The 288,358-nt window shown below is 40.4% G+C and overlaps 2 protein-coding genes and 1 pseudogene across 3 annotated transcripts; 1 reads left to right on the top strand and 2 right to left on the bottom strand.

Moving 5' to 3' along the window:
• Positions 1 to 61,662: 61,662 nt before the first annotated feature.
• On the bottom strand, positions 61,663 to 126,840 carry LOC124777266 (sphingosine-1-phosphate lyase). Of its 2 annotated transcripts, none has more exons than XM_047252600.1 (10): positions 126,398 to 126,840; positions 126,103 to 126,318; positions 115,984 to 116,192; positions 92,804 to 93,040; positions 92,420 to 92,629; positions 81,935 to 82,070; positions 81,562 to 81,664; positions 81,343 to 81,489; positions 73,871 to 73,991; positions 61,663 to 64,918 (listed from the first exon to the last, which is right to left on the bottom strand). In XM_047252600.1, the coding sequence occupies exons 1-10, from the start codon at positions 126,552 to 126,554 to the stop codon at positions 64,784 to 64,786; spliced, it is 1,671 nt and encodes a 556-aa protein (XP_047108556.1). In that variant the 5' UTR covers positions 126,555 to 126,840; the 3' UTR covers positions 61,663 to 64,783. The 2 variants fall into 2 exon arrangements, with proteins under 2 accessions (XP_047108556.1, XP_047108564.1); XM_047252608.1 differs by having other exon boundaries at positions 126,103 to 126,298; positions 126,398 to 126,536.
• A 13,479-nt stretch (positions 126,841 to 140,319) lies between these two features.
• LOC124777257 (conserved oligomeric Golgi complex subunit 3) lies at positions 140,320 to 268,083 on the top strand. Its single transcript, XM_047252587.1, has 15 exons — positions 140,320 to 140,509; positions 140,600 to 140,728; positions 145,368 to 145,487; positions 166,461 to 166,568; positions 166,893 to 167,060; positions 178,512 to 178,777; positions 207,072 to 207,290; positions 207,560 to 207,699; positions 222,174 to 222,334; positions 244,573 to 244,726; positions 248,374 to 248,549; positions 251,193 to 251,319; positions 251,788 to 251,999; positions 258,372 to 258,572; positions 266,235 to 268,083. Exons 1-15 carry the CDS (start codon positions 140,351 to 140,353, stop codon positions 266,412 to 266,414), a joined length of 2,520 nt encoding a protein of 839 aa, XP_047108543.1. The 5' UTR covers positions 140,320 to 140,350; the 3' UTR covers positions 266,415 to 268,083.
• On the bottom strand, positions 172,710 to 172,826 carry LOC124722879 (annotated as a pseudogene).
• Positions 268,084 to 288,358: the final 20,275 nt, after the last annotated feature.

Here is a 288,358-nt window from a genome sequence, read left to right as displayed (position 1 = left end):
ATACCAACAGTGTTTGTCGGTATTTTGCGTGACGTGTTAGACTCCTCATGGCATCCCATATGGTTATGAGCCGCGATAGCGTAACGGATAAGGTGTTTGGTTTCTATGTGAAAGATTATGAAATCAAACCTTGTGTAGTGCTAAATATTTTAATTATTTAAAAACAATATCGAAGTGCCTTACTTCACGAATTATATTCGTTTGAATGCAATTTTTTGAAATTTCTAGTGCTTTGTCTCTTCATTAACCATTTCGCTGCTGCAGACACGTGTTCCCCGCATTCCGCACTGTGGGCGATTTTGTCATCACTGCACTGCTCGCCGGTGCAGATACATGGTGTTCCCACTGCTTTGACACGCTTATCATTCGATTTCACAAAAACTATTTGGCCCAAAAATTTGGTTTTTACGCGTCTTCTTGACTGATACCTTCCCCCCATAATTGACTTAATTTTGTTTCGATGTTCAACGCAGTTATTATGCAGCATTAAATGTAGTAAACCATTGCACGAAATTTTGAAGAGTTTGCAGAGGTAGAAGTGTATAGCGTATACTTTCCGTATGGTCGAGTTTAGTTGCCACAATGTTGAGAACGAAATGTGGACAAGATACCTAACTTTCATATAAAATTTACTGTATAACAGTATCTCATTTAATTTAAGTACCACATAGGTGTCGTATGTAATATTGAGAAATTTCCGTCTTTCGCGACTGTAATAAAAGTTTTATTTACACTGGACGCATTTGGCTTTATTTTAAAGCACTTCAATCAATGAAACGTATGGCACATAAACAATGGTACTCATGTTCTCTTTCTTGTTTTTGTTCCACAGTCGCAGTTTTACCAATGGTACTGAAATATATTCCTCTTCTGCAACTGTAATAAGCGACTTATTTAGACCAGACGCGTTTTTCTCTTTTGAAGCATCTTCAGTGGACAGTATTTTGTCTCCTCCATTGCCAAGTCACCTTTCCTAGTTTTGTGCTGCGGTAACACAATATTCAACGTTTGTGTTGGCTGATCAGTGTTTCAACAAATAAATGATGTTTGTGTGTACCACACACAAAAATTATATTTGACATAGCTCAGAGCACTTCACTGATAGACGGTATATTCAAGTCCTAATGTTTTTGTAAGTCCACAGTTTTGTTTAATGTATTTTGTCTACTTCCTTTTGATTGATTGAAGTGCTTTAAAATAAAGCCAAACGTGCTCAGTGTAAATAAAACTTTTGTTACAGTCGCGAAAGATGGAATATTTCTCAATATTACATACGACACCTATGTGGTACTTAAAGGAGATATTGTTATACAGTAAATTTTATATGAAATTTAGGTATCTTGTCCACATTTCATTCTCAACATTGTGGCAACAATCGACCATACGGAAAGTAATACTCTATGGACTTTTTACCTCTGCAAACTCTTCAGAATTTCGTGCAATGGTTTACTATATTTAATGCTGCATAATAACTGCGTTGAACATCGAAACAAAGCTGCCGGACTAGCAGACTGCCGTAAGCTGCCGTTGAACACCAAGACACAGACGGTCGCGTCTGGAGTGGTGCCCTGGCTGGGAACCACGGGCTGCTGTCGAAGGGCGTCGCCCTGTGTTCAGCGGCGTAGAGCGGTTTCGCACTGCCCCGGCGAGTACGCTGGCGGCCTGGGTAGGCGTCCCAGTCTTCCAGTGTTTTTGAGAGCCACAGCGCTGTTAGGCCGGTATTACACTATCAAAGTCTTTGTCCAATATCTTTGTCAAAGAAATTTGATGGTGTAATAGGGAACTTTGTCAAATGTCGCCAAATATTTGATCAAATCTAGGGCCGCGCTGTAGATTTGATCAAAGAAGTCGCTTGTCTTCTGTTCACTGCAGTGTGACATGTTACCACGTGGAGCGCTAGCATCGCTGCAGCGTTCTGTCACCTGTAGTGTTTTTATAAGCATTGCCGGTAAATACAATTGGTGTGTACCGACAACTTCAAAATTATTAGAGATGTATGAAGCTGATGAGGCGCTTTATAACGTGAGGCACCCTGAATACAAAAACAGATTAAGAAGATTGGAGACCTGACCTAACCTAACCTAACTCTCTGCTGTAGCAAGGAATTGGAGTGTTACAGTGAGCCTGTCTTCTGCAGATATAGCAGTTCTTGAGTGAGTATTGTGCTTTGTGATATGAGAATACACTTCACTGAGCACATACAGAAATGTATGCTCATCCGTTCTTCAGTAATTGACGTACGACTTGACGTCCTCCACTATAAGCTCACGTAACAATTTTTTGTTGAATGCATTTCATGTGCACACAGTGCAACTGTGGTACAAACAACTGTTGCGGTTAATAACAAGTTGTTGTTGTCGGCCATCTTGAACTTTGGCGAAAACTATGATGACAGTGTAATGCCCCTTTTTAGCGCCACGTCAAAGATCTTTGTCAAATATATTAGACGAATTTTTGATCACATCTTTGATCAAATCTTTGACAAAGAAATTTGATAGTGTAATACTGGCCTTAAGCTGGGTTCACACACGCATCTACTGTGGCGCCACAGATTGTGGCTTGCTGCAGTGGCTTCGTGAGCTACCTTTCACACAGGACGCCACAAATTCTACGTAGGAGCACAGTTTTCAATTGGCGCCAATTGAAATCATGTGGGTGGGTATGAATGTTATAGTGCAGGTTATGGCCTTAGAGTTGTGACAAGAGTTAAATACAAGGAGGATGAAAGCCAAAGGCTAGATCCGAAAACAGATTTCGCACAGGGTTAAATTAAGGGAAACAAATATATTTATAAAATAAATGACACTCAGAGACGAAAATGCTGTCTGCAATGAAAAACTAACCAACAGTTGCCATGTAAATATCATCAGCAGACGAGCCACTCTTCTGGGATTTCAGAATCTTATTGTATTGTTGACATAGGCAATTTGAATAAGTTAAGTTTTAGTTCAACAGCTGTCACATCACACTTTGGGGCTATTTCCTGGATATAATCCACAATTTACACAATGCTTTGACTCACAAATTACGAAGTTTATACGACTCGCTTTTTTGGTTACGTATCTTAAGTTTCTTTATTTATTCCTTTGTGGGATATGTCATTGGTTTACACACACACACACACACACACACACACTGCTGCAGAAAATCAAACATAGGTTGCTACTCTTGTAGTTCTAGAACCTGGAAAATTGTACCTGCCGACTACTGTTTTCACTTTTTTCAGAAATAAAGTAAAAACAAATTACTGCACGATAACTGCGACAGGATGCTTGTGTTTCGCAATACTGCGGCCAGGAAGCGTGGGTGGTAGGGAAGTGTCGCAAAAAAGTACAACCAAGCTCAACTTTTTGTGGTGTGACAAATGTTGCGTATCTTAAGCTGCGCCACTTAAAACTGAAGTTCACACATGGAACTGCAATGCATCTGCAGTATGCCACTAGCTGTTGCGACACTTTTGTTGCGTGTGCGAATTTGACTTTACTGCTGGTGCCGTGAGGTGCGGAGTCGTAGGGTATGAGTTCGGACCACAGCTGGTAGTAAACTCTGACGGCGCAGCGGCACACCATGGACTTCCCGCGTGTCAGTGTGTTATCTCTCTCACCATAGTACCGTGGTGACATTTTTCAACAAGGCAAGCCTCGTCCGTACACGGTATTTATCTCTACGTACTGTCTAAGCGATCTTGAGGTACTCCTGCAGCCGACGAGACTCTCGTATCTGTCCCTGTGTGTGGGATCAGCTCGGACAGCCAGTATGTCAAGGACCAGTAAGTCATAATAGTCACAGACCAACTGGCGACGGCTTTGTGACGGACTTCCAGGCCAGAGGGCGGATGCGACCTCATACTGCCAAGTTCTTTGTAAATCAGACTCGATTTTGTAATCGCATGCCCTCTCAACGCGTGAAGATTCATGCCGTTTGGTCCTCTCCTTCGGGGTACTTAACTTTTTTTTGTCATGAGGTGTAGTTTCAAGTCAAAGGCTGCAATACCTGATAAACAGGGTGGATGCTCCAAATATTGATACACTAGAAAATCTCGGTTTTCCCATTGATAAAGCACCTTTCATTTAGATTTTTTTGTTTTAAATCCTGGACTTCTGCTCAGGTACTTATTCAGCAAGCTGAAAAAGAAAAGTTGCTTGATCTTTGTCAGTATTCTAACCCTCTGCAAGGCAGTCGGTAAAAATAATTACCTTAGTACGCACCCTTGTGTTACATCACAAGGCTGCCCAGTCTGAGCGAGAGTGTCACAGGTATGTACTCCAGTGGCAGGCGTTACAAGAGAAGCGTTATGCATCACGGAGAGACTTACTATCGAAATATTGCGCCCAGTATTTACTGTGACAATCGGCTCCGGCATCCGGCCCGCAGATGGGTTAGCCGGGACCTGCGCCGTCCCGTCGTGCCTCCAGCGCGTCCAGCCTCTGAAGTCTTAGTGTGTGTGTGTGTGTGTTTGTGTGTGTGTGTGTGTGTGTGTGTGTGTGTCTGTGTGAAAGTTTGCAAAAAGTCATCCCATCTCACGCAATGAAAACTTCATCGTCTTGCACGACATCACAAGTGATTAACGGATTGCTCATTTCACCTCAGGTAAGCACAAATTTTTTTGTAGAACTTGCGTCGGAAATTTTGTGGTAACGAGGACACAGCGTGTTATCGTGGATCGGGACTCATTATCAGATGCAGAAGTGCCCCAGGGAAGTGTGTTGGGACCCTTGGTGTTCATATTGTTTATTAATGATCTTGCAGACAATATTAATAGTAACCACAGACTTTTTTCAGATGATGCAGCTATCTACAGGGTGGTCCATTGATCGTGACCGGGCCAAATATCTCACGAAATAAGCGTCAAACGGAAAAACTACAAAGTACGAAACTTGTCTAGCTTGAAGGGGGAATCCAGATGGTGCTATGGTTTGCCCGCTAGATGGCGCCGCCATAGGTCAAAGGGATATCAACTGCGTTTTTTTTTTTAAATAGGAACCCTAATTTTTTATTACATATTCGCGTAGTACGTAAAGAAATATGAATGTTTTATTCGACCACTTTTTTCGCTTTGTGATAGATGGCGCTGTCACTAGCATATGGCTCACAATTTTCGACGAACAGTTGGTAACAGGTAGGTTTTTTAAATTAAAATACAGAACGTAGGTACGTTTGAACATTTTATTTCAGTTGTTCCAATGTGATACATGTACCTTTGTGAACTTATCATTTCTGAGAACGCATGCTGTTACAGTGTGATTACCTGTAAATACCACATTAATGCAATAAATGCTCAAAATGATGTCTGTCAACCTCAATGCATTTGGCAATATGTGTAACGACATTCCTCTCAACAGCGAGTAGTTCGCCTTCCGTAATGTTCGCACATGTATTGACAATGCGCTGACGCGTGTTGTCAGGCGTTGTCGGTGGATCACGATATCAAATATCCTTCAACTTTCCCCACAGAAAGAAATCCGGGGACATCGGATCCGGTGAACGTGCGGGCCACGGTATGGTGGTATGGTGCTTCGACGACCTATCCACCTGCCATGAAATATGCTATTCAATGCCGCTTCAACCGCACGCGAGCTATGTGCCAGACATCCATCATGTTGGAAGTACATCGCCATTCTGTCAGCAGTGAAACATCTTGTAGTAACATCGGTAGAACATTACGTGGGAAATCAGCATACATTGCACCATTTAGATTGCCATCGATAAAATGGGGGCCAATTATCCTTCCTCCCATAATGCCGCACCATACATTAAACCGCCAAGGTCGCTGATGTTCCACTTGTCGCAGCCATCGTGGATTTTCCGTTGCCCAATAGTGCATATTACGCTACCGTTGTTGGTGAATGACGCTTCGTCGCTAAATAGAACGCATCAAAAAAATCTGTCATCGTCCCGTAATTTTTTTTTTTTTTTTTCATTTTGACATATTGCGACATAACGTCAGTAGCTCCAATAATCTTGCAATTTTGTCCATAAAATGTGAGTTCTTTTGTGACTTCATCAATATTGCTAAATAAGTTGGATGACATAATATTCATCATAGCAACAGTGTCTTAAACATTGTAGTCAGTATTTGCCTACAGCAGAATGTTCAGTAGCTTAAATAATTTCTTCACTATGATCATGGCATTTGTAATGCTCAGTAGTTAAGTCCTCACTAATGTCCACGTCATCCTTGAAATCTAATAAATTTACTTTTCCCGAGAACACCCCATGGGCAACATTTCCGGGTACAATGCAGCTGAACTTACATTGTTGTATTCAGCATAGTGGGGTGGGGCTCTTCCATCACCTCAATAATATATACGTCAGTTTTCTGTATTTGTCTGTGAGTATTAATGGTACAGTTGTGTACTGAAATATCTTGTAAGTCTGCTTTGCTTACAGTCTGATGATGGTAACCTGTTTGATGCTTATTGCCATTCCTCGTTACCTTGATAAGACCTGGTAGGCTGCATTTATCTTACTGAGCATTGTGTGATGGAGGAAACGCTTGTTGCGTCACAGAAATGACCTAATATCCTTTTAATCATCCATGACTGTAAAATTTCCCTCGCTACGAGGGTTGCCCAGAAAGTAGTGCGCCACATTTTTTTTTTTCTCAGCCGAAAACAATGCTACGAATGCGAAACGTTACGCATGTACTATTTGAAGTCTCCTGAGTGAGTGCGCCGAGTTTCCGTCACTTCCGACCAACGAGAGTGGCTATAGGTCCGCCATGTTTGAAGCAAATTGAAGTTCTGGCCGCCATGTTTTCTTTAGTCAAGGCATTCGTCTGCTGTGTCCCGCCCCCTTGTAACTGCGTTTGACTTACTTGAAATAGCCCATACTAGCTTTATTTTTTCTAAAACAAGCAATAGACAGCAGTGATTTCAGTGTACACTGACAGCAAAAAGGGATGTTTTTGTCGAAATATGGCTAAACTTTTCTATGTAGATAATACTACAAGACAACTCAAATAAGTCTGTCCATCCACTGTAACGTTACTTGTTGCCCATAAATTAATGCAATTAGAGCAGGTCCCACCAGAATATTACGGTGAAACTTCTAAACATGCTGTGGTTAACTATTAGAAACAGTAACGGGCGCAGAAATAAGATATTTTTGTCGCTATTTCAAAGTAAACAGTCAAAGCCTCAAAAACCAGTACACTGTGAACGAGAATTTATTTGAAATATGTGTTACAAGTAGTTAACACAAGCATAGTAATTCAATAACAAAGTCGAAGCGTTCTTGGGTGGGGTAATTTCACAAATTTTCGTAAGTAGCTGTATGCCTTGGCAGAATAAAAGTGTAGGGTCAGGGCAAATTTCTTTATTTGCTGAGAATAATGGCATACTTTAGCACTGCACTGAAGTTCCAATAGCTCCTTCAACAAACCAACTACATGTTCACTGTTTAACATATCAGAAACTGAACTACATAGCCTTCTTCTCAAACCAGCAACTAAAGTCTGTAATTGCACTATTATTCTTTTGTGTCGTACACTAAGTTGCTTCATTTGCTTTATCCGCTTCTTTAGTCGCACATTCTCTGCTTGTACTCTGTTATATTGTGTTCTCAACTTCTTAGGGCTTGGTAGACAGTAATTGTGGTCAGCAGAAATAGATGTGGGTCCGACAGGCACTGAAAGAATGTAGTTACATCATAAGTTTATAACAGAGTTACACCATAACATTATAATAGAAAGTATGTATTTCAAAGTAATAAGAACACGGAGTAAAATTAAATTATTGACTTACTTTGTGCTAATGATGTCACTGTAACAGCACTATCTTGCAAATTGTCGAAAGATCGCTTTCTGGGTTGTGGTCGTAATACTTTATCTTGCTTTTGTAAATGTGGTGGAAAGTTAAAGAAAGTAGGTACTGGTTTTGACAAAAGGCGCCTCTAGACATTTGTGTGGTACATATATTTCTCTTCAAAATGAGCTGAACAGAGGTAACTGGCTGTAGTAGGAAACCAGTTTTCTCGGTTCTTTTTGTAATTTCCTTATCTTTTAAAGGAAATCTGTAATCAACGATAAATAAATTACTTCCTGCATTTGTCTTAAGCATAATTACAGTTCCAATGCAAATGACTCTTTAATAAACATTAAAAAACGTGTATCGTATTTCGGTACTAATATACTTACTCATAATATGAAATATTTGTTGTTTTATCGCTGCGATTTGTGCAGTTGAACGCTGAACACACTGCAGGCATGTTGACTTTATATTTTGTAACAAAAAAGTCAACTAGAAAAGTTAAATATTGCAGTAATATCACAACAGCTGACACACTTCCAACACAAACAACAGTAACGCTTTCCTAATGTTTTGACTAAGGAGAACATGGCGGCCGAGTTAGCGTTGGTTGCCGCTAGGAGCGCTGTAACTAGTATCTCAGCCACTCTATGAAATTTTAACTCGTTGCTTCCGACAGATAGCGTAGCTGCAGGACAGTTTCAAAATGGCGTCTGTAGGTGATGTACGTTACAAGCAACGTGGCGTCATTGAATTTCTGACTGCAGAGAAAGAAACTGTGGGGAATATTCACAAACGCTTGTGCAAAGTCTATGAAGCATCTGCTATCAACAGAAGTACAGGTAGCCGCTGGCCATGGAGGGTGAGATCCTCAGATTAGATTAGATTCCGTTTTCATTCCATAGACCCAAAAAATGAGATGATTTTCGTGGGAGTGGAACAAGTTAGAAAGTATAACATAAAAAACATAAAACATTTTCTACTTTCTACCATGATCATTTGTCAGAAGATTGTCAAAATAGATGAATACAATACGGTAAACTGGAACAGCTAATATTTACAGAATTAATATTCCGTCAAAATGAAACATTGTTATGCACTATTAATAAATTTATCACACCCAAAATACCTAATGTTGACTTTCGTGACCAAGTGCTGTCAAAATTGAAATCTAACAGACATTTTTCTACCCTGATCATTTGTCAGAAGATTGTCAAAGTAGATGAATACAATACGGTAAACTGGAACAGCTAATATTTACAGAATTAATATGCCGTCAAAATGAAACATTGTTATGCGCTATTAATAAATTTATCACACCCAAAATACCTAATGTTGACTTTTGTGACCAAGTGCTGTCAAAATTGAAATCTAACAGACATTTTTACTTAAGCTGGCCTAACAGTCTCTTTTAAGATCTATAGAGCAGAAGGAGTTGCCTATCAAAAAGTCTTTCAAACTCTCTTTAAACCGTGCTTTATCTGAAACCAAGTTTTAAATGGTTGCAAACAATTTATTGAAAATGTGTGTCCCTGAATGTTGGACCCCTTTTTGGACCAAGGTAAGTGATTTTAGGTCTTTATGTAGATTGTTCTTATTGCTAGTATTGATACTACGTATTGAGCTATTGGTTGGAAATAGAGATATATTACTTGCAACAAATTTCATTAAGGAATAAATATACTGAGAAGCAGTGGTTAGAATACAAAGTTCTTGAACAGGTCTCTACATGATGTTCTTGAATTTACACCACAAATGATTCTTTTTACACACTTTTGCAGGCTAAAAGCTTTTGTTCGGTTTGATGAGTTACCCCAGAATGCGATTCCATATGACATAACAGAACGAAAGTATGCAAGCTTTTTTTATATTTATGTCTCCTGCATCTGACATCATTCTCATTGCAAATACAGACTTGCTTAGGCGCTTAAGCAATTCTGTCGTGCGGCCTTCCCAGCTGAATTTATTATCGATTTGTAATCCCAGAAATTTAACACTGTCAACCTCTTCGATCTGTATGTCTTTATATGTTATACACATGCTGAAAGGAAGCCTCTTACAGGTTCTGAACTTCATATAGTGGGTCTTTCAAAGTTTAATGACAGTGAATTAGCTTCAAACTATTTGTTAATGTCAGAAGGCGGTTCGGCGGAGCTCCACGATTTGCAGCGGTCGGGGAGACCATCCACGGCTGTCACGCCTGACAAGTTGCATCGAACTGGTGTCATTCGCGAGGGCAGACGATTACGACTCAGCAGTTGGCGCTGCATCTGTCAAGCAGCGAAGGAAGTGTGGATGCAATTATCCGCACTTTTGGATATTCAAAAGTGTGTGCAAGATGGGTCTCGCATTGTCTAACGGTAGATCACAAATCGCACAGAAAAAAAACATTTGTCTTGATTTGTTGCAACGTTTTGAAGCTGAGGGGGAGGCCTTCTTGTCCCGGATTGTGACAGATGATGAAACCTGGGTTCACCACTTTGAGCCCAAGACAAAACGACAGTCAATGGAATGCCACTATCCCCACTCACCACAGAAGGAAAAAATTAAAAGCAACTGCTTCCGCCGGTAAGGTCATGATCACCGTGTTCTGGGACAGTGAAGGTGTGATTCTCGTTGATGTGATGCCAAGAGGTCGTACCATTAATTCAGAAGTATATGCCAACACATTAACACAATTCAAGACTTGCGACTTCGGCGCCACAGCAACCGAGGAGATGTTTTGATGCAAGATGACAACGCACTGCCCCACATAAGTCTGAGGACTGCTGAACGAATCGCAAAACAGAGTTGGACAGTGTTACCGCATCCACCCTATAGCCCTGACCTAGCTCCACTTGTTTGGGCCACTAAAGGATGCCATTGGTGGAAGACATTTTGTGGACGACGAGGAATGAAGCACTGGCTCCGCCACCAGGACAAGGATTGGTACCGACAGGGCATACACGCCCTTGTTTCGCGCTCGAGGAAGGCCGTAGAACGGGACGGAGATTACGTGAAAAAATAGGATGTATAAATAAAACATCATTCTTTCATGTGTGTAGCTCTCATTATGTTCAATAAAGAATTGTTGAAGAAAAAAATGCAGTACATTACTTTTTGGGCAACCCTCGTATTAAACATTTTGCAACATAGTGTGGGATACATACTTTCACTACTGACTGTAACAAGGAGTGGTGCATCACGTACTGTTTTGTGACAACAGACGGCTGCTGTTGTACACTAATGAATCATGACCCTCGGTTCACGTCAGCCTAAGTTACTTTTTCTGAAGCGTTTTTGAGATAACGGCTTCATATAAATTAATTACATGTGTCAGTTCTGATATAACCTTTCATTATGGTTAACTGACATTTCATTGGACACTGTATCTGGTTTAGATGACATATCATTTTTATTTTTCTTTATACGTGAAGTTTCGTAGGACGAAATTGAGAAGTAAATCGCCAAGGTCATGGAACGTGTCAGTACATGAATTACAACATAAAAGTAATAACAGGTAAGGATAAAATGTTTATGAACCCGAAAAAAGTCAAGTCATCAGTTTAAGTAAACGCAATCAACAATACAACAAGAATCAGCTTAATTTTTCAAGGAACACCTCGACAGAATAGAAGGAGTAATCCGTGAGGAAACTCGTCGATTTCGATTTTAAAGCGCGTGGATTATTGCTAAGATTTTTGAATTCTAGTGGCAGCTTATTGAAAATGGATGCAGCGGTATGCCGCACACCTTTCTGCGCAAGAGTTAAGAAAGTTCGATCCAAATGCAGGTTTGATTTCTGCGCGAGTATTAACTGAGTGAACGTTGCTTATTCTTGGAAATAAGCCGATACTGTGACAAGAAATGACAGTAAAGAATATATATATATTGAGAGGCCAATGTCAGAATACCCAGACTACTGAACGGTGATCGACAAGAGGTTCGCTAACTTACGCCACTTATTGTCTGAACTGCCTGTTTCTCAGCCAAAAATATCCTTTTAGAATGGGAAGCGTTACCCCAAAATATAATACTATACGACATAAGCGAATGAAAATAAGCAAAGTAGACTAATTTTCGTGCTGAACGATCACTTACTTCAGATACCGTTCGAACAGTAAAAATGGCATCATTAAGTCTTTGAACAAGTTCTTGAATGTGGGCTTTCCACAACAGTTTACTATCTGTCTCAACACCTAGAAATTTGAAATGCTCGGTTCTAATAATCATATACCCATTCTGTGAAATTAAAACGTCAGGTTTTGTTGAACTGTGTGTTAGAAACTGTAAAAACTGAGTCTTACTGAGATTTAACGTTAGTTTATTTTCCACAAGCCATGAACTTTTGTCATGAACTGCACTATTTTAAACCGAGTCAGTGCTGTACACAACATCCTTTACTACCAAGCTAGTGTCATCAGCGAACAGAAATATTTTAAGGTTCCCCATAATATTAGAGAGCATAGCATTTCTATAAATAAGGAACAGAAATGGCCCCAACACTAATCCCTGGGGCACCCCCCCCCCCCCCCCCACTTGACTGTACCACACTCAGACCCCGCATCACAGCCACTCTCAACACTGTGAATAATGACCTTTTGCTGTCTGTTGCTATCATAAGAGATGAACCAATTAGGAGCTACTCCACGTATTTTGTAATGGTCCAACTCTGTAGCAATATTTTGTAATCAACACAATTAAAAAATATGCCTAGCGTTCAAAACCTTTTGTTTAACCGATCCAGTACCTCACAGAGAAAAGAGAATAGATAATTTTCAGTTGTTAAACGACTTCCAAAGCCGAACTGTACATTTGATAGTAAATCTTGTGACATAAAATGATCAATTATCCTTACATACACAGCCTTTTCAATAATTTCAGCAAACACCGATGGCATAGAAATAGGCCTAAAATTGTTTACATTATCCCTTTCTTCCTTTTTACAAAGCCGTTTACTTCTGAGTATTTTAATCGTTCGGGAAACTGACCATTCCTAAAGAAAAAAACACAAACATGCCTAAATACAGGGCTAATATGTGCAACACTGTACTTATATATTATGCTAGGCACTCCTTCAAATCCATGAGAGTCTTTAGTCTTCAGTGATTTAATTATTGTCTCAATCTCCCCCTTGTCTGCATGACAGAGGAGTATTTCTGACATCAGTCTTGGGAAGGCATTTGCCAAGAAAGTTATATGATACCCTGTAGAAACTAAATTTTTTATTTAATTCACCAGCAATGTTCAGAAAATGCTTGTTAAATACTGTATATATATTTGATTTATCAGTAACAGAAATATTTTGTTAAATACTGTGCATAAATCTGATTTATCAGTAACAGAAATATTTTCACTACTAGTTGACTTATATCGTCGACCCTGTACTGCTTACCAGACACTTCCTTCACAACTGACCATAGGGTTTTAATTTTATCCTGTGAATTATCCAATTCTATTTGCATACCACATACGCATTGCCTTCCTAGTAACATTTTTAAGCACCTTACAGTACTGTTTGTAATGGGCTACTGTAGATTTATTGTGACTACTTCTAACATTTTGATATAATCACCTCTTTTTTCTACATGATATCCTTATCCCGCTAGCCAGCCACTCAGGCTGCCTTTTACTGCTAGTACCCCATTTAGAACGTTCTAATGGAAAGCAACTCTCAAAGAGCATGTGAAATGTGTTAAGGAAAATATTATATTTGTCATCTATGTTATCAGCACTATAAACATCCTGCTACTCTTGTTCCTTGATGAAACTCTCTATTATCTGGCTTAGTTAACACTTGATTTATATTAGATGACATTTTTTAACATGTTGAGAACATTTCATTGTACCGAGTTGACATTTTCTGTGGTAGAAGACATTTCACTATATTTAGTGGATATTTCACTATATTTAGTGACCATTTCATTAAACTGAGGTGACAGTTCATCGCACATTTCATCATAATTGGATGACATTTCAGGTGACAATCCATTTGCCAGTTCATTTGACATATGTTCAAAACCTATCCCTATCATTTCTTGTAAACTACAATTCATTAAGTCATTTGAATCTTCCATTGCACTAACCATAGGACTAACTACATTGCTTTCAGCACACGATTCAGTTTCGCAAGTGTTGTGTACGACTTCATACACAATGATAAGGAGAAGTGGACTACTGTTTGGTATGCAGCAGAAATGCTTAACAAGCAAGTTAACGTAATAAACAGAAGATTTAGTTAATTTGCATTTCTCCAAGAATACGAAGACTCATTACAAACAAACAGCAAGAAACAGAATTCAGCTACCAGAGCGTCCGAAAGGAATAGTCTCACCGTAGTAGGCACGAATGACGGTCTTGCAATGACGAGGCTCCAAGTGTAAAAGGGTTGAGAGGCAACCGTCAGCCGACCTGTACTGTGGCAGCAGAGGGTGCCCCTAGTCCAGAATCGGTGGAGGCATGGCCCTGCAGGTGTGCTCCATTGGGTCCACAGGATCCCGCACAACTGTTATCAGCACCTAGCGGGAACTCGCTATTCCGCTGCCAACTGTGGAATGTCGGTGAGGTGGTATCGTTATGTGATACCACAGTAAGCTGAAGAGTCTGCACCGTCAATAACAATGTCACCAAGCTATCATTGGCAGTGGATTCTATCTCACGTGTTGTTTCAGTTTCCATTTTAGTGGATTTCCATATTTTTATTATAACAAAAAGGTTACGGAAATCATGACGTATTTCAATTTAATATCAGCCTGCAAACAGCAACACTGCAGAATAAGAACGTTCTGTAAAGGCAACATTACTGGTATGAAACAATAAAGAACCACGGCACCATTACACGAGCTCACAACACAAAGACAGCCAACTTGTATAAGTCAGAGTTTTTTTGTTGTTAATGTTAATTACTATAGAAATTTTGAAATACTCAAATACCGAGCAAAATTTGGCACTGAATGCCTATAGGCGTGCAGCAGACCTACTTTACATGCAGGCAAAGGAGAATTAACGATGTTACCCCTACCTCTCGTCCTACGCCACAACGCAGATAGCATCCAGTTTATTTTTAAGAAACTGTTCTTTTCTGTTAAATAGTTCTTCAATTGCAATTGTTTTGTAACTTCCACCACATATTCTGGTTCTCCTTTACTTTTCAATTTTTTGGTATATGAAACAAATACAGAAGAAACTTCCCGGCAGATTAAAACCGTGTGCCGGATGGAGACACGCACACGCGACTTTGCCTTTTGCGGGCAAGTGCTCTACCAACTGAGCTACCCGCGCACGACTCACGCCCCGTCCTCACAGCTTTACTTCTGCCAGTACCTCGTCTCCTACCTTCCAAGCTTAACAGAAGCTCTCCTGTGAACCTTGCACAACTAGCACTCCTGCAAGAAAGGATACTGCAGAGGTATGGCTTAGCCACAGAATGGGGGATGTCTCCAAAGTTTAGAAGGTAGGAGATGAGATACTGGCGAAGTAAAGCAGTGAGGAAGGGTAACGAATCGTGCTTGGGTAGCTCAGTTGGTAGAGCACTTGCCCGCAAAAGGCAAGAGACCTTGTAACGTCTACGCTCGGGCGTACGTTAACTCTTTAAAGCCTTTACTATGATAAGCTGACGGGCTTCACCTTATAAGAAAGGATTTTAGTAAATATGTTGACCACGTGTACCTGAATGGAGGCAAAATCAGGCTTACGCCCACTCAGTAACAACAATGATACGTCAAGCAAGTCTAAAGTGCAACTACACGTTAGGACGGGCAAGAAACATACACACCAGATGCTACCAATCGTTAATAATACGGTCGCCAGCCTAATTAGGCATTAAGTGAGTTTTTTCCTTGTACAAGTGGATGTACGTACAAGCATAACAACACGTAGTAATACTGCATTATATGGTAAATTTTAGAACCAGAAAAATCTACTGAACTAATACTTTCATTTTCTGTACTAATTCGGACAAGCTATAAATACACAGCATTACACTACAATGATTACTACAAACTGTGTTTTGTCTATTAATCCGACTGAAATCGGGCATAGGTTACCCTAGTAATAGCACTTTTGAAACACACATAAAATGTCAATTTTAATAGGGGTAAAACACTGATAAATTTAGGTTTTATATTGACTTTAACTTTGCTGGTCAAATCAGTTCAGTACACTTCAAAATTTAAATGAATAGAAAGGAAAAGAGTGGAAGGGGGGGGGGACCCTGAAACTGTTATGATCGCTATGTTGAAACTATTAACTATTGGAAACATTAAGCACTCAAGATTTACAAAATATGAGTTACTACTCTTTTTGTCTTATTACTTCCTCATTTAACTACCATTATTTTTGTCTCAAATTATTTATGCTTTATTACTAAACCAATTCCAAAATTATCTTCCAACTTTGTCAGACCTTTGTTCTTTGCTTATATTTTCATTAACAATAAAGCTCCTTAAACATCTTTCTAGCATAGATAGGTCTGCAGGTAATTCTTATTAACATAAACTTTAAATCTTCATTTCGGGACACTCGGATTGCACAACATGTGGAAAGGACCCTGTCTCGGTTAGTGATGAGGATAATTAATTGATAGGGCAATTCTGGTAAAAGTTATTATTGAATAGTCAAGAACAAAATTAACACTGGTCCACACGAATACAATTCTAAAGATTCAACCTGTTCGTGTCGATGCGGCAGTTGGCGGGCGGCGAGATGGTGAGGCGCACAGCACACATACAATCACAGCTATGGCTCTTGCTGTATCGGCACTTTGCTTCTTCTTAGCGTCGCAATCCTTTTCAATTCAGTGCCTATAGAATATAGCCATGCTGTATAGTCGTCGGAAACGGCACATCCGAGGCTCAATGAAATTACGTTTTCCAGGAGAGCCTCCTCGATCCAGAGCGTGTTTCCCAGACCGATGCCCAGCTCCGACTGTATTGCTGAGCCCGTTATGCCGTGCCGCGCCCGTGTGCATTTTCCCGCGCTCGCCTGCCATCCACCCTTTACCGCTCCCCTACAGATAGGCTATTCACCAAAGGTTTTACATTCCACATATCCTAATACATTGTCTACGTATGGACCAGGCGCACAATTACAACTTTAAACATGTTACAATAGAGTCAACATGTGTTACACTTCAATTCTGTTATCGCATTTCTTGAAATTTGACATAAATATTAATATTCACATCGAAAGTTGCTTACATTTTCTTTAACATAGTGACACGAAAAGAAAAATAAATGAAATCAAAACATTGCTTACATTAATTCATCGAAAATCAGAAGAAAAATTATTATATATACAGTTGTTGTTGTTACAACCTCATTTCGAGTCTCGGTCTGGGACACAGTTCTAATTTGCTAGGAAGTTTCATATCACCGCACACTGCATCGCAGAGTGAAAATTTTATTCTGGAAATAAAAGGAAAGTTGCAACAATGTGATGACAATAAAGTTTACACATAATGTAGATAAAAATAAAGTAAGTCCTTTCACAGCGTCGCTCAAACATGAATAACTACCGTAACTATGATTTATAATGTGATCGCTTAATGTTAATTGTTCTACACTGAAAACAGCTGGAGTACAATAATGACATGGAGCTGTAGATTTTTGTATCAATGGTAAAATTGAAATTTGTTCTGTATCGTTTAATATTAATATATCTGACAGCTCAAAATCTTGAAACAGGCAGGCGCAGAAGTCCTTGCCAGAGAGCAGTAAAGGTTGGTGATGCAAAACCGTGAGAATATTAAGCTGCAATGTAACAAATAATTTGGACTATAGTACCCATTATAATAGGACTTCCTAAAGGCTGCAGGCTCTACTTGCGAAAATGTAAGCACACAGTCGACAGTGCGATGATGGCGTGAGGTCATCGCATCAACAGGTTCATCTGTTTACAGTTAGTACAGGCAACGGCCTTGCCGCAGTGGCTACATCGGTTCCCGTGAGATCACCGAAGTTAAGCGCTGTCGGCCGTGGCCGGCACTTGGATGGACGACCATCCAGGCCGCAATGTGCTGTTGCCATTTTTCGGGGTGCACTCAGCCTCGTGATGCCAACTAAATGGTTCAAATGGCTCTGAGCACTATGGGATTCAACTGCTGTGGTCATCAGTCCCCTAGAACTTAGAACTACTTAAACCTAACTAACCTAAGGACATCACACACACCCATCCCCGAGGCAGGATTCGAACCTGCGACCGTAGCAGCAGCGCGGCTCCGGACTGGAGCGCCTAGAACCGCACGGCCAACGATGATGCCAACTGAGGAGCTACTCGACCGAATAGTAGCGGCTCCGGTCACAGAAAACCATCATATGGATCGGGAGAGCGGTGTGCTAACCACACGCCCCTCCTATCCGCATCCTCAACTGAGGATGACACAGCAGTCGGATGGTCCCGATGGGCCACTTGTGGCCTGAAGACGGAGTGCTTTTACAATTAGTACAGCAGTATCATAATGATTGCGGTAATGAATGAAACAGAGTAGTTTTTCTAAATATCAAATATAAATACAGGACCTTCTCCTCTTCACTCCCAGTAGAAAGAGACAATAAGCGGCGAAAAGCAACTGTTAAAACAAGAGTAAGTCGTACAACAATTTTTTGAAACAAATGACTTGCGAATTTTAGAGACATTTTATTATGTATGCTAGTTATGTACTCCCTGTAAGATAATTATATCTTTGACTTTAAATTATATTATAATTATGTGTTATACTACCTACTTTGTGGGATTCTGCTGACATGCCAATCATTTGCATATCCTAGTACATAGTGGACAACAGGTCAGTTTGATGTGTGTTGCGTTCCCTCTTCATGGTACTGCAGTTTTAATGATTGGCAGTGTATATCCACGTGGCTTGACGTTACGCAACAGGTCTCATTTCCTAAAGAATTTTCAAGTCTGCGACGTTATGAGGAAAACTTTTCAGAGGAGGGATCTTGCTACACGGCACGAATAGAAACAGTCTGAAAATAAAAAACGTTGTCCTCAGCTGTTGCGACATACCTATTATCAGTAAAATCTGTTTCCTAAAATTCTTATGTCTCGTTGCATGGAGATACGACCGTAACCTGGTCTAAATGGCGCCTCGACTGGAAAGCGACAGTTTGGCGTGCTGCAGGCAGAAATTGCACGTTTGTAAACTTCCGGAAGTCTTCGGCTTACTCGGAAGGCAAACTTGATAGGCAGTAGCTTAATAAATTGCCAAGTCTAGTGAAATGTTAGTACACCATACAAATAGCTTTCCTCGTGATTCTCCATAATTGTTCTTCTACAAAGTCCTACTTACGTATCTGACTGACGGACAGTTGATAGTCGAGCTATATTCATATTGCATTCCAAGACAATGGATGCTCTTCCTCCATGCTCACAAACATTACAGTTTGTTCACTAAAATGAATGCGCAGAAAATCCCTACGTTAGCAGTATTAAAAGGAACATTTTCCCCGTTGTTCATATGCTCTGCCTGTGGTATACATAAATAAAATCTTCAATACGCATGAACATGTAATAAGACAAAAGGAAAACTACATATCCAGTCAGTAAGGACAACAGTTCATAAAAGTTCACCGAATTGGACAAATTTAATCCTGACAGAGAACACAATCATACTTACATAACATGAAGTATTACAGAAATTAGTTTCAGAAAACGCGAAGGTGAACAGAAAAGTTAGATGCAGGAAGACTTGAAGCCTCTACCGACCTTGTGGCTGTTTCACCACATGGTTCCTCTGCTCACTACGTGAGCCTGTAGCTTCCGCATGAATGATTTCGTAATTTGTTTTTTCAGTCTTCTTTGGGACTTAATAGCCGAAATGTTATTAATTTACATTTAATCGCAACAAATCCTGACAAGACCGACACGATTTTCACGAATCTTTAATGTCGATGTTGCCTTAAAACTGCCTAATCTCATAACACACGAGTTATAACGGGATAATATTCGTAAATACGAAAATTCATTAACCACTAATATGACGTTTCTCGTCGTTTTATTACAACATATCGTACCAATAACGATTCATACCCGACAGATTCAGTTCGCTGGCGCTTAGAAACAGCGTGATGGCGTGTAAGCTATAATATAAAACCTATGACAAAGGCAATATGGCGTTTTGCTTTCTGCAGGCGCCGGTTCTAGGCTCTACAGTCTGGAACCGCGCGACTGCTACGGTCGTAGGTTCGAATCCTGCCTCGGGCATGGATGATTTGTAACACCCCAACTGTCACTTAGCTGGTCTTGGCGTGTGTTCACCCCAATTAATTGACTAACAGATCAACAGAGAGTGCAAAACTGCCGCAATATCGGATAACGCAAAAAAGTAATATGGCCCTGTGACTCCTGATTGAACTGCGGTGGCAGTGTTGACATTAATTTATTCAGAATTGATCACTTTTAATAAAAAGGGGCGCACATTGATGTTATATTCAGCTATTGAACACAGATGCAAATGTTGAACATAAAATTAATTATGAAAGTGACTTGGGATTTCAACTATTTGAAAACAGATGCAGTCGATTAGCACAGATTTATTTTAACTCACGACCTTCAATCATCACATTACATGACTCTCCTATCAGGCAGTGGTAATAAATTGCGTTTGTGTGGAGTAAAGCGCGATAACTCAAAAGTAATTCCTATCGACTGACCCAGGCATAATGCGAAGTGCGAGAACAATTCTACAATACACGGCCCATGAAACCCTCGTGGAAACTTTGCCGACATGATCCAACAAATTAATCAGTGGCCGGAGCGGGCACCATATCACTGAATAAAGCGTGGCGGAGCGGCGTCGTTGTGTGGACGTCGGCCGACCTCGTGGTGCTGCAAGGCTGCGCTCGTCTATTCACTCCTAGCTATCTTGCTCAGTACATAGCAGAACCAAAACTTTCTATCTCCAAGCTCAATCGTTCCATTTGCTAAGTCCTAAACTGCAGAGATGCTCAGCCTTTCTCAGGCAAGCTGAGTAAAGAACGCCACGTCCGCACTCTAGGCAAGCTGGGAACGGAAGACTTCTACTGAGACTTCTGCCAGTCCGCTCCTCGCCTCGGTTTCCCCTCCAGCAAATCACTTACGCCAATTGCAGCGCAAGTAGCGTTAATTATGCGTCGCTTCCCAGTGCCGACCAATGCCTGCTCTGGGAAGTGAACAAATTCCCACAAAATTTCCCTCCCTTCCTCTCAACTTCTTCTATTTAGCTCCCTCCAGGCCACCCATCAAGGTTAGCATCTGCACAAATACCAAGTTTTCCGGAATTCTGACTCCCAGGAGAGTACTTCAAATTTCTTGGTCCTACGTTCCCATTGGAGGCCGGCGTATTTCATGCTGTCGCTCTTCACCTGATTTACTTCAGGCTCTGCGGACCGTGAACTCACCGTGAAGTTGCTATAGTCACGAACACACATATTTTCACCTCTGTTGACCGCACCACCGTAGCTTTGCGTGGCTTTCTCGCATGTTTCACAGAAAACGGGACGACGGACATTTATCAACAGGCGTAAAGTTCTCCATCTGTTTCCCGGTACAGCAACATGGAGTCAGGGTCAAACACCCACTCACTGTCACTCATCTTAAGGTGGCTGGAGGCCGCGCACCGTTACCGCTTTCTCAGAGCTTGAGCCACCCTAAGCTGCCTATTGTCGCTTCCGTTAGCCGCTCCCCCGGACGGCCACGCTTAACTCTAAATGCTTCCCTGGGGTAAAGTAGCGTCCAGTAAATCGACTTGTTTCCACAAAATTTCATGTCATGTGACTTACTTTAAAACCATCACCCGACGTTAATTATTCCACTATGTCCAAACTATACCCTCCACAAGATGCATTGTGCCTTGTCAGTCATTTTGTTCAGCCCTACTGCTCGCTCAACGTGAGTTAGGTGACCTAATGACTTCATGTAATGGGCATAGTTCTTGATAGTTCTTGCCCTCTTACAGTGTGTGATGTCCTTAGTTTAGTTAGGTTTAAGTAGTTCAAAGTTCTAGGGGACTGATGACCGCAGCAATTAAGTCCCATAGTGCTCCGAGCCATTTGAACCATTTTTTTCTGAGGCCTCAAGATTTCTGCTTGTGACGTAGGGAGTGTTATTGCTTCCAACTGATTCCACTATACATGGTCAAATACCTGTTGTCATAGGTAGGAAAAGTAGGTCTTTTTTAGGATAAATCCAGACAACAGGTTCCCCTGCCTAAAGAGTATCTCCAGCTCTTCAAAAAATACTGAAACAATTACTCACAATACAGATTTTAACACCTCAAATATCACTTATACCAGATGTCACTATGAAAAACAGTCCGCAGCTCGTGGTAGTGTGGTAGCGTTCTTGCTTTCCGCGTTCGGGTTCCTGGGTTCGATTCCCGCCAGGGTCAGGGATTTTCTCTGCCTCGTGATGAATGGGTGTTGTGTGATGTCCTTAGGTTAGTTAGGTTTAAGTAGTTCTAAGTTCTAGGGGACTGATGACCATAGATGTTAAGTCCCATAGTGATCAGAGCCATTTGAACCATTTTTTTTAAGAAAAACAAACCATTGGAAAGAGTAGCATGGGGCATTTCACAGACATAAGAATCCTCCATCAAAACATGCAATCAATAAAAAATAAAATACAACTATTAGAAGTTGAGCTCCAATATTTGAACTTCGCAGTAGTTTGTATTACTGAGCACTGGTGTAGAGACGCAGAAATCCAACATGTAGTATTATCATTGTATGAAAAGGCAAACTCTTACATCTACATCTGCATCTACATGATTACTCTGCAATTCACATTTAAGGGCTTGGCAGAGGATTCATCGAACCACAATCATACTATCTCTCTACCATTCCACTCCCGAACAGCGCGCGGGAAAAACGAACACCTAAACCTTTCTGTGCGAGCTCTGATTTCTCTAATTTTATTTTTATGATCATTCCTACCTATGTAGGTTGGGCTCAACGAAATATTTTCGCATTCGGAAGAGAAAGTTGGTGACTGAAATTTCGTAAATAGATCTCGCCGCAACGAAAAACGTCTTTGCTTTAATTACTTCCATCCCAACTCGCGTATCATATCTGCCACACTCTCTCCCCTATTACGTGATAATACAAAACGAGCTGCCCTTTTTTGCACCCTTTCGACGTCCTCCGTCAATCCCACCTGGTAAGGATCCCACACCGCGCAGCAGTATTCTAACAGAGGACGAACGAGTGTAGTGTAAGCTGTCTCTTTAGTGGACTTGTTGCATCTTCTAAGTGTCCTGGCAATGAAACGCAACCTTTGGCTCGCCTTCCCCATAATATTATCTATGTGGTCTTTTCAACTGAAGTTGTTCGTGATTTTAACACCCAGGTACTTAGTTGAATTGACAGCCTTGAGAATTGTACTATTTATCGAGTAATCGAATTCCAACGGATTTCTTTTGGAACTCATGTGTATCACCTCACACTTTTCGTTATTTAGCGTCAACTGCCACCTGCCACACCATACAGCAATCTTTTCTAAATCGCTTTGCAACTGATACTGGTCTTACTAGACGGTAAATTACAGCATCATCTGCGAACGACCTAAGAGAACTGCTCAGATTGTCACCCAGGTCATTTATATAGATCAGGAACAGCAGAACTACTTCAAGGGGTGGAGGACTATGCATTTATATCAGAAAAGGAACACAGTTTAAATCAAGACATTACCTCAGTACTGTAAGTGAAGAGAAACACTTTGAAATATAGCTATTGAATTAACAGTGCTTGATATCACCAGGAAGTTAATCATTTTGTGTGTGTATAGATCTCCCAGTGGTAGTGTGGACACTTTTTTTCTATAAGTCAACAGATGTTCTAGATAAAGTCTCAAGTACAAAAGTCAACACAATTCTGTGTGGGGACTTTAACATCAACACTAACATCATAAATGAATCCAGCAGAACCTTCATAAACATCCTTCAAAGTTTTGGCATGTCCCTATTGATCAGCAGTGCCACAAGGGTTACCACAACGACTTCATCAGTAACTGACCATGTGGCCACAAATATAGACAGGGAAAAATGTGATCTAGCTGTAAAAGATCTCGGACTATCAGACCATCTCTGTCAAATAACAACAGTAAAGTCAGGCATCAAATCATTCCCTAAACCAAAAGCCAACAAACGACATCTATCAGAAATCAAAATAAAAGATTTTTCAAAAGAACTAGTAAAACAAACTTGGGATGAAGTGTATAAGGAAACCAACGAGAATATGAAATTCTCTAAATTCTCCACATTGTTTAAATTGAACTTTGAAAAGGCATTTCCAAAGGTATGCATGTCTGTATCAACATCTCACAAAAACAGATGGATAACAGCACGTATTAAGAAGTCCCCCCCAAACACTTAAACACCTCAGTTCCATGGAAAAGATTCATGACGATCCAGAATTCTTAAATTTCTATCATAGATACAAAAAGATCTATAGGGACGTGCTGATTGCTGCAAAAAAGTCTTTTAATGAAAATAATATATAATGCAGAGAATAAAAGCAAAGCAGTCTGGGATATTGTAATAAAGGAAACGGGGAGAGGCAAACAAACACAGAATAACAAACAAGTGGGGGATAAAGTAATAAATGATCCACAGCACTTAGCAAACTATGTAAACGAGCATTTTTCAAGTATTGCAGAGAAGTTACAGAAAAATTCCCCCAAAGAAATATAACACCTGTAAATTATGTTGCACTAAATACAAAGATGTTACTTCCAACCACTGAGAATGAAGTCAGTAAAACAATTCAAAAACTAAAAAATGAAACGTCAGTAGGCTTAGATGAAGTACCAATGTGTGTACTAAAACAGTGCATAGGGATTATACAAGCCCCCTTAACAAATATAATAAATGAATCCTTCACACCAGGGACATTTCCAGAGCAGTTAAAACAGGTAAGAGTTGTACCTTTGCTTAAGAAAGATAATGCAGAAGACAGAAAGTTACCGGCCCATTTCCCTGCTGTCAGCATTCTCAAAAATAGTAGAAGCAATTATGAAAGACAGATTAATGAATTACCTGGATAAATACATCTTTTAAGCGAATCACAGTTTGGTTTCTGAAGTGGCAAAAGTATGGAGTCAGCCATAGTAGAATTCACAAAAGTTGTACTTGATGCTCTTGATAAAGATGAGTGTGTCACAGGCATATTTTTGGATCTTTATAAGACGTTTGATACAGTCGACCACAAGATTCTATTAAATAAATTAGAAGCATTAAGAATAAGAGGGGTAGCTAATGACTGGTTTCGATCATACCTAACAAATAGGGTACAAAGAGTAGAGATAACATATACTTCAAAGAGATCTAAACATTTCAGGGCCACCGTCGTGCGTAAAACACAAGTTGGTCCGTGTAGCGAGTGGGACATCATGAAGCAGATGGCTCAGTCCATGTTCCAAGAACTGCCGATACACTCGGCTTATCAGAAGCTGTGGAATAACATGTGTAACTGATCGTCCACTATACGACACAAAATGTTCACTACAGAACGATGTTGCTATCCTCTCACTGTGGTTACGCGAATATTCTCATACACATGCGCTCGTGCATGTAATGAGCATTCACGATACCCGCACAGGTAAAGAGGTTCTCATCTATAAACAGTACCTGATGATCGAAGAGTGGATCGACAGCGTGGTGTTCGAGGAACCACCGACAGTTGATGACGTCTAGGATAGACTACAGGTGTCAGTTCCTGCATCTTCTGTACGTGAAATGGGAGGAACTGCTGTCTCTGGAGCATGCACCATACAGTTGATTGAGGAACCACTACAGCGGCACTTATACGGCGAGTATTTACGGTTCAGACAAAATTTTATTTAACGTTTTAGTGTCATTTTGGCGCATACATTACACTCACGAAGCATGTACATCTACTGTTTAATCACCCTATATATTAGGATATTGCAGTCAGAATTCCTAATTTTCTAGACAGGTTTCGGCGCGAATGTGCATGACTCTTAATTACTCTCATTTGAGTGATGTAAATTTCTGTTGCCTGTCGCTAGTTCCCCTAGAACATAATGCCTTAAGACAGCACTGAGTGGAAGTAGCTGAAGCGTGCAGTTTGAACAGTATCAATAGCACAAATAGAAGTAACAATACGGTCGACATACGGGGCTGAACTAAGTTTTTTTGGAAGGTGAAGAAGATGATTAGTCCACTTAAGGTTATGTCATTACTCACACTCAGGAATTTAGAATACTCCACACTCATTAGGTCCTGACATTACATTTAATGTCAACCTGTCCCTACAATTTCTTACTCTCGTGGAAATGAATGATGTGTGTGTTTTGTCTGCGTTTAGAGAAAGCCCATTTGAATCAAGCCATTGCAGTTGCCTAAGATTATTGTTGCCTAGTTAGTTAGCCATCAGTAAACCCCGAACTCAGTTCTTTCAAGAATTCAACTCCCGTGCATAAAACAGCTTCAAACGTTTGCTTCCCTTTAATGATGAATAAATTTGTTAAATTTTATGGTTAAAGACGCAAAACCCTAATTATACTGAGTTTTTTGGTTCTCACTAAGCTCTCATTATCAAACACTGGATGAACATGAAGCGGGTAATTTGCTATCCGTTTTAAGAAAAGTTAGTTTTTCATGCATCTCAGTGTTTATGACGTCATATCTGAGAGAACTTGTGACGTCACACTAGTCGACTTGTCTGCCACACTCCGTGAACGCTCGGCTCTGTGCAGGGCCCGCGGGAAATCGATAGGTCAGTGGAGAGGTACCCACTAAAAGTCTTAACTTTGTTGTGTGCTTTCAAGAGCTTGCATGCATTTAAACAAGCAATAAAGAATTATCAAACTAGTTTGAAATATTAAGACTTTCACGACCAGATGACATTGCTGCTGGTAAACGTTTTGGTATATAAGGTCGTGGGTCGCAAAACTCTTATGTTCCTAACGTTTCGTCCAGATCTGAGCTGGACAAATATCAGTGGCGCTACTCCTCCGTCGACTCTTGCCGACTCAGCGTAAGAGCAACGCCTCTGAAGATTTCCAGTGCGGTTCTGGGCGAAACGTTAGGAACAGAAGAGTTTCGTGGAGCACAACCATATAACCCGAAAGCTTTACCGGTAGCTATCGTCTGAAATAGTCACTCACTCCCCGCCGGAGTGCGCCGTTGCCTGTCTTTTGTAACGTTCCCTGGCAGCACACACACTGTTAATCAACTGAAATGACGTTTAATTGTACTATGTACGCCGCTATGAAGCAATTCGTATGTACTGTAATTGTTTAACAAAAATATTATTTAATTTTGTATAAAGGGCGTTGGTTATTATTGTAATATTTTCTGTAATAATATTCTCGATGTATTTATGATTGTAATATTTCTATACTCATAATGTAATTACGAAATATGTCAATATCTGCGATGAAAAAATGTAAAATATAGCCACAGAGGAAAATAATGTTGTAAGATTACAAAGAGATATTCATAATCAACAATAGTATAAATAGCGCTACATAATGTGCATTCTTGGTCGTCTCCCTCGAGAGCTGAGAGAGAGAGGAACCTGTGACGTAGCATTATATGAATGAGTAGACTTCTTTTGTCTGTATCTATCTTTAGCCGCCATTAGAGGAGAAATTATAAAGGTGTGTAATTTTAATTATTGTTATGGTCTAAATACATTATAATTTAACAAAATTGTGTATTGCTAATGTAAATTAGTTTGCCCATGTCATCTATAATATTTCTTTAAAGAATTTTCAGCACTTTTAGCGATTATCGTTGGTGTTGCTGGGCTGTGCCGCGACCGAACGATTTGCAGCGGCGGCACATTTAAAAAATTGTTCCGCTATAAAATTAACCAAACCTGTAAATCGAGAGCAGGTAAAATTAGCAGTGAATTACGAAATATTTTTCTTTTACAGCGATCCTGAGGCTGACTGAATTTATTACTGGTTTTACATTTGTGCATTCATAGGCGGATAATTAACGTTGAAGTTGTTAATCTGTTGATTCTTTCAATTTCTAAAGCAAATAACTTAAACGTATAGTGAAGTGTGTTTTGTCAATGATAATTAAACGTTCAGGTCGGCTTGGCAATATTTAACCATTTTATGCTAACAGAGACAGTCTTGTGTTCCATAGCTGACGCCGGGGAAAAAAAAACCACTGCATCTAGAAAATATGCGCCAAGGCCGAAATACGTAAAAAATTTAATTTAAATAATTTTCAAAGTCATAAATGTTATTAATCAGTTAGTTTGAATTTGTCAGCATGAGAGGGTTGCTAAAGTTCACGTAATTTTAAATGTGCTTAATTCTGTCTAAATGAATTTTTATTACCACACGTAAAAAAGGGGTTCTACAACAAAGTTCGTACTGAAAGAGTAAATAACAAAAATATTTAAAGCCATTTCTTCCCCATTTTCATCCCTTAAAGAGCGCATTTGGACTAAACTACATGGCCAGTTCCTTTTCCTGCCTTCCTTGCTGCCCAAACTTCCCTCATTCGCTCGCTGTGTTTCTGTTTCCGGTCCTCTGTCCATGCTTTTTGTCGGCTTTGTGTCTTCGGCTTCATCTTGATTGCCTTTTTGGTTGCCCATATTTCTCTCATCTTCTGGCTGTGATCTTGCTTGCGTTCTTCGGTCCATTTTATGCCTGTTCGTTTGTCACATTGTATCTCATATAGTTTACTTTTCTTAATGATGTTTCTGAACTTTATTCTGTCGTTTATTGTGTCTGCTGTTATGTTGAGTTGGTTCAGGTCGTTTTCTACCTCTGCCACCCATTTGTTGTTTCTAGTGGTTACCCAGTCGAAGATCTGTTTGGTCAGCCCGTGTGATGGCATTCTGTACAGGTGTCCATAGAATTGTAGTCTGCGTTTTCTAATCTTTTCTGTGATTGTCTCCGTATGTTTGTACAGTTCCTCTGCAGGTTTCTTGATCCATATTCCATTGTTGTTAGTTGCGCCAAATATTTTCCTAAGTATTTTCCGTTCTACTTTTTCTAATTGTCTGATACGTGTATGCCCTAGGATTAGTGTGGTCTCTGCTGCATATAGTGCCTCTGGGAGCACCACCGTGTCGTAATGGCGTAATTTGGCTTTTTGTGAGATAGACTTCTTGTTGTAATGATTCCACACTACTTTGTATGCCTTGTCCAGTTTAGTCTTTCTTTCTTCGTTTGAGTCTCTGTTATGTCCACTCATTTGTAGTGTTTCACCGAGGTATTTGAAGTTTGCCGTTTTGTAAATCGTGCCATACTTTGTGTTCAGGGATGAGAGTTTCTTTGTGCTCATAAACTGTGTCTTTTCGTAAGAGATCTGTAGTCCAGTTTTGGAAGCGATTTCGTGCAGTTTTTCAATAGCGTCTTTTGTTTCCTTTATACCTTTCGTGACAATCGCCAAATCGTCTGCAAAAGCCAAGCATTTAATCTGTAGGTTTCCTAAGGATATCCCCTGTTGTGATGTTTCCCATTCTTTTATGACCTTATCTAACACCAGATTGAAAAGGAGAGGTGAGAGGGCATCGCCTTGTCGGACACCTGTGCGAATTTCAAAGGACTCTCATAGTTCCCCAAAGAACTTTACTTTGGAGGTTGTGTTGGTTAAAGTTTGCTCTATGATAGCCCGTGTTCTGTTGTCTACTTTGTATTCTGCTAGAATTTTGAAGAGAGTTTTCTGGTCGATAGAGTCGTACGCCTTTTTGAAGTCAACAAAGGTAATGATCAGGTTCTGTTTGTGTTGTAAAATCATTTTCAGGTTCCAAATTTGTACCAAACAAGACCGCCCTTTACGGAAGCCTGCTTGGTATTCCCCAATCAAGTGGTCGGTCTGGCATTCTAGTCTGTTCAGTAAAGCTTTAGAGAGGATCTTGTATGTGACCGGTAGTAGGGATATTCCTCTGTAGTTGTTCGGGTCAGTCTTGTCACCTTTTTTGTGTAGTGGGTGTATCAGGGCAGTTTTCCAGTCGTCAGGAATTTTCAAGGTCTTCCAGATGTCTTCCCAGATCCTGTGGATGTCTTTGGTGAGTTCTGGGTCTTGTAACTTCCAGATTTCCGCGATGATGCCATCTTCTCCTGGTGCTCTACGATTCTTGAGTGACTTGATTATTTCTTTAACTTCTTCTAGAGTTGGAGGTTCACTATCTGGATTGTATGTGCTCGTTTCTGTCGTCATTTCTTCCATAGTGGGGTCCATGTTGAGCAGTTTTTCAAAGTACTTTGCCAGAATGTCACAATTGTTTTGGCATTGGTTTCTAGGGTTCCATCCGGTCTTCTGAAGCACAAGTTGGGTGGTTGATATCCAGTCATATTTTCTCTGAACGTTCTGTAGAAGTTTCTTGTATTGTTCTTCATGAAGTCCGATTCGATCTCTGTCAGTCGCCGTTTGTCATACTGTCGTTTTTCACTGCGAATGATTTTGCTTGATTGCTTCTGTGTTTTCAAGAAGTTCATCCAATGCTCTTGGGATTTATGGCTACTTAATTTTTTCCATGCACTGATTCGTTGGTCAATAGCTTGGTCACATGTGTGGTTCCACCAACGGTGTTTCCGTGTGCGTGGTGCTTGTGCTAGTTTCATGGCCTCTCGGATTCTTCGTGAAAGTTGTGTCCAGTCTGTCGTTCTCTCCATTTTAATTTTGTGTAATATTTGTGTCTGGTTTAAAGTAACGTATTCTGGATCTGGTCTAACAATTTTGTTCTTATGGAGCTTTTTCTTGGGCAAAAGACGAATCCTGATCTGTAGTAGGTGGTGGTCTGAGTCGAAGTAGCCTTTACGGGTGTCTATGATCAAAATTTCTTTTTGTGAGTCTTTCTGGGCTATTACGTGGTCGATTTGTAGTTCTTGCTTTCCGCTGGGGAATTTCCATGTGGTAAGTTTTCGTGTTGGTTTCTTGAATTTTGTTGACATAATGGCGAGGTCGTGGCTTTTGCAAAAGTCTATCAGATGTTTTCCGTTTTTGTTGGTGTCCTTGTGTGGAGTATGTTTTCCTGTGATATGTCTGTATATCTTTTCTTTTCCGAGTTTAGCGTTGAAGTCTCCCAGTATTATTTTGACTCTATGTGCAGGAATTTTTCTGATAGTTTCTTCCATTGTCGTCCAGAAGTCATCAATTTCGTCCGGTTTTTTCCTGTTGTAGTCATTGGTCGGTGCATGTGCGTTGATTATTGTGTAGAATTTATTGGCTGATTTCACTGTGATGGTGCTGATTCTTTCGTTTGGTGATGAAAAGTCGATTATGCTGTCCGTGATGGACCTGTGTACTGCAAATCCTGTGCCAAAAAGCCTTAGGTTTTTCAGTTGTCTCGATGGTTTTCCTTTGTATATTCTGAAATTCTCCGTGTTGAAATGGTCTTCGTCTGTGAATCGTGTTTCTTGCAGTGCACGCACACACACACACACACACACACACACACACACATATATATATATATATATATATTCATCAAACTTTCTCGTCGGCCTCGTTAAGGAACACACGCCGTACAATGACATAATTCTTCAGGTACATTCGATGGTATATGTGTATGCTGTGTGGAAGATGTACTGCGAAAAGAGCCAGTGGTAGGGAAATAATAAATTAAAACGTCACGGATGAAGCTCATATTTACTGCATGAACAGCGAAAACGCAGTATTCGATAAACTATTTCCCTTTCATTGTTTTGTGGAGTGTTTCAGGGAGAAAAAGTTCCGGAAAGGTTTGAAATTTCAGGTAAAATTTGCTGAAAGCCGCTATTTCCTCTCATTCCCAAATATTAGATGAATACAGTCTGGATAATTGTTTGTTTGCACGGCCAGTCCGTTATGCTGAATGCTAACACGTTACTGCAGTCCTATTTCCAAAAGTGAGCTGAAATGCAAAAAACAAAAACAAAAAACACCAATGCAGCATAAGAGAACGGCAAGAAGGTAAAAAAACTGCAAAGTTTTTATGTACAACCAAGTTTCTTTCGACTTCAACGTCCGCCAACAAATAAGGAAAAAGCAGTGGTTTGCAGAATATGTGAAGACCAGACAGTAACACCAATGACCACAGAAGACGCTTTGTAAATCAAAGCGAGATGCGTGTGGCGTAAAATTCTCTTTAATGGACTGCAGTAAGCTTAAGAAGGAGAAAGTAACAACACGCGATAGTCTGGATAATTAGCGCGACGTGACTTGCCAGAGTTGCTCAGAAAGTAATGCTCTGCATTTTTTTTCTCAGCCGAAAACGACGCAACGAATGCGAAACGTTACGTATGTATTATTTGAAGTCGCCTGAGCCTGCGCGCCAAGTTCCCGTCTTTTCCGACAGATAGCGTAGCTGCAGGACGGTTTCAAAAGAGCGTCTGTAGGTGATGTACGTTACAAGCAAAGTACCGTCATCGAATTACTCACTACAGAGAAAGAAGCTGTGGGGAATATTGACAAATGCTTGTGCAAAATCTATGGAACATCTGCTCTCGACAGAAGTAGAATTAGTCGCTGGCCACGGGGGGTGAGGTCATCAGAAGGCTGTTCGGCGGAGTTCCACAATTTGCAGCGGTCGGGTAGACCACCCACGGCTGTCACATCTGACATGTTGCAGCGAGCTCATGTTGTCATTCCGGAAGACAGTCGCCATTCGTGGAAGACATTTTGAGGACGACGTGGAGGTGATTCCGCAGTGAAGCACTGGCTCCGCCACCAGGACAAGGATTCGTACTGACAGGGCATACACGCCCTTGTTTCGCGCTGGCGGAAGGCCATAGAACGGAATGGAGATTACGTGGAAAAATAGGGTGTGTAGATAAAACACCATTCCTTCGTGTGTGTAATTCTCATTATGTTCAAAAAGGAATTGTTGAAGAAAAAAATATACCGTTCATTACTTTCTGGGCAACCCTTGTACTCTATCTACAGACATGTACACAGTTACTAATTTAAGTACTTGATTTACTGTGTCAAGCCTATAAGGTAAGATTATACCCCTTGATGATTAGATTATGAGAGCATTTTAAATTTTTAAATTCGGACAATAATTATGTGAAATACTGAAACAGTAATTTTTGTTGCCCCTGCAAGACGTTAGCTAGGCAACCTGCTAGTGGGACAGAGTGACCACGTCTGCTAAATACGGGTAATGGTAGTATCATCAGCAAAGAGTGTGAATCTTCCACTTCACATACACACGAAAATCGCACTCGTAAACAGACTCGTAGCTGGGTGGCCGTGGCCGGGCTTCCCCCACACCAATCAGTGTCGTTCTTCCGCGAGCCGCCAACACCCTGGACGGGAAAGGAGTCGCTGCCGCAGAATGAAAACAGCGCCGCGCACTTTTCCAATTAGGCTCGCAGGTGTGCCGGTTAATGTAAAGCAAATACCAGCGGCGAGCGCGCACCGTGTTTGTTTAAAAAGGAGCGCCTTCTGAAGCAGCTCGTTTCTTGAAATAATAAGGGCCTAAGTACCGCCGAAAATAAAACAGCCCGACCTGAGCAGCCGCTGTACGCCCTCCGTACATTCCCACCGCCACCTTGTGTTTTCATTTCCGATTTCTTTTTTAGCCTCTCGCATTTTGACTGCCGCCGTCGCATAGAAGCTCTGTTGCTACGAAACCACAACATCCCAGTAATTCAAGACTGTTCACCCACCAACACACACGTAAACACGATATCTCAAACCTTTAGGAGCGAAATCACACACCTATCAACAGGCGACGGGTAAAAACAAGGAAACACAACACATTACCACGCCTAATACGGTGTAGCAAAACCGTTGGAATTCAAAACAGCTTCAGTCGTCTCGGATAGGGTAAATACACTACTGGCCATTAAAATTGCTACACCAAGAAGAAATGCAGATGATAAACGGGTATTCATTGGACAAATATATTATACTAGAACTGACATGTGATTACATTTTCACGCAATTTGGGTGCATAGATCCTGAGAAATCAGTACCCAAAACAACCTCTGGCCGTAATAACGGCCTTGATACGCCTGGGCATTGAGTAAAACAGAGCTTGGATGGCGTGTACAGGTACAGCTGCTCATGCAGCTTCAACACGATAGCACAGTTCATTAAGACTAGTGACTGACGTATTGTGACGAGCCAGTTGCTCGGCCACCATTGAACAGACGTTTTCAAATGGTGAGAGATCTGGAGAATGTGCTGACCAGGGCAGCAGTCGAACATTTTCTCTATCCAGAAAGGCCCGTACAGGACCTGCAACATGCGGTCGTGCATTATCCTGCTGAAATGTAGCGTTTCGCTGGGATCGAATGAAGGGTAGAGCCACGTGTCGTAACACATCTGAAATGTAACGTTCACTGTTCAAAGTGCCGTCAGTGCGAACGAGAGGTGATCGAGACGTGTAACCAATGGCACCCCTAACCATCATGCCGGGTGCTACGCCAGTGTTGCGATGACGAATACAAGATTCCAATGTGCGTTCACCGCGATGTCGCCAAGCACGGATGCGACCATCATGATTCTGTAAACAGAACCTGGATTCATACGAAAAAATGACGTTTTGCCATTCGTGCACCCAGGTTCGTCGTTGAGTACACCATCGGAGGCGCTCCTGTCTGTGATGCAGCGTCAAGGGTAACCGCAGCCGTGGTCTCCGAGCTGATAGTCCATGCTAATGCAAACGTCGTCGAGCTGTTCGTGCAGATGGTTGTTGTCTTGAAAACGTTCTCATCTGTTGACTCAGGGATCGAGACGTGGCTGCACGATCCGTTACAGCCATGCTTGTCATCTCGACTGCTAGTGATACGAGGCCATTGGGATCCAGCACGGCGTTCCGTACTACCCTCCTAAACCTACTGATTCCATATTCTGCTAACAGTCATTGGATCTCGCCTCCTTACACGAGGCATCACAACAACGTTTCACCAGGCAACGCCGGTCAACTGCTGTTTGTGTATAAGAAATCGGTTGGAAACTTTCCTCATGTCAGCAAGTTGTAGGTGTCGCCACCGGCGCCAACATTGTGTGAATGCTCTGAAAAGCTAATCATTTGCATATCACAGCATCTTCTTCCTGTCGGTTAAATTGCGCGTCTCTAGCACGTCATCTTCGTGGTGTAGCAATTTTAATGGCCAGTAATGTAAATGTCCCGTATGGTTTTCAAGAGAATATTATACCACATTTACTGCAAAATAGTGGCAAGTTCAGGTGCCGATGACAGAGATGGACAGCAATGATGCATCCTTCTCTATAACGTAGACCGCAAGGGGTCAAGAATATTGAGTTCTGTTGACAGTGGTGGCCAGGTGAGATTCAAAAATTCACCGTGGTGCTCACACAGCCAGTCCTGGAAGATGCGAGCTGCGTGGACAGTGAACACAGCATCACCATTGGGGAAAAAACATTGTACCATGCGATGGATCAGGTCACCAAAATGGTCATGTCATCCTTGGCAGTAATGCGACCAATGGCTGCCCCAACTATCACCGAACGTCCGCCGTGGCACATAAACTCAGCCAGAAGTTGGAAAAGCGTGCAACAAGAGGCGTCCAACCAAATGGCTTTCTTCCATTGCTCCATTGCAGCCAGGTTTTATGACTTCTGCACCACGTTTTCCTGTTACGGGCATTTGCATCACTGGTGACTAATTTTGAAATTCCGCCTTGCGCTGCACTCCCCTGCTTACGGAGGCTCCTTCGCGTTGTTTTTTGTGCTCACCGGCTTCAGAAGTGTGTGAGATTCAATTCCGCAGCTGTCGTCTTATTTTCCGTCACATCTTTCACGATCACTCGCCACACACTTTCGCCCACGTTGTGACTTAGTGAATGATGTTTTCCGCTTTCCCTGTATGCAGTACAAATATTCGATACAGTGCCTCTCGAAAAACGAAACGCTTCGTCTACCGTGGTTACGGAAGCACTCACCATATGACCACCACCAACAATCTGTCCACGTTTTACTTGCCGATGTGGCCGAGCGGTTCTAGGCGCTTCAGTCTGCAACCGCGCGACCGCTACGGTCGCAGGTTCCAATCCTGCTTCGGACATGGATGTGTGTGATGTCCTTAGGTTAGTTAGGTTTAAGTAGTTCTAAGTTCTAGGGGACTGATGACCTCAGATGTTAAGTCCCATATTGCTCAGAGCCTTCCTTCCACGTTTTAATTCACTTAGCTGCGACACAGTGCACTTACAACCATACGGGGCGCTGTTCTGACCACCACTGACACCGTCAACATACTGAGGACACTGCACGAGCGCCGCTCGTGGTCCAGATACAACAGCGCAACCTGCAGGCTTGGCCAGCATCAGCGTTAATGTTAAAGCATTCATTTTCCGCGCTGATTCCCCATTTGTGTCCAACCCCTGCACATCTATACTCCACCACAGTGTGTGGCGGGGAGTTCTCCGTGTACCACTGCCATTTCTCACTACAACCCGTTCATCACAGCAATAAACCTGATGTAAACATTGCACTATGTATTCTTCCGCGTTTTCTGGGACCTCACTGGATTTCCGTTTCACGTGGGACTGCAGCCAAGCTGTCTCGAGTACTGTCAAGTACGATAATAAGGGTACGTTTTGTGCTGCGCTTTGCGCACACATCGACTTTGTGATAATACGGGACAACAGCTTTACCGGCGCATTCAACTTGGACAGCACTGGCCGGTCAGCTGGTACAGCTAGACTGCAGTAACGTGGCCAGCTGCAGTTCACACGTAAAATGAGACGAGCAGAGGAGCAATACAGCTTCGAATGTCATTTAATTTTTTGGCAGAATGAAATAATACACTGCAAATCTCCCACAAGACGCTCCTTAGACGACGAGACGAAAACTGCAACACGTTATCGTTTTTAGCTAACATAATTTGTTATTAAAAACAAGAATGATGAAAATTTCTGACTTAACCACAGCGTAATTTTTCTGCGTAAGCTGTGTGTAACGCACGAGAGCATTGAAGGATTTCACGGTATAGTTAAATATTGAAGCCACTGAACGCATTACTTACAGTCAGTCGTCTGGTAATCTCTTAGCTCCTTCCCTATCCAAAACCGAGAAATACATTTCAGTTCTGGAAGTGTCATCTGCTACGTTGATAAGGGGCCTATCAACATCAGAATCCACGAAGCCAACCAGGCGCAGCATTTTCTCTCCTTCTTTTACGACGAGCCGTTCTATATCCCGCCAGCAGCGACGTGTGAAAAACCTGGGTGCGTTAGTTCCAGTACGTCTGGCAGCTTAACGGTCTAGTTACTTCTCGGGCCAAATCCCGCAAATGACTCAAATGGCTCTGAGCACTATGGGACTTAACACCTGAGGTCATCAGTCCCCTAGAACTTAGAACTACTTAAACCTAACTAACCCAAGGACATCACACACATCCATGGCCGAGGCAGGATTCGAACCTGCGACCGTAGCGGTCGCTCGGTTCCGGACTGCAGTTCCTAGAACCGCACGGCCACTCCAGCCGGCCCAAATCCCGCAGCTTGGCTCCAGATCAGTTCTGTTGGGTCCATATTGTAATGGTACTGTAGCAAATGTAAAAATGCAGCATATGTATGATGTGCTCGATGCTGTAAAAATGAAGGTTTTTCATGTTTCTACGATACTTATCTATCTCTGTGGTATGAAACTATGGACATAGTCCAAATAAAGAGGATCTGGTTTTCATTTTTCCCTTAAAAAATTAAATTGTTATGTTTTCTTAATTTAAATAACTTTTATGAACAGTCTTTCATAAAACATCGATAATTAAGAATTTGTATTTGAAATGGAAACAGGAATTCCGTGTCCACTGAGTGATTAGAAAGAAGACGACGTGCATTATTCATAAAAAATGATGATGAATTTTATAATTACGAGATGAGGAAAGTAAGCGCTTTCGTGACATTTAAGAGTTCCTAACCAGGAGCGAATTTTATTTATCATCTGTGTGGTTTAAAAGTTTAGTTTCTTGAGTTTCTGCCTGTAAATTTAATATCTAATAGCCACTGTTCTCGCGTTTTCGTTTGCGTCTGAAAGTAAACCAATTTGCTGACGTATTACAAGCGGCCGGCAATAGACCGTTTTCTTCGAGGTAATTCATAATGTTCAAACACAATATATGTTCCAAAATCCTACTGCATATCGACGTTAACGATATGGGCCTGTAATTTAGTGGATTACTCCTACTACCTTTCTTGAATGTTGGTGTGACCTGTGCAACTTGCCAGTCTTTGGGTAAGGATCTTTCGTCGAGCGAACGGTTGTATATGAGTGTTAAGTATGGAGCTCATGCAACAGCATACTCCGAAAGAAACCTAATTGATATACAGTCTGCTCCAGAAGACTTGCTTTTATTAAGTGGTTTAAGTTGCTTCACTACTCCGAGGATATTTACTTCCACGTTATTCATGATGGCAGCTGTTCTCGATTCGAATTCTGGAATATTTACTTCGCCTTTTGTGAAGGCACTTCGGAAGGCTGTGTTTCGTAACTCTGCTTTGGCAGCGCTGTCTTCGATAGTATAACTCCATTGCTATCCCGCAGAGAAGGCATTGTTTGTTTCTTGCCGCTAACATACTTCACATACGACCAGAATCTCTTTGGATTTTCTGCCAGGTTTCGAGACAACGTTTCTTTGTGGAAACTGTTATAAGCATCTCGCATTGAAGGCCGAGCTAAATTTCGATCTTCTGTAAAAGATCGTCAATCTTGGGGATTTTGCGTCTGTTTAAATTTGGCATGTTTGTTTCGTTATTTTTGCAACAGTGTTCTAAATCGTTTTGTGTACCAAGGAGGATCAGCTCCGTCGTTTGTTAATTTATTTGGTATAAATCTCTCAACTGCTGCCGATACTATTTCTTTGAATTTAAGCCACATCTGGTGTACACTTATTAATTTGGAATTTTTATCGGCTTTTTTGAATAGGTATATTTTTCTCTTATTTTTCGAGGATTTGGGGATTACAATATTCAATCTCGCTTCGACAACCCTATGTTCACAAATCCCGGAATCGGTGTTGATGCTCATTATTAACTCAGGATTATTTGTTGCTAAGAGGTCAAGAGTGTTTTCACAACCGTTCGTGTGGGCTCCGGAATTAAACATGTCTTTTCGCCAACATATCGAGGGTAAATTAAAGACGCCACCAACTATTATCGTATGAGTCGGGTACGTATTTGAAATCAAACTCAAGTTTTCTTTGAACCTTTCAGCAACTGTATCATCTGAATTGGGAGGTTGGTAAAAGGATCCAATTATTATTTTATTCCGGTTGCCAACAAATGACCTTTGCTCATACTAACTCACATGAAGTATCTACTTCAATTTCGCGACGAGTTAAAACTGCTTCTAACAGCAACAAACCTGCCACTGCGAACCGTGTTTAGCCTATCCTTTCGGAAAATCGTTAGGTTCTACGCAAAAATTTCGGCTGAGCTTATTTCCGGCTTTAGCCAGCTTTCAGTGCCTATAACGATTTGAGCATCATTGCTTTCTATTAGACTTGTAGGCCTGGTACTTTCCCAACACAGCTACGACAATTTACAACTGTCATACCAATGATTCCTGTATCTACGTTCTTCCTGTGTTCGGCCTGCACCCTTTGTGACTGAAGCCTTCTTATGTTTTCCTGAGATCCTCTAACCTAAAAAACCGCCTAGTCCACGCCACACAGCCAGCCCCTGCTACCCGTGTAGCCGCTTCCTGCGTATAGTGGTCACGTGACCTATTCAGCGGAACCATAAAGCCAACCACAATTTGGCGCAAGTCGAGGAATCTGCAGCCTACACGGTCGTAGAACCGTCTGAGCCTCCACTCGGCTCTGTACCAGAGGTCAGCAAATAGTCCTGTCGACTATGCTGTAAATGGTCAGCTCTGCATTCATCTTGCAAGCAAGACTGGCAGCCTTTACCACTTCTGTTAGCCACTCGAAACCAGAGAGAATCTCTTCTGATCCAAAGTGACACACATCATTGGTACCGATGTGAGCAACCACTTGCAGTTGGCTGCACGCTGTGCTCTTCATGGCACCCGGGAGGACCCTTTCCACATCTGGAATGACTCCACCCGGTATGAACACGGAGTGCACATTGGTTTTCTTACCCTTCTTGACAGCCAAGTCCATATTGGGCACCATAACGCGCCTAATGTTGGAGCTCTCAACTACCAATAATCCCACCGTCTGTGATTGCTCGGATCTTGCAGGCTGAGTGGTTTCCTCTGAAATAGGACAGGCGACAGCATCTGGCTTAGTGACAGTGTCAGCCACAGACAGCACCTGGAACCTGTTTGTCAGACAAACCGGGTAGGCCTTACGTGCGGCCCCCTGGAAGTCTTTCGCCGCCTGCTTCACCCTGGGGCGACCTCCCACTCGACCACAGGTGAGGGGTCAGCCTCAGTGCGAGCAGTAGCTGGGTTGGCCACAGGTGAGGAGGATGTGCTGGACGTTCGTTGGATCCCCACGGCTGGCCCGCAACAGTGGTGACCATCCACTGCAGCTTCAAGCTGTGTAACCGAAGCCATCACAGCCTGAATCTGAGAGCGAAGTGTCACCAACTCGGCTCGCATCCACACACAACAATCACAGTCCATGTCCATACTAAAGACAGTGGAAAACTAACCTGTGCACATAAACATACTATCGGCACGTGCTGCGCAACTCTACTGTAGACCCTGACGAAAACGCAGGAGCCGGCCTGTGTGGCCGAGCGGTTCTAGGTCTCAAATGTTCTGGTAGTTCAAATTAACTGACAATCTTATTTCTGCCATTAATAATAAATACTGGTTTAAGTAAAATTGTATTTTTACAAATAAAAACTTTCTAGTAAACTAACACAAACAAAAACAAGTACCACTTAAATTAAGTTTGTATATTAATCAGAGATACGTGGCATTTGTTATTATTGTTTTCTCTGTGCCAAACAGTGAGTGAACCAGTATTTCTGTCATAATGTAAACTGTCTGTGCATTTCTCATCCATTTCTGTTTTCTTCCTTCCAGATCACCTGCTTATCATCATCATCTTATTTTCAAGGATTAGGATTTTGCCAGTTCTGAACTCACAAACAAATTCATTCCCATCTTTTTCAAGGTCTTCCAATATGTAGTTCAAGATCTTCTGGGGAATCCTGGAACTTGCCATTCTCATGAGGTGTTGTCTCCAGTCTCCCAATATTTTTGAATTTTTGCATTCATGTTGAAAATATTTAATTCTGTTCTAATAACTTCATTTCTAATCTTATGTCTTCTTTTGCAGCCCTTTGTCTTTCTTAGGAACCTCATCTCTGCTGTTTGAACTCTCTCTATCTCTTCTTCTTTTCAGCCCAGATTTCATTTCCACAGGGTAACACAGGAAGTGCCGTTACTGTATAGAATTTCATGACAATCTCTTTTTGTAATTTACAGCCCAATAAGCTAATCTTACTCTATTACTTCTGTCTCTACCTCTAACCAGGCAACTTCTTCTCCCCATCCATTCCTTCTGTGCCATTGTTACAAGTTTCTGTTATGTCTCTACTCACAACTGACAAGAATACAATGACCAAACTGCTTAATGTAAATAAGACTGCACAACATATGGTTTAAAATTGCTACAATACTGGATTAATTGTACCAGTATTGTAAATAAGAAAATATTATTGCAATTACTGTTCTGCTAACCTACATTCTCCGTAGATGAATAACATATCTACTGCCTTTCCATTGTTGTACCCCCTGTACTCACACCACCCTTCAACTGAAGACAGATGACAATGGCCGGTGTGTATTTTCCTAGTGTTTCCATTTGTCCACAAGTGGACAAGTTACATCACCGTGGCTACCTGCATGTGGGCTACTAGAGGAGAGTCAAATTCCACCTCTTGTCATGTTTTTAATAATGCCAGGTTTACGTAAATCGTACACTGTGATACTTTTTAAAGAGAGAAAGGGGATTACTGAATAAAAAATGCAGACTGCCATTTTTTTTAAAAAAAAGATGTACAGTTGTTCATATATTTGTAATGAACAAAGTTACTAGAGTGGTAATTGTGCTGGTTAATGTCATTCAGGCAGGACATTTACACATTTTTTTTTTATTTTGCCTCTGGTGAAAATTAATTGGTGTAGTTACGATAAATGGGATGCCCTGTGTATTGCTCATGCACTATACAAATTGTAATGTTGACTCACTAAGGATATCTGGCTAGAAGTGAGGGCATGCCAGGTGAAGTAAATGTGTGTATCAGTTTTGAGTACCATACTTAACTCTCTTCTGATGAGCACCAACGTTAGACACAATGTTTAACTATAATCACTTTGTATCAAAATCATAATACTGGTAAGCTATACTTCCAAGAAGTTCTACCTCCATGAGTAATGAATTTGGTGGCAACCACAGAAGGTGAGGGCTGAACGCTGACCCCTGCAGCAACCCAGTATGTATCTGTTGCACCGTAGACATCCCACTGCCCACATGAATGTGAAACATCCTCTGTCAAGGTAAGCAGCACATCATGCCACCATGTGATGCCAGAAGCCCATATATGAAAAGGTACAAGGCTGCTCGCTAGCAGAAGTTCAGATATCCATGGAAATGGAAATGTCATGTGGCTAGGGCCTCCTGTCAGGTAGACCGGTAGCCTGGTGCAAGTCTTTTGAGTTGGCGCCACTTCGGCGACTTGCACGTCGATGGGGAAGAGATGATGGTGCACACAACACAACACCCGGTCCCTGAGCAGAGAAAATCTCGGACCCATCTGGGAATCGAAGCCGGGCCCCCTTGGCGTGACAAGTCCGTCGCACTGACCACTCAGCTATCGAGGCAGACTCAGATATCCATAGCCTGTGAGGCTATGTAGAAGGATGACTAGTGCCACGAGACAGTCACCAATAATCTCTGCCCACATTCTGGGGCTCAACCAGTACTGACAAGTCAACGTCACCATATCATGTCACATCTTCATAGCCCACAAGTACATGTGAAAGTTGACGATGCCAGCTCTTGTTAAGACTGCTTTGTCAGTGAACAGGGCGGCTGACAGAAATTGCAGTACTGTGGTGGCCTGTGCAAAAAACTGGAGACAAACCTGACTCCACAGTGGCAAGTCTATTGGTAACAATGCCTCCATATGTTGAAAAGAATATGGGAGTGGCAGTCGTCATGGAGACTGTTCCACAGGGTCGTTTGGCTTATCCCATACTGGGAGGCCCCTTGCATGATACTGGTACCGGGATCATTGGCAAAGGTCTTTTAACTCTTACGGAGGGTTTAACTTCCTTGGAACACATTTCCAGCCATATGCCCATATGACAAGCTATGTTTGACACAGGATACTATCCGTTCACTTCCACGAAGGCCTGTCCACATGGACAAGTCCGAGTGCTGACCAGCTGCAGAAAACTCTGCAGCCAGGTTAAAGGCCCCCATCCTGCGGGCTGACAGTACCTGCCATCAACAAAAAATCCACTGCAGTTTGTGAGTCCACAAGTAAAACAGGAAACCACAGGGAATTGGGTAGCGCAAGGCAAAAAGTGAAAGACATATCACTAATGAAACAATAACAGAAAGATTGACTTCTGGAACATAGACAGGAACAGCTTATTGTGACCCAATCACTCAAATAGGAAGCGATGCGAAATTTTTCAGGTCTGCCAACTCTTTGGCTTGTGAGGAGCTTTATGCAAGGGAATAAATCGGCAACAGAGTCTAAGGTTTATTGGGTCTCTATGGTTGGACACAGTGCAGAAAGACTTGGGTATCAGACTAGGGAAGTAGAAATGAGGAAACAAGCTTCTGGGTTGGTACCTTGGGCTGATTCTATTGATTCTTCCCGAGTTTACACGAACAAGTCCAAGAGCACAAACACCAGATCGCAATTTCAACAAGCGTATAACACAGATGAGGCTTACGAGATACTCAGATTACTAGAACAAATAACCTGCCTGGCCTATCACTTTGACTCAAACCTTTAAAAGGGGCCAGATTCTTATTGCCCAAATCAAACCCTCAGGTTGCATCATGTGTCACACTGTAAATGAAAATCAGTTATAGGTACAAATAAGCCATGATAGACTACCCACCCACAGTCCAGAGGTAAGTACAGGCGAAAATGCAGGTCCTCCTCAGTGTACAAGCTTAATTGAGTAGATTCTTTTACTCACATAATTTTCTGCTGTCGGCTGACGGACACCCGAGACTCATCTGCTGGCAGGAACTCTTGAACTGTTGAACTGTACCCTGCTCACCAATTGATGGCATCTTTATATTGTGTTGGGGCTGTTTGCTTATAGACAGTATATGACCATGTTGCATTATTACCTGCAATCAGCCCGCTAGAAATCAGTAGTTTCTTAATGTTCGTGACCTCATATTGGTCTGGAGAAAATGTGAAGCACTGCATGTCTCCATCTAGGTTCCTAGCCTCTACTTGTTAAAATTCTTATGAAGATGACTTACTATTATGATTATTATTATTATTATTATTATTACTTGTTGGCAATCCCCTTATGATTTGGTCATTACAAGCTGAAGGAAAGTGCATTCCACCCTTTTATACACACACATAGTTGTAGTCTGGAGACCCGTGTTCACAATCGTAGTACTGTGTGAAGACTCATGGTTTTACGTGTATCTACACCTACTACATATTGAAGTTGCCTGTGGGATTTTCCTATCTGACGGTAAAACCCTATCTCAGGAAATTCTGCAGGGACTTCGATACAGTTTTCTCCAACAGATACACAGATTCATGAGAAAGAATTGTGTGTGTGATTTATCACCATTACACAAGACAAGTCATCCAGCCACAGATATTTATGGTGACCCTCGAAAATCCAGGGTGGGTCACTAGAATCAGAGTAGTATATACACTATGATGTACTCAAAGTTATTATTATTATTATTATTATTATTATTATATCAGTGCTTAGAACACACTTTCGCACAACTTCCAAGAAATTGCAGTTCAATATCATTATTATTATTAAAACATTTTGTATGTCTTATTCTAACTAAACAAATTACAATTATTCAGCAAATTACCAACTACCTGAGCAAATGTGGCACGAAATTGCAAAGCTAAACGGAAAACATGAATAACCTAAAAGTGCACTTTTTACCAGACACTGCTGCTCACCATGTTTAAAAAACATGTTACATGTCACATTTGGAATCCCACTGCATTATTTATGGGTTAAAAGCCTGGAACAGTGGGTTGGAAATTACCAAAATCGTAAAATATGGGAAATACAGAAAAATATTTTGGGGATGTCCTACGAAAGAACTGAGGGGCAACATCATCTTCTGGCAGTAAAAAGTGAGTAATATTCTGAATGATAATATTTATTCTAATCTATATTACTAAACGACTAAAACAGCCGCAAGACTTAAGTCACTCAATGTGCACAAATTACTCCAACCGTATTCATTCTGTATTTGAGAACGAGAGAACTTAGAGACATCCAACAAACTTCACACGTAATTTCAAACCTTTTCAGTACTTTTTCTTGCTGATTCCTCCCCACCTGCCCTCAGTATAATGAGAGGAAAAAAGTTTTTGTCGTTTTATACATGAGAGTGGTTTTGCGATGACTTTTCCCAAGCTCTGAAAGATCATCAAACACGTAGAGTACAACTGTACATTGTAGTGTTTTGTTTGTGCTTAAATGACTCAATTTGGAATCAAATAATGGAAGAATATCAAAACTGGTGCTGATACACAGCATATTCCACTTGAATAGCTTGAGAGGGCTGCCACACATAGCATTCCCATCGATCTCTTCTTTTGCTTTGCTCCTTTCACATTGAGGAAACATTTGGAATTTAAACAAACCTATCCACAATACAGCCTTGGAGAACAGTGTGCCAACACCTGTCCTCCCACGTTTCTTTCGCGAGCAGAAATAGAACACATTACCTCTGGGTAGAATATCAACATGTGTGGATTACTGCTATTCCTACATGTACATCTATAATCTGCAAACCATTGTGCAGTGCACGACAGGTGGTGCATCTCACTGTGCCAGTTATTACAGTTTTTTTCTCTGTTCTGTTCACGTATGAAGTGTGGGAAGAATAACTGTTTGAATGCCTCTGTGTGCACTGTAATTAGTGTAATCTTGTCTTCACAGTCCCTCTCGAAGCGATACGTAGCGGGTTGTAATATATTCCTAGATTCATCACTTGAAACTGGAACTTCTAAGTAGGCTTTCATAGGATAGTTGGCATGTATAATCAACAATCTGCCAGTTGATTTCTTCCAGCATCTGTGTGATGTTCTCCCATGTGTTATACAAACCTGTCTGTGACCATTCATGCTGCCCGTTTCTGTATATCCCCCGTCAGTCACATTTGGTACAAGTCTCACGCACTTGAAAATATTCTAGGTCAGGCTGCACAAGTGTTTTCTATGCTATCACCTTTGTAGACTGATTGGAATTCTCTAGTAGTATACCGATATACCACCATCTGTCACCTGCTTTATCTACAACCAACCTTCAGTGTTTGTTCCATTTCATATACCCATAAATTGTTATTTCCAGGTATTTGTACGAGTCGGAATGCCAACTGTGACTCGGACATTGATATTGCAATCATAAGATACTGTGTTTTGTCATTTTGTGGAGTGCAAAATTTTACATTTCTGGACTTTTAAAATGGTTTTTGCACCACTCTGGTTGAATATTGTGAAAGTCTGAGATTACTGTTAATACTGTCCGCCTCCATAGTGCAGCGGTAGCGTTACCGCCTACCACGCAAGGGGCCCGGGTTCAATTCCCGGCAGGGGACTGGGTGTTGTGTGTCCATCATCATTTTCATCATCATTGACTCCCAAGTTGCCGAAGTGGCGTCAGCTAAAAAGGACTTGCAATACGGCGGCCGAACTTCCCAAATGGGACCTCCCAGCCAACAACACCATAAAATCATTTCCATTTTCCACTGCTAAACTGGCGAAAAGCTCTCAGGTTTCCAACCGGGTGACAGTGTTAAAACACCGCAATGTTTTGATGTGTGTCATACTCATCTGCTTCCAGTGAAGTGTCGAGATATGCAGATGCTGTGATGGAGTGCCCACATCCACCCGACTACGGTGGCTGTGTACTGTCCAAATGGAGGACAGAAAGGGGAGTGAGGCTGCAGTGGTTTGTGTAGCCAGTGCTCTGTTCACATCTCTGTTATGGCATTCTGGCCACATCGTTCAGGTTGGACAGTACTGGTCTCGCTCTCGTCATATTGCCACTAACTCAAGATTTCGTACTGCACTTAGTTGGTATCCTGTCTCTGTTGACAAGTGAGCCGTGAACCCTCATTTCAATGGATTCCTTTATGACGTTGCAGCAACTGCCAGATGCTTGGAAAAGCACCTCTGTGTTCTGAAAGACAAAGGTACAGTCTTCCTTGATGCTACACTCTGCTATCGTTGATTTTTCTGTCTGTCCCAGTCACATATGCCTGATGTGCTTCCAGCAGCATTTCGAATTACAGCACTCCGTTTGCCCAATTTACTGTTGGTCACATTTGCAGGCTTTGCTGTATGTTCATTTTTAGTGGGACTTTCGCAGATCCAAACCACTCTTCCATCTTCAGCAGTGATTGGAAGATGGTTTTAATGTTGTATTTTTCAAGTAGCCTCACAATTTTGGCTGAGAACAGTCCCATGTACAGAAGGAAATTAAGTCCCTTATCATCTTCTTCCTCTTGCCAGTTTCCAGCACCTTGTCTCCGCACTTCATTTTTCATTTTTGTGGAGTACATCCTTCAGGTGTTGTAGTTTGTCTGGGACACTTTCTTTACAGCAGATGACGTGCACCCTATGTTCCAGGATGCTCAACACTGCCTGCCATTGCACTGGATGGTGGCAGCTCATTTCATGCAGGTACAGGTCTGTGTGTGTCTTCCTTCCATGTACTGCACGGCTAGCGTAACATCTGACTACTTCCTTATTAGTACATCCAGGAAAGGGAGACAACAGTTCTCCACTGTTTAGAGGGTGAAGACAATCTTCACTATTTAGTGGAGACTTTATAAAGGCACATTTGCATGCCGAGCGTGAGTTTCCTCAGAAACGCGAAATATTAATTAAATAAATGATCAGTGACAAATAAATAAAGCCTATGGCACACAACTGCAGTGCTGTGTCGCTGATAAAACAAAAGCACAATTACGTTACTCTTATGTTTGATTAAGAAAGAGAGAGCTCTGGTTGAAGTGGTGCGAGAAGCACGTATTTTATTTTATTGTCTGGCACACCGCCATATTTCATGTTATAGAAGAATACTGCGAGTTGCAACCACACTAGGCACTCGATTCTGTAAAGAATTTATATTTATAAAAGTAAGTAGGATTATGAACTGTAGGCTTATTCATTGAATATATCTGATTTAACCAACTGTGTAACTTTTTTATGTTTAGTAGACAATCACCTCTGTACGACTTATTGGCATGGCTGGCAAATTATTGTAATATTGAGATTTAGATTATGAGTCCGCACCTACCGCAGCAGTCTTTGGAAACGATTTAATTACGAAGTCCGATTATTTCAGTTTTATTTCACGGTCAACTACGAGTAACATTGCCTTTACGAAAAAGCCATTGTCAAGCGTCTGATACCGAATAATTAAACGTCCACATTCCAGATAAGCAAATACAATTGCAATCACAATCACCATCATACAGATAGAATAATTAACATATTTAAAATAACATTTTTTATTTATTTTATTTATTTTATATTGGCGACCGTGACAGGACTTGTTATTTTGTCATTTGTTACATTGTTCTCTTTGTTTCATGTAAAAAATCAACTTTCTGGACCTGGACGTCAATGTATGAGAGATAACAAAATCTGAAGATATTTTCCAATTCTGAAATTTTGCGGGAAGACGCAATGAAACTTCCAGCAAAATAAGGTAAGACGCAGCATCTTTGCATTGGTAGGCTTGACCAGACGTATAATTCAGTGTATTAGCTTTTCAGTAAATTCTGTAGTGTTTCTTTTCCGCATAACAGTTTCAGTGATAAATTTCATTCTCAGTACGTTCCCCTAAACAATAATGTATGCAACAATACCAATACACGAGTGTACAATATGGCCGACTTCTGTACGATATCATGTAACATGGCCAGCAGCCATTACCAATAATCTCAAATTCAGTTTATATTTTTAAATTAACAGACAGCCATTGTTGCTACGAGCGATTCATGCTCAACTACATTTTATTTTAAAATCAGTGTCAAAAATTTTCTTGAAACATATATCACGTGTGGCATGGTAATAACTAGAAAACAATACGCAAAAATGGAACAGCAAGGACGTACTATTCAGACGCAATCCGACTCAGACGTGAGACAAGTGTTAGACAATGACTTTACGACAGCAACCGGTAGTGACGATTCATCAAACATTGACGCAAGTGTTGACGAAAATTTTGACAATAGGCCGTCCACTACAAAAATTTCAAAATCTCAATCAGAGCCCATGTTAATGCATGACGTCACGTCTAATGACGCGGCGGGGGCAGAGACCTTGCAAACGGTAAACATTGCCGACATGTTACAAATGCTAATGAAACAAAACGCAGAAAATATGGCAACCATAAGGAAACAGAACGCCGAAAACATGGCAACCTTAAAGGCACAATTAGAGACACAAAATGAACAGTTAAAAACACAAAATGACGAAATCAAATCTGATCTCATGGCAATCAAGATAGGTAGTGACACATTGTGTAAACGTGTGGAACTTATAGACGCCACACTGACCAAACAGATGACTGAACTCAGTACTAAATTTTCCCAGCTTAATACGAGACAAGAAAAGACTACAACTGACGTAGCACTTTTACAGACACAAGTAAAAAACCTTAATGTCACGTGTGAAGTTCTTACTGAACAAATTCAAACATATCCTTCAGTACATGACAACCTTGAAAAACGAATTACTGACGTACAGAATAAATTTGACAATGTTGAACAACACCTGACTGACATCTTACAATCTGATGCCACAGCTCATTTTCAAAATATTAATAAAGAATTTCATGATTGGGTTGAGAACAAAGACAAACATTTTGATAGATGCTTACGTGAAAATTTACCAACAATTGTGCACGACTCCGTAGCGCAATACATTACTAATAACAAACAGCTGATCAGTGACGCAGTACAATCCGCCACTGCACCCATGAGACAATTCACCGATCAACTACAGTCTGAATGTAACGAAAATATCAGTCAAAATGTACAGTTCAGAAACCAATATACATTCGAGTATGATACACACATTCCGCACACGACAAATACACAAGAACAAAACACACCACGACTACAACACATACCACGATGTGGAAACACAAACACAAGCTATTATCATGGTAAACCACAGCAACATTATCGTAATTACTCGCCAGCTGAACATACCAGTAATTACAGTGGAATAAATCCATATCACAATGCGAAGGAAGATGAAAGCTTAATGAAACACAGGCAATTTCAGATTTTTATCCCAGAAAAACGAACCATTCATCCGGTGATTTTTCTTAAATCTTTTAGTAACGCATTTCCACGCACTTGGAGTGACCGGAAAAAGATTTCATATATTGTCGGTTACATCCAAGGCGATGCAGCTGTCTGGGCATACAGTCAAGCTGACGTATGTACCACGTACAGTGAGTTTGAGCGTGCTTTTCTGAACAAATTCTGGTCGCAATCCGTCCAGGAGCGACTCAGAAGACAAATTTTAGAACCTGAAACTTTTAACAGTAAAAATGGTAACTTACGCAGATATTTTGAAAAATACTTGAACATGGGACACTTTTTAGACGAACCAGTCGCAACGCGTGATATACTCTGAGCGTTGAAGGCCAAATTGCCTTTCAACATTAAAGAAAAACTCCTACATATCCCGGATGACGATTCAGATTATTTTTTAACAGCCTTAGATTCGGTTGACATGTTACTTGAAGATCAGCGCTTCGCGCGGCAAAACAGCAGCCACAATGTTTACACTAGTGGTATGCAAAACATGTAGGCTTGCCAACACAATTCTGGCGCGCCCACAGTTGGATACGCGGTACAACAAAAACAGCAAACTCACATGCCGTCTCAGTACGGAAATCAAAATCAACACGCGTATTCCAATACAAACAATAGTTACAACAGTAATAACATTTCATGCGGCAATCCATACAAAAGGCACCGCGGTAATAACTACAACGGTAACAACGGATACAAAGGTAATAACAAAAACACAAACAGAAATAGAAATAATAATAACTACGAGCCAAGACAGCATCAAGGTTGGACTCGTAACGATCAGTACTTTTATTCAAACTCTGCTTTACCACAGCAGCCACCACGTCAAAATTGGAGCATACCTTACGACCGACAGGTAAGTTATAATGCGCAACAGCAACAACAACCGCAAAAGTTTGGAGATCATAATAGGCAATATCCGAATGTGAATATAATAGAAATGACACCTGATGCACAACCTCAATCTGTGTCAGTACCTAGTACAAATGCTAATCCAACAAACTAGAAACAGTCACTACTTTGCCCCAGGTCGTGGCTGAAGAATTCTTGGGGGGCGACTTCAATGTTAATCAGTTATTTGACACCACACTTGAACAACAGAATAATGATATGCCGAATAATTCTAAACAAAAACTACCTGTTTTATTTATAAGATACAACCACAATAACAATATATCAGATGAACTTTTACAAGACAGTACACAATGTCGTTTAAACACAAATGAAATTGTTTTAGCATCTACTGCTGGTGTAGTAGGTGGGATTCCAACTACTATTATCCTAGATACAGGTGCAGCTGTGAGCGTTTTGTCTTTTAATTTCTATAAAAGGATGTGTGAATTGGAACCTGTGCCTGAGTTTCCTGCCCAAAACTGTAAAATAACTACTGCACTAGGTAATAAGTCATGTAGGGTTACGAAGCAAGTTTTTGTAAACGTTAAAATAGGTAATGGAACCGTACAATGGCCATTCCTGGTTGTACAAAACCTTGTGACAAATTGCATATTAGGAATAGATATTATGAGCGAGAAGGACTGCATTATAGACTTCTCCAAAGGTAAATGTATTTTAAATGATAAAGGCAGTGTAATTATTATTGATTTGGACAGGAGAACTCTAAAGCATGACAAACACTGTACAGGGTACAAGGTTCAGTTAGTACTTGACAATGACATTCAAGACATGCAAACACACTCATCTGACACAGAGATAATGGACTTGAAAACATTGCTTGATCATAAGATAAGTGAAGCTACAGCTCTCAGTGTACATGAACGTATAAAACTACAGGAAGTGTTACCCAAATATTTACAAGTTTTTACCAAACGATTAGGTGTTATCAACACGTATGTGTACAAGATTGAAGTTAAGCCTCACAAGATCTTCTACCATAAGACATATAACATACCGTTATCTCAACGACCTGCTGTGTGGCAAGAATTAAAACAAATGTTAGACTGGAAGGTCATTGAACCATCCACCTCACCTTATTGTAGTCCTCTACTTGTTGTCAAAAAATCAAATGGAAGCATTAGGTTAGTGTTAGACGCACGAGCTATTAATGAAATAATTTTACCGGTTCACACAAAACCTGAAAATTTAGAAGAGCAATTACAGAAATTTCTAGATGCAAAATATTTTTCCACAATAGATCTCGCTAATTCGTTTTGGCAGGTGGGTATCACTCCTGATTCTCGGAAATATACTGCATTTATGTTCGGGGGGCGAACCTATCAGTTTTGTGTTCTACCCTTCGGACTGAATGTCAGCTCTGGGGTATTCATTACAGCCCTGGATACCGTGCTTGGCGACGATTTAGTTGAGACAGTCACACACTATGTAGATGATATACTGATAGCTACACAATCTTGGAATGAACACGTTGACACTCTTCAAAGAATTTTAGAAAAATTTGCACAAGCTGGAGTCACAGCCAACCTAAGAAAATCAAAATTTGGTTGCAGTGAGATAAAGTATTTAGGACATATCATTAATTCACAGGGCATACGTCCGGATCCCAGTAAATTAGATGCTATCAGAAACTTTCCTAGCCCTCGAACTAAAAAGCAGTTAAAATCATTCCTTGGGCTATGTTCATTTTTCAGACGTTTTTTGCCACAACCACTTTTGAACAGTAAACATCTGCTAAATCTACTCAGAAAGAATCAAGTTTGGATCTGGTCGGAACAGTGCCAGAATGACTTTAATACAATTAAACATGCTTTAGTGGGTGCTAACATATTGAGCCATCCAGATTTCAATTTAGATTTTTGTATGACTTGTGACGCTTCACGTACTGGCTTGGGCTGTTGCTTATTTCAAGTTGTAAAGAATAAAGAGGAGGAACAGATAAGAATTATTGGGTTTGCGAGTCGCACTCTAACTGAATGTGAGCGTACATACTCCACTACTGAGTTAGAAACACTTTCCATAGTATGGGCATTCAAGAAATTCAATTATTATTTATTTGGAAAACATACAGTAATTTACATCGATCACCAGGCCCTGACATTTTTGTTAACTTGTAAACTTGTACATCCTAGACTATCACGATGGGCAGTTACACTTCAGAACTACTCTTTTGAAATTAAGTACATAAGAGGTAAGGACAACACCATTGCAGACACTTTGTCTAGACTTCCACAAGGTATGAATGATACCAACAGTGACTTAGAAAATATAAATGACTACAGGATTCTCTTAATGCAAGACAAGCAGTATCACCAATATTATATTGATATGTGCAGAAACATGGCTGAATTACAAAAATCTGATCCTCACTGGTATAAGATAATAACATTACTGGTAGAAAAACACAATCATCCTTTGACTAAGTATTACAAGTTACACAATGATGTGTTATTTTACCGCCGACATCCAAATGCTACTAACTGGTGTGTATGCATTCCCAAAGAGTCTGAACGTAATCTAATTTGGCACACACACTTAGTTTGGGGTCATTATGGGACGAAAAAGTGTTTGGCAAAGCTCAGCACATACTGTTATTTTAGCAATATGAGAAGAAAAATTTACAGGGAACTGAAAACATGTGTCATATGTCAAAAATCAAAACCTCAGAATTTATCCACAAAAACAGATTTACATTCTATTTTACCCAGTAAACCCCTGGAAATTCTGTGTACTGACATCAGTGGACCGCATCCAGCAAGCTCTGGAGGCGTCAAATATATCTTAGCTTTTTACGATATATTTTCTAAACATGTCAAACTTTATGCTTTAAAATCCGCCACTGCAAGTGCTATAATACGAAGATTCTCAAGTGATTACCTGACGCACGTGGGAAAACCTAAAGCAATTCTATCAGATAATGCAGCATACTACTCTGGGTACAAATGGAGAAATTTCTTGAAGGACAATAACATCAAAAGTATATTTATTTCGAGGTTTAGTCCACAATGTAACGCGACTGAGAGACTTTTACGAGAATTAAACTGTTTCATGAGGACCTATATTTCATCAAAACATACTAATTGGGTGTCCTACCTAAGTCTTTTCGAAGACGTACACAATAACTTAAATATTTACGATACAAATTACACACCTAACGAGATCATGTTCAATTGCAAACAGAACGATCAGTGGATAGAACCATTACCTAAGTTGTCAGACAAGGAAATCACACCTGAACAGAAAATAAAAGAAGTATTGACTACATTGACACATCACGCACAAATACGAAACAAACATCACAGAAACATAATAAAAAGAAAACAAAAATTCGAGGTAGGAATGCTTGTACTACTTCGTACTCATCATAAATCTGTAGCACTCAAACGACGCAACGCTAAGTGGCGTCTGCTATATGAAGGACCTTATATAATTGTTAACATACCGCATCCTGGTGCGTATCTGTTACAACATCCTAGAACTAACAAAATTATTGGGCTATACGCACACCGAGATCTTAGAGCATTTCATGCTGAATAATGTCAAAGTCATACCCATCAAAATATTGCTAAGCAACTCGAAAAACTCTGTTGTTACAACACAGATAATAAGTAGTATAGAAATTTTCATTTCAGCGGTTCCAGTGACGCAGTTGAAGACAGAAGAACTCTTCTTTCAGCGCGCGCCTCCACCTGAAAGACGGAATATTAAAGTAAAATTTATGATTACGTAGCAGTGGATGACATATTAATTTTTCACGGAACATTTGTTACTGAAGGTACCACTGACTTGGTGTGACACCTGACGAACTGACAGACGTCATCTGTGAAGCGATCTTTTACTTTGAGAAATAGATTAGACGCACATCTCTCAACACGAAAAGCATCTATCAGTAGTCAAGGCCACACAGACACTCTACACACACGCAACAAACGCGAGGTATCGAACATTTTCTCTCTCTCTTACTATTTTGAATATTTATTGAGTAGCGAAAACGCCTGGTCTTGCCTACTGATGTAATGAATGTTGTGTCTAACCTATCTTAATTTCAGATGACATCACAAAAAACATCGATAATATCCCAGCAAAACCGCTAAAGAGGATGTAAATATCTGCAATTCATGTAATCAAATGTGACACAATGTAATAACCTATAGCGATGTAATGATGATGTAAACATGTTTATGTGCAACTATATTATGTTTATGCTAAGAAAATGTGACGTGTGTATGTATAATTACTTATTTTTTTAACTGATGTATAGTGTAACTGTTACTATGTACAAATTTGAACAAAACAAGTGCCAAAAAGACATTGCATAGTGAACCACTGTTCACGGACATTAACGAACATTACTAACTCTGCAACTACGCGGAAACCTATGTGAAAGAAACTGTTAATGCCATTCATTATGCAGCGTATCTATGTGAACGCGATGAACGATTTCCTTGATTAATAACTACGAACATTTAGGTGAGCTATATTCAGCAAAAAACTGAAAATGTGAAGTGCATAATTTGTGCATCGTCTAGTGATATTACTACAGTACCCAACTTCAAGATGTTAACTGGATTAAATGGACACAAAGTGCCTGTCCAGAAAACAACACGACGGGTGGAAGAATTTTGGTTGGAACTTCAGGGAATGAAATGTTCTCGAAATGTGACGGACACTCTTACCTGGACTGTCCAAGGATCGACGCCAGCTATGTGCCGACCGAGGTTCTGCAACCAAGCTTCCACGGAATGTAAAAAACGAACTGCACGTGGACCAATTACTCGACGGGTCACGTCTGATCTGTAATAAGCAATGCTTTTAGTCACAACGAACTGCATCACTACGACTATAATGGAAATGAGAAATGGACACGCTTATGTATTAATCACGTTGTTATACAACGATGTTACTGTGATCAAAAAACTTTACCACGACGATACTAACCTGTAAAAAATTATTGTGCAGCGGATGAATATGAACTGTAATAACGACACGATGTGTATAGGTCAACGCACCTGAAAAATACGGACATTTTTCTTTGAAGTATTTCAAAACAATACTATGTAACTAAGAACATTCAACAATCTAAGTTGTATTGTGTTATAACAAATATTGTAAATTTAAAACTAAGTTACCTGTCATAGAATGTAGTCTTCATATGTAATCTTGGTTGAATATTTTCTTTGTGCAACGACTGAAAAACGCGCGCACACGAACAATATGATCTGCAATACTGTGCCGCGTGATCTAACTGTACGATATAACGGCAGTGCCGCAGTTACACAGACGCTTCTGCGCATGCGCGCACTCTATCTGCCAACATTAGAACTTTTACGGCGCACCCGCGTCATTCAAATTTTGTATATAATGTGTATAATGTGTAATGTAAGTCATGTAAATAGTTGTAGATAACTTAGATTTTCTTGTGCCTTTAGGTGAATTGCTCGCCTGCAGGTGTGTCCTTTCGCCTCGCAATTCAGGGGGCAATATAAAGGCACATTTGCATGCCGAGCGTGAGTTTCCTCGGAAACGCGAAATATTAATTAAATAAATGATCAGTGACAAATAAATAAAGCCTATGGCACACAACTGCAGCGCTGTGTCGCTGATAAAACAAAAGCACAATTACGTTACTCCTATGTTTGATTAAGAAAGAGAGAGCTCTGGTTGAAGTGGTGCGAGAAGCACGTATTTTATTTTATTGTCTGGCACACCGCCATATTTCATGTTATAGAAGAATACTGCGAGTTGCAACCACACTAGGCACTCGATTCTGTAAAGAATTTATATTTATAAAAGTAAGTAGGATTATGAACTGTAGGCTTATTCATTGAATATATCTGATTTAACCAACTGTGTAACTTTTTTATGTTTAGTAGACAATCACCTCTGTACGACGTATTGGCATGGCTGGCAAATTATTGTAATATTGAGATTTAGATTATGAGTCCGCACCTACCGCAGCAGTCTTTGGAAACGATTTAATTACGAAGTCCGATTATTTCAGTTTTATTTCACGGTCAACTACGAGTAACATTGCCTTTACGAAAAAGCCATTGTCAAGCGTCTGATACCGAATAATTAAACGTCCACGTTCCAGATAAGCAAATACAATTGCAATCACAATCACCATCATACAGATAGAATAATTAACATATTTAAAATAACATTTTTTATTTATTTTATTTATTTTATAACTTGTAAAATGTGACCAGTAATGCTTCCAAAACACTTCCCCAGTGCACATCTGAAGATGACTTCTCATCCAAGATAACATGCTGCATTCTCCCCATCAAGAAATATTCAAACCTTGTCACAAATCTTGCTTGATACTCAATATGATTGTACTTTCAATAATAAGGATATGTGTGAAGGAGTAAAATGCCTTTCAGAAGTCAAGAAACACTTTATCTTCCTGACTGCCTTGATCCATGGCTTTCACGATGATGATATCCCTCATTACATTTGACGTCAGAATATGTTTTAAGATTCTGCAACAAATGGATGACAAAGATGATAATTTTGTAGATCCCTTCTGCTACCTTTCTTGTAGACTGGTGTCACCTGTGCTTTCTTCCTACTACCTCTACATACATGTTGCTTGGCACACTTTTTGTTAAAAGAGGGGCTACCTTACCTTAAAATTCAGTACTGAATCTGATAGGGGTTCCATCAGCCTCTGGAGTTTATTGAATTTTAACAGTTTCAGCTTTTTCTTCATGCCACAGATACTAATATCTATTTCACTTAACTTTGCAGTGGTACAAGAATTAAATTGGGGCCACACTCCCAAGTTTTCATTTGTAATGGAACATTTAAAAATGAGTTAAACATCTCAGCTTTTTTTGCTAACCTCAGTTTCATTTCCTGCATCGTCCATGAGTATCAGGACACTAACTTCGGTCTCACTAACGGCCTTTACATACAACAGTACTCCTTTGGGTTTTACTGGTAAGTCTCCCAGACCCGGGGTTCTGGGCGACTCTTCCACAGCTCTACTCATTTTGAAAACCTTGCTTTTTCCTTCATCCCTCTTCCGCCCCCTTCAACACTTCTACCAGAAGGAGCAGCCCCTAACCCCAAAAGCTTGCACATTTCCTTAACTATCTTGTGTGTGTGTTTTCTCCTGCTGCTGCTCGGTGAGCAGATTTTGTTATCTATTAAGTTATATTTTCAGAAGCAGGTTGCACATACAAGGGGTGGTTAAAAATGTGGGAACTTAAAAAAACATAACACATTATCACACCCATTATGGTCTATGAAAACTGCTGGCATTCAAAACAGCTTCCAGCCTTCTCGGAATGGATAAATACAGGTCTCGTATGATTTTCAAGAGCATCTTATACCATTCCTCCTGCCAAACAGTGGCAAGTTTAGGTAGTCACAAAGGGAGTGGGCAGCGACCACTCACCCTTCTATCCAAAAAAAGATCATAAAGGCCCAATAAATATTGAGATGTGACAATTGCAGGCCACAGTATATGCAACAGTTCATTCTCTTGCTCACAAAACCAGACACAGACATCCTCAGCTGTGTGAACATGGGCCCTTTCATCTTGGAACACAGCATCACCACTGGAGAACAAGCACCATATCACAGAACAGATACAATCAGCCAAAATGGTCACGTCATCCTTAGCAGTAATGCAATATGGTATGTAAACTCAGCCAGGAGAAACAGTGTGAAATATGATTCATCCAATCAAATGACATTCTTCCAGTGCTCAATGCCCAGCTTTTATGGCTTCGATATTACTTCTTTCTCTTATGGGCATTTGCATCACTAAGAAGTAGTGTCGGAATTCCACCTCACCCTGCGAATCCCTGCTTCTGGATCTCCCTTCATGTTATTATTGTGCTGACAGAGTTTGTGAATGCATCATTCAGTTCTCTCATTTTTCGTCAGAATCCTCTTCAATGACCGTCCATTATGAACACTCATCACATACTGTCGTCCAACTAGTGACTTAGCAGATGATGTTTTCCACTTCCACTGTTGTTGTTGTTGTTGTTGTGGTCTTCAGTCCTGAGACTGGTTTGATGCAGCTCTCCATGCTACTCTATCCTGTGCAAGCTTTTTCATCTCCCAGTACCTACTGCAACCTACATCCTTCTGAATCTGCTTAGTGTATTCATCTCTTGGTCTCCCTCTACGATTTTTACCCTCCACGCTGCCCTCCAATACTAAAATGGTGATCCCTTGATGCCTCAGAACATGTCCTACCAACCGATCCCTTCTTCTGGTCAAGTTGTGCCACAAACTTCTCTTCTCCCCAATCCTATTCAATACTTCCTCACTAGTTATGTGATCTACCCATCTAATCTTCAGCATTCTTCTGTAGCACCACATTTCGAAAGCTTCTATTCTCTTCTTGTCCAAACTATTTATCGTCCATGTTTCACTTCCATACATGGCTACACTCCATACGAATACTTTCAGAAATGACTTCCTGACACTTAAATCAATACTGGATGTTAACAAATTTCTCTTCTTCAGAAACGCTTTCCTTGCCATTGCCAGCCTACATTTTATATCCTCTCTACTTCGACCATTATCAGTTATTTTGCTCCCCAAATAGCAAAACTCCTTTACTACTTTAAGTGCCTCATTTCCTAATCTAATACCCTCAGCATCACCCGACTTAATTAGGCTACATTCCATTATCCTTGTTTTGCTTTTGTTGATGTTCATCTTATATCCTCCTTTCAAGACACTGTCCATTCCATTCAACTGCTCTTCCAAGTCCTTTGCTGTCTCGGACAGAATTACAATGTCATCGGCGAACCTCAAAGTTTTTATTTCTTCTCCATGAATTTTAATACCTACTCCGAATTTTTCTTTTGTTTCCTTTACTGCTTGCTCAATATACAGATTGAACAACATCGGGGAGAGGCTACAACCCTGTCTTACTCCCTTCCCAACCACTGCTTCCCTTTCATGTCCCTCGACTCTTATAACTGCCATCTGGTTTCTGTACAAATTGTAAATAGCCTTTCGCTCCCTGTATTTTACCCCTGCCACCTTTAGAATTTGAAAGAGAGTATTCCAGTCAACATTGTCAAAAGCTTTCTCTAAGTCTACAAATGCTAGAAACGTAGGTTTGCCTTTCCTTAATCTTTCTTCTAAGATAAGTCTTAAGGTCAGTATTGCCTCACGTGTTCCAGTGTTTCTACGGAATCCAAACTGATCTTCCCCGAGGTTGGCTTCTACTAGTTTTTCCATTCGTCTGTAAAGAATTCGTGTTAGTATTTTGCAGCTGTGACTTATTAAGCTGATAGTTCGGTAATTTTCACATCTGTCAACACCTGCTTTCTTTGGGATTGGAATTATTATATTCTTCTTGAAGTCTGAGGGTATTTCGCCTGTCTCATACATCTTCCTCACCAGATGGTAGAGTTTTGTCAGGACTGGCTCTCCCACGGCCGTCAGTAGTTCCAATGGAATATTGTCTACTCCGGGGGCTTTGTTTCGACTCAGGTCTTTCAGTGCTCTGTCAAACTCTTCACGCAGTATCATATCTCCCATTTCATCTTCATCTACATCCTCTTCCATTTCCATAATATTGTCCTCAAGTACATCGCCCTTGTATAGACCCTCTATATACCACTGTACGAGGTGTAAATCTACGATATGGTGCCTCTTGAAACACCACACTTTGGCTACCTCAGGTACAGGAGCACCCGCCATATGACCACCTACATTTCAATCCACTTAGATCTGGCACGATGCACGCACAATTACACAGAATACTCCTGACCACAACTGATACTCACAACATACTGAGGACACAGTGTTTCCATATTTTTGTTCAACCCCTGTATGTGAATTATTTAAGGATATATTCCTTCTTTCTTACTGAAGAATCCACTGGACATAAGTTTGTTATACCATGTTCATTTCCTTGTCTACCATTTCTTTGTTAAGGTTTTATACTATTTACTGAGATACAGCAATCTGAAGATAATGCGCTATACTCAGTACAACACTAGTTTAAATTGTCATGTAATTTTAGGTTGTCTATAGATTTTTTATTTTTTTCTTGCATTGCAACAAAAAATAACAAATTCAAGCTTCCACTGGTCAAAAAGAACTTGCACTTCAAGAAATGAATTATGCTTAAAACATTCCTGTTACTGAAACTGTGTCATAGGATGCTTTTTAATTTCATTTTAAAGTTTACCACCATTATGAAGAATGTAAGTAATTATGGAAAAATAACATTTTCAAATTGTAGTTTTAACATAGTATCCACAATGTTAATATGCTGGTATTATCAGATTAGTTTGGAGCTGGATCCAAAAAAGAGAAAATCTAGCACGACTTAGCAAAACTATCCAATCCCTAAATCACAATGATTAAGGCTCTGAAAGGAACAAATGGCTAATTCTGCATCAACATTTACTGTTCTACGTTTCAATGCCTGATCTTATAATTTAAAGTATTAAGTTATATGGGATCCAGTAAAGTCTTATTGAGATAAAAAAGAGCTTGTGTTCTAAGCTATATTACTATGCAGTTTCCGTCTCCAAGAGATACTAATTTTTCAGTGCTGAAGAGAGTCTGAACTTGGCATTCATCATTTTGCTCAAAGTGTACTACAGATCTCATAATGGATAAGGACCAACAAAAGTTACAGTAATGAGAATCTGACAAGCTTACAAAAATAGCAATCTTGTTTTTATTTAGCACACTGTATCATTTTACATTCTTCCCAGTACATCACAGATATCCAAATAACAATGCCTTTTATACCCATTGGCAATAGATCAGTGGCAATAATAAATCAAGCACTTCAGCAATGTTACAAGTTTTTCATGTATCCAAACACTCACTCATCATAATGGTTGGGAAAACCCAAGTAACAGAAAATAACTAGATAAACAGCATTCCTATCAAACAATTAACATGCAACACTAAAATACTGAACTAATTAAAATATGGAATCTCAGTTAACTGCATCTGGTGAGCATATTAGTACTACAACTAAAAAACATTCACAGTCTTTCAAAAGTATTGCAAAACTGATACTTGGTGGTCAGTGCTACCCCACAGTGTCCTCATTTTAGGTACAATGGATACAACATCAAAAAACACAATACATTGGGTGTGATATTTCTCTCCACAAAGCTGTCAGTTTTAAGTAATTTACTTGTTTTTGAAACGTATCTGGTTTAAAAATCACATGCAAACCCTGTTAACATTATTATACAGAAATTAATAGAGTTTATAAAGTTATTAATAATAAAAGAAATGCTTAACTGAAAAATGAGTAAACTTTCAATTCTGCAAGGTTATTGCTTTACAAATTGCAGGTTTCAATACTTAGCTAGATGTACAATGACGTAATTATTTTACTGCTTCTTCTTCCTTTTTTACAGATTTATTTTGGAAATACAGAGTATTTTGCCTTTACTTCAGTGAGTAATCTGCCTAAGAGATCTCTCTGCCTCCTTCTTTATTAATTTCTGTTTTGAGCCAATCATAATGTTACGTAAGAAGTAGTTGCGAGTTTAGTGAACCTTTCCACAACTTGCATAACTTTCTGCAGTGACCTGTTACCCATACATGTCAGGAGCAACCTATTGCTGTTCGGTTACAGACTTCTCAGTTGAGATCTCTGAGAAACATTCAGAACACAGCACAACAAACGCCAAAAATATTTGCTGCTCTCTCAAAATTATTCTACGTACTCATGGTTAATTCATATTCACTCTACAATGAAAGAACCTCAGCTTTGTCATGAAGAACGATACAACTGTGACTGCTATCGTGTCTGCTACACCTCATGCAGCCATCAAGACATAATTTACATGTAATGATCTTTCATCAGTTCAAAGAAAGTTTAAGTGTGGAGCACTACATCCAAAGATAGCAATAAATACATCTGGGATCCATTCAATCATAATCTACAATCAGCAAGAATAGCTGTGATGAATTCAAAATGATTTGTTCAGTAATCAGACACTTCATTCTTGGACACAACAGAACATTGAGGCAGCTAGGTAAGTGATAAAAGAAAAATCTCAAAACCTCCTTTTTAGGGACAGAAATAGTACCTAGAATCAGGTTTTTCACAATATTACAAACAATTTCGCATTAACGTATAACGCATTGGAACAACCAGGAGAGGCACTGCTGTGCTCGCTTCCCCTCCTCCTTTTTGTCCTCCAACAGTTCAACCAAGGTGAAAGCCACAGCCTCTTTAATTTAACAGATGATACATTTCCACAAGAAGTATTCATGTAGAGAAAAAGTGTTCAAATAATGTCCAAAATCAAAACTTGCCTTTCTGCTGCTACACATACCATCACAGTATTACAAGAACTGTCACTTATTTAGGTGTGAAGGAATTTGAGTAAAATAAAACATAACGTAGTCTCTTTGGCACCTTCTTTCATTCCCAAATATGAAGGTGCTTTTCTGTGGGGACAGCCATAACTCCAATGTATATCTTATTTTTCTTATCTCAAGGGCATGAATTCCACAGAAGAAGGTGTGCAAAATGGACCATTTACCATACCTAGTATTCCTTAAAATGCAAATATATGTTAACTGTTTATTGTGAGTACTTTGGAAGAAAAAAAGATATATTAGCACATGATATAAAGTAAACAGTAAAAGGCTAATTTTTTTTAGAATATTGCAAATGACTATTAGCTACTTTATCGAGTAGCAAGGTTAAAAACACAGTAAGAAGCAATGACATGAGCATCAATTATGAGAACAGAACTTGCGTTAAAATGTATCACTTTTCTATTAGTAAATGCCATAGTTTGGAAAATAGAAATTCAAAAAATCAAAGACATGTTCATACAGTAAATTTCACAACTCTGGCATGAGTATTACACATTTAAAAATATGTACTTCCATAAATTTCATCAGTCAAATATTTAACACAATGAAAGACAGGAAATTACATTGATTCATTGCTCTATTAACCTCCCATGTTCACCAAATGACTCAGTTTCTGTGCTTAACTGTTTACTTATCACACTGAGGTATTACAACCTTGACCGGCTCAGGGTAAACACATCACTGTATTTGTGATCATTGTTCTTCCTGATAACTAAAATTTCAGGCAGGTCTACCTCAGACATAATCACTCATGCAAAATCAGACAATTCCCAAAACATTACATACCCCTATATGTAAACTCTCAAAAAAGTAAGTTAACAACCTGAAATTTTAACAACTTTTTTTATAACAGTATAATTCTGCTGTACACAATTGACAACCACAGAATGGAAACACTTATGTAAAATAGAAAAAAACTTACATATATTCATATAGTATATAAAATATATAATACAAGAATAATAAAATATAATAAATGTGGTACATATTGTGAATATTAGATTGTATGGCACACACTTATCTCTGTTATTAAGGATAGATACTTGAAGGAGAATAGAAACAGCCATTGTACAATAACACTGGTTACAAATATAGATATAGACCAACATAACATTCTTAAAATATAGTTCAGCTGTGGCTTTATTTCTGTCGAAAGGCACTCAAAATTTTCTTCTATGCTGTAGCCTTAGCATATTATTTTACTTTGAAATTATTCAAGAATCACAATTACAAAATTGTTTCTCACCTAGAATACTGTTTTCCAATATTTTAGTAGGTACACTAATACTTCTTTGGTGCTAATATATACTGAACAAGCACTAGATATGAAGACAACACGAAATTAAAATCCTCAGGTCACTGAGTTTTCTGTTCTTTCTTATCTGTTAGAATCTCATCTCTTGTGGAAAGTAAGACACAAACCTATACAACACTCTTTGAATTTCCTGTACCATTAGGTTGACTAGGTGTGTAGTACATAGAGTCCAGGAAACATCGTGTGAAATCTCCCACAATAGAACGATCAGGAACACTTTGTGACATACCATAAACTGCAAACTGTAAAAAAAAGTTTGTTTCAATACAACAACAACAATAATAATAATAATAATAATAATCCATTATGAGGAACATCAATGTAGAAGCTGAATATAGTTACACAGAAAAGCTAACAAAGTAAGGTCAACTTGGCACTCTCAGTAGAAATCCAAGTTTTTGTCTCAATTCCAGTCATTGCCAACCTTAGTTAGCAATTGATACTGTGAGTGGAAGTACTGCTACCCTGTTTTTAATTTTGCTGAGCTATAATTTTTACTGGTAAGTGTCCTTATTGAACTATATATGGTGATTTCAGTTTCAATTGTAATTAAACAAAACATTCAAGCATTTGTTAGTTGCACATGTCAATCCTGCACAGAACATAAGAATAAACTGAGTCTGTGAGAAGGCGAAGTTCATGACCTTCTGCACCCAGCATCCCTCACTGAAGGTGTCAAGTTACAGCAGGCATCTAGTACTGGCAAACATATCCTGCCTCGCGAAACACTATTTTATCATTTATATTACAAAGACACAGAGTCCGATTAAAAATAAGCACACCCACATCAAAAATACAAATCTGGTAATATGACACAGGGTTCTTTAGATTTTCCCATCCTGAGGTAAAATAAATTCCTTAGTATTCAATTACATTTCTCACACTTTTTTCTCTAAGTTAATCGCATAAAAACTCTATGAAGATAAGGAACCAACAATCCAGGGGAAATCAGAAATGGATTTTATCACATAAAATGTTTGAACTTCTAATTAGGATGTTTTTTTTCTTAAATTAATGAATATGTGGATATCACATTGGTGCTGATTGCAAACTCTCCAAAAATTATATGGCAGTATGCAAGCTATATGACACAGTAACTGCCAAAGATTAAAAATTATTTATTACCTACAGTATCCAAATTTGCTTCTCAAAGTAATGCAACAGAGTTCATCAAATGCTCAAATTTGAATTACTACATCAGTATATGTATTATTAGGGAGATACATTCTATCCATGTAAGATTTCTCAATGACTTCAAAATGCAAATCGAGTGTCACTGAATTTAAATCAAACACAATATGTGGATAGTATTGTGCAAGGCCTGACCACATTCCAAAATGATACAGAACGTTCAAAACACTTAGGTGGTTACATTGGTTGGATCTTTGAAGTCATATGTCATACATCATCTAGTCATCATGTCTAAGGTCTGCAACTTTTGCATCATGAATAATATCAGATTTTTTAGATGAAACTGTCAAAAAGTCGACATTTTTTCTATGTTCATTTATTAACATCTTATGGCATCATATTTTGGAGCACTTTTTGTTGAGGAAAAAATGTTTGTTACACAGTAGAGTGTAATAGGGATAATATGTTGGGTTTGCTCTAGAACCTCTTGTACACAGCCCTCAGTTGATCACACTGACAATACCCACCCAGTACATTTATTCCTTTATGAAGTTTTTTTTTGTCAACAATCAGTCACAGGTTGGAAACAACAACAACATTCACAAGTATAATACCAGATGGAGAAACGAGTCATGCTATCTATCACTCAGTCTTATGTGGGGCATAGAAAGGAGTGTGGTGCACAGCCCATCCATAAAACACATACCAAGTAATATAAGAATATAATAAGTAAGACAATTAGCTTCAAACCGAAAGAGAGGGTAGGTGGGAGGGAGAGAGGAGGGGGGGGGGAGTAAGAGAGGGGAGAGTACGAGAGAAGAGAGGAGGGAAAGAGAGAAAGAGAAAGAGAGAGAGAGAGAGAGAGAGAGAGAGAGAGAGATTGAATACAGTAAACTACAGAGGGTGGACAAAGATATGGAAACACTGCATAAATGCAGATGCTAGACAAATCTGTAGGTTGCAGTGTGGTATTCAATCACGAATGATGTCTGTTTGCAATGTCCTCAACACAATGGAAGTGTCAGTTGTGATCAGAACAGTGTTCTGTGTAACTGCAAGTGCATAATGCATGAACATGGGCGAATTGTTGGTGCTCTTATGGTAGGTGCTTCCATAAACACGGTAGCTGAAGTGTTTGGTATTTCAAAGGGCATTGTATCTAAGATTTAAACCACATACAGGGAAAGTGGAAAATCGTCATCCTCTAAGTCACAACGCATGCGAAAGTAGGTGTTGAGAGATCATGAAGAATACACAAGAAGAGGATTGTGACGAAAAATAAGAGGGTGATAGCTGCAAAAGTCACTGCAGAACACAACATCGCACATATGAACCCTGTCAGCACCAAAAATATGAAGGGAGCTCCATACGCACGATGTTGCAGTGCCAGCTGGAATTCCAAAACCATTCATCAGTCATTCTAATGCCTGTAACAGGAAAAAAAGTTGCCAAAGCCATAAGACCTTAACTATGGAGCAATGGAAGAATGTCATTTGGTCTGATGAGTCTTGTTTCACACTGCTTCCATTTTCTGGGCGTGTCCCATAAGTGAAACATGGCAGGTATTCAGTGATGATTTGGGCAGCCATACTGTACTATCCCATGAACCACACCGTTACTCTGCAAGGTCGCATAACTGCCAAGGATTATGTGACCATTTTGGCTGATCAGGTCCATCCGAACACTTCTGTGAACACGAGGATGAACTGGCGCAGCTCCCCAGCTACCCGTCACCAGCTCTCATTATTACTGAGCTTTTTTGGTCTTATTTGGAGAGAAGGGTGAGTGGCAGCCATCCACTTAAATCAGGAAGAATGGTATAAGGTTACCTTGAATACCATACAGGACCTATATCTATCCATTTCAAGACAGTTTGAGTGCCAACAGTTTTACTACACCATATTAGGCACCATAATGTGTTGCATTTTTGGTGTTTCCATATTTTTGTCCATCCCCAGTATAAATCACTGCATGCCTGAATTGGGGGGAAAAGAAACTTAAGAAATCATGTAAATGAACAGCATGTTGCCAGGTTTTTTGCTGAGAAGCATACAGTAGGTGTAAAACTGACTTGTTCCACATCACAGTGAGCAGTTGCAGTTATAATCTGTGAAATATGCAAATAACGTCCTTCAAACATCACATTTTACGATGGAAACAGTCTATATAATGAAATTTGTCATTTCATGCCAGTTCCAATCATTGTTTTGTCTCTGATTTCCATGTCAAATTTAGAACACACTGCAATGGTATAAGCCTAGCAGAACGAAGTAACAGCTCCAGATGTACATTAAATTAATAATATGGCCAATTTCAGTTGTGACACAATCCTATTCATGTGCTCACATTAATATGGTGTACTCTAAATATGAAGTTATGAAATAATATTTGAACATACAGTTTATATGTACAGAGGATCAAAGAACTGTCAATACTTGCTTGCATTACTTAAAAAACTATATTTTTTATTTTTCATTTTGTCCTGGCTGCCATACAACACAACCAACGATGTTCTTTAGTAAAATAAAGCAATTTTTTTCTATTTACCTAAAGTAAATGCTGATCTTTATCATAATGATAAACAGACTCACTTCAAATTAAACATCTACACTACAGAATAATATATAATAACATTTATTGGGAAAACAGTATCATAAACATGTTCTTTTTAATTTTTGAGGATATACGAGTGCTGGTAGGGACAGCATATGAAGTGAGTGAGAAATGTAACGAGACTGACAACACTGCCAGAGATCTAGTTATGTAGACTAGTGTGTTCATCCCTTCCAGATGCTCAATCCGAGTTTCAGCTCTGTACAGCCATCACATGATTTTTGAGAGCACCATCAGTGAAGCTGTGTTTTTGTTGTGTGTCACGAAAGTGGAGCAGCAGAATTTAGAGCAATGTTACTCCATCAAGTTTTGTGTTAAACTTGGGGAATATGTAAGTGTGACCTTTGGAAGGTTGACACAGATCTATGGGCAACATTCCTTATCAACAGCACAAGTTTTTCACTGGCACAAATCATTTCTGAAAGTCTGAGAACACGATGAAGATGAACCTCGCTCAGTGAGACCAACTTCAAAAATGATGAAAACGTAAAACGTATGCATGCTTTTGCGAGATCAGACTGATATTTAACAATAAGGATGATGGGTGGCCTGTTAAACTTAAATGCTTTCATCATACATCAAATTTTTACCCAAGAATTGCACATGCAAAAGGTCTGTGCCAAAATGGTGTCAAAAAGCTTCACAATTGAGCAGAAGGACAATCAAAGAAATATGTGTGTTGATCTTCATCATATGACTGCCAATGACCACAAATAGTTCAGTAGGAACAGGTGATGAACCTTGGATTTTTAAGTATGACCCTGAGACAAAACGTCAGAGTGATGAGTGGCACAATGAGACATATCCTTGACTGGAAGAAGCTAGAATGAGCACATCAAAGATCAAAACAATTCTGATTTGATTTCCTGACAGTAGGGGTATCATGCAAAAAGTGTGTGTGTGTGTGTGTGTGTGTGTGTGTGTGTGTGTGTGTAACTTACGGTCACTGCTCAGTGCCAAGGATATCAGTGCCCTTATATATGTATATTTTATAAGAAATTAATGTGTATCAAATGTCTAAAATTTCTGTCACACAGTGAGAAGGAAACCTATAAAATCACAGTCATTCACTCACTCCCACCTCACTCACTTTGATCCACACAATCACTCTACCTCACAGGCCTTAATACAATGGAAAAGGGTGAAAGGTTTTATGCCTGGGATTAAAACAGAAATCAAACTACAGAAGAGCTAAAATAAAGGCATAGCAAAATACGACTGGCTGGCCATATACAATAAACATGGGTGAGCCAGTCATCCTGTTAACACATTGAAAACATCTCCCTACAATTTCTGGATAAAAGTTTGACACATCACAAAAATCTTGCAACTCTAATCACATTTGTTTCAGTGTCACTTAAAAGAAAGGGCATATCTGCCGCTGCCCTCTGGTCTGAAAATAAAACACGGTCGCCTAAAATGTGGCACAGAGTTATCGGTACACCACAAGCACCACACACTGGAGGATCCTGTTGCCAGAGCAAGGAGCCATGCATCATAGGATTTTGGCCCACGCAAAGATGAGTAAGGAGGACCTCATTCCATCTTTGTTGCTGAAAGGAGGTACACCACAGCTGCATAGTGGGCTTTACTAGATGCAGCTTATCATCAGCCACTCGTATTCCCATTGAAGCGTGATTCTGTACCTCAACAGTAAGATCAGCACAGACAAGGCTGGCACACTGAAATAACCGAGGATCAAGACATGCCTCCTTGGCTGCTACATTTGCTCATTCCCTGCAACACCCATGTGCTCTGGCACCCAGTAGCAGAAAACCTCCTTCCCAGCCACTGTAGCCAGAGGAGGACATCCTGGATATTTTGAATTACTTTATCAGCTGGGTACAACCACTGCACAGACTGAAGGGCATTCAGAGAGATGGGACAGATGAGGAATTTAGCAGGCACAGCACATATCATCTGCGCCAGCTTCCTAAGGATTGCGGACAGCTCAGCATCAAATACAGTGAACTATGGACGAAAGAATCTGGGAAAAGAACAAAGCATCCAACAGAGTCCCCCCGTTTCCACCCATCCGTAACGACAGCTGTGAGTTGTGGTGCTCAATTAAAATTTCATAAAATAACACATTAAAAACATATGCAGGAATCAGTCTCTTGTGTAATGCACCAAATCTAAAATTACCCTTGGTCTCTTCCATAATCAGAGCATCAGATGGTTATTTGGGGTTGTACTTACTCCAGCACATGCTGCACACAGATCCCACATGACCTTATTACTCTTGGATGATTGAAGAAAAGGCATTCCAGATGTGGACGAGCAACAGTATGATATGCAGGTGAATTTGGAGCTGCAATGAACTTACGTACCTGGTGCACCACGAGGAGTTGCTGTCGGATTGTAAGTGGTGCGTCAGTGATCTTCAAACAAGAACGCCTCACCAATCCATAAACTGAGCATTCACAGTCTACCCACAAACGCACAAAAGCTCTGTAAAACTGGAGCGGACGCATCCTGTCCACTGCCCAAGAGCTGTGGTTAAGGCACTTTATGATGTTCCATACCTTCAAGGTTCTGGCTTTCAGGTCTGACAGGTGTGGCAACCACAACAATTTGAAGTCAAAAATGAGGCCCAGAAACGTCACTGAGTCTCCAAAATGTAGAATGGTGTCCCTCATTTGCCAGGTAAATTAAAAATATGATGAGAATGATTAAAATGAATACACACACACACACACACAGAAAACTGAACACACATCTTTGCAACCCACTCCTCTAACCTGCAACTGATGGGTTGCTGTTGCAACTCTGGTGGCGGGACAGAAAACAGCAAAATTGTCCATAAATAAGTAGAATTTTACAAAACTCTGTACCATAGATGTGATACTGTTTATGGCTTTGGCAAAGACGGCAACATTTAAAACACTGCCCCAAGAAACACCATTCTTCTGCTCAAAATAATCTGACAGCATGTCAGCAACTCGAGCCTAAAAACGTGCTTCGACAAGATGGACCATATAAAGATGGGGAGGAGGCCACAAAAGCCCCACTGATGGAGCTGTTCACAAATACTGTTGCTCCAAGTAGTGTGGTACTCCTTGCTGATGTTGAGGAATATAGCGAGACAGTGATGTTTATGTAGGAAAGTCTGCTGAATAGCTGCCTCTAGTAGGGTTAGGTTGTTGACAGTGGACCGAAATCTCGGGAATCCACACTGAGTGTGACTAAACAGCAGCCTGGTTTCTAACAACCAGACCAGATGATGGTTAACTATTCATTCCAGGGTCTTTCATACACAACTCGTAAAGGCGATGCTCTGGTATCTGCTGGGACAGGTGCAGTCCTTTCCTCGTTTGAGGAGAGGTATCAGAATAGCCTCTCTCCACAAGTTGGGAAACTGGTCTGTCTGACATATCAAATTAAAACATTCAAGGAGGATTTTCTTTGAAACTGCTGGCAAATATCGAAGCATGCAGCACCGGATTTGATTGTGTCTGGTTTCAGTATCACGATTCTCAGACAGTAACGATTCCACCTACCACATGGAAAAAGAGCAGTTTTCAGGCATAGGTGGCATCTGAAGTCCAACTTGCCCCTCTCCGCAGCCGCACAGTAGCGGCGAAACACCGGTTCCTGGGTGGCATCTGCAGTAGTCGCTGCAAAATGCTCTGTCATTGTCTGAGCGATGTCACTGGGCGTTGTTTGGAGACAAATTTGCTTCAGCACTGCAGCTATGAGTAAATCACTATGTTTACCAGAAATCCTGGATGGTTGGTTGGTTGGTTTGGGGAAGGAGACCAGACAGCGTGGTCATCGGTCTCATCGGATTAGGGAAGGATGGGGAAGGAAGTCGGCCGTGCCCTTTCAGAGGAACCGTCCCGGCATTTGCCTGGAGTGATTTAGGGAAATCACTATCCTGGATGGCTTCCCATACTTTTTTTAGAACAAAAGGAATGGTTGACGGAGTCCACGAATGCTTGCTATGACTGTATCTTGCTCTCCTTAATAAAGCGCGGAGTGTTGGCCCTCATGGCCTGAAATGCTGTGAGGTTGTCTGCTGTTGGGAAATATTTAAACCTTTGAAGAGCCACAGGCTTGTCCCAAACCGCTGAGCGGCAATCACCAGTCCACCAAAGAACAGGTTACTTCCAAAGATGACCTGAGCACTTTGGGGATCGATAAGTCAGCGGCATGATTGATCACTTGTGTGACAATGTCCACTAAGATAGCTCTGCTGACCATCCATTTCTGTGGCTTCTCTTCAAGTCAACCTCCATCCAGAAGGTAGATCCACAGAGGAAAAAGGTCACTGGAATGAAGGTCATTAGTTGCTTCCCACTGAGCTGAGTCTGCAAGGATGGTAGAGCAGAATGAGAGGTTGGTGGCTGAGGATGACCCAGTAGCAGCTAAGAAATGAGGATGCACAACTCCTGAGACATTAGGTTCCAAGACTCATCTCCCTGTCCCCCTGAGGCAAGTATATTCAAGTCCCATAACACATTATGAGCACTGAAATCACCCAGTAGAAGAAATGGGTGGGGAAGTTGTTCAATAAGCCCTGTGAGAGCCACAGAGTCTACTGCTTCCTGTGGAGGCAATTGCAGTGAGCAGATTCTGCCCCACACAAACAGTAACAGTTGTTGCTTGTAGGTCAGTAACCAAGGAGAAAACAGAGAAGTGGTATGTGTTACTGACAAATACAGTGACCCCTCCCTTGGCTCTATCCCCACTCAGGTCATCCTTACGGTGAATGATATAGCCCTATAGCACAGAGACATCAGTGGCTTTAAAATGTGTTTCTTGTAAGCACAACCAAGGGACGTACCTGTGCAAGCAGTTTCAGTTCCTCCACATGTGTCCTGAACCCATTAATGTTCCACTGTAGGATGGGAGCCATCTATCACATTGGTACCACTTTCATCCTAACTTTCTACAAGGGAGGGGAGCCTGCAATGGGTGGAGACTCAGTCTGCGGGCGACATAAACGCCCATCTGACATCAAGGTCCACCACCTCTGAAGAAAGTTGAAAGACGTGTCTGAGAGGATGACGTTGATACTGTCATACTGTGTACTTCCCGTCTCTTGTCATGACCAATTATTCACCTTTGACCTTGATTTTCTTGTCTGAGTAGGTTTTGATGCTATAACTGCTGATATAGCAGTGGCAGCGCTGGACTGTGGACCAGATGGAATCTTTGGAGGGGCAGGGAGTTTCGCAACAACAAATCAGTTCATTACTTTTCTCACACACCTCATATACCTCAACACAAGAATTTTATTTAGTGGCATACTCTTAAGTGGAATGGAAGTAACCAGCAATCTGAAGTCACATGTTGTGTGATTTTGAACATCTCCTACAAAAGCAGACTCGTACAAAAACTCAAGACTTTTACTATACACACTGATAAATAACTGTTTCTCGTATTTTAAGTCCTCTAAAATACACACACCTCATGACAAAGTTTTTCATTTATCAGTAAGAACTTACCTTTCCCCCAACTTCTTTAACAGGTTCTTTCAGGATTTTTTCTAGTTCTTCCTGAATGTCTGACAAGAATCGCTCAGCAACTCCCTCGGCAGTATGCATGTACGTTACACAGAGATGCATTCTGGAAAAATTGGAAAACACGAGTTAATGAACTATTTTGAGCAATTTAGAGAATGCAGCTTAAAAATTATGAAAAAGAACAGTCAATGTTAGTGTATTTTTCATTGCATTTTCAGAATTTCCATCTTGTTTTTGTAAATGGAGCAGATACGGAAACCTTAAAAAATCTCTCCTGTGCTCGGGTTTTTATAAACTTCTATTCCTATTTTTTCCCACCCTGAAAACTACTTTCTTCTTCAGTACTAATATTTGTGACACATATGTGCATATTTGTTAAGAACATACTTTTTTAGTGACATTTATCGGTAAGTACTAATACTTTCTCAGTAAATGATAGATAATATTCACAATATAGTGGGGCTGTTGAGTTGCAGACAGGCACAACAAGAAGAATGCTTAACAAGTAAGCTTTCACCCAAACGGCCTTCGTTAGACAACACACGCACACACACAAATGCAACTCACATGCACATGACCACAGTCTCTGGCTGCCAAGGCGAGACAGCGAGCAGCAGCACATGATAGGAGAAGCAAACTGGATGGTGGGGGGAAGGAGGAGGCTGGAATGGAGAGGGGGAGGGAGAGCAGGGTAGAGGTGTGGGCAGTTGTAAAGTGTTGTTTGTGGGAGCATACAGGGACGAGGTGGGGAGAGGGTACGGCAGCTAGGTACAGTCGGGAGGTTAGACAGGTGGCAGGATGGAGGGGGGGGGGGGGGGGAGTAAAAAGACTCTGGATGCATTGGTGGAGTAGAGGGCTGTGTAGTGCTTGAATGCAAACAAGGAAAGGAATAGGTGGGTAAAGGACAATGACTAATGAAACTTGAGGCCTGGAGGGTTACAGGAAGATAGGATATATCGTAGGGAGATTTCCCACAGGTGCAGTTCAGAAAACTGTTGTTGGTGGGAAGGACCCAGATGGCATAGGCTGTGAAGCAGTCACTGAAATGAAGAATGTCGTGTTCAGCAGCACGCTCAACTACTGGGTGGTCAAGTTGTTTCTTGGTGACAGTTTGTCAGTGGTCATTCATGCGGACAGACAGCTTGTTGGTTGTCATGCCCACGTAGAATGCAGCACAGTGGTTGCAGCTAAGCTTGCAGATCACGTGACTGTTTTCACAGGTAGTCCTGCCTTTGATGAGATGAGTGATGTCTGTGAGTGGACTCGATCGGTGGTGGGAGGGTGTATAGGACAGGTCTTGCATCAAGATCTACTACAGGGATATGAGCCATGAGGCAAGGGGTTGGGAGCAGGGTTGTGTAGGGATGGACAAGGATACTGTGTAGGTTTGGTGAGTGGCCGAATACCACTGTAGGAGGGGGTATAACATTCCTCATTTTAGGGTACAACGAGAGGTAATCAAAACATTGGCAAAGAATGTGATTCTGTTGCTAATGAGAGGTGGTCAAAACCTTGGTGAAAAATGTGATTCTGTTGCTCCTGGCCTGTATGGTACTAAGTCGTGAGGGGAATGCTACTCTGTGACTGGACGTGGGACTTTGGGAGATGGTGGATGACTGCAGAGATGGTCAGTATTCCACCCCTACTTTCCATTGTTTAATGATAGATAATCTGTTTGTAATTTTGTGTGTTCCCTAACGCTTGCAGCTATTTCTTCTACTGAGTTCAATTTTCAGTTTTCATAAAACTGTTCCCAATTCACTGTCACATAACATTGCAAAAAGAGTTGAACAATGTGTTCTACACCTATATCTTCAAGCTGTCGAAATGATTTCCTAGGGTCATTATGGTGTTCTACACCTATATCTTCAAGCTATCAAAATGGTTTCCTAGGGTCGTTATTGGTCAATTGGCACAATGTGATAAACATCCCATGTGTGCTGGTTGTTACATTTGACATTAAATTTTCAATAATCTCAGAAAAAAACAATTGTACACAATTCAACCCAATATCTTCACATACAATGCTGCTGTGTTGATAATGGGCACACCTCAGCAACACTGATAAGAGGATGCCATAGTCAAGCTTTTAGCAAAGCTATAAAAGTACACTAGACTGGATACCTGTAGATGTTGATACCCACGTACCTTGTCCAAATTCACTGAAGGACAAATTCACAACTGACGAGATTGCTACCTTGGAAAAAAATTTCACGACTGAAAGAGACATAAACTTTCTGCCAACCAAAACAGAAAACCTAAATTTCGAATGCATTTATACTCTGTAATTTGTTATCATATTTATGAATAGTTGTTGCACCATGTGTACTATCAAAAACCACATGTCTTCCTTGATATTTGTGAATTCATTATTCATGGAAATGATGTTAATTAAATTCATTTTACTGGCCACTGTTTAGTGTATATGAACAAATGACGCACTGATTTGTGGTTAAAAAGGACGTAAAACATTTCCACAAAGAAGCAAGGTCAAATTGGAAAATCAGGTTACTATTAAGAAGCAGAAAAGGATGCCAAAATGTTTTGTGATTCTATGGAGTTGGAGAAAATAAATGTTGTCAAAATGCTGAACTCAATCATGGCAGAACTAATTGAGATAAACTTAATATAAACTCAATTCTGTTTTGCAAAGGATTGCATTTGTGATGATTTGCCGCATAGAGAACTGAGCAATATACAGATGCAAGCACACTTGCGGATTTGGGACTGAGAGAGAAGGGGCATGGTCATTCAACACAAGCTTGGCAGGGCCCAGATATCAAAAGTAGGAAGGTAGCTAGCTCTCCACTCGGCCTGCAGACAACAGTATTCGTCACCCGTCTGTCAAGACAACAGGACAGTAAGTAACAGAGTTTCACTGGAAACACATGGTGTGTCGTTCTTTGTGCTTGCTGTGAAAGCATGCTGTTGCCTAAAGGACAATTTAATACCATACTCACAATATCAAGTGCATGATGCATCATAGTTATGTAAGCATTACGCATACTGGATCAAAAGTTTTACTGTGACGAAACAGATGATCCTAAGCGGCATCTCATACCACAATTAGCTTAGGCATTACTATCGTAAATTACGACAGCTTAATAAAGATTCCAAAGAAGGATAATACACTGTAGAATAATGATTTAGAACCAAGAGTAGGGACTTAATATTTATTTTTGTGTTATTAGAGCTCTTCCATATTATGCCAGTAACAACAGTAAAAATTATTGTTAAGGTTATTAGAAAGAACAAAACCAATGCAGCATGCTGAAGTACATAAAGACGAGTCAATTAATGTGCCACAATCCACATAGCAGTCTTACACTGTTTGCACATGATGCTGTCATTTACTGTCTTATAAAGTCATCACATGATCAAAACAAATTGTCAAATGATTTAGACAAGATACATGTATGCTCCAAAAAGTAGCAACTGACTCTACATAATGAAAACTGTGAAGTCATCCACATGAGCACCAAAAGAAATGCACTAAATTTCAGTTAGACAATATATCTCACAAATCCAAAGTCTGTAAATTCAACTAAGAAATTTTATTTTCAACTAAATACTTAGAAATTACAATTATGAATAACTTAAGTTGGAGCGATCACATAAATAATGTTGTCAAGAAAGCAAACCAAAGACTGTGATCTGTTGGCGGAACCCAGACACCTGACAAAATGCAACAGGCCTACTAAAGAGGCTCTTACACTACACTTGCACGTTCTCTTCTGCTGTGCAGTGTGGGATCCGTGTCAGAAATAATCAATGGAGGACATTGAAAATGTTCAAAGAAGGGCAGCTCCTTTTGCACTGTTGCAAAATAAGGGAGAGAGTGCCACAGATATGGAATGGGAATTGGGGGTAGCAATCATTAAAACAAAAGTGTTTTTTGTTGCGGCAGGATCTTCTCATGAAATTTCAATTCCCAGCTTTCTCTTCAAAGTGAAGAGAAACCAGAGCTTGCACAAAAAACTAAAGTGTTTCTTTTTCCCCCCACACTGTTCAAGGGGGAATGGTAGAAAAACAGCTTGAAGGTGGTCCACTGAACCCTTTGCTAGGCACTTAATTGTGAATTGCACAATAATCAAGTAAATGTAGATGTTGGTAATTTGATACCTCACAAACTCTCATCAAAACAAGTACATGAACTACCTACACACATGTCGGGCCTGGTGGCTGAATGGGAAGTACAGTCCAGAAACCGAGAGGTCGCAGGATCTAGTCTTAGTCAGACTACAGATTTTCCAGTCTTCATTTTAACCTAGCCTTCACCTCTCAAAAATGTGAGGAGTCATCAGAAAAAACACGTGATTCAGATTACACATTAAACTGTAGGTCCTCTTTCCCCAGTTCAATAACTGGGGTAGGTTAAGGACATGTGAGTTGCCATAGAAAGACTTGCACCAGGCCACTGAGCCACACACAATAATAATAATAATAATAATAATAATACAGCAATGGAAAGGATAGTTGCTACTTACCATATAGTGGAGATGCTGAGTCGCAGAAAGGCACGACAAAAAGACTGTTGGAAAGTAATCTTACGGCCAACAAGGCCTTTATCAAAAACAGAAACACATGGGCACACTGAATGTGTGTGTATGTTTCTATTTTTGACAAAGGCCTTGTTGGCTGGAAGCTAACTTTCCGACAGTCTTTTTGTTGTACCTTTCTGCGACTCAGCATCTCTGCTATATGGTGAGTAGCAGCTACTGTTGTCGTCATACTGTCACATTCCAGCCGGGATTTTCCATTGTTTAATAATAATAATAATAATACAATTAGTGGCAAAAGTTGCCCACTTCAGATATCTGGGAGAGATAATCCAACCATCAGGATTGAGCTCAATAGCCAATAAAGACAGAATCTCCAGATTACAAAAAGCGTATAAACTCACTTGGAATCACTATAATAAGAAAACTATATCTGTCAATGCGGAACTAAGGCATTACAACACAGTAGTCCTACCAGAAGCACTTTATGCTGCAGAAACTACAGTGATTCATGGTCATACTAAGATCGGAGAGATTGGAAAGCAGGAAAGAAAATTCTGAGGAAACTATATGGACCAGTGTTTTGGGAAGGAATTTGGATGAAGAGGTCAACTAATGAGATTTACAAAGACATACAAACAATAACAGACACTATTAGAAAGAGAAGGATGAAATTTTATGGACATCTCAGCAGGATGAATAAAAGCAGGCTCACAAGACAAATCTTTCAGATGGTAAACAAGAGCAAAAACAAGACAAAGTGGATCACTGAAGCAGAAGAAGACATTAAACAACTGGGGATCACACAAGACAACATAAACAATAGAAGACAGTTTAGAAACATCATACAGAAACACACACTTAAACAAGAACATACAGAGAACAGAACGGGAAAAAGACGCTCGGAAGAACGCAAGAGAGAAAACAGTAAACGTATGAAGAGAATTTGGGGAGATCGAAGAAAGAAGAAGAAACCATGACTACTCAAGTTCAATCGCTCTCTCAAAAGGGAATAATCAAAAATAATAATAATAATAATAATACAATTATTATTATTATTATTATTATTATTATTATTGTTGTTGTTGTTGTTGTTGTTGTTGTTGTTAGTAATGATTTCTTATAGATCTTTTCCCTTCCCCTCCCCCTCCTACCATCCCTTGAAAGTAATATTATATCCACAGTACACAATATGGGTCAATCTCCAAGTACATCATCACCATGAAGGCAACTGGGGACAGGTTGGATTAATGCTTTGCATCGAGACACTGCCTGCAAGACCTACTACAGCAAAGTTGCTTTCTAATGACCATTCAAAAGGAGAAAAGGTAAAACTCTTTCTGATGGAAGTTGTTTGACATCATGACATTGTCTTCTGTCAAATAATTCCCATTATTTAAAAGGGAGACCATGTAAAGTTTGTTATAGTGTGACTTAACAATATGCAGCACAGTAGCAGCTGGGAACAGAATTGTTTAAGACTCGTACAGCATGGCTTCGTGAGCTCGCTTTTGCAATGGTAAGACGTATGCGTGCCTGTGTACTCGGCACATGCATCAGTTAAATTAAAGTCAAAATTCCAAACACTGTTACATTAATCGCACAAGCTGTATTTTGTATGTTTTATATACCTATGAAAGTTTGCAACTCAATGTAAAAATAAATATTGTATTAAAAAACACACTATCAGTGATAACCATGTAGTGTGACTACGGTGAAGGTACAATATAATAGAGGTATGACACGGTACAGAATGATAATAATGCTTTATTACAAGAATATTTACACAGTAAAAGGGACATCTCTGTTATTCTTGGAAGCTAAGACTGGAATAAAGTCAGTAGTGGTCAAGACACAGATATTCCAATTATCGTACATCGGTAATATGTATCACAGTGAATGTCCACCAGAACCTACAGGTGAGTTGTAATCTATCATTTTCATAATACTGTCATTATTTCATCCTGGATTTTTCAAGAATATATCTGTGTCACATGGGTGGTGTGGTGAGCCTTGCGCAGTATTCGACTGTGAACGCATGTTTATTTTAATGCAGAATAAAATAATGGAATGAAGGTGAACCCTAGTGGTTGCACGTGGTCCATCCCTTTTGAAGAATACTCTATAAGGAGGACTGATAACTGTCACATGAAAACACTGCAGAAAGGTTTTGATTTTAACCTTTGGCACTGGTACACAGTCTGTTGTCCAGAAACTTGCCACATCTTTTGTCCTCTTATCAGCTACATACTAGTGATGAACACACATTCGAGCAGCAATATTTGAACCAGTTGTCACAAGATTGAGTTAGTAACCTCAGCTACCAAGGGAGACCTTCTGCCACTACCACTATCAAAGTGCCTCGTTTCAGATGGTGAAATTTACAAGAGACTTTCAAATATGAGCACTGGTTGCTTGTGTGCAGAAGAAGGAAAAAACATATTTATGGAACAAAACATGTGGAATAGAATTTGTGTATAAATTTCACTACGAAACAAAGCAAAATATTCTTTCTTTAGCTTCCAACAACTGCTGTAAATAATACACTGACAGACAATTTGAAGCACATACTCAAGTGATAGAAAAATTCAAGTGGAAACATCTGACAGAACGAAAATTATCCTGGAAGCATGTGACAGAATGAAAATTGTGCCAACATTGTGTTATCCCTATCTCACAGTTAGTATTGTGACATTTAGGGGAATCAAATTCTCTTCTGAAGGTTTAAGAAGGAGAAGTGCAACAAGTACTATATTTGGGCAGTCTTTGTGTCAGCAGCTGTCACATGCCATCCCTTTTCAGGAACTACTGGCTGCAAGTAAACAACAAGAAGCTGCTAAAAAATAGTAACATCTCATCATCAGGATAAATAATCTTCCAGCATGCATAAGCAACTTTTCAATAAGAGAAATGGACTAATCACATGAATAGCAACTGAAATTGCCAGGAACTTACCCAGGTGGAAACTGGAGTGCATTAATATTCCAACCACGTTTAGTAATTGCATCTGACAGTCTATAAATATGAAAATCATTGGAGCCAATTGCTACCACTGATGTGTCAGCAGTTCCGAAAACAAATATCCCTTTCATTTTACGCAATCTGTAACACAAAATTATTGTTTCAGGTTCCAGCCCACAATAAACATGTCAGAAATCAACTGTTTCCACTTACCCTTCCTCAATCTTCTTTGTTGTGGATACAATTTTTTTTGTTGCCTCAACATAACCATCTAAGCCAAAGTACATCATTGTAGCCCAGCAAGCTGCTATAATACCTACAAAAGCAAAATAAGAAAGTCAGTTATGTTAAATTTATACATCATCTTTTCATAGGAAACATGTCAAGACAAGCTAAAATATTATGCATATTAAAATAAGTAAAACCTAGGATATAAATATTTTCTGACAACTCTAGGTAGTAAGATATGCATGCATGTTGATAACATGTGCCTGCATAGGACTTGCAGAGGTGCTGCAGTACATTCACAAATACCATGAACTCCTTATTAAGACACATGCTTTTATCATAGATGTAGTGTACACACCTCCTGCCCTGGAGCCACTTACACACGGAGACCCGTATACACCACCTGGCCAATCAGTGGTAACAGTGAACTGATGGTGGCGGTACTTTGGTTCAGAATATAAAACAACTGATGATCCCTTTGGTGCAAATCCATACTAAAAATAAAAGTAAATATATTACTCACAAATTTATTTAAGCCTCTGGTTTCTATGATCAAAAGTTACCACAAATTATATACTTCTGAATAAGGCTCCATGTGAAATGATGGTTCTCATACAGCTTGACAGTCACACACACTCCAGAGGATTTTACTGAACTTAAAGTTAATCAACATTCAATTATTAAATTATGTAGGGGAAAGTTAATGCTAGAATTGCTTTCTTTGCAGAAGAGACTATAACACAATTAATCAACTGGAAAAATCTAATAAATTATGGAACAATAGTATGATAAATAAAGTCTTTTTCTTTCTACCCATTACACCATTGAGAGTAACAAGCAAATGAAGCAAATAGTGTGATGAAGACAATCAGTAGTCTATGCACTGTACTTGTGGCAGAAGCAAATTTAAATGTATTTTATAGGTGGCGCTCTCTCAACTGACTGATCTGTACATACTTCAATCAACTAACTTCAAACTTCAGCACACCACTGGTTTGTCTCTACTTCCAACTAACCCCACATAGTTTTACTCACTTTGCCACCACATTTTGGGACTTGCAAACCCCCCCCCCCCCCAACCACCACCACCACCAACAACAACAACGAAAGTTGCAACAGACTGACTTGGCCTCAGTATCACAGCTATTACTTAGATGCAATGTGTTGTTCTTTTCTGAAGTTCTCAAAACAGAAAAGTAAAATTACAGCCATTAAAATAAAGTTGTGAATTTTCACAGATAGATTAAGAATCAAACAAATTTAGCAGACAGCAACATTAAAAACCCTTTGGGACAAATTATATTCTTCTGGAGAGGACCAAAGAAAAGAAAAATGATAACATATCACAAACTGCTAACAGTGGCCAACTTCTTTTATTGATTTTCCAACACATCACAATTATGTTTACAGATGAACAGTTTCGATCATCTCAAACAGCCATCTTCAGATCCAGTAGACAACATCAGATCCTTCTGGGTAGTGACTGGATTTGATAGCACACAAACACACAAGAATCGACAATGTCAGAAAGTGAAAATATTTTCACAGGTTCAAGAATAGTACCAAAGATGGAAAAAACTTGAAGGAATAAAAGCACGTAATGATAAATCATAGGTGGTGGTAGCGGAAGGAACACTCACATAGTAATGTCATGTTCATTTGTTTTGTTTTAGGATGCAAAAACGAAGGCCATACGCACCCATGTCAGAACTGTAAAACATGAAGACAAAAAAAGGAGTTAAAAGCGACTACATGTCTAGCCCAATCGACGGAAGGAAATACATCTAAAAAGAAGGTACTTGGAGCAATATCCATAAAATATGCCGTAGAGAAACAGAGGCCCTGAACCAAAGATTAAATGTCGTTCACCATATTGCTACAATGGATAAAACATAAAATGCTGTCGACAGCCCTCGCGTCGCTCACTAAAACGGCCAATAACTCAGACGGCAAACGTAAATTGGAGCTTAAGTGGTTAAAGAAAGGGCGTTCTGTCAGGAAACACCAAAACATCAAAGGTTGAGGGCAATGAGCACAAAGCGGTGGGGGAGCAGCACTTAACAAATGGTGCCGGCTAAAAGACAGTGCCAAATACACAACCTTGGTAAAATGATCTCCTCATGGCGAGAGGGCCCAGAGGAGGTCATCCGAGCTGCTGGAAAAGATTTAATTTCCCAGAGCTTGTTCCCATGAAGGGAGGACCAGTGGTGATGCCAAAGTGATATCACCTGCTGACACACAGCAACACAGATGTCATCAGATGGAATGGAAGAACTAGTGGGCCAAGGTTCCAGGGCTGCAGCCTTGGCAGCAGCATCAGCAGCCTCATTTCCCATCAGACCAATGTGACCAGGAACCCACATAAACAACACAGTGGCTCCATCGAGAGTGAGCAACAGAAAACTTAGATCAGCTACACAGGGACTTCGAGAAGGAAGATCAGGTTGGTTGAATTTGGGGGAGAGGACCACACAGTGAGGTCATCGGTCCCATCAGATTAGGGAAGGATGGGAAAGGAAGTTCACCATGCTCCTTCAAAAGAACCAGCCTGGCAATTGCCTGAACTGATTTAGGGTAAACGCGGAAAACCTAACTCAGGGTGGCCGGACATGGGTTTGAACCATCGTCCTCCCGAATTCAAGTCCAACAGGAAACAGCCTGGCTGTGAACCCAAGATATAGTATTAGGAGTGACATGGATAAAATAGGAGCAGTAACTGGGCACACAAATGTGGAGTTTGTGGAGGTCTTTCAGTGCCATGATCAGCACTGGGTAAACACTGTTGTAAGGCATGTTAACACTGAGCTGAACATGATGCTTCAGACACCGACAAAATCTCAGAGGAGTATTGTTCCAGTTGATGCTATTGGTAGGTGGGAATAGACAACACATGGCCTGCACCTCAATAGGAAGGGGGAAGAAGAAGCTTCACGTACAGTAAATAGGGATAAAGCTAAGGGTAGTATTAACTTACTTCATCAAAATATCAGGAGAATAAAATATAAAGTAGATGAGTTATTAGTGTGTTTAGATGATGTCAAAAATAAAAATGAGGTTGATATACTTTGTCTGTCTGAATACCATGTAACTGTGGGGATGGAAGGTGTCAGTATAAATGATTATAATTTAGATTCTTACACTTGCAGATCTGGCATGGATAAAACAGTAGTTGCCATTTACACAAAACAAGGACATACATACAAAACTGAAGAAGTAAGCAAATTTTGTGTCAATCAACACTTCGAAGTTTGTTCAAGTGAACTACAGCTAGATAATGTAGTGTTGATAAAGTGTACAAGTCCCCATTATTAGATTGGGAGCTATTCAAAAAAAAGTTTGATTCCCTATTTGTCAGACAAAAAGAAGAAGTTATTAATCTGTGGTGATTTCAATGTAAACTTTCTAAGCAATTCTGATAGGAAAAGTGAACTAGAAGTGTTATTAACGACATACAACTTAGAATCAGTGATCAATTTACCTACACATATAGCTCAAGACAATAGTAATCTAATAGATAATGTATTTGTATGGCAAGGGGACGTAAAACAAACACATGCTTTCCCTGTGATAAATGGACTATCAGACCATGATGCACAATTGATTAACTTACAAAACCAATCAGGGCGCACAGTTCAGAAACCATTAAGTAAAAGTGTTAAGGTTGCTCAACCTGGTATCTATAGAGCACATCAGAGAAAGTTTAAGAAATATTAATGGAGGAGATGCATATTACGAACCAAATGCTAATGATAAATGCAACACATTTCTTGATAAATTTATATCCCTTTTTGAACATTTTTGCACAAAAAAATTACTATATGTAACGCCAGTTTTACCAGTTTTCAAAGAAATGTTATACTACTACAGATACAAAGTGTCTTTAGAAAGGAAAAGAAAAGTGTATGAGACAATAGTAATTAGTAAAGACCCAAAAGTAATTTTACACTATAAAATTATTGTAACTTACTGAGAAAAGTTGTCAGAAAATCAAGAAATATGTATATTAGAGATGAAAATAACAACTTGGGCAACAAAATCAAATCAACATGGAATGCTGTTAGAAGGTAGACAGGAGAATTAACCACTGCAGTAGGTAGTATTATTTATTAAAGAGGATAAGACAATCTTAACCAACAGTACACAAGTGGCTAATATACTTAATGGCAATTTCTTAAGTGGAGGTGAAAAAATTGGTGACCATAGTCCAAAATAAAAAGCCAAGCAGTACATGGAAGAGTCAGTTTTGAGAAACCTTAGTCAGATTAATTTTCACCTGACAACCTCTTGCGAAATAAGAAAAATCATTAAACCTTTGGGAAAAAAAAGCATTCTGTCGGAGTGGATGATACCTAATGTTGAGCAGTTACAGCCAATGTTCTGAGTCACATATGTAATGCATCACTAACTGAAGATACTTTTCCAGACAGGTTAAAATATGCCATTGTCAAGCCTCTCTACAAAATAGGGGACACCACAGATGTCAATAATTACTGGCCAGTATCCATGCTTTCAGCATTTTCAAAAATCATCGAGAAAGTAACATACTCAAGAGTGGTCAGCCACCTCAACAGTAACGGGATACTTAGTAAACCACAGTTTGGATTCCAAAAATGCTGTTCCACAGAGACAGCAATATATAATTTCACTGCCCACATATAGAGTCTTTAAATAGTAAGATGTCACCAACAGGAATTTTCTCTGACTTTTCCAAAGCATTTGATTGTGTGAACCATGACATTATGCTCCAGAAATTACAATTCTATGGTATAAATGGAACAGCACATGAATGGTTTAAGTCACATCTACAGAACAGGATTCAGAAAGTTTCTTTATATGGTTTAATGATTGAAGGAAGTTTGCCACTTCACCCAACTGGGGTGTTCCACAAGGTTCGACAATGGGTCACCTTCTGTTCTTGATATATGTGAATGACCTCCCTTCTTATCTGAAACAAGAAGCTAAACTGACCGTGTTTGCTGATCATACAAGCATAATTATTAATCCAGTAAAAGAAACTCCAACAGAAAATGACACAAATACTATAGCAATATTATGGAAAGGAAAGTTGCTACTCACCATATAGCAGAGATGGCTGACAGTGAACAAGTAAAAATAATACTGGCAATACTCGCACTACTGCTGCTGTTGCCAATAATAGTGGTAATAGTAATATTAATAGTAATAGCAATAATAGCAATAAAAGTGACGATAATCATAGTGCCAGGTATAAGAAGGATGTATACAAAATAGACGTTTACCATACAGTGAGTTCTGGGGAAAGGAAATTTAAGGAGACTGCATCAGCTAAGAAAATTGGAAAATGAGGAAGATTAGGTCAGACAGGGGGATGTACACAGACAACGAGCACATGCAAGGACAATGGTAATCTTATTGTTGCTTTAGGAGATATGTCATTAACTGTCTTTTGAAGCTGGGGATGTCATTTTGTTCTCTAACATAATGCGTGAGGTTGTTCCATAGTCAGGTTCCTGCTACTGAGAAGGGCTCGGAGAAAGTCCTTGAATGATGGAATGGGACAGAATGGGGGCTACGAGCAGATGTTTCTTCCATGTTGTTGAGACAACAGGAGTAAGGTCGAGAGGAGATATGAAGCACAGTGTTCATTTATAAGACAACAGAGTGTATTGAAAACTCCTCACCTTGTAAGTGAAAGAACGTGTTGTGAGTTGTTTCAACACTTCAAGAACGGTGATTTTAACGTCATAGACCAGCATGGTAGTGGAAGAGAGAATGTTTTCGAAGATGCAGAATTGGAGACATTGTTGAGTGAAGACTCGCGTCAAACTCAAGAAGAATGGGCATGATTAGTGGGAGTGACACAGCAAGCCATTTTAAAATGTCTCAAGGCTATGGGCCTGATACAGAAAGAAGAAACTTGGGTCCCGTGTGAGCTGAAACCAAGAGACGTTGAATGGTGTTTGTGAACAGTTGCTTCAGAGGCAAAAACGGAAGAGATTTCTGCATCACATTGTGACCAGGGATGAAAAATGGGTTCATTACGATTACCCCAGGCACAAAAAATCATAGGGATATCCTGGCCATGCTTCCACATCAACGGCCAAACCGAATATTCACGTCTCCAAGATAATGCTCTGCATTTGGTGGGACCAGCTCAGCGTCATGTACTATGAGGTGTTAAAACCAAATGAAACAATCACAGGTGCTCATTATCGAACACAATTAATGCGTATGAGCAGAGCATTAAAAGACAAACGGCCACAATACAGTGAGAGGCACGATAAAGTGATTTTGCAGCACAACATTAGACCCCACTTTGCAAAAGAGGTCAAAACATACTTGGAAATGTTAAAATGGGAAATCCCACCCCACCCAACGTATTCTCCAGCATTGCCCCCTCTGACTATCACCTGTTTAGATCAATGGCGCATGGCCTGGCTGACCAATACTTCCCATTTCATGAAGATGTCACAAATTGGATCGATTTGTGGATCGCTTCAAAAGATGAACAAGTTTTTCGACGCGGGATTCATACACTGCCCAAAGGATGGGAGGAAGTAGTGGCCAGCGATGGAAAATACTTTGAATGATACATGTGTAACCAATTTGTTTCATTAAAGCCTCAAATGTTGGGGAAAAAATTGCGGAAGAAAAGTTGTACACCTTGTAAATGAAGATCTAAATTGTACTGAGCAGATAACTGCAGCGTGCAAGAAGGCATCAGCCTCTCTCTGTGCCCTCACTCTTCTCTGTTGACATGAAAAAGAAACTTGTACAAACACTTATACTTCCTGTCATTATTGACGGCAATGATTTTTTCCTTCTCAGGAAAGTTCGTGGTACTTGGAGCTGGCTATGAATACTTGTGTTTCTTATATCTGTGCTGTTCAATTCTCTTTGATCACATTTCACCATCATATTCACAGCTACCCAGTCTGCACACAGACAAGTGAGGAGATTTCAATATGCTCTGTCGTCTCTATTGTCTTATAAATGAACACTGCTTCATATCTCTCCCCGACCTTACTCCTGTTGTCTCAACAACATGGAAGAAACATCTGCTCCCACCCCCCTATCTGTCCCATTCCATCATTCGAGGACTTTCTCCGAGCCCTTCTCAGTAGCAGGAACCTGACTATGGAACAACCTCACACATCATGTTAGAGAACAAACTGACATCCCCAGCTTCAAAAGACAGTTAATGACGTATCTCCTAACAATAAGATTACCATCATCCCTGTAGGCGCTTGTTATCCTTGTACATCCCACTGTCTGACCTAATCTTTCTCATTTTCCAATTTTCTTAGCTGATGCAGTCTCCTTAAATTTCCTTTCCCCAGAACTCACTATATTGTAAACGTCTATTTTGTATGCATCCTTCTTATACCTGGCACTATGATTATTATCACTTTTATAGTTATTATTGCTATTACTGTTAATATAACTATTACCACTATTATTGGCAACAGCAGCAGTAGTGCGAGTATTGCCAGTATTATTTTTACTTGTTCACTGTCAGCCATCTCTGCTATATGGTGAGTAGCAACTTTCCTTTCCATAATATTGCTATAGTATTTGTGTCATTTTCTGTTGGAGTTTCTTTTACTGGATTAATAATTATGCTTGTATGATCAGCAAACACGGTCAGTTTAGCTTCTTGTTTCAGATAAGAAGGGAGGTCATTCACATACATCAAGAACAGAAGGTGACCCATTGTCGAACCTTGTGGAACACCCCAGTTGGGTGAAGTGGCAAACTTCCTTCAATCATTAAACCATATAAAGAAACTTTCTGAATCCTGTTCTGTAGATGTGACTTAAACCATTCATGTGCTGTTCCATTTATATCATAGAATTGTAATTTCTGGAGCATAATGTCATGGTTCACACAATCAAATGCTTTGAAAAAGTCAGAGAAAATTCATATTGGTGACATCTTACTATTTAAAGACTCTATATGTGGGCAGTGAAATTGTATATTGCTGTCTCAGTGGAACAGCATTTTTGGAATCCAAACTGTGGTTTACTAAGTATCCCATTACTGTTGAGGTGGCTGACCACTCTTGAGTACATTACTTTCCCAATGATTTTTGAAAATGCTGAAAGCATGGATACTGGCTGGTAATTATTGACGTCTATGGTGTCCCCTATTTTGTAGAGAGGCTTGACAATGGCATATTGTAACCTGCCTGGGGAAATATCTTGAGTTAGTGATGCATTACATATGTGACTCAGAAGATTGACTGTAACTGCTCCACATTGTTTGTGTTGTTGTTGTTGTTGTTGTTGTTGTCTTCAGTCCAGAGACTGGTTTGATGCAGCTCTCCATGCTACTCTATCCTGTGCAAGTTTCTTCATCTCCCAGTACCTACTGCAACCTACATCCTTCTGAATTTCTCTAGTGTATTCGTCTCGTGGTCTCCCTCTACGAGTTTTACCCACCACGCTGCCCTCCAATACTAAATTGGTGATCGCTTGATGTCTCTAGTCAAGTTGTGCCACAAATTTCTCTTCTCCCCAATTCTATTCAACACCTCATTAGTTATGTGATCTTCCCACCTAATATTCAGCATTCTTCTGTAGCAACACATTTCAAAACTTCTATTGTCTTCTTGTCTAAACTATTTATCGTCCATGCTTCACTTCCATACATGGCTACACTTCATACAAATACTTTCAGAAACGACTTCCTGACACTTAAATCTATACTCGATGTTAACAAATTTCTCTTCTTCAGAAACGCTTTCCTTGCATTGCCAGTCTACATTTTATATCCCCTCTACTTCGACCATCATCAGTTAGTTTGCTCCCCAAATAGCAAAACTCATTTACTACTTTAACCATCTCATTTCCTAATCTAATTCCCTCAGCATCTCCAGACTTAATTCGACTACATTCCATTATCCTTGTTTTGCTTTTGTTGATGTTCATCTTATATCCTCCTTTCAAGATACTGTCCATTCCGTTCAGCTGCTCTTCCAGGTCCTCTGCTGTGTCTGACAGAATTACAATGTCATCGGCGAACCTCAAAGTTTTTATTTCTTCTCCATGGATTTTAATACCTACTCCGAACTTTTCTTTCTTTTCCTTTACTGCTTGCTCAAGATACAGATTGAATGGCATTGGGGAGAGGCTACAACCCTGTCTCACTCCCTTCCCAACCACTGCTTCCCTTTCATGTCCCTTGACTCTTATAACTGCCATCTGCTTTCTGTACAAATTGTAAAAGCCTTTTGCTCCCTGTATTGTACCCCTGCCACTTTCAGAATTTGAAGGAGAGTATTCCAGTCAACATTGTCAAAAGCTTTCTCTAAGTCTACCAATGCTAGAAATGTAGGTTTGCCTTTCCTTAATCTATTTTCTAAGAGAAATCGTAGGGTCAGTATTGCCTCACATGTTCCAACATTTCTACGGAATCCAAACTGATCTTCCCCGAGGTCAGCTTCTACCAGTTTTTCCATTCGTCTGTAAAGAATTCGTGTTAGTATCTTGCAGTCATGGCTTATTAAACTGATAGTTCGGTAATTTCCACATCTGTCAACACCTGCTTTCTTTGGGATTGGAGTTATTATATTCTTCTGGAAGTCTCAGGGTATTTCGCCTGTCTCATAAATCTTGCTCACCAGATGGTAGAGTGTTGTCAGGGCTGGCTCTCCCAAGGCTGTCAGTAGTTCTAATGGAATGATGTCTACTCTCGGGACCTTGTTTCGACGTAGGTATAGACCCTCTATATACTCCCACCTTTCTGTTTTCCCTTCTTTGCTTAGAACTGGGTTTCCATCTGAACTCTTGATATTCATGCAAGTGGTTCTCTTTTCTCCGGAGGCCTCTTTAATTTTCCTGTAGGTAGTATCTATCTTACCCCAAGTGATATACGACTCTACATCCTTACATTTGTCCTTGAGCCATCCCTGCTTTGCCATTTTGCACTTCCTGTCTATCTCGTTTTTGAGACGTTTGTATTCCTTTTTGCCTGCTTTATTTACTGCATTTTTGTATTTTCTCTTTTCATCAGTTAAATTCAATACCTCTTCTGTTACCCAAGGATTTCTATTAGTCCTCGTCTTTTTATCTATTCTATTAGTCCTCGTCTTTTTATCTACTTGATCCTCTGCTGCCTTCACTATTTCATCTCTCAAAGCTACCCATTCTTCTTCTACTGTATTTCTTTTCCCCATTCTTGTCAATCGTTCCCTAATGCTGTGCCTGAAACTCTCTACAACCTCTGGTTCTGTCAGTTTACCCAGGTCCCATCTCATTAAATTCCCACCCTTTTGCAGTTTCTTCAGTTTTAATCTACAGTTCATAACCAATACATTGTGGTCAGAGTCCACATCTGCCCCTGGAAATGTCTTACAATTTAAAACCTGGTTCCTAAATCTCTGTCTTACCATTATATAATCTATCTGACACCTTCCAGTATCTCCAGGCTTCTTCCATGTATTCACATTTCCCAAGCCCACACCTCGCCTAAACTGGCAGAGTTCCCACAGTGGCTCACTGTTTGGCACAACCAGGAGGGCATATGGATCTTACCGAATGTAAGAATACATTGTGAGTATTGTCCACTGTTTAAGGGGTTAAATAAATGGCATCCTCAATAACATACTGCACATCAGTTTTGGGTCTTTTGTATGGTGCCATTTGTGCCCATAAATATGATCCTAAATGAATCCCACACTAAACTGTAGTACTTCCGTTTCCCAGTTCAAACACTGCTCTGTCTGTCTTCAAGAGGATATAAGGTAGCAACTTACTGATTACACTCACCTTGTGTGTATCTGCTGATATACTTGTAACTCCTCTGTAACTGCTCTGTCTGTCTTCAAGAGGATATAAGGTAGCAACTTACTGATTACACTCACCTTGTGTGTATCTGCTGATATACTTGTAACTCCAGGAACAGAAAAATCAAATGGTGGTAATTTGTAGCCTGCTTTTTGCATGAAGACAATGACAAAACCTCCTAAGCAGGCATCTACATGTACAGGTATGTTGTATCTCCTTCCTAATTCTGCTATAGCCTCAATGTCATCCATAGTTCCATAGGGGAAGTTTGGCACTGATCCAACTAGCTGTAAACACAAATCACTTTCAACATTTCACTTTCAGGTAGCATAACCTTAACAATGAGTAATAAAACTTTATTCTGAAAACGCTCACATATTGCATTGTTCCCATTACCTAAAACAAAAACTAAAAAGTGAATGTAGTGAAACAGAAATGAGCAATTACATAGGGTAACATACCATGCACGTATTTTTACTGATAGAATTCTTCATTGCCCTTATATTGACTTTGGTGGTGACAGGATCAACAGGAACATGTTTGATTCTCATGCCGAAATACAATGCAGCCTTGTCAAATGCTGGATGGGCTGTTTTTGGCAAAACAATCTCCGGATGTTTGATACCCCTCTCAAATTTTGCGTAGTCGCGATATGCTTTGCATGCCATCAATATAGATTCAGTTCCACCTGTAGTCATCTGCAGCAGACAGTTTCAGTACATTTTAAGAATAGTTTCTAAGAACATAAAATACAATACTTAGTGAAAACATTTTTACGAGCTACATCTTAGTGCTGAAGAAATTTTCCCCTGTTCCGATAATATCTCATCATTATACGTTCTGACTTATTTTGGCACAAGAACACTGAAGAAGTAATGAGAAACTCTTGAATAAATTTCTGGTTTCCTGACATCAAGCAATAGATCTACCTATCAGACGTTTGTTCTGCACTATATAGTCCCAGAAATAGTGAACAGCAAAGAACAAACTCTGAACAATACTAAAAGCTGTCAATTTGACTGTTAACTGTTTTTTCATATCTCATCAATATGTTACACTGTCCTTCATTGGTTAAGCGCAAAGGGTGAATTTTCAATCTACACGCAGTTGCAGATGAAAAGCATTCTGGCCAACATTTCCATTTAGCATCTACATACATACTCCTCAAGGCACTGACAGTGCACAGCTGTGGGTACTTCATACTATTATTCGTGACTTTCCACTCTATTCCATTTGCATATCAAACGGAAAAAATGTTGACTATATACATCTGTTCATGCTCTAGTCTCATTTACCTGTCTCCAGGTCCCTGCATGAGGTATTTTTATGAAGAACAGAAACATTCTGCAGTCTTCTTCAAATAACATTTTTTCTATTTACTCAACAGGGTTTCACTGGAATGCCATCTTTCTTCCAAAGTTTTTTTGTTTTCAGTTTCAAGTGCAATTTTGTATCAAGTTCCATAATTATTATCCTCTGTAGATATTAAGAGTAACTAACATCCACAGGACAGCAGTGGTAAAAGCAGCTGGAATTGACTCGGTTGCTGAAAGGGTCTCTAACAATATCCAGAGACATTCTGTTTGCATGGTTTCAGTATCTATTAAAGAGTGCAAGACACAATATTCACACAATGAACACAGAAACTGATATGGCCCAATAGAAGGGTTAAGACATGGAAAATTTGGAGGCAAAGATAGTGCTTTGAGTACTGATTGTGCTTTTCAAGCTCCCCAGCAAAGCAGATTATCTCATCAATACATCCTACTCTTCCAGAAGCAGATGTGCACCATGTATGGATAAATGTGACATCCCAGGAAAGTGGCCCAGTGGTAAAAGTGCCACACTAGATGCCTGAAGGTCTGGGGTCATATTCCTGGTCAGTGCGAGGATTTTTATCTGTCACTTACTACTTCTACCACCTCTAGCAGTGTTTGTTAATGTGAAAAACACTGAGTCACACCATGGTTCAAGATCCAAAAAAGTATTTTGTTCACACACGACTAGAAATTGTATAGGAATGAAAATTTATAATGAATTAAAAGCAAATAAGTTAATGCATACGAAAATACTTATGCCAGGTACTGACACTGAAATGCTATTATCAATTCACACAGAACAAACTGGTACAATGTTTATTGTCATTCTGGCTTGCAGGTACAATGTGTGCATCCACTTCACAATACATGTGCATAGGCAAAACATACATTCATACAGTAGATTATCTAATTTATTAAAAAAATAAACTTTTTGTAGTGGTAATTACCATTCATCGGTTCGAAAAGTGCTTGTTCAACACATCATTTCACAAAAGTGATATGTTGCACCACAAGACTAGGTATTGTTAATCAGCAGCCTGCAGTTTTAATACTGTCCAGCAAATTCAAGATTTTTTTCAACAATGCACCAATATTTATTCTCCTAATTAAAGTTTTATGGTACTAATGCTATAGCCAACCAATGGATAATGTCATATCTAACCAAAAGAATGCAAAATGTTGTACTTAGTAATTCAACCAATATAATCTGGGGACACAATTCTCACTGTGGAGAAATCATGCATGAGGTTCTCCAAGGCTCAATCTTAGGTCCAGTATTATTTCTCATATATGTAAACAATCTCTGTCTAACACACAAGAAGCAGAATTGGTTCTTTTTGCAGATGGCACTAGTATTGTAAACATCCTAATATATATACAGAAACAGAATAAATGGCAAACGAAGTTCTTAAAATTATCATAGACTGGTTTTCTGCGAATGGTCTCTCCGTCAATTTTAAAAAGACACAACATATTCAGTTCTGCACATCTTGGTGTGCTACACCAGTGGTAAATGTAATACATAGTGAGGAAATAATAAATAGGGTGGAAAGTTCAAAATTTTTAGTTGCCCATATCAATGAGAATTTAAACTGAAAGAAACACATTTTGGAACTCCCAAAAAACATAGTTCAGTCATTTTTGCAGTTAGAATCATTGCAAATCTTGGGGAAGGCAAATCAATATGATGACATATTTTGCATATTTCCATTCAATAATGTCGTATGGAATAATGTTCATGGGTAACTCATCTTTAAGAAAGAAAGTCTTCATTGCTCAAAAACATCCCATATGGATAATACAGGGTTATTACAAAAGATTGAAGCGATTTCACAGCTCTACAATAACTTTATTATTTGAGATATTTTCACAATGCTTTGCACACACATACAAAAACTCAAAAAGTTTTTTTAGGCATTCACAAATGTTCAATATGTGCCCCTTTAGTGATTCGGCAGACATCAAGCCGATAATCACGTTCCTCCCACACTCGGCGCAGCATGTCCCCATCAATGAGTTCGAAAGCATCGTTGATGCGAGCTCGCAGTTCTGGCACGTTTCTTGGTAGAGGAGGTTTAAACACTGAATCTTTCACATAACCCCACAGAAAGAAATCGCATGGGGTTAAGTCGGGAGAGCATGGAGGCCATGACATGAATTGCTGATCATGATCTCCACCACGACCGATCCATCGGTTTTCCAATCTCTTGTTTAAGAAATGCCGAACATCATGATGGAAGTGCGGTGGAGCACCATCCTGTTGAAAGATGAAGTCGGCGCTGTCAGTCTCCAGTTGTGGCATGAGCCAATTTTCCAGCATGTTCAGATACACGTGTCCTGTAATGTTTTTTTCGCAGAAGAAAAAGGGGCCGTAAACTTTAAACCATGAGATTGCACAAAACACGTTAACTTTTGGTGAATTGCGAATTTGCTGCACAAATGCGTGAGGATTCTCTACCGCCCACATTCGCACATTTGTGTCTGTTCACTTCACCATTAAGAAAAAATGTTGCTTCATCACTGAAAACAAGTTTCGCACTGGACGCATCCTCTTCCATGAGCTGTTGCAACCGCACTGAAAATTCAAAGCGTTTGACTTTGTCATTGGGTGTCAGGGCTTGTAGCAACTGTAAACGGTAAGGCTTCTGCTTTAGCCTTTTCCGTAAGATTTTCCAAACCGTCGGCTGTGGTACATTTAGTTCCCTGCTTGCTTTATTCGTCGACTTCCGCGGGCTACGCGTGGAACTTGCCCGCACGCGTTCAACCGTTTCTTCGCTCACTGCAGGCCGACCCGTTGATTTCCCCTTACAGAGGCATCCAGAAGCTTTAAACTGTGCATACCATCGCGGAATGGAGTTAGCAGTTGGTGGATCTTTGTTGAACTTCGTCCTGAAGTGTCGTTGCACTGTTATGACTGACTGATGTGAGTGCATTTCAAGCACGACATACGCTTTCTCTGCTCCTGTCGCCATTTTGTCTCATTGCGCTCTCGAGTGCTCTGGCGGCAGAAACCTGGAGTGCGGCTTCAGCCGAACAAAACTTTGTGAGTTTTTCTACGTATCTGTAGTGTGTCGTGACCATATGTCAATGAATGGAGCTACAGTGAACTTATGAAATTGCTTCAATCATTTGTAATAGCCCTGTATGTGGTGCTCATCCACAATCATCTTGTAAACATCTGTTGAAGGAGTTGGGCATTCTCACTACAGCTTCACAATATATTTATTCTGTCATGATGTTTGTTATAAATAATCCACTACAGAAGGAAAAATGACATTCATTACTCCCCATCAAACTTCTCTTTAGTACAAAAGGAGTGCACAATTTGATCACTCATCCAGTGATATAAAATGTCTAACTAACTTAGAAATGCTCAGAATGTACAATGGAATATGTACAAATTAATTTGTGATTTGAATGTAAAATGACTAATTCCACATCATAATCATTTATCATGCAAAATGATCCATGGAACATAAAAGTAACTAAATTAGAATGGGTGTACATATCAACTGTTCATTTTGGAATTCAATACCCAACAAAATTCCCTGCAGTAAAGTGGTAGACAGCTTTGACTGCTTCATAATTTACCCATACAGTGAGCTGTTCCACTGAACCATTATTGATGACATTCACCTTGGACATCCGAGGCATTCTATAGATTTTTGCTGTTTTTTAGAAATACTGCTCCTTTGGCTCAATTCAATTCATTTTATTGCTCATAACATATAATTTTACATGCATGTGCATTTTCAACTAACTATATAGTTTTTGCAATTACAATTTTTTAGTTTACATTATTTCTCATCACATTTTAATTCATGATAAATTCAAGTTGTAAGGGCATTTTTGGATAAGCCACTGCTTGACTCGCTTTTTAAAAATATCCACTGTCAATAACTTAACTTCATTTGGTAACAAGTTATTAAAAGCAACTTCTTTGACATATGCCTTGTTTCATAGTTGTGAGTATCCAAGTTTCTTTTCAATATTGAATGTTGTTCACTGTTTTCTGGTATTCTGTAACTATTACTACATGTGGAGATAGTCCTGTGATATATGATTCAAAAGCATCTCTTTTGTTTCCTAAACCCTGTACATTATAATCCAAAAGTCATAAATTATTCTCGTGTGCACAGATGTCTGCTTGAGGCACATATGAAACACATACTCTTGCATCTGGTGTTGCACTGTTGGCAGGTTTTACTGTCTTAAAAAAACATCACTCTTGTCCTGCCGATATATTGTTTTACTAACCCGGCATTTCATGGCTGTGTATCCCAAGTGTTCATTATTTTTGTCCTTGAAAGGGATGGCCTCTGTAGCACAATGCTGCACATTCAATTTGCTGGTCACTATTTCTTAGATTCGTTTTATAACTACACTCCTGGAAATGGAAAAAAGAACACATTGACACCGGTGTGTCAGACCCACCATACTTGCTCCGGACACTGCGAGAGGGCTGTACAAGCAATGATCACACGCACGGCACAGCGGACACACCAGGAACCGCGGTGTTGGCCGTCGAATGGCGCTAGCTGCGCAGCATTTGTGCACCGCCGCCGTCAGTGTCAGCCAGTTTGCCGTGGCATACGGAGCTCCATCGCAGTCTTTAACACTGGTAGCATGCCGCGACAGCGTGGACGTGAACCGTATGTGCAGTTGACGGACTTTGAGCGAGGGCGTATAGTGGGCATGCGGGAGGCCGGGTGGACGTACCGCCGAATTGCTCAACACGTGGGGCGTGAGGTCTCCACAGTACATCGATGTTGTCGCCAGTGGTCGGCGGAAGGTGCACGTGCCCGTCGACCTGGGACCGGACCGCAGCGACGCACGGATGCACGCCAAGACCGTAGGCTCCTACGCAGTGCCGTAGGGGACCGCACCACCACTTCCCAGCAAATTAGGGACACTGTTGCTCCTGGGGTATCGGCGAGGACCATTCGCAACCGTCTCCATGAAGCTGGGCTACGGTCCCGCACACCGTTAGGTCGTCTTCCGCTCACGCCCCAACATCGTGCAGCCCGCCTCCAGTGGTGTCGCGACAGGCGTGAATGGAGGGACGAATGGAGACGTGTCGTCTTCAGCGATGAGAGTCGCTTCTGCCTTGGTGCCAATGATGGTCGTATGCGTGTTTGGCGCCGTGCAGGTGAGCGCCACAATCAGGACTGCATACGACCGAGGCACACAGGGCCAACACCCGGCATCATGGTGTGGGGAGCGATCTCCTACACTGGCCATACACCACTGGTGATCGTCGAGGGGACACTGAATAGTGCACGGTACATCCAAACCGTCATCGAACCCATCGTTCTACCATTCCTAGACCGGCAAGGGAACTTGCTGTTCCAACAGGACAATGCACGTCCGCATGTATCCCGTGCCACCCAACGTGCTCTAGAAGGTGTAAGTCAACTACCCTGGCCAGCAAGATCTCCGGATCTGTCCCCCATTGAGCATGTTTGGGACTGGATGAAGCGTCGTCTCACGGGGTCTGCACGTCCAGCACGAACGCTGGTCCAACTGAGGCGCCAGGTGGAAATGGCATGGCAAGCCGTTCCACAGGACTACATCCAGCATCTCTACGATCGTCTCCATGGGAGAATAGCAGCCTGCATTGCTGCGAAAGGTGGATATACACTGTACTAGTGCCGACATTGTGCATGCTCTGTTGCCTGTGTCTATGTGCCTGTGGTTCTGTCAGTGTGATCATGTGATGTATCTGACCCCAGGAATGTGTCAATAAAGTTTCCCCTTCCTGGGACAATGAATTCACGGTGTTCTTATTTCAATTTCCAGGAGTGTAAGTCCTTCCCTAGTCTGTCGAGATGTAGGCCATGGGATGTGTAGAATCTTCTTCCTACACAGCTTAGGTCCACAAATGTAACAGTTCTGAATCTCATGCATATATTTAGGATCTGTTTGTTTGCGCTTCTTTATTAACACACAATCAGATCAGCAAGCCATGTCAATGTGGAACAGAGAAGATGATCACGTTTGAATTTCGCAGCTCATGTAGCTTTCTTTTAAGTGAGATCACTAGGTCTTTCGTTTCGTTTTTAGCTACGTCATTTGTTCCCGCTAAGAACATGAAAAAGTTGTTGTTGCCGTTTTCATATCATGGTTCACACAAGTCACTGCCTGAAATTTTGTGCCTGTTTTCACTATGTTAGTTATTTTGTGGCTGCTTCTAGACTGAAATTAGGCTGCTATGTTCCGATCCTATCTGCAAATAGGTTTACTTTACACTTTTTTGCTGGTTGATGATAACTGTTTTTAGGCCTGTTGGTACTTGGATGTTGTGTGGTGGCACTGTTTGTTCTGCCTTTTTTGTCCATATTAGTCATAATCCAGCTTGAGGAACACTTGATTTTGATTCACTGTCGGCGACTACATTCATGGTTGAATTGTTTTTTTCCTGTGGTTGAAAGCGACTCTGTTGTTCTTTGTTTCTGGTGTCCTTTTTCATTCCATGTGGTTCGACACAGCTCGTTAAGATATCACAGTCCACAGCTGATAGCACTTCAAAAGGATTCTCATGCACAAAGATTGTGTCGCTGGCACTTTTACTGTTTACATGATTTTGCAGTTCTTGATTGCTGTTTTTGTAAGTGACTTTAATCCACTTTTCACTAGCAGGTGCGATGCTTTGCAGAACTTGTCAAGTATTCAGCTCACTATTTCCAAGCTGAAAATTCGAGATATTCACTTTCAGAGCACTGATTATAAATTGTAGAATGGACACACATTCATTTAACATCGTGATTTCGTCTTTACAATTTGCACACGCTTTCTTTTTAATGGTAAAATTAACTCTTTTCCACAGAGAACCATCTCGAACTTTCAAGCTGGCCACCATGTTGCAGACAATGACTGAATTTTTTGTGCGGAAACAGATAAATTACTTATTTACTCATGTGAACAGTGACTGGTGTGCATAAACATTGAATATCTGATTCCTTATAGACCTAACTTTACCAATGCACATCACCTGCTGTGGACGCCACATTTAGCTGGCAATCCTAAGAGTATGGCTTGATACTAAGTAGTGAATGCTTCATCTGAAGCAGGTTACACCACCATATCATTTCTTTAACGATGACAAGGGAATGAGATGATATTTAATAACCTGAGATTTTAATGACTTCCAAATGTCACAGTGATGGTTATCCCTCTGACGTAGTTCTAACAATAATTGAAGGTTTTGTGAACTTGAAAGTTTTTGCCTCCATCTTCATGGACTCACATAACACCAAAACTTTGTTGTCCACATGATCTGTTCCACATGCCTGGATATTCTCCCTCATGATGGGATCTAAACAACATGATGATTGAATACTATGCACTATGACACTTTGTAAACCAGAAAGTACTTTCTAAAGTAGAACCACGAGCACTCCTCAACAATAGGGACTCAACCAAAGTGTCAGTAATAAGACCAAAACAGTCATGGGCCCATCTAATGAACACTATCTGTCCAATCCAGTGCTGTGGAAGATGTTCATTGAGGTGACTACATACAAGGCTATGTCAGTGTGGTGAGATTCCGTCCTGTTGCAAAATGCAGTTGGGTACCTCTTCTGTCAACTGAGGTAACAACCAAAGTGAAAGCATATGAGAGTAGGTTATGCCTCTAATGGTAAATTCTTCAAAGAAGAAAGGACCGAAGTCTCTGTGACAGGTTATGACACAGAAAACATTAAGTTTCGGGGAATTGTAAATATGTTCTAGAGCGGCATGTAGGTTTTGTGTACCCAATATTCTCAAATTACGCTTGTTCACCTTGCCACTTAAGTGAAATATTGCTTTGTTATAGAACACAAGTCTGTCTGTGAAATCACCCATCTCCATATGTGCTTGAAAATCAATGCATAACTGTCTCCATTTTGGTTTATCAGCTTTTGAATTCTGTAAACTTTGAAGTGCAGATGCTAGTATAGCACATGCCACACTCTTGATTGCTACATATTCACTTTCTTGCTGGCATGACACATGGATTTTATGAAGCTTCTTTCGTAGATCGTACAAATGTTTTCCCCCACTTCATTCTCGATGGATGATCATCCTGTGGTTTTCTTCTTGCATATGGAACCTGTCTCGTCAAATTGCATTGCCCATTTAGCAATGTTGTGATGGTATGATGGCACATTACCAAACTTGGTCAGAAAAGTCTTTGAACAATGATTACAGATGACATTTTTGCGTATTGTATGACAGTATGCCTTTTCTATTGTGGATGCCGTCATTTTGGATATTAACACCAGCAATGAATGAAAACAACATTTTCCACTGTTTCACTGTGGCATACATAATCTGAGAGAGACAGTCTTTCAGTCTACAAGTGTATTTCTGAAATAAAGTCATTACTGTAGGCACAGGAATACGTTCTTTTTACCCCATTCACTTTCATTCATCTTGAATGATTGTTCAAAATCAACAGTTAAATTATGAAACTTGTCAACTGTTAATTGGTACTTGTTCAGTCCTTCTACTGCACCTATTTTTTTCCAAATAGAGAAAAAGTATCAGTTGATACCTGCTCCTGAAACAAAAATCTAGAGATTTTCATGAAGAAAAATACTTCTAGGTGACAATCAATTACATCATCCAGATTAGTCATATAATTGTCCTTTTCTAGTGGAACATTGGTTGGGCAAACAATTTATCTCCTCTGAATATGCACAGCACCATCCACACCAACTGAGAGAAAAATACTGTTTTCTCAACATGAGCCTGTGACAGTAGAGACCCCAAAAAAGGTGTCCATATACTTTGAGAGTTGACATGGCTGTGCCCACACAGTTCGTTGTGGGTTGAATAACAGTTGTAGCTGCGCAAACATGAGTTTGACTGTAAAAGAGGCATGGAAATGCGACACATGGGGGACCACACCGAGCTGCCCACAGTGGCACCAGCCTTATTCAAGTTCCACTGCTAGATATCAATGTTCTTTAAGCTTGTGCTATTGGGTCGTTCTGGAAATATGAAAAATCCTGGAGACTGGCAGACATTCCCCACACTTGCTGGTCATTGGGGACAAAGAATGGAAGAAAAGGCCACCATGACTGGCCACGGGCAACAGCAAAAATGCTGAATATAAAATATCTCAATAAAAAAGTGAACCCATTAAGATATTGGAAAGCCAGTACCACAAATAACAGGGGAAAATTACAATGAGTGAGAGGGCTTAGGCATGCCCTCGGTACAATGTAGAGCTTCTAAGTTATTTTATGTTACATATTTTGCAAACATTATAAACTTTGAAAATTAATAACTTGGTGACACCTTTACTGATTTTTATGAATGAAGTGTCTACGAATAAGTCTCATAGGCAACTATCAAACAATCAAAACATAATTTTTGTAAACATTACCAGTTTTGAAATAAAGGCTGGAGTGTGTATTCCACACAGGAAAACACGGAATTCTAGCCATAAAATTAATTAACAAGTTGAAAGTAGCTGCATTACTCTAAAACAAACATAGTTAGGGAAGTAGGAGTATGCTTACTGTTAATTGTTTATATCTCAAACAACAAACAACATTTTCCATGACAGAATTAGACTTTATGATAAAAATAGTGATGCAAAGAAAAACTGAAGGCAGCAATGAAAAGGTGAGACAATTTGCATGCAAATTCATGTACTATACATACAATTATCAGCCAGAACATTATGACCACCTACCTAATAGCTGGTATGTCCGTCTACGGCATGCATTACAGTGGCAATGTGTCATGTCACGAAAAACAATGAGGCCTCGGTTAGTCATTGGAGGGAGTTGACATCACATGTGCACATACAAGTCACTTAATTCTGTAAATTCGCGGGAGAGGCTGATGAGCTCTGACGTCATGTACAGTCACATCCTGGACATATTTGACCAGGTTCAGATCTGGCGAATTGTGCCAGCACATCAAATGGAACTCGCCACTGTGTTCCTTGAGCCCCTCCATCACACTTCTGGCCTTGTGACATGATGCACCACATTGTTGAAAAATGCCACTGCTGGGGTAACATGACCATCATGAAGCAGTGTACATGGTCTGAAACCAGGCTATGACAATCCTTGGCCATCATGATGCCTTGCATGAACGCCACTGGACCCATGGATGTCCACATGAATGTTCCCCATAGCCTAACGGAGCCACTGCCAGCTTGTCTACAACCCACAGTACAGGTGTCAAGGAGCTGTTCCCATGGAAGATATCAGATTTGTTCCCTCCCATCAGCATGTTGAACAAGGTATTGGGATTCATCAGACCTTGCAATGCCATGCTGCTGCACCAGTGTCCAGTGCCCATGTCACATGCCTATTTCAATCATAGTTGCCGATGTCGTGGTGTTAACATTGTCAAATGCACAGGCAGTCGGGTGCAGAGGCCCATCGTTAGGAGTGTTCTGTCTGTTCAGACACCTTGTACTCTGCCCAGGATTAAAGACTGGATAGTTCCACCACAGTTCACCGCCTGTCCTGTTTTACCGGTCTGCCCAGCCTGCAATGTCCGGCATCTGTATGAGTGGTGGCCACCTGAACCCAAAATGCCTGAACACAATTTCACCTCTGTTTCACCACATGTTGAAGACACTCACCACAGCACTCAACAAACACCCAAAAAGTCATGCAGTTTCTGAAATGCTCGTGCTGGGTCATCACAATCTGCCCTCGATCAATCTCAGATAGCCCACACGCCTTCCCCATTCCACATAGACAGCTCGCTCACTGATACTGATACTACCGGGACCGTGCATGTGTCTGACTAGCAGTCATTCCTCGCCAGGTGACAATGCTATCACCTGGACAGGTTTATATCTATAGTAGGTTGCTGATCATAATGTTCTGGCTGATCAATGTATGTATATCTATATGTTTATAGTTTTGGCATATTCCAGAAGAAAGAAAGTAAGTGTTTTGACTCATGTTACAATGCGAGAATACAAATACCCAGCAGTCATCTTGGTGCAGACAGGCTGATTTTGGTGGTGCCAGGAGGCGGACAGTCTGATTCTGGCAGTCGTGAGGCAGTTATTGTGGTGAATTTTGTATGCGCGGCTTTGTGAAAGAGTTAAAATTTTCTTAAGTGGCTGACTGTGACAAAAAAATTGTGTGTTTATCACTAGAAAATGCAAGACTTTTTGTCAGGGAATGATTCAGAACTTTGAAATTTCACTGCCAACCTTAGCAAGTGGATTTTTCTTTGGGTCTTGTATTTTTGCCATTTTGCAAATGAGGAACTTTAACTTGAATTTTAAGAGAGTGATCCTCAGAATTTTTGAGAGATTTTGGAGTGCGCGAGGTAGTGCCTGCGTTTATTTAAGCTCGCACACTGGCGTGATAACATTCAATACTGGCAATTCATAAACGTGTTACTGTGAGAAGAGCAGGGAATAAAATCCAGTTTTTTATATACTTTAATCCATGAGTGTAGTGAGCTCACATTACACAAATTACCGCCTGCATTTTATGGGAAGTTCCTTTTTCTCACCTGACGATTTTGGGGCAAATGCTACAAATGATTGGTTGGCCGCTAAACTTAAATGCGATATCCAACCATTCACTGTGGCCCTTGGTAGAGAGCTACTAGCTGGAGCATTGATTCACTGATAAACTGTACAGTAGTGCTGGGGACTCCGAGCTAATTCACTTATTTTTTTAACAGAAATTTTTAAGAGACAGTTTCTAAGTTTTAGAATTGTTCAGTTTTTTGTTAACAAGCCTCTTCCATATTATCTTCGTGTAGCTAAATACAAAGGAAAATCCAAGATGGAATAATGACAATATTCTGAAAGTGACAATATTATGAGAAGGATAGATGCTACTCATCATCGGAGATGCTGAGTTGCAAATAGGCACAACAAAAAGACTGTCAAACAATTCAGCTTTCGGCCTAAAAGTCCTTCATCAGAATTAGACAAAACACACACACACATATGTGCAAAAGCAACTAACACCCGCATGAGTGAGTTTTGTTTGTGTGTGTGTGTGTGTGTGTGTGTGTGTGTGTGTGTGTGTGTGTGTGTTGTCTATTTTTGACAAAGGCCTTGTTGGCCAAAAGCTTATTGCATGACAGTCTTTTTGTTGTGCCTATCTGCCTCTCAGCATCTCCATCTCCAGATGCATCTATGGAGTTGCTGTTCCCACACACACACACACACACACACACACACACAGATATATATATATATATATATAATGGAAGGAAACATTCCACGTGGGAAAAATTATATATAAATACAAAGATGAGGTGACTTACCGAACAAAAACGCTGGCAGGTCGATAGACACACAAACAAACACAAACATACACACAAAATTCAAGCTTTCGCAACAAATTGTTGCCTCATCAGGAAAGAGGGAAGGAGAGGGGAAGACGAAAGGAAGTGGGTTTTAAAGGAGAGGGTAAGGAGTCATTCCAATCCCGGGAGCGGAAAGACTTACCTTAGGGGGAAAAAAGGACAGGTATACACTCGCACACACGCACATATCCATCCACACATACAGACACAAGCAGACATATTTAAATATGTCTGCTTGTGTCTGTATGTGTGGATGGATATGTGCGTGTGTGCGAGTGTATACCTGTCCTTTTTTCCCCCTAAGGTAAGTCTTTCCGCTCCCGGGATTGGAATGACTCCTTACCCTCTCCTTTAAAACCCACTTCCTTTCGTCTTCCCCTCTCCTTCCCTCTTTCCTGATGAGGCAACAATTTGTTGCGAAAGCTTGAATTTTGTGTGTATGTTTGTGTTTGTTTGTGTGTCTATCGACCTGCCAGCGTTTTTGTTCGGTAAGTCACCTCATCTTTGTATTTTTTTATATATATATATATATATATATATATGTCTATCTATCTTCTGCTGTGTCTTTTCTCTCTGTATAAGAGATAGCTTAGCCACTGCTGTGCTCACATAGCTGTAGTTTTGTTACAATGAGCAATGTTGAGTAAATAAGCTACTGTATGTGCAATAGCGTCAGCTCCCCTCACTTTTCTACATGTTCACGGGTTATCATAGCTCATGATGTGCCTCCCCCGCCCCCCCCCCCCCCACCCCCTTCTAAACATATGACGAGGCAGTACGTAGAGCAACACTGTCAAGTGGTGGTGCATGTGGACAAGCATGCAAATCTATGCATTGTGCTACTTGAGTAGCTACAAATTACACAACATGAACATTATGCAACAAATTTAATAACACTTTAATGTTGTATTTTTCATTGATATATAAAAAAAAGATGAGCCATTCCCTACTTACACTCTTAAGCCGTCGGCACACGGACCGTGCACCTGAATGTTAAGCATGCCGAGTTTCTGACGTCAAAACGTGGAATAGCACGTTCAGGAGTCTTTCCGAATGTGCAGAGCAATATCTAGCATGTCAGATATTCTGAATGTACGTCTGAGTGTTGACCAATGAGATGGCACAACGCCACCTGCGTCACTTGCATGCTATCTCCCTGCAGCACGGAGTTGTGAGGAGCCATATTGGCATTCATTTCAAGCTTATATGTATATATGCAGTTTCTGAGTGCAGGCAAATTGAGAATTACTCAGAAACTTGTTGCTAACTGTGTGATTCATTGCAATAAAATAATCAGAAACATCATATTCAGGGCAAAAGAATTATTCTAACTTGCATATTATAAGAGTATGCCATTTGAAGGCAACGACACACTGAGGATCCACTAAAAACACATTGATCTTGGTACAATTTGTTATAATTAAATTTTAATTAGTAAAATAACTGCATTAAAGCTTTTAGCAAGTGGCAACATAGTAGAATTGGCTGTCAGACAATTATGTCGTTTTAGCGTAGTGAGTAGCGTTACTGATGATGAACTGTATGCGTATTCAACGGTGGTTCGCATCTCACCACATCTAAATTTTTTTCCTAATTTTCACGTTTTTAATAGGTTCTGATGCTTTATTATTAGTTTAATATATGTATATACTATAATATTTGATGTTATGAAAATATAAGTTCACTTTTTATTGAGGAGGGAGTTTGTTCGATTGGCTTAATCTACAGGACAGCTTGCGCTATTTGTAAAAGAAAAAAGAGCAAAATATCTTTATACGTTTGTAATTCATGTGTTGCAAAGATTCTGTTACTGGGTACGAACAGTGATCAAGTAAGAATGGCCTTGGGGTTTTACTAAAATGTGGGAATGATGAAATAATGTTTATCTTATGTGGAGAACTGAAGTTTTTATTTGTGGGTATTACATATAGAACGATGTGACTAGCATATGGAAAATGGGGGAAATGTGCATTTCACTGGAGGTAACATGGGAATTTTATGCGCGCCCGTTTAATAAACAGTGTGATTTACGAATTAGAAACATCCTGCAACTGCCGCTGGAGTGCGTTGCGATTTTGTATACCACGTTTGGGCCCATGTACCGTGTGCACAAGTTGCATCATTTCTGGGCATTCAGCAGCTCGTGAACTCCGCACACTCAACGTTGACGTTGGACAGCACAGTCCGTGTGCTGACGGCTTTAGGGGTCATTTTCTTTCTTTTTTACTTTCTGAATTAGTCTATGTTCTTCTTCTGGGTTCAAGCTAACAATATACCAAATTTCATGGATCAGTGGTTTGTCGTGAAAACTAAACACACTGAGTTTCTTTGGCATTTAATAATATTAGTGTGGAAGAATGAATTAACCCCATTGAAGGTTGTATGAGCACTGATGTTCAGGCTACTTACAAAAACGTAGGGACTTTGAACCTGTTTTGACTAATGTTAGACTGGCTCATGCGGAAGGTTTATGTACATGACATACAAATTATTCTTGGAAACTGTCTGAATTATGATCAATTAAAGTCTCTGACCACTGTGAAATTGATACAACAATATCTATATATTTTACACACACACACACACACACACACACACACACACACACACTCGCGCGCGCACGCGTCACCAAAGACCCAAAGTGATGGCTAACTGATTGCAATCATTTCACAACAATTGTGTAGTGAGAACACCTGTGAATCCAAAATCTGTGGTGTGCAGTTTTTTTTTCCCCCAAAAAGGAAAGCGCTTTCTGAAAAACTATTAACTCGGCCCATACGTTCATAGCGGTTTTGTTTTGCATGTTGGTATTCCAGTTGCTATGTGTGTATTTATCGACTGTCATTTTTCTATTTGCAGTTAAATGTTGCTATTTGAGTTGTCATTTTGTCATTTGGAGATACTGAGTGGAGTGGTGGACATTAGCTGAGAAATCAGGACATTTCTGACATATTTTTCTGTTTTAGTTCAATAGAGGGGTGGCAGCGGAGGAAGCAGAAAGAAACCTTTGCAACGTGTATGCGGCTAATGCCACTGGACAGACCATGGCGAGAAAATGATTTTCTGTTTTAAAGGAAGATCATTTTGACATTAGTGACTCTCCACATTCAGGAAGACCATTCACATTTGAAGAAGATTGTTCAAACATATTAATCTACAATGATCCACGCCAGTGTACTTGAAAACTCACAAATGTGATGAACTGTGGTCATTCCATCATTGTGCAACATTTCCATCCAATGGAGCAGGTCTAAAAATCGGGTGTACTGGTACTGCATGCTCTAGGCCAAAATCACAAAAATCAGTGGGTGGCCATACATGCATCTCTGCTTGCTCATTAACAATTGTCTCATGAACAACACTGACCTTTCCTATTCTATATTGTCACTGGTGATGAGAAATGATGTGTTTATGCTAACATAAGGAAAAGAGAGTCATGAGTGAGTCCAAACAAAGCAGCAACTCCTCGTACAGAGACCTGTTCCCATCCACAAAAGATACTGTTACGCATCTGGTGGAACAGCAACAGTGTGGTGTACTATGAATTGCTCCACTGGTGTGTAACCATCACTACTGACATTTATTGTCAACAAATGAGACATCCTGCAGATACAGTCCAAGAACAACGACCAGGAAGACTGTGAGAAGCGACACTACTCCATGATAACACCCGCATGCATTCTGCTAAACTGACAAGAAGCACTATACAGGACTTTGGCTGGAAAATCATTCAGCACGCACCTTACTCACCTAACTGTGTACTCTCAGATTTTCACCTTCTCCGCTCTGTATCGAACATTCTTCAAGGAATTTCCTTCCCAGATGGAAAAGTGTTCCGAACTTCGCTTGACAAGTTCTTCGCCCCAAAACCACATGATTTTTACAGTCACGGAATTGAAAAGTTCCCCCATGTTGGCGGACCGTTGTAAACAGTGAAGGAGAATATATCAATGATGACTAAAGTCTCTTTTATGTGTACCTGTTGTGTTTATTAACCTTACAGAAAAACACTATGCACTTATGCACAAACCTAATAGTATAGCATAGGATGCATCTTTGCTTCGTTTACACAAAGTTTTTCAGAGGCGCAGGAGATGACACAATTTTCTGCTTTCCTTGAATCAAACACTGATGTGAACATGACTCTTTGCGTGGGTTGGCGAAAAAGACTGCCACAAAAGGTCTGCGACACAGAACTGCAGCAGTGGGTCTCAACAATGTATCAGTGCTTACTAAGCCTGACTTGATTCACTCAGACATCATCTGATACACAATATGCTACGAGTTAAAATATCACACACACACTTACACCAACAAATCACATAGAATATTTACATTGGTTGTAAACTGAATGATCACATCATAATGCGCTTCCATTACTGCCATGAGACATCACTGCAAAGGCCACTTACATAGGAAATAGATAATGTTCATGTTTTCTGAGAACTTTCCTGGCATCCACTGCTTAAATCATTTCAGTTATGCGAAAGTGATAATATTCAGTTACCCAATGCTGTTCCCTGAATGTTAAGCACAACTCTAAACAGTGGCCTGCAAATAACATTACCGTACCGCTACACCAGACAAATCATCAAGCTGTAGCAACTTAGTGCTGCCTGTGCACAAAGCCAGAGCAGGTCACTGGTAAGAGTACAAGTGCTAGATGCTGTAACATATATGGTGTGATGAACACAGGCTGAGTTGGTGTGGTAAACTGCTGCCACAACTTACTATATGATAGGAACTGCTCAATGTAAAATTTTTGTTGTTGTTTTGTTGTGTTCTTCAGTCTGAAGAGTGGTTTTATGAAGCTCTCCATGCTACTCTACCCTGTGCAAGCCTCTTTGTCACCGCCTACATCCATCTGAATCTGTGAACCTGCTTACTGTATATTTATGCCTTCATCTCCCTCTACAGTTTTTGAGCCCCTCACCCCCATAAGACCTCCCTACAACACCAAACTGACAATTCCTCAATACCTTAAGATGTGTCCTACCATCTAATCCATTCTTTTAGCTGAGTTCTGTCATTTCTTTTTTTTTTTTCAAAATTTTATTCAGTACCTTTTCATTAGTTTCTTGACCTACCCATCTAATTTTCAGTATCCTTCTACAGCAATACATTTCAATAGCTTCTATTCTCTTCTTGTCTGAACCACTTACCATCCGTTTCATTTCTGTGCAAGGCCACATTCCATGCAAATACCTTCACAAAAGATTTCCCAACACTGAAATGTTAACAAATTCCTCTTCTAGCAAGTCTGCATTTTGTATCTTCTCTACTTCAGCCATAAGTTATTTTGCTGCACAAATAGCAAAATGCATCTACTACTATTAGTGTCTCATTTTCTAGTCTAATTCCCTCAGCATTGCCTGATGTAATTTGGTTAATTTTCATTACTCTTATTCTACTTTTGTTGATGTTCATCTTATAATTACTTTTCAAAACACTACCCATTCCCTTCAATTGCTCTTCCAAGTCGTTTGCTGTTTCTGATGGAACTGCAATTTCATCAGCAAACATCTCAGTTTTTATTTCTTCTCCCTGAACTTTAATCCACTTCCCAGATTTCTCATTGGTATCCTTTACTGGTTACTCAATGTAAGGATTGAATAACATCAGGGATATGCTAAAACCCTTCCTCACTCCCTTCTCAAGCGTTCCTTCCCTTTTACACCCTCTGACTTTTATAACTGCAGTCTGATTTCTGTACAACGATCTTTCTGTAGAAATAATCTTTTGTTCCCTGAGTATCTTATCTCTATTACAAAAGTTTTCTCTAAATCCACTAACGCTATAAACATAGGTTCTCCCTTTCTTCAGTCTATCTTCTAAAATAAGCCGTAGAGTCGGAATGGGCTTGCGTGTTCCTAAATTTCTCTCGAGGCCAAATTGATCTTCCGAGTGGTGAGCTTCTACAGCTTTTTTCATTCTTGTGTAAATAACTTGTGTCAGTATTTTGTAACCATGATTTACTAAAATGATAGTTCTGTAATATTCACACCTGTCAGTGCCGGCTTCCTATGGAATTGAAATTGTTACATTCTTCTTGAAGTCTCAGGGAATTTCAGCTGACTCATGTACCTTACACTCCAGGTGAAATGGTGTTATCATAGCTGGCTCACCTAAGATTCTCAATAATTCTGAGGGAATGTCGCCTACTCCAGGGGCCTTGTCTCAGCTTAGGTCTTTCAGTGCTCTGTCGAATTCTTCTCTCAGTAGCATATCTCCCATCAAATCTTCATCTACTTCTTCTTCCCTTTCTACAATATTGTCTTCAAGTTCACTCCCCTTGTAGAGCCCCTCTATACATTCCTTCTACCTTTCTATTCTTTGCTTAGCACTGCTTTGCCATCTGAGCTCTTGATATTCAGACAGATGCTTCTCTTTCATTCAAATAAGTGTCTAATTTTCCTACAGGCAGTATCTGTCTTTCCCCTAGTTATACATGCTTCTATGTCCTTGCATTCATCCTCCACCATACCTGTTTAGTTATTTTGCCTTTATTTCTTAGGCATCTGTATTGTCTTTCATCTGCTTCATTTACTGCATTTTTATATACTCTCCTTTTAAATTTAGTGTTTCCTGTGTTATCTAAGGATTTCTAGAAAGCCTTACCGGTTTGATTCTCTCCTGCCACCATATCATCCTTACAATCTACTTATTAGCATTGCACTGTAATTTTTTTATATATAAATCATAGACTGCAGTGATCAGTCATCCTTTTTAGATTTTATTATGCAAATCTAGATTTCGGCTAGTAGCTAGCTATTTTCATTGTGCTATTTGCATTGAGAATAAAAATTAGCGCAATGAGAATGGTTAGCTACTAGGCAAAATCTGGATTTGCATAATAAAATCTAAAAGGGACGACTGATCGCTGCGCTCTATAATTTATAAGTCACACAAAGTCGCTGAGTGCATCCACTTTCCGAATGGAAGGTAACCTGACTGTACTGTATTCCTTTCTTGCTCATCAGTCAATTATTGCCTAATATTACACTGTACAGAGTATTCTAATTTTGAATATCCGCAAAGTTAGCAGGTGCTCAACTCTGATTGGGACCATACATCATATTATTTGGTATGTTTAGAAGATCAGTATTATGTACAGTTTGGATATGAGAAGGAAATATCTATACAGTGCACATGTTCAGAGGACAGTACAATTAGCTGCCTCCAACAAATAATATCAAATGGTATCCCTTACTTATTTTGAGATGATAGCACCAGAATTTGCACACCAGGTAGTTACCCACCTATGTAAAGACCTTTAATTACAGCATACTGTGACGGTTTGCCCGCTTTTTTTCCCTTCATTTGCTGTCCTCAGTATCAAAGTACTGCATTGCTATACTGGCTGAAAATGGAGGGTGGAAGTCAAACACAGACTTCTTTAAATGATGTAGCCGACAGGTGCACATTTGCGTTTCACAGTTGTTTACTTTCACTGTTCACAACCCCCCATATACACATTTAATATGGCCAGTGCACTATTGTTTAACTTTCAATAAGCCTCATTAATAGTTGGAAATGCCGTGTGGCTAGGGCCTCCCGTCAGGTAGACCGTTCACCTGGTGCAAGTCTTTCGAGTTGACACCACTTCGGCGACTTATGTGTCGATGGGGATGAAATTATGATGATAAGGACAACACAATACCCAATCCCTGAGCGGAGAAAATCTCCGACCCAGCCAGGAATCGAATCCGGGCCGTTAGGCAAGATATTCCATCGCGCTGACCACTCAGCTACCAGGGGCGGACAATTGATAGTTTGCAGGCGAACATCCACAAACTGCTCTGCTACAATAGTTTACTATTGAACATCTACGAGCAGTAAAAACCTAACCACAGAGTTCTTGAAGAATAACAATGTATGTATGGAACAGACACTGTCATTGTTTTAGCACATGGCCTAACTGTGTTACACTTATGTAACAGATGCATTGTTGTTGATCTCACAATACATGTTCCTCATCTGAAACTCGGCAGTGGACTGACTGTCTCGGAACCAAAAATCAGGCCCTTATATGTCTTCACAATAATAGGTGCTGAAACTACACATTGTTCAATGTTTAATTTATAGAAATTACAATTAAAACATCAGTCATAATATTAACTGAATACATTGAAAAATTGGTTCTTTTTAACAGTTTCTTCTACTAAAAGGGTTAGGCCGAATTATTTGTTAAAATGATGAAATTAACAGATATCATTATGCAAACAATACTTTTGACACAACTATTAATTACTTTGGAATTAATTAAGGGCTGGCTTTGCTAACATGTTTTCAAATAGAGCCAAATAGGTCCTTTAAGAATACTATCAGTTGTTCTTCCAAATGTTTATAATTAGTGCAGAATTTATATTTGTTTATAAGTCAACAATAGAACTGAAGTTACGAAACAATTACTGCTTTCACCCTATAACAAAAGATACTAACTAGTAATAGTCACAATAAATTATAAAATCAATTACATACACATAACTAAGCTCAAAATTTACATCTCGGGTTATATTCTTTAAAACTGAGGTCCAACCTTTCTCTTTTTGGAAATGCAGATTATACTCATGTATGTTAATAGTAATAAGTGAAAACTGAAAAAAATGAATTTTAAGGAGGCAGATAGCAAAACCAGAGGGGAACTAAAAATATCCCAGGTTGTTCATCGCAATACAAACACTACATCTGTGAGGAGCAATGAGAAGTAAACAGAGTAGTATGTATGCCACAATCTCCAGGCAATATTACCTCAGGATGCACTAAAAGTAAGTGCTTTATCCACATAGTAGTTCCCTGTGTGACACGTTCTCCAGAGTCCGTCTACAGTGGCATCAGCACAGCCTACTGGTAAAGTGCTGAACACATTTATTGTAAATTGCAGAGGCAGCTTAACTCTCCTTATCTTTTGTCTTTATTTGTGTTTAGGCATCTATACCTTATATGAATGATATACCAGTATCATCAAGGTACTGACAAAACATATTTTTCATGTAGGTCAGGGACAGAAACATAATCTCCATACAAATGTTAGATTCGGTATTCATAACAACAGAATTCTTCACTTCAACAGCATAGTATGATTTACTTTGTTTTATCATCCCAGCAATGCACTACTGTCCACTTGTAAACCACAATACAGCATATTGCAGCAATTATTATGTGCAGTCTTAACAGCCACTTAGTTTCCAATAAAAACAACATGGAATCAGTGATAAATATTTGCATGCCAAGTACAACCAAAAGGACAGATGTATATATGTAGGCTGTAGCAACAAACAAGAATTTGTACCAAGGCCAGTCTCCTGCCCACTATGGAGGTGCGCTAACCCTACGCCACCCTGGCAAAGTGGCTCTGCACGACTGCACGGACTACCATAGCATGCTTCCCTCCTCAGTCCAACCTCCCATTCAAGCCTCAGCCCACTTGGCATTCCCCGCAAACTCAAACAGCATTGCAAAAGCTCTCCAACTGTATAGGAAACTCAGCATCAAACGGAATTGGCAACAATGCCTCAAACCCAGGCATACATCTATCTACCTATCTACATTTATACTCCGCAAGCCACCCAACGGTGTGTGGCGGAGGGCACTTTACGTGCCGCTGTCATTACCTCCTTTTCCTGTTCCAGTCGCGTATGGTGCGCGGGGAAGAACAACTGCCAGAAAGCCTCCATGCGTGCTTGAATCTCTCTAATTTTACATTCATGATCTCCTCGGGAGGAATACGTTCTTGAAACTGTGTGTTTCCAGAGACCTTTTCAAGTCTCAAACATCAATTATGTCCACATGGAGACTGAGGTAATGAATTTACACTTGTACCTAGCAAGCATGGGACTTGAGTTTGAATCCCGGCCTTGGTACAAATTTTCATTTGTTACTTCAGTCTGCATTTATACAGATCACAGATGTTTGAGACTTAAAAACATCTCTTTAACCATATAGTTTCATTCGAAAAAAGGAAGGAAGCTTAAGGTTTAAGGTCTCATCAAGACTGTGTGCAACACAAAAGAATTACATATACTTACAGTTCCACATGCAGAGGGGGAGCCATGGAAGAGATTTGCAGCTATTCTAACCACCTCTGCTTCCATTTTGCAGACACCAGGGAAAACATCAGGGTGAAGTGGATTTGTATAGGATGCAAGACCATAAACTTCAGTAAGTAATTCAATAAGTTCAGGATTATGAAAGTACACTGTTCCTGAAACATATCCTTTTTTCCAATCGTAGTCTCCTACAAAACAAAAAATAAAATATTTAAAGTTAAAACCAAGTAAAGCTGTTACACAACTGATGTTTGTGAAAAATTATAAACATAAAATTAGAACAAATCAGAATAGCTGGCCAATAGTTACTTTCGAGAGGCGAAATTCTGAGCACTGTTGATACATCTACATAAGTACTCCACAATTCACACTTCACTGCTTGGCACAAGTTTCGTACAACCACTTTCAAACTATTCCTTGGCCATTTCATTCAGACTATTTCTTGGCCGATATGAAACTTCCTGGCAGATTAAAACTGTGTGCCCGACCGAGACTCGAACTCGGGACCTTTGCCTTTCGCGGGCAAGTGCTCTACCAACTGAGCTACCGAAGCACGACTCACGCCCGGTACTCACAGCTTCACTTCTGCCAGTACCTCGTCTCCTACCTTCCAAACTTTACAGAAGCTCTCCTGCGAACCTTGCAGAACTAGCACTCCTGAAAGAAAGGATATAGCGGAGACATGGCTTAGCCACAGCCTGGGGGATGTTTCCAGAATGAGATTTTCACTCTGCAGCGGAGTGTGCGCTGATATGAAACTTCCTGGCAGATTAAAACTGTGTGCCCGACCGAGACTCGAACTCGGGACCTTTGCCTTTCGCGGGCAAGTGCTCTACCAACTGAGCTACCGAAGCACGACTCACGCCCGGTACTCACAGCTTCACTTCTGCCAGTACCTCGTCTCCTACCTTCCAAACTTTACAGAAGCTCTCCTGCGAACCTTGCAGAACTAGCACTCCTGAAAGAAAGGATATAGCGGAGACATGGCTTAGCCACAGCCTGGGGGATGTTTCCAGAATGAGATTTTCACTCTGCAGCGGAGTGTGCGCTGATATGAAACTTCCTGGCAGATTAAAACTGTGTGCCCGACCGAGACTCGAACTCGGGACCTTTGCCTTTCGCGGGCAAGTGCTCTACCAACTGAGCTACCGAAGCACGACTCACGCCCGGTACTCACAGCTTCACTTCTGCCAGTACCTCGTCTCCTACCTTCCAAACTTTACAGAAGCTCTCCTGCGAACCTTGCAGAACTAGCACTCCTGAAAGAAAGGATATAGCGGAGACATGGCTTAGCCACAGCCTGGGGGATGTTTCCAGAATGAGATTTTCACTCTGCAGCGGAGTGTGCGCTGATATGAAACTTCCTGGCAGATTAAAACTGTGTGCCCGACCGAGACTCGAACTCGGGACCTTTGCCTTTCGCGGGCAAGTGCTCTACCAACTGAGCTACCGAAGCACGACTCACGCCCGGTACTCACAGCTTCACTTCTGCCAGTACCTCGTCTCCTACCTTCCAAACTTTACAGAAGCTCTCCTGCGAACCTTGCAGGAAGGTAGGAGACGAGGTACTGGCAGAAGTGAAGCTGTGAGTACCGGGCGTGAGTCGTGCTTCGGTAGCTCAGTTGGTAGAGCACTTGCCCGCGAAAGGCAAAGGTCCCGAGTTCGAGTCTCGGTCGGGCACACAGTTTTAATCTGCCAGGAAGTTTCATATCAGCGCACACTCCGCTGCAGAGTGAAAATCTCATTCTGGAAACATCCCCCAGGCTGTGGCTAAGCCATGTCTCCGCTATATCCTTTCTTTCAGGAGTGCTAGTTCTGCAAGGTTCGCAGGAGAGCTTCTGTAAAGTTTGGAAGGTAGGAGACGAGGTACTGGCAGAAGTGAAGCTGTGAGTACCGGGCGTGAGTCGTGCTTCGGTAGCTCAGTTGGTAGAGCACTTGCCCGCGAAAGGCAAAGGTCCCGAGTTCGAGTCTCGGTCGGGCACACAGTTTTAATCTGCCAGGAAGTTTCATATCAGCGCACACTCCGCTGCAGAGTGAAAATCTCATTCTGGAAACATCCCCCAGGCTGTGGCTAAGCCATGTCTCCGCTATATCCTTTCTTTCAGGAGTGCTAGTTCTGCAAGGTTCGCAGGAGAGCTTCTGTAAAGTTTGGAAGGTAGGAGACGAGGTACTGGCAGAAGTGAAGCTGTGAGTACCGGGCGTGAGTCGTGCTTCGGTAGCTCAGTTGGTAGAGCACTTGCCCGCGAAAGGCAAAGGTCCCGAGTTCGAGTCTCGGTCGGGCACACAGTTTTAATCTGTCAGGAAGTTTCATATCAGCGCACACTCCGCTGCAGAGTGAAAATCTCATTCTGGAAACATCCCCCAGGCTGTGGCTAAGCCATGTCTCCGCTATATCCTTTCTTTCAGGAGTGCTAGTTCTGCAAGGTTCGCAGGAGAGCTTCTGTAAAGTTTGGAAGGTAGGAGACGAGGTACTGGCAGAAGTGAAGCTGTGAGTACCGGGCGTGAGTCGTGCTTCGGTAGCTCAGTTGGTAGAGCACTTGCCCGCGAAAGGCAAAGGTCCCGAGTTCGAGTCTCGGTTGGGCACACAGTTTTAATCTGCCAGGAAGTTTCATATCAGCGCACACTCCGCTGCAGAGTGAAAATCTCATTCTGGTATTTCTTGGCCGTTTCATTCCTGAATATCACATGGTAGAAATGAACTCCTAAATCTTTCCATTTGAGCTACAATTTCTCTTGTTTTATTATGGTGGTCATTCTCCCCATGTAGTTGGTAGTCAACAAAATATTTTGGCTTTCTGAGGAGGAAGTTGGCAGTTGTTAATTTAGTGAGAAGATCTCAGTACAACGAAAAACATCTATGTTTTAATAATTGCCACCTCAAGGCCTTTACAAATGTCTGCTTGTGTCTGTGTATGTGCGGATGGATATGTGTGTGTGTGTGTGTGCGCGCGAGTGTATACCTGTCCTTTTTTCCCCCTAAGGTAAGTCTTTCGGCTCCTGGGATTGGAATGACTCCTTACCTTCTCCCTTAAAACCTACATCCTTTCGTCTTTCCCTCTCCTTCCCTCTTTCCTGATGAAGCAACCATTGGTCGCGAAAGCTAGAATTTTGTGTGTATGTATGTGTTTGTTTGTGTTTCTATCGACCTGCCAGCGATTTCGTATGGTAAGTCACATCATCTTTGTTTTTAAATATATTTTTCCCGCGTGGAATGTTTCCCTATTATATTCACTCATTACTTCGTATGAATACAGAGCCAGATGTGTTTCTGTTTCTATGTTGGCTGATTGTTGACAGGTCATTTTCTTCCAGGTATTTCATAATGTTTGAACACAGTACATATTCTAAAAATCCCCATCACACGCGCGCACACACACACACACACACACACACACACACACACACACACACACACACGCACACACGCACACTGCATGCACATAAAAACAATAGTAGGAAAATTATCTTGGCTTTCAGTACTCTTTCAGAATAACTAGTTCCTTCTCAGGAACGCAAAGAGGCATAGGTTGGGTGAGGTTAGAAAGGGAGGAATAAATCACTCAGACCCCATGTTGATACGGAACCACCTGGTATGAGGACAACAGTGACGACAGACCCTTGCCTCACCTCACCCTTAGATTAACTGGATCTCCCTCAACCTGCAGTCTGAGTGACCTGTTCCCCTTTTCTAACCTGAGAAGGAACTAATAGTTCTGAAAGCTAGGAGAGTTGTTTTCTATTTCTGTGTGGGTGTCTATCGACAGTATACTTACAGTTTCACCCTCTGGAGGCAAGAACTGGCCAGACATTCTGTCTCCTTGCAATTTTATGGGTTTCACATGAAAATTATAACCAGTCACTCAGTGAAGCACAAATAAAGTTGAGAAATACAGGAACCTGTGATAGACTCACAAACAGTAAATGCTCCTCTGTGAGATCTGCTTTCTAAAAGTCATTTCCCACCAGTAATCCACACTATGATAGCATTAGGACATAAACTGCATGCAGCGAACAAGATGTATAAGCCGAACTATCTGCCTGGAACCTACCTGGTAACTCAAGTAATGCACACCACATGTTGCATTAGGCATTTACTATCACAACTATCAACAAACAAATAAAGCGATATGCCATTACAAATTCAGAGGTAGATAACTACAGGCACGGGATAGGGCTTTCAGAACGTGAACCCAATCTCTTAACTATTGTGTCACTTCACTTGGTTATTATAATTACAGTAAAATTTTATCACAGTAAGAAAATGTTGCAGTCAGACGCATCCTCTACATACATACACATGCTTATCTTGACAAAACAAACACATTATATTTCAAAGTCTTGACTGTTAAAACTAGAGATGATAAAGTATTCAGAGTAAATATATGTAGCCAAAGTGTGCTTGTGTCAGAACAGAAAAGTGAATTCAGTTTCTAATGATTGAAGTGAATACTAATTGACAGCACAGTAATGCTGATGATGAGAAATGAAAATATATGTAATGAAGGACCTAACTCAAACTAAGTAGATGTAACCTTGCACTTTCAGATTAAGCAACTTTCTGTCAAAGGGTAAGAGTATTATGTACAATATTCTGCATTTCTTTAGTCCCTCTACTATTAATAAACTCTGGATGATACATGGAAGAACTGGAAAATATGGGTCTTTGCCACATGTATTAACTATAATCAAGAATATATTAAACAATACGTCCCATAACAGGCATTCTTTTCTAAATCAACTACAATTTTGAACATTGCGGTACTGAAACATCTCACGTTTCATTATTTTTTGTTAAATATAATGTGGGTATTCCCTTTCAGATAAGTCACCGTGCACATGTGCACTATGTGGACAAGTCTGTCAACAGGTCTTTAACATTGCATTCATAGAAAACTAAATTTTCACTTTTAGTAAGTGGTAATAATCTAAATTTCTCTAATATCCTAATAACCTAATTTCTCCCACCCCTCCCACAGTGATATTCCTCCGCCCACTGAACCTACACAATATATTTGTCCACCCCTACACAACCCCTGCTCCCAACCCCTTGCTTCATGGCTCATATCCCTATAACAGACCTAGATGCAAGACCTGTACCATACATCCTCCCACCACCTACTCCAGTCAGGTCACAGGCATCACACATCCCATCAAAGGCAGGGCTACATGTGAAACTGTACATGTGATCCACAAGCTTAGCTGCAACCACTGTGCTGCATTCTACATGGGCATGAAAGCCAACAAGCTGTCCATCCGCATGAATGTCCACCATCAAACTGTGGCCAAGAAACAGCGGGACCATCCTATTGCAGAGCACACTGCCGAACACGATGTTTTTCATTTCAATGACTGCTTTCACAGCCTCTGCCATCTGGATCCTTCCCTCCAACACCAACTTTTCTGAACTGCACAGGCAGGAACTATCCCTACAGTGTATCCTATGTTCCTGTAACCCTCCTGGCCTCTACCTTCATTAGTAATTATCCTTTCCTTACCATCCCTTCCCATTCATATGCTACACAGCCCTCTATTCCACCAACAGACCCACAGACTTTTTACTTCTCTCACTTTCTGCTGCCCCCTCCCTCCTGTCCACCAGCTAACATGCTGACTGCACCTAGCTGCCTTACCCTCTCCCCACCTCAGTCCTGTATGCTCCCACAAGAAGCACTTTACCATATAAAAACCATGGCTTAATAAAGGAATAAAAATACCTTTTAACTGGAAAAGGGAAATGTATCTAATAGCAAGAATGAGTGAAGGCCCAGAAACAGTCAAATATTATAAAAACTGCTATGCTGTAGTAAGGAAAGCTATTACAAGGTCCAAAGTATATGCCTTATGTCTGAGATTAGCAATGCTGATAATAAAATGAAAACAATTTGGAATATTGTTGAAAAGGAAATAGGGCAACTAGGTGCACCAAATTAAAAGTTTATTTACAAAAATTCAGGGGCTGAAAATATTTTAATAATCATTTTTTAAATGTTGTGGAGAAAATAAGACCAAGTTATTCATTAGAATAGGGAAAGCTATGTATGGAAGAGGCAATACCTATGCAACTTGATAAAACTGAAATTCTACAAATGTCTCCTTCTGAAGTTAGGAAAATAATAAACTCACTCAAAAGTAAAAGCTTGCATGAATTAAGGAATTTCCAACAGAGTACTGTAAGCTTGTTCCCAACAGAGAAGTAGGATTCTCAGCTACAGATGTAGTATCTCACTGAAACAGAGCATTCTTCCTGATACACTGAAATATGCTACATTAAACTGTAGTATGAAAAGAAGGATAGGCCTGATGCCAACAACTAGCACCCAATCTCACTTCTGACAGCTTAGTCCAAAATTCTTGAAAATGTAATTTGTTCAGGAGTAGCTTCACATATTTGTAAAAATAAAGTACTAGCAAAATGGCAATCTGGTTTACAGGAAAGCTTTTCAATAGATAATGCCATATATGCTTTCACTGATCACAAACTAAATGCTCTGAATAACCAAACATCACCAGTTGGGATTTTCTGCGATTTCACAAAGGCTTTTGATTGTGTAAGTCATGGAATTTTCCTAGATAATGTGCAAATCAGCAGATTCCTCAAACTGGGAGGTATCAAGAAAGAAGTCCCACAAGATTCAGTCTCAGGTCCCTTATTGTTCTTAATATGTACAAGGCGGGACAAATAAATAAAGTGGCTCAGACAAGTGAATACAACATAAATGAATGTATGCATATAACCACATCCCGTAACGTGCAAACCATGTGTATGCCCACCACATGATCCACACCAGTCCAGAGTGTAGTGCAGGCTGTGTCAGTGTGAGTGAAGCAGTGCAAAGGTGACAATGGTATTCACGGTGGAGCAGTGGGCGTTTTTTGTGGAAAGTTACGTGATGATGAAGTTGTGGGAATGGTGTGGTCACTAGTTTGCTGTGAAGTTTAATGGTGTCAAAGTGCCAGCAAAGAGTGCCGTGCAATGCTTAGTCCAAGAACTTTTTGCTAATGATACAAGTATAGAAATCACATCTGACAAATAACAATTAGCTGAGGAAGTTGTAGATAATGTCTATCAGAAAATTATTAACTGGTTCTGCAAATGGACTCTCATTAAATTTTGATAAAACACAGTAGGCTAATACAGTTCTACAATTCTATACTGTAAATGACACAACACCATGAATACATGTCTTTGCCAGCAACCATTAAAAATTTGGATTCAGACAAAGCACAGTTTAAACACAGTCTGAAAGACTTTTTTACGGGCAACTCGTTCTAATCTACAGATGAATATCTTAACAGGGACTGTTAGACCAGTGTAAGTAAAAATGTCTGTTAGATTTCAGTTTTGACAGCACTTGGTCACAACAGTCAAGATTAGATATTTTGTGTATGATAAATTTATTAAAAGTGCATAACAATGTTTCATTCTGACAATGTCTTAATTCTGTAAATATTAGAAGTTTCAGTTTACTGTAATGTATTCACCTAATTTGACAATCTCTTAGACAAATGATCAGGTTAGTAGGTATTGTATTCAAATGTTTTCTGTTTTTTATGTCATTCTTTCTGACATATTCCACAACAAAGAGAATCATCTCATTTTTGGGTCTATGGAATGAAAACTGAATCTAATCTAATCACGTACAGTTTGCGCAGAACTCTGTAACTAAGGCAGAATATTCCAAATTTTGGTGTTGTGCATTGATGCGATTTTGAATTGGAAGACACACACTGATGATCTGCTGAAGCGTTTGAGTTCGGCTACTTCAGCTATTAGGGTTATTGCAAATTTTGATAGTAAACATATCAGTAAATTAGCTTATTATGACTATTTACATTCACTGCTTATGTATGGCATCATACATTCATGATGAAGAAGAAAAGTATTCATTGAACAAAAGTGTATAACCAGAGTTAGTGCTGGAGCCTGGTCAAAATCATCTTGCAGACATTTATTTAAGGAGCTATAGACATTCACAGTAACTTTGCAAAATATGAAATTTGTTACTAATAATCCATCCTAATTCAAAAGCAATAGCAATGTGCATAGGTACAACACTAGGAGAAAGGCTAATTCTCACTACTATGAGTTAAATCTAACTTTGGCACAGAAAGGGGTGAAAACAAATTAAAAGAATTTCTGAATGTCAGCTCCTTCTACTCAACAGAGAATTTTTAGATATAAATTAGTATTTTACAACTAAAGACACACACTTGAATTATGGCATGTAAAGAAACCTTTTGTTAAAGTAACACATTCCACATCACCACAAAGTTTCATATTTATAATCTACAAAACAACGTTAATCTAGTCTAGTCTCTCACTAACTGCTTCCCTTTAATGTCCATCAACTCTTATAACTGCTATATGGTTTCTATACAAGTTGTAAATAGGGCCTAAAATTTTTGTACCTGCATTTTATCCCCAGTATTTTCAAAAAGTTCAAAGAGCTTAGTCCAGTCTACTTTGTCAAAAGCTCTCCCTAACCTACAAGATTCCCTTTCCTCAACCTAACTTCTTACATAAGTCATAGGATCAGTACTGCTTCATATGTTCCTATAATTCTTCCCCAAGGTCTGCCTCCACCAGTTTCTCCACCTAATTTATGTCAATATTTTGCAGCCATAACTTACTAAACTGATAGCTTGGTAGTACTGACACCTGTCAGCACCTGCTTTCTTTATAATTGAATTAGTACATTCTTCCTGATGTCTGAGGGTATTTCACCTCTCTCATACATATTGCACACCAGATGGAAGAGTTTTGTTATGGCTGGGTCTCTCAAACATACCAGATGGAAGAGTTTTGTCATGGCTTGGTCTCCCAAGGATGTCAACAGTTCTGAGGGAATGTTGTCTACTCCAGGGACGTTGTTCCAGCTTAGTTCTTCCAGTGCTCTGTCATATTCTTCTCACAGTATCATATCTCCCATTTCATCTTCATCTTCTTCCCCTTCTCTTTTAGAGTATTGTCTTCAAGTTTGCTTCCCCTATATATAGAATTTCTGTATACTCCTTGCAGCTTTTCCTTCTTTGCTTAGTACTGGCTAGCCATCTGAGCTCTTGACATTCATATACAAAATATATTCATTGCTTTCCCCAAAGGAGTATCTAATTGTCCTATCTATCTTTCCCATAGTTATGCATCCTTCTAGAGCCTTGCATTTGTCCTCTAGCCATTCCTGGTTAGCCTTTCTCCACTTTCTAATATAAGTTTGTGTGTTACAAAGTTTTTTATCCTGAAGATATTTGTCTGGAGTGTGTCTTGAATGGAAACGAAACATGGATGATAAACTGCTTAGACAAGGAGAGAACAGAAGCTTTTGAAATGTGTTGCGATAGAAGAATTTTGGTTGGCTTCACTAATTCACAATCAATCCGTCACCTTCCAATCTAACCTTAGTCTCAAAAAATAGCTTTCATTCCCCTCAATACACTGCCATTTTCACTAGTTCTATATCAATATGGTGAACAACATGATCCATGCCACCACCAATTTAAGAAATAAACGACTTTGTATAAGTAAAACATATGAATGACATCTACAACTGAAACATACAAACAAAAAACCATCCCAGACGCCATCTACATCACCTGTGACACCACACTTCAGAGAATATACAGCTGGCACATGTTTTAAATCAGATCTCACTTCCCTGAAGTAGCTGTCAGCTCCTCCTCATTACGTTTTTTTTTTTTTTTTGTATATGTTATGAACTAAGGCAAACCATATAAGTTTAAGCTGCTCCTGGGTGAAGCACTAGCAGCTCCCAAAAAGAGATTCTTCAATTTCTTTACATGCACATTACTATAGCAGTAAATAGAAAATTATATTTTCTTCGTTTACTCCTCCCAGTCGACCAGCACAGGCCTAGTGCACATCTTTACACGCACAGTTTGAATGTCCTCTTACATACATTAGTGCAGTTATGTCATTCTGATAGTGATGAAAGCACAAATTGTTAATAAAGCTAATGCATTTTTAACAAGCTGAGACAAATGAACAATTCAACTCTCGTTTTGAATTTAATTCTTCGGACTGTTTACAACATTACAGGTAAAACTGATTGCAAAAATTAAGGCTGGAGATTGCCACCTTACCTAGTTCCAAATAGGCTTTGACTTGTTTGAGTATTTCCTCGCGGTTTTTTCCACTCTCTGGCAAATTTGTGATGTAGTCAATTTTCTCATTGCGATGTCTGACCTCATCTTCGAATGTCTTTCTCATATTACTCATCTCACTGTCAATTCTCCTGGCAACTGCTGGTATTTTCCTTGCTAATCGAAACACGGTCTTCTTTAAACGGGATGGAACGCCTGCAAATGTCAAAAGATTGTACCACTCCAAGTTACGCAGCATTGTTGCTTATATGAAAGAAAATCTCATTCAAATTACTTTCATCTTGGTTGATGAAATCGAAAAACCAGACGCTTGCCAATACCGCTCCAGTGGTCATTGTCACTATCTGCCATGGTTCTTTATTGGACAAACTATTGTTTACAAAACTTTTCAGTGACTCGACGGCTAATTTTCCTTTAGCAATCGGATCCATCCTGACACAAAGTAAAAGCTCCCGTGTCAGCTGTTCTGCCCACAAGACTGGTGTCACGGAAGATAACGCATTGAAACGTTAAACATCCCTGGTGATCTACGAAACTTAACGACTTTAATGGCACGGTGACACTGCATTTTCCTGTATTACCCAACTGAAAACCAAAGATAAAATATAAAAATGTGAACCATTTCAGAAAGAGTAGTCAGTATATTTGATAGAACTTTCATTAATTTTAGACAGGTTCCACCCCTGTCCCTGATTTGCGCTTCTGCAATAATGTACAAGTACATCGCATAGAAGTAAGCGCAGCCAAAGATTGTATTACGCAACAGTATCGAGTAAACATATCGACAAAAAAGTTGCAGTTGATACAATGCAAAGTGAAAAAAATGGTAATCCTTCAGGAGAAGTTCAAAAACCGTTCTTGTGTAAGGTACATACAATTGAATGTTTTGTAAGTAAAAAACAATGGAAAACGATAAGCGGATTGAAATATTTAATATATTTTAGAGTCAGTGAAAGGAGTTCCACGAAATACAAACATAACATCTGGCGTACATAGAGGAGAGATACTTTTTTGTATCTGGTGAAATGGGTTCAAAAATGTTAGTGAGTTAAATCTGACTTTAGCACAGAAAGGGGTGAATTACGCTGCCACAAAAATCTTTGGTCATTTCCCAATTAGCATTAAAAGTCTGACAGACTGCCAACCAACATCTAAAAACATATTAAAAGAATTATTGATTGACGACCGCTTCTATTCAATAAGCGAATTTTCAGGTATGAAGTAGTAACTGTCAAAAATATACAAGTCTTAGTTATATGGGTGTTGTGTGATGTCCTTAGGTTAGTTAGGTTTAAGTAGTTCTAAGTTCTAGGGGACTGATGACCATAGATGTTAAGTCCCATAGTGCTCAAAGCCATTTGAGCCATTTTGTTAGTAATGTAAACTTCTGTTAAATTGACACATTCCAAATCGTTACGAAATGTCGTATTCATGATCTATGGACCACGTAATAATGTAATGTAATGTAATGCCTGAATCCAAATAAAATAAAAAATAAAACTTCTTTTTGTCTCAGTATCTTGCATCTATCAGGTTAGGTACCTTCCATTCAGAAGGCTGTTGCACGCAGCGACTGTTATATTGACTTGTAAATTATAGATTTCAGCTATAAGTCGCCCTTTTTAAAATTTATTGCCAGATCTAGATTTCAGCTAGAAACTAGCCATTCTAAATGCACTATCATTTTTGATCAATGAACTGTGGATGAAGCCCGACCAGCAGGCATTAAATGCATTGATCAAAAATGAAATTTGGATGAAGTCCGACCAACAATCATTACATGCATTGATCAAAAATGATAGTGCATTGAGGATGGCTAGTTCCTAGCTGAAATCTAGATCTGTCAATAAAATTTAAAGAAGATGACTGATAGCTGAAATCTATTTTTTACAAGCCTTGCATCTATGTCAAGACTAAGTTTATCTGCCTATTACTGCAGACAAGGTTTGTTGCGAGAGCCACGTTGGTCTGAACAAGTCAGTAATGTAGGAGATAGGAAACAAGTCCTTAAACTGATCCACTTAAATATTCAGTACCTCAGGAATAAAATAGACCTCATTTTTTTGTGACTCAACACGCCTCCCACGTCATTGTGATTGCTGAACATGGTCTTAAACGTCAAGAACTAAAATTTTGTAAATTAGAGGGTTATAGCCTAGCTACAAGCTACTGTAGGCAGCAACATTAAGGCGGTGGGGTGCCCATGTTTGTTCAAGAGGGACTAATTACTTCGAAAATCTCATTCTTGGATAAAAACATCAGTGGAATAAATCTAGAAATTACTGTTGAAATGAAGGGAGAGGGTAGTAATTACATGAAGCACAAAGTAATAGGAATTCATCACTCAGCAAATATAGATTATCACAGATTTTGATAGTCTCAGCTCAGTAGTCAGATTAAATAGCCTCGATATGTTGGCTAAAATACATGTTTAATTCTGGATGTACGCATCAAACATAATCTGAAATTGTACTAAACACATTCTCTGAAAATTATTTTGAGCAGTTAGTTTATGAACGCACATGAATAGTAAATGGTTGTGAAAACACATTTGACCTATTAGCAATAAATAATCCTGAGTTGATAACGAGAATCAAAACAGATACGGGGATTAGTGAAAGCAGGTTGTCGTAGTGAGACTGAATATTGTAACCCCCAAAACCTCCAAAAAATAAACCAAAAATATACGTATTCAAAAAAGCAAATGAAATTTCACTTGACACCTTCCTGAGAGACAATCTCCACTCTTCCAAATTAATAACATAAGAGTAGACCAGATGTGCTTTGAATTCAAAGAAATGTTATCAGCAGCAATTGAGACCTTTACACCAGATAACTTAACAAACGACAGAGCTGATCCTACTTGGTACAATAAACAGATCAGAACACTGCTACAGAAACAACGAAACAAACATGCCAAATTCAAACAGACGCAAAATCCCCAACATTGGCGAACTTTTACAAAAGCTAGAAATTTAGTGCGAACTTCAATGCGAAATGTTTATAACAGTTTCCACAATGAAACTTTGTCTCGAAACCCTTCTGAAAATTCAAAGGGATACTGGTCATATGTGAAGTATGCTAGCTGCAAGACACAATCATGCCTTCTCTTCGTGATAGCAATGAAGGTACTATCAAAGACAGCGCTGCCAAAGCAGGGTTACTAAACACAGCCTTCCGAAATGCCTCCACAAAAGAAGATGAAGTAAATATTCCAGAATCAAGAACAACTGACAACAGGAGTAACGTAGAAGTAAATATCCTCGGAGTAGTGAAGCAACTTAAATCTTTTAATAAAAGCAAGTTTTCTGGTCCAGACTGTAAAACAAATTAGGTCCCTTTCGGAGTATACTGATGCATTAGCTCTATGTTTAACAATTATATACAACTATCCGCTCGACGAAAGATCCGTACTCAAAGACTTGAAAGTTGCACAGGTCACACCAATATTCAAGAAAGGTATGAGATGTATTCCTCATAATTACAGGCCCATATCATTAACGCCGATATGCAGCAGGATTCTAGAACATATATTGTGTTCGAACATTATGAATTACCTCGAAGGAAATGGTCTATTGACTCATAGTCAAGGTGTGTTTAGAAAACATCGTAATTGTGAAACACAACTAGCTCTATATTCGTATGAACTGTTGAGTCCTATTGACAAGGGATTTCTGATCGATTCCATATTTCTGGATTTCCGGAAGGCTTTTAACACGGTACCACACAAGTGGCTCCTAGTGAAATTGCGTGCTCATGGAATATCGTCTCAGTTATGTGACTAGATTTGTGACTTCCTGTCAGAGAGGTCACAGTTCGAAGTAATTGACAGACAGTCATCGAGTAAAACAGAAGTGATTTCTTTCGTTCCCCAAGGTAGTGTTACAGGCCGTTTGCTGTTCCTTATCTATATAAACAATTTGGGAGACAATCTGAACAGCCGTCTTAGGTTGTTTGCAGATGACACTGTCGTTTATCGACTAACAGAGTCATCAGAAGACCAAAACAAATTGCAAAACGTTTCAGAAAAGATATCTGAATAGTGCGAAAATTGACAGTTGACCCTAAATAACGAAAAGTGTGAGGTCATCCACATGAGTGCTAAAAGGAATTCGTTAAACTTCGGTTACACGATAAATTAGTCAAATCCAAAGGCCATACGTTCAACTAAATACCTAGGAATTACAATTATGAACAACTTAAATGGGAAGGAAAACATAGAAAATGTTGTGGGGAAGTCTAACCAAAGACTGCATCATATTGGCAGGACGCTTAGAAAATATAACAGGTCTACTAAGGAGACTGCCTACACTATACTTGTCCATCCTCTTTTATAATAACACTGAGCAGTGTGGGATCCTTACCAGAACGGATTGATGGAGTACATCGAAAAAGTTGAAAGAAGGGCAGCATGTTTTGTATTATCGCGAAAGAGGGGAGAAAGTGTCATTGAAATGATACAGTATTTGGGATGGACATTAAAACAAAGCTGTTTTTCGTTCCAGAGGAATCTTCTAATGAAATTCCAATCACCTACTTTCTCCCCCAAATGCGAAAATATTTTATTGACGCCGAGCTACATAGGGAAAAATGATCATTACCATAATATAAGAGAAATCAGAGACCGAACAGAAAGATATAGGTGTTGGTTTTTTGTGCATGCTGGAATAATAGAGAATTGTGATGGTGGTTCGATGAACCCTCTGCCAGGCACTTAAATGTGATTTCCAGAGTATCCATGTAGATGTAGATCTAGATGAGTAATCTTACTATATTTGGGGGTCAGAATATTAATGTGAACGGCATCAACATGACTAACATGAGACTGACAGATGTGTATTAAATTCATACAACTGTGTGAACATAGTAATCACTGATATAAGAATGACGAACCACACCTCCTGCAAAATAGATTATGCCATAATCAGTAAACATGCTACAAACGGTGTTAAGCACAGTAATATAGAATTTCACTAGTCTGACAGCTATTGTCAGTCTTTTGTCTACATGGTGATAAACACAGCAGAAGCAACAACATTATTGAACTGAAACGAATTCTGAATGATCATAATACAAACTGCCTCAAACATAAGGAATAGAACAGAGTTTGTAAGATAAAAGGATCAAACAATAAATTGAATGAATTCTATGAAACAGTTTTGAGACATTATAATGATTATTGCCCAGTTAAAGATATTAAAAGAACTCAAATACTCATAAAGAATCCAAAGCTGAAACTACCCAGTAGTCTGGTTAAACGTAAGCAGAATATTCATGATATGTTCTTACTTTAGAAATCTAAAAAGGATGCCATTCTCAAGCAAAAGTATTTCAGCGACACGAAAATGTTTAAAGCAGAGCTCTCGAATTTCAGGAAAAAGATTCACAGCGATTCAGTCATTAAATCTGACACTGTGAGTAAAACATGTTGGAAGCTCATTAATCAATATCGGAAAGCATGTATGTATGTATGTATGTATGCATCATCAAAAGTGAGCATGGAAGGAATAATCACTCTGCATGAGGGAAAATTAATAGAAGATCCAAGAACAGTGTGTAATATTTCCAATAAATATTTCATCACTCCATGTAGTATCCCAGCTCAACCTGTTGGCCAAAACAGTCTGATAAACATTGCCCTGTACACAGGGCCTAAAGGTGATGTAGTAAATTGCCGAAACTGGTAGCCAAATAAAATAAGTGTGGAAACTAGACAGCTGGAAGGTGTTTGATTTTACGTCCCTTATTCCACAGATGGTCTATTTAAATTGATTTTGTTACCTGCTTCAGTAGTCATCATGTCCAGTATCTGTGTCAGCAAATAGATAAGTTAGTTAATTAGTTATTTATTACACTGATCAATCTCAAGATAATCGCTATGATGTGGAATGTGTCAAGTGCATAAAAATGTACACATGAATCAAGGATTTTTTTTAAGCTTAATTTTTTTACCTAGCCCATTCCCTTAAATGCTGCAAAATGCATATTTTATTCCTACAGATTTATTTATTCCTATTCAGGAATACATCTATGGTATGGAAGGAGTTGTCAAGGAGCTATGATTTCTGTTTATTTTTAAAACTATTACTGCTGTCTGTCAGACATTTTATTTGATCTGATAATTTATCGAAAGTTTTACAGCAGCATATTTTACACCTTTCAGTGCAAAAGGTAGGTTAAGTAGAGGATAGAAAAATGTAGTACGCTCTACCCTGGCTACTGACTTCTTTTGATGTGTTATATTTATTGAAGTAAATGCACTTACTGCAGTTTGGTGATGGCAGACTATGGTTGCACGAAGTGTAATGCAGCAAAATTATTTGTATCACTCTAAAAAACATGAAGCAGACTTCATTCAAGAAATTTAGACTGCAAGGTTTGTCTTTTTTATATCGTGCAAATCTGCACATAATGGTGCATGGATAGAACGCAAATCGACACATCACCAACGGTTTCTAACGTAATTAGCACTGAAACCTAACAAAACATTTTATGCTGCGTTCGGAAAAGGTGGTAATATTTTTTTGATAGATAAAACATAAAATAAATTAAGTTTTATGATTATTATTTCAGATATGCTACGATATGAAGTGCTCACAGTATGCTAGATGAACAAGGTACATGGATGTTGTTACACTGTTACATTACACTATGTGTGATGTTATATTATCTCTTACATTTGTTAAGTTGTTGTGATTAGTCCAGAATAATTGACACACATAATACAATGTTCTTTCTATGACACTTGCTTTATAAGACAGTTATAGTATACAGTTTAGTATTTTGTTAGTAACATGGCATGTGTCATGTATTAGTTTGAACGACTGGAAATTCAGTTATGCTCTGAACAATTTAAATAAACAATTGCCCCCCCCCCCAATCTGGGCAAAGCCCACAGAAAACTGGGGGCTTCAGTTGTTCACATTACAGATATATAAGAGTTCTTTTACCATGAGAGATTGAATCAACATAATATGTTTTCATATTAGTTATTAAAGAACTATAGATTTGAAAGAATTTGTGATTCTTGCAAGGTTTATCATTTTAACTGTTATCATAAATACTGTACCATAATATTGGCACTGCAAACACTGTTTGAAGGTTACAGCAGATGATGTCCAGGTAGAGTAGACCGATGGATTTGGTTCAGGCAGTGTCGCCAGCTGAAGTTGGATTGTGTGAATGATTAGGTTCTCGACAGAAAAGTCTTCATCGAAATGGTAGGTGGGGTAACTACCCAGACTTCTTTGTTCCTCAAAGTTCCCTCATACAGCATGGCATTTTCAGATCACAAAAAACAATTGTATAATGATTTACTACTACACAGAGCGTGACCTATTCAGTTTATAGTGAAAGAAGTTTTCATTAGGGTTCAAATAAAAATTTGCTTTACAGCGATACAAATCAACATAACTCCTCAACATATTAAATGGATCCGCGTTTCACTGGCGGAGAGGGGGAGATCTCTTTTATTTTTCATTTATAAAGCGTTATTCTTTGCTTTATGCAGTGTCGAAACTCTTCAAATTCGTGAAGAACGGGTTGCTGTAGTTAAATTCGCTCCTTCAACTAACGTCCACAACATGTAAATATTTTAGTGCCTTTGTTGGGTAAGTTTTATTGTTTTTGAAACATATATTTTAACTGATCAATGGCGGCACACTGAGCATGCCCACCAACATTCATGACAGACACCCCGCTCAGTGGCGGTTATGGGACACCATCAGCTTTCGTACATCAAAACAGAGCATTCCTCAGTGTGAGTGTTGGTAAGGTGGATAATGCCATCATCAGTCTGCACCATACCAGCACCAGACGACCATTTGTTGTGTACCTCCCTGGAAAGAGCTAATTTTTATTGTAAGGTGTGTGCTGTTGTCCCGCTACCATGCCCCAATGGCTACCGCTAGAGTCTCTTTGCGATTGATCATGTCACCTTAATCAACTGCCAAAGCATTTATTGAATATGGGGATCTCATGTTTTGGCTGCCTCATCACAACCAACCAGGCTCTCTTCCTAGAACTGTGCAATATGACAGGCACTAGGCAACTCTGAACCATACCACACAATCTGCAAAGCAATGGTCTTGTCGAGCTGTGGTACCGTAAGTTAAAGGTGGCGCTTACGAGCCACAGCCGACTGTGGTCTGAGGCTCTATTGTGGATACTTCTAGGAGCCTGCACAGCACAAAGATTTGACCTCAGAGTCGCAATGGCTCAAATCTTCTGTGGTGAAACGCCATCCCTCCCAGTGGAATTTGTGCTCCAAGAATCACTTCACAGTGTGGATTTCGAGATCGCCGTTCTGCAGTTGACCATTTTGTCACTTATCCTCCACTCAGGTCTTGAATGATTTTCTGTTGTTAGATTTGGAGAAAGCCTACGACACCTGCTGGAGGACTGATATCATTCATACTCTCTATACGTGGGGCTTCTGTGGTCACCTGCCCAGTTTCCTTCAGGGATTTTTAAAAGACCCAGTTTTCAAGGTAAGTGTGGGTTCTGCCTTGTCGGACACCTTTATCCAGGAAAAAGATGTGCCCAGGCTTCCATCTTGATCGTGTCCTCTTTGCTACCGCCATTAACCTTGCCATGGCCTGCCTCCTGCCGGACATCTCCAGCTCCCTTTTCGTTGACGATTTTGCCATCTATAGCAGTTCTTCACGGACTGTATTATTGAGAACCGTCTTCAGCTATGTCTCAATCGTCTTCACTCATGGAGCATCGACAATGGATTTCGTTTTTCCACTGAAAAAACAATTTTTATGAATTTCTGGCGGCGCAGTAGGCTTCTTCCGCCCTCTTTACATTTGGGCCTACTGCTCTTCCATTCATTGAAACTACGAAATTCCTGGGGCTCATGCTTGATAGGAAACTATCTTGTTCTTCCCACATGTCTTACGTGGCAGCCCACTGTATGCCATCCCTCAGTGATACTTCCAGAGTAACAGATCGTACCACCCTCCTCCATTTGTACCGGTCCCTTATCCATTCGAAACTAGACTATGGGTGTTTGATTTACGCTTCTACACGTCCATCCCTCTTTCGCCATCTTAATACTATCCACCATCGTGGCATCCATTTGGCCAGTGGCGCCATTTACACTTGCCCGGTTGGCAGCCTGTACGCAGAAGCTACCAAACTACCGCCATCATACGGCTGTGACTTTCTCCTCAGCAGATACACATGCCGTTTGTCTTCCATGCCTGGTCACCCACACTGCGCCTCCGTCTTCGATGACTCCTTTGATCGCCAGTATGGGGAGCGTCCCTCTTCTCTGTTACCTCCTGGAGTTCATTTTCTGTTCTTGCTCTGGAAGCTTAACTTCATGCTACCTGCTACTTTCCCAATGGGGGTGAATCCTTCACCACCTTGGCTTAGTGCAGTGGCCTGTGTTCACCTTGGCCTTCACTCGCTTCCTGAAGACACTACTTCAGCCTCACTCTATCGCTGTAAGCTTCTCGACCTTCGCATTGAACTTCACAATTGTACTGTTGTGTACACTGCTGGCTCTCGGACTGACCGTGGTATCGAGTGTGCCTTCGTCATTGCCACCGACGATTTTTGTTATTGGCTTCTGGAACACTGCTGAGTATTTACTGCAGAGCTCTTCGCCCTGTATCAGGCCACACAGTACAGGCTTTTCAATTGCTTCATCTGCTTCGACTCTCTCAGTGCCCCTCAAAGCCTCTGTGTGCTGTACATCATCCATCCCTTAATGCAGCGGATCCAGGAAAGCTGTCACTTGCTCACTCTTGATGGACCCACTGCGATGTTTACGTGGGTTCCTGCTCATGTTAGTCTGACAGGAAACGAGGCTACTGACGCTGCTGCCAAGTTTACCTAAGCCCGCTAGTTCTTATATTCCCTTCAATGATCTCTGTGTTGCCATCTGGCAGCAGGTGGTATCCCTTTGGCATCACCACTGATCCTCCCTTCACAGGAACAAACTCCGGGTTATTAAGCCTCTCCCAGGATCTTGGATTACCTTGTCTCGTCCCTCTCACAGTGAGCTCATTTAAGGTAGGTTGTGCATTGAACACCATCTTTTTAGCTATCACCATTTGTTAAATGGTGCTCCGCCACTACTTTGTACTCATTGCGCTCAACCTTTGATGGTCCGCCATTTACTGACAGAATGCCCTTTTTTTAACATCTTACATTCTCGTTTGAGTTTGCCATCTCAGTTATCAGCTGTTTTAGCGAACGACCCGCGGACTGTCGAACACGTTTTAGTTTTTATTTTTTGTAGCGGTATGGCGAAGGCCATTTAATTTTTAGTTCAGGACCTCCGATTCTCTATGGTGTAGACGTTTCTCCATGTCCCTGTTTTCAGCTGTCTTCTCTTGAGTCGTTTGGGAAACGTGTAGTCGTTTTTAACTCTTTGCCTTCATGTTGTATAGTTCTGACATGGGCGCATATGACCCTAATTGTTTTTGCGCCCTAAAACAAAGCAACACGAAACAAACCATCAATTATGTCTCCAAACCGACCCAACCTGGTCTCTCTGTCAGGAGACACATTACTCACCTCCAAATACCTTTACCACTTTCACACTAAGTGCCTGAAGTTTTTCTTCATCAAGTACATAAACATTGTGATTTTGTAATATAACAAGATGACATGGTACAACCTGCCCTACAACCCCACAGTCAGGCCCCCACAACGTGCTTTGAAGAGACAATCGTACCTTCCACACATTATTAAACAGGAAACTGTTACACTGACTCAAACCTATGTAGACACAGTACTTCACTGAACAACAAAACTTGCTAAACTCTCCCCTCTGCTACATCTGGCAATCCTTCCACTACCTCCGCCATACCATCATCCTTCGACTAGCGACTACACACCCACGATTTCCTCCCTGAAGAACTCAACATCAATCTCAAAGGCAACGGCTTCCACATCAAAGGTCAGAACAAAGACCACTAGACTTCAGATGGCTCCGTCGCATGGAACTTCCACAAGACAGTCAAATTACCACATGAGATCTATACCATGAGTCTCACCTCCCACTTCACATGCCTCACCCCCTCAGTGCTTCAAACTATGGAGATTGGGACGAGGGCGGAGGGTCCGCTTTGTGTGAACACTGTATCGACAAATATCATCGATAGCGATCGACCAGCATCTCGCATGAAACTCTCTGGCTGTGATTCCACCTTTGTTGAGTTTCTATGCTTCTGAAGTGTACGCTTCTATCGTAAATAAAAATGTGCTCTACTGTATCTGAGTTTTGTATTTATTCGTCGTTATCACTTATACACCACAGCACCCCAACTTCATATACAAAGAAATTGCACACAGAATACTTATACAGCCCATATCTGAATACTGCTCGAGTGTGTGGCATGCAATTAGATCGGACTAAAGCCGGTATTGCACGACGACCCGCCGCGAACGGTCCTGGTCTATAGCGACAGCCATCTATTGGTAGAACGGGTGAAACTACGAAAATTAGCAGACACATTATCTGCACGCAGGAATAGAGAGCAGTTCTAAACTGCCTCAATCCGTGCATGTGCAGTAGGCAGCGATAATTCGCGCATGCGCAGAAGGGTGTACCACGGTGCTTTCTGCTTGTTGTTTGGTTATTGTTAGGCGTCTAGTGGCTAATTACAGACGTTCGTGTTGAGGATTTTTCGCGTTGGGAATCTTCTGCATTTTTTTCAGTAAACAGGTTTCACAAATGCAGAAAAGAAAGTTTTTTTTTGCATTAGACTCTTATATACTAGCTGTTTGTAAAAGGATTTTTTCTATTGATAGCTTCGTATTCTAGAAATGAAATGGAGCAGAGAGGAATTAAGCGTCTGAAATCAGGCATACAGCGAGGAAAGGTGTATGTATGGCCCACTGTGTCATAATAAGGTAGTCGGAGATCGTTTCTTTCTGAGGAATATGCATATAACGTTATACAGTGATTTTCGATTTGTATCGTAATGCCTTTGTTTTGATTTAATTGCACCTCTTGCTTGATTTCAACATGCCAGAAAAGAGAAACTGGCGGTGAAAGGGAGAAAGTCATTGCAGTTTGCCCCAGTGCTACAGACAAGGACTGCAAAATTATGAGTATAGTCCAAACTTGGAAAAATAACACAAGGTCACCTAAGTATTGGATATTTAATGTGTTGCAAATTGCAGTGCATACATCCACAACAACTTTTGAAACGGTGGGCTGTGCTATTCTGTGGCTAAAAGCCTGACTGTTAAAAGATTCCCCATTCGCCAGGAAACGTAATGTTACAACCAGCCAGCAACATAACAGGGGCGACACCGGTATTTTATTAGTAATCTAGGCTGGTACGATCACAAAACATAACCATATAATTCTTACTCTCTAGAAGGTGAGATAGCCTCCCTCATGACTGTGTCACACTTTCTGTTTCCATCTTCTATCATAGACAGCAGCTTCTCGAAACAGGCCATGTCCATCCTAATGAAGTTCCGAAATTCTTACGGATCTTCGGTCCTCAGTTCTTTCATTAACAGTGAATATATTTCCCTGCCTTCCACCCTTCCTGCCAGCCAGGGTCGAACCCAACAACGTTTGACTTTTCGTTTTCGTCGCCGTTCTGCCCCAATCCGAAGATTTACTGTCACTGCCAGGGCAATACCTTCAAAAACAAGTGGATCCTCGATGTGCAATACGCTGTATAAATGTAAATTTCGATATACATATACCTGTGTAATCAAGTGTCGTAATATGAAACTTTTGCGTCTGTACTTCAGAACAGTAGTAACCTACATTAGAGAAAAACTATTACTTAATACATAATGGTAGAAAACAATTTCTTTGTAAATAGGAACCTTGAGGTCACAAATAATTTGAACGTATGACGCTTCAGTATATCATACAGTCGCCCTTGAGTTGCGCGCGGTAGAAGGAACGACTTTACAAGACATCAGGACATAAAGCATCTATTTTCTTTTCGCGCGTACAATCTACTGCTGCGCATGCGCGCTAGGTATATCCCGCGTGGTCGGAAGCGAACAAGACTGTAGTTACAGGTATGCACGTTAGGGGCGTTGGTGCATAGGTGTACGGTTTAGGCACATCGGGCCTAAGGTGTATACACAAGAAATATCTTGCAAAAGATCTGAGGATGTCTGATGGGCGAAAGAGTGTAACAGAAGCAGACACTCCAAGAATGAGGCTATAGTTTGCGGGGACTTGTTTTAAAAACTTCAATAATTTTCCTTCAGATCAGAATATTCTTTAGTCCCCTGCATATCTATCTCATAGAGGCTGTGTAGAGGGAAATAACGGCCTGCAAAGAGGCATACACGCTGTGATTCTTTCCATATTCAATCTACCAATAGAAAGGCAGAGAACCCTAATATACGGTACAATAAAAAAATTACCAGTGCCCCACACTTCACAGTGATTGTATAGTAAGAGAGTAGACGTAAATAAACTTATGTTCTTTGATAGAATATTAGGGAAATGGAATCAGTCTACAAAGGAGATCGTTTGTAGTACTAAACACTTGTGCGACCCATCCTAGAATACTACTCAAGTGGTGTGGGACCCATACCAAATAGGGTTAATGGGAATATTGAAAGTATACAAGAAAGGGCAGCACGAATGGTCACACATTTGTTGATTCATGGAAGTGTGTCAAGGAGATCTGAGGTAACTGGCAGACGATTGAAGATTATGGCAAACTATCCTGATAGAGCATACTTCCAAAATTTAAGAGGCAGCTTTAAATAGGGAATCTGGGAATATACTACAGTCCCCTACGAATGGCTCCCTCAGGGATCGCGAAGACATGACTAAATTAGCTACAGAATGCACAGAGGCATTTAAATAAGTATTCGTCCTGCGCTCTATACCGTACGTTGATGGAATGAGAAGAAGGCTTAATATCTGGTACAATGGAAGTTACTTCTGCTATACACTTTATAGTGGTTTGCAGAGGTGCAGTATAGTAGAGAAGGTAATCAACAACCGATTTTATGTCGGCTATGGGTGAGCGGTATAGGCCTACTTATAAAATGTCTTTCCTTATTTCAGTACTTGAACTCTGGGAATGAGCCGTGCATAACGATGAAAATTATATAATAGATCGACGCAAATGTTTCACCGTTGACAACGAAAAATTGTGCGCCGACATAACATACTAGGGAACCACTGTCGTCTGCAAACCGTTTACGTGGCATCCGCCGCCACGCAGCGCAGTGTATCTTGCTTGCGTGTTTATTTGCATTTGTATCTTTGACAATGGCAGTAACAGTGACGGATGAGGATATACGCAATGTTCAAGACAAGTTATTTGACTGGGAACGTTCTGAAAATCCTGTAGCCCCCTTGACAAGTGACCAGATAGATGCCCTCCAAGATTTAGAAGAAGAATTCAGTAAATTTGAATTTTTTGGTGATGTAAGACAAAGTGTTTTGAATAAGATGACTAGTGTAATGATGTTTTTCGTTGTTAGACATTTCTTGTCACGGGGATTCGTGTTTTTTCAGTTGTCTATATCTCAAGAAGATGACTTACACCAGTCGGCGTTAAATGTTGTACGTCAGTCCGATGGCGACGTGGGAAAGTGTTTTGTTAATCTACTACAGAGCAAGTCCAGGATAGAAACTACACGACAGGTAATATCCGCCCCACATTCTCATGTGATCAGAGAATAATTCTAGATCAACAGGAGGTTCAGCATGGTTACGTTACTCGATAGCCTACACATTACTTCACCGTGTAGCAGTAGTGTTCCACTGGCCCGTTTCGGGGAACTGAGTGTCACAGAATTAAGTGCCCAGTCACTTCAGAGAAATTCTCTGTTGTCAGATTCCTTTATCATTAATGTGCAGTTGCAGTCACTTGTGCATGCAGAGCGAAACAAAGATCTGTTTTCCGCTAAAGTAGAGATATTAATATTGTTTTTCTTTTGTCAAGAGAGACTGAGATATTGCAATTAGGACAATATGAAGGCAATGCACGATCTCATTAATAGAGGGCATGGTAGGGAATGTGCTGGTCGATTCAGAACTTACTTATTTCTGCCCTCAAGTATAGCCTACAGCACAAATTGGTTAATTAAGGGTGCAGCAGAGAAACTGAATGAAGGGTCAGAATGTAACACATTCTGTCCTGACTTTTCCTCAAGTGTGTGTGAGGCTTTGTAGCTAATTCCTGTTGTACATACTTGTCTGCATCTACATCTATACTGTATAAACCACTATGAAGTGCACGGCAGACTGTACATCCCATTGTACTACTTATTAGGATTTTTTCCCGTTCCATTCACATACGGAGTGTGGGAAGAATGATTGTTTGGATGCTTGCTGTAATTATTCTAATCTTATCCTCATGATCCCAATGTGAGCGATATGTAGAAGTTTGTAATATATTACTAGAGTCACCATTTAAAACTGGTTCTTAAACTTTAATAGACTTTCTTGGGAAAGTTTACATCTATCTTCAAGAGTTCATTGATTCAGTTCTTCGAACATCGTGGTGACACTCTCCCATGGGTCAAGCAAACCAGTGATCATTCATGCTGCTGTCATGGAGTTGCCTCAGGAACTCAAATGGGAATCCCTAGAGGGAACACAACTTTCGTTTTGAAGAATGCTATTGATAAAATTTAGAGAACCAGCATTTGTAGCTGACTGCTTCCAACATACAGTGTGTGTAAGCACCACGAAAATAAGATACAAGAAATTAGGGCTCATACAGAGGCATACAGACAGCCATTTTTCCCCTCATTCTTTTTGCAAGTGGAACAGGAAAAGAAATTACTAGTAGTGGTATGGGGTACCTTCTACTGTGCACCATGAGGTGGATTGTGGATATTGAGGTAGATGTAGCTCAGCTTATCCATTGCCATTAATTCCTGAGTGACCAGGGACCCACAGCAGCTTTATCCTGTTGCTTTTCCCTAGTCTCACAAAGGCAACATTGTGTTTTGCTATGATGATTGATTTTGTTACAGGGGCTGGTAGAGATATTTCTGCCAGGAATATTGTGGCCACCTTCTGTAGAGAGGTTGCACACTCTAGTCTAGGCTGTACTCCATATAACATGTCCCCAGTGCCTTTTAGCATTTTTGACCCATCAGTAAACCAGACTCTCGTAAATGGTATAATAGTTTATTCTTCCACTGCAACTTTCAGTTGTTACCTTGAAAGGTTTAGTGAAGCAACTGGAAGTTATTGTATGGTCAGCTGCTGTTACCATGATTATTCCTATATATACCATGCTCACTATATTGGTGTAGGATTCTGTATATCCTAAAAATCTCCAATTATTTCCAGCTTTTAAACTTTATGCTTGTGCTGTGCCTCCATTGTAACCCAGAGGTGCAATGGGGGCATGTCCAGCATGGTCTCTCTTCCTGCAGTGTGTGTATTGCTGATTCTACCTTTGATGGCTAAGCAGGCCAATCTTTGCAGCTTGCCAGCCTTCCTAGCAGGGACCTTCTGTTCTACTTTATTCCACCATACTGCAGCCGCATAAAGTATCATAGGTTTTATTACAATGGCATATATTCAATACATACTTATGGTGTTTAGACCCCAGTTTTTACCGCAGGCCCTTCTAATACTCATAAGAGTACATTATGCCATGGGCCATATATTCTCTATGTGAGGGGTTCATGATAGTTTTGCCTCCAGAGTACTACTGAATACTTTACTACACTCTCTGCTGGTAGTGTTTTGTTAAGAAGCTAGATAGTCCAGTATGTGTTCTTGATATTCTTCTTCTCAAGAATAGTATTCTTGGAACTGACCCTTAGATCTTGTTTTCTGAAGCAGGTTTTCACAATGTTGAGGGCCATTGTGCTATTATTCTAACAGTACTTACAAATTTCCGAAATATTACTGTGACCAAATCATCTGCATATTCTTGGCAAAAGTAGCCTCTAGTATTTAACTCTTCCATGAGTTCATTCACTATTAGGTTCCACAGTAATGAGGACAAAAATCCCTACACCCCCCGGCACTGATCACTATTTTTTCATTTGTTGCAGTGGCTTTGATGTTTCATCTACACTGAATGTCCTTACTCCACCAGCATATGATGGTTTCAGCGGTATGCTCTTCTGCCACTCTGTGGATTTGAAAATCCAGGGAGATGCAGAGAGAAATTTCTTAAGTTTTTTTTCCACCTTTCCAACAAGTTGGTGAAGTGCTATTTCATGTGATTTGCCTGCTTCATATTTGTGTTAGTTTAATCAGTTTTCCATAATGTGTACGTAGCCAGTTTTTTCTAGTGTCTTTTGAAGAAAGGATGATGACTGATTAGTCTCATTTTCTTAGCCTTGGTAAGATCAATTCTCCCTAGCTTCGAAATGAAAACAACCCCCTCTGCCCTCCAAGCATTAGAAATGATTCCTGCTGCTAAGATGACCATAAACAGTCTACATAGGACTCCACTTAATCCCTCTCCTGCTTGTTGCAGTAGAGCTGGAAAGATTCCATGTGGGCCTGGTGAGTTGAACAGTTGAAATTTTCCCACCACCCACTGGATGTTTTTGAAGTTAGCCCATTTTCTGGTTGACCCCAGTTCTCCCTTTGATTACCTGTCAACCAGTGCCTCTCAGGAATTGACTCTTGGTCTGTGTTGTCTGCTAGAGTGACCTGAAGGGAGTGAGTATTGAGGAGCTCATCTAGCCTCTCAATTGCTGGCCTTGTATACCCACCATCCTCCTCCCTTAGGGTACCTCGTGGTTTAGCTAATTCTAGTGAGGATTTTATAAAGTATAGTGCAATTAGCACGTTTCACATCCTCACAGAATACCTTCCAGGATGATACTTCCACTTGCATAATCGCAAGGTTGTATTTGACAGGGGCCTTCTGATATTTTCCCATTGTCTTTTATTTCTTTCATAGTTGGATGGTCTTCATTCCTGTTTCCTTTGCAATCCCAGCTTGTTGTTACTCTTGAGTAGATACTCATCTCTGCTGTCAGTGTGACTGTTTCTGCACACCAGTTCGTGGGCATTTGCATCACAATCAACCAACAGTTGTTCATTCATGTGCAAACAGCTGTCTATCAGTCTCCTCACTTCCTGGGAAGGAGCAGCACCGTCCTCATAAGGGTGGAGGACGGTGGGTATACAAGGCCAGAATTTCTTTCATGCTTCTCCCCTCACACCCCTAGGTAGTCCTGTTTCCAGTAAAAATGATTATTTACAAACACGTAATCAGACAATAATGGGTCCATCCCCCTATTTATAAGCAATGTGTTGCATTCATTTATGTTGAATATCAACTGCCAATTTGTGCCCCAAGCATCAGTTTTCCTTTGGTCTTCCTGATTTCAGTGCAATTTGTAGCTTTGTGACTAATGCTTATACATCATACATGAACAATTTCACAGAGTTTCTGATGTTATGCAGCAGATTATTTATATGTTATATACAGTAATGTGCCTAGATCCCTGCCTTGGGATTGAAACAAAGCTACTTTACTTCTGATGGTTCAGACCTGTTGGTGTTGAGTTCTGTCTGCTAGGAAGTCTGAAATCTAATCACAAAGATGCTCCAATATTCTTTGATTTTGTATTTATGAAAAAGAAAGTTGCTACTCATCATATAGAGACTCTCGCAATATAAGCTGCACTGTGGCTTCAGCAGTGATAGCATCTCAGCTATATGGTGAGCAGCAACTTTCCTTTCCGAAATATTGTTACATTCCATTATTTAATTTTGTATTTGGTTCACTAGACAGCAGCATAGAACTGCGTTATACATTTTCTGGAAACCTCGGAGCGCTGCATCAACCTCGATATTGGTCTGCACTTCTATCTGGACCTTGTGGGTGAACTGATCGAGCAGAGTTTCACAAGATTACTATTTCCCAAAAGTAATTTTGTCCATCAATAAAGCTGGCTAATTTTTGATATATTCTCTTCAACATTTGGTACATACAGCATTAGGCTGAGACTCTTGAGTTGCTCTTCTCTCTTGGATTGTTTTTCCTTGCGGAGTAAGGTGCATAGTTATTGAACAACAAACGGTAGTTGAATACGAGAAAGACTACCATATTCTGAAAGGTGGGAAAGCAAATGGAGAGGATGAGCTAACACCTGAAATACTCAGAATCTTTAAAGTAAGGAAATAGTGAGATTAGATACTTGTAACAATATACATTAAGGCAAATTTTAACAAAGAAGGGCAAAAAATAATGGCTTGCTTTTTAATGAGTGTGTCATTCATAATTTGAGAGTTGATTAGACTGGTTTCATTTTCATAAACTTTGTTTGTAAATGTTCTGTTTTATTTCCAGTTTCTGTCTTGGTATTCTGATGTAGAGGAGGAACTTTTACACGAGGAGGATGTCCAGTACACACAGTTCATGAAACAGCTAACTGAGCGAAAAGATGAGTGCACTGTACTCTTGACACAGGTAATTAATGCAGTCTACATCTGTGAAATAGACAGTTACTTAGTTTTTAACTGAATACGCAATTCCTTGCCTGCAGGTTGGCTAGTCTTTAAGTGTACAAAATTTACACAGATTTGGTTTAAGTAAGACAAGTTGATACTTGTGTGGTTGATACAGTATGGACTTGTATTTCTTAATTGCACTCATTCAAAATTTTATCATCTGTGGATATTTTATATAAATCCATATGAAAAGAGGGAGTTTCTTTGTTTAAAGTAAATTTTATTTACGTACATTGTCAGAGAAGTTAATAATGATTTCATGTGGCATACTGCAGTAGAAAAATGTTCGTTGTTTGTTCCTGCATTGGTGGTGTGCCCTTGAATCATCTCTCCTCTTGAGAAAAATACTTACTTGGATTGATATCAATACTGATTACAAAGAAAGATAGTGGAACTGTTACGGCATTGGTCTCACAGTTAGGAATGGTGTGGTTCAGATTTTCCGTAGCTTTTCTAAATTTGTTATGGGCAAATACTGTTGTGGTTCATTCAAGGCTAGTTTATTCTCCCATCCTTGTTCGTTTCAGCTTGTGCTCCTCCGCCTATCACTGTTACACGCAATGCCTTCTTCTTTTTTTTTTTTTTTTATATATATATATATATATATATTTATATATAAAAACAAAGATGAGGTGACTTACCGAACAAAAACGCTGGCAGGTCGATAGACACACAAACAAACACAAACATACACACAAAATTCAAGCTTTCGCAACAAATTGTTGCCTCATCAGGAAAGAGGGAAGGAGAGGGGAAGACGAAAGGAAGTGGGTTTTAAAGGAGAGGGTAAGGAGTCATTCCAATCCCGGGAGCGGAAAGACTTACCTTAGGGGGAAAAAAGGACAGGTATACACTCGCACACACGCACATATCCATCCACACATACAGACACAAGCAAAAATATGTCTGCTTGTGTCTGTATGTGTGGATGGATATGTGCGTGTGTGCGAGTGTATACCTGTCCTTTTTTCCCCCTAAGGTAAGTCTTTCCGCTCCCGGGATTGGAATGACTCCTTACCCTCTCCTTTAAAACCCACTTCCTTTCGTCTTCCCCTCTCCTTCCCTCTTTCCTGATGAGGCAACAATTTGTTGCGAAAGCTTGAATTTTGTGTGTATGTTTGTGTTTGTTTGTGTGTCTATCGACCTGCCAGCGTTTTTGTTCGGTAAGTCACCTCATCTTTGTTTTTATATATAATTTTTCCCACGTGGAATGTTTCCTTCCATTATATATATATATATATTTACAACATTCTGATGTGCTTCATTACATTTTCGTAATGTTCATGTTCATGGGTCTTGGCTGTTAGATGTAGAAGCAATCCTGATACATAACACACACATTTTATTCTGTCATATTTTATGCCCTGTTTTCTCTTTTCTGCGTAGCTAACTGGAAACTAGTCCATTATTTCAAACTTAAACTAGAAGGTGTAGCAGTATCCAAGAATGGGGTATTAGGATTTGTTCAGAAGTTCGCAACATTTTTCAGTCTTGTTTCTGTGTCTGTCAGTGACTCTACACATTTACTGTTTTTATTTACCAAAGAAAATCAGCAAAAGGCCCATATGTTTTCAGGATTTATTTTATTTACACAACCAGTTTCAGCATTTGATTAATGCCATTTTCAGACGCCTATGCACTCAGTCTATAGAGAATCGGATTCATCAGTGTATGCATAACTGGAGCCATCAGTACCTGGATTCTGTGAATTTTTTGTGGAATGTGTACTCTGAAGACTTAATGACTTCAGTTGTTGCGTGAGGATGATATTAATGAGATGCCAAAACTGGTTGTGTAAGTAAAGTAATTTCTGAAAACACATGGCTGTTTGGGGACTTCCTTTGGTAAGCATCTGACTGGCCCGTTTCCGTATCCACAAAAGATCAACAGATGTCTACAATTTAATGATTTATTATCTGTTGTTGTTGTTGTTGTTGTGGTCTTCAGTCCTGAGACTGGTTTGATGTAGCTCTCCATGCTACTCTATCCTGTGCAAGTCTCTTCATCTCCCAGTACCTACTGCAGCCTACATCCTTCTGAATCTGCTTAGTGTACTCATCTCTTGGTCTCCCTCTACGATTTTTACCCTCCACTCTGCCCTCCAATACTAAATTGATGATCCCTTGATGCTTCAGAACATGTCCTACCAACCGATCCCTACTTCTAGTCAAGTTGTGCCACAAACTTCTCTTCTCCCCAATCCTATTCAATACCTCCTCATTGGTTATGTGATATACCCATCTAATCTTCAACCTTCTTCTGTAGCACCACATTTCGAAAGCTTCTATTCTCTCCTTGTCCAAACTATTTATCGTCCACGTTTCACTTCCATACATGGCTACACTCCATACAAATACTTTCAGAAACGACTTCCTAACACGTAAATCAGTACTCAATGTTAACAAATTTCCCTTCTTCAGAAACACTTTCCTTGCCATTGCCAGTCTACATTTTATATCCTCTCTACTTCGACCATCATCAGTTATTTTGCTCCCCAAATAGCAAAACTCCTTTACTACTTTAAGTGTCTCATTTCCTAGTCTAATACCCTCAGCATCACCCGACTTAATTCGACTACATGCCATTATTCTTGTTTTGCTTTTGTTGATGTTCATCTTATACCCTCCTTTCAAGACACTGTCCATTCCGTTCAACTGCTCTTCCAAGTCCTTTGCTGTCTCTGACAGAATTACAATGTCACCGGTGAACCTCAAAGTTTCTTCTCCATGGATTTTAATACCTACTCCGAACTTCTCTTTTGTTTCCTTTACCGCTTGCTCAATATACAGATTGAATAACATCGGGGATAGGCTACAACCCTGTCTCACTCCCTTCCCAACCACTGCTTCCCTTTCGTGTCCCTTGACTCTTATAACTGCCATCTGCTTTCTGTACAAATTGTAAAAGCCTTTTGCTCCCTGTATTGTACCCCTGCCACCTTCAGAATTTGAAAGGGAGTATTTCAGTCAACATTGTCAAAAGCTTTCTCTAAGTCTACAAATGCTAGAAACGTAGGTTTACCTTTCCTTAATCTTTCTTCTAAGATAAGTCGTAGGGTCAGTATTACCTCACGTGTTCCAACATTTCTACGGAATCCAAACTGATCTTCCCCGAGATCGGCTTCTACCAGTTTTTCCATTCATCTGTAAAGAATTCGCGTTAGTATTTTGCAGCTGTGACTTATTAAACTGATAGTTCGGTAATTTTCACATCTGTCAACACCTGCTTTCTTTGGGATTGGAATTATTATATTCTTCTTGAAGTGTGAGGGTATTTCGTCTGTCTCATACATCTTGCTCACCAGATGGTAGAGTTTTGTCAGGACTGGCTGTCCCAAGGCCGTCAGTAGTTCTAATGGAATGTTGTCTACTCCTGAGGCCTTGTTTCGACTCAGGTCTTTAAGTGCTCTGTCAAACTCTTCACGCAGTATCGTATCTCCCATTTCATCTTCTACATCCTCTTCCATTTCCATGATATTGTCCTCAAGAACATCACCCCCGTATAGACCCTCTATATACTCCTTCCACCTTTCTGCTATCCCTTCTTTGCTTAGAACTGGGTTTCCATCTGTGCTCTTGATATCCATGCAAGTGGTTGTCTTTTCTCCAAAGGTCTCTTTAATTTTCCTGTTGGCAGTATCTATCTTACCCCTCGTGAGATAAGCCTCTGCATCCTTACATTTGCCCTCTAGCCATCCCTGCTTAGCCATTTTGCACTTCCTGTCGATCTCATTTTTGAGACGTTTGTATTCCTTTTTGCATCCTTCATTTACTGCATTTTTGTATTTTCTCCTTTCATCAATTAAATTCACTCTCTCTTCTGTTACCGAAGGATTTCTACTAACCTTCATCTTTTTACCTACCTGATCCTCTGCTGCTTTCTCTATTTCATTCCTCAAAGCTACCCATTCTTCTTCTACTGTATTTCTTTCCCCCATTTCCTGTCAATTGTTCCCATATGCCCTCCCTGAAACTCTGTACAACCTCTGGTTTAGTAAGTTTATCCAGGTCCCATCTCCTTAAATTCCCACCTTTTTGCAGTTTCTTCAGTTTTAACCTACAGATCATAACCAATAGATTGTGGTCAGAGTCCACATCTGCCCCTGGAAATGTCTTACAATTTAAAACTTGGTTCCTAAATCTCTATCTTACCATTATATAATCTATCTGAAACCTTTTAGTATCTCCAGGGTTCTTCCATGTGTACAACCTTCTTTCATGATTCTTGAACCGAGTGTTAGCTATGACTAAGTTATGCTCTGTGCAAAATTCTACCAGGCAGCTTCCTCTTTCATTTCTTACCTCCAATTCATATTCACCTACTACGTTTCCTTCTCTTCCTTTTCCTACAGTCGAATTCCAGTCACCCATGACTATTAAATTTTCGTCTCCCTACACTACCTGAATAATTTCTTTTATCTCATCATATATTTCATCAATTTCATCATCATCTGCAGAGCTAGTTGGCATATAAACTTGTACTACTGTAGTAGGTGTGGGCTTCGTGTCTATCTTGGCCACAATAATGCGTTCACTATGCTGTTTGTAGTAGCTTACCTGCACTCCTATTTTTTTATTCATTATTAAACCGACTCTTGCATTACCCCTATTTGATTTTGTATTTATAACCCTGTATTCACCTGACCAAAAGTGTTGTTCCTCCTGCCACCGAACTTAACTAATTCCTACTATATCTAACTTTAACCTATCCATGATGACATGCTCCTAATCAACAGAAAGACTATTGGCTCCACACTGAATTGCATTATGTAAAATGTTATAGATAAAATCGAGAATCCTGCCACCAGCTGTAGATAAGATATTTAAGAAAAGAATGGAAGAATGGGAATAATAGAAAATATAATTTTATTACCGGCAACTTTGCAAAAAAGGAAAACATAAAAATCTGCGCAGACCCTGGACAAAGAGATAAAAAGGAGGACAGGTTCAGATTTATCTGGATGTCTGGTGACCCTAACTGCACATATAGCTCTGAGTGAGTAGGTTTGAGGTAGACACTATTTCCCAGTGTACCATCAGCTTTTCTTCCAACTGTAATTATCCAGTAATGGTTCGATCCCATCTTTCTCCACTTCCACTGTGAACTGTATATTCAGATGGAGTGTGTTCAGATGCTGAAGAAACGTAGGTAATATCTCTTTTCCAGCAGGCCATACCATAAATTTATTATATACGTAGCACCAGAAACATGAAGGTTTTTCTTGACTTTTTTTTGAGTGACACCTTTTAATCCTGAAGTATTTACTTTCTACCAGAAATTTCCTACAACATTTATCCTAAGGATATACTGAATGTAGTCAGATCTTTGAGCAACTCTGGAACTGAAGACATGTGCTTTCTCTAATTTTATCCTACAGAAGATAATGATACTATATGCATTCCACTGTCTCACTTTATTAACAGGATGTTTACAGAAGAGACATTTCCAAACTGCCTGAAGCTGATAACTGTCTTGCCCATATAGAAAAAGAAGACAGAAATTCACCCCAAAGTTACAGACCTATAGCAGTAGTATCGACGATATCAAAAATTACTGAAAGTTTGACGAAAGAGCAATCAAAAGATTTTTTGAGTGTAACAATCTACTTAACAAGGTCCACTGTGGATTACAAAGTGGACTATCAACAATTAAGACAGTTCAAGAAATTATATTTCAGTAGTACATAGTTTTGAAGATAGGGAGGACACCTATGCCACTCTAGTACATCTAACCAAGGCATCTGACACTGTCTCACATGGCATTTTAATTAACACGCTTGAAGGATATGGAACAAGTGAAATGTAACCAACACTACTCAAATTATACTTGACAGACAGAAACCAAATGGTTGTTGTAAATTCAAATAAAAAAATTCAACCTTGTAAAAGTAAAATACTGAGTCCTGCAAGGATCTGTGTTAGGACCCTTCTTATTTATTGTCTATGTGAGTGACCTGCCCAACTTATTGCATTATAATTCCATGGTGTAACATATCACATAACAATGTGAATATTGTTGACAAAAGGAAAAACTCTGTGATAGAAAAGACAGCTCAGTGATTCTAGAACCAAACTAAACACTGTCTGAAAGGCATCAGAGAGCTCAACAATACCTACCGACCACCGTGTCGTCCTCAGCTAACAGGAGTTACTGGATGTGGCAACAGAGGGACACACGGTCAGCATACTGCTCTCCCAGATGTTGTCAGTCAGGTGGCTCCTCAGCTGGCCTCCCACGCGCCGAGTGCACCACGCTTGCTGACAGTGCTTGGCAGACTCGGATGTCACTCATCCGTGTGTTAGCCGAGCCCGACAGCACTTAACTCGGGTGATCTGATGGGCACAGTCATTCATTGGATCCATGAAAATAGGCTGACATTAAATAAAAATAAATCTGAAAAACCCCATGAACCATGGACCTTGCCGTTGGTGGGGAGGCTTGCGTGCCTCAGTGATACAGATAGCCGTACTGTAGATGCAACCACAACGGAGGGGTATCTGTTCAGAGACCAGACAATCGTGTGGTTCCTGAAGAGGGGCAGCAGCCTCTTCAGTAGTTGCAGGGGCAACAGTCTGGATGATTGACTGATCTGGCCTTGCAACACTAACCAAAACAGCCTTGCTGTGCTGGTACTGCGAACGGCTGAAAGCAAGGTGAAACTACAGCCATAATTTTTCCCGAGGGAATGCAGCTTTACTGTATGGTTAAATGATGATGGCGTCCTCTTGAGTAAAATATTCCGGAGGTAGAATAGTCCCCAATTCGGATCTCCGGGCGGGGACTACTCAAAAGGATGTTGTTATCAGGAGAAAGAAAACGGGCATTCTATAGATCGGAGTGTGGAATGTCAGATCCCTTAATCCGGCAGGTAGGTCAGAAAATTTAAAAAGGGAAATGGATAGGTTAAAGTTAGATATAGTAGGAATTAGTGAAGTTTGGTGGCGGGAGGAACAAGACTTTTGGTCAGGCGAATACAGGGTTATAAATACAAAATCAAATAGGAGTAATGCAGGAGTAGGTTTAATAATGAATAGGAAAATAGGAATGCGGGTAAGCTACTACAAACAGCATAGTGAACGCATTATTGTGGCAAAGATAGATACGAAGCGCACGCCTACTGCTGTAGTACAAGTCTATATGCCAACTAGCTCTGCAGATGACGAAGAAATTGAAGAAATGTATGATGAAATAAAAGAAATTATTCAGATAGTGAAGGGTGACGAAAATTTAATAGTCATAGGTGACTGGAATTCGGTAGTAGGAAAAGGGAGAGAAGGAAGTGTAGTAGGTGAATATGGATTGGGGCTAAGAAATGAAAGAGGAAGCCGCCTTGTAGAATTTTGCACATAGCATAAGTTAATCATAGCTAACACTTGGTTCAAGAATCATAAGAGGGTTGTATACATGGAAGAATCCTGGAGATACTAAAAGGTATCAGATAGATTATATAATGGTAAGACTGAGATTTAGGAACCAGGTTTTAAATTGTAAGACATTTCCAGGGGCAGATGTGGACTCTGACCACAATCTATTGGTTATGATCTGTAGATTAAAACTGAAGAATCTGCAAAAAGGTGGGAATTTAAGGAGATGGGACCTGGATAAACTTACTAAACCAGAGGTTGTACAGAGATTCAGGGAGAGCATAAGGGAACAGTTGACAGGAATGGGGGAAAGAAATACAGTAGAAGAAGAAAGGGTAGCTCTGAGGGATGAAGTAGTGAAGGCAGCAGAGGATCAAGTAGGTAAAAAGACGAGGGCTAGTAGAAATCCTTGGGTAACAGAAGAAATATTGAATTTAATTGATGAAAGGAGAAAATACAAAAATGCAGTAAATGAAGCAGGCAAAAAGGAATACAAACGTCTCAAAAATGAGATCGACAGTAAGTGCAAAATGGCTAAGCAGGGATGGCTAGAGGACAAATGTAAGGATGTAGAAGCGAGTATCACTAGGGGTAAGATAGATACTGCCTACAGGAAAATTAAAGATACCTTTGGAGAAAAGAGAACCACTTGCATGAACATCAAGAGCTCAGATGGAAACCCAGTTCTAAGCAAAGAAGGGAAAGCAGAAAGGTGGAAGGAGTGTATAGAGGGTCTATTCAAGGGCGATGTACTTGAGAACAATGTTATGGAAATGGAAGGGGATGTAGATGAATATGAAATGGGAGATACGATACTGTGTGAAGAGTTTGACAGAGCACTGAAAGACCTGAGTCAAAACAAGGCCCCCGGAGTAGACAACATTCCATTAGAACTACTGACGGCCGTGGGAGAGCCAGTCCTGACAAAACTCTACCATCTGGTGAGCAAGATGTATGAAACAGGCGAAAAACCCTCACACTTCAAGAAGAATATAATAATTCCAATCCCAAAGAAAGCAGGTGTTGACAGATGTGAAAATTACCGAACTATCAGTTTAATAAGTCACAGCTGCAAAATACTAACACGAATTCTTTACAGACGAATGGAAAAACTAGTAGAAGCCAACTTCAGGGAAGATCAGTTTGGATTCCGTAGAAATGTTGGAACACGTGAGGCAATACTGACCCTACAACTTATCTTAGAAGATAGATTAAGGAAGGGCAAACCTATGTTTCTAGCATTTGTAGACTTAGAGAAAGCTTTTTGACAATGTTGACTGGAATACTCTCTTTCAAATTCAGAAGGTGGCAGGGGTAAAATATAGGGAGCGAAAGGCTATTTACAATTTGTACAGAAACCAGATGGCAGTTATAAGAGTCGAGGGACATGAAAGGGAAGCAGTGGTTGGGAAGGGAGTGAGACAGGGTTGTAGTCTCTCCCCGACATTGCTCAATCTGTATATTGAGCAAGCAGTGAAGGTAACAAAAGAAAAATTCGGAGTAGGTATTAAAATCCATGGAGAAGAAATAAAAACTTTGAGGCTCGCCGATGAGATTGTAATTCTGTCAGAGACAGCAAAAGACTTGGAAGAGCAGTTGAACGGAATGAATAGTGTCTTGAAAGGAGGATATAAGATGAACATCAACAAAAGCAAAACGAGGATAATTAAATAGGGTGATGCTGAGGGAATTAGATTAGGAAATGACACTTAAAGTAGTAAACGAGTTTTGCTATTTGGGGAGCAAAATAACTGATGATGGTCGAAGTAGGGAGGATATAAAATGTAGACTGGCAATGGCAAGGAAACCGTTTCTGAAGAAGAGAAATTTGTTAATATCGTGTATAGATTTAAGTGTCAGGAATACCTTTTTGAAAGTATTTGTATGGAGTGTAGCCATGTATGGAAGTGAAACATGGACGATAAATAGTTTGGACAAGAAGAGAATAGAAGCTTTTGATATGTGGTGCTAAAGAAGAATGCTGAAGATTAGATGGCTGGATCACATAACTAAAGAGGAAGTATTGAATAGGATTGGGGAGAAGAGAAGTTTGTGGCACAACTTGACTAGAAGAAGGGATCGGTTGGTAGGACATGTTCTGAGACATCAAGGGATCACCAATTTAGTATTGGAGGGCAGCGTGGAGGGAGACCAAGAGATGAATACACTAAGCAGATTCAGAAGGATGTAGGTAGCGGTAGGTACTGGGAGATGAAGAAGCTTGCACGGGATAGAGTAGCATGGAGAGCTGCATCAAACCAGTCTCAGGACTGAAGACCACAACAACAACCACCACCTTCATGCTACCACTCCATGGTGAATCATCACCTAGTATGCATATATAATGACTTTAGCTCACTCTATCATCTAGAATTTGTTAAAGCAGGGTCATCTGTGAGGAATGAATTGACTTACCCAATCGTTTAGTGTGATTAAAGTGCCAAAATTGGACACACCACACTGTTGTGTGAGGGCCAGGGATCATGTTGATGTTGGGAGAAAGCATCCCATGGATAAGGAGCATTATCAACAACAACACAACAAACGAACAACATAAAAGTGTTTACTCCTCCATGTTATATTAATTGTTGCCAAAGTCACCCTGCCTGGAGTTAAGATTGTCCTGTGTACTTGAAAGAATTAAAAATTAAAGAGAAATGTCTCACAAAATATGCTTCATTGAAAACCAGACATTTATACAGAGCACAGCAGCTTCCGTGTGCTATGCCATTTGTCACGACAGTGCAGAAACAAGCAACAAAAGTAGCTACAAGGAAACAGGTGCAGACATCCATTCCTAAAAGTTTTATACATTGTTCCTTTTCTGACTCATTTCAGCCCAGTACTAGATAGAGGTTTTGATTTTGACCCGTCTTCGCAAATAATCGGTTTTCTTCACATTTAGGGTTAGCCTGTTGGGATTGAACTGTGCAAGGCCTTAAGGACTGTATCAGCTGTAGTGGACAGAGGTTCTGTAACATCACTCACTACTACACTAGTGTCGTGTGCACACATGATCTTGGCAGCATTTCTGTGGTGTATATTTCATTTACTTATAATAAGGAACAGAAGTTGGCCTAATACACTACTGTGGGCTACGTCTGTTTCAAATTTCCTAGTGTCAGGTACTTATCTGATTTTGTGATTTGTATGAGATGATGTGAGTCCCACAAGCTGTAATCTTCGTTGCATATATGATTGATCCCATTTGTTTTTTCTTTTATCTCCTTTGCATCCTACTTACCTGGAAGGATTTCATGACTATCTGTATTGAACGCTTTACAAAGCTCTAAAAGTAACTCTAACAACTCTGTTGTTGTTGAAACTTCCTGCCAGAGTAAAACTGTGTGCTGGACCGCGACTCAAGCTCTGGGCCTTTGCCTTCATGGGCAAGTGCTCTAGCAACTGAGCTACCAAAGCATGCCTCACAACCCGTCCTCACAGCTTTACTTCTGCCAGTACCTCGTCTCCTACCTTCCAAACTACACTGAAGCTCTTGTACAGAGTTTGCAAGATAATTGTTATTATCCAAATTACTAACCATTTTGTCGGTGTATTCATTTATCATTGTTTCTGTAATTCTACCTGGTTGAAAGTAATTGTGATTATTGTGGAGTAGTCTGTGATCGTATTAAGTACTTCGTGGTTCGTTGTTTCATTAATCTTTCAATTATTTGAGAGAATGCCAAGAAGAGCGAAATGTGTCGGTGATTTTCAACTTTATGCCTATTTCCACACTTGAGCATACCCTCAATGAATGATAAATTAACAGTGTAGACTAAGGGCTCTGCAATTTGCAAAGCACCATGGGTTATAAGTGACAATGGTACTTCACGAACATCAGCTAACATTTTGTATTTGAGACTTTTAATCACCATTACTACTTCAAGCTCATTAGTTGGAACTAACCTCATGCTGTATGCTGGTGTGGAAAACCTAAGTTTATCCTGATTAGTGCAATTCAAGCTAAGTGTTTTGAATGATTTTATAAAGCAATTATATATGTAATTTGGCAGGTATTTGTTACCAATATTGATATCAACATTTTTACAAAATTACACAGAGGTTTCGAGTTATTGCCCATCATTCTCATTATGTTATCATTTGGAATTACCTGTTGATATATTTTCCTACAAGTATATACCTATTCTATAAACTGGGGCTCCATGGAGCTTTTCTTTTGCTTGTGTTACAAGGCGGCATTCTGCCCTAATCGCAGCCAGTCATTATCCAGCTTTCCTTTGCTACTGAGAGATTGCTGCAAGGCTTAACTTCCGCTAACAGAAAAGTTTGCAACAGTCCCTTCTTTATGTGGGAGCATGATTCAGCAACAACAACAACATGTGGTCTCAACAGCATGTTATCGTATCTCTGTGAAAATGCCTAGGGATTCATCTTTGAATGTTTTAATTTAATATATTTTTGACTTAATTTAATATTTTAAGTTAGTATATTTTCCTGATGTGTAGAAAAACTAACTGTATGGAAAAGATGGTGGATTGGATAGTCAACTGCTTTGCCTGAATCTTAGAAAACAGATAGCTCCTTAGTCACTTTCAGTGTGGATGCAGGAGATAATGTGACCTTAACAGTCACAAGCAGTACTTAATTTTTAATGGACTCTGTTGAGTTACTTACGTTAAAAAGCACTGTGCTGTTATCATTTGTACTGAACAGGGAAGCTACTTTAGATCAGTGGTTTTCCTGCTTATATCTTGAGGATCTGCACATCGTGGTGTACAGTTCATGTGTGTTTGCAATACTGGAGCAGCCGAAGTGTAACAGAGGGATGAAGTTTCTCATCCGCACTAATTCTTTTTACATTCTTCAGACCCTCTAGCAAATGTGTCCAGCAGAGAAAGTTGTTCAGAAAATACAGGAGTACCTCATTGTGTTTCAACAGCTTTGGGATAAGGTTTGGGCCACTTTTTTCTGCTACCAGGGCACACAAAGAGAAAATGAGCTAGCTGAAGTTGTATCTGAGGAGGCCTGCCTGATTCAGAGAATCGGAGATAGTCTATTCCCTTGTGAGCTTTTGTCTTACTGTTGAGCATGAGGATCAAGCAAAAATATGTGGAAGAGTTGCTAGAGAAGGGCAATAAGTTGCAGATAGTGAAAGCAGTGATCCAGCTGTGGCATTGCTCTTGGTCACAGAACTGGAATGAGGTTGCACTCTCTCGTCTCTGTATGGGGGACAGTCCTGTTGTGTGTGATGACATACTCCAGAGGAAAGACTCCATTTGTTGTGTTGCTGGCAGTTTTAATGGAGTGTGTTCTGTATTCTGACAAGAGAAGAGACAAAGTGATGTGGTAACCTGCACTCTATTTTAGTTGATAAGGAGAAGAATGTGATTAAAACTGTTAAAACATTATGCATTCTTTGCATTCTAGCTTTTATGTTGGAGATTTTAGTAGGCAGTAGAGTGACATGATCATCTGTTATTTGGTGATAAGTCAACTGCATGTATTTGGTGTTGTACTTGCATTCTTCTGTTTGAACTTTGTTCTTATTCGTTTTAAAAACTGATGGGTGCAAACAGTATCATTCAAAGCAATCTCTTTCATGGATTTTTAACAATACCAGAGAAGGAAAGTTGCTACTCACCATTTAATGGAGATGCTGAGTCGCGATAGGCACAGCAAAAAGATTCACACAATTATAGCTTTTGGCCGTTAAGGCCTTTGTCAGCAGTATACACACACACACACACACACACACACACACACACACACACACACACACACACACACACAATACGCATGTGTGTGTATATGTGTGTACTGCTGACAAAGGCCTTAATGGCCGAAAGCTATAATTGTGTGAATCTTTTTGTTGTGCCTATCGCGACTCAGCATCTCCGCTATATGGTGAGTAGCAACTTTCCTTCTCTGGTATTGTTACATTCCGTCCTGGATTTTTCCATTGTTCGGTCTTTCATGGATTTTTGATATATGATGAGGAGTTCCACCTTGTCACAAAATCAACCTCTGCTGTCAATTTCTTGTGTTTGCAGTAGCACAAGCTGTGGCACTTTGCTGTGATAGACAAAATTGCAGTTAAATCAAACAATGGAAACTCCATATAGGAATATCAATAATGTTGAAAAAGATAGACTGCTACATACTATAAAGATGACACATTAAGTTGCATACAGGCTCAATTAAGATACTTTGGCCCGATCTGCCGGAGTTGGTGGTCGTGTTTGTGTGAAGTGTGCATGCTTGTATGAATAAATGGTGGGTGTTTGTCTTACTTTTTCAATGAAGGTTGTGGCTGAAAGCTTTTGTGTAAGTGTGTTTTACTTGTAACTGTCTGGAACTTGACATGTCTTCTGTATGGTAAATTATGGTTGGACATTGTTGACGTAGACTGTAGACAACAGAAGGAAGAGTTAGACATGCCTCCAGTCTCAACATTGCCCTCCATAGCAATTTGTCTATTAAATCGGATTGACACCATTCAGTCAAAGTCTGCCTTAGGCCCATCGCAGAACTTCTCTCCAGAGTCGATCTCACTCCTTACACCTGCCACTCCCCGTACTCTTACCTTCTACACGCTACCTGAAATGCATAAACCCAACCATGCAGTATGCCCCTTTGTGGCTGGCTACTATGCACCCACTGAGAGATCTCTGCTCTTTTAGGCCAACATCTTTAGCCTATTACCAACAACCTACCCCCTATATAAAAGACACCAACCATTTACTCCACCGACTCTCCACAGTTCCTGTTCCTTTTCCACATGGTGCCCTGTTCGTCATTACTGATGCCACCTCCCTAATGCCCATGGCCTTGTCGCTGTTGATCACTATCTTTCCCAACGTCTGATGGACTCCAAACATACAACCTCCTTCCTAGTCACCATGAGCAACTATGTCCCCAGCTCATGGTCTAGTGGCTAGCGTTGCTGCCTCTGGATCACAGGGTCCCGCGCTCAATTCCCGGCTGGGTTAGGGATTTTGCCTGGAGACTGGGTGTTTGTGTTGTCATCATCATCATTCATGACCGTGGCTGGACTGGACTGTGCAAAAGAAATTGGACTGTGTTAAAATTGGGCCTTTGTACGGGTGCTGATGACCACACAGTTGAATGTCCCACACATCAATCGTCATCGTCATGTCATCATAATCATCATCATCATCAATAACAACAACAACAACTACTACTACTACTACTACTACTATATTCTCACCCACAATCACTTTTCCTTTGAAGGCATCACTTACAAAAAAAAACCAGGTTATGGTTATGGCATGTGCAGCCTTTCCAGAGGAATCCTTTCTGATCACCCAGAACCCCAAACCCCTCACGTGGTTCAGATTCATTGATGACATCTTCATGATCTGGATCGAGGGAGAGGACCCCCTATCCACATTCCTCCAGAATCTCAACGTCTTCTTTCCCATTCACTTCACCTTCCTTAACCCAACAAGCTACCTTCCTCAATGTTGACCTCCACCTGAAAGATGCCTAAATTAGTATCTCCGTCCATATCAAACCACCAGCAATACCTCCACTTTGACAACTGCCACCCATTCCGTACCAAGAAGAGCCTTCCTTACAGCCTAGCCATCCGCAGCAGTCACATCTGTAGTGATGAGCAGTCCCTCTCAAAATACACCAAGGGTCTCACTGAGACCTTCACAGACTGTAATTACTCTCCCCACCTTGTTCAAAGACAGATCTCCCATGCATTATCTCTCCAGTCACGCAGTACCTCCCACAGTCCGACCACAGAGGAGCATTCCCATTGTGACTCAGCACCACCCAGGACTAGAGCAACTTAATCACATTCTCTGCCATGGTTTCAACTACCTCTCGTTGTGCCATGAACGAAATGAGGAATGCTCTACCCACTATCCTTCCCACTCCTCCTACAGTGGCATTCCAATTCCTACCGAACCTACGTAATATCTTTGTCCATCCCTACACAACCCTGCCCCCAACCCCTTGCCTCATGGCTCATATCGCTGTAATAGACCTAGATGCAAGACCTGTCTCATATATCCTCCTACCACTGCCTACTCCAGTCTGGTCACAAGCACCACCTGTCCCATCAAAGGCAGGCCTACTTGTAAAACCAGCCATGTGATCTACAAGTTAAGCTGCATTCTATGTGAGCATGACAACCAACAAGCTATTTGTCTGCATGAATGGCCACCTGCAAACTGTGGTCAAAAAACAACCAGACCACCCAATTGCTGAGCGCGCTGCTGAATACAACATTCTTTATTTCAGTGGCTGTTTCACAGCCTGTGCCATCTGGATACTTCCCACCAGCACCAGCTTTTCTGAACAGCATAGGTGATAACCCTCCTTATGATATATCCTATGTTCCCGTAGTTCTCCTGACCTCAACTTTTGCTAGTCGTCCTTTACCCATCCATCCCTTTCCATTTCCCATTGCACCTCCACACAGCCCCCTATTCCACCAACACACCCACAGCCTTTTCTACTTCTCTCCTTTTCTGCTGCAGTTGCCCCCACCCTCCCCTCAGTGTCCCCCACCTGCTCTCCATCTAACCTCCTGACTGCTCCTAGCTGCCCTACTGTCTCCCCACCTCATTCCTGCTTGCTCCTACAAGCAGCATTTTTACCGTCCCCCACCCCTACCAATTCCCGGCTCCCGCTCCAGCCTCCTCGCTGTCTGGCCTTGGCACCCAGAGACTGTGAGCATGCATGCATGCGTGTGCGCGCTTGTGCATGCGTGTGTTCCAATCCGAGCTTAGCCTGATCTCCTATAATCTCATTGTTGATTAGACATTGAGACCTAACTTTCCTTCCTTTTCCTGCTGAAACAGAATTGTGTAGAGTTGCATAAAGGAGAACGAATACTTTCAACGAAACTTCCTTGATGTCGTAGCCATGTTTCGAATTGTTCTGAAGATGTTGGCATCGAAATTGCGTTTAACCAACATTATAGTACAGATTTAAATGTGACCCATCTTGCCATTCAGCATGCGAGTTTCAGAGATCGTACACACATTGAAGACTCAGTGATATGAATGCTACCAGTCCAACATGGAGCAGATAGCGCTGAACCTTTGACACGGCAGCAGATACACACCTGTTGTGCCTCATTGACAAGCCCAGACTGATGATAAACCTGAATGGTTAATTACAACCATGTCTAGTGTAATAGCCACGTTGCTTGGTCCTCATTGCTTTGTATTACCCTCTTCTATCCATTGGTTCCTTATGTACATCTCTGTTGTTGCACTACACTCTGTATGAGCTGCCATGTCTTGGTATGACAAACAGGTTTCTTGAAGACCAATCATTTTGTCTTGCTCAGACTAGCTCACATACTGATGATGTTGGTCTCTTTGCAGAAACAGGGCATATTAGCAGTTGTATCCAATTTGCATTTCACTTGATAGTTCATAATATGCTGAGGTAGGCACAGCACTGACATTTCTGATCGTAAAGTAGCAGGTGCTGATAAGCCTACTTCTGTTCATTTCTCTGCAACTTTAATCATTTATTGCTTTTATATTGTCATACTTCTCTTCAGAGTTTGCATTTATTCAAGCCACTTTTCTGACCTGCCGGAGGTGGTGATCGTGCTGGACCTGACGGGATACCAATTCGATTCTACACAGAGTATGCGAAAGAACTTGCCCCGCTTCTAACAGCCGTGTACCGCAAGTCTCTAGAGGAACGGAAGGTTCCAAATGATTGGAAAAGAGCACAGGTAGTCCCAGTCTTCAAGAAGGGTCGTCGAGCAGATGCGCAAAACTATAGACCTATACCTCTGACGTCGATCTGTTGTAGAATTTTAGAACATGTTTTTTGCTCGCTTATCGTGTCGTTGTTGGAAACCCAGAATCTACTCTGTAAGAATCAACATGGATTCCGGAAACAGCGATCGTGTGAGACCCAACTCGCTTTATTTGTTCATGCGACCCAGAAAATATTAATACAGGCTCCCAGGTAGATGCTATTTTCCTTGACTTCCAGAAGGCGTTAGATACAGTTCCGCATTGTCGCCTGATAAACAAAGTAAGAGCCTACGGAATATCAGACCAGCTGTGTGGCTGGATTGAAGAGTTTTTAGCAAACAGAACACAGCATGTTGTTATCAATGGAGAGACGTCTACAGATGTTAAAGTAACCTCTGGCATGCCACAGGGGAATGTTATGGGACCATTGCTTTTCACAATATATATAAATGACCTAGTAGATAGTGTTGGAAGTTCCATGCGGTTTTTCGCGGATGATGCTGTAGTATACAGAGAAGTTGCAGCATTAGAAAATTGTAGCGAGATGCAGGAAGATCTGCAGCGGATAGGCACTTGGTGCAGGGAGTGGCAGCTGACCCTTAACATAGACAAATGTAAGGTATTGCAAATACATAGAAAGAAGGAGCCTTTATTGTATGATTACAGGATAGCGGAACAAACACTGGTAGCAGTTACTTCTGTAAAATATCTGGGAGTATGCGTGCGGAACAATTTGAAGTGGAATGATCATATAAAATTAATTGTTGGTAAGGCGGGTACCAGGTTGAGATTCATTGAGAGAGTCCTTAGAAAATGTAGTCCATCAACAAAGGAGGTGGCTTACAAAACACTCGTTCGATCTATACTTGAGTATTGCTCATCAGTGTGGGATATGTACCAGATCGGGTTGACGGAGGAGATAGAGAAGATCCAAAGAAGAGCGGTGCGTTTCGTCACAGGGTTATTTGGTAACCGTGATAGCGTTACGGAGATGTTTAGCAAACTCAAGTGGCAGACTCTGCAAGAGAGGCGCTCTGCATCGCGGTGTAGCTTGCTCGCCAGGTTTCGAGAGGGTGCGTTTCTGGATGACGTATCAGATATATTTCTTCCCCCTACTTATACCTCCCGAGGAGATCACGAATGTAAAATCAGAGAGATTCGAGCGCGCACGGAGGCTTTCAGATAGTTGTTCTTCCCGCGAACCATACGCGACTGGAACAGAAAAGGGAGGTAATGACAGTGGCACGTAAAGTGCCCTCCGCCACACACCGTTGGGTGGCTTGCGGAGTACGGAGTATTAATGTAGATGTAGATGAATGTGTGTGTGTGTGGGGGGGGGGGGGGGGGGGGGGTATGCACTTGCATTTGTGTGTGTGAGTAGCAACCTATACTTCTCCTTACATTGTTGAATATAAAGTGATACATTATTAGAGTTTGATGTAATCTGTAAAGCATGATTCAAAAGTAAGTCTGAATAAACTGTTTTTGTTGGAACATTTGATTCTCTCTCAGCATAGTTTGCATTTGTATTGAAAGTTATGTGGCTGATACTGACACACATCAGTTTCTCCACCAGACCCTAAAAATTCATTTCAGTTTTACAAAATTCTGATAGTAATGCTGCCAAAATCTAAGTTGAATTGTTTTTCACATTTAATTTTAATTGACATTTATAATTATGGTAGCCGTTATACTTTTTAATTTTTCCATTGAAATGGCTTCCGACAGGATATCCTGCAGTTGTTGGGCAGAAAGGCTTACAGTCATGAGAACTGTTAACACTTTCATTTGATGCTTATCTGTTGTTATTCTGCATTTCCTCCTGGCATCCTTGAAAGTGTGTTGCAAGTAAGAAAAATACATGTTCATTCATTCACACATCATGTTCCATTGTGAAGAGCATTGAGGAATGTGCAGCAAGTTAAACTATACATCGTCGGAAACTGTTGCTGCAGGAAACTTCTGTAACATACATGAACAACCAAAAGAGTTTATTCTAATCCACGTACATTATTAAATTGTGAATTGCTTCTAGATTAAACATGGTATGGAAACTACTGGTGGAATGCAAGTATTAAATTGGCGTACAAGTTTGTAGCGATTTTGTTTTGCATGTTGGTGTTCAGTTGCTACATGTTACTTTTCGATTATCATTTTTTATTTGTAATTAATGTTTAGTATTTGAGTTTACATATTGTCATTTTTTTCTTTTGGAGATAGTGAGTAGAGCTGTGGACACTAGGAATGGAGTGCCAAGTGGAGAAATTGGAACATTTTCAACATATTCTTTTGTTAGAATTCATTAGAGGGATGACAGCACCAGAGACAGCAAGAAACATTTGCACCTTATATGAGGATAATGCCATGGACTATGTCAAGAAAATTGTTTTAAGGAGGAGTGTTTTGACATCAGTGACACTCTACATTTAGGAAGATATTTGGGGTTTGGAGAAGATCATTTCAATGCATTGATCATAATGATCCACGTCAGTGTACTCAGTAACTGGCAAATGTGATGAACTATAATTCCACCAACATGTGATATTTGCATGCAATGGGAAAGCTTAAAAAATCAGGTGTGTGGCTACCACTTGCTCCAAGTCAAAATCACAAAAATCTGCAGGTGCCCATATGTGCATCTCTGCTTGCCTCATTATCAATTGTCGACAACTAAGATGTCTTGCAAATGCAGTCTGAGAAAAACAACCAGGAAGACTGCATGAGGTGATGCTATTCCACGATAATGCCTGCCTGCATTCTGCTAGACTGACAAAAAACGCTATACAGCAGTTGAGTTGGGAAGTCATTCTGCACCCGCCTTATTCACCTGATCTCGTGCCCTCAGATTTTCACTTTTTCCTCTAACAAACAACCTTAAAGGAACTTCCTTTACAGATGAAAATGTGCTCCAAAGATGACTCAACTAGTTTTTCACCCCAAAATCACACGATTTCTACAGTCACAGAATCAAAAAGTTAGCCCAGCGTTGGTAGACTGATGCGAATAATGAAGGAGAATACATTATTGATGACAGAGACTTTTGTTTTGCTTATCTGTTGTGTTTGTTAACCTTATGGAAAAACGCTGAGAACTTCTGCACCAACACAATAATTTTAGGAGTAACTGAGTAGTAGAGATGCTCAGCTATCAAAAGCCACATAAACGAGACAGAGAACTAGCTCTCAGACTATATGCTTTTCCGAGTTGTAAAGTACACGCACGGCTGCATCATGTTGACTTACTACATTGTGGCGGAGTGTCAGCCAGGTTGTGTGGGTGAGGGGAGAAAGGTGGCAGGGAGCAGAGGAGAGGGCTGGTGGAGGGTGGCTGATGGCTAGCTGGAAGAGGCAGCAGGGAGTACACATTGGTCCAGTAATTCACTCCTTTTTTTCTTCAATTAATGATAGCAACAGCTACAGTAGCAATATATAAACTGTTCTCCACCCAGGAGATTCTTTCTTGGAGTGTCATTTTAAAACTAATGCTCACTACCTTTAATGATACTGACTAATAGAAGCTTGATGTGTTTCATGAAACTGACTTTAGAGACAGCTATCATGTTCTGAGAGGCCTTGATTTTTACATATAATGAGTTTCCAAAATCAGTGTATGTAATGCAAGGCAGTGACTTACTGTATGAAAGCCAGTGTATTTACTTTCTGCTTACATCGCAGGGCAGTAATAATAAATTATCCCTATACATTAATTGTTGCAGCTGGTGTAAATGTAGATGTTTAAACACAGAATGCTCATTTAACATTGAACAAGAAGCAGTGGTTACAAACATTTGCTCAAGGTCGTTTAAGTGTGAGCTGAAGCCTTATCGGTGCTTAAATTTCATTCCAGATAGAAGCTGCACTTGGAGACCTAACTCATCTTACTGGCCAATACCAGTCTGTTTCATCGAGAACAAATTCACTTCATCAAGTGAGTGAGCAACTTTTGGCTGACCAGGTGCGTTATCATCTTCAAGAGAACTGGCTTTCAAGTCAATAATGTCATTAAATAGTACTTTCATTTGTTAAGTCTCTTATATATTGACGTTAAGTATGGCATTTAAGTTCATTAAAAAATCTTAATTGGTGTAAAATGTTGCCAGTAACAGGGCCAAAGGTTTCAGATCACTTCCTTTTACTTTATCTGTGGTGTACTGTGTTAGATCTTTTAGAAGCTATGAAGTCCTGTGAATTTGAGAGAACTACTTCGTTATTTCCATTTCATTTTTTTCTGACGGTGTTTCTAGAATGTGTGTTTAATGGCTTTTTGTTCTCCATTTAGGTGAAATTGAATGGACTTTATGAAGAAGTGAACAAGAGGTTGCAGTATTTCACATCTGTTGACAGCCTTTCCAGCCGACTGGCATCACCGACATTGTCAGTAGCGAGTGATGCTTTTGTAGATATTTTAAATCGTCTGGATGAGTGCATAGAGTACATGACTGTTCATGTAAGTATACTCTTCCTGTAAGACAGTTCAAGCTTTCAGTTAGTGTTATAAATATTATATGTATTCCTTCCCATGCATTTGTTTTGACTGCTGAGTGAAGAAGATAGTTTTGGAATGTGTGTAAGACTATTCCAAATGTAACAATTTGATTGGTCAAAAGTCTGTGCACATCATGGAGACGCATCCATTATATGTGAACCAAACATCTGAGTTAGAATTGGAGATGTTAGCAAATTTGCTCAACTCTGTGAGCATAAATCACATCTGCACAGACAAATTGTAGTGTGTTGGCAGAGATCATTGTAAATCTGGCATGCATAATGACTTTGAGTCTGCCTTTTGTTTTGTGTAGTCTTTCTCTTCTAAAGTGGCTTGTAAGAGTGAGTTCATTGCTTACATTTCTTGAAATACACATTTGTGGAAACTTAAGAGCAGTAAATACAGTGATCGGGTTAAGAATGCAGCTACTTATAATTTTAAAGGTCTGTAATGGGTTGTTGGTAGATTTCAGTCAAAGACACCTCATAGACCAGCCCTAGAAATTATCAAAATATAAGGAGTTCTAAACATGTGTAAAAATGTAAAACAATTACTTGTAACCTGTCACAGTGTACGTATTACACAATTGATGATGTAGTTTACTTCGTGAAGTACATATTCAGAGCAGTATATTTTAACTTTTTAGCTATTATTTCACTCAGTGCTTGGTTGGATATTGCTATTGTAAATTCTAAACTTGCCTAACTTCTTCCTATTGCAACAAATTGTAATATTGTTATCTGACACTCATGTGATGAAATTACTTTCCTACTACAAGTATTTTGCTATTATGTGAAGAGTTAAAAGCACCAATACATAATTTCATGACTTCTAACCTGGTCAACTTCAGTTATTTGATGCTAATTGGTAAACCAATCTACATTGTCAGATAATAATATTGTGAATGTTTGCAGATGAAAGATACTGTGAATGTGGGAAGCACTTAGAAAAAATTGACAGATCTTTGTATCAAGGTGGTGAAAAAGCTTTCTCCTTATCTCAGGTGGTTGTTGTTGTTGTTGGTTTTTTTTCCAGTAGCGTTTCTTTAAACGTCATTTGTTTAGGGAAGGATTCCTTGCAGCAAGAGATAAGTTCATTATTTAGTATATGTTGATAAATAAATAAATTGAAATTTGACTTGATAATGAGCTGTCATAAATTATTCAGGTGTTCTCTTTCAATTATCTTCAGTTTCTTTCCCCCCCCCCCCCCCCCCCCCCCCATGTTGTGTTGTTGTTGTTGTGGTCTTCAGTCCTGAGACTGGTTTGATGCAGCTCTCCATGCTACTCTATCCTGTGCAAGCTTTTTCATCTCCCAGTACCTACTGCAACCTACATCCTTCTGAATCTGCTTAGTGTATTCATCTCTTGGTCTCCCTCTACGATTTTTACCCTCCACGCTGCCCTCCAATACTAAATTGGTGATCCCTTGATGCCTCAGAACATGTCCTACCAACCGATCCCTTCTTCTGGTCAAGTTGTGCCACAAACTTCTCTTCTCCCCAATCCTATTCAATACTTCCTCATTAGTTATGTGATCTACCCATCTAATCTTCAGCATTCTTCTGTAGCACCACATTTCGAAAGCTTCTATTCTCTTCTTGTCCAAACTATTTATCGTCCATGTTTCACTTCCATACATGGCTACACTCCATACGAATACTTTCAGAAATGACTTCCTGACACTTAAATCAATACAGGATGTTAACAAATTTCTCTTCTTCAGAAACGCTTTCCTTGCCATTGCCAGCCTACATTTTATATCCTCTCTACTTCGACCATCATCAGTTATTTTGCTCCCCAAATAGCAAAACTCCTTTACTACTTTAAGTGTCTCATTTCCTAGTCTAATACCCTCAGCATCACCCGACTTAACTCGACTACATTCCATTATCCTTGTTTTGCTTTTGTTGATGTTCATCTTATATCCTCCTTTCAAGACACTGTCCATTCCGTTCAACTGCACTTCCAAGTCCTTTGCTGTCTGTGATAGAATTACAATGTCATCGGCGAACCTCAAAGTTTTTATTTCTTCTCCATGGATTTTAATACCTACTCCGAATTTTTCTTTTGTTTCCTTTACTGCTTGCTCAATATACAGATTGAACAACATCGGGGAGAGGCTACAACCCTGTCTTACTCCCTTCCCAACCACTGCTTCCCTTTCATGTCCCTCGACTCTTATAACTGCCATCTGGTTTCTGTACAAATTGTAAATAGCCTTTCGCTCCCTGTATTTTACCCCTGCCACCTTTAGAATTTGAAAGAGAGTATTCCAGTCAACATTGTCAAAAGCTTTCCCTACGTCTACAAATGCTAGAAACGTAGGTTTGCCTTTCCTTAATCTTTCTTCTAAGATAAGTCGTAAGGTCAGTATTGCCTCACGTGTTCCAGTGTTTCTACGGAATCCAAACTGATCTTCCCCGAGGTTGGCTTCTACTAGTTTTTCCATTCGTCTGTAAAGAATTCGTGTTAGTATTTTGCAGCTGTGACTTATTAAACTGATAGTTCGGTAATTTTCACATCTGTCAACACCTGCTTTCTTTGGGATTGGAATTATTATATTCTTCTTGAAGTTTGAGGGTATTTCGCCTGTTTCATACATCTTGCTGACCAGATGGTAGAGTTTTGTCAGGACTGGCTCTCCCACGGCCGTCAGTAGTTCCAATGGAATATTGTCTACTCCGGGGGCCTTGTTTCGACTCAGGTCTTTCAGTGCTCTGTCAAACTCTTCACGCAGTATCATATCTCCCATTTCATCTTCATCTACATCCTCTTCCATTTCCATAATATTGTCCTCAAGTACATCGCCCTTGTATAGACCCTCTATATACTCCTTCCACCTTTCTGCTTTCCCTTCTTTGCTTAGAACTGGGTTTCCATCTGAGCTCTTGATATTCATACAAGTCGTTCTCTTATCTCCAAAGGTCTCTCTAATTTTCCTGTAGGCGGTATCTATCTTACCCCTAGTGAGATAGGCCTCTACAGCCTTACATTTGTCCTCTAGCCATCCCTGCTTAGCCATTTTGCACTTCCTGTCGATCTCATTTTTGAGACGTTTGTATTCCTTTTTGCCTGTTTCACTTACTGCATTTTTATATTTTCTCCTTTCATCAATTAAATTCAATATTTCTTCTGTTACCCAAGGATTTCTACTAGCCCTCGTCTTTTTACCTACTTGATCCTCTGCTGCCTTCACTACTTCATCCCTCAAAGCTACCCATTCTTCTTCTACTGTATTTATTTCCCCCATTCCTGTCAATTGCTCCCTTATGCTCTCCCTGAATCTCTGTACAACCTCTGGTTCTTTTAGTTTATCCAGGTCCCATCTCCTTAAATTCCCACCTTTTTGCAGTTTCTTCAGTTTTAATCTACAGGTCATAACCAATAGATTGTGGTCAGAGTCCACATCTGCCCCTGGAAATGTCTTACAATTTAAAACCTGGTTCCTAAATCTCTGTCTTACCATTATATAATCTATCTGATACCTTTTAGTATCTCCAGGGTTCTTCCATGTATACAACCTTCTTTCATGATTCTTAAACCAAGTGTTAGTTATGATTATGTTGTGCTCTGTGCAAAATTCTACCAGGCGGCTTCCTCTTTCATTTCTGTCCCCCAATCCATATTCACCTACTATGTTTCCTTCTCTCCCTTTTCCTACACTCGAATTCCAGTCACCCATGACTATTAAATTTTCGTCTCCCTTCACAATCTGAATAATTTCTTTTATTTCATCATACATTTCTTCAATTTCTTCGTCATCTGCAGAGCTAGTTGGCATATAAACTTGTACTACTGTAGTAGGTGTGGGCTTCGTATCTATCTTGGCCACAATAATGCGTTCACTATGCTGTTTGTAGTAGCTTACCCGCATTCCTATTTTCCTATTCATTATTAAACCTACTCCTGCATTACTCCTATTTGATTTTGTGTTTATAACCCTGTAGTCACCTGACCAGAAGTCTTGTTCCTCCTGCCACCGAACTTCACTAATTCCCACTATATCTAACTTCAACCTATCCATTTCCCTTTTTAAATTTTCTAACCTACCTGTCCGATTAAGGGATCTGACATTCCACGCTCCGATCCGTAGAATGCCAGTTTTCTTTCTCCTGATAACGACATCCTCTTGAGTAGTCCCCGCCCGGAGATCCGAATGGGGGACTATTTTACCTCCGGAATATTTTACCCAAGAGGACGCCATCATCATTTAACCATACAGTAAAGCTGCATGCCCTCGGGAAAAATTACGGCTGTAGTTTCCCCTTGCTTTCAGCCGTTCGCAGTACCAGCACAGCAAGGCCGTTTTGGTTATTGTTACAAGGCCAGATCAGTCAATCATCCAGACTGTTGCCCTTGCAACTACTGAAAAGGCTGCTGCCCCTCTTCAGGAACCACACGTTTGTCTGGCCTCTCAACAGATACCCCTCCGTTGTGGTTGCACCTACGGTACGGCTATCTGTATCGCTGAGGCACGCAAGCCTCCCCACCAACGGCAAGGTCCATGGTTCATGGGGGGGGGGGTTTCCCCCCCCCCCATAACATTCAAATATTGCTAACATTTTCTACTTCCAAAAATTTCGTCTTTTTCATAACATATCATCATGACCTAAGCATCTTGTCTGCCTGGAGTGCAGAATGGAACTGCTGTGAAAAAATTACATATAGCAAAGAGCATACAATAAGTGCTCTTTAGTATTTCAACATTTCAATTTTTACTGAATTTACTTTCATTCAAAAATATTACATTAATATGGTCGCTATAAGTTATTATTTTTCTTCTTACAGTCATATTGTTCTGATATAAATAACATTAAATGTCCAAGCCATGATTTTGAAGTGGGTGGTGCTTATGCCATCTATCTTCCATGTAGCTTATGAAAATATTGGAATGTAAATTACACAGTATTACTGAAAGTGACCAGTTAAATTACTTCTGTTATCTATAAAAATGGTATTTCATTTTCAACTACAAGTAAAGTATACAATGGAGAACCAATTTCTGAATAATGTTATTGTGGTCTTTGGTCCGAAGAATGTTTTGATGCAGCTCTCCACGCAACTGTCCTGTGCAAGTTTCATTATCTGCTAATAACTACTGCAGCTCACATTCTTCTGAATCTGCTTACGGTTTTCATCTCTTGGTCTCTATGATTTTTACCTCCCACACTTCCCTCCAATAATGAACTGGTGATCCCTTGATGTCCCAAAATGTGTTCCCTCAATCAGTCCATTCTTCTAGTCAGGTTGTGCCACAAATTTCTTCTCTCCCCAATTATATTCAGTACCACCTCATTAGTTAGATGATCCACCCACCTAATCTTCAGAATTCTTCTGTAGCACCACATTTCAAAAGCTTCTACTCTTTTCTTGTCTACACTATTAGCAGTCCATGTTTAGTTTCCATGCACTCCGTTTTCAGGCCACGAGTGGCCTACCGGGACCATCCGACCGCCATGTCATCCTCGGAGGAGGATGCGGATAGGAGGGACGTGGGGTCAGTACACCGCTCTCCCGGCCGTTGTGATGGTATTCTTGACCGAAGCCGCTACTATTCGGTCGAGTAGCTCCTCAATTGACATCACGAGGCTGACTGCACCCCGAAAAATGGCAACAGCGCATGGCGGCGGGATGGTCACCCATCCAAGTGCCTGCCATGCCCAACAGTGCTTAACTTCGGTGATCTCACGGGAACCTGTGTATCCACTGTGGCAAGGCCGTTGCCTTGAGTTTCCATACAGTGTTAAAATTCATACAGATACTTTCAGAAAGGACCTTCTAACACTTAAATCAATATTCGATGTTAACAAATTTTTCTTCTTCAGAAAAAACACTTTTCTGGTCATTGTCAGTCTACATTTTATATCCTCTCTACTTTGGCCATTGTCAGTTATTTTCTGCCCAAATAACAAAATTCATCTTATGATGAAACAAGCTGGGATTTTTTTACTTCCCCTCTTGTTTTGCCATCTGCCTCCTTAAAATTCATTTTTTAGTATCTGGCTAACTACCATTAACATATGAGTGTAACCTGCATTTTCATAAAAGAGAAAGTTTGGCCTCAGTTTTAAAGAATATAACACCAGATCTAATTTTGTGCTTAGTTTTATGCATGTAATTGATTTTCTAATTTATTTTGACTATTCCTAGTTAGTATCTTTTGTTATAGATGAAATCAGTAATCGTTTTGTAACTTAAATTCTGTTGTTGATTTATAAACAAATATAAATCCAGTACTAAATTTAAACATTTTGAGTTTCTACTAATAGTATTCTTAAAGGATCTATTTGAAAACATGTTAGCAAAGCCAGCCCTTAATTAATTCCAAAGTAATTAATAGTTTTGTCAAAAGTATTGTTTGCATAACAAGATTTGTTAATTTCATGATTTAAACAAATGATTCGCCCTAAATCTTGTAGTAGAAGAAACTGTTAAAAAGAACCAAGTTTTCGATGTATTCAGTTAATTTAATGAGTTAAGTTTCAGTTGTAATTTCTGTAAATTTAACTTCAAACAATGTATAGTTTCAGTACCTACTATTGTGAGGATATATAAAGGCCCGGTTTTTGGTCACGAGACAGTCAATCCACGGCTGAGTTTCAGATGAGGAACCTGTATTAGTTAGATCAACAACATTGCTCCTGTGAAATAAATGTAACACAATTAGGCCGTGTGTTAAAACAATGACAGTATCTGTTCCTTACATACCTTCTTATTCTTCAAGAACTGTGTGGTTAGGTTTTTACTGCTCGTAGTTGTTCAGTAGTAAACTATAGTAGTATGTGGATGTTCACCTGCGAACTATTAGTGAAGCTTACCAAAAATTAAACAATAGTGCACTGGCCATATTAAATGTGTATATGGAGGATTGTGAACAGTGAAAGTAAACAACTGTGAAACGCAAATGTGCACCTGTCGGCTACATCATTTAAAGTAGTCCGTGTTTGACTTCCACCCCCCATTTTTCAGTCAGTATAGCAACGCAATACGTTGACACCGAGGACAGCAAACGAAGAAATAAAGCAGGCAAACGTCTTCATCTACTACTTCAGGTGTCTTGAGTCCTTCCCCGTTAGTGGTGAATGCATGGAAAAGAGAGAAAACATTACTTGCATCACCCCTTGTATCCCTGCTTTCTAACTGATTAAAAGTTAAATTAACTACATCTTCTGGGTTATCTTCTCCTCCCTCCCAGTTTCGGTTTTCACTATTTGCTTTGTCACATGTGATAGTTTTGTGTCACTAAAAATAGATAAATAAAATAGATTTCCTATTCTCATTTTTTTCCGCTCGACTTACGTTATTATGTTAGCACTATTGCTGACATTCAAAAAATGTTTCCAAATACTTTGTTTTACAATGTGTGGAAACCATGGCATGCAGATCAGGTTATGGGTCAACTGTGGCAACAAGGTTGTGCATAGTCAGCTGTTTGTGGCTTCCACACACATGTTGTCCTCAGTTTCTCATTCCTTGTCTTTCTGTGAGCATCCTTGGTGCACCTTAAACTTGAAATTAGTATCAGCAATGTAGCCTGACTTATTTCGAATCTCAGCTCCTCTACCAGTTTGTAATGTTACACCATTTCAAAATCTGCTGAAATGTGAAAGAATTTGTCACTGTTTGTGACAACAGCCAATATTGTGGACAGTTAGTCAGATGGGGGCGAAAATTCAACAAAGTACAACTGTTTATCTTCTTTTTCTTTTTTGCTGCAACAGCTGATCCTCGTAGATAATCTGGAATTCTTCCTATATAGACTTTACGTGTGAAATGTATAATAATCAAGTTTACAATTGCACTGTTTTAAATAATACTGTTTATCATCACATTATTTGGGCAGATGACAAACATAGATTCCCCTCAAAATCTTTCGTAAGACTGACCTGCTGGCTACAGTATTCTGCCAGTATTTATAGTAAACAGTATAATGGGTTAATTGTTATAAACAAACTTTTAAGTGAGTTACAATCAAATATTTTACATTGAGTTGACAATTTGGATGGTAAAATGCTTCTAATTTACAGTTACATGTTTTTAAATACAAAGGTCACAGTAATTTTCGTTTTTGTAGTGAAATAAAAGATGTTCAATTAAACAATAATTCACTTATTTCTTTGCTCACAGCCAAACTAGTGAATAAAAAGAGTTCCCAGCATATACTGAGGGATCAAATTAGATACAGAATTTTGTATTATAGGCAGAACTTATGCCTCTGGCATGGTTATCAGAAAGTTAGATTTGTTTACATTTCCTAATAATAGTCTGACCACGAATTGTATAGTTTTAACATACAGTAGAGCGTCGATTATCTGAGGTAATTGGGGGACATGGGTGTTCGGAAAACTGGTTTGTTCGGATAATCGAACTGTACATGTTTATTTGCCAAAAAGAAGTTTCGTCAGTATTGTAAACGTTTTAGAGTACATAATCTTCTTCCCTTAATACGTCTCTTAGTTTGACTTTGAAAGAATCAGCTGACAGTTTTTCTCCCTGTATTGGAAGATTACGAATGCCATGTCTTGACTTGAAGTGTTTTAACCAGCCCGTGCTCACTTTAAAGTTCGAAGGCCCTCCAAGTTTTTTGTTGAACTGCATTGCCTTCTCACACAGAATGGGACCTGAGAGAGGTTCTCCTTCCAATCTCTTTTGTGTAAACCACTTGTAAACAGCATCATCTAGATCTGTATTAGTGGCGAGTTTCATAGTTTTATGGCTTGTTCATCCATCAGTAGAATTAAGCATAGCTATAAAATTTGCTATGCTTGTCTTTTGTTTTTTTATATCCGTAATTGTTGACTTCCCCACCTTGTACTCATTGGATAAAGTGGTTGCAGATTCACCTTCTTCTAATCTTTTCATAATCTCGTACTTGTCCCTCATAGAAAGGACAATACGTTTATGTCTAAGCATTTTGTATCGTCAAGTTCACTTCTTCACGCAGCAGCACAAAAGTGGTCGTTACAGAGAACAGAAGGTGACTATTTGCACTGTGAGAAGCTCTTCTTGGGGGCACGCAATCCTTCAAACTGCGCGGAGCAGCACACCTCAACTCTAAGTTGGCGCAGCTGTTGCTGTGAACAGCTTTGATACTGCCGCTACTTCTACTGCCCGTGCCAAGCCGACAGAAGTGTGCTGATTGTTGAAACACAGTGACTGGCAGCTTGGCTGGTCAGCAGCGCCTTGTGAAGGCACCATTAGAAGCAATGTCCCGCCAGCGGTGGCCCAGTGCGGCGACTACTGTGGGAAACTTGGTTTGGGAGTGAGGGGGATGATGGACGGTAGGGTGGGAGACTAACAGGTGCGAGCGAGTACACAGTTCGGTTAAGCGGTCGTTCGGATAATCGACGCTCTACTGTATTAACATGTTTCTGCAGCTTTCAGCATTTGAAAAGGTTCAAGAACATTTAATAGAAATACATTTGGACTAGTATTACATTGAAATAGGAATGCTGTAATGTTTGATAAATTACATTGCATCACTCATTTTTCGTGAATGTTTTTGCAAATTACAAAAGAGCCAGATAATCTTATTCATTCCTACCAATGTCAGCACTAGATTTCAGTACAAAGGACAGTGTTACATGGTTATTATTTCCACAGTATTTCCTAAGGTGATTTTTACTCATGTTTGACAGTTTTGTATTTGTGACTTCAGATATAGTTGAAATCAGCTGTTACACTTTAGTAGGCAGAAGGTATATTCTGGCAACATACAATATCCTGTGGCTGTGAATGTTCACTGCAACATGATAATTGTGACCTTGGCACCTGTTTCACCACACTTGCCATTTGGATTCTTTCCCCAGACAAGTTTCTCACAACTCAGCAGGTGCGAACGGGCACTACATGTCCTTGGTTCTCACCACCCACCTGGCCTGTATTTACGTTAATTTCTTCGGTCTTGCCATTTCTTCACAGTAACTATTCCTTTAGTTTTATACATATTTCATTTCTTGACCTGTCTGTTTTTCATCGTCTCTCTACCACCTCTATCACATGTAATGCACTTAGCATTTTGTTCTTACTAATTCATGAATGGTGTTTTAGAAGTAATCTCTGCCTTGTGTATTACCCTATCTTGCATCTTAAGCTCTTAGGGTTTCAAATCTTGTCCAGTGCAGTCCCCGAGATTAGTCTTTCCTTCTCATGTCATCCAGTTAGTCTCCCTTGACCTCGGGTTCTGGGTGACTTTTCCGAACTCTACCCCTTTTCTTAAACCTCTCCAGTCCTTTTGTTTCACCCTTCTTCCTTCCACTTCAACCCTTCTGCCAGAAGGAGCCATTGGCTCCGAAAGCTTGCATACGTAATACCTTTTTTTATAAGTGTATTCTCCTGGCGCTGCATGGTGAGGAGATGGTTTTTCTCTCTCCAATTATGTTTTCACAAATTGATTATTTTCATTGATGTATTTCATTCCTTCAGTATTGGTGTGACCTATGGAACTTTGCAGTCCTTAGGTACAGATCTTTCATCGAGCAAATGGTTGTATATGATTGCTAATATGGGATTATTGTATTGGCACACTCTGAAAGGAATCTAATTGGCCTACAGCCTGGACCAGAAGACTTGTCTCTATTAAGTGATCTGAGTTGTGTCATTACACCCAGGATATCTACTTCTAAGTTACTCATGTGGGCAGTAGTTCTTAATTTTAATTCTGGAATATTTACTTCAGCATCTTTGGTAAATGAATTTTGGAAAACTGTGTTTTGTAATCCTGTTGTAGTGGCATTGTTATCAGTAACATTCCCGTTGCTGTCACACTGTGAAGGTATTGGTTGATTGGCTGTCAGTGCAGCTGAAAGGAAACAAATGACTGTTCTTAACTGTCATACACTAGCTCTAATGACCTCTGAAGATGGTGTTCTGCCCTAATTTTCACATAAAGAAATAGCAATGTTGTACAGGAGCATGGTATTATTGGGGAAGTAAGGGGAGCGAGTAATTTTGATTAGGATAAAATTGATAATTTGACATTATGTATACTGGTAGTACAGATATTTGCAGTCAAGTATAATCTTGTATAATGTGAAAAATCTACATATGATCACGTGAAGGAGGTGTAATGCAAGGTGATCACCTTTCATGTCATCAAATAAAACAATGAATGATTAATATTTGTTTACAATGTGTTGATATGTTTTGAAACTTGATTGGTTTATTGAAAACCTGCCCATTTTTATTGCATTATTGTACTCTGATTTCATTTTAATAAATTATTCCTGAAATGAGTTCATCCAAATATTTTCTCTCTTCATAAATATGGTTAAAAAATTTACTGGTTTGATAAACCAAAATTTTAATCTCTAATTCAAAAGTAGAATTTAATTAATGTGAGAAAGAGGTATGTTCCAGATTCAAACAACCTTGACACATGGCTAAAACTCTGTAAATTTCTTTGTTTCAGATTAATTGGAAGGAATCTAACACATATCTTGTTAAATATAAGCACTGTTTATCCAGAGCAATTGCGCTGATGCGTTCATATGTGATTGATGCATTCCAACATGCCACTCAGCAAGTTCTGGCTCCAAGAGCTGTTGGTGGTAATCAGACAGAACAGCTAGAGAGAGATACTTCATTTGCTTTGTGTTATGGTAAATTTCAAGCATCAGCACCTAAAGTCAAGCAAGTGATAATCCAAATTGAGGAAAGAGTTGCAAGAAATCAAGAGTAAGTTATTTTGTTGTATGCATTAACCTTTGAAATGCTGGCCCCCTTTTTTTTAAAAAAAACAGTCTGGTTAAATATTTTGATTTTTAAAAATCTCTTTGGATTGCAGGTCATTGATTTTCTGTAGACAAGCTGTATATTGCTAACTACAGATCTCAGTTACCTGTTTTATTTCTGCTCTCTCTTTTTATTCCTTGTTGATAAGAGGATACCACTGATTATGTATTTGACCTGTGCAGTTCACAAGTCAAGGAAAAATGAGTCATTTCATGTTCATTTTGATGACACACGTGTTTTATGAATACAGGGTTTCCCACTCAAACCTCGTTGATTTTAAGAACCCAGGAGAGAAAAACCACAGTAGCTACAAAAATGAAAAATGCACCACATTGCAGAGCATATCAAAGAATTTATATTCCCATGCCAGAAGTGCCAAGTATCATCGCCAGAGTGCAGCATGGTCACATGAAGTGTGAATGACGACTCCATAGCAGCGCACACAAGCGGTAGTGTGGTTTGCAGAAACAAAATCAGCGATTACTGTGCAAAGAAATTATCATCGTGTGTATGAATCTGATCCACCTGATGTGAAAGCAATTAAGCAATGGTATAGGAAGTTTCTGGCAACAGGAAGTGCTCTGAAACATCCAGGCAGTGCATGTTGTGGAGTTTCAGAAGAGGCAGTGGAGGGCATCAGACAAACGTTTCTTAGGAGCCCACGTAAGTCAGTTCGTCAAGCATCTAGGGAACTTGATGTAACTTGATCAACTTTGCATCATGTAGTTCACCAGTGTCTTCGTATGTGTGCTTACAAAGTGCAAATTCTGCAACATCTTACATCAAACGACAAAATACACCAACAACAATTTGCTGTGGATATGCTGCAGCATGTTGATATGGATTCCAGCTTCCCGGATAGATGTTTATTCTCAGATAAGGCAGCCTTTCATCTATCAGGAAGGGTTAGTAGGCATAATGCTTGGATTTGGGGTTCGCAAAATCCGCATGTTGTCATTGAACATGTTCATGATAGCCCTAAGCTAAACGTCTGGTGCGGGCTAATGCATGACAGGATTGTTGGACCCTTCTTCTTTGCGGAACAAACAGTGAATGGGTCAGTGTACCTGGACATATTGGAGCAGTTTGTGTATCCTCAGGTACAAGACTTGCAACCCAACATTGTTTTTTAACTCCGACGCATTGGTTAATGGCTGTTTGCAAGTTCCTGGATAGGAAATTTCCCAATCATTGGATCGGATGTGGAGGACCCGTTGCCTGGCCACCACGTTCACCCAACATATACCACTTGATTTGTTCATTTGGGGATTCGTGAAGGACCGCGTGTATGAGACCAAAGTGGACGATATGCCTACATTGCAATATACTATCACTAATGCGATTCCAACAACAACAGAGGAAATGTTACAAAGAACTTGGCAAGAAATGGAATATAGACTCTGTATTCTTCGTGCTACAGATGGTTTACATGTAGGCGTGTATTGATGATAAATAAATAATTTCTTTAGATGCTCTACAATGTGGTGCATTTTTCATTGTCGTATCCACTGGGATCCCCCCCCCCCTCCCCCTCCTCCTGTGTCTTTGAAATCAGGGAAATTTGAGTGGGACACACTGTAATTTTTTTTTATTTTTTTTTTCCTGGCTTTACAGACTATTGATACTTTGAGGTTTTTCCTTGCAGTGATCAAGAAAATTATTTCAACTAAAAAAAGGTTTCACCATAGGGCATTATATCTAATACATCTAACAGTATCTTAGTTACCTGTCCATTAGCAAAAATGATAAAGTTGGTCCTCAGTAAGCATTACTGATCATAAGATGAAGGAATACTTGAAAGGGACAAACTTTCTGAGTATTCAGTGTGTAGGAGTTATCTACTTCCACTTTTCTCTCCTCATCCCTATGACAGGAGCGGCCCTCACCAAATCTGGGGTCTGAGTGACCTGTTGCTCCTTCCTAGCCATCTCCAAAGCCCCTCCCCCCTCCCCCCCAGAGGAAGGAACTAGTAGTTCCAAAAAATAGAACAGTTTTTTTACTTCCATGTATGCCTATCAACAGTACTTAGAAATTTGATTAAAACAACAGTCGAGATTAAAGCCAGCCTCAGATTTTTTAGAACCTGCAAGATAGGAACAGCAGAGTTACAACCGGTACTACTACATGTGGCATTAAAAGAAATCAGAGAAATGCTGTAGCGTTTATCCCTATGGCTGGAGCTGGTGACTCCTTGGTTCTTCACATGATACCAGGATCATACACTGGGGCCAAGCTGTGGAGCCATAGTGGGCAAATTTTCACACTGACTGTGAATTCCGTCAGCAACAATCAATGGCATACGCTTCACAAGAACTGAAATGTCACTGCTGGATGAAATTTGTAAAGTAAGTTCTCGTAAGCCAAGTACGAGTACGGTACATAAGAAGTTAAAATATTATAAACCATGTGACTTCTCTATACGAACCATGTATAGAAAGTGTACAATGCCTGATGCAATAATATGTGCTAAGTCATGTCATCCAAACAAATATAAGAGCTTTCTTCTGTTCAGATGTTGAATAGAATGAATAAGCTACCACACTCAGCAGATCAAAAACAAAGAGAAAAATTTCTATTCTCAAATAAATTGCTACAGCTTATAATGAATTATATAATGTTATTGGGAGAATATCTTTATACCTATATTACTGACTGATGAATATATGTGAATGCAGCTTGCCGCTAACTGGGTGTAATGTTTTGTCTGTACAGATGTGTATCTGTCGCCTTTATTACCCCTTCACTCTCACACATAAATCGGTACAATAAAGTTAGGGCCTCTTGTTTTATCTTTAGGCTGATCCGTGATAAGACAGGCAAACAATTATACTAATGGAGGATTCTGAGTATTTTCTCGAATTTCATTCGCTCTCTCTCTCTCTCTCTCTCTCTCTCTATCTCTCTCTCTCTCTCTCTCTCTCTGTCTCTCTGTCCTTTATCTATGTACAGTTTTAAATATAATATTTCATTTACGTGAAATCAGCCCAACTCTGGTGGAGCCCTTCGTCTTAATATTCAGCGGCTGGCTTGCTGGAAAAGATCTTTACATTTGTTATTATTGTTAAGCGCTGCATTCAGTTGGGAAAATCGATCGTTTGAACAATACGTTCATTTTACAACAGATTTAGAATTTCAGATGTGGACGAAGCCTTTTTGGACGATTTTATAAAAACTCAGTGACTGCAGGCTCTCTTCGTCACAGCTGAAACTTTCCCATTAATTACAGGGCCAAGGCGATCGTCAATGATTCAGACAAAGAACTCATTCGTCATTCACTCTAGAATAAAAGGGTCACAAACCTTATTTCTGAGGAAAATTGTATATTCAATCCATCTCCATTACATGTTCCGTTTTCTGTTGATTCCAAGTCTTACTTAATTTGCGTTTACAGTCTTTCTCTCTCTTCAAATAACCCGCTAGTGGCACAAACGTTAATAGCTCGCTTTAGCGAGACGAAAAGCAAATATGTCTCTTTTAGAAGCCCGTCAATCTTCCAACAGATATTTCCGAAGCTGTCCTTCTTACCTGTCTATAATAACCATGGAGAATACATATATGTATCTCTGTTATTCCAAAGAATAAACGTACTAGAAAAATACCTTGGCGTCGACGAGCTGTCGGCGCATATATTACTAGAAAATCCGATCAGATACTTTTCAAAAGTGAATAAATGTGGATGATTTGATTGACCATTATTAATTATTGCGTGGTAGAGGGTAATTTTCCATGGGGAGATTACAATGCCCCTCGCAGCGAGCGAAGTTTGTGAGCTCAATTTTGATTTACCGAACACACTTCGTGAGCTATCTATTAGTGTGGATAACCCGGAAGTGATGATTGTCAGTCCTCCGACTGAAAAAGAATATTATGTTTAACACAGACGAAGAAAATAAATGTTGAAAACAGAAGAAATGAAGAGACAGGTACCGCGGCTGTATTGCTTTTACGTGCATCTAGGTGTTATGTTTGCTGTGCACAACCAAGGAAGATGATCTTTCATGAAACTGTTATCAGGGTCTACCCATTCGGGAATTTTCTTAAGCAGGGAAACCTTGGAAAACCTCTTAAGCCTAGACCCCCAGCCTACGGTACATAGAAGATAGGAAAGCCTATAGAAGAAAAAAAAAATAATTTTGAAATAGATCTCTAAAGGAAAGACCGGGATCAATTTATATCACGATTTGGAGAAGAGTGATTTGTGCCTCTAGCAAAAAAAAAACACTTTACAATAAATAACGTGAATTTTCGTTTTACAATCTTGTTCCTAGGACAATATCTTGCGGTGCTAAAACTCCCCCGGGTCTTGCATGTCCCCGATGTCCACATTTGTAGTCGGTCTTGTACGCGGCCCACTTTGTAGTCGGTCTTCTACGCGGCCCACAATGGGAAGAGTAGAAGGGACAGGGATACTCGAATTCACATGCAACATTCATTCCAAAAGAATTAGCAATGACCAAAAGGGAAACTCTTCCTGTAAGAGAACTGGTTAGGTTGCACCGTCCAAGATTCTCCTTTTTGAAAGCAAAATCCTTATGGCTTCATGCATCCTTTTTGTTACAATGTACTTCAAGGAATTTAGCCATTAACTAATGATGTTGCCAAAACATCCTCATATTTATTCTAGTTTGAATACTCTTTCGGACTTTGCATCCCCACTTGTGCTTATAAGTCCGAAAATTCTGACACATTTCTGTCAGTGATTTGTTCTTCGTAATTTAAAGGATTCATGCAACTTACAGTAGATTTTGGATTCAAATCATCGAATAATGGAAAGTGTGGTTCATTTTATACAAAGACATAATCCCTCATTTCCTTGAAAGTCATATAATTTATCTATACTCAAAAACTTTTTATCCTAAATACACATATTTCTCCAATTGATTGCTGTAATGTAAAAGTTATTAGCATTGAGGAATGCGGATTCACTTCTTTCATTTATTCTCTGATTCATATGGCGTTCATACATGCACATATATGGAAATGGATTTTTTTTTTTTAAACAAAAATTCCAAACGAACACGACCCATTAAATAACTACTAATTCTATGAATATTACTTTCTTTAAACATTCAATAATAAATTAAAAACTCTTAACTTCTAATTATAACACCTTTTCTTTTTAAAGTTCAACATGAATCAGTTTACCCTCACGTTTGGTGCGAGTCTCTTACAAAGCATATCTGTGTCGTCTATATCGATTCTAACTCTCGCGCCGACGTCAACTGTTTTGCGCGGGAAATTATCTTTGCGGCGTTAACCGTCACTCATGATTCACTGCCTCAACACATCCCTTCACACGTTTACACATCTAAGCGTGCACTTGAGATTATATATGAACATTCACTCGGAACCTCTTTTGATTATTCAGCGTCATTTGCGGGAAACATTTCATTCTTCTTGAAGGTCAGTTAGATCCTTTATAATCTCGATGACATTAGCAATGCTAAAGTTCCATGTTCACCCAAACCACAGGTGAAGCCTATCTCCACTATCTTCTTTACAACACTCGATAGTAATAGTTAGTCACTATTTCTATAATCTATGTCACTGATTAACTATTTCAATTTAAAGTTTTCTAACACTACACACACAGTTTATTGTTATGTGTTTTATTTATTTATTTATTTTTTTTTTTTTTTACGAGCGTTCATCTCTGTCACTGGCAACACCATTCCTCCCTATCTTCTAATCTTCATTAAATTTTTTCAAGTCGTTATGGGAAAATAACCCTTTTATTTTGTTCGATCCCGGGTATGCTAACAGATAAGCCCCAGGATTCGGAATTTGTAGGATAATGTATGGGCCAGTATATAGTAACTCCCATTTCTTTATACTTTTCTTTATTAAGGATGATTTGGTATGTCTTTTGACTAGTACCTTTTCTCCGACCCGGTATGTCTGTATCCTCTTGATTAATTTGTCATATTGTTGTTTTCTCTGATCAGCCTTTTTCGTCATATTTATGATGGCTTGTCTTATTTTTTCTCCCCAAGGCATCTCAGTTTCCAGAGTTTTGGGCATATGGTCAGTCCAGAAGTTTTCCTCTTTTGCTTCGAACATCAATTCACGAGGTGTATATCCAGTTGAGGAGTGGGGCATGTTATTGTATATCTGCTCAAACTCTTCCACATAATTTGCCCACGCAGTCTGCTTATTATGGCAATACGTCCTCATAAATCGATTGAACTCTCTAAAAATTCTCGCAACCAAATTGCCTTGTGGGTGGTAAAATGATGTTAGTATGTGTTTCACACCAACTTGAGACAAAGTCTGTTTCCATCGGAGTCCCGTGAATATTTTAGCATTGTCTGTTATGATCGCCTTAGGTGTACCAACATGTGGAAGATAATCCCTTATCAATCTTAATACAATTACTTTGGCTGTAGCCGCCTTTATCGGGTATAGCTTTACGTATTTCGTACACACATCGAGAAATGCCAACACATATTTAACACCACCTCTTGAAGTAGGTAACGGTCCACACAGATCGCACGAAATTCTTTTGGTTCTTGGACTAATATAGAGCATAATGGGTGCTTATTCCCTTTTGAATCCGGCTTTGTTTTTTGACAGATTATGCATCTCTTTAAGACCTCACGCACTCTGCGCTTTATGTTGGGAAAATAACAGTACCCACTTATCTTGTCTGCACATTTTGTCGCACCGAAATGTCCCCAGGTTAAATGAGTGAACCATACAAGTTTCTCTATTTGCGCCTCAGGTATACAAACACACCAACGGACTTTGTTTGGCCTTCCACAGCGGAAAAATAATACGCCATTTACCAGCTTGTAATAATTTGCCATCTGATCCGAAGGTTGCTGTTGTAACCTTTGAATGACACTTCCCCATTGAGCATCTCTTTTCTGTAACTGGGCCATATGCGCACACAAATTGACGTAGTACGTCTTAAATGGATTTTCCTGCAGCAGCAATACAGGGAATTCTGAGTTATTATTTACTTCAATCTCTTTGGTTAAACCCTGCGGTGACCTTGATAGAGCGTCAGCAATAATGTTTTGCTGCCCTGAGACATGTACGATCTTAAATTGGTATTGTTGCAGAGCGAGAGTCCATCTAGCCAGTCTGGGGTGTAACAGTTTACACGTTTGTAAAAACGTTAATGATTGATGATCGCAATATACGATAGTCTTTGACCCATATAGATAATAATGAAATTTTTTAAAACCCCAGACGACCGCAAGAGCCTCTAATTCTGTCGTCGTGTAAGTTCGTTCACAGTTGGACAAAACACGACTGGCAAACGCAATAGGACAGAAGGTGAGTTGTCCATTTATCTTGCGTACTTGGAAAAGGCACGCTCCAAGACCCACATTCGACGAATCTGTTGACAAGTAAAATTCTTCTTGCATCTCCGGATGGTACAAAAGCGGTGCATTTACTAATTGCTTCTTTATCTCTTCGAATGCTTCTTGACACTCTAATGTCCAGAGCCAGGGCACATCCTTCTTCAGCAAACTATTTAGAGCTGCTGCGTTCATGGCCTGATTTGTTATAAATCTTCTAAAAAATGAGGCAAGACCCATAAACTCTTTTAATTGCCTCCTATTTCTGGGTGTTGGAAACTTACTAATCGCAATTAGCTTCTCCTTGGTTGGTAAAATTCCCTTTGCGTCAATTATATGCCCCAGGAACTTGATTCTGTTTAGTGCAAAATGGGATTTCTGTAGGTTAGCAGTTATTCCCATGGTTTTGAACACGTCCAACACCCAACTCAGTAAGGTAATATGCTCCTCCCAAGTCTTCGTTGCTATAAGCAAATCATCAACAAACACTGTTATCCTGCTTCTTAGTTCTGGGCCTAGTGCATAATCTAGAGCTGCTATAAAGATTCCAGCACTAATGTTGAGTCCGAAAGGAACTACAGTAAATTGGTAACTTCTTCCGGAATAAATGAAAGCCGTATATTTCCTTGATAACTCATCCAGCTTGACTTGCCAATAAGAACTCCGCAAATCAATGCTCGTCAAATATTGGACATCCTGGAACCATTGTATAAGTTCGTCTATGTTTTCCGGATGTGTTCTCACTGGAATTATGATTTTATTTATTTCTCTGGCGTCGAGTACCAGTCTCACAGTCCCATTTGCTTTTGGCACGACCAACAATGGGGAGCAGTATGGGCTTGTAGAGGGTTCGATCAAACCCCATTTCAACATGCGATCTATTTCTTTTTGAACTTGAGCCTTTAACCTCCAGGGAACAGGATAGAAAGTTCTAAAATACGTTTTGTGCGGCTTAACGTAGAGATGGCATATGTATCCCTTAATAACTCCTGGCCTTTCATCAAACACGTTTTCATACGCTTATAATAATTCTTTGAGCTGCATCTTCTGATCTTCAATAATGCAGTTGGATTCATTTAACTTCTCATACACTAATTGACCGAAATCTCCTTTGATTTGGAACTCATTAATTACGTGCTGTTTAGAATTTTGTGCCGCCCTGATTACTTGCACACTGATCCCACTATTATATTTTCTGGTAAGGCTTTCTTTTTTCAACAAGGCCAACTCAATTTCTTGTTTATTTACATTTAACCAAATTTTTCCTGTTTTAAAATCTATTCTGCATCCGTATTGACGTAGGCTGTCGACTCTGATAATGCAGTCTACCACCAAATTTTTCACAACAAGGAATGTGCTTAATATTGCTACATTTCCGACTTCTACACTAAGTAGTGACTGCACTTTTACATTAGCCGATCAAGCCCCAACGGCGCCTATTATTCTGCAATTTTGTACTGGAAAAATTGGTACTCGTCTCATATTTCTGATCTTGTTGAATAGAGCCTCCGAAATAACATTTGTGGTTGCAGCTGTGTCTAAAACCGCCACTATAGGTACAGTCTCCAAAATGACTTGCACTTCGGCTACTGCCACCTGTTCCTTATCCTCATCTTGGGGTTCTAAGTCCTCGGTCAATTCATCTGCCAGTAATCGTCCATCATTATACGTTAGCATGGGTACACATATCCTGTTGCCCCTCAACCAATTGTTGACCGCTCCTCTGGGGCACGAGTGGGTCCTTACCAGTTTGTTGGATTTTGATTCGCCTGGTGGTTGACATCGTCCGTCACTTCGGTAATTACCGGTTGATTCGCAGATGTCCGTCCCCACTGATGTTGGTTATTTGAGTTCATTCTCCCCGGTTGATTCCACTTTCTATTACTGTTATTATTCCAGGCTTAAGGTCTGAAATTCCTTTCGTTCCCCCACACGGGATTGTATCTTTTCCCATTCCTGTTGTTCCTTGGATAGCCCCTCGCAAGACTATTGCCGGTATTACTATTGAGATTTTGAGGGGTTTCTCCACTATTTAACGATCTCTGTGCATTCCCTTGCCTACCATTTGGCGGAGGTTCTATCTCCCTATATTGGAATCTGTTATTACGGGCTTTCTGGTTGTTCTCTTCTATAATAGCTATATGGTCTAACGTCGTGAGGAACGACTCCAAGTCTTTATCGTTGCCGTAAATTAATTGATTCCGGATGCTAGTTGGTAGTCTTGCCTTAAGTATGTTTATTATGTCTGGCAAGGGCATAGGTCTGTCCCAGTATCTAGTTTTATTTATATATTTTTCCTAAGGCTTCCTTTTGAAAAGGAGAAAGGCTCTGGGTAGAGCACCTCCTGCCTTAGGCGTTCCTGTACCCCTTCTGACCAGAACTTTGCTAAAAACGCCTTCTCAAAATCGTCATATGTCGAGCAAACAGAAGTCATGTCCGAGGCCCAGATTGCCCCCGAACCTTGTATATATCCTGTAACGAAACTGATCTTCAGCCACTCCGACCAATTTCTGGGTAGCACTCCTCTGAAACTTCGAATAAAAACAATTGGATGGACCCCCCTTTTGTCAGTGTTAAAAATCTGGGATTGCCGATGCTTTATCATTTTTTTCTTCGGCATGGCAAAGGCTTTCGTAATCTCCGTTAGATAAGGCTTCACGCGAACAACTAACTCGAGGCAATTTAATGTTTGAGTTACTTACACAAGTCGGTATCGTGTGCGAATGTGCAGTAACTGGCTCTATAGTCGCTGCCAACTTCTGCTGCTGGCCTGTATTCATTTGTTCTGAGCCTTGTTGTGAAACACGTATCAACTCTTCTATCGTTTGTTTCCAATGCTCGAAATCAGCACCTAACTGCTGTCGCACTTCCTCAAGTCCTTTCGCAACCAAATTCTCTTCCTGTTTGCCAAATAGACTCTGGAATGCTGCCTTAACATTTTGCTCAACGTTTTCACACATTGGCCTTTTGTTTTCTAATGTGATTTCGGATAATTTACCCGTTAATACATTAATTTGGTGGTCTATAACATCTTGACGCTCTGCCAGATGTTCAACACTTTCCTTTAGGTTAGTCTGCGTACGTGCCAATTCAGGAAGTTGCGCAATTGCACATGACATGGCATCTTGCTTTTGTACTAATTGCGGAACCATTTCCACCTGTTCCCGTACGGTATCTATCTTAATAGCCACATACTCCTTCATTTCTACACGTACGCGGTGAGTAGATTCCTCACATTGAGCTTTCACCAATTCTATTTGTGCAGTTAATTTTCGTTCCGTCTCTTCGGCCTGATCTTTAAGTTCCTTTGACTTCGCCCCTATCCGCTGCTCTAATTCGGAAAAACTGTCTTGTAACTGCTGCTTAATCTCAGTTTTCAAATTTTCCTGCCCTTCCGTAACTGAGGCTAATTTCGCGTTCAAATCATTTTGCCCTTCAGTAACTGAGGCTAATTTCGTGTTAATGTCGGTTTTCAGATTTTCCTGCCCTACAGTAACTGAGGCTAATTTTGTATTCATATTATTCATGCTCTCGGTTATCATCTGCATCTGTCTCATGATAATGACCAATGGATCTAACCCATGTTGCGTACTTGCCGTTTCATCTCCAGCCGTGTCTACAGGGCGTTCTCTTGCGCTATCCGTAGCAATCGGTTCTACAACACTTCTTACTACATCATTATTATCAGTGCTAACAGCTGAAGGCTGTTGCGTGCTGCTCTGCTCTGCTTGACTCATCTTAAACATTGCCCTAGTTAAAACCATATAAATGTTCTACCGTCACTATATATATATCTCCCTTCACACAAGAGTACTTCTGTGGCTACTTTCTTACTGTACTTATACAGATAAATGCAACTGGGGCAGGTCAATCAAACTACATCTAGCATGAACACAATTAATCAATGTTCAAATATCCAATAATACTAAACAGAAAAGCATATACTTCATCTATACTAGCAAGCTTTAATAATAAAATTATAGATCTGGCCTTTTCTCTGCGCCCAGCGTGTTGTCTTATGTTCTTATTTGTAGATCCACTTAATTTGACTGCGAGTATTTCCTCTCTTTTCCAAGCGTCAGTTAAGTTGGCTCGTCGTAGTTCACATGAAACAGAGAACAAAATTATTTTAACAACGTCCAAAAACGTGTCCTGTCACGGATTGGCCATTATAATGGATTGAACTGTAAATGATGAAAGTATGTGAATGCAGCTTGCCGCTAACTGGGTGTAATGTTTTGTCTGTACAGATGTGTATCTGTTGCCTTTATTACCCCTTCACTCTCACACATAAATCGGTACAATAAAGTTAGGGCCTCCTGTTTTATCTTTAGGCTAATCCGTGATAAGACAGGCAAACAATTATACTAATGGAGGATTCTGAGTATTTTCTCGAATTTCATTCGCTGTCTCTCTCTCTCTCTCTCTCTCTCTCTCTCTCTCTCTCTCTCTCTCTCTCTCTCTGGTGGAGCCCTTCATCTTAATATTCAGCGGCTGGCTTGCTGGAAAAGATCTTTACATTTGTTATTATTGTTAAGCGCTGCATTCAGTTGGGAAAATCGATCGTGTGAACAATTCGTTCATTTTACAACAGATTTAGAATTTCAGATGTGGACGAAGCCTTTTTGGACGATTTTATAAAAACTCAGTGACTGCAGGCTCTCTTCGTCACAGCTGAAACTTCCCCACTAATTACAGGGCCAAGGCGATCGTCAATGATTCAGACAAAGAACTCATTCGTCATTCACTCTAGAATAAAAGGGTCACAAACCTTATTTCTGAGGAAAATTGTATATTCAATCCATCTCCATTACATGTTCCGTTTTCTGTTGATTCCAAGTCTTACTTAATTTGTGTTTACAGTCTTTCTCTCTCTTCAAATAACCCGCTAGTGGCACAAACGTTAATAGCTCGCTTTAGCGAGAAGAAAAGCAAATATGTCTCTTTTAGAAGCCCGTCAATCTTCCAACAGATATTTCCGAAGCTGTCCTTCTTACCCATCTATAATAACCATGGAGAATACATATATGTATCTCTGTTATGCCAAAGAATAAACGTACTAGAAAAATACCTTGGCGTCGACGAGCTGTCGGCGCATTTATTACTAGAAAATCCGATCAGATACTTTTCAAAAGTGAATAAATGTGGATGATTTGATTGACCATTATTAATTATTGCGTGGTAGAGGGTAATTTTCCGTGGGGAGATTACAAGCTGATGGTTAAGGTACTAAAATTGTCTCAGCTGTTTAACTGAGAGAATTGTATATGATTTTGTACACAGTGTATTACATTTCAGGCTAAAATGTTCAAAAAGAAATTACTTTATTTCCGTTGTTGCAATCGATATGTACTAACTCTCTATGTACAGTTAAGATTACTTTTCTTTTAGAAACATTTGAAATTATGAAATATCTGGCACACTTAAAATTCCTGTTACTAATTGTGCAATCAGACAATATTTATTATGTTTACTTCTGGATTCATTTATGAAATAATGGTATAAATTAATAGGAAGTCATTCATCAGAAAAGTTGTAAACTCTTTGGAATATTGTTAGTACAACAGAGTGAGTTAGTAGTGGGTATGCATCAGATGTTTTCGGATGTGTTTTTGTGTTTGGCAATAACAACGTAATTTTCAGTTTTGAATGGAAATTGTAAAGACAGTGTGATATAGAAAAATATGAAAGAATAAAAATCAATATAAAAACAAGCAATTCTTCAGTACTTATCTCATCAGTTGGAACCATGAGAACATAGGATATCAAAAAATTTCAGCTTCAAGAATCAGCCCCTAGACATGAAGAGCTGGAGCCACCTATGAGAAAAGAAGATAAATATAAAAGTTTATTGTATATCTTACTCTTGAAGCTTATTAAAAGTTTTGCTTGAAGTCAGTGACAATCAGCAAGTGATGTGAGGGAGGAGTAGATTACAGTCTACGCGGGAACTGCATCAGATAGGATAAACAGGTTGTTAAAAAATACTGACCTAACATTAGCTTTCTCTACCACAAACATACTTGCAAAAAACTGAAACATACTATTGGAAATTCAAAATATTGATTCTCATGATTTGGGATATATAAATTAACATATAAGAATTGCCACAAGGTATATATTGGACAGACTGGTAGGAGTTTCCAGACAAGATTCAAAGAGCATATGGAGGGTACAGCCCGCAGTAAATCTGCATTTGGACGACACCTAACGAGTAATAACCATTCAGAATGTGATATAGAACACGATATGCAAATCCTACATACTGTCCAAAAAGGCATCTTGTTAGATACCTTGGCAGAACTTGATGAGATTTTCATCTACAAAAAGAAAGGGGCCCATCCCTTCTTAATGAACACACAGAATTATGAGATAAAGCATGTTTTGATCTTTTCCAGAATACCATTTGAACACAAGGATGCTGCATTTCCTCTTTTAATTTACGATTTTTGCCTTGTATCCTGTCTTATCTTTGTTTTATGAAAATGAATTACATTACCACTATTTATTTTCTCTCACATGTTCGTACTTTGTTACGAACTAGCTTTTTATCTCACATAGTTTTCATTTTATGGTGAACTTTGGGACCTGCTAGGTTAATAAGTACTGATGCACATCTATGTTTTAACATGTTATCTTTCCATTTCTGTAAATTAATTGGATAACATTAATGTATCCATATAGTTTTAAGACCTGTATAGCCTTTTACCATCAGATTACTAACGACACGATGTTGTATATGTATTGAAGTTTCTAGAAGCCCATACCATGGAAGCATCCACACACAGGTGCCATTTTGTCTCCATGACACTTTGGCAACAGCAGGTGCTCTAGTGGTTAATGTGTCACTGTATTTGGTGCTGGAGGATACTAAGTAACATTTATATAACATTTGTAATTACAGACCAATATTCTTAGGTTTGCTGTAGAATCCTTGAACATATTCTCAGTTCGATAATAATGAACTTTCTTGGGACTGAGAATCCTGTGTCCACAAATCAGCATGGCTTTAGAAAGAAACGTTCGTGCGAAACTCAGCTTGCGCTTTTCACACGTGATATACTGTGAACTACAGATGAGGACAACAGACAGATTACATATTTCTAGATTTCCAGAAATCATTTGACATAGTGCCCATTGCAGGCTGTTAACGAAGGTACGAGCGCATGGAATATGTTCACAGATATGTGAGTGGCTCGAAGACTTTTTACGTAGTAGAACCCAGTATGGTGCCATCGATGGTGAGTGTTCATCGGAGACAAGGGTATCGTCAAAAGTGCCCCCAGGGAAGTGTGATAGGACCACAGTTGTTCTCTGTATAGTATATACATAAATGATTTAACAGACAGGGTGGGCAGCCATCTGTGGGAAGGGAAGGTTATGTTCATTTCGAGAAACACGATTGAGGAAATTTAGAGAACCAGCATTTGAAGCTGACTGCCAAATGATTCTACTGCTGCCTACATACATTGCGCATAAGGACCATGAAGATAAGATACGAGAAATTAGGGCTCATATGGAGCCATATAGACTGTCATTTTTCCCTCACTCTATTTGCAAATGAAACAGGAGAGGAAATGACTAGTTGTGGTACAGGGTACCCTCCCACACATTGTATGGTGGCTTGAAGAGTATCGATGTAGATGTAATATGATCACTTCCATTTCAGTGCCTAGTTTGTCATTAAAATAAAAAATTCCTGTCATATTGCGCCAAATATGTGACACACGTCATCATAAGGCAGCGATGTTTTCCAGTTTTTCCAGCAATTTATGAGTCGTCTGCACAACCTTCAACGATATCGTCCTGGATCGATACCGTGATTGCAGTTTGCATCCCCATGTGTATATCTTTGGTTTCTCAGTTCCAACTTTGGCCATTACATTGCCATGACAACAGCATCCCTTTCAGTACACACTTGCATGATTTCGTGGCGGCCATCTTGACCTTTACGTTGCGTAGACAACAGCGTAATTTTGAATTCCTAACAGATGGCACTGCCTAGTAAATATACGACGACATGTATATCTTTTAATGGTTATGCTTTTTAATGTAATTTTATCTTCTGTTATGTCTGTATGTAATATCTGTATGTGCTTATAATAACTGCTCTCTAGTTTATTCACTTTTCAACGAAATATTAAGAACAATGTGTTTGTCACAACATGACCCTTTTTCATCTCTCATCCTGTAAGTTTGTGTATTTTATGTTAACATAAATGATTGCTTGTGTGGTGGTTTATAATATTTTAACTTCTTATGTACTCGTTCTTGGTTTATGAGAACTTACTTTGCAAATTTGTGCAGCAGCAACATTTCAATTCTTGTGAAGTGTTTGCCATTGGTTGTTGCTGACAGAATTCTTAGTTGGCGCAGGAATTGCACACTATTTAATCTGTGTCTCCACAGCTGTTAGTCACTGTGTACGATCGTGGTATCTCGTGAAGAACCGAGGAGCCGCCTGCACCAGCCATAGTGGTAAACGCTACAGTATTTCTCTGATTTCTTTTAGCTCCAAATGAAGTAGGACTGTTTGCAATTCTGCTGTTCCTACATTTGCAGGGCTTAAAAACTCTGAGGATGGTTTTAACATAAGCCAAAACCATTAATAATAAACGGATGTTATTGTGATCGTGACTGTTTTATCAAAGTTAGCACCGGATCGCTGCACTCCATAGACTGTTGTCTAAATTTATGGACATAGAAATTTGCTAATATTTTGAGGAATCAGCCTCAGTTGCACAAATTTTGTGGTATTGTGCAACTGATGCCGAGTCCTCAAAATATCAGTCCATCACAGTTGCTGACGGGGCTGCAATATGCTAAACATTCATAGAAATTTGCCTCCTGAGGCAATTACTGGCCAGCTATTCTCCATGTAACTTTTGTTTTCTCAAGCAAATGTTTCCATTGATAAAATTACAGATACAAAAATTCAGCTAAGAGCTCATTTACTTTGCTTTACTTGTTGTGCAAGTTCCCATAGACTCATAACTAGCACCCAGTGACTCAATATTTGCATCATCAAAAGGAAAAACAAAACATTCCTCAGACTTCTCTTGTATTGGCTGAATGTAGGCTTTCCCAGCATATGCTACCTAAACCTCTAGTGTTCCATCCAGGTTGCAGTGTTATTATTGTTAAACCCCTTGCCCTATTAATAGTGATGACCATTTTGTACACATTATGACAGAATTTAAGTTTACATAATATTCCTAAATCTTGTAGCATGGAGTAAAATTCTTTTTTGTCTGTGACTGCATTGTCGTTGTTGGAAGTTCCACACGTTGTTACCCCCCTGTGGGTCCGGGGGTTAGAATATTCCCGAGGTATTCCTGCCTGTCGTATGAGACGGCTAAAAGGAGTTTCATATTTTCAACCTTTATATGATTGTCCCCTGCAGGGGTTGACCTCCATTCTTCAAAATTTTCCCGAAGAGTGAGCCAATTGGTGAAGGACGCCTTACAAGGCGCATTGTGTCCATCATGCATTGATCTTTAGCCCACTTTCTCATCATCACATTGTAGTCCTACCCGTTCTCCATCTCTTCGGTGAGGACACCTTCCTGGGTGCGTTTTCCACCGTGCACTATGCAGTGTCGATCTCTGCGTCGACGATGACCATGGACTTCTTTGCACCTGATATCCAGCACGGTAGCCAGTCCGTTTTGGTGGGGCCACCATGTACCTATTGGTTGTAGCCCCCTGATCACACAGGGATCACTCTGCTGATGCCTGCGCCGTTAACTCCCCACGTATGCCAAGGGGTAGATGCCCATCCCTCCTGGGGCATCGGGACTCCCGGCAATGGCCATCCTGCCAACCCTTCCCTGGCCACGCCATGGGAGGAATGTCAGGCTAAGGATGGCAGCGGATCTTATTCGCCCCGGTACCTTATTTGTTTGAGAGCTGATGGGAAAGCTTTCATGATGATGAAGCCTCAGTTTTTTTGTTGGGCATTTAGAGGACAAGTTCGGGGAGGTGGAGGGCTTGTCCAAAATGAGATCTGGGTCAGTCTTGATCAAAACAGCATCCTCTGCCCAGTCACGGAAGTTACTCACTTGTGAGAAGCTGGGGGATGTTTCTGTAACCATCACGCCCCACAAGAGCTTAATTATGGTCCAGGGTATCATATTTCACAGAGACCTTCTTTTGCAGTCCAACGATGAGCTACAAACCAATTTAGAGCAGTGAGGTGTACATTTCATCCGGCATGTCCGGTCCGAACGATAATCTGTTTGCCACCAGTGCCTTCACCTTGGTCTTTGAGGGTGGTAGATTGCCCAAGAAGGTCAAGGTGATGCTCTACCGGTGTGATGTAAAGCCCTCTATCCCTCCCCCGATGCGGTGCTTTAAGTGCTGGAAGTTCAGCCGTATGTCTTCCCACTCTACTTCCAGCATCACATGCTGAGATTGCAGAAGCCCATCACATCCCAATACTCCATGTGCCCCACCTCCCATCTGTGTAAACTATGGAGAGCACCATTCGCCTTGCTCGCCTGACTGCAGGATTCTCCGGAAAGAAAGGAAAATCATGGAGTAGAAGACCCTGGACAGACTGACCTACACTGAGTCTAAGAGAAAATTTGAAAGCCTGCATCCTGTGCGTATGACATCTTACGCCGCCGCTACAACAGTTCTGGCACCATCAGCTCCACCAACCCAGGTCACCTCTCAGAGCCGGAAGACTAAGACTACACCTGCCCCCTTGATGGTGGGGGGCATTTTCCTCCCTGTTGCTCCTGCACCACCTACTTTGGGAGCAACACCCCTCCTCCCCCCCCCCCCCCCCCCCAACCATCTGTGACATCCTTCCTCACTTCTAAGCCAGAGAGGCATAAGTCTTCTTTGGCTTCTCTTGCTAGGAAGGGGTCCCTTGGGTCGCTCCCTTCCCAGGTTTCTGCTAGTGCAAAAGAAGTCACCCACCAGTGGCTGAAGAGCTCAAAAGCAGCTGGTCGTAGGGCTTCATGGTCATCCTCAATCCCGGAGACTCAGCCAGTGAAGTCCTCCCAGCCAGGGAAACCCAAGGAGCAACGAGAGAAATCCAGAAAGAAAACCCCTAAGACCAAGGAAATTGCGGTGGCACCCCCACCACCGTTACCTACAAGCTCTGCGGCTGAGGATGGGGTGGAGATTTTGGCATCCGCTGAGGACCTAGATCTCGCCAGACCCTCAGACACAATGGATATAGACTGCTCAGCTGCTCAGGGAATAAGTCGGTGGTAGCAGGTGAACCTGAGGCGTAAACTGCCTCATTGAATGTTCTATGCCTTTCCAGTCTCACGATGTCATCCTCCAGTGGAATTGCGGTGTTTTTTTCCACCGCCTGGCTGAGCTTCGATAACCGTTAAGCTTTACACCTGCTATCTGCATTGCCCCCCAGGAAACCTGGGCAATGCGGAACCCTGCCCTCCGCGGCTATAAGGGATATTACAGGAACCGTAGTGACTATAATCGAGTGTCAGGTGGAGTTGTGTTTATGTCCTAAACTCGGTCTGTAGTGAACATGTGTGCCTTCAAACCCTCTTGAAGCTGTGGCTGTCATAATAAGGATGGCGCAGGAAATAACTGTCTGCAATGTATATCTTCCTCCAGATGGTGCAGTACCCCTGAATGTATTAGCTGCACTGATTGATCAACTCCCGAACCTTTCCTACTTCTGGGGGATTTTAATGCCCATAAAGAGATGTCGAAACTTTACTGTCGCAATTCAACCTCTGCCTTTTAAATACTGGGGCTGCCACACATTTCAGTGTGGCTCATGGTAGTTACTCGGCCATTGATTTATCAATTTGCAGCCCAGGACTTCTCCCATCTATCCACGGGAGAGCAAGTGACGACCTGTGTGGTAGTGACCACTTCCCCATCTTCCTGTCTCTGCCCCAGCGTCAGGCACATGGACGCCTGCCCGGATTGTCTTTGAACAAGGTGAACTGGGGAACTTTCACCTCCGCTGTCACCGCTGAATCTCCCCCACACGGTAACATCTATGTGATGGTTGTACAGGTGACTAGCACAATTGTTTCTGTGGCAGAAAACACGATCCCTCACTCTTTAGGGGGCCCGAGGTGTAAGGCAGTCCCTTGGTCCTCACCGGAAGTAGTTGAAGCAATTAAGGAGCGTCGGCGAGCTCTACAGCGGCATAAGTGGCACTCTTCCCTGGAGCACCTCATAGCCTTTAAATGGCTCCATGCCCGTGTTCGCTACCTTATCAAACAATGGAAGGAGGAGTGTTGGGAGAGATACGTCTCCACCATTGAGTGCCACATCTCACCTTCCCAAGTCTGGGGAAAGATCAAATGTCTTTTCAGGTACCAGGCACCAACAGCTGCCCCAGTGTTACCATAAATGTCAAGTTATGTACTGATGCAAACGCAATTGCTGAGCACTTTGTTCGAGCCTTTGTGTCGGTGAATTACCCCCCAGCCTTTTGCACACTCAAACGGCGGCTGGAAGGGAACGTCCTCTCATTCACTACATGCTGCAGTGAATCCTATAATGCCCCATTTACAGAGTGGGAGCTCCTCAGTGCCCTTGCACATTGCCCCGACACAACTCCTGGGCCTGATCACATCCACAGCCTGATGATTAAACATCTCTCATCTGACTACAAGCGACATCTTATCATTTTCAACCAGATCTGGTGCAATGGTGTCTTTCCATCGCAATGGCGGGAGGGCACCATCATTCCAGTGCTCAAACCCGGTAAAAACCCACTTGATGTGGATAGCTATTGGCCCATCAGCCTCACCAACTTTCTGCGTAAGCTGCTGGAACATGCGGTATGTCAGCGGTTGGGTTGGGTCCTGGAGTTGTGTGGCTTACTGGCTCCAAGTCAGGGCAGCTTCCTCCAGGGTCGCTCTACCACTGATAATCTTGTGCACATCTAGTCTGCCATCCGAAGAGCCTTTTCCAGATGGCAACACCTGATTGCCATCTTTTTTGACTTACATAATGCATACGACACAACTTCGTGACATTATATCCTTTCCACATTGTACAAGTGGGGTCTCCGGGGAACACTCCCGATTTTTATCCAAAATTTCCTGTTGCTCCATACTTTCCATGTCCAAGTTGGTGACTCCCATAGTTCCATTGATGTCCAGGAGAATGAGGGCTCTGTATTGAGTATCTCTCTATTTTTAGTGGCCATTAACGGTCAAGCAGTAGCTGTCGGACCCTCCGTCTCACCTTCTCTGTATGCAGACGACTTCTGCATTTCGTACTGCTGGCTGCTCCAGTACTGTTGTTGCTGAGTGGTGCCTCCAGGGAGCTATCCACAAGGCGCAGTCATGGGCTCTAGCCCACGGCTTCCAGTTTTCAGCCACAAAGTCGTGTGTCGTGCACTTCTGTCGGCGTCGTACCGTTCATCCAGAAACCGCACTGTACCTTAATGATGATCCACTCACTGCAGTGGAGACATATCAATTCCTAGGACTGGTTTTCGATGCACAATTGACTTGGCTGCCTCATCTTTGTCAGCTTAAGCAGAAGTGCTGGCAGCACCTTAATGCCCTCCATTGCCTGAGCAACACCAATTGGGATGCAGATTGCTGTAGCTGCTGCAGTTCTGCAGAGCCCTTGTCCAATCCTGAATTGACTATGGGAGTGTGGTTTATGGTTCGGCAGTGCCTTCAGCATTGCATTTACTTGACCCTGTGCACCACTGTGGGGTTCGATTAGTGACAGGAGCTTTTAGAATGAGTCCGGTGACCAGCGTACTGGTGGAGGCTGGTGTCCCTCCACTGCAGATCAGATGTGCGCAAGTGCTCGCCAGTTACGCAGCACACATTCACAGTTCCCCTGAGCATCTGAATTACTGTCTCCTTTTCCCAACCGAGCGAGGTGGCGCAGTGGTTAGGCACTGGACTCACATTTGGGAGGACGACGGTTCAATCCCGCGTCCGGCCATCCTGATTTAGGTTTTCCGTGATTTCCCTAAATCACTCCAGGCAAATGCCGGGATGGTTCCTCTGAAAGGGCACGGCCACCTTCCTTCCCCATCCTTCCCTAATCCGATGAGACCGTTGACCACGCTGTCTGGTCTCCTTCTCCAAACCAACCAACCAACCAACCATCCTTTTCCCACTCGCGGCAGTCCATCTCCCACATCAGCGGCCCAGGTCAGGGCTAATGATTGCAGTTCGCGAGCAGTCCCTTCTCTCCGAACTGGAGTCCCCTTTACCACCTCCACTTGCGGTCCGTTCATGTACGGCTCCCTGTTGTATGCCTCGGCTGCAGCTTCGTCTGGACCTTTTGCATGGCCCTAACAACTCCGTTAACCCTGCCACTCTCCGCTGTCACTTCCTCTTGATTCTTGACGTGTTCCGGAGCTCTGAAGTGGTTTACACCGGCAGCTCAATGGCTGATGATCATGAGGCTTCACATATGTTCATGGAGGACATATTGAGCAGCACTCCTTGCCAGTTGGCTGCAGTGTTTTCACTGCAGAGCTGGTGGCCATATCTCGTGCTCTTGAGTACATCCTCTCATGCCCTGGTGAGTCGTTTCTCCTGTGTACTGACTCATTGAGCAGCCTACAAGCTATCGACCAGTTCTACCCTCGCCATCCTCTAGTAGTGCCCATTCATGAGTCCATCTATGCCCTGGAACAGTCCTCTCGTTCTATGGTGTTCGTGTGGACCCCAGGACATGTTGGAATCTCCGGCAACGAACTTGCTGAGAGGCTGGCCAAATAAGTGATGTGGAAACCACTTCTGGAGATAGGCATATCTGAAGCTGACCTGCATTCTGTCTTACACCACAGGGTTTTCCAGCTTTGGGAGATGGAATGGCATAACAGCACACACAACAAACTGCGTGTCAGTAAGGAAGCTATGAATGTGTGGAAGTCTTCCATGCAGGCCTCTCGCAGGGAATCAGTTGTCCTCTGCCGGCTCCACATTGGCCATACGTGGATAATGCAGTGTTACCTACCCCGTCGCAAGGATTCACCTAAGTGTCGCTGTGTCTCCCAAATGACAGTCGTCCACGTCTTGCTGGACTGCCCACTTGTAGCCGCTCTGCGGCAGACTTTTAACTTTCCCAGCACCCTGTCTTTGGTGTTGGGTGACAATGCCTTTACAGCAGCTTTAGTTTTATGTTTTATCTGTGAGAGTGGGTTTTATACTTCTATGTAGGTTTTAGTGCATGTCCTTTGTCCCTCTGTCCCCTCCACCCTAGTACTTTTAGGGTGGAGGTTTTAATGTGTTGCAGAGTGGCTGGCTTTCCCTTTTTACTCTCGTGTTTGGCCAGCCACTGTACTCTGCTTTCATGTTTTACTCTCTTCTGTTTCTAGCATCTCTCTGTTGTTTTCTTGCCCTCTTTAGTTCCATTTATTGTTCATAGCCTTCCCTTCGTCCTTGTGGCTTTTCCTTTCTTTCTGTTTTGTGTTATACACTCCTGGAAATGGAAAAAAGAACACATTGACACCGGTGTGTCAGACCCACCATACTTGCTCCGGACACTGCGAGAGGGCTGTACAAGCAATGATCACACGCACGGCACAGCGGACACACCAGGAACTGCGGTGTTGGCCGTCGAATGGCGCTAGCTGCGCAGCATTTGTGCACCGCCGCCGTCAGTGTCAGCCAGTTTGCCGTGGCATACGGAGCTCCATCGCAGTCTTTAACACTGGTAGCATGCCGCGACAGCGTGGACGTGAACCGTATGTGCAGTTGACAGACTTTGAGCGAGGGCATATAGTGGGCATGCGGGAGGCCGGGTGGACGTACCGCCGAATTGCTCAACACGTGGGGCGTGAGGTCTCCACAGTACATCGATGTTGTCGCCAGTGGTCGGCGGAAGGTGCACGTGCCCATCGACCTGGGACCGGACCGCAGCGACGCACGGATGCACGCCAAGACCGTAGGATCCTACGCAGTGCCGTAGGGGACCGCACCGCCACTTCCCAGCAAATTAGGGACACTGTTGCTCCTGGGGTATCGGCGAGGACCATTCGCAACCGTCTCCATGAAGCTGGGCTACGGTCCCGCACACCGTTAGGCCGTCTTCCGCTCACGCCCCAACATCGTGCAGCCCGCCTCCAGTGGTGTCGCGACAGGCGTGAATGGAGGGACGAATGGAGACGTGTCGTCTTCAGCGATGAGAGTCGCTTCTGCCTTGGTGCCAATGATAGTCGTATGCGTGTTTGGCGCTGTGCAGGTGAGCGCCACAATCAGGACTGCATATGACCGAGGCACACAGGGCCAACACCCGGCATCATGGTGTGGGGAGCGATCTCCTACACTGGCCGTACACCACTGGTGATCGTCGAGGGGACACTGAATAGTGCACGGTACATCCAAACCGTCATCGAACCCATCGTTCTACCATTCCTAGACCGGCAAGGGAACTTGCTGTTCCAACAGGACAATGCACGTCCGCATGTATCCCGTGCCACCCAACGTGCTCTAGAAGGTGTAAGTCAAGTACCCTGGCCAGCAAGATCTCCGGATCTGTCCCCCATTGAGCATGTTTGGGACTGGATGAAGCGTCGTCTCACGCGGTCTGCACGTCCAGCACGAACACTGGTCCAACTGAGGCGCCAGGTGGAAATGGCATGGCAAGCCGTTCCCCAGGACTACATCCAGCATCTCTACGATCATCTCCATGGGAGAATAGCAGCCTGCATTGCTGCGAAAGGTGGATGTACACTGTACTAGTGCCGACATTGTGCATGCTCTGTTGCCTGTGTCTATGTGCCTGTGGTTCTGTCAGTGTGATCATGTGATGTATCTGACCCCAGGAATGTGTCAATAAAGTTTCCCCTTCCTGGGACAATGAATTCACGGTGTTCTTATTTCAATTTCCAGGAGTGTATGTTTCGTCCGTTATATTCTCACATTTGTGGCATTGTTTTATTAGGGACAAGGGACCGATGACCTCGTAGTCTGGTCCCTTCTCCCACCTTTAAACCAACCAACCAACCAACATGTTGATAATGTGGTCACAGACCCAGAAGAATTTTATTGACTGTGATAATGGCCAGAGAAGTCTACACTTTTGTAGCATTGCTTTCTTTATATAACAATGTTGTGATCTGGGCACTCTAACTTTGAGGATGTGGGTTAAATGTATTTTTGTGGTATAGATTTGTATGAGGAGCCGTTGAAGCAGTGGATCACATGCACTTGTCTCTGCAAATTAACAGACCACATATACACCACAGAGCTCTGAGGCAGATTATGCAGATTGCAGACTGCTACTCAAAATTCAGAATCCTGAAACTAGTACATATGGGTAGCATACATCTGATCAGTTGGTAAAGAGAAGTTTGTGTCAAGACTTAAATTTTCACATTGAAAAAGGAGGTAATCAAAGAAACCTGAAATCTATAATATAACTGCAAATGGAAGAATGCAGGTGGTGGTGGTGGTGGTGGTGGTTGTTACAGTTATGACGATAACGACGACGATGATGATGCAAACAATTGATAGTCAATAAAATTACTCTTTTTCTCTTTTGTCACCCCTTCAGCAGGGGTATATAAACCATTTACTGCCCTACGGCCTCATAAGAATATGGATTCACAGTAATTTGGAGGTAGAAATGAGTCTAGTTGACTAGTAGCCACATAAACTGCCAAACTGTTCTACTTGGCATGTCAGTCGGTCTTCACAGACCCTCAAAAGTAGATCTCAAATCAGACATCAGTGACGTGCAGAACCATAATTTCTAGGTTGGTCCTTTAAAATAGTGCTATCAGCTCAGTTGCTACATGTTTTTATCACAGAGGCAAACAAACAGTTAACACACTACACCATTTCACAAATCTTGTCTATGGTGTCCTGAAATAGATTGCTAAGATTCATATGGACTCAGAAATGTGTGCTTTAAGAATGTTGAAAGGGAATAATAATGCAAGTTTTCAAGAGGGGAGATAGAAAAGTGTGTGATAACTATCGAGATATACTCGTATCACAAGTAGCAAAAATACTGGAGATGATAATGGAAAGAAGACTGAGGGGGGAAAAAGTGGAATGTCACTTAGAAGAGGAGCAGCATGGCTTTCAAAATGGTACATCAACAGTGGACCCAATTTTTAGTATGAGATAGTTGATGGAAAGGCATTGGGAGTATAGGAAGGATCTGGTGGTGATATTTCTTGACTTGGTGAAGACTTGCAGTTGTGTTCCTAGTGAAGAGGTATGGGAAAACTTAGGGAAAAAGTGAGTTAAAACAAACAATTGAAATTCTTCAAGCAGTGTTGACAAAAGTTTCAGCTGTGTCCAGATCCAGGTAGGAAGGACTGGCTGATTTAAGTTGTTAAGGGATTGAGGCAAGAAAGTGTGGTGTCATTATCATCATTTATAATCTATTAAATCATGAAGGCATTGACTCATAGAGGAAAGGGTATTGTTATTTACGGTGCACTTGGGTTGTGGGGAACCAACAGTATGGATGTACAAGCAGAACTAGAAATCTTGAATGAAGAAATCAATATGTGTGGCATGAAATGCAGTGTATAGGGAAACAAGACTGTGTTGGTAACCAAAGTAGAAAGCGAAGTTGTGACAAATTAATAGTAAAGGACAGGTTACTGAAGTTGTGAACAACTTAAATATTTAGATAGTGTGATAGTGCAGAATGCAAGGATGGAGGCAGAAATTATCATAAAAGTGCAACAGAATGATGCCGTGTTTGAGGGGCTTAGTCAGGAGAAGGGAGATGCCAATGAAGTGTAAGGAAGTGCATCAGACATCTGGACAATGACAAGAAGAGAGGAGAGTAGATGCCCAGTCAGTGAAATGAAATTACTGAGAAACATGCTAGGGCAAATGAGGAGAGTGTTTGTGATAAATGGAGATTCTGGGAAGGAAATGGTGGTAGAAAAGGTGATTGATAGGACTGAGAAGTGTGGGGGGACGGATAGTAAAATGGTTTGGACACACAAAGAGGAGGGAAGATGGAAGCATACTAAAACAAACAAATGATGGAAGCCAAGCCTGAGGGCAAGAGGAGATGCAGAACAAGATGGGGCAAGAGGAGACGCAGAGTGAGATGGGTTGACTTCATCAAGACCAGTTGAAAAAAGCATCTGGAGTGGAATGAAACAGTTATAGAAGTAGAAGAATGGTGGAAATGTGAGGGAAAGTGGAAAGGTGCCACAAATGTCCCAACCTGCCCTTTTTGCTGATTAAAAGAGAAATGAAGAAGATGACAGAAAGCCTCAGTCATTATTATTCTGATGAAACCTTCTTGGGCTTCCATCTGGGTGACAGCACCAAACTTCCATGATTTTTCCAATGGTGTCACGCTCATCATCTACCCATATGTATACTTTAGTGCCAGACATCTTCTGACAGGCCAGAGTCTCGCGAACTTTGGCGGGAGTAGGGGGGACTGCTGTTCAACTCTCAGTGCATTTCGTTTCGGTGAGACTCAAAATGTCAACTACTGGGTGGGTTCTTTCTGTAAAGCTGCTAGTGCAGGGTTCAGTGCCGAATTTAGCTGGTAGCTCTTGTTCCTGTTCATGAGAGTTTATGGAACCTTATCTCAGTATATCATTTGGTGATTCTTTCCCAAAAGCCACATGCTCGGCACAACATTATTTTTTTTTTTTTTTTTTTTTTTTTTTTTTTTTTTTTTTTTTTTTTTTTTTCCCAAATTAGAATGTATGTTGGTTGTTGAGGCAGGGTTCTGTCACTGCTGGTGTATCTTCGTAACCATGTAATGCGTTGCATGCAACATTGTGAGATGCAGAGCTGTGTGTGCGTGATGAGGTGGTGGGCACAGTGACAAGAGATGCTGTGTATATCAGGTAATTGCAATTGTAGTTTGTTCTTTTCTGAGCCTAGCACATCTTTCATTTTGTGTGGTGATCAAAAGAAGACATTGACGTTGTTTCCGAGGATTCTCGCCGTTTTGGGTGAGGGAGGCCCAATATAGGAGATAAATTTTCTCCAGTGCATGCCCAAACTGTGCTTCACTGTACCCATTCTGGCAAAACACATCTCTCGGGTGTTGCAGCGGAGCTGGGAGACTGTCTCCATCCCAAATGGCATATGCCCTGTGTACTGAGTCATTTGAACTGTGTAATGCTGCACTGGAGGGTCTTCTTTTTGTATACTGCACGTCCAAGGATACATCGTGTTTTGTAATTTGGACAAATTACTTTCCTTACACATGATAGTAGTGTATGTGTAACTATCAAAGTATCTAGAGGTAGAGTGATTAAGGTGACATGGTGACGTAGATCTTCAGTCTTTGTGTTAACGTAAGTGACAGTAGTGACTCAACATGCACTCGGATGCTGATGGCGTTAAAAGTTTACTCACACTGATCAATGTTCTGACTTCAGTTACTACTTGCATATTCCTTTCTACCAGTAGTATGCATGACTACAGTTGTAAGTTTAATGTTCACCTATTATATGCTGGTGGATGGACAGCTTTGTGACTCGCACTCACAAGTGCTGACTAATGCTTAAAAATGGCATAATAGCTGAAATGGGTCAGTAGTGGAAAATAAATAATACAGCTGTTGAAGGAGATAAATGTTGTCATTTCAGAAATTTTATAACACTATAGTACTTGCCCAAAGAAAAATAATTACAATAATCATCACCTTAGGAAATGGAAGGCTGACATTCAGGAAGTTGTCAGAAAAATAACATGAGGACGACATGAAAGGAAGGCCCTGAGATGTGGGGGGGATGAATTATGCAAAATGTCCGTAGGAAAATGGGATGTGCCATAAATCGCCTCATTTCATAAATAAGAATGAAATTGTTCATTCAAAAATTGTTCAGGCATGTGAAAAAAAATTTTTTGTGTTTATGTTCATATTGTGCCAGTTGGCATCGTCGTCGTTGTCATCATCTCTTCTCCTCTCTCCTGAATGCTTTCCTCCACGTCTATCAGCCACTTGTCCCTTAGCATTCCCTTTGACACACTTGCAGTTTCTTATCTTTACTACGATCTGTTGCAGATACGAAAGTTTACTCGCAGAATGCCACCATAGCTACTTTTCACAACGAGAACAGTTGCTGGGAACTGGAGTCGCCACCGCAGTTAGTGAGCTGGCAGGACAGCATCGTGGTGACCACTGCTCCCTCGTACGCAGTGGGTGTGCTTTCCTCGTACATGTGTGTCACGACGAGTACCAGCTGTTCTATCAGTTCTTCACTCTCCATACACCACAGCTCACGTGAGTTGTAATCAGTACTGTGCTATGTAAATATGGTGAAAAGTTCTTGCAGAATGCAAATAATGTTGGAAACCATTATTCCTTCTTTTTGCTGTTGAAGTATGTTATGTGGAAAGATACAATAGTTGTTGATATTGCAGGGAATCAGCTTGAAATTAGTAAGAATTAAATCTCATCATAGAAATGTTTCACATTTTTATACTATTTTGTTTTTAACTGCACATGTAATTTTTCACGAGCACACAAGAAATTATAATTCTTTCTTTCAGAACGTACCTTGAGGGTCTCTGTACATCATTGTATGATGTACTCCGGCCATTTATTATCCACATAAATCATCTGGAAACATTAGCAGAAGTATGTAGCATATTGAGACTGGAAATGTTGGAGGAACATGTTCAAAATAACCGTAAGTGTTTATTGTTCATACAATACAGCCCAAAATGAGATTTCACTCTGTAACGGAGTGTGTGCTGATATGAAACTTCCTGACAGATTAAAACTGTGTGCTGGACCGAGACTCGAACTCGGGACATTTGCCTTTCGCGGGCAAGTGCTCAACCAACTGAGCTACCCAAGCACGTCTCACGACCCATCCTCACAGCTTCAATTCTGCCAGTACCCCGTTTCCTACTTTTCAAACTTCACAGGAGCTCTGCTGCGAACCTTGCAGAACTAGCACTCTTTGAAGAAAGGATATTCACAGAAGAGCTTCTGTGAAGTTCGGAAGGTAGGAGACCAGGTACTGGCAGAATTGAAGCTGTGAGGACGGGTCGTGAGTTGTGCTTGGGTAGTTCAGTTGGTAGAGCACTTGCCCACGAAAGGCAAATGTCCCAAGTTCGAGTCTCGGTTCGGCACACAGTTTTAATCTGTCAGGAAGTTTCAACGCAGCACATACTTAACACGATGTAAACTGAAACTTGTAAATTAATGTGTGTATTACCTGTATTAAGGTGTCTTATTGACTATGTCCGCCTCGGTAGCGTTACCGCCTACCACAGAGGGGGCCGGGTTTGATTCCTGGCAGGGGACTGGGTATTTTGTGTCCTTTAGCATTTCATAATCATTGACTTGCAAGTCGCTGAAGTGGCGTCAACTGAAAAGGACTTGCAATACGGCGGGCGAATTCCCCCGAATGGGGCCTCCTGGCCAACAATGCCATACGATCATTTCCATTTTGGCTATGAAATGTCTGATGTGATTAATGAGTAAACAAGTAACTGATAGCCATTTTCTTGAACTGCTGGTTTCCCATGTGTTCAACTGGTTATTAGAGGAAATTAAAAACTATTATTGAAATAATGGAAGGAGTAAAATTAATAACACCATATGGTTGAGATGCTGAACAATCAGATAGGCACATAACCAAGATTGAAAATGTTGCTGAATTTTCGGACAATATCCTCCTCCTGAGCTTCATCAGTAACGTCTTTGTGGCCTGAAATCATGCTGAACAACTCCTCCTCTGCCTTCAGTAACTGATTTCCTTTTTCCCAACTGAAGTTTATCTGATGCTCGTCCAAATTCCATGGCACTTTCCTGGATTTGACGTCCATTCTCGTTGAGGCTCTACAATTTGGTCCACATCAAACCAACCAACAAGCAGCAATATATCTATTTTGACAACTGCCATCCAGTCCACTTCAACAGTTCTCTTCTCTACAGCCTAAGTATGCATGATAAAATAGTCCATTACAAAATGGCATCCCTTAGTACCTGTTAGGGCACACAGCTATAGTGCGAGAGAGAGAGAGAGAGAGAGAGAGAGAGAGAGAGAGAGAGAATACACTTTGCATACTTTGGTGGAAGTTGCCTAAGATCACTTAATGCCAGTCGAGTGAGCACTTGTACATGGCGACATGAATGACAGACAAAATTGCACTTTTCAATGGCCATACAGATGTTGCATGCCTACATTCTAAATTGCATGTAGCCTGCAAATTTGCATTGTGCCCATGTGGCATGTTATTCGCCTACTACCCAGAGTTGGGTGAAATTTATTCAAATGTTGAGTAACAAATGCAGAGAGAAATTATTATTCGTAAAATAAAGGAGAGGCAACTAGTCACCTATAGCTGAATGATTGGTAGTGCATAGAAACTCCCAACAGAAAGCCATTTATACCAGCTTTCAAGCTTTTGCTCTTTCTCTTGTGAAAATAAACACATCACACACACACCGAAACCACATTCCCTTTGGCGCACTGACTGTCACTCTCGCTGTGGCTACAGATGTGTGTTTTTCCACTAGAGAAAGAGCAAAAGCTCAGCTCGAAAGCTAATACAAATGGCCCTCTGTTATGTGTTTCTTTGTGCCACACATTATCCAGCTGTGAATGAGTGGCTCCCTTTCCTTTATTTCACATATTATTCTATCCAGGAATTTCCATTGTTGTTAAAAATTAGTATTCATTGTTCATAAACAACAAATACTATTCAAATCATTTTTCACTCACAATGATAAAGACATGTATTCCTCATCTGTGAACAAAGTGTTACACATAGTGGATACATCTGAAACCCAGTGATACTTATTGCTCCAATTATTTGTAATTTATTAACATATGTACTTTTTGTTGCTTTTAAATTAGCTTTTCAGAACAGCTGTTATGTCAGACATCTCAGCAGAAACTTTATTTGATTTTCAAAGATTTGCCACTGAGACACTAAAGAAAATATGCCACAAATGCAAAGGGGATATCAGTGGGTTATATCTCTTGAATTTGTGATTCCACATTACCTTCAATTCTCAAATTATATTCATAATAAAATTTTCTTTTACATTGTAATATCATTTGCAGCTCGTATCCTAATTTCAACAACTTTCTTTGATTCTTGTATGTCTGTAGTTTGTTGTAAGCATCCCTTGGTCATAGAGAGCAATATAAGTGAACTATTTGTTTTTAAATTGTGTGCAAGACATTGCTGCAATAATTGCGATTGGTGTAGAAAGTCAAAATATGTCTTCTAATCGTCTGTTCATGCTTTCTCGATACAAAAAGTTGCTATTGTACTGCAGTGTTATGAACTCACAGTATGTACTCAAGACTAATGTTTCTTTTGAAATTTTAGAATGTCAAAGCTCTATGTAGCTGTGAAACTACTTCAATTCTAATGTAAAATTGACTCAAGAGTTTATCGTAAAATACATTTGGATAACTTTGGGCATCCAACCAACAGCATTCCATAAATGTTTGAGGAGTTCTTTAGATTTAGTCTGTTGATGATAATTGTTTGCAACTGAGTTTTTACTTTTCGCAATCATTTTGTAGCATTTCCAACATGAGTGAATTGTGTAATAAAGACATATACATCTAATAGTGTTAATAATCTTAGTACAATGGAGGAAGATGCTGCAAATTAAGTGTTTCTGTTGGATGCAGTCTCACCTTCCGCTACTTATGTTGAGCACTTCCACAAGTTAGTGGGAGGAGGGGGGGGGGGGGGTCGGCAAGTAGTATTGGCAACTGTAGAGTCAGTTTAATTGGGCCGCGTTGGTAGTGTACCTGCTGAGTCTGTCTGCCTGTGATGTATTTTTGTGTTGCATTTGTTGTGCTCTAAAACAAGTAAAGCTGTGCTCAACCCACAGTTTGGTTTGAGCAGTGTGTTGCTTTACTAGTTATGGCGGTGTGTCCTTGACTTCCTTCCATCTGCAAACTGACTCACACAGCCAGTTAGAAGATAACCTACAGGTCAGCATGCACATATAGATTATGCCTACTTGACGTGACATTTTTCTCGTTGTTGGAGATGATAGAAGTGATAACTAACAGAAAAAAATTGTAGAAATGGTGATAAAACACACAATCTTAGGCTTTGTAGTCTGGAACTAGAATCACTTTTTTTATCCTACATACATACTATGCAAGCCAAAAAGTATATCATTCTTTCTATTGTGCCTGTCCGCAGTTCGACGTGTCATTTATGTGGTGCCTAGCACTCTATTTGTTTCATAGTATTATTTTGGAGCTCTTGAAATGTAAATAAAAATAAATGCTTACTTTTCTTAACAAAGGATGGAAAGTTTTACTTGAAAGTAAAAATTTGACTTTAGGGACAAAACTGTGAGACCGAGTTGCAAGAAAACTTCCTTGAAATAGTTAATATTAGTGCCCAGAAAAGGTGGTAGGTGCTGAAATAATGAAAGATGAAATAAAGTTAAATTCATGAACAGCATAATATTGTCTGTTTTGCATATGTAAAGCACTTCTTGTATCCCTGAATTGTGGGCATAATATTTATGTAAAAGGGAAGAAAGAATGGAAATCCACTTGCAGGCAGAGTGAACCTATCATCATATTACAGGGTGATTCAAAAAGAATACCACAACTTTAGGAATTTAAAACTCTGCAACGACAAAAGGCAGAGCTAAGCACTATCTGACGGCGAATTAAGGGAGCTATAAAGTTTCATTTAGTTGTACATTTGTTCGCTTGAGGCGCTGTTGACTAGGCGTCAGCGTCAGTTGATGCTAAAATGGCGACCGCTCAACAGAAAGCTTTTTGTGTTATTGAGTACGGCAGAAGTGAATCGACAACAGTTGTTCAGCGTGCATTTCGAACGAAGTATGGTGTTAAACCTCCTGATAGGTGGTGTATTAAATGTTGGTATAAACAGTTTACAGAGAATGGGTGTTTGTGCAAAGGGAAAAGTTCTGGACGGCCGAGAACGAGTGATGAAAATGTAGCACGCATCCAGCAAGCATTTGTTCGCAGCCCAGGAAAATCGACTCGCAGAGCTAGCAGAGAGCTGCAAATTCCACAATCAACTGTATGGAGAGTCCTACGAAAAAGATTAGTTATGAAACCTTATCGTCTGAAATTGGTTCAACTACCCGAGGCGATGGATCGGCCGCCAGGCAGCCCGTGACAGAGCACTTCATCACTGGCCTCCAAGAAGCCCTGATCTTACCCCCTGCGATTTTTTTCTTATGGGGGTATGTTAAGGATATGGTGTTTCGGTCACCTCTCCCAGCCACCATTGATGATTTGAAACGAGAAGTAACAGCAGCTATCCAAACTGTTAGGCTTGATATGCTACAGAGAGTGCGGAACGAGTTGGAGTATCGGGTTGATATTGCTCGAGTGTCTGGAGGGGGCCTTATTGAACATCTCTGAACTTGTTTTTGAGTGAAAAAAAAAACCTTTTTAAATACTCTTTGTAATGATGTATAACAGAAGGTTATATTATGTTTCTTTCATTAAATACACATTTTTAAAGTTGTGGTATTCTTTTTGAATCACCCTGTATTATTATTGTCTTCATGACTGCCTTCCCATATTTAGTTTTTCCGCCCTAAAAAAATGTAGGAGAATAGCTTTAAACTTTTGTTTTCATTAAATGAAACAACAAGTTTACTGTTACCAGTCACCGTTTTATTTTTTCCACAACGCGTTTCGAAGGTTTAAACCTCCATCATCGGTTGGATTTACATTTGTTAGTATTACATATGTGTGTATGTTGTGTTACGACATTTGGAGGAACTTGTGGCACTGCCTAGTGGAGAAACAAGACACTATTTCAGAATATGGTTTTGGATAACTTTTGACAAAAAATTAAACTGATATTTAATGGTAAACTTTAATAAGTAAGCTAGAGTACCTCCAGTGGTCACAGGTTCCTTTTTCTGTCGTAACACTTCACATGTATACTGCCACATTTGTAAACAAATATGGCGTCTGGAATCAGCTGGGTGCAAGGTTCGTACAGCAGAAGAGAAGACATAATCGCAAAGTGCAAAGAATATACATTGTAACAACATTATTACAGAATAATCGTTTAAACCATTTGGAGGTGTTTGTTTTGAGGTGTCAAATATATGTGTGTGTACTTCAGGTGGTATATAAATCCAATTTTGAAAGGTTAAAACAGCTAAACATTCGTACTCGTTTATGCAATCAGGTGAAATGTTAAAATGGCTTAAACTTCATACTTGCTAATAACAATTAGGTAAAATGTTATAGGCTTCAATTACAATGATCATATTGGCTACAGCAGTAAAATCATACATAGATGACACTCTTTGAAGAAAGAGAGAGAGAGAGAGAGAGAGAGAGAGAGAGAGGAAGGAGTGATTATATGAGAGCAAACATTTACATGGCAAGGAGTCTTAAGATTACATGTTGCATATATTAACTCCCTAAAGGTTGGGGTAATACACTGGTTAATGTTATAAAATATGCAGATAGATATACATTTGTGCAGTAGATGATGTACATACAGTTTTAAGCTGACAGGGGGTACAAGCTGTTGGTGTGATGAATTATCTGTGAATGAGGTCAATCTCTTGTACTCTTGGCGGCTGTCAATATTTATGGTAAATATTAGGATATGTGCACGTGTGTGTGTGTGTGTGTGTGTGTGTGTGTGTGTGTGTGTGTGTGTGTGTATTTTAAGAGTGTAGGCAGTTGCTGAAAACAGAGATGATACTATTGTAAATATTGTCATTTTTGTCATTTAAGATGGATTCTGGTTGTTTCATTTGGTGTTTGTATATTTGGAGTGTTTCAAGGATGTCTAGTTTTCTGCCTTTTGGTTGGATGTGTAGGATGCTAATACTTGTGTTGTTAACATGGCGTTTTGTTTCATGTAGGTGGGTAGCTATTGCTGATGTGTGGTATTTTTTGTTTTTTAGTGCTGCCATGTGTTCCTTAAACCTAATCTCAAATGATCTGCCTGTCTGGCCTATGTAGAAGCAGTCACAGTCCAAACATTCAATTTTGTACACACCTGTGTGATGAAGTGGGTTTCGTGTGCCGATGTTGTGGGGTAACTTCTGTCCAAAAATAAAACGGTGACTGGTAACAGTAAACTTGTTGTTTCATTTAATGTCAGTAACAGTCACGGTAAAGCCTAACCTAAAAATGTTCGCATTTTGTTTTCATATAAATTCAAATACTATTTTCAACAAATGCCTTTAGGAGAATTACTGTTCATCAGACGTCAGCTAAAAGATTAATGTGTTTTACACCCTGGTAAAGGTTGTAGGCATGGTAGTGGCATCATTCACTGTTAGAGTATTTGCAGTGGTTTAGTTCATGAATGTTACTTTTTTCCTCGTCCATTTCCCAATTTGTATTTTATCTCCAAAAAGAAGTAAATGTTCCACAGATTCAATAAACGCAATAACGACAGTGAGGAGTCACTTGCAGCTTAATTTTATGGAATTTTTTCTACAGTAGGGATAGTCCCATCGACAACACTGTAGAAAGCAGTGCTTACTGCAGAGGTAGGATGTTATTGAAAACATTGTTCCCATTATTTTTCTGGTTGTTTTGGGGTAGATCACCTCGGGGGGGTTTTTTGAATGAGTGAACCATTCAGACACATTTACGTCCAGTCCATTTATAAGTTATTTACTGAATAGAATTTGCACTGAGCCAAGGTAACAACCACTAATTATTTAAGTTACATATAATGTATTCACAAATAAATTAGTTTGAATGATATGCTTTGTAGAGTAATTAAATACAATGTAGCTGGAGTGAAGTTTTTTTTTTTTTTTTTTTTTTTTTTTTTTTTTTTTTTTTATAATTAGAAACAAAGTGAACAGTTGTGCTACTCAGCATAAATGTTTTTCATTTGTGCTGTCCAAAGTATGTCTCAATGACAGCATGATTTTAGCAGCAGAGTGAATGTGAGCATTATTTCATAAGTTATTCTTTCACACAGATTTAGCTCCACAGCTAAAGCAATGACCTTCAGTAACATTCAGTATTTGATATTTTCGTTATATCACTTTAATTTTTGTTGTACATTATCATACTCAATCACTGGGGTAATACTTGACAAGTCTCCGGTAAACAGCATAAACTTTTTCTGTAGAAAACATGTAAAACTGACAAGTGAAAGAAATTCTAATTTTAAATGCATTTCAACACTTGCCAGGCCCATTAGTGCCACTGCATTGTGACGAAGTTGTGTAATCTTTTCTTAGTCATGTGGCAGGGGCACTCAGTGAGTGCACGCCACATGATACTGAGTGCAGAAACCGTCAGCTGCTTGCTTCCACGTGTACAAAGCAAGTGACGGGTAGCGAACTCTGCGCACGTGGTTCGGCTGTGCAGATGCAGTGCTCTAGGACCTACACAAATGACTACCATACTGCTCCTGTCAAAAATTAGTTCCCAGATGGTCTTTTCCCCCTGCCCCTGCTGCCTGCAGCCTGCCCATTTAAATACAATAGTTTTGTACAATAAGATGTGGAAGAAACAATTGTCTCATTTGAAGGGATAACATAATACATTTTGTCAGTCAGGAAAAATAAAATGAAATGAATAAACGAGGATAATGCATTTCCAAGTCACTTTTAAAAACATTTTTCACTTGGTTGATATTTTGTAGTTGTGTATTTACGTCTTTGGTGCTGTGATTTGTCACAACCTTTCACCAGACTTAAATCTGTTTGAGTCCATATGGCATATTTCCTCTCATGATATCTAAAAGCATCTATCCACACAATACCTTGCAAGTATTGAAGTAGTGAGGGAAGTGTTAAACACACCAGGCAAAAATTATTGCCCTCTCTCCCCTCCCTACGTGTCCTCCACATAAATACCAGCAACACCACCTCTATCTTCAAAAACATCTTGATCGGCCTAAGAGGAGTAGTCCACAGGTTTCTTATAGTTCAGCATGTCCAGCCGAGACACCACTCATTGGTGATCAAATCCCTGTGAGCCACAAAATTGCAGGGATGTCGATTGCTACATTTCACCATTTGCTCCTGGGCATTCTCTGTGGGAATGAGATTGTGCAATTTAGTAGGCTGGTGACTGTAGGTATGATTGTGCCCAAGTGTCTGTCTAACCGGGAATATGTGCATGCAGCCCTGTGGACCTGGCGAGCCAGAAAATGGTTGTTCTGGAGAACATAATCCTCATGAACATATAGGGAAAAGGGCAAAACTTGGTTACTGAGACTGCTGAAAAAAAGTTTCGGTTTACACTTACGAAAGGAGAGAAAAAATCAGAACCTCTGCCGGCCAGAGCTGTGTGCTCCATGTCCCTTGTTGTGCCATCGGTGTACCCATTGCCTCACACAATTTAGAAAACAAAAACAAAATTGTGGCATGTCAGACTACAGTACTCTCCTCCAGTCACCCGCTGTCCGGTTGTGTGCTGTACAACTCCGACCAGAGCTGCCAGTGGTAGCGGTTGTGCGTAAGTGAAGTGTGCTTGCTTTTGTGAACTCGTGTGCGTTTTCTTTGTTGAAGAAGACTTTGGCCGAAAGCTTCAATGTGTAAAAGTATTTTTGTTGTGCCTGTGTGCAACCCAGCAGGTCATCTTTACAGTCAGTAGCAATCTGTCCTTTTCCTAGAACTGTTGATATTCCAGCCTGAAGTTTTCATTGTTTGACAACAATGTTGTAGTGAGATAACATCAGCTCATTGCCAACATTGTTTGTTGCAGTCCACAACAGATCTAAACCACGTTTAAAAAAATATTTCATACTTCTGCTCACTCCAAATGGCGTTCAAAACATTTATTATGTCAGCTTTTCATTTTATTGTAGCTGCTTTTCTACAGCCCCTCAAAAGAAAATCATAGCTACTAGCCATTACATATCATGGAAAAATTGAAAAACACAAATGTGGCAGTTTGAGCCGCTTTTTCAGTATTGTTTAAAATCACATTCCTCTTATAAAATGTCTGAGATATTGCCTCAAACTCTTAATGATTTGGATCTTTGCTTCCCAGTGTAGCAAGTTTCCTTTTTGCAGAATTTGATGCCCTCCCAAACACATTTTTGCATTAATCTTCTTCTAAAGTAGTTAGAGCATGGCAGTGCTTGTATAGCTTCTGAAAACTGTCCTTCACATATAATTCTCAGATTGAACCTAGATGATCAACTTTAGGATAATGTACATGTGACTTTGGATACTTTGAGCCCTGAAGTAAAGTTAGAATTTCTACAAGGTGCCTGGCATGATCTCTCCCAAATACCGTATGGGTGTAAATGCTATTCACGAGGCTGTCTCTAACATTCTGTATAAAATTTACACCACTGTTGCTTGTGTGTCTCATTTCTGACGACTTAAAAGAAACCAACAATATCTAAGTAGCAGCTTTGCCAATAGAACACTGACTGCAGGTAAAGGACGATGTTTTGCTTCCTTTGAATTTCTATTTTTCAACTTGAAAAATTGAATCTCCTTGTGTCTACACTTCCAAGTGTTTAGGAATGCTGACTTCAGCATTGTCACAACTTCATTTAAATCAGACATAAACTGTCGTCCCATATTTGTCAACCATACTTAGCTTATGTGCCTGACACTGCACACAGATCAGGTGATGGCCAAGAGTTTCCTAACAGAGTAGCGTATGGAGACCTGTCACTAACAAACATACGTACAACATTGTATGGCACTTAGTGGTCCTGCACTTTGTCTAATATTATTAGTTTCTGGATGTAAATTTAATATCTAATACCCTCTGTTCTCGCATTTTCATTTGCATAGGAAATTAATCGATTTTGTGACATTACAAGTTCCTAATCAGGGGCAAATTATTTAGTTTCACCTGAGTGCTTCGGTAGTTAGGTTTTTGAATATCTGCATATTACTAGACACAGTTCGTGCATTTTTGTCAGGGTCTACAGTAGAGTTGCGCAGCATGTGTTGATAGTCCGTTTATCTGCATAGTTTAGTTTTCCATGGTCTTTAGTATGGACAGGTACTGCGATAGTTATTTTTGCGGATGCGAGCCGAGTTGGTGACGCTTCGCTCTCAGCTTCAGGCTATGATGGCTTTGGTTACACAGATTGAGGCTGCAGTGGATGGGCACAACTGTTGTGGGCCAGCCGTGGGGATCCAACGGACGTCCTGTGCGTCAGAGTCCTCTGATCGGTCCTCACCGGTGGCCAATCCAGTTACTGCTCGCACTGAGGCTGACCCCTCACCTGTGGTCGAGTGGGAGGTCACCCCAGGGCGAAGCAGGCGGCGAAAGACTTCCCAGGTGGCCACACGTAAGGCCTCCCTGTTTGTCTGACAAACAGGTTCCAGGTGCTGTCTGTGGCTGACACTGTCGCTGAGCCAGATGCTGTCGCCTGTCCTGTTTCAGAGGAAACTACTCAGCCTGCAGGATCAGGGCAATCACAGATGGTGGGATTATTGGTAGTTGGGAGCTCCAATGTTAGGCACGTTATGGGACCCCTTAGGGACTTAGCTGACAAGAAGGGTAAGAAAAATCAATGTGCACTCCGTGTACATACCGGATGGAGTCATTCCAGATGTGGAAAGGGTCCTCCCGGATGCCATGAACAGCACAGGGTGCAACCAACTGAAGGTGGTTGCTCACATTGGTACCAATTATGTGTGTCACTTTGGATCAGAAGAGATTCTCTCTGGTTTCGAGTGGCTTACAGTAGTGGTAACGGCTGCCAGTCTTGCTTGCAAGATGAAAGCAGAGCTGACCATTTGCAGCATAGTTGACAGGACCAACTGCGGACCTCTGGTACAGAGCCGAGTGAAGGGTCTGAATCAGAGGCTCAGATGGTCCTAAGATTGTGTAGGCTGCAGATTACTTGACTTGGGTGGTTGGGTTTCGGGTTCCACTGAATAGGTCTGGTGTCCACTATACGCAGGAGGCAGCTACATGGGTAGCAGGGGCTGTGTGGTGTGGACTGGTTGGTTTTTTAGGTTAGAGGGTCTCAGGAAAACACAAGAAGAGCTTCAGGCACAAATGGTGCAGGCTGAACACAGGACTAACATAGATACAGGAACCATTGGTATAAAATTGTAAATTGTCATAGCCTTGCTGGGAAAGCACTGATGCTCAAATACTTACTGGCACTGAAAGCTGGCTAAAGCTCAGCCGAAATTTTTGTGAGGAACCTAACGCTGTTCCGAAAGGATAGGCAAAACACGGTTGGCAGTGGCGTTTGTTGCTGTTAGAAGTAGTTAAACTTGTCGCGAAATTGAAGTAGGTACTCCCTGTGAGTTAGAATGGGTAGAGGTCATTGTTGGCTACCAGAATAAAATAATAATTGGCTCCTTTTACCAACCTCCCAATTCAGATGATACAGTTGCTGAAAGGTTCAAAGAAAACTTGAGTTTGATTTCAAACACATACCCAACTCCTATGATAATAGTTGATGGTGACGTTAATTTACCCTCAATATGTTGGCGAAAATACATGTTTAATTCAGGAGGTATACGTAAAATATCATCCGAAATTGTGCTAAATGCATTCTCTGAAAATTATTTCGAGCAGTTAGTTCACGAGCCCATGCGAATAGTAAAAGGTTTTGAAAACACACTTCACATCTTACCAAAAAATAATCGTGAGTTAATAACGAGCATCAAAACCAATCCAGGGATTAAATTCACAAATCCTCGAAAAATGAGTGAAAATAATACCTATTCAAAAAAGCAGATACAAATTCACTTGACGCCTTCCTGAGAGAAAATATCCACTCATTCCAAATTAATAATATAAATGTAGACCAGATGTGGCTAAAAATTCAAAGAAATAGTATCGGCAGCAATTGAGAGATTTATACCAAATAAATTAACAAAGACAGAGCTGATCCTCCTTGGTACACAAAACAGATTAGAACACTGCTACAGAAACAACGAAACAAACATGCCAAATTTAAACAGACGCAAAATCCCCAAGATTGGCGATCTTTTACAGAAGCTCGAAATTTAGCGCGGACTTCAATACGAGATGCTTATAACAGTTTCCACAACAAAACTTTGTCTTGAAACCTCGCTGAAAATCCAAAGAGATTCTGGTCGTGTGTGAAGGATGTTGGCGGCAAGAAACAATCAATGCCTTCTCTGCGTGGTAGCAGTGGAGATACTATCGAAGACAGTGCTGCCAAAGCAGAGTTACTAAACACAGCCTTCCAAAATGCCTTCACAAATGAAGACAAGATAAATATTCCAGAATTTGAATTGAGAACAGCTGCCAACATGAGTAACGTAGAAGTAAATATCCTCGGAGTAGTGAAGCAACTTAAATCACTTAATAAAAGCAAGTCTTCTGGTCCAGACTGTATACCAGTTAGGTTCCTTTCGGAGTATGCTGATGCATTAGCTCCATACTTAACAATCATATACAACCGTTCGTTCGACGAAAGATCTGTACCCAAAGACTGGAAAGTTACACAGGTCACACCATAATTCAAGAAAGGTGGTAGAAGTAATCCATTAAATTACAGGTCCATATCATTAACGTTGATATGCAGCAGGATTTTGGAACATATATTGTGTTGAAACATTATGAATTACCTCGAAGAAAACGGTCTATTGACAAACAGTCAACATGAGTTTAAAAACATCGTTCCTGTAAACACAACTAGCTCTTGATTAACATGAAGTGTTGAGTGCTATTGACAACAAGAGATTTCAAATCGATTCTGGATTTCCGGAAGGCTGTGGACACTGTACCACAATAGCAGCTTGTGGTGAAATTGCGTGCTTATGGAATATCGTCTGTTATGTGACTGGATGTGTGATTTCCTGTCAGAGAGATCACAATTCATAGTAATTGATGGAAAGTCATCGAGTAAAACAGAAGTGATTACTGGCATTCCCCAGGGTAGTGTTATAAGCCCTTTGCTGTTCCTTATCTATATAAACAATTTGGGGGACACTCTGAGCAGCCGTCTTCGGTTGTTTGCAAATGACTCTGTCGTTTATCGACTAATAAAGTCATCAGAAGATCAAAACAAACTGCAAAACGATTTAGAAAAGATATCTGAATGGTGTGAAAAGTCGCAGTTGACTCTAAATAACGAAAAGTGTGAGGTCATCCACATGAGTGCTAAAAGGAACTCTTTAAACTTCGGTTACACGATACATCAGCCTAATCTAAAAGCCGTAAATTCAGCTGAATACCTAGGTATTACAATTAAGAACAGCTTAAATTGGAAAGAACAAGCAGAAAATGTTGTGGGGAAGGCTAACCAAAGACTGCGTTTTATTGGCAGGACACTTAGAAAATGTAACAGACCTACTAAGGAGACTTCCTACACTATGCTTGTCCATCCTCTTTTAGAATACTGCTGTGCGGTGTGGGATCCTTACCAGATAGGACTGACGGAGTACATTTGCAGAGTGGCCACGGATGCGTTCAAATGCGACAGCTCTTTTCTGCCACTCTGTTCATTCTCCATGTCAACTCATCTTATGGTGCTGATGCCATGCTACTGACTGGCATGTACACATATCTTCACTGTTACAACTTAAGTCAGTCCAGTTGGCACTCGGAAATGACACATGTGACTGGTAATTTGTCTCGTGAGCTTACTGCTACGAGTTGCCGCTTTTCCTCTCCACCGTCAGTGACTCCAGGGGGCGGACAACTTTCATGAACAGCTGCAGTAGTGTCCACTGCTTGTGCATTGTTATGCTTTAAAGTGATAGTAATTTTTTTTTCTTCTGTGAAAAAATGACCTTCAGGTGTAAGTAAAATAAGAGAATGGAAACTACAGCAGATCAATGCGTGGAGCTCAGCAACCCATAACAGAAAACAGAATTCACACTGGCTTTCAAGCAATAGCTCATTTCGTAGCAAGGCTTGCTGTGGCCACAGGAGCATTTGTGTGGGTGTCTGTTTGGTTGTGTATATGAATGAATGTATTTTTGTTACAAAAAGAGCTAGTGCTCAGAAGCTAGTGTGAATGCTGTTTTCTGTTACGGGGTTTTGCATTCTACACATAGGTTTGCTATAGGCGAGTCGTTTCCTTTCCCTTATTTCACATTTTGTTCCAACCAGTAATTTTCAGTATTGAATTGTAGTTACGATTTTTGTTTCTCTTTAAACATGACACTGATCCAATGTAAAAGTTACTTTGTGCTGTACCCTGTCGTATATCATTTTCCATATGTTCACCATGATTTACCAATGTGTCAACTGAAAATAGATATTTGTTTCAGCTGGTCCTCTGGAAGCATTTTCAAAAATTGCATGGCAGCTGCTGCAGGATGTGCAGGAGCGTCTGGTGTTTCGTGCCCATTGTTACCTGCAGTCTGATATCCTACAGTATCGTCCTGCACCTGGAGATCTCGCCTACCCTGAGAAGCTCGAGATGATGGAGGTCAGAATTTGTTTGAGAAATTACAAAATATGTCTAAATTAATAACCACATTATCTGTTTGTTAAGGAAATTAAGAGCTACTTAAGAGTACTTAAGTATCTACTTATTTGGCAGACTTATTGTCATAGATGCTCTCAGAATGTGTTTGAGTTAAAACTGTTCTTTGACACTTATACTTGCCTATTGATTCATGTGAACATCACCAGTTTTGGGCAGTATGAGTCATCTTCAGTGCTATAAAAATAAATATTATGGAAAGGAGTCAAAGTAACCTACTGTCTAATAAATAAATACAAGTACGTCTGAGATTAATAAAATACGAAGTTGTACCTGACTGGTTGATTACAGTGTGATAAGCCACTAAACGGATGCCTCAACATTGGTGTACCAAACAGGAAATGGTTGGTGTGGTACCTAAATAGATGTCAAGGGGAAGGACAGGAAAAGTAGATACTTAATTTTATGATTGGCACTTGAGGAACATTCTCATATCAAGAATGACTATTCAACTTAAAAACCTATATTCCGAATAATATTGGATGCAAACAATTTGAAGTTGTTATTGAGGCATTTCTACAGCTAATGAAATAGTTATTTAAGAGATACCTCTCACAAATACATGTAGGTACACAATTATTGCTAAGTCAATTTCATTTTCTTGTTCGAGTGACAACTTGTTATTTATCAAATGGGACAAGGATGAATACACTGTGATGAAACCATAAATATTAGAAGTGCCTGTTCAAATCAACCCCACAGATAAGATGGAGCTATCCATTTCATGTATAATATTAAAGTAAGTCCAAACAGTATAATTAACAAGACTCTCTATTTGAAATTAAAATCTACACATATCTTAATTACAATAGTATTAAAAGTAGCTATTAATTTAATTACAGGATCAAAAACAGTCAGTCAGTGAGCAGCCCTTGCTTCTCCAGATACTGTGAATCTTTAGTTTAACAGCTCTCTAAGAAGAGGCACAATAACTTATTAAAAATAATTTATATGCTAATAAAAAAACTGAGCACCGGTTAAGTTATTGAATGTACACAACTGCTCAAGATCATTGTTCCAGTACCACTTTACCAAAAGAAAGAGACATTGTCAGACTGACAAATTGGCTATCAGAAATTTGTACACTACAGTAATTGGTGGGAATTTCAATAATAATTTAGAAGATTTAAAAAAGTGAACTCATTATTGCCAGTCAAATTATTACTGAAGATGTATTATGATCCCATCATGCTGTTTAAGAGGAATAAGAACTTACAAGATCCATTCAATAAATAACCGGAAAAATTGTGTAAAAAATACAAAACTTTGACAGAGTTTGTGCTTCTTTGTTATTTTTTGGTGGTGTCCTAAAACTATTATCAGACAGGACCGACACGCCAGCCCCGTGAACACTACTGCAGATTTTCCTCGTTGTGGAGCAGCAGAATCTCCAAAGATTTCAGTTAGGTGAAGGGTTGAAACCAACTGAAATTTCTGCCAGATGACAGTACAAGATGGTGAAAGTTGTTTGAGCCTAACACGAGGGTACGAGAGGACACACAGATCCAAATGAGGTGTAGCAAGCATCGATGATTTGATGCTCCCAGGACGCTCTGTCTGTGCAGTCATGGAGAACAACATTGTGGGAGTTGACAGGAAAACAAGCGTATTACGGTTCTTGATACTGCAGCAATGATAAACGTTAGTGTCTGATCAGACCACCATATTGTCCGTGGCATACTGATGTTCAAGAAAGTGTGTGCAAGGCAGGTTCCAAAATATTTGACGTCAAAAATGAAAAAAAGTTACATGGACGTGTGTGGGGAGACATAAAGTTTGCCAGTTGTGTATCTTGTGGTGGCGGTCTGCTCGTAAGAATGTAGTGTTGCAACACTGACCAGGTCAGAAGTTCACCTTGTGAGGTACTATTTAATGAAATTGTTCACAAATTCATTCATTGTAGCCTTTTATAAAATTTAGTTTGCAAAATGAAGAAGAAGTAAGGGAGCAGCTGCAGATCATGCTTGCTGCTTGCCATGTCAACCATGGCACTATTACCTGCTCACTAATTGCCTCCTGCTCCGATTGGTATGTAGTGCCACGTTACCCAAGTGATCTGCCTTACCATTTACAAAATGTTATTTCAAATGCTCTGTTGCAATTCTGTCTCTTGCTCTTAGTTTTGTCTCTTGCTCTTAGTTTTGTCTCTTGCTCTTAGTTTTGTCTCTTGCTCTTAGTTTTGTCTCTTGCTCTTAGTTTTGTCTCTTGCTCTTAGTTTTGTCTCTTGCTCTTAGTTTTGTCTCTTGCTCTTAGTTTTGTCTCTTGCTCTTAGTTTTGTCTCTTGCTCTTAGTTTTGTCTCTTGCTCTTAGTTTTGTCTCTTGCTCTTAGTTTTGTCTCTTGCTCTTAGTTTTGTCTCTTGCTCTTAGTTTTGTCTCTTGCTCTTAGTTTTGTCTCTTGCTCTTAGTTTTGTCTCTTGCTCTTAGTTTTGTCTCTTGCTCTTAGTTTTGTCTCTTGCTCTTAGTTTTGTCTCTTGCTCTTAGTTTTGTCTCTTGCTCTTAGTTTTGTCTCTTGCTCTTAGTTTTGTCTCTTGCTCTTAGTTTTGTCTCTTGCTCTTAGTTTTGTCTCTTGCTCTTAGTTTTGTCTCTTGCTCTTAGTTTTGTCTCTTGCTCTTAGTTTTGTCTCTTGCTCTTAGTTTTGTCTCTTGCTCTTAGTTTTGTCTCTTGCTCTTAGTTTTGTCTCTTGCTCTTAGTTTTGTCTCTTGCTCTTAGTTTTGTCTCTTGCTCTTAGTTTTGTCTCTTGCTCTTAGTTTTGTCTCTTGCTCTTAGTTTTGTCTCTTGCTCTTAGTTTTGTCTCTTGCTCTTAGTTTTGTCTCTTGCTCTTAGTTTTGTCTCTTGCTCTTAGTTTTGTCTCTTGCTCTTAGTTTTGTCTCTTGCTCTTAGTTTTGTCTCTTGCTCTTAGTTTTGTCTCTTGCTCTTAGTTTTGTCTCTTGCTCTTAGTTTTGTCTCTTGCTCTTAGTTTTGTCTCTTGCTCTTAGTTTTGTCTCTTGCTCTTAGTTTTGTCTCTTGCTCTTAGTTTTGTCTCTTGCTCTTAGTTTTGTCTCTTGCTCTTAGTTTTGTCTCTTGCTCTTAGTTTTGTCTCTTGCTCTTAGTTTTGTCTCTTGCTCTTCGTTTTGTCTCTTGCTCTTCGTTTTGTCTCTTGCTCTTCGTTTTGTCTCTTGCTCTTCGTTTTGTCTCTTGCTCTTCGTTTTGTCTCTTGCTCTTCGTTTTGTCTCTTGCTCTTCGTTTTGTCTCTTGCTCTTCGTTTTGTCTCTTGCTCTTCGTTTTGTCTCTTGCTCTTCGTTTTGTCTCTTGCTCTTCGTTTTGTCTCTTGCTCTTCGTTTTGTCTCTTGCTCTTAGTTTTGTCATTGCTAATACAATATCACACTGTGTGTGCAAGTTATTTGGACATGCAAAGTTTCTGACTTTGAACCTTCTTTGCAGATGAATTAATTCACATGCTAGTAATGCCATTAAAGATGTTTTACCCATTAAGAGTTACATCTTTCTAGTAGTGACACAGTTTTGGTAGCATATAGTGAAAGTGACATGCAACTTTACATTCAGCTAAGTAGTTCAGTTTTCTGTATTAGCTGCCCATGTATAATTCCTGTTCTTTTCCATGTATGCCTCATTGTACTAACTCAGGAAAGAATAAAACAACCCATAGCTTACCGTAGGGCGATTTTGTAGTTCAGAACGTCTTATTACATAGACTATAAGTGAAAGGGATATGGTGACCAATTGTCATATTGCTGTAAATCTTAGGCATGTGCTGTGAGTCACAGTGAAAACTTTTTTCTCCACTTTGATAACTCTGTTTAACCAGTAAACCTTCATCCGATTCTTTAGAGAATTGAACTTCCGTGTATGAAGGTCTCCTGATCTGTATGTTGTATATAATTTTGCAGGACATTTAGTGGCATATGTGCATACTGTCTCTCATTTCCCACAACACTGGATGAATATTGTGTAATTTGTGTGCAGTGTGTTTTGCTACCTCAAGTTTCTAACTCTAATACTTGACTTATTGTGTTAAACCTTTAACGTAGTATTATAGCTCTTAATGAGTTGAGTATGAAAGCATTTTAAATTCAACCATTAACAGTGTGAAGTACTGATCCCCCTGCCCAGTAGCCTTGAGGTAGGTACCTTCAAATTGGACATGCTCCAGGGTAGCCATTATGAAAGATTTGCTCCTCAAGGTACAACAAACTGCATGTTTAGTTACAGGTGGCCAGATGGTGTTTGTGCAATGTAGTGCAATAAGTACATTGTATAAGCAATGTTAGTAAGGCACATGTGGCAACATCCTGCACAGTAGCCAACCAAAGGGCTGGTTTAATTTTGAATCACTTCTTGATAACCAGAAATGGTTGACTGTCTAAAAGGGAGCTTTATTTGGTGCAGCAATACTTTTTCATTTCCTGTAACTAGGTTATGAAATAAATGCTGTAGAATCGGGAGAGTGAAACTGCTTGTGTCATCTGCACTAGCACAATAACTCTTCTATAAACAAATTTCAAGAGGGATGGGTGCTGGAAAATTCTTTAGACATTTATCAATATATTTCAAGCACATAAATCCAATAAAATTTACTTCCGCAACCTCCAAAACAAAATAAAGATTGTGAATACTATTCATGTAAATGTCTCATGTGTTTTTAATTTTTGTACTTCATGTACTAAATAAATATTACAGCATCTGAAAACTGTGAAATTTGTATTTTTTCAGTACGTTAATTCATTTGGACAGAAGTTTCAAAGTCAAGAACTCTAAGTTTACAGATATCTTTTACACCATCTGTATATCATTTCCGTCCTTATATCTGATCCACACTTTAGATTGGCACTGACAAAGTTAAAAATATTTATATTTTTTAATTGTTTTATTTGCTTTTAGAGCAGTATCAACATAATTTCATATTTCCTATTCAGTTGGCGACAGTCAAGATTATATATATAAGCTCTAAACGTGGCAGAACACCGTGATATATCGCACATTCTGCTGTCTTAACTGATTTCTGTGCAAACTTTTTGTTTTGAGCAAACTGCAAAATAATTTGGTGGCATCGTTTGTGTTTTCTCTCAATAAATTGGAAAATTTGGAAAATGCTAAACAATAAAAGATTCTTCTGCCAGCTTTCCTCTGTTCTGTGACATAAGCTTGAACAAGTTCTCTTGCCACAGACAGAAACTGTTCTGTTGACATTTTGAGATGCCTTCTTATCTGCGGACAGTATGGGCATTTAAAGTGCACAGATTCAGGTAGTAAAAAACGAACTGTTGTGAACATATCTGTGGTATCAGAAATGGTCAACACCCACACTTCTCTTTTGTTGTATACCAATTCATGACAAGCATTAATCAGTATAGCTGGATTCTCCTTGTTCCAGTTTGTCTTACTTGGTGTTTGTTTTTAAAATCAGTACCATGTGCTGCTATTCCTTGGTAATAACAACTTAGTGTAACTCACTGGCTTGGTGCAATTATTTCAGTTGGCGTAATTGGATGCCACTTCAGTGACTTGCATGACCGTATACCTTATAGCAGTTATCCAACCAGGGAAAGAGGGTGTACACTTTGACATAGAATCCGAACCAGTGTTGTTCCTAGTAATTCCCCAGATCATTGAGAGATGGAGCGTAGATTAAACGCGGACTGAAAATTTCTGTGGTCTACATCGACATCTACATGGATACTCTGCAAATCACATTTAATTGCCTGGCAGAGGGTTCATCGAACTACCTTCACAATTCTCTATTATTCCAGTCTTGTATAGCATGTTTTAAAATGAACACACACCTTTCTGTGCGAGCTCTTGATTTCCCTTATTTTATTATGGTCATCATTTCTCCCTATATAGGTCGGCATCGACAAAATATTTTCACATTCAGAAGAGAAAGTCGGGGATTGAAATTTTGTAAGAAGGTTCCACCGCAATGAAAAATGCCCTTGTTTTAATGGCATCCATCCCAAATCATGTCTGCGACACACTCTCCCCTATTTCGCAATAATACTAAACATACTGCTCTTCATTGAACTTTCTCGAAGTATTCTGTTAATACTATTTGGTAGACCCAGACCTCGCAGCAGTATTCCAGAAGAGGAAGGCAAGTGTAGTGTAGGCACTCTATTTAGTACAGCTGTTACATTTTCGAAGTGTCCTGCCAATAAAACGCAGTCTTTGGTTAGCCTTCCCCACAACATTTTCTGTGTGTTCCTTCCAGTTTAAGTTGTTCGTAATTGTAATACCTAGGTACTTAGGTGAATTTACGGCTTTTAGATTAGACTGATTTATTGTGTAACCGAATTTTAACAATTTCCTTTTAACACCCATGTGGATGACCTCACACTTTCCGTTATTTAGGGTCAATTGCCAATTTTTGCACCATACAGATATCTTTTCTACATTGTTTTGCAATTTATTTTGATGTTCTGATGACTTTACTAGTCGATAAACGACAGCATCATCTGCAAACAACCTAAGATGGCTGCTCAGATTGTCTCCCAAATCATTGATATAGATAAGGAACAACAAAGGGCCTGTACCTCTACCTTGGGTAACAGCAGAAATCACTTCTGTTTTACTCGATGACTTTCCATCAATTACTACAAACTGTGACCCCTCTGACATGAAATCATGAATCCAATCACATAACTGAGACGATATTCCATAAGCATGCAATTTCACTACGCGCGCTTGTGTAGTACAGTGTCAAAAGCCTTCCAAAAATCCAGAAATACAGAATAATTTTGAAAACCTTTGTCAGTAGCACGCAACACTTCATGGGAGTGAAGAGCTAATTGTGTTTCATAAGAATGCTGTTTTTAAATCCGTGTTGACAATTTGTCAATAGACCATTTTCTTTGACGTAATTCATAATGTTCTGATTGGGATTCAAATCTGCGACCTCTTGGTTTCCAGGCACACACTTTACTACTTGACTACAAGGCCCAACATTCTCTAGCTATGGAATGAGTGTGTATCACCATTCCAAATGTAACATCATGGGTGGGGCGGCAAATTGGGGTATCTGAACCTACTTCACTTCGGCACAGTTAAGACCAAATAACATGTCTTACATTTCCTCGATGGAAGGGAAATGAAGTCCCATGCTTCTTTACAGAGCGTAGGGGAACGATGCGGGAGACCCGCACCGCCTTACTAGGCAAGGTCCTAATGGAGGTGGTTTGCCGTTGCCTTCCTCCAACAGTAATGGGGATGAATGATGATGATGAAGACGACACAACAACACCCAGTCATCTCGAGGCAGGAAAAGTCCCTGACCCCCCGGGAATCGAGCCCGGGACCCCGTGCTTGGGAAGCGAGAACGCTACCGCGAGACCACGAAGGCGGACATTTCCTCGATAATATATGTTTAATTTATCAGACTCTTCAGAAAGATGTGCGCTACAAAATGAACTTATTTTTGAAAAGTCATTTCTTTTTTTTTAAATTTTTGACATTCTGATGCGAGTTGAGTTGTGGTGGTGGTGGTGGTGGTGGTGGTGATGGGGGGGGGGGGGGGGGAGTCTCCATGTGACCCGTGTTTACATTAAGTGATTTTTCTGTTGCCTCTTCGTTTACTGCTCTCATGTCAAATGAAAACAAGATGAATTTCTGTGGCTGGGAGCTATCAAGTGAATTAAAATACATTCACATAATTACAGAAGGCTAAAATATGTTACTAGTTTCAGATTTTATTTTATTTGCACCTTTCTGACAGTCAAGTATTATTCGCCTTGCCGAACAGTAAAGTGATTTTTGTCAGTTTGCTAAAGAAATTTGGCTTTTATTAAGTTTTCCTGCTGAGGCAGTAAATTTATTTGAAACGAAATGTTTAATTCCACACTATTGACTAGTTTCAACTGTTCGCTGCATTTCAAGTGCACGTTTTTGTCTTGTAGCACATGTGGCATTATGCCATAATAAAGAACCAAACATGAGATAATACAGTACTGGTACTCCAAGAAAATTTACGTCCTGAAAACCACACCAAAAAGCTTAATATCAGGTTGAGGCCTACATCATTGGGAATCTGAACATACGAATGTGCGCTTTAAGGCAAACTATGCATTTTAGTATGGTTCACGAAATTCTGACACTCTTGGAGTATCCTCTGATATCTTGTTTCTTTTATGACAATGGAAGAAAGATCTTTTAATGTTTACATGTACGAACATACGGGCTTCCTATGTCACTGTAGGTGTGCAAGCGCGGTGCCACCTGTTATCTGGTGCACTCTGGCAACTGCTAAAATGAATCTATTTCTAACAGGTCGCGGGAAAATATTCTGAATTGTGGTTTGAAAACTGTTATTTTCAAAGTAAATTACTTTTTATGCAAATGAACTATGTGTGAGAATGTACGATGAATTTCTTAAATCACAGAGCATTTGTTCTCATTTAAAAGTCAACTCTTTGATGATGAGCCATTTAGAAGAATTTCGAGCCCAGAAGATCAGAGATTTATATTGGTATTAAAAATTTTACTGGTGTATTTGTGCGATGTATCTTAAAAGTGTAACGTGCCCTAAACAGATCAACATTATATGTGGAAGGTTAGCTTCTCTTGTAGCTTATTAATCTTTGAGACAAATATTATATGCGAAAGCTTTGCTTTTCTTGTAGCAACACTTTGTACAGTAACTTAAACCATTAACTTTTTCTGTTTGTGTAATTTGAATTTATACTTACGTAATACGAAAATCTGCAGTGTACATGTTGCTGCACATCAAAGATATTTCCAAAACGTGTTTCTTCCCCGAGTTTCGTTTTCTAAAGTTCTGAGAAATTCTATGGTGCTGTATAAAACCATATCCATTCAAAGGATTGATAAGTTTTACAGTTCTGATGGAAAGTATACTGTTGCTTAACAAGGAAAAAGTGTATTTTCACCCGAGAGAAACTGTATTTTTAACTGGGAGATCTGGGAATTTTTTTTTCCTTGTCCGCATATACACCCTGTAGAAAAAGGAAGTGCATTCTGAAAGCTAGCCAAGCACCATACCTTTTGTTTGTGTGCCTGTTGATGACATAGTGCTTCTGCCTTTAGGTGAGTCATCTCCTTTATTCCTAAATAATTTATAATTTAATACAAAGGTCACAACAAATAACTGTTCCTTTAATGTAAATTAAAATTAAATTTTTGTTTTAGTGTAGATTGTGTGTAGTCACTTCCATTTATAGAAAATGTCTTGTGACTAATCATGTTGAAACAGGTCGGGGAGTATTGGTAAGGAGCGGAATCGCACAGACTGTGTCATCACTGTGCCAGAAATGACAAGAGGACAGATTGATAAGCAAAGAGGTGGAAAAAACAAATATGATATCTAAACTTCATTACTTTATCTACTACATCAGTGTTTAATAAATTTCATCGCTCATCAAAATTTAGTCCAAAAAAATTGTGTTCTTATTGGACTACAGCATATCTGTTATACTCGGTAGGCTATGGCATCAAAATAGTAACTTTTAACTCACTTTATAACACAGTTAATACTTCTGTTGAGGCTTTGTGAATTGCATCATTTCAAATGCAGAGTGCTGCCTCTGTTAAAAAATAACTTTCTTTCCACATTTATTGGACTTCGTGAGCAATCCTCTTTTATTGGATATTGCGAGTGTCCTGCTTCTTTTCTACTAGCGCGAATTTGTGTAACATCTAAACAATTTTGGGAGTAAAGGAGACCACTGACTGAATATTGGCACACACAGTAAAGAGAAAGGAGCCATCAATTTTCCTTCTCTTTCATGTGTGCTAATGTTCGATGGGTGGTCTCCCGTAATCCTAAATTATTCACATTCTAGCAGAATGTCCCAGCTATATTTGTTTAACATTTGTCATTTCTTTTTAATTTTACTTGTCTTACCTTTCTTCAGATAGCATATTTAACCTTTCTTCAGATAGCATTTTGCTTTTAGAACGTTTGATTCCATGAGAATGTTTGTACCCCATGACCATGATGTAGTCCAGAACAGAAAGGTACAGAGTGACACAGAATAACGTGAATGTTTGAAATGAGTAGTGACAGCCATGGGCATGTGGCACTACTGCGGGTTCATGATGGTGAGTACACGGTCCGCCATTTCAGTAATTTTATAAAAACAATGATAGTTTGGTAGCAGCACACAGGGAGTTTCAATGTTTTTATAGTTTAGGATGTCATGATGCCATTTCGTTGAACAGGCGATGAAATGTTGGATTAATAACTTTGAAGAGACTGGATCTGCCCTCAACAAGAAACCAACAATATGACAAATAAGTGTGCGTTCTCCAGTGAACATTACTGTACGGAACTCTGTCATACTGAGCCCACGGTGTTCAGTTTGTAAGCAAGCAGCAGTGGTTGGAATATCCCGGGAAAGGGTTCGCAGAATTCATCATCTTGATTTAAAATTTCATCCATGGAAACTACAGATGATGCAACAATTGAAGGCCAACGGTTGGGGGTTACGATTAGGATTCTTTCAACAAATGATAACAAAAATAAACAATGGCGATGAATTTCTAAACAAGTTGTGGATGTCAGATGAGGCACATTTTCATCTCACAGGTTATGTGAACAAACAGAACTACTGTTAATGGGCAAACACAAATCCTAATGATGTTCATGTGTGCCCTTTACACCAAGTGACAGTATGGTGTGGTGTTTCGTCATGTGGGATTATCGGTCTGTATTGTTTCAAAAATGAAAAGGGAAGCATAATAACTGTCAATGCTGATCATTACATGGAGATGTTACAAACTGGAGCGGTCTGGGAAAAGGTGTAGATTTTGGGAAAGACACCCTGAACCACAGGTCAGGGCAGACTTACTGTACGGGACGAGAAGAAAGTCTTTTCCTAGACCTCTCGAATTCATTTCCTTCACCCTTGTGCCTTACCCTTATTCCTGTCTGCCTAAAGAAGGAACCACTGGCTCAGAAAGCTTGCTGTCACAACAGTCTTTTATGAGTGTGTTCTGCCGCCGCTTGGTGAGTAGATTTTTTACCTATCCAATTAAATAATATTAAAACTATGAGTCTTCATTAGACATACACAGGAAGAAGAAAAACACACACACACACACACACACACACACACACACACACACACACAAAACCAACCTTCAACCTTGCCCCTATATAGCGCCAGGTGGAAGCACAGTGCCAGTGCTGGCCTTCGGCAGGTAGACTAGATTGTAGTGGCCATGGTCAGGTGGGGTGGACAGAGGGGATATATATATATATATATATATATATGAAAGGATGTGATGACGAAAGGGAGAGGGTAAGGAGTCATTCCAATCCCAGGAGCGGAAAGACTTACCTTATGGGTAAGTCTTTCTGCTCCTGAGATTGGAATGACTCCTTACTGTATGGTTCTTTCCGCTCCCGAGATTGGAATGACTCCTTACCTTCTCCCTTAAAACTCACATCCTTTCGTCTTTCCCTCTCCCTCCCTCTTTCCTGACGAAGCAACCGTTGATTGCGAAAGCTTGAATTTTGTGTGTGTGTTTGTGTTTGTTTGTGTGTCTATCAACATACCAACGCTTTCGTTTGGTAAGTCACATCATCTTTGTTTTTAGATATATTTTTCCCACGTGGAATGTTTCCCTCTCCAGCAGGGATACGACTTCCTCAAATCCTGCCCTGAAATGAGATCCATCCTTCATGAAATCCTCCCCACTCCACCAAGAGTGTCTTTCCGCCGTCCACCTAACCTTCGTAACCTCTTAGTTCATCCCTATGAAATCCCCAAACCACCTTCCCTACCCTCTGGCGCCTACCCTTGTAACCGCCCCTCGTGTAAAACCTGTCCCATGCACCCTCCCACAACCACCTACTCCAGTTCTGTAACCCGGAAGGTGTACACGATCAAAGGCAGAGCCACGTGTGAAAGCACCCACGTGATCTACCAACTGACCTGCCTACACTGTGACGCATTCTATGTGGGAATGACCAGCAACAAACTGTCCATTCACATGAATGGACACAGGCAGACAGTGTTTGTTGGTAATGAGGATCACCCTGTGGCTAAACATGCCTTGGTGCACGGCCAGCACATCTTGGCACAGTGTTACACCATCCGGGTTATCTGGATACTTCCCACTAACACCAACCTATCCGAACTCCGGAGATGGGAACTTGCTCTTCAATATATCCGCTCTTCCCGTTATCCACCAGGCCTCAATCTCCGCTAATTTCAAGTTGCCGCCACTCATACCTCACCTGTCATTCAACAACATCTTTGCCTCTGCACTTCCGCCTCGACTGACATCTCTGCCCAAACTCTTTGCCTCTGTATATGTCTGCTTGTGTCTGTATATGTGTGGATGGATATGTGTGTGTGTGTGTGCGAGTGTATACCCGTCCTTTTTTCCCCCTAAGGTAAGTCTTTCCGCTCCCGGGATTGGAATGACTCCTTACCCTCTCCCTTAAAACCCAAATCCTTTCGTCTTTCCCTCTCCTTCCCTCTTTCCTGATGAAGCAACTGTTGGTTGCGAAAGCTAGAATTTTGTGTGTATGTTTGTGTTTGTTTGTGTTTGTTTGTGTGTCTATCGACGTGCCAGCGCTTTCGTTTGGTAAGTCACATCATCTTTGCACAGACACAAGCAGACAATGAAAAATGTCTGCTTGTGTCTGTGTATGTGCGGATGGATATGTGTGTGTGTGTGCGCGAGTGTATACCTGTCCTTTTTTCACCCCTAAGGTAAGTCTTTCCGCTCCCGGGATTGGAATGACTCCTTACCCTTTCCCTTAAAACCCACATCCTTTCGTCTTTCCCTCTCCTTCCCTCTTTCCTGATGAAGCAACTGTTTGTTGCGAAAGCTTGAATTCTGTGTGTATGATTGTGTTTGTTTGTGTGTGTATCGACCTGTCAGCGCTTTTGTGTGGTAAGTCTCATCATCTTTTTATATATAAATATATAGGGAGGGAGGGAGGGAAACATTCCACATGGGAAAAATATATCTATGGCTAGTGGCTCACTGGGGTGGATGGCTAGCGGCTCAGAGGCAGGCAGCTGGTCTGCCGGCAAGGAACGTGGGAAGGAGGGCTGGCAGGTGTACAGGCTAGGAGCGTGGTGCCCAGTTGTCAGAGTGACAAGATGAAGGAAGGGGAAGCTATTGAGTTGAGGTTGTGGGGACACTGGGTTACTGATGATTGAAGCCGGACGATTACAGGAATGAAGGATGTGTTGCAGGGATCATTCGCATCTGTGTAGCCCAGAGAAGCTGGTAGTAGAGAGGAGGATACATATGCCTGGGTTTTTGAAGCAGCAATTGAAATTGAGCATTTTATGCTCAGCACATGTTGTCACTGGGTGACCAACTTGGTTCTTGGCAAAAGTTAGGTGGTGGCCATTCATCCTGGTGGACAGCCACTTGGTAAGCCTACTGACATAAAAAGCTGTGCAGTGTTCGCAGCAGAGTTGATAGTATGACATGGCTGCTTCCACAGGTGGCACAGCCTCTGATAGGGTAGGATAAGCCTGTGACAGGACTAGAGTAAGAAGTGTTGGGTGAGTGGATTGGGCAGATCTTGCACCATGGTCTACTACAGGACTATGACCGCTGTGGGAAGGGGTTGGGAGAGTGGGAGTGGTGTAGGGATGGACTAGGATGTTGTGTAGGTCGGGTGGATGACAGAATATCCCTTTAGGAGAGGTGGGAAGGATTTTGAGTAAAATGTCATTCATTTCAGGGCATAATGAGAGAGAATCAAAGCCCTGACGAAGGATGTGGCTTACTACTTCCAGTTGAAAGTGTATTGGGTGACAAGGACGACACTCCCTTGCAGCAGATTCTTGGAAGTACTGGGAGGATTGAGGGTGTATGAGGGTATGGCACAGAAAATCTTTTTGCAAACTAGGTTTGGAAGTTAATGCGTCCCTGTGAAAGCCTTCGTGAGACCTTCAGCATCCTGGGCAACCGAGTTCTAGCCTTTGCAGATAGGTCCTCCTCTCATGACCATGCAGTATGGGAGGGATGCTTTGGTGTGGAAGGGATGACAGCTGTCAAAATGCAGGTACCGTTGGTGTGTTCAATGTGTGTGGAGCCATCAGAGTGGGTCATCAGTGCCCAGGAAGGTGGTGCATTGGATTGAAATGGAACAAGTGAAGTGGATGGGAAAGAAGGTGTTGAGCTTGTGAAGGAATGAGGATGGCCCCGAGTCCAGATCATGAAGATATCACCAATCAAAGTGAAGCAGATTAGGGCTTGGGAGTTTTGAGAGGCTAGTAAGGTTTCCTCTAGATGGCTCATTAGCAGCCTGGTATAGAAGGTTCCCATGCAGCTCTAATAACTGTGCATCATCACATGCCTAGCCTATGTACCTTCCAGCCCTACCTCCCCACATTTCTAGCTGGCAAACCAGCTGTCTCCCGCCAAGCCACTAGCCATCCACCCTAAATTCCTCTCTCTCTCTCTCTCTCTCTCTCTCTCTCTCTATCTATCTATCTATCTATCTATCTATCTCTCTATCCCCACCCCAACCCACCCCACGCCACCCAACATAATCCCACCACAACCTAGTCCACCTGCCACAATGCAGCACTGACAGCCGGCACCATGTAGAGTGTGTGTGTGTGTGTGCGTGCGTGCGTGCGTGCGTGTGTTCACGACAAAAGCTAAGCAAAGTATTTACATTACACCAGAACTTTCCCACAGCCTTTGTTAAAACAGTGGACTCATATTCAGGAGAAATGGAGCCCAAATCAAGTTCCAGTCATCCATGTTTACATTTTCTGTGGTTCACTTTATGACTTCAGGTTATTTTGAAAAAATCACAAGCAGTTTCCTGCAGCATATGCAACCAATCTGACTTCGTATTCCATTCCTAAACCAGTCTTTTTCAACAATGTAGGAAAAGACAGATTGCTACTTCCTGTAAAGAAGATACGTTAAGCTGCAGACAGGCACAATTAGGACACTTAAATAAAGCTTTCGGCCACTCATCAGCAAAAGATAAGAGTGAAAACATTATTCTGGTGATTTTATTGTTGTTGTTATATATAACAGCTTTGCTGTCAGACCACAAGAAGAAAGAAATTGCAACGCATTAAGTATTAATTTGTAGAGGTCTAAGCTTGACGAATGTTTTACTGGAACCAAGTGAACAACTTCTCTGAAACTGCTGTACTAAGAAAATGTGAGAAAGGCAAGCACTGTTGTTGCATTTGATGAGGCATTTGTTTCTGCATATCTGTTGAGTGTGTCCACCCCCTTTAACAGAATATAAGGCTTAATATAAATTTCATCCACTTGTAGAATTACAAATCTTTCTGTCTTGTCTAATTTATCCTCAACAATTTTAAGAATAGGAGCATTTTATTTTTTGTAGGTGGGGCTTATGTTCAGTGAAGACTAAATTTGCTGATATGTTTCACATTAGTTATCTGGTTGAGCAAAGTGCTGAATATGTTCACTTACACATTCTCAACAAATCTACCTGCTCCATCAAAAACTAGGGTGGTACAGCAATTTGAATACTGAGTAAGTTTCCTTTCAATGTTCTTCAGTTCATTTACAACAGGACCAAAAGGTGTAGATCTGTCACAGTTAACAAATCTAATTAAAATATTTTATATTGTGACCATCGGGTTAATTTTAAGTGAGGAAAGTGAAATCCAGCTAACCACACCATATCATAGAATGAAACCATTCACACATACATACTCACTCTGACCTGAAGTATGTCCCCAAAAATCTGTAGTATAAAGGAATATTTTACTGTCTTAGCTATTACTCTACTTTCCTAGTGTTTATTCCTTCCTGGTACTCAGCATACAAACTTTGAAAATTTGGTATAATGTTCTCCTTTAACCAGCTCGTCCTCCTCCTCTTCTTTACATGCACATTCTCTTCTTGTTTCTGGATCAAGCCTAGTTGAAGTGTCTCCTTTACTTAAGTATGATGGTTACCCAGGAAATAATTTTGGCATGGATACTAGTAAAAGTTGTGGCATCTAACAAGGGAACTTCTGATAATTTCTATCTTTGACACATCACTTTTTTCAGTTTGTTTAATACAAACAACATGTCCATTGGATGGATACCAGTCCCTTCTGTAGGGGTTGTTTTCCAGTGTTTCCTGTTTTCCTCTTCAGTAGAGAATCCAAACACTGATACAGAACCCTGTTCTATGCTGGATTTGTAAGTGCTCTTGTAACCAGGAATACAACATTTTCCAGCATCTGAAAATAGAATAATTTATTATCTGTTAACATCCTGAGTCAGACGGCTATTACATGTAAATATCAGCTAATAATTTTGATAGGTTGCGTTGTTGTACCACTTACTCATCAAACTTGGTTGTTCATGAAACTAAGATCCAAGAATATATTTTAAATATATACTTATAACCACTTGAGAGAAGATTCGGATACTAAATTTATGAATCCAAAACGCTATTATAAAGTTCTGTCTATAAGTTTTGTTCCAATTCTGTTGGCAAGTCTTTAAAATATCTTTAAAATAGCACCACTATGTATGTCCATGTAAAAATTAAAGAGATTTACAGAATTCTATACTTAATTTGTATTTCAACTTCAACTGTAGACACTACTTAGTAGTATATTTCCACATACAGTAGTCCAGTATGTCACAGTTCACCATAAATTTGGGTTACTCAAAAGGTACAACAGTACAGCAGCAAACCCTTATATTCTACTACTCTACTATGTGGCAGACCTTAATACAATGTCACCACAGTTCAGTCCTCCAGCCTCTAATATAGGTGGCTGCGCATAAGGCCAGCTTCAGTTCAGAGGTGATAGGACCAGGGGGAGAATTAAATATGAATTAAAGGAGAAAGAGAGAGAAATGAAAAGAATAATTTAACTAAGAAAAAGGAAAATTTTAAAGGAATGAGGAAAGGTTTTAAATTTAAAAAAAGGTGGAGAAATAAAAATAAACACAAATAAATAATTAAATTCTATCATATATGAGAAAGAGGGAGGGGGCACAGAATACTAGTAAGCAAGCGTGCAAGATAGTAAAGCTGCCACCAACCCAAAGATAAGTTTGAATCCCATAGTGCTTTACTAGGTGGCCCTAGGTGTGGTACGGCTTTGCCTTTCTCCGATCTTTGAGCTAAGTTTCCCAGTCAGTTATATGGAGACATACAATTTAACACAGTATCCAAACAACAGTACAACTTGGTGATTTTCAAGCTACGTTATGTCTAGGATAGTGGCAGGATGAGAGGAAATGTTGCAGAATGACTTCTCATCTATGGATTTCAAGGAAACTACTACTACTACTACTACTACTCCTGCTGCTGCTGCTGCTGAAGAGTGATGAGAGATCTAAATGCCTTATGCAGTATAACAGACACATTCCATAATAAAATTAATGTGGTTGGAGATCTTAAGAGTTTTGAGTTTGTTTTTCATGTACAAGTAAGTGGTTCTGTGCTTCTTGCTTCACATTAAGTTTAGTATTTTATCTATCATCAGCATCTGTATCACCATTTAGCCTTTGAAGAAGGGCACTAAGTGCCTGAAAGGAATAAAATTTCTTTTGTAGACCAAGTTGTGGATTATTTCAACAAATAGGAATACAGTTACTGATAATGGATGAAATACTAAATTTAACATCAAGCAAGACACACAGAACTGTCTGCTTGTACAGGAAAAACAAACTGAAGACTCTCAAAATCTCCAAGCACATTAATTTTAGTAAGGAATGTACTGCCAATAAGCCTTTGGAGGAAGGGCACTAGGTGCCTCAGACAGGTAAAGGAATAAAATTTCTTTTGTGCAGCTGGTTGCCCATTATTTCAACAAATAGAAATACAGTTGCTGATCGTGGATAAAATACTAAAATATATACATATCACTATTATAGCAGCAGAGTTCACAGTGGTAATCTTCTTACCAAATTCCAATGGTATCACTGTTTCTTATTACAGTTTTTCTGTCATACTCCACATCTTCCTATCTGCTGCTAGGCTTTTTACCTAACATTGTCAGTGATTTCTTTTAGATATTCAGATCTTCATCTGCTACTAAACGATGTTCTCTTCACTGTCCATCCAGATTGAAGAAAGCATCAACATGTCATCTTTCTGGAGAGTCCAGGCTCTACCTATCATAAACCAGAATAGAGGGAGAGTTACGGAGAAGAAACACACATTTTAAAAAATCTTTGTATAATTAGAGCCGGTGGCGGTGGTTCCTGGTAAGAGCCTCTTTCCGGCTTAACTGAGGACAGCAGTGGTGTAAGAGATGAATGGGACCAGATCACCAGTAATATTCACAGAGTGGTGGTAGCAGCAGCAGCCCTCTCTGCTGGGGTAGGTACACAGAGAAGCTTCCTTTATCCTGGATCAAGGCAGCAGTTCCTCCATTTGTCAAAGGTGACTGGAATTGTGAAGATTTGTTTTCAAATTATGAAATCACTTGCAGGCATGGTAGAGACAGCTTTAATGAATGCAGTACTGCAAAGTGGAAGGAGATAGGAAACACATTACTTCCCCAAGTACTTGCAGTTCTTCACTAAAGTTTTGATAGCTTCCTCCTGGGTCAAATAGTTCTCCAGGTGGATACTGCTCAGGAGGAGCTATCAGAGAAAAATTTAATTCAGTATTTAGGACAAAACTAACGTTATGTTGCACACAACACATAAAAATGCAGGGTGGTTAAACATTAACACTGGACAAGAAACTCTTGAGTAGGTGGATTAATTTTAGTATCTGAGAAGTACGAGGGCATGCTGAAAAGTAATTCCTCCAAATTTTTGATGTGAAAACTCTTAAGATTTTTAAATAAGATGAATGTTTTTAACATTTTAAATCTTTATTCTTCATGTCTACACATTTATTTCTTAACTTTGTCACCCTAGCGATGAACACATTTCTGCCAATGAGAGACCAGTTTGTTGATACTGTCGCTGTAGAATGTCTGACTTCAGCTTGCACCACTTCATCTCTATCAAAGTGAAGTCTTCGTAGATGTACTTAAGTTTTGGAAACAGATGAAAATCGGATGGGATGAAGTCTGGACTGTACAGAGGATGGTCGATGACACTCAACTCTAGGTGTTAGATTGTTGCAGATGTCACAGGGCTCGTGTGTGGTCTCGCATAGTTGTGCTGGAGGAGAAGGTGTTCTGTGTATGGACAAACTCCACAAATTTGAAACTCAAATACACCACACTGCTTCTCACACACTGACATAGTTACGTTGCACACCGACAGTTACGTGCTACAGTTCGGAGCCCTCTAGCGGCAGATTGCTGCAAATATGTTGATTTGAAGAATAAAGTTGTACAATAATAAAGTAATGTTCCACATTAAAAATTTAGAGGCTTTACTTTTCAGCACACCCTCATAGAATAGATAAAGAAAGAAAATGGAAGAAAGATGTAGCAGCAAGGATTGTACAAGCTGAAAGGGCTTTCTATAAAAAGAAACAAGAGCTGACATCTAAAAACATAAACCTCAAGACCAGCAAAAGATTTGTGGAAAGCCGTGTGCAAGGTTCTGCTGTATATGGATGTGAAACATGGACAATGGCAAGAACAGAAACGAAACACTTAGATGCTGTTAAAATGTGGTGTTGAATGGATTGATCGAGTAATGTAGACTTACCTGCCAAGAGTCAGTGAGTAAAATGTCAATAAACTTAATTGATTAATGATACAGAATGCTTTGACAAATATTAAAACTGTAGTTAAGGGGCTAATGGTAGGAAAGAACCAAGGGGTCTTGGTGTAGGTATGAGCATATAAAGCAGGTCATTGATGACATGGGACACAGTAGTTTTCTGAAATGAAGATGATAGCTAGCAAGTAACAGGAGTAGGGATTGTGTCAAATCATTCGTAGGGTCGATGAAATTCTCTATGTTGTAAAGACAGTAAAAGTGAAAGCAGGCAAAGAACAGCTTGTATAGAGGCATATCAGCTTGTTGTCTTTCTCGTGCTACATTCGTGACTAGCACAAGAACAACCTTAATAAGTACCATAATAAAAGCATTCTCAGGATAATTAGTGATATTTACATGTAAAAGATACGGCTCTGTTGGTAAGTGCCAGATTACAGATCCAGTGTTGTGAGGCTCAATCCCCATTCTTGTTGTAGGATTTTTCTCTCTCTGTTATATGGAGCCTATGTGGAATGTTGCAAGAATGGTTCTTTTCCCAGATAGAAAGTGAACCTGAAAACCATATTTGGCAACAGGATTTTGCATCTCCCCACTCCCTATTAACGTCTCTCAGTTCAAGAGTAGCTGAATGTTGAAGACTGAGTGTTGATTGGTTGGCCTCCACATTCACGTGACCTTGTGCCATGCGTTTTTTTCCTTTGGGCCTTTATAAAAGATTGTGTCTAAGTTCTGCCACTACCTAATGATTTCTAGAGTTGAGTCATTGAATTGGAGAGGCTATTACTTTCATTACTTCAAAGTTGTTAACCATTTGGTGGGAAGAATTGAATTAAAGGTTGCATGTGTGCCATGTAACTACAGGTCCATGTACTGAACATTTTTAAGGAAAAATGGGTTACTTTACCTTCAGTTTGATATGTGATTTGTTGTAAATATTGTAAATTAAACTGCTGTAACAAACCAGTGTAACTGGAACATTCTTTTGTGGACACCCTGTACAGTAAGCATTACTTCTTAAGAAATATATATTTATATAATAGAGAGAAACATTCCACGTGGGAAAAATATATCTAAGAACAAAGATGATGTAACTTACCAAACGAAACCACTGGCATGTTGATAGACACACAGACAAACACACACACTTCAAGCTTTCGCAACCAACGGTTGCTTCATCAGGAAAGAGGGACGGAGAGGGAAAGACGAAAGGATGTGGATTTTAAGGGAGAGGGTAAGGAGCCATTCCAATCCCGGGAGCGGAAAGACTTACCTTAGGGGGAAAAAAGGACAGGTATACATTCTGTGTATGTGCGGTTGGATATGGGTGTGTGTGTGTGTGTGTGTGCGCGCGCGCGTTTTACCCTCTCCCTTAAAATCCACATCCTTTCGTCTTTCCCTCTCCTTCCCTCTTTCCTGATGAAGCAACCATTGGTTGCGAAAGCTTGAATTTTGTGTGTATGTTTGTGTTTGTTTGTGTGTCTTATCAACATGCCAGCGCTTTCGTTTGGTAAGTTACATCATCTTTGTTTTTAGAAATATGTATTTATTATGAAGCATTTTTATTTTTCCAGTAGTTACTGATCCACTGCACAGTTACGTCTGTCGTCAGGGAACAAAAGTATCATCAAGCATTTACAACTGAAAAACTTACATTTTTTTATATTAGGTGCATTCAAGTTATAACACCTCCAATCTTTATCTGCAGGACTGGAAACAAATAGAAACGTGCAGTATGTTTTAAAATTCGCATGCCCCCTTGTGAACGCGTGATGGAGATGGCACAGCACACACAACTCTAGTGGTAACAGCAGGAGTGAGAACTGTTTTAGATAACTTAAATGGCAACATTTTCATTACGAGAACAGTGTGTGATCATTTGTTTTGTCCATTTGTGTGGTGTGACGCTGATTGAAACCCATTGCCACTTGAGTGAGACATGATGGTGTCACAGATGTGTCTAGTGGGAGGGGGGGGGGGGGGGGGGGTGACAGTTCAAAGGAGGTGGAAAGTTGTGTGACAACAAACAAAGATGATCTCAATGTGGCACAGCGATGGGGTAATCCTTACTTGTTTCATTCCAAAGGGCACTACTGTGATATAGGTGCAACATGCCGAAATGTTTTGAAGAATGGACTCCTTTCAGCATTGTCCGAAAAATTTTTGGTAAAGGCTCACATGTGCCCTCTCACCAGAACAGTTCACCGGCGCATCGGACGAACGCGACGCCCCAGTGTCTTCGTGGCAAGTACTTTGAAGTGATTTCTTGTGCTCCTACTCACCTGATTTGGCTCCTATTAACTTTTGGCCATTTCAGACGATGAAAGACAGTCTGCGATTACACATTCACTAGCTGCGCCCCTGTTGCATTAATGATTTTCCAGCAGTCTGACCAGACTCCTAAAGAAGTATCTGCAGCAGACCTGGAATTGTGCTGTCAGCTTTGTGAAAAATGTGTACAACTGGAATGAGCTTATGTGAATAAGTGATAAAAGTTTCACAATTTTTGTCTTTTTAGTTTGTGAGGAAAAAAGTTGTAGGTATTATAACTTGCATGCAGCTTGCATTACCGTCTCATTCATATACTAATGTGAGAATATTTCAATTTATTATTTACAGAGTATAGCCCAGTCACTGCAAGATCAGACTCCACAGTCATTGAGGCGTTCAGACTCGAGGTCATCCATCGTCTCTGTAGGTTCTGCAACATCTCAAGAAGTTGCACGCATCAACAGTGACAATACAGTAGAACAACCTCGCTCGAGAACGGGTAGTAAGTATAGTCCAAACATCATAATGTGTTTCTCTTCTTGCAGAACTGTTTTTTGTTTCACAAAAACACACTGTTCTTGCTCTAATGTTCTTCTTCTTCTTCCTTTCTTTTTGTTTTTTTTAGAAGCATTAATCTGTTTGTGTTTGGTTTTTGCTTTGGTCTGTTTTCTGACATACAGTTGTTCAAGCTAAGTTAAACATTTTTCTTGTACCCATTTTGCAATTTTTGTTGCAGTTTTCTTTCCACTTAACAAGGTGGTGCAATGGTTAGCACAGTGGACTCGCATTTGTGAGGATGATTGTTCAAACCCCACCTACGTGGTTTTTTGAAAAGACATGGCTGAGTTCCTTCCCCATCCATCCCTCGTCAAAGCTTGTGATTAGTATCTGGTGACTTCATTGTTGACAGAACATGTAACTCTAATCTTCCTTTTGTTTTCTTTTCAAATATTTTCCTGTTCAGTTTTTTTTTTTTTTTTTTTTTTTTTTTTTTTTTTTTTCACTACTTTCAGTACATATTTTGTCTCCAACCCACTTCTTAACACTGTAGTTACACATTACATAATCCAAAAAATTTACACCAGGCATAAGTGTGTTTTGATTTCTGTCAGGCTGCACCCTCACATTTTATTTCTTTGTGCTATGTTTTGTTTCTTTAGTTGCAACAGTCTCATACTACGGTCTCTTCTGCAATCTCTGTGTTCATGTAAATGTTTTCTTCCACTCAATCACTCTGTCATTCATATTCTTTCAATATTTCACAACTCTTTAGCATTGTGTTTGCCAGTTAACGTAAATGAATTCTTCATGAACATATTGAAGGCAGGTGGTGGTGTAGCAGATTATCAGAGTAAAATAAATCCCTCTGAACTTTATCCAGAAGCTGAGTACATGGAGATTTAAAGAGAACATTTTGATAAAGAATTTGGAAAATGAAATACTATCATTAAAAAACAATAAATCTGTTGCATGGAGTGTGATACCCACTAAAGTGATTAAAGGACTGTACCACGTAGTAGCACCTCCATGAAATCAAATAATCAGTTTCTCTTTTGAACAGAGGCGCTATCCTGGTGTGTTGAATTTCAAGAAAGGATTGAGGAAAGACGGGGGCAACTATTATCTTATTTCTTCTATCATTTCAATTGTCTTAAAGTTGCTGGAGAAAGCATCTACAGTCCAGATTACAAAATTTTATTGTAAAAAAAACATTATTCTAAGCAACCAGTTTGGATTCAAGTAAGGAAAAAACCTGGATATAACAAGTAACTATATTGAAAATATAAGCAAAGTATTAGATCAGAGCAGTAAAGCTGCAGGTATCTTTTCGATCTTACAAAAGCCTTTCAGTAAACTAGTCCTTGCTTATCTACAAATTAGTTAGTGCTCTTATATTCGGTATATCATTCCTGCAGAACAGATAGTGCTCTGTATTGGATTATATCGTTCCTGCAGAACAGGAAACAAAGAGAAGGGTAACTGTCACTTCAAACACAGTGTAGTATCACAAGATATGCCAGCATTCTCGAGTAGATGCTTCTTCTGTTCCATGTGAATGATGTGCTGACAAGTGTAACTTCCCCATCAGTACTGTTTGCAGATGCTATTTCTGTTTTAATAGAGGCTTATGATGCGGAAAATATTCGGAGCTCTATTATACAGACACTTGAAACCTTATAAAAATGGATCCAGTTAAATGGTTGAAACTGAACATTTCATAAACCCATATGGTACATTTCAAAATTAAACATTCCAAATGGTAGAGTTTAAAATATAGCATAACAATCTACTTGTGGAAGACGTTGATACGGTCTGATTTTCTGGGGAAGTTCATGTGACATATCTCAGATACTGGAACTGCAAAAGACAACTGTCATTACTTGTATGTTGCAAAGCTAAAAGAATCTCATAATCATTATTTCAGAGACTGTGAATCTTAAACTGTTCCCTTCCTATAATTTATGAAATTCTAATCTTACACAGTAGACAAAAATTATTTGAGGAGAATAATTTTAGCCACACTTACAACATGAGAAACAACGAGAATTTACCATTCCTGCATAACAAGTGATATTATATGTACAGTCTGCACTTTATATGAGGATGGAAAATTCATAGACAAAAATACACTTCACAAGAAGCTAGATCACCTAAAAGTAAGTTTACAGATGTTTTGTGGGAGAAATGTTACTATTCAGTAGCATAATTCCTGTAATATAAACTGAAAATTTTGTTTTAATTAGGCAATGGAAACTCCAGGTTGGAATATCAACAATATAAGGGAAAGATAGACTGCTACTTACCGTAAAGATGACATGTTAAGTTACAGATAGGCATAACTGAAAAACACTTGCACGTTAGCTTTTGGTTACGGCTGCCATCAGAAAAGGAAACACATACACACAAGCAATCACACCACACATACACACACACACACACACACACACACACACACACACACACACACACACACACACAAAAACTGCCATCTCCGGCAGCTCAGACCGGTCAGTGCTGCCAGAGATGGTAGTCATGTGTGTGTTTGCTTTTCCGATGATGGCTGTAATCAAAAGCTAACGTGTAAGTGTGTTTTTAGTTGTGTCTGTCTGTAACTTAACATGTCATCTTTACGAAAAGTAGCAATCTGTCTTTTCTTTATATTGTTATTATTATTAGGATATTGTTATTAGCATCACTTCAGTTTGTCATGAAATTTTATTATGAATGTATGAATATGAATCAGATATATGTTAAAAGTGTAACAAATCATGATTCACTTCATGAAACAACACATTTGCAAACTGTACATATTTTTAAATTTAATTTCTTTGGTTTAGTTTGACCGTCTGACCAGAAGCTTTTTAGGTATGGAATGAGTTTTTGCATGTATCATTGGATAAGTGAGGATTAATTTATTTTTAAAATTAAACATTTAAAAGTAGAATTTGAAGTAGTTGTCTGATATCATAGGTATCAGAATTGTAATTTTTTTCTCTTCTTCTCCTCACAAGTGCTTTGTCTCCTGTTCAATGAGCACACATGTCTGGTCTAAAAAGCCTGCTCATTTTTCAACTGTCATGACGCCTTGCCTTGCCATACAGAAAAAATTGGCCTTCAGTCAGGTAACTTAATCTGAATAAACTTGTGAACATTCACTCCAAGGCCATACTGTGGAGGAAATCTAGGTGTGTACAAGCCCTACATTTAGGTTTATCCATAAGTTCCTGTCTCTTCATGTTGCACATCACATAAAAGTACTATTTTGCACCTTGGATGTCATATACAACCAAACGTTGCCAGGAATAATTCTGTCCGTCATCTGAAGATAATGATGAAGGCCAGTTCCCTTTCCTGCATTCTCACATCATCAGACACATGGAGAAATTGTTATTAAATACAAACAAACTGTTTTAAGATCACTTGTCATTCTTAATTGCTACGCTTTTGCAATCTAGTGCACAAAAATTCTATTATATGGTTGTCAAAACGTCCATTCAACAAAACAGTTTTGCAAAAGAATTATAGCAGATCCAGCATTGTGGGCTACCAGAGTTAACTTACATAAAGAGTTCTTATTGAAATAAACTTGTATTTTTGGCCACACACAGTGCTCCAACAAATGTTGATGTAGAAATGTCTTGTTTACAGATTCGCCAGCAGATCTGCATGGAATGTGGTACCCAACTGTTCGAAGAACACTAGTTTGTCTGTCTCGTCTCTACCGCTGTGTTGACAGAACCATTTTCCAGGGTCTTTCGCAGGAGGCATTGTCTGTGTGCATCCAAAGTGTGGCATCAGCATCACAAGCAATTACTGCAAGAAAGGTATTATTACAAAACATAAATATAAATGTTTATAGTTTTTTAGGGATTTTACTGTGTTAGTGTCAACTATTATAAACATTTCTTAAAATAGTTCACGGCAATGAATACCATTGCTTTCTGTCACATTCTACCAGTCATGTGCTAATTTTACTTCTAAGCCTTCTTATAGAAAATCAGGAATAAAGATTAATGTAAGAAAGAGAAATCACATTTCAAGTTTGTTCCATTATCTGTTGCCAAATGCAGGAGAAAATGCTTCTGAAAGATAGCATTTGTTTCATATTTTCCCTGCGCCAGTTTCTGCTGCCACTTGTTAGCAAGTTCTTTCTGTCTTTGTAGGGCACTTTTCTCTCCCACATTTTATAGTTTCATAAATAGTGTTGATGGGAAACTGATTGAGTTTCACCTCATTTTGCCTCTCATGAGGTATCCAAAAGTTTCTAAAATTTGAATTTTGTATTCAGGTGGGTAAGTGTAGTCTGAAATGCCACAGGGTGTCTCCTTATACATTATGTGATCAAAAGTATCCAGGCACCTGGCTGAAAATGACATAAAAGTTCATGGCGCCCTCCATCGATAAGCTGGAATTCAATATTCCACTCTCTCAGCATACATCCAGTCAGGTGCTGAAAGGTTTCTTTGCCAATGGCAGCCTATTCTTCACGGAGTGCTGCACTGAGGAGAGGTATCGACATCAGTCAGTGAGGTCTGGCTTGAAGTCAGCGTTCCAAAACATCCCAAAGGTGTTTCTATAGTTTCAGGTGAGGACTCTGTGCAATCCAGTCGATTATAGGGATGTTATTGTCATCCAACCACTCCGCCACAAGCTGTGCATTATGAACAGGTGCTCCAACGTGTTGAAAGATGCAATTGCCATCCCTGAATTGCTCTTCAATGGTGGGAAGCAAGAAGGTGCTTAAAACATCTATTTAGGCCTGTGCTGTAATACCACACCATAACACCACCAGCCCCGAATTTTACTGTTGTCACTACACATGCTGGCAGATGATGTCCACCGGGCATTCGCCATACCCACACCCTGCCATTGGATCGCCACATTGTGTGCAGTGATTCGTCACTCCTCACATTTTTCCACTATTCAATCATCCAAAGTTTATGCTCTTTACACCATGCGAGACGTCATTTGGCATTTACCGGTGTGATGTGTGGCTTATGAGCAGCTGCTCGACCATGAAATCCAAGTTTTCTCACCTCCCACCTAGCTCTCATAGTACTTGCAGTGGATCTTGATGCAATTTGGAATTCCTGTGTGATGGTGTGTATAGATGTCTGCCTATTACAAGTTATGAGCTTCTTCAACTGTCGACTGTCTGTCAGTTGTCAGTCAACAGACATAGTCAACCTGTACGCTTTTGTGCTGTACGTGTCCCTCCATGTTTCCACTTCACTATCACATTGGAAACAGTGGATCTAGGGATGTTTAGGAGTGTGGAAATCTCACATACAGACATATGACACAAGTGACACCCAGTCGCCTGATCACGTTCGAAGTCCGTGAGTTCCGAGGAGCGACCCATTCTGCTCTTCCACGATGTCTAATGACTGCTGAGGTTGCTGATAAGGAGTACCTGGCAGTAGGTGGCAGCACAATGCGCCTAATATGAAAAATAATATATAAAAACAAAGATGAGGTGACTTACCGAACAAAAGCGCTGGCAGGTTGATAGACACACAAACAAACACAAACATACACACAAAATTCAAGCTTTCGCAACAAACTGTTGCCTCATCAGGAAAGAGGGAGGGAGAGGGGAAGACGAAAGGAAGTGGATTTTAAGGGAGAGGGTAAGGAGTCATTCCAATCCCGGGAGCGGAAAGACTTACCTTAGGGGGAAAAAAGGACAGGTATACACTCGCACACATGCACATATCCATCCACACATACAGACACATGGATATGTGCGTGTGTGCGAGTGTATACCTGTCCTTTTTTCCCCCTAAGGTAAGTCTTTCCGCTCCCGGGATTGGAATGACTCCTTACCCTCTCCCTTAAAACCCACTTCCTTTCGTCTTCCCCTCTCCTTCCCTCTTTCCTGATGAGGCAACAGTTTGTTGCGAAAGCTTGAATTTTGTGTGTATGTTTGTGTTTGTTTGTGTGTCTATCGACCTGCCAGCGCTTTTGTTCGGTAAGTCACCTCATCTTTGTTTTTATATATAATTTTTCCCACGTGGAATGTTTCCTTCCATTATATTAATATGAAAAATAAATGTTTTTGGGGGTGTCCGGATACTTTCGATCACATAGTGTACATACATCCTTCTAGAATCAGTGTTGCAAGTAGCTGCAGGACTAGTGGTTTGGTTAGTTGTTGGTGATTGTATTTCCATGTGTGATATTTGATGTTTGCTTGAGTTTTTAGTTGGCTGATCTGAAAGAGAAGCAAGTTTTGTTTTAAACTTAGGAAAGGTTCTGGAGACTATACTTTACGTCAGAATCAGATTTAAGACTGCATAAACATTTCAGAAAGAGTGAACATTGAATTGTGATGATGACTCTCTCTCTCTCTCTCTCTCTCTCTGTGTGTGTGTGTGTGTGTGTGTGTGTGTGTGTGTGTGTGTGTGTGTGTGTGTGTGTGTGTCAAAGGGAGTAGAGATATATATGTACTGTGTTATCTGTTTCAGAGTCCTATTGATGGTGAACTTTTCCAAATAAAGCATTTACTCATCTTAAGAGAGCAGATAGCTCCATTTCAAGTTGATTTTACCATCAAGGAAATGAGTTTGGATTTTAGCAAAATGAAAACTGCAGGTCAGTGTGAATTTTTGCATGTGACTTTGTAAAGTGATGTGGTTGCAATTATTGGTCCCATGCACTTCCATTTTCAGTCAACGCGCTCCCTCATTTCGTTACTTCCAGTTTTTGCCATTTCTCACATGACCCTCCCCTCCACTCCCCTAACCTTAGACCCCTTCCCAAATTCAAGGAATAATATGCTTTCCACAGTAATCTTCCTCAAGTAATTACATTGATATAAATGGCACATTTTGTTGTTTTCTTATTTTTAAGACATTTGTATTCACTGTTCTGACAGTGATATATTTCAACAATTTCTCACTTTATCACTTAATCTTGTTCAAAAAGTTTTTATTGACTCTGATGATAATCTTTCTATGAACATTATTGGAAACAGAAGGAAAAAAAATTATTTAGTTGAACTATGTTGAAGTACAATCAAATAACTATGTGAATAACTTGTTTCTGTATTTCTCTGTTCAGCTTTCAGCCTTCTCCAAAAGAAGCGCCGCCTGTTTTCCCTGGGGACAAATAATGCACTGCTTGAGTTCTTGTTGGAAGGCACACCCCAAGTGAAGGAACAGCTGCTAGATTCTCGAAAGGAAGTAGACCGTCAGCTTAAAGCATCCTGTGAGGCTTTTATAAATCACGCCACATCACAGTTGGCAGATCCAGTTCTTGCATTTCTGCAGAAGGTATACAACGCAAATTTTGACAAGTAATTCTATTTGTTATTCTCCCTGGACAGTGATAGTAGAAAAGTCTAGGCAATGAACCAAAAGTAAGTTACGAGAAGTCTTTCTTTCCAGCTTCCTCATCACATCCTCCTCCTCCTCCCCCACCCCGAAGGTTCGGATAGAATTATTCACCCCTACCCCATTTCTACATAATTTTATATCTTTGATTTCTTCTGTGAACTGCTAAGTGTTCATTATCTTTCATAGTTTTCAAACATGGCTCTGTCATTCTAATTGTTATTCATTTGGTAATTAGTGATTCGTTAACTTTTTTGCAATGAGCTGATGATGCTTCATTATGAGTCAAAACATGAGGGCCACTTACTTAATGGCATGTTGGTCCGTCTACCAGACACATTATTGGAGTGATGAGCACAGCACAAATTTGACAAGTCCTTGGTGTTTTCCTGGATGTATAGATCACCAAATGCCTACAAACAGGTCACACAGTACCTGTAAATTATGAGCCTTTGGTTTGTGGGTGCAAGCTGGCACCTGATAGCTTTCTATATATGTTTCAACACATTCAGACCAGGTGAATTTTGTAGCAAAAATATCAACGTGAGCTCAGTAGCATGCTTCTGAAACCTCTGTAGCACAACTCTGGCCTCATGACTCGAACAGATATCTGCTGGAAGATACCATCACTGTCGGTGAAGACATCAACCTTGGAGGTATGCAAGTGGCCTCCAATGATGTTGGCATAGTTGACAGTTGGCGTGGTGCCTTCAGTTATCGATGCAGGTCCTGTGGAATCCCAGGTAAATGTCCCCAGAGTATAATACTGTCCCCACCAGCCTGCATTTGGGCAAGGTGCATGTTTCGACCAACGGTTTGTCTGGATGATATAGTGTTTGGATTCGGCCATTGACCCATTGTAACAGGGAACATGATTCATCCAAACTGGCAACAATTTTCTGTTGATCCACAGTCCATTCTTGATGTGGTTGGGTCAAAATCAGAACATTTAGAGGTCATCTGCTGCAGAACCCCGTGTTTGACAATATGCATGGGACAGTGTTCCAAAACATTTGTGCCTCCACCAACATAGTACTCAGTCATTAAATCTTCTGTATATTGCCAGCTACCGTGCTTCACACAGAGTGGGTAAGCCTCTGACTGTGTTGTGTGATGAGGCACGGACAATCAATACATTATCACCTACTCGTTGTTTCACCACCCTTCAGCCCCTTTCCATAGATGCATACAACAGTAGTACGCAAATACTCATTCAGTTCAGCATTTTCAAGATGCTTGTTTCCAGATGCTGGGCCGTAACAACCTCCCCTTTGTCAGTGTCGCTAATGTCAGTGGATTTCCACATTTGCTGCCCTTATATTCAATAGAATGATTCCCTACTCATCTCTGTTCCACTTACATACTTTCCGTACTGTGTCATATGCCTGTAATGGTGTCAGGTGATATTTGATCTTTTGTTGAGCAGTACATATGTTTATGAATAAGTTAGTCACATGTCTATTTATATTTTTATTGACTAATACATATTTGATAGCATGAGCTCCATTGTTAGGGTACACAAATTTGAGGCTTCTTGTTGTGGCTTGGTGATGCAATTGTACTTCAATTTGTCAAGACTCTATGTCACTGTGTGTGTGGTGTATTTCATATACTTTATCTTCATCACACATACACACATCATCATAACAAAGTGCAACTGCAGTTATGTCAATAGCAGTCACACACCATGACTGTTATTTACCGTTAGCCGAATAGACAGCATTTTAATGTACAGTACATGACTTTGCCTAAATTTGTTGTCAGCCGGATTGGTGGACTTTCACCACATTTTATTGTTTCCTATAAACTCAGCAGACGGCATATCAAACGAAGTTGTATTGTAAAGAGTAAAACGAAGTGTTTACACTTTTTCTGTGTAATAAAATGTACTTCAGACTGAATCAGCAATAACTAATCTGTTCAGACACCTGCTATGAGAATGCACATATATAAGCACAATGAGCAGTGTGACAATGCAGCAACATTAAGCACCATGTCCACAGTTCTGCCTAACCACCATAGAATTAATATTAGAGAGCCAGAATCTGACTATTGTTAATATGGTCAATCAACACATTGTTCCTATCTGGCTCAAAGCATTTGCACCTACACATATTAGTAAATTGTCTCCACCATGTTTTTGTGTGTCTATGTGAAGACCTCGGGTACTATTGTCGGAATTTTGATTCAGTTTTTACTAATAGACGGACTGATTAAGATAATTTATTACCACTACACCAGACAAGTCATCTGGCGTAGATAATTAGTGCTACCTTTATGGGTCACTAGTTGTTTCCTAAGGCAAAGAAATAAAAATATTCACAATTTGAAAAAATACATTACTCATCATAGAAATGACCTGTTGAGTTGCTGACAGTCACAACAAGACTGTTACACGTGAGAGCTTTTGGCCAAAGGCTTCTGTGGCAAAGGAAACGCACATGATTCACACAAGCAAACACACCTCATGCACACAACTGCTACCATTGGCAGCTCCTACCAGAATGTGTCTGTCATGTGAATAGCTATATGGAATGGAATGGGGAAAGGGGTCGAGGTGGCAGGGTATGGGTGGGGGGAAAGAAGAGCGCTGTCTGCATTAGGTGTGCAGGGACTCGATGGCGGCCCGATGAGACTATCATGTGCAGTGTCAGGAGGTGGTGCAGGGAGAGGGAAAAATGTGGGAGTAGAAACGGAGAGGATCAGCAAAGCGGAAATGACTGGAGGGTGAATTGGCAGAGGGTGAGAGATAAGACTAGGGGGGAGAAGATAGGGCAGAGGGGGTGGATATTTTGTGTGGTGGGTCTGGGGGCAGTAGGTTGCCGTAGGTTGAGGTCGGGATAATTTTGGGAGCAGTGGGTGTGTTACAAGGATAACGCCCATCTGCACAATTCAGAAAAGTTGGTGGTGGAGGGGAGGAATCAGATGGCTCGGGTAGTGAAGCAGTGATTGAAATCAAGCATGTTATGTTCAGCAGCGTGTTGTGCCAGTGTGATCTGGTCTGCTCTTGGTCACAGTTTGCCAGTGACAGTTCATCCTGATGCACAGCTGGTTGTTAGTCATAGCAATGTAAAGAAGCTGCATAATGGCTGCAGCAGAGCTGGTATACGACGTTCCTGCTTTCACAGGTTGCCTGGCCTTTGATGCTGTGACAGGACTGGAATAGGCGGGGTGAGTGGTTTGGTCAGGTTTTGCACATGGGCCTTCCACAGGGATATGATCATTGCGGCAAGGGGATGGGATTGTGAATGGTGTAGGGATGGACTAAGATGTTGTGAAGGTTGGGTCAGCAATAAAACATCACTTTAAGATGGGTGGGAAGGATCTTGGGTAGGAGTCCTTCCTTTCACTGCATGATGATAGATAATCAAAGCTGTGATGAACAATGTGGTTCAGTTTTTCCAGTCCAGGTTGATATCAGGTGACGAAGGGGGCACTCTTGTAGCTGGCCTTTGGGGGTGCTACCTTCTCACCCTGCCCCCTACATCCCAACACAGTGTCACTGGCAATCTGGTCAGGCCGCCAACTAGTCCCTGCACACCCTGCCAAACAGTGCTCTTCTCTCCCCCCACCCGTACCCTGCTATCCCTGCTGCTGCCCTGCCCCACTCCAGAGTGGTGTTCATGTGACGGTTGCTCTCTGACCAGAGGTGCCGGTGGTAGTGGTCTTGTGTGCACGAGGTCGCTTTTGTAAATGTTTCATTTGTTGAAGAAAGCTCTGGCCAAAAGCTATATTGTGTAACAGTCTTTTCGCTGAGCCTGTCTGCAACTCAATAGGCCATCTTTATGGTGAGTAGCAATCTGTCATTTGCCAAATATTGTCAATGTTCCAACCTGGAGATCCCATCGTTTAATATTCACAGTTCATGAGAAGCAAGAATGTGATTGTAATTTTAATGATTAAAACCATAATTTGACTCAACTGTGTATGCATGAGCAAAATTATTTTATTGAATTATTAAATAGTTACTGTCTTTGATCCCATGTGGTCACAAGCAAGTTGCTGTTTGGTTTGGTGGGAGAGTGCAGTAATAGGTCCTCATGTATCTATGAAATGTGCATAAATGTTGGGACTTCAAACCCATTCTCATTGCTGTTCAGATTTACCATCACTTGAATATGGTGTGTAATTTGATCAGATAACTATTTTCAGAAATTTCTTCTTTGGAAAAATTAAAAGCAGATGATCACACTTAAGTGAGGAATTACTTGTCTTCCATTGGACACGTGGCAACATAAATCTCGCAGAGGGAGTATTTTTAGCATTATGCTGCAGAGTTAAGAAATTTTATCTGGGACCTGCTTAAAATTTATCCCTGGTATTTCACTGAGCTCCTACAGAGTATTGATTATGCTGTATAACGTGTCAGCTTCTTCAAATAAGTAGCTGAATTTTTCTGTGGCAGTGTATTCAGCTGGAACAAAAAAGTACCATACCAGTTCACCACCACCCAAATCTGTTAACAGTGAGTGGAACATTTAGTAGATTGTTTTGGATGTAAAAATACACCATGTGATCAAAAGTATCCGGACACCCCCAAAAACATACATTTTTCATATTAGGTGCACTGTGCTGCCACATACTGTTAGGTACTCCATATCGGCGACCTCAGTAGTTATTAGACATTGTGAGAGAGCAGAATGGGTGGTTCCGCAGAACTCGTGACTTTGTACATGGTCAGGTGATTGGGTGTCACTTGTGCCATACATATGTATGCGAGACTTCCATGCTCTTAAACATCCGTAGGTCCACTGTTTCCAGCGTGATAGAGAAGTGGAGACGTGAAGGGACATTTACAATACAAAAGCGTACAGGCCGACCTTGTCTGTTGACTGACAGACCGCCGACAGTTGAAGAGGCTCATAATGTGTAATGAGCAGACATCTATCCAGACCATCACACAGAAATTCCAAACTGCATCAAGATCCACTGCAAGTACTATGACAGTTCAGAGGGAGGTGAGAAAATTTGGATTTCATGTTCGAGCGGCTGCTCATAAGACATAGATCACACTGGTAATTGCCAAACAATGCCTTGCTTGGTGTAAGGATCGTAAGAGTTGGACAATTGAAAAGTGGAAAAACGTTGTGTGGAGTGACAAGTCACGGTACACAATGTGGCGATCCGATGGCAGGGTGTGGGTATGGTGCATGTCCGGTGAACATCATCTGCCAGCGTGTGTAGTTCCAACAGCAAAATTCAGAGGTGGTGGTGTTATGGTGTTGTCATGTCTTTCGTGGAGGGGGCTTGCACCCACTGTTGTTTTGCTTGGCACTATCACAGCACAGTCCTACATTGATGTTTTAAGCACCTTCTTGCTTCCTACTGTTGAAGAGCAAGTCAGGGATGGCGATTGCATCTTTCAACACAATCGAGCACCTGTTCATAATGCATGGCCTGTGGCGGAGTGGTTGCACAACAACCACCACCCTGTAATGGACTAGGCTGCACAGAGTCCCCACCTGAATCCTAGAGAAACACCTTTGAGATGTTTTGGAACGCAGACTTCGGGCCAGGCCTCACCGACAGACATAGATACCTCTCCTCAGTGCAGCACTCTGTGAAAAATGGGCTGCCATACCCCTAGAAACCTTTCAGCACCTGATTGGATGTATGCCTGCAAGGTTGGAAGCTGTCATCAAGGCTCAGGGTGGGCCAACACCATATTGAATTCCAGTATTACCGATGCAAGGCGCCACTAACTTGTATGTCATTTTCAGTCAGGTGTCCGGATACTTTGGATCACATAATGTACATGCATTCTTTTAATTTTTGTAGTGCATATGTAAAATATCCCCACTGCATGGCTGTCATCAGATAATCTTATAATGCTCATTGCATGTTTTAGAATTGCTACTACATAACCCTGCAAGATAAACAGTTCCATATCTGAGAGGAAATGGGTCAGAAGTCCAATTTTTGCAGTTTGGATTTGTTACCATACTTGTAATATGCACACAGTATCCAGTTTAGGACATGTTAAAAGGATGCATGTCCATTTAACACTTTCTGAATTGGCCATGGGGTGGAACTGGACTACTGCCCTTCTTCTCCACATGAAGCAGTGTGGGTATTACATCAGAACTGCAGAAATTGGACTTGTGTGTCTTTACAGATCAGTCGCAGAGTTTCTGAACAAAGTGTCTTGCACACAGTAGCCAGGTGCCACATTGTGTTACTACGACAGTATGATGTCAGCTGTTGCCAGTCCTGACACATATTGTGAATGTGCAATACAACTTTATATAAAATGTGTTTTGTACGCATTTTTCTAAGTGTACGCTGGTGGTGTGTTTTACCATTCTGTTACAGGCACAAGTATTCTCCAGCATGAGTGCAGAAGTACAGAATGTAAAACTCTCACAACAACCATTTGCACAACCAGCAGCAGTTAGTGAAATTGTTGCTGAGACAAAACGACTTATAAAAGCAAAACTGCCAAATGTCCAGCGCAGCATGCAGCTCTACTTGGCAAACCGGGAGACTGAGTTCATACTTTTCAGGCCAATAAAGGTATGCTGTCACATAACTAACTATTGAAATGATTTAAGAACATATAAGTGAACAACACTGGACACAATAATGTGGTTGTATTTCTGTTTCCAGAGAGAAACGTGTTCCAAAATTATTTAGGTAACTAATAGAGAAGTTGAAGTACTTGCTATTTACTTTTTCCGTATTTTTGTAGCATCTACATTGTGTATTATCTCCCCCAACCATTTGTTGTTTGTGCGTGGCCGAGGAAAAACATTTGGTTTCAAAGTATAAATGTGTCGGTTGTTGCTTGCACATAAGTATCATTCCACTCACAATGACAGTTTTTGATCTAGCGTATTTATAACTTATTTCTTTCACTTTATTACAGTTTGGTCATAAATAATGTCATTGTATGAACATGGTTTCTGTCAGCAAACAGGGACCAAATGAAGTGGTGTTGTGGTCCAGGACTCTTATTTGAGAAGAGGGATTCATACCTCTATCTAGCCATTCAAATTTTAGTTTTCCATTGTTTCTCTAGATCACAACAAACAAATTGAGAGAAATGAATGTGGTGAATAAATGAATTATCTATTGATAAACGTAGTACATAAATAAATATGTCCTTGCCTTGATAGGTCACAGGAAAATTTTCCTGTTGATATAGTGTAAAAAAGGTCATATGGTTGAGTCAAAGAAAGAAAATGTTATACACTTACTTTGAACTTTTGATGTTTCAGTTCCAGGTAAAGTAAAATTTTCAAGTCGCTGGTGCAATATGGGTGAATGTATTGTATAAATGTGCTTTTGGTGCTGTCATTCTAATCTTTAAACTTGAATCTCTTCATCCTTGTTAACTAAAGAATTTGCAGCATTAATAACAGGATCTTGCTCTTTTGATGTTTAACATTTCCCTCATTCAGTAGGGACCTGAAAAATTCAGATTTTATGATAAATGTGAATTCTGTCTCAAAATGTGAAAATAGGAAATTATGTAATAAATGCTATTTCATAGTGAATTGTATCCAGATTAACTATTTTATCAGGCTTAGTTAGAAATAGCTTTATTTTCTGCATCTTAATGTCAAAAATGTATTCAGTTTTTAGTTACTGGTATTGCACATCATCTAATGAGGTCCAGTTTGGAAAGATAGTGCTCAATGATTGAGAGGCACATAATTGTGGATGGTTGAATGGTCTGGTCTGTATAAGGTACGTGCTATGTAATGCAACATAGCACCTTAGACCAAATATACCCATACATTTGTCTGCTAGATATAGTTCAAAAGTTGGTAAACACAGACTCTTTAACACAGCAATTTTTGGGTGACAGGTGTTTAGAACTGTGGTTGCACGAAATAGCAGTAGAGGTCAAACCTGAACTATCACACTTACGACATTGCCAACCTCAGCAAGCAATTGTGTGGTAGTTGTTGCTGAACGCTTCGTGTTGTTGTTGTTTGTGTGTGTGTGTGTGTGTGTGTGTGTGTGTGTGTGTGTGTGTGTGTTCATTCATTCATTTATGCTTTCAGATGACCAACAGTTTATGATGTCTGCAGTCTGCACTATAGCAACCAGAAAGCAAAACCTGTCAACACATTTTGACAGCACCGAAATTCTGCCACTAAAGTGCGAGTAGAATTAATTTCGACAATGTAGGAAAAGACAGATTGCTACTTACCATGAAGTAGACACGTTAAAATGCAGACAATTAAGACACTTATATTGCATTGCCACCGCTGCCAACCCATTCACCAGTCTTTCCCCTCTCCTCTCCTTTTGTGCTCCTTTTTTTCCCCTCCTCCCTGCCCCACAAGTCCTAACACTGTGCCTGTTGCCATTCTAGTCCCTGCACATTCCACCAGACAGCGTTCGTCTCTCCTCCCACCTGTACACTACTATCTCTTCCCCTTCTCCATCCCATCCAGATTGCTGCTTGCACCCCACATAATAGTTGCATTCTGGCCAGATATGCTGGAGTTGGCAGTCTTGTGTGCATGAGATGTGCTTTCTTGTGTGTATGAATGGTGTGTGTTTCTCTTCTGCTGATGAAGGCTGCAGCCGAAAGCTTTATGTAAATGTCTTTAATTGTGCCTGTCTGCAACTTACTTGTCTCCTTTACAGTAAGTAGCAATCTGTCTTTTCCTATATTGTTGATATTCCTACCAGAATTTCCATTGTTGAAATTATTGTCTGTTCTACTTCTGTGCAGAGTTTCTTGTCGGTTCTATCTCTAGCATTGTCAAGTACAGTTCGGATACAAGTGCCCACAAAAGGTTAAAATTAATATGCTGCAGATTTTGTAATTAATGAATTGGGTGAGAAAAGAAAAAAAGGCAAGTTAAACCTGAAATAAAAGGAGCAATCAGTTCACTGGTGAGAAAATGCTGCTGCTTCTCAGCAGAAACAAACATTTATTGAAAGCTTAAATAGAGCCAAAAGAAAAAGACAAGCAGAGAATGTTTGGGAAAAAAGTGCTTAATTGCAAAATGGAACATTCCAGTCAAAAAGCTAATCAATCTTGTCTTTTATTGTTTAACAGTCAGTTTCAAAGCTCTAAGGCCTCATCTTCAGTTACATGGTGTGGCAACCTTTTAAATTTGTACATTTAATAAGAAAAAATTCTATTTGTGAATTCTGCCAGAAATAGGTGCTACATTTTTGGGTCTCTGTCAGTTTTCCGAGGCCAATTGTATCCAAGTCTACTGCATATCACACTAAGTGCACTGTTAGCTCTATGTTCTGTATTTTTGTGATTAGTGTGATCTTATCGTAAAATTAGTGTTTTATATGGAACTGCAGGCTTTCTCAGCAAATTTTGTTCTTGAAATCTTTTCAGGGCATCAGTTGAATTGGGGCATCATCTCATACCAACATTTCAGAAAGTTGCCTATTCAAGTCTTCAGGCAAAATGTTTGATTCTTGAGGCTGAACTGTCTTGTGTAGCCACTGGACTGCAGACCAGGCAAGTTAGTTGTGACTCCTGAAGGGAGTGTCTCAGTCAATGGTGGAGAAGGGGTCAGGACTGGGTGTCGAGTCCTTTCGTTGCCTGTCCATCTGTCTTCAAAGAGACCGTGGAAATAAGAGTACAAAACACTCTCGTCAACCTGGACAACAGGTTTCAAGTAAGCTCTGAGTGGGATCTGGCGAGAGTGAAAATCCACCAAGAAGCTCCAGTCCTAAAGCAGTGGTGGAAGGGAACAGAATTAGCAAGCGACACCACGACTCGATGCTCATACCCCTGCTGCCCACCCCCCCCTCATCCAGTCAGGTGGTCTCCACCACACACACTCCTCCGCAGGCACACAATTGACTTGGCTGTTATGCACTTGGCAGGAGAGTCTGGAGTTGAGTGGCTATAAAAGATCAGATGCCACAGGACCCTGAAATTTGCAAGTAGGAAACTGGTTAAAGGATTTTGATAAGAAGATACTGCCATTCGGCTGATATCCTGAGATTATTTAATCAATAGTATTTAGATGTTTGTATAAATCATAAAAGACAGAAAAGGCTAACATCTACTTACCTTCAAGAGCCACAACTTGCAGTACGGCTGACAGGAACACTTGAAATAAAAACATTATACTTAGCTTTTGAAACAGTAAGTTCCTTCTTCAGGAAAGAAAGAGAAATTTGTTGGGGTGGATTGGAAAGGGGGACTGACAGGTCTCTCTGAAACTAATTGTGTTTGTTTGTTTACTTTTATTAGGATCGGGTCTACATACAAGTCCGTCTTATAGTACCTTTCTAGTAAAACTTATAATTACAACTACTTAATTTTAGTACATACAGAGTACATAGTAGCTGGTAATTACATCTTTCCAAAAGAGAAAGATTAATTTGTAAGTTTCTGCATCTTATGACATGAAGACATTAATAGGAAGTTTGTTTGTTGTAGTATCTTGCACGAAGGCACTAACCAAATGCCGTACCACACACACGCAAAGAATACATTCATTTTGATGCTGAGTCGCACGAACATGTTGGCGAGTGGCCAACACCAGTCCTATAGGTGATTGGCAAAGCTTCTGTGACAGAAAGGCACCTTTATCGTGTGCTAAAGGTATCGCCTGCTGCATGTTCAGTTCATAAAACATGATCTTCTGGGGTATCACATTAAGGTACTGACACCCTCCACCTCCATGTACTTTCCCGGTATTCTTTTTGTGCATCATATATCCTCACGTCATGTCCGGGGATGTAGTTGAATGTGCTGAAATCAGGGATAAGTAAGTGCTCATTGTATGCACAATGACCTTTGTGAAGATGTCCACATATTCACTTTGTTGGAGGCTTTCAGGGTGTGACTGAAACAGAGAAAGTGTGCTGAAGTTCCATAATGCTGCAGGTCAACAACTGTTTGCATTATGTTCATAAGATGATCGCTGTGTTCCTCTGTATTGCTGGGCTGTTAGAATTGATGAGCCATTTATGATACCGATCTAGTTCAGTCCAAAGTAGCTTTACAAACTGGAGAGTTTGCACAATTGTCTCTGCCTGTGTCTGTCGTCAACACTGATATATTATGAGAGGAAGAGGAGTAGTCTGACTGTTCCACTTTGAAATCAGAACAAAAGAAGTAGATGGGTATTGAATGAATTGAGTAGCTGAAAGTAAGTGCAGATTTGTCCAGTGTACTTGACAGTAAGGAAGCAGTTACTATTGAGCAGTGTACTTTTAGTACACTTTTAGTATTTTTAGTTTGAAGAGGCAAATAATGAGTCCAGTGGAGCTCACATAGCTCAGTTAATTTCTGAGAAATTGGGGGAGGAGGGGGCAGCAGTCAATGTTTGCATTCTCTGCAACTTTCAGTCCACCAGCAACAAGTAGCAAATATCAAGAGGCATCTCCACTGCTTCCAAGAGTAGACCATAGGCTGTTTTGAATGCATTGATCCAGTACAGATTACAATGCAGCAGTTCGGTTTTTAGTCCAATGTGGCATGCACCAGTGATCATCAAAGGTTGAATTTTGTGGCAGTTACTCTCCACTAAGTAAAGGCACCTTCTGTCTGACCCATGAATGTATCTCGTACGTTGTGAGGGTATTTTGTGTTTATATGCCTCTTGACTTTCTTCTCTCGCCCTAAGTTTGAAAGAGGCCCTTAGAGAGGATGAGATTTAAAGGTACTGCAGTAGCAAGCACTGTGATTTCTGCACTTGAAGATGGTAGAAGGGCCATTGAGAAGATGAGATAAATATAAAAATTAATTAAAAGGGGAAGAAAGATACAAGGTAGGATGAAAAATTCAAAAATTAAAGAGAGAAAAGGGGGGGGATCAGAAAAATCGTAGTGATAAAGTAATAAAAAAACATAAATTCCTTGTGAACACAGTGTAAGTAGATTTGGCAACGCCAACATTGAAAATGGAGATTCGCAAGTGCCACTCAGTTCGATTGTCTTAATCATAAAAATTGCTGTAGAAGTGTTGCCATATTTGCATTTGCAGTATTCTCAAATAAAGACGATCAGCAATAATCAGTATTTTATAAAGAACAGTTACAAATTGTTTATTCAGTTCAGATGATAAAAGAATATCTCATTGCATTACTGTATTTTACTTCGAAGTTACTTCACTTGATACCTGTGTAGTGAACACGATGTCTGCTGTAGTTCAGAGATCTACGAGTACATGTTTTGTTGAAAAAAATTAGTAACCTAACCTTTAGCTAAATCAGTAATTTGCCTATGTATCGTCCATAAAATAATCATCATAATATATTGTTTCAGAGTATATAACACTTCAGAGAAAGTCATGAATTTTTCATTGATCACCTGCCTGTAAACAATCTGTTTAGACTACAAAATATGGTGTATTGGAGTGAAATGCAGTTGTCGTCCCTTCACATGCCTGTGTTTAATGTGTAACTGCAGGATATTTCATCGTTCTGTGCTAGTTATTGTTCAGTGCTGTATTGAGTAGAAGGTTGTGTTGCATGGTTTGTAAAGTTTGAGATGGCAGAGCTAGAGGAGCAGCATATGTGCATTTCATTTTCCATGAAACTTGAGCAAAACTTGTGCAGAGACCCACCAAATGATGCAGGAAGCCCACAATGGTGAGTGCTTAAGCCATACTCAGTGCTATGAATGGTTCACATAGTTCAAAATGGCCGGATGGTGCACATGCATGTTACTTACTTCCACAAGCAGTAATCATCATAATACATCGAAAAATACTGCCCATTTTGCCTCATACTGATATCTTCTGAGACACATTAGTTGAACACTTTACTACACGGCTCTGAAAAGCGTGTTCATTGGTCAAGTACCCTTTAATACAAAAATTTGTATTCCTTCAAGCCACCTGCAACAAAATCTTATCTTCAGATTTTTGCCACATTTTCGAGCATTCCACCCACTGTGGGCTGAAGTAAGTCATAACAAAGGGATGCACGGGGCAGCTTTTATTGTGGAAAGGGTTGCAGGATTAGCAAATTTGTTATATAGAGGATATTGGTATGGGAATGCCATAAAATTTGACAAAAAAGGTAAGAGAGCAGTGAATTGTGACTGGTGGATATTAGGATGAGATGATCTCAGTTCATGCGTCGATGAAGCTGCAATTAAAATTGCTGTGTGGCTGACAGATGGCAGTGGTAGGGAGCAGAGTTGCTGGCTCATACACAAGCAGCCAGGTGCTCATGAGATCAAAAGTAGCACGACACCAAAAAAGAAACAGCATGTGTTTTGGTTGGGAAGAGAAGTTAAGCTGTTGCAGGAAGTGGATTAGTTCTTCACCACACGTCCAGACCACAAAAATTTCCACTAATCTGTATTGTGTAGAGGATGAGCCAGACAGTAGGGGAGTTTACTTTATTATATGAGCTTTCAAACGGTAAATTCATTTTTTCATTACGGCCAAGCCACAGCTGACAGTGTTAGCTGCCTGTAAATTCTTTCATCCCACAGTCCAGCAACAGGAAGTCAGCAGCATGGAAGGGCACCTTGGCCACGCGCCTCCCTCGCGTGCTGACGAGGTAATGCCGCCCCAGGCGTCGCTTAGCGGGCAATGCTCTGGAAAGTTCCATTGCCACCCCCGCGGGTTTCTTGGTTCTGACCAATCAGGGCGGAGGAAGCTGCGTGATCCGTCGAATATACGCGACCGCCCGTCACTGGGCCCATTCTCTTGTACTCTTGTCTTCTCACTATCTTGGACGTATGCCCTGTAGCAGTGAACATCCCCCGCTTCTCCCGGTGCTGCGGTGCTGGGGACTTAGTTTTCGCAGCCAGCATGCCTGCCGCTCGGACTGGTCCGATTGGCAGACGCCAACTTTCGTTAGCTTCGCAAACTGTGTTTCGTCAAACTCTATGCTTTGGCTCACCGTCGCCTCCCTAGGCCTGGTTATGTAACCCATTTTTAACAAGCTTTCGCCAATAAATGACCTTTGTCTAAATATTATCCTATTCATTCCATAACGCCCACTGCCTGCCCATAGGCCCATCCTGTACAATTGCGTGAGGGGCTTTTAGGAGCTTGTGAAAAGATAGGCAGAGGTTGGGGATGTACTTCTTGTTCCCATAGCTGTTTCCCTGATTTGTCTGTAGGACTGGACCCCAAAGATGAAGCAGACAGATGTCTCACATTGCTGTCCTGAGATTTTTTGTGTTACTCCCTAACTGGGTAAAACCACTAGAATTTCTGTACAAGGTACCCTTCACACTAATGGTGTAATAATATGCACTTTTTTATTATTTCAGAACAATGTGTTAGCATTACTGGCACGCTTGGAGCAGATTCTTGCAAATGGCGGATACTCGGCTGAAGACCTCTTAGTAATTGCTTGTCCTACACCAGAACAGGCAGCTGTCCTCCTTTCATCAGCATCATTGATGCCTGGAGATTCAGTTCGTGAGGAGCAGCTTGACACAACAACGTAGTGGTGATAACTGCTTTCATGTACTCTTATATAAGCCAAATTTATCTTTTTTGCTAGTGAATGTTGGTGATCTCAAAAGTTATATCTGATGAGAATTAATACACATGAAACTAAAGAACCAACATTTTTCCTGGCTGTGCTTTTATTACCTAAGATATAATATCACCTGTTTGTATTTAAAATTTAAGTTGACATGTAATTAGTATACTGAGCATATTATCAGTATTGACTAAAAGTAAATGGCATAAGAATTTTGAAAGTAAATTAAATTATAATTATTTCTTACCGGTTGATAAATTCTTATGCATGCAGTCTTGCCAGTTCTGAAAACAGCAGTTTAGTCTGGACTGTTGTGTCAAGTACAAGAAAAGGTGATGTAAAAGGAATTATATAACACTTGGCAGCTTTTGTATCACATAAACAAAATATGAATAGAATCCATCACCATCAATAGAATATGCTGGATAGAACAAATGCCATGTTTGAATTCTACAATTCCACGTCAGAAGATCAGAAATGTGATATAGCTACTTTCATTTACTTATCTCACAGCACAATAAAAATGGATTTACTTGAGGCAAAAATTGCTACTTGTACAAGACAGTACTTATTCCGTGCTTGTAAACAACATAAGAGGCAGTTTATATTATGTCTTTACTCATAGATTTGGTTTTCCACTGTGTAAAACAAGTGTCAACACAAATAAATGGAAATAATAACTAGTCAATACATATTGTGAGAGCATTAACATAATAAAAGCAACTGTTTCAAGGTGTAACAAGAAACTGAAATTTCAGGATGTTTAAGGGAGAGGGATGAATGTACACATTCGCATATGAGAACAATATTTGACTGAAATCCTTCAAACTGAAGGAATCGTACAACAGTCACATGTTCAATTTAAAATCAATAAACATATTGAGATTTGTGACACGGGGATGTCTGTAATCTCTCAATTATGTAAAACCACAGAGTTGTCTGTATTAGGTTTACAAAAATATATTTTGTCCCTGATGGTTAATGTAGCTCTTGCAAACTTACAAATCGTGTAGACTTTTATGAAAAGTTGGCACTTGCAATACACAAGTTTTTGCTGCTATGTCACTGCCAGCTGCTCTTCAGTATCTTAGCAAGAATATGTTTGTATGTTTGCCTTAAAATTTTATGACCAGGAATGCTGTGTGTAAAGTTGCCTTATATGTAAGTTATTGAACTTTAAATACTGTGGTGCTGTGTGAATGGAAAAAATAGTTAATTTGTACAGTGATGATAAAAAAGAAATGATTTTCAGAAATAAAGTTACTGTCTTTGTAGAGTATTTCGCGTAGGCTGATACTGTGTGCCAGACTAAGACTTAAAATGCAGATACCTGCATATTAGGGAGAGTTCTGAGTTCATCTCAGCAATGAGTGAAAGCCCCAACTTGTAACTGCATCTTTCCATTGCACTGAAACTCGCCAGTGGCTTTTCCAAATCACAGAGAATGGATGTTGTGAAGAGTTTGGCTTTTCCACAGGATTAAGGCCATTACTTTTACTTTGTATTGAGTATATTGTGTGATCTGAATAAAATTTGTTTGGTTAAGAAGGTAACTTTCCTAACTCGCATAACTTAAAAGGTAAATATCCCAGCACAAAAAGCTAAAACTGAATAAACATTACTTTAAAATATTGTGTTACATTGCATTACATTAAATGCTCTTTGTTCTATCACCCATCAAGGTCATTGTGTAAAACACTACCTCAGACTCATAAACAAGATATTATTTTGCAAAATAAGCAAAATCATTTGCTTGAAACAATAGTCAGTTAGTTAGTGTGCAGTACCTAGTTCTATTTCCCAAGATTGACAATGCTATGTCAACATTCATTCTTCCCTTAATCATCATCAAAGTGTAAAAATGAAATTTTGACAAAGCTGTTAAAACCAGCAGATAGAAGGGGGCCAACCCGTAGACACGCTAATTTATTTTTGGTGTGCCTGTGTTGCGGTAGTCCAGTGCTAAAACTCCACAGTGATCAAATGATGCACTACAGTGCTGAAAGTGGGTTGCATGTAAGAGCAAAGGCAGATTAAGAAATACTGATCATTCCTGCTGTTTATCAGTAAGTGTGAAAAATCAAAGACATTTGAGCTGTGTAAAAAAAAAAAAAGAAAAGTTATATATCAAATTTGGCAGTACATGAAATGCTGAGTCACAGATAGGCACAACAAAAAGACTGTTCCACATAAAGCTTTCAGCTCATAAGGCCTTCGTCAAAAATAGACAACAAACACACACTTTTATGCAAACGCAACTCTCACACACGACTGCAGTCTAAGGCAACTGTAGCCATACTGCAAGCAGCGGCGCCAGTGCATGATGAGAGTTGCGGTGCCAGTGCGTGATGAGAGTTGCGACTGGGTGGGGGTGAAGAGGAGGCTGGGGCGGGGAGCGGGAGGGATAGTAGGCTAGGGGTAGCAGCCAGAGCAGTGCTGCTAGGGAGTGCATGGGGACAACGTGGAGAGGGTAGGGCCTATGTGCAGTCGGGAGGTTAGGTGGACGGCAAGTTCCCATTCCAGCGCTACACAGCCCTCATTCCATCATCGCACCAAATCCTTTTACTTCTCTTGTTTTCCACTACCCCCTCTCCCCAACTCTCCCTTGCTGTCCGTCAAACCTCCCGACTGCGCATAGCTGCTCTACCCTCTCCACCTTGTCCCCGTGCGCTCCCTAGCAGCACTGAACTATCCACCACCCCTGCCCTACTATCTCTCTCCCTCCCTGCCCCAGCCTCCTCCAAAAACCCACCCAGTCGCCACTCCCATCATGCATTGGTGCTGCTGCTCGCAGTGTGGCTACAGTTGCCTTAGACTTGCAGTAATTTGTGTGCGAGTTCCATTTGCGCGTGTGTGTGTGTGTGTGTGTGTGTGTGTGTGTGTGTGTGTGTGTGTGTGTGTGTGTGTGTGTGTGTTGGATAGGTATTTGAATAGGTATTTGAACAGTTTTTGTGCACAAAGGCAGAGATTTACAGGTAAGTGACATTGATAGTGTGCAGAGCAGACACCTCTCCATACATTTGGTTTCAAGTGTTTGATGTGTGGCCTTCAGTTGTTAGTTTCCAGTGGCTACTTCAAAGATTTTGTTTGTGCAGGTAGTTTTTAGTATCCAACAGTGATTCAGATTCCCCACTCACACTTCTTGTCGATTTGGAGGAAAGGTCAGAGATACTCAAGCTTTGTACCATGGCCGCAACTTACTCCCGTTGATGGCAACACTTCTGCCATAGGCATATCATGTGGGCCCATTCACTGATGTAAAAGTCCATAAATACTGTAGCCCCTATAAAATCCCCTCCTCACATATTATTGGTGTGTATATGCCCCAGGACAACTGGGAATTTTTTCATTCTCAAAAAAACTCAGGAACTTTTTAGACTTCCAGACATTTTTCCTTGTTTAATTTTCAGGTTAAATTTTTGTAATTTTGGCTACTAAGAACCTATTAACAAAGAATTTTACTTCAGCCCACTACTGCAGCAGGAAGACAAACTAGAAAATAACACCAAAATAAAACTTCAGTTGCAAAAAAGCACCATTTACATCAATAAAACACAATGCGCACACACAAGCGTCTGCCGACAGCAAAATGTGTCAAAAGCTTTAGGATGAAGACTGTGTAGTACTGTGTACCAATAAACTGCGTTAGATGAGCATGATGTCACAACTGTTTACTTTTCTAAAGGGCCCCACACGAGTGACAAATCGTAGTGGTCCGTCACATGGGTAGCCGATCACTTTGTAGATCGCAGTTTAATCTGATGGATTGAATGCAATCCAACCGAAGGCTTCGTTGACTCTGTAACGGTCATGGGTGCAGAAGGAGACTTTCCTTCTCATCCCATATGGTAAGTCTCCCCTGACCCCCAGTTCTGGGTGACTTTCCCAAAATTTACCCCTTTTCGTAGACCTCTCCAATCCTTTTCCTTCACCTTCCTTCCTACCTTCCCCTTCAACCCTTCTGCCTGAAGGAGGAGCCACTGGCTCTGAAAGCTTGCCAAACACAAGTCATTTATGTGTGTGCTGTGCTGCCACTTGGTAGGTAATTTTTCATTTATCCAATTAAATAATTTGATCAATAATTGATTGTTTTCATTGTCAAATAATTGCTGATGTTTTTGCTGGCCAACCGACTCCATGGTGACAGTTTCAGAGTCGTTGAAAGAAAATCTACAGTCAGTAGCGCAGAAATACCCAGGTCATGCAGTATACACTCCTGGAAATTGAAATAAGAACACCGTGAATTCATTGTCCCAGGAAGGGGAAACTTTATTGACACATTCCTGGGGTCAGATACATCACATGATCACACAGACAGAACCACAAGCACATAGACACAGGCAACAGAGCATGCACAATGTCGGCACTAGTACAGTGTATATCCACCTTTCGCAGCAATGCAGGCTGCTATTCTCCCATGGAGACGATCGTAGAGATGCTGGATGTAGTCCTGTGGAACGGCTTGCCATGCCATTTCCACCTGGCGCCTCAGTTGGACCAGCGTTCGTGCTGGACGTGCAGACCCCGTGAGACGACGCTTCATCCAGTCCCAAACATGCTCAATGGGGGACAGATCCGGAGATCTTGCTGGCCAGGGTAGTTGACTTACACCTTCTAGAGCACGTTGGGTGGCACGGGATACATGCGGACGTGCATTGTCCTGTTGGAACAGCAAGTTCCCTTGCCGGTCTAGGAATGGTAGAACGATGGGTTCGATGGCGGTTTGGATGTACCGTGCACTATTCAGTGTCCCCTCGACGATCACCAGTGGTGTACGGCCAGTGTAGGAGATCGCTCCCCACACCATGATGCCGGGTGTTGGCCCTGTGTGCCTCGGTCGTATGCAGTCCTGATTGTGGCGCTCACCTGCACGGCGCCAAACATGCATACCACCATCATTGGCACCAAGGCAGAAGCGACTCTCATCGCTGAAGACGACACGTCTCCATTCGTCCCTCCATTCACGCCTGTCGCGACACCACTGGAGGCGGGCTGCACGATGTTGGGGCGTGAGCGGCAGACGGCCTAACGGTGTGCGGGACCGTAGCCCAGCTTCATGGAGACGGTTGCGAATGGTCCTCGCCGATACCCCAGGAGCAACAGTGTCCCTAATTTGCTGGGAAGTGGCGGTGCGGTCCCCTACGGCACTGCGTAGGATCCTACGGTCTTGGCGTGCATCCGTGCGTCGCTGCGATCCGGTCCCAGGTCGACGGGCACGTGCACCTTCCGCCGACCACTGGCGACAACATCGATGTACTGTGGAGACCTCACGCCCCACGTGTTGAGCAATTCGGCGGTACGTCCACCCGGCCTCCCGCATGCCCACTATACGCCCTCGCTCAAAGTCCGTCAACTGCACATACGGTTCACGTCCACGCTGTCGCGGCATGCTACCAGTGTTAAAGACTGCGATGGAGCTCCGTATGCCACGGCAAACTGGCTGACACTGACGGCGGCGGTGCACAAATGCTGCGCAGCTAGCGCCATTCGACGGCCAACACCGCGGTTCCTGGTGTGTCCGCTGTGCCGTGCGTGTGATCATTGCTTGTACAGCCCTCTCACAGTGTCCGGAGCAAGTATGGTGGGTCTGACACACCGGTGTCAATGTGTTCTTTTTTCCATTTCCAGGAGTGTAGTTGAAGGTGACTTTAACCTATCAAGTATAGACTGGGATGTCTATGGATTCATTGCAGGGGATACAGACAGTCATGTGAAATACTTGTCTAACTTTCTGAAAACTGTCTTGAGCATCTAGTTTGGAACCCACCCGCAATAGACATACCTTAGTTCTTGTAGCTACAAATATGACTGATTTCCTGTCAGAAAGGTCACAGTTTGTAGTTATAGGTGGAAAGTTATCGAATAAAACAGAAGTAATATCCGTTGTTCCCCAAGGAAGTGTTATAGGTTCTCTATTGTTCCTGATCTATATTAATCTAAGTAGTCATCTTAGACTTATGCAGATGATGCTATCATTTACTATTTTGTAAAGTGATCAGATGACCAAAACAAATTGCAATATGATTTAGATACAATATCTGTATGGTGCGAAAAGTGGCAATTGGCCCTGAATAAAGAAAAGTGTGAAGCTATTCACACGAGAACTAAAAGAAATCCACTAAATTTTGATAATGCAATAAGTCACACAAATCTGAATGCTGTAAATTCAGCTAAATACTTGGGATTACAATTACAAATAACCTAAATTGGAACAATCACATAGATAATATTGTGGGTAGAGCAAACCAAAGACCGCGATTCACTGGCAAAACACTTAGAAGATGCAACAGGTCCACTAAAGAGACTACTTACACCACACTTGTTCATCCTATTCTGGAATACTGTTGTACGGTGTGGAGTCCACATCAGATGGGACCGACTGAAGACATTGAAGAAGTTCAAAGAAGGGTAGCTCGTTTTGTATTATCACAAAATAGGGGAGATAGTGCCACAGACATGATCATTGTGACAGATTCTTCTCATGGAATTTCAATCACCAGTTCTCTCCTCAGATTGCGAAAACATTCTGCTGGCACCTACCTACATATGGAGAAATGATCATTGCGATAAAATAAGAGAAATCAGGGCTCGCACAGAAAAATTTAAGTGCTCATTTTTCCTGCGTTCAGTTTGAGAGTGGAATAGTGGAGATACAGCTTGAAGGTATTTCATTGAACGCTCTGCTAGGCAGTTTATTGTGAATAGCAGAGTAATTCACATAGATGTAGGTTCAAACTAAATGTATGTTTTACGAAGATGCTTCGGGAAGTCGAATAGGAATCCCTGGAGGAAAAGCAAAATTCTTTTCAAGGAACACTGTTGAAAAAATTTAGAGAACCGGTATTTGAAGCCAACTGCTGAATGATTCTACTGCTGCATGATTCTACTGCTGCGAATGTAGTGTGTGTGTGTGTGTGTGTGTGTGTGTGTGTGTGTGTGTGTGTGTGTGTAAGGACTATGAAGATAAGATACAAGAAATTAGGGCTCATATGGAGGCATAGTGACACTGTCATGTTTCCCCTCATTCTATTTGCAAGTGGAGCGGGAAAGGAAATGACTAGTGGTGTTACCATCCACTTGCGAAGTATCGATGTAGATGTAGAATTCAAGAACACAATATGACAGCTATTCCTTTCTCTATTTATTAATCTTGGTTGTCCAGTTTTGTTTCGTTTCATTTTGCCTACGTTGAGTAAGAAATCTATGTTAGAATTTATACCTATCCAGGGACCGCAAACTACTCTTAAAAGTGAAGTAGAAGCTGGAGATGTCATTAATATAAAAAAGTAATACAAAATACACCCTCCAAATTGGCAGTGATTAGCATTTTGAAGCTTGTGCTACAGAAGTAGAATTTATGGTCAGATCAAGTTTTGACTCAGTGACGTTCATAATACTGATTGAAATTGCTTGGCAAATCGCTTGTGTGCGTGGGGTGTCAAGGTGAGCAACCAATGAGAAGAAATATCGCACTCAATGGATTGCGGTGATCCATCGCTCGTGTGTGGGGCCTGTATCAGGTTGTGGGAAAATATTGCAAACAGTGGTTGGAGAAGCATAACTTTTAAAGTAAATTTCCTTTTAGGCAGTACAAATAGTCTTATGGTTGAGAATGTGTGATGGTTTTCTTAAATCACAGGGCAATTGACCCGCACACAAAACTTAACACTTTGAGGACCAGCCATGTAGGAAAATTTCAGGCCCACGAGACCAGCCATTTATTCTATTATTTAAAATTTTACTGATACATTTGTTTTTGATGCGTCCTAAAGGGTAACACATGCTAAAACGACCAGTATTATATGTGAAAGCTATGCTGTATGGATATTGATTTAAACCATGAACATTCCCATTCGTGTGTTCGCATCACTGAATAGCGATGTTGCTGTCAGCTGGCGAGATCAGGTGATGTGAGCTATGGTTGGATGATAAAAGTGCATCACTATCTGAGTTTCAGTACTGCGGAAGCTGCCATGCTGTGTTTGGTGGAATTCATATTTATACTTTCGTAACATGAAAATATTCAGTGTACAAGTTGCTGCACGTCGAAGATTTTTCCAAAATACATTGTTTTCTGGTGGGTTTAATGTCGTAAAGTGTCGGGAAGTTCTATGCCAGTGCATATAACCTTTACTATTCGTAGGATCGATAAGTTTTAGAGCTCTGAGGGAAAAATATATTGTCACTTAACATGGAAAAAGTGTATTATCACCCGACAAAACAGTGTTTCTAACCAGGAAATCTGGATTATTATTATTATTATTATTATTATTATCATTATCTTCCCCCCCCCCCCCCCCTCCCCCGGCTCACACTCGCTGATTGTCTGCTATCTAACAGAGAAGGAACATGTTTTCAGATTTGGATTAAATCTTGTAAAACATAGTTTGGCTGTGGTGTTGACACATGATATATAACGTGGAAAGGTTGTTACCAAAAATCTCAAAGTTCTTGATCAGTTTACTTCAAATTTTTACATGATACTCTGATCAACATTCTGACAGAGATGGTCTACAAATTTTTTTAAAATAGATATTATTTATAGATATGTATGTTAAATATAACGGGCAAATTTTTTATCAAAAATCTCATTGTTCTCGATTGCTTTACTTCAAATTTCTAGAAGATACCCTAATGAACATTTGGACAGACATAGGTTATATATTTTTTACATGAATAGGGCAGTCCTGATATTTCTATATGCGATACCTTAATATGTGCACACATCAGTGTGTTAGTTGCTGTTTCTCTGTGTCCGACAGTTCTCCCACAAATACATCACAAACCTTACAACCTGATGTTTTCTGCATGCCTGTATCTGGTCCACAAAGTGAACGGCACCTGCCAGTGTAGACTATTCATTTTACTTCCTCATGTCCAGACCTCAGTAACAGCCCACTGCCCATGTACTGGAGGACTATTAGCCTAGCAGAAAGCACACAAACACAGCTCCAGCATAACGGAGGCATCTACCACTTCAGAACAAGATGATATGCACCTAATTTATGGAAAGCCTAGGCAAACTGTGGTATGGATAAGAGAGGTGTATCGTCTCAGATTCCCAGCTCGTCGCATTCCAAATAAAAAATAAAAAATAAATAAAAAAAATAAAAAAAACTACAACTGCATTGCAGTGCACCAATAACCATTCATTGTTAGCTGCAGTAGGCGGAAGATGTGCTTTCTTGGCGCTGCACAGTTTAGCAATTTTGACCAAGGTAAACTCGCACTGAAGTGTTGTTCTTTGTCATGCCAGTGTAGAAGTATGCACAAAAACAGCTAAGTGAAAAATCTGTGGAATATGCACATGTATTTATGTAGAAAAGCTGACTTCGGAATTTTACTTTTTGTAAGACCATATGTACAAGATTCGTGCACCAATCTGAAGTCTTGATTTGTATATTTTACTGTTCACATCCGCTTCTGCATAATCTTTCATTGATTGTGTCAGTATTCATTTGTAGTGTGATATATTTTGAAATTTCAAACATTTGCAAGTGATGCGATAAACTTGTACTGTTATCATTGATCGTAGTAAACTTAACTGTGCTCTTTTAAAATTTTTGTGAACAGTAAGCCTGTCCAGAATGAGATTTTTCACTCTGCAGCGGAGTGTGCGCTGATATGAAACTTCCTGGCAGATTAAAACTGTGTGCCCGACCGAGACTCGAACTCGGGACCTTTGCCTTTCGCGGGCAAGTGCTCTACCATCTGAGCTACCGAAGCACGACTCACGCCCGGTCCTCACAGCTTTACTTCTGCCAGTATCTCGTCTCCTACCTTCCAAACTTTACTTCTGCCAGTATCTCGTCTCCTACCTTCCAAACTTTACAGAAGCTCTCCTGCGAACCTTGCAGAACTAGCACTCCTGAAAGAAAGGATACTGTGGAGACATGGCTTAGCCACAGCCTGGGGGATGTTTCCAGAATGAGATTTTTCACTCTGCAGCGGAGTGTGCGCTGATATGAAACTTCCTGGCAGATTAAAACTGTGTGCCCGACCGAGACTCGAACTCGGGACCTTTGCCTTGGAAGGTAGGAGACGAGATACTGGCAGAAGTAAAGCTGTGAGGACCGGGCGGGAGTCGTACTTAGATAGCTCAGATGGTAGAGCACTTGCCCGCGAAAGGCAAAGGTCCCGAGTTCGAGTCTCGGTCGGGCACACAGTTTTAATCTGCCAGGAAGTTTCATATCAGCCCACACTCCGCTGCAGAGTGAAAAATCTCATTCTGGAAACATCCCCCAGGCTGTGGCTAAGCCATGTCTCCACAGTATCCTTTCTTTCAGGAGTGCTAGTTCTGCAAGGTTTGCAGGAGAGCTTCTGTAAAGTTTGGAAGGTAGGAGACGAGATACTGGCAGAAGTAAAGCTGTGAGGACCGGGCGTGAGTCGTGCTTCGGTAGCTCAGATGGTAGAGCACTTGCCCGCGAAAGGCAAAGGTCCCGAGTTCGAGTCTCGGTCGGGCACACAGTTTTAATCTGCCAGGAAGTTTCAGTAAGCCTGTCCTCATTCAAAACAGTCATTCTCTAACTTCATTATATACCTATGTGAGAAATAGGTTATTTTTGAGAATTTTCTAACACTTACAAATCTAAATCACCATTTGTGGTTCACAGTTACTGCCAAAATATATATCCTTCCTGAATTTCATTGTATATTGATGCATATAGAAATTTTGGAAGTTACCACTGTCCTTTACATAATCTACAAGTGATCTGTAGTAAATCGGAGTTTGTTATTTAGTTACTGTAGCAGATATTCTAACTAACATATTATGTTACATCTAGTTTCCTCTTAAAGAGGAGTGGCCCTATACATTACCTGCATTTATCATAAATTAACCCTGTTTTTGAGTTTGCCAACAAATATAATTAACCTGGAAAAGCCATTTTAGGAAACTAGTAATTTTTGTCACAGTGTTTCATGTTGCATTATCATTTTGTGTATTTGCTTCAATTCTTATAGGGAATTACAATGTTTTAGTGCAACAAATTAAAATATCATCAGTGGACTAAGAACAAATGATGCCTGTCATCTGGGCTCAAACGTCGTACTTGGGTCATTCTAGTGTCTGGCAGGGAAGGTTGAGAAGACCAGTCTTGAGCAAGGAGGTTCAGCAAAGCTTACAATTTGCAGTATTGGTCTGGAATCGAATGGAAGAGTTGAACCAGAGACTTTGAAGGTTCTGTGACAAGGAAGGTTGTGACTTCCTGGACTTATGCTATTGGGTTGAGAACTGTAGGGTCAGGTGTGCACTACATGTCAGAGGCTGGTACTCGGGTAGCTAACTGTGTGCAGGGTGCACACAAAATATTTTTATTTTAGATAAGTTGACCCTCCATCCAACCAGATAATAACAGCTGAAGGAAACCCAGAAGGATCAGTACAAGATTGAAAGAAATCCCTCTCACAGCTGAGTGTATTAAAATGCTAGTGACTGCCTAAGCATCCACAACAAACAACAGATGTTAAATCGCTTTTTGAAAAGCATTAAAGCTCACATAATATTAGGTACAGAGACTTGGTTGAAACCTGAAACTGTTAGTAGTGGTTTTTGGGGAAAATTTAAGTGTGTATCAAAAGGATAGGGAAATGAGAAATGGAGGTGGTGTATTTGTCGCAGTAGACAAGAAACTCGAATCCTCCGAGATAGAAACTGAAGTTGTATGTGGGATTATTTGGGCAAGACTCAGCATCAGGGGTGGGCATAAAATGATAATTGGATCCTTCTATTGCCCACCAGATCTTTCTCCTGATGTAACCGAAAAGATTAGGGAAAACCTCAGTTTGTTTGTACATTAGTTCCCCCATCATACTGTAATCATTGGTGGAAACTTTAATCATCCAACAATTAATTGGGAAAATTACAGTGTTGTTAGTGGTGGGTGTAAGACATCCTGTGGAACATTACTACATACTTTATCTGAAAACTACCCGGAACAGGTAATTCGGAACCCCAATGTATTGGAACTAATGGCAACAAATAGACATGAGCTCTTTGAGGATGTCCACATCGAAACTGGTACCGGTGATCATGATGCGGTTGTGGCAACAGTGATTACCAAAGTACAAAGGACAACTAAAACTTGCAGAAAGATATATATGTGTTCAGTAAACTAGATAAAAAGTCAATAGTCTCATATGTAAGACAGGAACTTGAAACTTCCAGCACAGGTCAGGGGCATGTAGAGGAACTATGGCTCAAGTTTAAAAGAATATTTGACCATGCACTGGATAGATATGTACCCAGTAGAACAGTTCATAATGGGAGGGAGCTTCCATGGTATGCACTGTAAAGAAACTTCTAAAGAAATGGAGATTACTGTGTAACAGGCATAAACATGGCATAGGGCTGTAGATAGAGAGATGTTGAATGAAACGCGTTTGGCTGTCAAGAGAGTAATGTGTGATACCTCAATGATTACTATAGCAGAGTATTGTCAAGTGATATTTCACAAAACCCAAAGAAATTCTGGTCAAATGTAAAGACTGTTACTGTCACCAAAATTAGTGTCCAGCCCTGTCGAATGAGGCAGGAAGTGAAATTAAGTGTAGTGAAACAAAATTTGAAATGCTCAACTCCATTGTCAAATGTTCCTTTACAAAGGAAAACCCAGAATTGCCCGAATTTAATCTGAGTACTACTGAAATGTGAATGAATTGAGTGTTAGTGGTGTTGAGAAACAGCTGAAATCATTGAAACTGAACAAAGCGCAAGGACCCAATCGAATCCATATAAGATTCTGTATTGCATTTGCAGTCGAATTAGCTCCACTTCTTAACTATAATTTATTGTAGATCCTTCGAACATATGACTGTGCCCAGTTCTTGGAATAAAGCACAGGCCACACCCATGTACAAGAAAGGTAGTAGAAGAGAACCACAAAACAATAGTCCAATATCCTTGTTATCGATTTGTTGTGGAATTTTTTTTGCCAGTGACCATGGATTCTGAAAATATCAATCGTGAAACCGAAGTGGCACTTTTCTCACATGACATACTGAAAACTTTGGATCAAAGCAGTCAGGTAGATGCAGTATTTATTTCTTGATTTCCAAAAAGCATTTGATTCAGTACCACACCTATGCATCTTGTCAAAAGTACGATCAAATGGGGTATCCAGTGAAATCTGTGACTAGATTGTGGTAGGGAGAATGCAGCATGTTATTTTGGAAGGAGAGTCATCGTAGATGTAATAGTAACTTCAGGTGTGCCTCAGGAAAGTGTGTTGAGACCCTTGCAGTTCATGTTGTATTAATGATCTTGCAGACCATATTAATAATAACTTCAGACTTTTTGCAGATGATACAGTTATCTATGATGAAGTACTGTCTGAAAGAAGTTGCATAAATATTCAGTCAGATCTTGATAAGATTTCAACATGATGCAGAGATTGGCAACTTGCTTTAAATGTTCAGAAAAGTAAAACTGTGCACTGTCAATGAGTTTCGGTTGAAATTAGCCAGTTCATACAAAGATCTGGGTGTAACACTGTGGGGATATGAAATAGAATGATTACATCAGTTCAGTTGTGACTTTGGTTTATTGGTAGAATACTGGGGCAGTTCAATCAGTCTACAAAGGAGATTGCTTACAAATCACTCATGTGACTGGTTCTAGAATACTGCTCAAGTGTGTGGGGGACATACCAAATAGGACTAACATGGATATTGAATGTATACAGAGAAGGGCAGCACAAATGGGCACAGGTTTGTCTGATCCATGGGACAGTATCACAGAGATACTGAAAGAATTTAACTGGAAAACTCTGGAAGACAGACATAAACTATCCCGAGAAACTATTAATAAAGTTTCAAGAACTGGCTTCAATGATGAGTCTTAAGGATATAACAACTACCCACAATGTATCACTCACATAAGGATCATGAGAATAAGATTAGAATAATTACTGCAAGCACAGAGACATTCAGTCAGTCACTTTTTCCGTAATCCATATGTGAATGGAATGGGGAGAAACCCTTATAACTGGTACAATGGGACATACCCTCTGCCATGCTCCTCACGATGGTTTGCAGAGTATAGATATGGATGCAAAGATGGGATTTCTTCGCCCTTGATGCGAGGGTCATGGACCACAATGTGAAGTTGTACAGCATGAAGACATGACGAGGACATTCTACGTTTACTTGAACAACATCCCACCGTAAGTACAAGAAGCTTGGCATGAGAACATCTCGCATGACTGTTCATTGTGTGTTGCAAAGCAGGTGAGAAAATCTCATATGGTTGTTCATTGCACGTTTCATGAAGAGTTACCGTACTGCATCTTTATCACAACCAGAGAGTTAGCCATCTTCATGAAGTGGATGACCCACAAAGAGTACATTCTGCACCTGGCTCTTGGAACAGTGTAGAAACAATACAAAGTTTTTTCGGGAAGTACTGGTGAGAGATAAATCCACTTTCTCTCACAAAGGTCATATGAATATTCATAATTTGCACACCTGGGCAGATGAAAACCATCACACCACTCAACTGGGCAGATTTGCTCGAAACATGTGGATTGGGATCTTCAGAGATATTCTGCTTAGTCCATTAAAGCTACCTGCGAGGCTGACAGGCCCATAAATGAAAGTCAAGAGGGTTGAGGTCAGCAGAGCATGGAGGCCATGGAATTGGTCCGCCTCTACCATTTTATCGGTCACCGAATCTGTTGTTGAGAAGCGTACGAACACTTCGACTGAAATGTGCAGGAGCTCCATCGTGCATGAACCACATGTTGTGTCGTACTTGTAAAGGCACACGTTCTAGCTGCACAGGTAGAGTATCCCGTATGAAATAATGATAACGTGCTCCATTGAGTGTAGGTGGAAGAACATGGGGCCCAATCAAGACATCACCGACAATGCCTGCCCAAACATTCACAGAAAATCTGTGTTAATGACGTGACGTGATTGCACAATTGCATGCGGATTCTCGTCAGCCCACACATGTTGATTGTGAAAATTTACAATTTGATCACGTTGGAATGAAGCCTCATCCATAAAGAGAACATTTGCACTGAAATGAGGATTGACACATTGTTGGATGAACCATTCGCAGAAGTGTACCCGTGGAGGCCAATCAGCTACTGATAGTGCCTGCACACGCTGTACATGGTATGGAAACAACTGGTTCTCCCGTAGCACTCTCATACAGTGACGTGGTCAGTGTTACCTTGTACAGCAGCAACTTCTCTGACGCTGACATTAGGGTTATCGTCAACTGCACGAAGAATTGCCTCGTACATTGCAGGTGTCCTCGCCGTTCTAGGTATTCCTCAATGGCGAGTCATAGGCTGGAATGTTCTGTGCTCCTTGAGACGCCGATCAATTGCTTCGAACGTCTTCCTGTCGGGACACCTTCGTTCTGGAAATATGTCTCGATACAAACATACCGCGCCACGGCTATTGCCCCGTGCTAATCCATACATCAAACGGGCATCTGCCAACTCTGCATTTGGAAACATTGCACTGACTGCAAAACCACGTTCGTGATGAACACTAACCTGTTGATGCTACGTACTGATGTGCTTGATGCTAGTACTGTAGAGCAATGAGTCACATGTCAACACAAGCACCGAAGTCAACATTACCTTCCTTCAATTGGGCCAACTGGCGGTGAATCGAGGAAGTACAGTACATTCTGATGAAACTAAAATGAGCTCTAACATGGAAATTAAGCGTTTCCGGACACATGTCCACATAACATCTTTTCTTTATTTGTGTGTGAGGAATGTTTCCTGAAAGTTTGGCCATACCTTTTTGTAACACCCTGTATAATAGTGTCTCGTCGTCCCGTATACCAGCTTGCTGGAGGGCTGCCTGGATATATCCAGAGGTGGATGGTTGTGGCTGTGGAACTGTTGCCTACAACAAATCCCACCTGTCCATCAAAAAGTAATTTAAACCCTGCATAGTGCCTGTTGCAAATGCTTTACCACCCACATTTTCCATCTCCCGCCAGTTCAGCTGGCAGATACGAGGCTAGGGCTGATTTTTGCTCATATCAGCCAAAGCGTTTCACGTTTTGGTGGCCTCCACAAGAATATTTGTAGTCAGTTTTGTTCTCCTTGTGGGAGGCCGCTCATGATGCTGGGGCTGTAGCTGTGGCTGTAGCTGTGGCTCACTGCAGATGACATCGGTCTCTTCTTGAGATAAGTACTGAGCTTGTACTTCATGCTATAAAATATAGAAATGAAAACCATTAGTTAAAAACTATTTTACACATACATAAATCTAATTTACAGGTACCCACAAGCAGAGAAGAGTGGGAGCAAATTGCAAATGATGTCGAGAAGAAGTGGAACTGTTATAACACTAGGAGCAATGGACGGAAAGCATATTCACATTAAATGCCCACAAGCTAATGGATCTCACTTTTTCAATTCTAAATCCTTTAACAGTATAATTTAATTTGCCATTCTAGATGCTACATAAAAATTCTTGTATGTTGATTTAGGAACTAATGGGCATTTTGGTGATGCTAGAGTGGTTTTAAAAAACAAACTACGCAAGTGTCTCATTGACCGATCTATTCTGAACATTCCAGAAGGCAGAAAGCTTGGGAACACAAATATTACAACTGCAATAGTTGTATTGACAGATGATGCTTTTCCTCTGAGTTACAATATGAAGCTATACCCCTTAAAAGGAAACAGGAAGGAAGAAAAGTTTTCAATTACAGAATGTCATGAGGAAGAGGATTAGTGGAAAGTAGCTTTGGCATTCTTGCTAGTTGTTTCAGGATTTTTCTTACTCCCATTAATCTGCCTCAAGAAACAGTTACTACAATTACACTGGCTGCCTGCAAACTGCATAAATTGTTAAGAGAGAGAAGAAAACACATGTACAATCAGGAAACAGTGTCTGCAGTAGTAGTAAACTGCACTTATCTTCAGTCTCAAAGCACTGAGGACCTACGGCGAATGGAACCAATAGTTTGCCAAGCTGCATCTGGGCGTCCAGTATATAGGACAGCAGTTACAGAATGATTTAAAACATTTTACAATGGAGCAGGAAAGTGCCCTGGCAAGACAATCACATTTCATAATGTAAAAAGTAAACAGGTATACCCACCTCAAGCATTTCTTCGAACGTGGGAGTTCCTCGTTTACTACCAATTTCTGTGGCCTAGTCCAGTTACTTCAGCAATGGGAACCACTACACTCGTGGACTATAAATGGCCTGTGCACTGGCTCCACTTTTGCTTTTAAGCATCTGCAATAATATTAATAAAAATGTAAATTACTCGTATGTTACATAAACATTATTGTGTGCTTCAAGTATCTGCAGTTAACAAAATTATGTAAATCATTTGTATGTCATTTAAACATTACTTGCATAAATGAAATGAAATAAGCACGTCGATAAGTACTTTTGCTTTCTCGTGAGAGTAGCTTGAGCGGAGACCATTAATTTCCTTTTTTTATAGCGTCATCCATGCACCCGGCGAATGACCTCACGAATTTTTTTTTTGTAGCTCCTCAGTGTTCTTAATTATTTTTGTACTCAGAGTGCCTCACATTGTAAAATGCCCCATTAGCACTTCTATTAATTTTGTAGTTGATGGCACAAACCAGTTAAACTTCACAGCCAAGTTTAAAAACACACTACTGGAAAGTGGTAACAGATCGCTGCCCATTCACCCCCCCCTCCACACCAATGCAGATCCTAAGCCCCGCCCATGGACTGCCGCATGTTCCAACATCAAAGTTGTTCGTATCACAGATATGCCAGTCATAACAAGGGAGAAACTCAGTAGTAAGTGCGAAAATCATTTTTTCCGATACCATTGTGAAAAGAAATAGGAATATTTACATTCAATATGCGAGTTGAAAAATCATCAATAAGAAATAAAAATGGTATCCATACTGTTCTTTATTTCCTAAGCTTTCGTCTGCAGTATATCAAAAAAATGTGGTATTTGTTAACTGCAGTGAGCACCAATTTCAGTCAACTCACTTACTGTAGAAATTCTGTTGGGAAATATGAAGTGGTAATATCGCCAAGGATGCTGTCCATTATCTCAATTGTCTGAAGTCAATATTGTGCATAAACAAGGCAAAGTCAATGTCTTGGTTTGTTTCTGATTACAGAATATAAGAGTGAGATAATTTAGAAATATGTAATGCAAGCAGTCAGATATTTATACCCATGACATTCTTCATTAGTACACTCCTGGAAATGGAAAAAAGAACACATTGACACCGGTGTGTCAGACCCACCATACTTGCTCCGGACACTGCGAGAGGGCTGTACAAGCAATGATCACACGCACGGCACAGCGGACACATCAGGAACCGCGGTGTTGGCCGTCGAATGGCGCTAGCTGCGCAGCATTTGTGCACCGCCGCCATCAGTGTCAGCCAGTTTGCCGTGGCATACAGAGCTCCATCGCAGTCTTTAACACTGGTAGCATGCCGCGACAGCGTGGACGTGAACCGTATGTGCAGTTGACGGACTTTGAGCGAGGGCGTATAGTGGGCATGCGAGAGGCCGGGTGGACGTACCGCCGAATTGCTCAACACGTGGGGCGTGAGGTCTCCACAGTACATCGATGTTGTCGCCAGTGGTCAGCGGAAGGTGCACGTGCCCGTCGACCTGGGACCGGACCGCAGCGACGCACGGATGCACGCCAAGACCGTAGGATCCTACGCAGTGCCGTAGGGGACCGCACCGCCACTTCCCAGCAAATTAGGGACACTGTTGCTCCTGGGGTATCGGCGAGGACCATTCGCAACCTTCTCCATGAAGCTGGGCTACGGTCCCGCACACCGTTAGGCCGTCTTCCGCTCACGCCCCAACATCGTGCAGCCCGCCTCCAGTGGTGTCGCGACAGGCGTGAATGGAGGGACGAATGGAGACGTGTCGTCTTCAGCGATGAGAGTCGCTTCTGCCTTGGTGCCAATGATGGTCGTATGCGTGTTTGGCGCCGTGCAGGTGAGCGCCACAATCAGGACTGCATACGACCGAGGCACACAGGGCCAACACCCGGCATCATGGTGTGGGGAGCGATCTCCTACACTGGCCGTACACCACTGGTGATCGTCAAGGGGACACTGAATAGTGCACGGTACATCCAAACCGTCATCGAACCCATCGTTCTACCATTCCTAGACCGGCAAGGGAACTTGCTGTTCCAACAGGACAATGCATGTCCGCATGTATCCCGTGCCACCCAACGTGCTCTAGAAGGTGTAAGTCAACTACCCTGGCCAGCAAGATCCCCGGATCTGTCCCCCATTGAGCATGTTTGGGACTGGATGAAGCGTCGTCTCACGCGGTCTGCACGTCCAGCACAAACGCTGGGCCAACTGAGGCGCCAGGTGGAAATGGCATGGCAAGCCGTTCCACAGGACTACATCCAGCATCTCTACGATCGTCTCCATGGGAGAATAGCAGCCTACATTGCTGCGAAAGGTGGATATACACTGTACTAGTGCCGACATTGTGCATGCTCTGTTGCCTGTGTCTATGTGCCTGTGGTTCTGTCAGTGTGATCATGTGATGTATCTGACCCCAGGAATGTGTCAATAAAGTTTCCCCTTCCTGGGACAATGAAGTCACGGTGTTCTTATTTCAATTTCCAGGAGTGTATTTGCATGTGTACTGGGTGAATTTTTACTTGTGAACTCTTATGACTGCTTGCTTATAGCAGATACGAGATTACTCCTTCAGTGTTTGAGATCTTTAGAGCTGCATATTGTTAAACATTTGTACATAATTTTGTCAGTGTCATTCCAACCCATCTTATCGTACTTTAATGTCTGTTAGATATCAGTTTCGACAGCAGTTGGTCACAACAGTCAAGATTAGGTATCTTGTGTATGATAATTTTATTGCGAGTGCATATCTATGTTTCATTCTGACAGTGTATTGATTCTGTAAATATTGGCATTTCCACTTTACTGTAATGTATTCACGCAGTTTGACAACCCCCTGATAAATGATCAGGGTAGTGAGTATTGAAATGTTTGGGCTTTTATTTGACACTTTCTGAGTTGTTCTACACCCATGAGAATCATCTCATTTTTGGGTCTATGAACTGAATCCAATCTCAGTTTAATAATTGGAACAAGGATGTAAGAAACACATTAGCAGAATGGAACAGCATGAAAGAAGTACTACATAGCTTTCTTATGTCCAAAACCAATGTTCTTGATTGCATTGTTAAATTCTTTTTCCACCCTTAAAACTTTGCAGCATAACTTAAAACTGTGTGAATCACATACACAGAAAGTTTGGGTTTCACTGGCAGCAATACAGTGATTTGGATCCCCTGCAGACTTCAGCCAGAATTTGTAATTTGTCACACATACTGTCTTAATTGTGACAGTTGCCTCTCAGCTAGTACGTTGATTTACATTCTCCATGTTCTTCTCATTCTTGTTTCGATTGTGCTACACAAATTTGCCCCAAGCATTGAGGTTACAGTTTTCAGTTTTTGGTTTTCATCACACTGAGATCTACTTCTTCCTAAGCTATTCACCCAAATATCGAGTACTTGTGTTTAAAGAATCTGGTGTAAGTTCAGGTGCTGTCATCTTCACCTACATTTTCTGTAGAAGTTGCTGTCACAGGTGAAACCAAATCAGAAAGTTTTCCGTTTTGTAATATGTCTTCCAACTTGGTGGAAAAGCAAGGATACTTACTTAGTGCTCACACCTGAAAATATTTAAATTCTTCTGTACTCTTGCATGAACTTTACATGTATTGCAGTTGCATGACTTTGACTTGAAATCCATCTTTTTGAAACAAGCACTTCTTTCTTTATTGTTTGCTATAATATGATGTCAGCCAATCCCACTGTGCTTCGTACCACTGTACATTCCATAGTATAAATGTGACATTAACTTCACTGAAAAAAGTGCTGACGATACAATGTGAGGGCATATTAGGTGGCACGATGCTTAATAATACATGTGTGTGAGATATACAGTGTGGTCCATTGATTGTGACCGGGTCAAATATCTCACAAAAAAACTACAAAGAATGAAACTTGTCTAGCTTGAAGGGGGAAGCCAGGTGGCGCTATGGTTGGCCCGCTAGATGGCGCTGCCAAGGTCAAACGGATATCAACTGCGTTTTTTTTAAATAGGAACCCCCATTATTTATTACATATTTGTGTAGTACGTAAAGAAATATGAATGTTTTAGTTGAACCACTTTTTTCGCTTTGTGATAGATGGCGCTGTAATAGTCGCAAACATATGGCTCACAATTTTAGACGAACAGTTGGTAACAGGTAGGTATTTTAAATTAAAACACAGAACGTAGGTACGTTTGAACATTTTATTTTGGTTGTTCCAATGTGATACATGTACGTTTGTGAACTTATCATTTCTGAGAATGCATGCTGTTACAGTGTGATTACCTGTAAATACCACATTAATGCAGTAAATGCTCAAAATGATGTCCGTCAACCTCAATGCATTTGGCAATACGTGTAACGATGTTCCTCTCAACAGCGAGTAGTTTGCCTTCCGTAATGTTCACACATGCATTGACAATGCGCTGACGCATGTTGTCAGTGGATCACGATAGCAAATATCCTTCAACTTTTCCCACAGAAAGAAATCCGGGGACGTCAGATCCGGTGAACATGGGGGCCATGGTATGCTGTTTCCACGACTAATCCACCGGTCATGAAATATGTATTCAATACCGCTTCAACCGCACGCAAGCTATGTGCCGGACATCCATCATGTTGGAAGTACATCGCCATTCTGTCATGCAATGAAACATCTTGTAGTAACATCAGTAGAACATGACGTAGGAAATCAGCATACATTGCACCATTTAGATTGCCACTGATAAAATGGGGGCCAATTTCCTTCCTGCCATAATACCGCACCACATATTAACCCGCCAAGGTCGCTGATGTTCCACTTGTCGCAGCCATCGTGGA

Source organism: Schistocerca piceifrons, chromosome 1, assembly GCF_021461385.2.
Source record: "Schistocerca piceifrons isolate TAMUIC-IGC-003096 chromosome 1, iqSchPice1.1, whole genome shotgun sequence".
Taxonomy (NCBI): domain Eukaryota; kingdom Metazoa; phylum Arthropoda; class Insecta; order Orthoptera; family Acrididae; genus Schistocerca; species Schistocerca piceifrons.
Note: the sequence above shows the minus strand (reverse complement) of the source record. Positions and strands in the feature narration are given on the sequence as shown.

Excerpts from the sequence above, each read along its gene's own strand:
- LOC124777266 (XM_047252600.1), bottom strand. The coding sequence starts at position 126,554 with ATGGATCCGATTGCTAAAGGAAAATTAGCCGTCGAGTCACTGAAAAGT. Across the intron at positions 81,490-81,561 it reads ACAAAGAAGATTGAGGAAGG|ATTGCGTAAAATGAAAGGGA; the intron begins GTAAGTGGAAAC and ends TTTGTGTTACAG. Across the intron at positions 64,919-73,870 it reads TTAAAGAAGTTGGGGGAAAG|TTTGCAGTTTATGGTATGTC; the intron begins GTAAGTTCTTAC and ends TTTTTTTTACAG.
- LOC124777257 (XM_047252587.1), top strand. The coding sequence starts at position 140,351 with ATGGCAGTAACAGTGACGGATGAGGATATACGCAATGTTCAAGACAAG. Across the intron at positions 140,510-140,599 it reads AATTTGAATTTTTTGGTGAT|TTGTCTATATCTCAAGAAGA; the intron begins GTAAGACAAAGT and ends GTGTTTTTTCAG. Across the intron at positions 248,550-251,192 it reads AAGCAATTACTGCAAGAAAG|AGTCCTATTGATGGTGAACT; the intron begins GTATTATTACAA and ends TATCTGTTTCAG.